The 221872-nt window shown below is 42.2% G+C and overlaps 9 protein-coding genes, 1 long non-coding RNA gene and 1 pseudogene across 23 annotated transcripts; 4 read left to right on the top strand and 7 right to left on the bottom strand.

The window, feature by feature from the left end:
• Positions 1 to 54227: 54227 nt before the first annotated feature.
• NFKBIZ (NFKB inhibitor zeta) lies at positions 54228 to 62700 on the bottom strand. 3 transcript variants are annotated; one of them, XM_039557800.1, is made up of 12 exons: positions 62494 to 62700; positions 61885 to 62024; positions 60909 to 60945; positions 60709 to 60815; positions 59810 to 60573; positions 59274 to 59379; positions 58796 to 58942; positions 58227 to 58290; positions 57446 to 57615; positions 56661 to 56771; positions 56407 to 56574; positions 54228 to 55736 (listed from the first exon to the last, which is right to left on the bottom strand). In XM_039557800.1, the coding sequence occupies exons 2-12, from the start codon at positions 62011 to 62013 to the stop codon at positions 55683 to 55685; spliced, it is 1857 nt and encodes a 618-aa protein (XP_039413734.1). In that variant the 5' UTR covers positions 62014 to 62024; positions 62494 to 62700; the 3' UTR covers positions 54228 to 55682. The 3 variants fall into 3 exon arrangements, with proteins under 3 accessions (XP_039413734.1, XP_039413728.1, XP_039413722.1); XM_039557794.1 differs by having other exon boundaries at positions 60709 to 60812; positions 62433 to 62700; XM_039557788.1 differs by having other exon boundaries at positions 62433 to 62700.
• Positions 62701 to 76753: 14053 nt separating this feature from the next.
• Positions 76754 to 98189, bottom strand: NXPE3 (neurexophilin and PC-esterase domain family member 3). Of its 2 annotated transcripts, none has more exons than XM_039557812.1 (7): positions 98099 to 98189; positions 96913 to 96962; positions 94788 to 95000; positions 86940 to 87700; positions 85220 to 85293; positions 82014 to 82220; positions 76754 to 81095 (listed from the first exon to the last, which is right to left on the bottom strand). In XM_039557812.1, the coding sequence occupies exons 3-7, from the start codon at positions 94878 to 94880 to the stop codon at positions 80545 to 80547; spliced, it is 1686 nt and encodes a 561-aa protein (XP_039413746.1). In that variant the 5' UTR covers positions 94881 to 95000; positions 96913 to 96962; positions 98099 to 98189; the 3' UTR covers positions 76754 to 80544. The 2 variants fall into 2 exon arrangements, with proteins under 2 accessions (XP_039413746.1, XP_019139425.3); XM_019283880.3 differs by lacking the exon at positions 98099 to 98189 and adding an exon at positions 97471 to 97680.
• Positions 98190 to 103069: 4880 nt separating this feature from the next.
• Positions 103070 to 120650, bottom strand: CEP97 (centrosomal protein 97). Its single transcript, XM_039557834.1, has 11 exons — positions 120400 to 120650; positions 118059 to 118201; positions 116953 to 117111; positions 116460 to 116561; positions 115872 to 115985; positions 114827 to 114993; positions 113532 to 113696; positions 111662 to 111795; positions 110371 to 111148; positions 109220 to 109295; positions 103070 to 108476 (listed from the first exon to the last, which is right to left on the bottom strand). Exons 1-11 carry the CDS (start codon positions 120449 to 120451, stop codon positions 107766 to 107768), a joined length of 2601 nt encoding a protein of 866 aa, XP_039413768.1. The 5' UTR covers positions 120452 to 120650; the 3' UTR covers positions 103070 to 107765.
• Positions 120651 to 120660: 10 nt separating this feature from the next.
• RPL24 (ribosomal protein L24) lies at positions 120661 to 124506 on the top strand. Its single transcript, XM_039557841.1, has 6 exons — positions 120661 to 120756; positions 120872 to 120947; positions 122023 to 122133; positions 123244 to 123380; positions 123779 to 123842; positions 124379 to 124506. Exons 1-6 carry the CDS (start codon positions 120752 to 120754, stop codon positions 124457 to 124459), a joined length of 474 nt encoding a protein of 157 aa, XP_039413775.1. The 5' UTR covers positions 120661 to 120751; the 3' UTR covers positions 124460 to 124506.
• A 1270-nt stretch (positions 124507 to 125776) lies between these two features.
• LOC120410551 lies at positions 125777 to 127537 on the bottom strand. The gene is made up of 2 exons (XR_005602804.1): positions 127465 to 127537; positions 125777 to 126554 (listed from the first exon to the last, which is right to left on the bottom strand). It is a non-coding gene; the product is annotated as an uncharacterized LOC120410551 (long non-coding RNA).
• Positions 127262 to 146267, top strand: ZBTB11 (zinc finger and BTB domain containing 11). The gene is made up of 11 exons (XM_039557827.1): positions 127262 to 127753; positions 130780 to 131015; positions 131577 to 131808; positions 132952 to 133751; positions 135801 to 135980; positions 136473 to 136709; positions 137093 to 137237; positions 138297 to 138414; positions 140951 to 141109; positions 141583 to 141758; positions 143064 to 146267. The coding sequence occupies exons 1-11, from the start codon at positions 127444 to 127446 to the stop codon at positions 143594 to 143596; spliced, it is 3126 nt and encodes a 1041-aa protein (XP_039413761.1). The 5' UTR covers positions 127262 to 127443; the 3' UTR covers positions 143597 to 146267.
• Positions 146268 to 150342: 4075 nt separating this feature from the next.
• LOC104687179 (PEST proteolytic signal containing nuclear protein) lies at positions 150343 to 160049 on the bottom strand. Its single transcript, XM_039557881.1, has 5 exons — positions 159951 to 160049; positions 156215 to 156435; positions 154224 to 154298; positions 153676 to 153731; positions 150343 to 152324 (listed from the first exon to the last, which is right to left on the bottom strand). Exons 1-5 carry the CDS (start codon positions 160003 to 160005, stop codon positions 152195 to 152197), a joined length of 537 nt encoding a protein of 178 aa, XP_039413815.1. The 5' UTR covers positions 160006 to 160049; the 3' UTR covers positions 150343 to 152194.
• Positions 160050 to 161573: 1524 nt separating this feature from the next.
• TRMT10C (tRNA methyltransferase 10C, mitochondrial RNase P subunit) lies at positions 161574 to 165556 on the bottom strand. 3 transcript variants are annotated; one of them, XM_039557869.1, is made up of 3 exons: positions 165492 to 165556; positions 163636 to 163778; positions 161574 to 163450 (listed from the first exon to the last, which is right to left on the bottom strand). In XM_039557869.1, exon 3 carries the CDS (start codon positions 163417 to 163419, stop codon positions 162166 to 162168), a length of 1254 nt encoding a protein of 417 aa, XP_039413803.1. In that variant the 5' UTR covers positions 163420 to 163450; positions 163636 to 163778; positions 165492 to 165556; the 3' UTR covers positions 161574 to 162165. The 3 variants fall into 3 exon arrangements, with proteins under 3 accessions (XP_039413803.1, XP_039413791.1, XP_010394185.1); XM_039557857.1 differs by lacking the exon at positions 165492 to 165556 and adding an exon at positions 165311 to 165353; XM_010395883.3 differs by lacking the exon at positions 165492 to 165556 and adding an exon at positions 165161 to 165284.
• A 10-nt stretch (positions 165557 to 165566) lies between these two features.
• TXNL4B (thioredoxin like 4B) lies at positions 165567 to 167656 on the top strand. Its single transcript, XM_039557889.1, has 4 exons — positions 165567 to 165689; positions 165990 to 166155; positions 166493 to 166644; positions 167086 to 167656. Exons 2-4 carry the CDS (start codon positions 166024 to 166026, stop codon positions 167249 to 167251), a joined length of 450 nt encoding a protein of 149 aa, XP_039413823.1. The 5' UTR covers positions 165567 to 165689; positions 165990 to 166023; the 3' UTR covers positions 167252 to 167656.
• Positions 167657 to 168493: 837 nt separating this feature from the next.
• LOC104687022 lies at positions 168494 to 172982 on the bottom strand (annotated as a pseudogene).
• Positions 172983 to 173172: 190 nt separating this feature from the next.
• Positions 173173 to 218106, top strand: SENP7 (SUMO specific peptidase 7). Of its 9 annotated transcripts, XM_019283848.3 has the most exons (25): positions 173208 to 173245; positions 174650 to 174696; positions 175218 to 175280; positions 177656 to 177763; positions 179984 to 180078; positions 188398 to 188595; positions 190236 to 190433; positions 193703 to 193818; positions 194549 to 194718; positions 195688 to 196039; positions 196602 to 196759; positions 197700 to 197846; positions 199237 to 199270; positions 200061 to 200228; positions 202481 to 202743; positions 203747 to 203880; positions 204579 to 204695; positions 206210 to 206329; positions 208847 to 208939; positions 209754 to 209950; positions 210370 to 210422; positions 210739 to 210776; positions 211000 to 211068; positions 213651 to 213801; positions 215923 to 218106. In XM_019283848.3, exons 3-25 carry the CDS (start codon positions 175251 to 175253, stop codon positions 216058 to 216060), a joined length of 3147 nt encoding a protein of 1048 aa, XP_019139393.2. In that variant the 5' UTR covers positions 173208 to 173245; positions 174650 to 174696; positions 175218 to 175250; the 3' UTR covers positions 216061 to 218106. The 9 variants fall into 9 exon arrangements, with proteins under 9 accessions (XP_010394190.2, XP_019139394.2, XP_019139397.2 ...); XM_010395888.4 differs by lacking the exon at positions 175218 to 175280 and having other exon boundaries at positions 173173 to 173245; XM_019283849.3 differs by lacking the exon at positions 175218 to 175280 and having other exon boundaries at positions 173173 to 173245; positions 195688 to 196009.
• Positions 218107 to 221872: the final 3766 nt, after the last annotated feature.

Genomic DNA, 221872 nt, shown 5'->3' on the forward strand with positions numbered 1-221872 from the left:
CTCCCCAGGCTTGGCTTGCCCTTCCCACAGCTCTGCTTCTGCTCCCACCTGTCCTGCAAGGAGCACTTGTCTTTGTCCTTTCTGGCAGGGAAAGCAGTCTGGGGTACTGAGGCAATGAGAAGGAGAGGTTCATTGCAGTATCATAAATTTTTTCAAGTGCTAAAAATCCTTTTAAAAGCCCACTGTGTTTTGGCATGGGTGGGGAAGGAGTGTTGTGCACTGCAGCACCCAGGGCACAATTTCCTGTCCTGTAGAAGGTTTGACAAAAGGACAGAGAACTTCAGGGTACCAAGAGCTTCCAGCTCCTGTCATCTGTGGGAGCTTTCTTGGAGAGCCAGTCCCCAGACCTTGATGGGTGTACCAGGCTGACAAGCTGAATTAAGAGGGTGGAGAAAAGTTGCTCTGGTTCAGAGCTGCAGAGAAAAACTCAGAGAAGGAATGCCATAACACCATTTGTAATTTCTAAAATCTTCTGCAATTTTTGGGTCGCAGGACTAGTAACACAGGACATGTGATTTGGATTGCAGATCCTGATCCTGTTTTGATGTCCAGCAAGACCTTGACACCATAGGTCACCAGAGCCCTGTGCAAGCTCCATTTTCCTCCACGACTTGCATCTCATGCAGCTACCCAGCACCATGCTCAGCCACTCAAGCTGGGAAGCAACATATGGTCTTGTCCTCCCAGAAAGACCTGAACACCTTTGGAAACACTGTGTCGGAGAAGGAAGGCACTGGGGGTGATGCTGGAGGTTCTGCTCTTTGTGTAGAGCAGCCAGGTTTGGGCCAGTTCAGGCCAAACTGGCTACTACCATGAGAGCCAGGTCCCCGATTACTTGCTAAAGCTTGACTGGAGCAGACACTGCTCCTTCTCCCATCAGCAGCCCTGCCTTTATCTGAGTACAGGAGTACCTCCTTTTCCTCCTCGTTCCTCTTGTTCCCATGCCCACCCCATGGGGAAATCCCCTTGGGCTTTTGTCCCTTGGGCAGCATGAGCAGAGGAGAGGGATGGCACCAATCCATGAGTGCCTTGGTGCATCCGTTTCCTGTCAGTAACATGTGTCCCAGAGCTGGTGTGACCTGCTCACAAGGGGGGTTCAGCAGATGGTCAGTGGGATCTGGCCCTGCCCCCTATGGCTGGTTGGCACAGCCACCATGTGCTTGGAAAAAAAAAATAGAAGAGGTGCTGGAGGTGCTCAGACAAAGCAGAAGCAGGACTTCCCCACGGTGATCAGAGTTGGGCTGACTGAGGCAGAGGACACGCTGCAATTTTTCTGGAAATGACAGAGCGAGCGGCGCACTGTGATGAGAAATCCTGCATCACTCCTGTGCCAGAACACCCTGGCAGGGGAAAACATTGCTCAGGTCACACTGAGATAGACAAGGTGCCCTGTTTATTGACTGCCAGTTGGAAGAGGACAAACCATCTGTGATTTACCAGGATCCCTATTTAATATACCTAATACACGTAAATTGGAAACTCAGCCTTGCTGCAGCTCCTAGCTGTGGAACAGTAGTTGCCACTTCTGCAATTAAGAGAAAAACAGAGCAGTTTATTAAGCACAGTTGTGGGAACGCAGTTTCAGTTTTCAGTGGGTTCATCTGAATATTTTTTCCATTTTAGTTCATGTAAGTTCACGCCCTTTGGGTTTCACATAAAGCCGTAGGGTCTGAGAAGCTCAAAAAATCTAGAAATCAAAATGTCAAGTTGAAACGAAACCATAAAAGGTATTTGGATTTGCATGAAAACGGGCCCAGATTTGCTTCAGGAGTTCCTGAAGCCTGGTAAAGCTTTTGAAGAGCCTAATCTGAGTTTTGTGGTTTCAGTGCAGACAGAAAGCAGTGCAAGAGAGCAGATGGGCTCCTTTCAGGAAGCCAAGGCAGAGGAGAATGATTAAGAAGCTATGAGAACACAAACCGGGGAGGGGAATGGGGCTGGGGGGGGCGTGGGGGGAGAATCTAAAAAAAAAATCTCCAAAACCAGATTTTCAAGTGCCAAATGCTGCATATTAGGAACTAAGAGAACATGGGTCATGTCAAGGCACTACAAGACAGTGGACAGATCCTGTTTCTGAGGATCAGGCTCTGAATGGGAATACAGAGGTTTGGAGATAAGTCCGGCCATAATAGTGCCGTATGCCCTGGTGCCCATACACTGAACATTCCTCTCCCCTTATAAATAATCCTCTTCCCACAGTACTCCAGCCACACATGAGGTAGGGAAACAAAACGAAAAGAATAATCTACCAGGCTTATGCTCTCTGGTTAACACCTATAAGCTTGTCCCAACATCAAATATTTTAAATTCTGGCTTTGATCTATTTTTTAAAAGAGTTATTTCAATATCATATGCTCTAAATTTATTCTTATTGCATTCTTTTACTGACATAGAAATAAACATTTCAGAGTGACAAGTCATTGAGTTGCTCACCTGAAAAGATGCAGAATAAATTTAATTGAAAAATTAACTTTTCTTTCCACTAGGAGTCTATAGATCTCCTTCAATTACACTCTTTACATTAACATCTTTTACATTGACAGGATGCAGAGGAGGCACTCATTGATTGCCTGAAATTTAGTCTCCTGGCTGAGCAACTGGGTGTCTTAAAAACAGAAGTATCTCATCATGACTGACATAACATGGGTATACATTGTTATGAACAATATAAGCAAAAACTGCGACACTGACACTTACAAGCATCTTCCTTTGAGAGCGTTTTTTCTGTCTAATTGCATAAAAATTGAACATCTAACCTGCAAATCAAACTTTTTGTCCCTTCTTCCTACCTTTTATGGAAAAAAGATCAACAGAAGAAACACAAATTTGGCTGAAACACCGAGTTTTGTTCCCTTCCACCAAAAGGATCTTTACTTTCACATCTGGTCCACAGTTCATCTTGCCAAAGAAAATAAAATGGTTTCACATAGCTTCAGCATTTGCTTGAATTCTCATGAACTTTGAGTGCTACTTGCATTTTATGCTGTCCTCCCAGGAGCATGCACTCCAGAGATATGACACTCCCCACTGACATTGTCATGCAGCACCACAGACCAGCCAGCAGCATTTCCAGCATCTGCACATTTAATAACCATGGTTTGCAGAACAGGATAAATCATTACTTTGGTGTCATCTTGCTTTGGCATTTCACCCTCTCACAGGTTTACTTTTGTGCAGAACACTAAATTTATTTAACCTACTAAGCCATTTACTCTTCTTACCCTTTCAGCACCTTCTTTTGTGATATAAAAGAACTCCCACTGCTTTGGCCTGTCCTCATAGCACGGACTCTCCCCAGCCATGTCTTTTGTTTGAGAGTCCATCACAGGTGCTGTCTCATACTGCAGGTGTACCTTGGCTTCAGAGAGGATGTTCTTTGCACTGTTAAGAGCTGTCTACATCCTCTTAGCTGAGACCATACCCTGGCATTCAAAGGATGCTTAGTCAGACAATTCCCATTGAAATCAGTTGGGTTTAAGTGTTTAAGCAGGTTTGCAGGCTGGGCCAAACAGTCTCTGTGTTTCATCTAGTAGATTTGAAGACAACTACATTCCCACACTGCAAAGATAGCTACTAGCTTTGTTTGGAAAATTGTAGTGGGGCTGCTTTGCCATCTGACAGCTCAGCCTCAATTTCAGCAATACCCTGGATGAGGGTAAGAATCATCCAAAGGCGAAAGTTTCCATGCCCTAGTTACAGCCAACCAAACTACTGAAGAATATTCTTTCCAAATGATGATGTTTCAATACGTTTTCTGTTAATTTCATGTAAACAGACTATAGTAAAATACACAACCTTAAGATGCAAACCAAAACCCAAACCATAACAATTTACTTCAGCTAAACAAAACTAAAGAGTTTAGTTTTCTCTCGGCAGGAAAGGTAACGGGGTAATCTGAAGTCCTGTTGTTCAAACAGTTCAGACCTTTGTGCAGCAGTTTCAGAAAGACACTCCAAATGATAACAATCCAAATTCTCACAATTTCCGCAGGCAGGATTTGAAGTGTCCAGCTTGGCCCTGGGCAGGGACTCCAGAGCGTGCAGGAGGCGGGCCCAGGCAGCTCTCCATCCTTCACGTCTGGCATCCCAAACAGCTCATTGCCCCGTAGGGTTACTGACCCTTTTATGGTCACTCCTCCCCCTCCAAAGAAGGAGGTGATTCAAAGGAACAGCTGCTGTGGCAGCCAGAAAAACAGGGTTTATTTAAGGAGCTTTCACGTGGACTTCAGCCTTCTCCTCAGAGAAAAGAAATAACAAGTTGCCCAAAAAGTCAAGCTCATCTCCCTATGTCCATGGGCAGCTCGCAGGGTGGTAGAGAAACCACAGCAGATGTTTCTCTCCCTGAGGATGTGTACGGTCTATGTTAGGGTTACTGCTGCATCGGGGGGGAAAGGGGGGCCATGAAGATGGTCTCAATCATAATTCAATTACAGCTTCAGAAGTTGGATGACCATTAAACTTGTACCACAGGGTAGTGAGCAGATGGTTCTGGTGACATTCCTGCTGGTCTCACAGATTTTCTAGGAGCCATCGCCTTAAAAGCCACCATCCAGACCCCAGCTTCACTGTAAATCATCTTAGCAGCATTAAGTGAAAGAAGAGATGGTGTGAGGAAATGTTTAAATCATATTTTAAAAAGAAAAAAAGAGGAAAAATCAGAGAAGGAGTCCTTGCATTATGCATCCATCAACAATATTTAAAAGTCACAGCAAAAAAATTGAGGAAATGGGAAATAAAAATATGATACACGGTAAGGGAAAACGCAACAGAACAAAGGTGTGGCCCAAATGATAGCTGATCCCCACACACAGCTACATGCATGAAGCAGCCTTGCTCACTAGCTGGTTGTGGGCATGGGAAGGCTGCGAGCAGCACACTGGACTTGCAGTACTTGTTCTGAAACTCGCGACTGAACCTTGTCCATGGCCTAAAGCAAAACCAAAAAATAAATAAACAAAAAGTAAACCAGAAAAACAGTGAAAATATTACACCACAACATTATGTAAAAAGAGAAGCAGAGCTGGAATCATTTTGAGAAGATTTTGGGTTTGTCCTGTGACAGCTTCATCTCTGTGGTTTTTCTCAGTACTGATGAAGTGTGAAAAGTGTATAGCTGTACTTCCCTTCTTAAAAATAAACATACCGTCCTAAGCAGAAATCGCTTGGTACACAAGGGAGCCAATTCTGCCTGATGTCACCTAGCTGTACAGGCAGGAACTTCCCCAGACGTGCCACCACACTGGTCCCTGTGAGACCCACACATCGAAGATGATGTGCTGGGAGTGTGTAATCTCACCCAGAACTGGGCCATCACACCCAGAGACACAGCACAGGGCCAGCCAGGCTCGGCTCAAGCCTGAGCAGAAGGCATGAGCCATGGCATCCAAGGAAATGCAGCTCCTGCAGCAGGGTACCAAAATTTCTCAGGAGCTCAGCAGTCCAGCAGACACCTAAACACAGGGCTCATTTTTCCCCCAGCTCAGCACCATGCTCTTTGGAAAACCTGACTCACAACGTTACAAGCAACATCAGCAGCTCAAAGCCTGTTATTTATCTGTAGGACAACAATGTCTAGAGGCCCCAGGCGTGGCATAGCAGTGCTCCGTCCAGGCACTGCGCAATCCTGCTGGCTGCAAGCAGTAGCTCCAGGAGAGCTGACCTGGCACTGGCACCTCCAGCTTCCCAGGAAACTCCTGACCAGACATGGCTTCCTGCCAGCCATAAGCCATCCCATTTCTCCTTTCTGATCAATCACATCACTGCAGAGAATATTTAGATTTGAAACCACAGTGCCAAGCTCCAGCAGCTCTGTTGCTGTTGGTGAGGCATCCCAAGCACATATCGCTTGGCTTAACTCCAGCCCATGCAGATTTACCCCTGCTAGGTTTGCATCACAGGCAAGACAGACACAGGCAACCATCATCTTTTTCTATGGGTCATGTATGTGCTCCCAGTCCTTCACCAGCCCTTGAGGAAGAAGCTGCCACTCCCTCCCTGAGCTCATGTTTTGCTTCAGTCCATCAGGAGTTTTTCCCCAGCTTGTGCTTAGGGATGTAGCATGGGCTTTCATCCCTCTTGCTCTCCAAGACCTCCTGAAAAGATCTGGCTGTGACTTCTCCTATACACAGACATTTAATGGGGACTTTGTAAAACCAAGCTCATGCCAATGGGGACACAGCCAGAATTCATCTGGCATCAGTTTCACCATGAAAGGAACACAGAGCAAAATAGGGAGGCAGCTCAATCTTTTGGCCAATGCAGGCAGGGGGAGATGACTGGCAGCCTCCCCAAGGAGGAGACAGATGTGGCTTAGTGACCTGCAGAAGTGATCCTGCAGTTCCAGAAGCCCTAACCAGCAGGAAGTGCTCTCTGCAAAGGAAGAAGGGGACTTCCTTGAGCACAGAAGGGAGGGAAAGAAGGTGGGTCTGGGCCACTGTAGCATATCAAGACCTAGATTTACTTCTCCTTTTTTTCCCCCGACCTTCCCTCTGACCTTAGACAACCTGCCCCAATCTTTGCAGAAGTTTTGAGTGTTTTCTGCATGCACTGAAAGGACCAGTGTGCGGCACCCTGGCAGACAGGCTGCATGCCCACCTGGTTCCCCCTTGGTCATGCCAGGGACAGCATGGTACCACAAGGACATGGAAAGGAACCCTGACCAGAGCAAAGCCACAGGCAGAGACACCTTTTGTCTGCAATATTTCCAAAACAAAAACAACTCATATTGCCATCAAGAGGGCTGAAGTCAGTTCTGAAAACATATAGGAGCCCTCTTTCAGAAATTTAACAGTCCTTCCCCATTCCCCAAACCTAAATATGCAAGAGAGGAGACTGGTACCAGTGTTATCAGACATTATAAGTCTTTTCAGCCCATCTGGACTAGAGTAAAATAGACCAGAAGAGGAAAATCCCTTGCTGAACCATAACTAAGGGCATAGCAAATCCCTCTGATCCAGACCCAGTCTTGCAGCCCTTTCACCAAAATTATGGGACAGCTACTTACCCTACGTGAGTCAGCAGGAGCACATGGGTTTCTGTGATGAAAAGGAACAGTTCCCAAAGGATAAACATGCCCTCATGCTTTTTGATAGGCATACTCATAGTAACCTGTTAGAAACCTGTGCTGGCTAAGAAGATACCTGAAAATTGGCCTGCAATTTAACTTTTGGCAGAAAATGAGCAATAGGATAGGCCCTTGTTTTAAACCTACACCTCTAAGACAGGTCTTGGACATTTATTACCAAAGTTGAAACTCTTAGTTCAAGCTAAACAATAGAATTAGGGCAGTAATTTGAAGAATTATTTATTGTATAAATACTGAAGTCTCAGAATACACAGTTGAGAACAGACACGTCTCCAAGGGCTACAGCTCATGGGTAGAGATCCCAAATCAATATTAGCTGTGCACTGCCAGCCACCATCAGCTTGCTCACATTTGCCATGTGCCCTTCCCAATCTCATATGAGCAGGACTGTAAGGATTAGACTGAGCTATAAGATGAAGATTTTTGGCTTCTGTGTTTGGGGGCAGTGAGATTGCCCACCCAACTTCATCTCACTGCAGTACATGGACATTTGAATTTTGGTTTTGCCCCACAGACAGCAGCAGTTCTCTTCTGATTCACATGGAAAGCGACAGGGGATTTTCAGAATTATAACAACAGAAGACGTCATCTTCCTCTGCTGGCAAGTGGGATTGAAAATGACTGACCTGATTTCATAAAAATATCAGCATGTGTGTGGTGTGCGGTCTGTTACTCTTCTACACTCTTGTGGTTTCTGGGCACACAGCAGCAGCTGGCCTGCTACAGATTGTAAAGCAAAATACGGGTTGAGAAACTGAAAAAGTGGAAGAGGAACAAAAGAGAAATGCCTGGACAGATCTGTATCCAGTGTAGGTCAGCTAATATTTGAATCAGGACAAAAGTAGCAACTGAATAGGAAAACATTAATTTCCTCTCCTTTAGAAACAGCAGTAGTGTGAGGCACAGGAAGTACACATCCTCTGATGTTTTGATTTTCAAATAAATGTCAGATGAAATGACATCAAGAAGAGATGAAATAAGCCTGGGAAAGTCCTTTGTTTATAATTTTTTGCTTTGCTTTGCTTTGTATAGACAAAATTTTGGCTTATTTCTACATTTGCAGATTCACTGAAATAATGTCAGTGGTACTTGAAATTCAGAACACATCACTACAAACTATTCAGCAACTGGGCTGGAAAATACTTCTATGAGTTAAAGCCGCAGGTTACTTCAAAATTGAAGTCTATTATCTCTTTAGAAACATTTCAACAAGAGGAAAAAAGTGACAGGACCCAGTGCACAGGATTTAACTTCTCCAGTAAAAGCATAAAAATAAACTTTTTAAAAGTTCTTTTTCCTTACATAATCCACACCCTGCCTTCAGATCATTTTCACACTACTGGACCTTGTGCCACCTTTCGAAAGCCCTTCACTGCTTTAAAGTGTGCCGAATTTAACAGGCTTGGTGCAAAGACATCATTTCTACATTGTTCCTTTATTTTTCTTCAGTTTCTGATTCAGTCTTGGGTGGCTTCCATTTCTTTTCACTCCAATTTAATGTATTCCTGAGTATCATTTCAACTCTACACATTCAAAAGCAGCTTGTATGGACCCACTGACCTCTCTCTACTCCACTGATGGGAAGAGGGAAGGAGCAGAGCCCTCTGGCTGGGAAGGAACCAGCCTTGCGGATGGCAGGCAGTGAATCAGAGGTGAACTCATCCCCAGCAGTTCACACTGAGCAGCAGCTGCTGCAAAGTTTCTGTTTCACAGACTTGCTTCTCATGAATGCTCTGATCCCACAGGGTCTTAAGGCTAACACTGACAAATCCCATTTCGGCACCACGAGGCACAATACGTGGATAGCTGAGGTTGTGACATACACCAGAAGCCAAAGATAATCTGATTCACTCCATTCTGCTCAACCTCTCATAGATAGCCAGTGTGCACCAAGCACTCACACCGACAACCATCAGAAAGGATAGGTACAAAAATGCAACGCTGATGATAACATTCCACAAGTCAGCCTTGCATGTAGAGATCTAGCACTGCTCAGGAGGCACCAGCAGCTTGAAGAAAATACTCAGCATCATCTTGCTCCCTAGGCGGTCTTCTCCCCAGTGCAGCAGGTTAGGGACTAACCTGTGGAAAAGGACTCATACCCCAAACCAGCTTCTATCCTAAAAACCAAAACCAGACTCTGGCCAGGTTCACGTTTTGAAGATCAGAATAGGAAATGGGACAGAGCCCATGGCCCATGGTCCCACAGACTTATTCCTGGAGAGTTATTCTCTCCTCCAGTCTGTGTTTGCATCTGTACTGACTGCAGCCAGCCCACACACTGATGGATTTTTCTGTCAAAGGATCCCTCTCCAATGTGTTTGCTCCCTAGTCAGCACTTAAGCTCTATCAGCTTCTTTACCTTCATCAGATGGCAGAGGTATTATTGCCTTTAAAACTGTGGCCACAACCTCTCTGCAAGGTTCCAGCCACAGCAGTTCAACCTGGCCCAGCTGGAGCAAGGACTGAGCAAAGCAAAGAGCCTTACAGAAGCAGCCCTGACAATCAGAGTAACTCATCTCTGGGGAAAGCCTGATTCATAAACCAGCTCTTCTTAAATCACAGAGCAGACACCTCTTGCTTTTAGGAAGCAGCTGAAATGTGCATATGTCTCACCTATTTCAAGGGAGCTTTTGCTGAGTAATTCTTTCCCAAATTAGTTTGCAGCAAGATGGCTCACCAGGGCCTCCTATGTCATGTAGTAGCGTGCAGTGATGCCCTTTGTCAAACAGCACTTTCTGTTTTCAGAGAGAGAAAAACCAAGAAGATCACTCTCATTTTTCTAAGATACATTTATTGTAAGTGATTTAAGCAGTGTAGGAAGCTAACTTCAGAAAGGCAAGTTGGGTGATTCAACCAAGACAAGCATCTAGATAGTTACTGATTTCCCCTTTGCTCTTGTCACTTCTCCTTTTGGAGGAATTTATTCATTTTTAAAGTGATGGATAATGCCTATTTGAGAAGTTTAAAACCACTCAGATTTGTGGTTTTCTTCCCCTTTCATGCAACTTGAACAGTCTCCATTGGGTACTGGATTTGAAGAAACCAGCTGGAGCTGGGGAAAGAGAAGCATCTTCCAATAACCTGAACATCCCAATATGAGAGGTGGAACCTGTCTGCACACAAAGCATTTCTCCAGCTCACCAGAAACACAAGAGAAAGAGTGAGTTGAAAAGGCAGAGTAAGTGCAATACTGAAAAAATAACCTTGAACCAATCTGCTTCAGGGTTTAATGCCCAGCCTCCACAGCAAGGCAGCTGGTGTGTGGGTAAGAGGCTGCAGGGTCTGAGCTCTGTCCTCATGCCTGAGCTCAACTAAGCCCTTCAATGCAGTGCCTATATTGGCACCTCACACTCAGCCTCATTCTCCTCCTTCTCCCTGCACCTGCTTGTGTGTCATGCCAGTCTCCTGCCCTCAAGCAGAGGCTCACCAGCAGCCAAACACTGCAAGTGGGACTGACACAACAGATCTATGGGAATTGCTCTGCACACCCACAAAGGAGGATGGCAAGGCTCATTCCATAGCCAAATCCTGTCTCTCGCTGTCCTCAGCTCAGTGCCTCACTCCTCTTCACGGCAGGACCAAGGAAGTGGTTCTTGTGAGTCAGCAGGCATCACCTCCAGCACTGGTACAGCAACAAGACCTGTGAGGGAGGATTTGTCACCTCAAGGGTGGAAGCTCCTGCTTGCTGTCCACAATGCACCTTGCCAATCCTTTTTCTGAGAAGGGGTTAAAGAAAAACCCTTTCCATGCAAGGAAGGAGGAAGAGAAAGGCCTCAGGGTGAGCTGGTGGCCTGAAGCAGGAGACAAAGTGACCCCCAGTCCACCAGCAGCTCCCATGCCAAAGAGCCAGATGGTGGAGGGGGACAGAACTGCCTCCTCCCACAACATGCAGGTTTCTAGGGCTCCTGGAGCAACTCCAGGCTGTGTGAGGCTCACTTGACTGCTAGTAAAGCAAAGCAGAGAAAAAAAAATGAATAGGAGCAGCCTGCAATGCAGCTCCTGGAGTTGGGTTGATCTTGCACTTCAAGTTGCAGAGGTCTGGCTCCTCTCCCCTGCACACCTCCCTGGTGCCATCATTCTCACCCCACCAGGAGCTGCTACAGCTGCTGCTCCAAGTTTCTCTTCCCTCTCCAGTTATACAACTGCCAAAGCTCTTGTTAAGAGTGTGAAAGCAGCTATTGTCTGCCAAACTACTCAGATGTATCAGCTGCAATGATTAAATATTTTGCAAGACCTGATCCCTTTTCTGCGTAAATCTGGTTTAGATGAGAGCATTTTTCACCACCTCTGGGAAGTCACCAGAACATTTATGGAAATAATTCCTCAAGTCAGGGTGAAGTCCTCTGGCCTTACTTTGACCAACAACTCCTGCAAACCACATTATGCATGTCCAGAGGGAGGTGTGGTGTCCTTCAAGAGCCCCACAAACACCATCCCTGTCAGAAACATTGGAGGGATGAGATTTGTATCCCACTGAGCTTTTTCTTCTTCCCATCCTCTGCTCCTGCCAGAACCCACTCCTCCCTCTCTGTCATGCTGCTGGTATTTCAGTACAGCCTCATCCTTCAGACACATTAGAGGCACTGAAAGAGCTGCCAAGGGGAATCAAGCCCTGAGCTCTGCTTCAAGGCAGATCTGCATCCAGAGCGCAGCATGCTGAATTTCAGCCTCTCCACCTGCCACATTCACAGGTGTGTTTGCAGATTTGTGTGTTTTAGGAGGAAAGTTCAACCTCAAGTCAGAAATTCATTAGGCCAGTGTTGAGCTAGTTCAGATGATACCAGTTTTCTGTGGCCAGCTAATTTTCTCTTTCAGAAGCAGCCAGGCATGAAAAGTTTTGATTTGAATTCAATTAGCAAGCAATATATTTTCCTGTAGTGATAACTGATGACCTTCCATCAAAATGTGCTTCAAAAGTTTGTATTCCAGCACCTGCTGAAAGGGAAACCCCTTGATGCATGACTTCTGAGTAGAAGACAACAGACTCTAACCATGACATGTTCTGCTAGCTGGAAAGGACTCTGGGAATCTCCCACCTGAAGGTTAGTTTCAGGCGTGCAAGAAGACCACTGGCTCCTGATTAGCTACTTGCAGAGGGAAATTCCAGAGTTCTCCCCTTCTTTCTTCCTGCTAAAATTTAATAGTGAAAGCCTCAGCAAGAACACCAGTTAGGGGGGAAAGTGCTAGCTGCAGCTGTGGTAGCTCCCAAGTACTTTAGGGTCAGAGAGCAATCCCAGAAATTATATATTTGATAATAAGAAAATACAGATTCTCTGCTCTCCAGCAACTGAATTGCTGCTTTCATCACAAACAAGACAAGCAACCCTGAGTTGTGAAATATCTTGTTTGACACTGAGACAAGGATAATATGTAAAGATCACAGGCAAGAATTGAAATGACATTCCCCATGGAATTTTCACACAGCCCATAGGAACCCAAACATAGTCACCAGCGTTGCTTCCCATCAGATGCAAACTCATTCTACAAGTCAAAATATCTGAAAGCTCAGGGTCCACTTAAACTACAATAGGCACTTGAAGATTTCTGCCCTTTTCCTCCTCCACCATTTAGGAATACCATCAGGCACCTTCCCATGGCTATAGATACAAGCAGCCTCTCATGTTTCCAGCCCAAAACTGCTTGGGGTACGTTTCACTGCTACACATCACAGTCCACTCTAGGTCTGGAGTTATGGAAGGACAAGACTTCCACATCTTGCTGTGTCAGCTCAACAGCTTAGCACCATGACATGCCCATAACCTGCTTTCCTCCTTAACATGCTGCAGCCACAGTGGGTTCATTCCAAGAGTTTAAGTAGGTAAACAGGGCTGCTTTCATCTCCAGCAGGTTACAGATAACAAGTGGTTTTGCTGGCAGTTCGAGTCAGGGCTTCACGTTGTCTTCCTGCCCAGTAGCTTGCCCTGCACCTCGTGCTGAGGGCAAACCCTCAAACCACCAGAGCCAGCTGCTTGCTCTAGGCAGGAGGATTGTGCCTGGGAAATGCTCCCAGGGATCCCACCACGACACAGCAGAGAGGCCTGTCGCTCTTGCAGCTTCCTCCCTCTGGCACAGAAGCAGTAACCAGTGGGTAGGCAATGGTAATATCTTCCTTCAGCACAGATGGTTCAAAGTGAACTTGCCTTAAATTACAACTGAGCAAGCAATATTTCTTATCAAGATATTTAAAGGAAAACAAGATGCCTTCTCTGAAGAGGCAATCAATCTATAGTCCAGCTGTTTCTTATACAATTACAGCTTGAAGTTGACATTATTAATTTTGAACTTATGGACTCTTTTGTCCAAGATTGAGATCAAAAGGTCACTTTTAACACAATATTAGCATTGAGCTGTGATGTGAATATATTGTCTAAGCTAGATAAGACATTGATAAATATCTAAGAGGACAGGGCTTTTGGCAAGCACAATTTCTCTTTTCCCACTGATGCAACAGAAACTGGTTTTTTAAGTACTGTCTAATATTGTCCAAACTGAACATGCATCTCAGACCACAGTCCTGAGGCACAGAGAATAGATGATCCCTTGTTCCAGGCTCCACCAGTGATTTGCGGAGCAATGCTCCACATGCTCATGATGCCCACAAGCTGATCAGTGACTGTCACCATCAAGTGTGGCATGCAGTCTCTGCCCTTTGATGAACCATGGGTCAGACACCACCAGACTGTCAGAGAGGCCATTTAAGAGATGTCAGTGCAAGTGGTCAACTGGCCATCTCCTGAGCCAGACACAGCACCCAATGTCAGTAACTCAAGAATGGGCCACATCATGATACTCACTGCAGGTAAAAAGGCCTTCATCTGGAAAAACCAGACATCAGCCAAATAGAAAGGTGAGTGCAGTTAAAAAACATATTAAAAAACCCTCTAGAAGAGCATCCAGTTAAATCAAGGCTGCAGGGAACAATAGGAAAATGAAGAGCACCCAGACCCAAAGAAGTTACCATGTAAGTAGACCGGTGATTGCAGAACTAAAAGGCATATTGCTGACAGCACCTTGTAGTGGAGCATCTGAGAGCAGAACCTGCTGAAACCCTGGTCTCTGCTCAGACCCCTCCCTGGCTGTTGCTGGGAGATGTCCTGCTCTGCACCTCCACAACCCTTACTTTGCTGACTGGGGACCTCTCCAGGGATGTGCCAGCAGCCCATATATTCAGGTGATTGTCCAAGTGCTGAGACCCTGCCTTCACAGCAGGAAGCAACTCGAAAGCAGCTCCTGGCTAGTCTTGCCTTCTCTGCCAAAGCACAAGTGCTTTCTGCATGTCAAAATCTGGAACAAAAACTTAAATGTGGGCAGCTTCAGAGGACTACCAGCTACCTGGCTCAACAACTCTTCCAGACACATGAGGTTCTACAGAGAGAACAGTAGCCAAGACAGCATATGCCTCCTCCCAGCTTTGCAGGACCCAGTTTTTAGGAGGTGAGACTGAGATATTCCTTCATCTAACCACCAGTCACAGTTCCCCTCCAGGATTCACACATACATATACCAGTTTAAGAAACAGATATCAGATGTTGGACTGCAGCCAGAAAATCATTCTGAAGAGCCTTCTTTTCAGGAATAAACATTATTCTCTCTAGGCTGGATTTAAGCCACTCAGTTACAAGGGAGAGATTCATTATCAATGCCCAAAGTACCTACTAGCATGTGCAAGTTTCTTTTTCATCTCTGGTGTGTACACAGGCACATGATCACAGTTCCTTTCTGCCACTACCAGCAGCACCTGCAAGCACAGTTCACAGGCAGCAGTCATATATTGATCAGTGACTGTCACCTTCAAGTGTGGAACACAAAAGTGCCACCCCACAGTCTTCTGCCCTTCCGTGACCCATGAACCAGATGCTGCCAGACTGTGGCAGGGAGACCATTTTAGAGATGTCAGTGGAAGTGATCAACTGGCCACCTCCTGAGGCAGACACAGCACCCAATGCCAATCACCTTCCCATGAGAGACTCTGCATGGATCCGCAGTGTGAAAGAGAGGAAAAGCAGAAGGATGGTTGAACTGCCTATCTGACTCAGAGACTTAACACTGTAAGGCAAGAAAGGCTGTTCTGCCATAGCAGAGCTGGTCAATCCATGGAAATCCATCCTACCACAGGCAAAACCTCAGCAGAGGCGCAATGCAGGGCTTGGCATTTGGTATGACTATGGCGAGCCCCAGAGTCTTATCCTGACTGTCCTGGACCATCTAAACACTAGGTAAATGTGAAGAGTACAGAAATGTCACAGACCTGCCAGCCCCCTCCCGCAGTGACAGAAGGAAAATTGTGGAGGAACAGTGCACTGATTTGCAACAAGTCACCTTAATTACCCAACAAGCTGCTTAAATAGTGAGAGCTTCCCTGGAGCACATGCTGGGCCTCCGAGTGCTTATGAAACAAAAGCCATTGGTGTTTCCTATGTCTTTTGGAGCTATGTTCCTGCTGCTATTGTAAAACAACAAGGGCCAGCAGGAGTCAATGGAGACCTGCCATTTCACATCAGCTGGAAGAGAGCACCTGAGCTACTACAGCACTGTTTTTCTCACATGACTACTCTATATGATAAAACTTCTAATTAACTGTATAGTAAATGCGATGGGAAGACTCTTTTGCTAATTATTTCTCTACCTTCAGGCAACAGAACAAAATCAATATGTAGCAAGAAAATGATAGTTAAATAACCTTGGCAACTTGTACTGCAGGTAAATGAACAGTGTGGCAGCGGATGGGAATGCCTTCACAAATCAGGGTGCTGGTTGAAACCAGGCTTCAGATGTGTGTCACCCACCAAAGCTGTCTCTGCCTCCTTCAGTACTGCCTCACAACTCCCTGCAACAGGGTCCTACAGCCCCCTCCTTCACAGCTGCTCCGAGGAAACCACTCAAAGCAGAGTAGTCTTCCTACACTTTCTTGTATTGAAAAGTCTATACTACATTTACTTCCTTTAATGCTACTGGAACGGCCAAAAGGAGGGGAAATGACCTTAGCAGCCATGCAACTGGCATAACACTTCTTGTTATTCCTCACAAGCAAAAAAGTTTTTGGATTCAGTAATGCTTGTGTAAAACCAAGGTTCAACCTGGTGTAATTCTATGACACCTCACTAAGTTAGTTCTCCCATGTGCAAGGAAAGACAAGATTTTAAGATTTAAACTCAAGGGATTTGTCACTTTGGACCCTCTGTTTTACTGCACCCACTTTCATCATCCTTGAGGGGATCGGTGTTTCCAAGAGCCACTGAAAGTTTTCTTAGAGCTGGGCACCCAACCTAAGATCTGCGCACATCTGAAAGCCGTAGTACGTTAACTTTGTTTGTCGGCCACAGAGTAGTTTCATTGATCTGAGAGCAAGATAAAGATTTACAAAACAAAACCACAACCACTTGTTAGCTGTAAGTGCCTTCATATGCGCTGCATTAATTCAGATGTGAATTAGACATGGAAATGCAGCCCAAGCACAGGGTGCTGGCGGAGCTGCGTTCCCTTCCAGACTCCTCGCATCAAGTCCCATCCTGCCGCATTCCCATGCCAAGCTGGCAGGGCCCCGCGCCCCGCCAGGAGATAAAGCCGGCGGTGCGCGAGAAGGCGCATGCACGAGGCATGTCTGGCAAGCCCGCTCTCATGACTAACGCTGCGTTCCTGCGATAACAGGCTCGGCCACCTACACAACTAGCCCTCTGAATGAATACCGTGCTGCATGGGTTCCCATGAACAGCAGACTGATGGGAGAGCAAGATAAGCTTTCCCTGTCGCTCTCACAAGGGGTTTCTAGTGATGCCATGAAGATTTTTTGCCTTTTCTTTTATACCCCTCTTATGCCTTTTTTACAACTTCTAGATTCCTAGTGCCTTTTCCCTACATTTTTGGACTTGTTTGTCAAGCTAGGAGACTAAACATTTTAGAAGCTTCATAGCTAGGGATCAGTGTGCCCCAGACCCCAAGGTCCTCTCCAGAACACATTCTGTAAACTAAGATTGCACCATCCAGGGGAAGGCCCCTTGGGGAGGGGGGCTCACTTGAGCCTCTCATTGGGGAATCTTTGATAGATATGCTAATTAGTAAAACCTATAATGTTATACCCGATCTTTTGGGGCATATTTGACGGGGTGCATTTCGATGCATATGACCTGGATGTGTGCACCTAAGGATCTTTAAAATAAATACCAAGGTAAACTCCCTTTTCCCCTTCTAACCGTGTATGACTCTTGATTTTAAGACCAGGAAAAGGCATCACTAGGTCTGGGCTATCTTCTGGATCTCACACACGTCTCTTGTAGCACTGTTTTCTATCAGTCATTTTGGTCAGGTCCACTGCTCCACTACCAAGGCACCCGACGACTGCATTTGTCCATATGAGTATGTCACACCCAAAAATTCCCCGTGAGCACAAACTGCAGCAGGGAAGACAGGAGAGCACAGTGAAACCCCCTCCCATTAAACCACATAAACACATCCAACAACACACATGGATTTTTCAGACCCAACACTTTGCAGCCTCTACCTGGTAAACACATCCTCCCCTTCCATGTTTTCCCTCCCTCCACAATGTCCCAGATTGAGGTACTTTGAAAGGCATATCTCATGGGTCCATACTGTCATTACACACCAGCAAAAGCCTTTGCAGTTTTCAAATCTCCAACAGCAGAATTTTCTTGGCTTTCAAATATAAGATCTTGGGCTTGTTCACAAGAATGGGTTTACATCAAAGGAAGCTGTCAGCATAATTGCACTAACTGGCACAAAATAGGCACATCCAGCAGTTGTTTTTTCTGCTGGCACTAGCCATTGCTTCCATTTCCTCCACATTGTGCTCTTGGCAAAGTAAACTACTCATTTCTCCCAGGTCCTGAGCACCTTAGGATCATTTCCACAGCCCATGATTGGCTAGCTAGGAATAGCCATGTAAAAATTACTGCTTCCCACACTAGGGGGTCACACCTCTGCCAAAGAGGAGTTGGACAGCCCACCCTCACCTGATGCTAGGAAAGGAAAAAGCAGGGGAGCCCTCCAGAGAACAAGAATGGGATAAGGAGGACAGAGGCATTCCGTCGTCACTAGCACGAAAGAAGCCCATCCTCCAAAATGTATCATGCGTTTGGAAAAGCCCACGGGGGTTTGGGGCCAGTGGGATCCCAGCATGGGCTGGATAGGCAGGAAGATAACCTAAGCAGGGAGATAGATACAAGGCTGCAGGCAGGGTGCACCCAGAGGGACCAGCCCCAGAAAAGAGACCAATAAAAGCAGCTTTTAAGTTGGGTTTTCTAATGCCTGCCATCACCGGGCTATGAGTTGCCAACATTTATTGAGCCTAGGTTCCATGCAGGAACCAGGGGGAGCACCAAAGCAATCCTGGGCAGCTTTATTTCTCAGGGCCCTGCAAACTAGAACCACATCACCTTTTTTTTTTTTTTTTTTTTTTTTTTTGAGGAGCCTCCTTGCCCTGATATCTTTAATTAAGAGGGTTGTGTGTTGTTTTTCTTTTACTGTGTGGTAGCTTTTATCTCACAGGTATATGTAAAAAGTGTGCCTGAGGAAAATCATATTCATGGGAACAAACTTAGCAAAGCCACTTTAACCCGGCTGCTTTTTTAAGAAGCACCTCAGGGCAAACCCTTGAAGATATTTATGCTCTGCTGGTGAGTTAGAGGCTTCTGAAAACTCCCACTAATCCCACTTCCCTTTATTCCCCTGGGTACAAGCAGTGGGAAGCATCACTGTCCCTCTGCTCTCAGTCTAGAACATTCATAAGGAGCTACTTTAAAGCCAGATGACGGGCTCCACCCTGTAAATTGCTGAGGGCCCCAGCCCCTCACAGCAAGCAGTGAGTGCCCCAGCAGCTCAAGGGGTTCAAATGCGATTGTGAAGCTCATGCAAATCTAAATATCTGCATAAAACACTAATGACGAGGCACCTTTATGGCTACATCACACAGCCCAGGTACACATCACCAGGGTAGGGGTTTTTTTGGCCAGAGAAGTTGTCAGTCTGCAGTTGGGATGTCTACATGATGCAGCTGGTGCTGGCAAAATGTAGCACAGCTGGTACCATAGTCACAGAATCACAGGATGGGTAATGTTGGAAGGGAACACCGCTGGTCATCTGGTCCAACCTCCCTGCTCAGGCAGGGTCCCCCAAACACATTACTCAGGGTTGTGTCCAGACAGCTTTTGAATATCTCCAGTGAGATATCCACAACCTCTCTGGGCAATCTATTCCAGTGCTCAGTCACCCACAGAGTGAAGTTCTTCCTCATATTCAGGTGGAACTTCCTGTGTTCCAGTTTCTGTCCATTGCCTCTTGTCCTAGAAAAACTCCAAGAGAAGTGATGATTTTAATTTAGAGCTAGAGATTAGAGAAGTACAGGGTATTTTTGTTATGCTTTGTCATTCCTTTTGTATAATATCAATCTGTGACGTCATTTCTAGATTAGACTTTAGTTTCTGCTAAAAAAACTGTACAAGCTACCTTAAAAGTTTGGTCCAGCTCCTCATTAAGTCCACGTGAAAAGGGTTTTCTGAAAGGATCAGTCTCTTCCTAAGCAGCTCAGGTCCATGATTTTGTGGAGGAGACCTATCAACATCAGAAGGAGGGGTAGATGTAATCATGGTGAATAACACAGTCCTGTTGCCACTTTCACCAGCTTCAAGCATTCAGAAATTAGGGACAAGTCCCTTTCCTCTCCCCCACACAAATCTTTCCCATACCAGCTGAAAAAAATCCCCACAAGGCTAGCTTGTAAATTCAGATCTTCAAGAAAAAAATTTCAAATAACAAAAATCAAAAAAACAAACATCTGGGCGGTTTCCATCCAGGTGCCTGAGTGTGGGGAGTTTTCCAGCCACAACCCCAAATTCTTTCACCACAGCCCCAGGGGCCAACACATCTCCTACTCAAGAGGCAGAGCAGGGCAGGCAGCTGGTCAGCAGCGGTTCCTTGGCAGCCCAAACCCTGGGCTGCAGGGTGCCAGGGAGCAAAGATGAGCAAAACCAACCTGGTGCAGCTGCTGTGAACTGTGACCCCATTTACAGAAGTTGGCATGGGAGTGTGGGAGGCACCAGCATGTTTTTTCCATCTGTGGCCATGAAGCCCTACAGGTAAAGGGAGGGAGAGGGGGGTCCACTGAGCATTTTTTCTCAGTGGAAGTTGGTGGAGCTAAAAATTGCCAAGAGCAGGCCAAAAATAGGAAGGGTTAGGAAACATAAATTCAGGGTGCATCCCCCAACAGCTCTAACACAACCCTCTGTATGGCACTGCCAGTGAGTGGAGAGGGAGCCATGGTGCGAGGGCCCCACCAGCACTGCTGCTTTTGGGTTTTACTGCCTGCACTGCACCCAGACAGCACAGACCTCGGGAGAAAGTCCCAAAAATCTTCCAAAAGTGCACTCAGGCACTTGCTGCCAAGAAGGATCATGTGTCTGCCCCCGTGCCTGTGCCTGGGGCAGCACTGGGCTCAGTGTCCACTGCTGGGGCATGATCCCAATTCACACACACCCCGCCAGGACGCTCTGCGCTGGCACCTGGCCACAGTCCTGGGAGCAGGGGGGAAGCAGCAGTGGGGTGCAGGCTGCTGCCTTGAGCTGAGTGTACTCCAGGAGGGGAAGGCTTGACCTCACCATCCTGGTCCCACTGCCCCTGTTGTGGGGCAAGGCAGGTCCCTGAGCCATGCAAACCTGTGGTCTGGTCCCTTACACATGTGCCTTCCATTCACACCTCTGACATGAAACAAGCTCTGATTTTTACATCCCTGCCAAAATTTCCAGACAGGAACAGGAGTGGTTCCTTCCAGACAACTCCCTTCAGTTGTTTTCTGGCATTTCCTTTTCCCTTCACCATGGCACTTTTCATGCTCCTTTTCTAGTTGTGGCACAGTAAGACTGGAGTGAGAGGAAAAGGTGCAGGAGTGGGTTTTGCTGCAGACAGGGACCCTCCCTAGCTGCCAAGTCATTTGGACACGGGCATGTGCCATGCATTGATATTCATTCGGTGCACAGCTGCTCTTGGCACATCTGCAGCACCAACCATGCACAGTCTGGTTGTGGTAAATGAGTAGAGGAGCAAGAATGTGATAAAATAAAAGCCACTGAGCACTCACACTGTTTTCTGTGTCCTCATTTACACTGCAAACATGAACAGCCAAGGCCGGTCTCTTTGATTTTGGTTAAGCTACGAAACAAAAGGAGTCAGGGCCAGAGGCCAAGGGCCACAGCATGGCTTGCTCCCCTGCAGCCAGCCTTTTTTCCCCCAGCCAGGAGATTGGGACCCATCTGCATTGCTTTGGGGGACAGCCCCCAAGGATGCACTGCCCCTGCTGCCCAGGGCCAGGGCTGTTCTCACCAAGGCACCACATTGGCAGTGAGGCAGGGTGGCTGCCCGGGGGACATTCCCCTGCGACTGCTGTGGCCCTGCTCCTGTGGCTGGTGCAGATATAACTCTTTTCCTTCTGTGTTTGTGCTGGTTATTTCATATGGGAACCTCTGGTGACCTCTTTGGGGGCCCTTTGCAGCCAACATCCCTGTCTGGCAGCTCGGAGGGTGCAGTGTCACCTTTGAGACGATATGCACATAATTCTTACTCTGACAGGCAGAGTAAAAACTATCCTATAGTTTTTTGCTGCCACCAAAGGTAACGTCATGGCAACACGAACAGACTTCACAAGAGGCCTGGAGCAACTGCTGATGCCACTCCATCACCACTTCTCTAAGGACTGGGCAGAGAGTCTACTGAGGTTTCCAAACTAGGATATAAAAATGTACATATTAGCCAGGTTGGGGGTTTTGACACAGAAGATGGAACAGGGACATTATCGTTACTCTTATTATTATTATTACTGTTATTGTTATTAATGTTCTTGTTCTTGTTCTTGTTTTTGTTGTTTAAAAAGTACCTGTTTCCAGGAAGATTCAGGAGCTCCAGTCTAACTCTGGACTCCATACATAACAGAAGGATGTTCCTGTCCCAAAGAGCTGCTCAGCTCACCCCAGAGCACAAACTAGCAGCTTGCAGTAGCACAGATAAAATCACAGCTGCATGCTTTTATTTTCTACTGCCAGCCTGGGCAGTCACGAATGAGCATCACTGGGCTAAATCTCCTAAAACAGGCACTGGAGCCCTACTTGAGATGTATTTCTACTTGGGAACGAAGAGGCAGTGGTCTAAATCACATATCCAGGAATATTACACTGTAAAACACCTCCAGCACAATGTTATATGTCAAATGTCAATCTATTGTGAGCTTTCGTATCAAAGGGCAAATGCTGATTGAAGAGAAGCAGAGAAGTGCAGCAGAGAAGTAAATAAAAGGAAAGGCCTTAAGAGGCTTACAGCCACCCTGGTATAAAAGAGTCATCTTTCAAGCTGATAAAAATATTGTTGCATGCTCTGATAAGAATAATCTCTCAGGCTCTGATAAGACTACAATGAGAACAAGGCTTTTACAACACAGCATTAGTGAACCACAACCCCATCCTGCCCAGAAATACCCTTTCTAGGTGCCGCTTCCTTTTGTTCTCCAGTGGGGCAAGCACTGAAAAGAGCTACTGCAGCTTTCCTCCCTGTCTAGCAGGGACACAGCCAGGGAAGGACTCGGTGGACTCCACCCTATTGAATATGGAGCAACTCACTCCAAAGCAACTAAAGCATGCAAATAATTGCATTGACTTCAAATGAAATTATTCCTATGTGTAAGTGCTCTACTGAATCAGGGCCAGGGTGCTTAGCACTCTGGAGTATCAAGTCTTAAAAGTTTTGGAAGACTTTAAGTGAGAGGGAATGGTTTGGGAAATAGGGGGGAGGAAAGTGGGCGGAAAGGAGTTCTCCCACTGAGTAATAGGTCCCTTATCTCTGAAGTCTGTGATGGGTACGAATAGAGAGAAGAGCATTGGAAGGTCTGAATCTATTTGGACATTTGTGTCAACCATGACTTAGCACCTCAAATCCACAATGGCCCAAAAACTGGACCGGTTATATGGTTAGGAATATGAACCAGGAAATACGTCCTGTAGTAGCCTATGCACACAACTTACCTTCTTTTTTTCCTTATTTCCATCACAATACACGAACATATTCAGACTACCTGCTGTTCTTGAAGGGATGGGATGACTTCCACAGCACAAAAGTATGGTTGAAATTCTTCATGTCCCAAACTGAAGAAGGTAGATACGTTTTATTGATTGAAACTTGAAGCCTGTGAAGGTCCATGAAGCCAGTTAAGCAGAAACACCTACTCAGGCACTGCAATGCAAGGGAACAGGTCCATACCTGAGGCCAGGCACGGAGCTGCTTTGCTAGGTTTGTCACTTTGACAGCAGCAGATACAGGGATGGCTCCCCCAGAGCCACTGGTTTGGCAGAAAGGAGCAACACAAAACCCTGTGGAAATGACCTGCTGAGCTGAGTGCCACACAGATATTTGGCTGCATCCAGCCAAAGCAGCCTGTGGGTGCAATTAAGGAAAATATGAAGTGAAAATGGAAAGCCATAACTTCAGTTTCCTGCTCACAGACCAGGAGTATCCTTTGCCATGTTACACTCCTGAAAGGTCTCATCCTAAGGATGTGGACATACCAACCAGTTCATTCCCAAACCTCTCCCAGCATCACTGGCTTCCTTCTGCCCTAATAGACGCTAGTTGTGTGCACTTCCCACGTCTGATCCCAGTTTATTCCAAAAACAACAGATGAAAGGCAACAAGCATTAAAGTAAATAGGAGTTTTGCTCTCAACCACATTTGGAGCAGAATTTGACCCAGAATTAAGCGGACACTTTTTACTGGGGATCTAGCAGGTTTCTGATGCTGTTCCAGTAGCTCCGGGAGGCACACCTGCTCTTGGATCTGCATGGCAATTTCTGTGGTTTGGCCACTGAGGGTTTTACATTATTTTTAAACATTACCATTAAAAACAAGGAGCTATTTTTCTCTTTTCTCTTCCTTTTTTTTTGCAAAAAGCTTGGACAGGACTGACTAACCATACAGGTGACAAAACCATAGAGAAAATATTCTCAGGGTTGCACACAGAAAATATCTCCCACAGTTGTTCCAGATGCTTCACCCAGCCTCAGCCTCTCATGGAAGGCCCCTTCCTGCAGCTGCCTGTGTGCTGCCTCTCAGAACTGACCCCACACGAGCCGACTGCAGCAGAAGACCACTGGTGCATCCAGTGTGATCCCAGGCCTACGTAGCCTCTGCTCTGTGTTTCTGCCTCACTTCTCTCTCACTAATCATGGGAATTAAATGGCAGGTGATACCAAGCTGATAGACTCTGGTAGCTTTTCAATCCACCCATTATTATCCCATCTTACATAGGGAGACTAGGCACAGCCGTGTCACAAAATCAGGCTGGGTAGGAAGCCAGGGTCTAGTGCTTCCCACCACTAATCCCCGGGACATATCTTATGCTTTGACCATTGCACGAAGAACATGAGATGGCATCTGCTATAAATGACCAAATCAGAAGTGAAAACATTTATGAAAACATATGAAGTGATATTGAGCTGCTGTTGCAGCGGTTTTCCACAAGTATAGCTGGTAGTGCAGAGGATCGCTCTGGTTCAATGAGGGCACTTCCGAAGTCCTGGTGAAACAATCTTGTATGATGTGCCTGCTACAGGAGAGTTAGGCCAGGAACCTGGACAAAAAGAAGAGTCTTTAAACCACTGAATATGATTTTAAACAGCTTTGGATAATAGCAAAAGTATGTGAAATGATGCTTAGACAGGCATCAGAAAAAGTTTCTACATAAAATAGGGGTGGGACCAAAATAGTCCACATGTTTAAATCAGAAAAAAGGCCAGAGGAAAGACTATGTCACACCAAAAGAAATGAAACCCCCATTCCAATACAACCTACCTACGGCAGAAACTCAACACCTGGGGAATTTACAGGCCTGCCTTCCACCAGGATATGGAGAGCAGTAATAGTCGAGCAGGTCATTCCTGCCTGGGAGCCGGCAGCAGGGCTGAAATTGGACCCAGTCATTTGCGTCATCACCAAACAATTAGTAACTGCTTCGGGTAACTCGGGCCACCAGCCAGCGCTTTTGAAAACGTCTGTAGCCGGATAGGGGCTGTCATATTCCTGATGTCAACACTGGGGCTTTGCAGTGAACTCTGCACCGCCACGTAAGAGAGGCCAGACTGCTGGAGAAAAACACCCTCCCAAGGTAAAGAGCTGCTTAGGGTAATGCAGGACAGATTTGGGACTGCACGGAAGGAGACGCCGGGCCAACTCGTTTCCTGCCAGTGTGCAAAGGTTGGGCTGTGGTGGGGATTTCCACAGCCAGAGGCTTATAAGGACAGGGAATCACATTCACAGATGAAATATCCACATCTTGCTGATGCCCACTTTGGCCAGTAGAAATCATAACACTGGAGGTGCTCCTTTAGCCAGCTTAGTTTTTAGCATTTCACAAATCAAAGTTGTTGATAAACCATTTCTTGAAATGAGGAGAGCAATAACTTAGCAAAATTGGAGTCACTATGGAAAATGCTTCGACATTCTCTGTAATGAGACATTTTCCCGATTCCCCCTAGATCCAAAGGGAAACATTTCTATTACATGTCGCAAGTCAGCCAATTCAAATAGCATCTGTCTGTGAGATGTGACGTGTCTCTCTGGCTCAGCAGCTCTCAGTTATTCCTTTCTCCATCATCAGGTGGATGTGTTGACAACCAGAAAAGGCCTGCCAAACCACTGGCTCTGAGGGAGCCATCCCTGTATCTGCTACTTCTGCTACTGTCAACATGACAAAGAAACATGCAGGCCCCAGTTTTAGCCCTATCAAAGAGACAAGTATTTAAAAATTATATACCTAGACAATCTTTTGTCCAACTTAAAAAAAAAAAAAGCAGGAAAAGATACTTTTACCCCCTTTTTCCATCAGATGTCCTCTTGGAGAGACTTGGATAGACCAAACCAGAAGTCACCATCTAGATATGGGGAGGTTTAGGGGAGACATTCAGAGGATTTCAGACTTTTAGTGTGGCAGTGAGTTACTACACCAGATGCAAAGGCATCACTGTGTATCAAGGACACAGGAGGCACATGAACAGGTGAGGCAGGCTAAGGCAGCTCTCAACAAGCTGAATGCAGCAGAATTGACAAACCAGAGCTCTTCAGATATTGCTTTTTTTGCCCTCAACAACAAAACATCAAAAGTTGACTGGCAACTAACTGCAATTCATGTAAAGTTTATTTCACTCCAAATTCACAGTTTCCCATTAAAAATTACATACCATTGGCATTCAGATATGCTTTGGTGGGAGAGAAGGAGCGAAAGATCAACTACCTAGTCCATAGGGATAAAAAGAATAGTCAACATTACTGCTGTAAATGTATGGAAGAGTTATTCTGTCTTTAGTTTAGGTCTTAAAATAACCCCTATTAGATTATTAGTCAGATGATCTCATAGGCAAGATAATCCTGACTTCCACAGTTTTTGGGTTACATCTCTAATAGTTTTTCGGTCCTGGCATCTGCTCTCTTGTTTACAAACAAAACCAGGAAAAAATCCTCATAAAATAATAAACAAGGCAAAGGAATAAAAATACTAGAGAACTGGAAGGAAAACCAACTACTTAGTAACACCACCATTTTCCAGCAATCGCTTCCAAATAAAAAAAATTGTTATTAATGTAGAGATATTAATTCCAGATCCCTCACACTTATAACCCTTAGATGTTTTCTGTAGATTATGCCCATTGCTGATGTAATAGTCTGGAGCCAAGTGGAGCTCACAGCTACCGTGGCTTGGGTTCCATGTGTTTTTAGGTAAACCATGACTCCCTGCTGTTTAGGCATATCCGTCTTCCAAGAGCCAGAACATGAAGACAAACTGTTTGTTTTTACTGCTTTGCCATGGCTGAATTACACTGTCCTAACACCCAGACTCAGTTCCAAAAGGCAGAAAAACTGTAGCAAATAGCCAGGGTAGAGGACTGTGCCCACCAGGCTTGTTGGCCCATAGGGTGCACGTGCAAGTGCATATTTAACAGGTAGAAAGGGTGTACTGGAAGGGTGCAAAAAGTATTTCTGTGCCACACAGGAAAGTTTTAGAGAGAGCAGGGGAAAGAGAGAGAATAGAGAGCTGTTGGACTGAGCTATTAGTGCCTTTCTTGAGAGGACCTTATATCATTGCAATTCTCTTCCCGTCACAAAAGCCTGTGTTTGGGGAACTCAGAATCTAAACCTACATTACTTACCACAACAAGAAAATCTCTCTAATGGTAGCACTCACCTGCAAGCCCAGTCTCACAGGACCCCATGTGTCTAAACATCACCTCTAAGCCCTGGACTCCTTGGAGTAAAGTAACACGATAACAGCTAATACAAAGCAAGGAGTAAGAATAAAGTCCACTGCAGCCCTGCCTTGATACTTGAGACCACTGCACATGCCTGGAGTCAAAAGTCAGGGCATTTACAGCAATCAGAGAATACTTACCCAGGTGTAGAGAGATGTCTACTAAGCAGGAAGAATTAACCTGAGCTAATAAGGGGGAAAGGCATGCCCCTTAGGAAGATCTCTTCAGTGGCAAGTAATGAAATTTATTTGATGCAAATGTAAGTCCCTATTAAGAAATACAAACCAGGCATTGCTTGTGCATTTCCAAACCAGCACAGCTATTTTTATTTCCGTTTTGCATATATCCCCACAGATTTCCAGAAGATGTTTTCAGCTGCCTGGATTTTAGTAGTCACTACATCCTTGACATCTTGTCTTTTTATGCACCAATTGGTTTGGTGTCATAAGAATCAGTATGTGCATTCTGCCTCACCATGTATCCAATGTCTCTATTTTCCATAAGGAACAAATCTTTATTTACCAGTTCAAGCAAACTATCAAGGGAGAAGGATGACCTTCATTCACTCACAATGCTTTTCCACACTTCCTCTGCTTGCTCTAAGCCTAGAGCTAAGCTCTTTCTCGGTAAATATTTTTCCATCTAAGAAACCTTTTTTCCATTACAGGATTATAAGCTGTTAGCAAACCATGTTTTAATCGGGAATTAAGCCCTGCTGGAAATTAAGAAGTACGTGAAATGCTGGGAAAAGTAAGTTTCTAATCCAAAGAAAACATCTCACAACAAAAAAAAAAAAAAAAAAAAAAAAAAAAAAAAAAAAAAAAAAAAAAAAAAGAAGGGTGAGAGTGAGGGTGGGCAATTGCTTAGCTTAAACCGACAGGAGTACTAGTGAGCATGTGCTGCCTCCTCTTCCACTAGGTAAAGCTGCCTACAGGCACCAGAGAAACAGACCATTGAATTGTTTCTTATCAATTTCATTTTCATAGCTTCTGGCCTGGAGGAGGAGGTGGGAGTTAAGGAGGGTAGCAAAGTTTTATCGGTTTCCCACACTGGTGGGCAGAGTGGGCAAAAACCTCCAGAGGTCCCCACCGCCTGCACCCAGCAGCCATCAGCAGGTAGCCAGTAAGAAACAGTAAACAATGCAGTGTCCAGGATTGGGAATGGGAGCCCTCCCAGTGCTCCTTTGACAAGACCTGAAACACACACCAGCCACCCAAACCCTCCCTGTGTGTGGCCATGGGCCCCTAGTCTGAGCTCTGCCAAAGGTGAGGCTCCCAGTGGCCAGGCTGTGCTCTGGTGCCCAGCCAAAATCATGCTCTGCCCCTCCAAGCAGTGCTGACCATCACCTTTTCTCTACTGATGTTGGCTGACTCGTTGCTGGAGTTGTGTATTTGCTAGCACTCTTTATTTCCCAAGAAAACTAGAAGCACAGCAATCCAGAAGTTTATACGCTGAAATGGGAAAAAAAACATATCAATACAGGAAACAGCCAAACAAAAGATCAGTACAAAAGATAGCCAAAAATAGCATGCTATGTCTTCAGGAAAGCAAATTCAAAGACTTAAGTTTAAATCATTATATTTTTATTCTGCAAATAAAAGAACCGTTTCTTCCACTTCAGTCCAAAAGGTTTATCAAGCCAGCATATCACACACAGTAGCAGCTCCACCTCAAGAATTACAGTACAGTTACACAGATACATGTAAGTGTATATAAACACTTGCATTACCCAAGATACAGGCGTAGCTTGGATTACATTGGATTGTATAATGTTACCTGCTCTTGGTTTCTTTGCCATCCCAGCTGTTAAGCAGAATCCAAATATTTATGAGATTGCATGTTATTTCAGCTAAAGAGCTGTTAGAACATCCAGCACAGGGCACAGATGGGGCTTATTCACAATTCATACCATAATTTTTTACCTGTGGCTGGATCCCACATGATGCCCATTTGCAAATGCAGACACAGGATACCAGTTTTGTACATGGATGTGTGGAAAGTTAATAGTATGTAAACTCCCAAGGCTCCTACTTATTTGTTCTGAATGGGCAGAAATTAGCTAGACTTACACCAGGATAGGTATTTATAAAAGGCATTGATTTGCTTTAAACCAGGACAATTAGGTCAAACCATCTACTCTCTGATATCTACATCATCACCCAGCAGCTCTGATTCTGACAGCGTGGAAAGAACCTGGGGCAAGATTCCATCTGAGTTGTTCAGAACACAAGCTCACCCTGTGAGACACGGCTGGTGCTCACAGAGCTCCTGCAGCCTGTGATTCACTCCAGCTATGCCGGATTTCGTCTCCAACCAAGTTATCCCAGGCACCAAACACAGCAGTTGTGTGCAGCCAGGGGCAGAGCCAACACTGTGACGTGACAAAATGGCCTGCCATTGCACTGGTCAGGCAGCTATGATTTCTGACACAGCTGTATGAAGCCTTAAGCTGTCCTGTACATGGCAGCTTTGCTGAGTTTTTCCTGAAAAGCAACGAGCATGTTGATTAAGCAGGAATCCTGCATCTGGGGTCCATGTGAGAACCGGAGTGGGAGATCTCTAAAAACTTAGAAAGCCAAATGGATAGGATGTCCAACATATTGCCAGGATGCTCCCTGTCATCCTTCCCAACATGCAGTGATGTGCCTGGAGACACCCAAGCTCAGCCTTCACGTGGTGAGGAGCCCAGAGAAAGATGAGTTTTGCACAGCATCAGTACTGAAGGCAGGGAAATACCCAGTCTAGCAACAAGAACATCACCCACCTACCAAGAGAAGGATGAATCACCTAGTTCACAAGCTTCATGAAACCTTGATTTATTGGTAAATTGCAACAGGTGGGCTGGGCTCTTCATTCCTGAAGAGGCTGTGCTGTTCAGGCAAATACTCCCAAACATCATTTGTGATGTGAAGTGCTGGTGCAAAGCTGCTGAGCTCATTGATGGGAAGGAACTGGCTTCCACAAGTGTGGTTTTACTCTGAAGTAACTGCCTTGAAAAATTACCTTCCCTCCACGGGCTGTGTCTCTGCAGAGTGAGTCAGAGTGTAATAGATGTCTTGGGTGACTGAGATAAGTTTGCATGGCCAGACACAGGCAACATGTTGAGCATACTCTGCATCCTAAGCTCAGAGCTCGGCCACAGCTGCAGAGCAAGACCACTCACCCCTGGGACAGGCTCCTTCCTGGTGATCCAGGTAGCACAGCTACGCTTCATGGAAGCAGCCTTTCATTTTTGACTGCTTTCTATTTAAAACACCTCCTTCTGATGCCTCCAGATGCTTTTTATCTTGTGATATTAATCACAAAAGCGGTCACAAACAGCACACCATTAAAATGCAGGAGACCCAATTTCTGCTTTGCACAACACTAGGAAATTAAAAAAATTTTGCACCATGATTTCTTATTAAACTGGATGTTCAGTCCTCAAGTGAGAGAATGTAGCAGGCATGGAAACAAACTCTCCCGTTTTCTTCGCCCTGAGTGTGCCATATCACATAACTGAGTTAACACGGAGTATAAAATTTCTTCTGAAGTGTCTGGTTTTGGTTCCTACATACATGGTCAGTGGCCTGAAGCAACAGATTACTAGTACCAAAAGGAATTTTGTTAAAAGTCACCTGGAAGAGGAAGGAAAGTGCAAGTTCTCTAGTTAGCTCACTTTTTGACTTGTATGTCTGTCTCGATTTTCCCCAGAAGGGGAGGCAGTGGGATTCCCCAGCTGGCTTTTGCTGTTAAACACCAGTCTTGTCTGCCACATTTTTCCCTGAAGGCAGCCAAGCTAAAGAAGAAAAAAACTTGCAAAGCAGAAAAAAACCTGCTTGTTGGAGACCTTGTTTTGCTACATAGCGCAAATACCTGAAATACTTGGGAAAAAAAGGTATTCTTGCTTTAAAAGAAAAACCTGAAGATTATCCATCAAGGTTCAAGGAAAACTAGTCAATTACTTAATTCTTCGTTAAGTTCCTGAACATATTCCAAGTAAATCTACAGACATATGCAGTGTTTTTAATGTAGCCAAGTTATGAAAAAGGAGAACACTTCAGGTCTCCAGTCAGTAATCTCTTCCTTAAAACATAAACTACCACAATCAGGCTGCATCTTGAGAATGTCCTCTTTTATATTTAATTTTAAAATTTTAATTAAAGTTACTTTCCTTTAGAATTTCTGAAAGGAAAAAAATGCTTGAAAGTGGGACATGGGGATACTCTAAAAACAGAGGAGAAAAAAGCACTGCTCCAACTTGCCTTCAGATCAAGTTATTCTCCTAAGCTCAGGTTCAAGCTAATCCTGGGTTAATACTGGGCTAGCAAGATCAGCGCTCTCTGTGAAATGATTCACTCTCCAGTTATATATCAGGGTGAGGAAAAAGAAATGGGAAAAAACACAAACCTATGTATGAAGTCAGATCTCCTCAAGAAACCAAGAAAGAGCTGGGCTTTGTCCCTTTTTTTGCCTTCCATCTTGCCTTTCTTTTGTCGGGTGCTGCTTTGGAGCACACACATGTTTATGTTATCCGAACTTACGGCCCCTGCTGGGGGGTCACAAAAATGAATGCAAGCTTTAGTCCACTCACAGATGCAGAGGGAAGCCCAAGCCCGTGTCTGAGGGCTTTGATCCACCAAGATTCATCAGCAGGCTCCGTGGCAGTGCCAGACACAGCTGCTGAACACGCAGATCTCACAGCTGGAGAAACATCCCTGCTGGAGGGGCAGTGAGGACTTTGGCCAGGGTTTGCACACAGTGCGGAGCAGACAGGGGGAAGCATGTTAATCAAAATGGGCGCTTTCCCAAGGGCTTCTCAGGACATTTACAAGTCTAATTCTAAGTGTAGTTTACTCAAGCATGGCCTCTAGCAGAGCTGCAGGCACACCACCCCCTCGTGCTCCACCTTCACATCCCTCAGGCGACCATCCCAGTTCTTGGCCATCTCTTGTCCCAGTACACCCGCATCCCCAGGCTCCAACCCAGTGCTTGTAAACGCCTCCACTGTCTGGGACCCAGCCCCATCCCTTACTTTCAGGAGCCAGGAGATGCACACACAACCCCTTTGCCACCAGCCACGACCCATCTCTGCACTCTGCAAGTGGGGATTTACTGGAAAGGTAAAATAAAATTTGCCATCATTTTGTACATGGTGGAGTTGTTGTTGGACTCACCAGTAAGCACATTGATGGACTTCTCTGAGGCACCCACAACGCTTCAACAGGACTCAGCCTTGCTGCCGCACTGTCCTCAGCAGACCAACTTTCCTAGAGCTGCCAAACTCTCAGGAGATAGTCCAGTGCTGTACAGAGCTGTGGACAGAGAAAAACATGACCTCAGATCTACTTGTTCACACAAAGAAAGGCTGGCAGTGGAGGGGCACAGTCTGGGCTGTGGGAGGCAAGAGGAGGGGAGAATCCCAAACCAGCACCAGCACATCTGCAGGGGAGGGAGTCATGGTGCTGGAACCAAGTATCTACGTCTTCCACCACAAACTGATCTCCATCAAGCACATTTCTGAGTGAGGAGGAAATATTGATACAGAACATGCTTGATAGAAAAAAAATCACCCTGAAAATTTGGGCAGACTAAGTAGAGTATATGAATCTTTTTCTCTGAAAACCCCATAGATGTCATTTGACAGTTTGCTCAGCCCTCCAGATTGCTGCTGACAATTTTGGGTTTTTCAGGAGAATTAATCATACTGTAAATTGTTACACTTGAAATGAAAACCACAATCACCAGTTTATCATACATCTAACTAAAACAAACCTAAGTATTTCACACTATATATACACTATAGTGTTCATGTGCCAAACATCAAGATACAAAATACTTTGGAGTTCATATTGACGTCAGTTTTCTGCTTCAATCAACATTTACCTTTTAGGTCAATACATTTTTGTGTTTGCCTAAACAGAAGCTAGAATCAACATGCTTACACACCTGCAATTATTTCATTTAACTCTTTCAGTGTTTGAAATAAAGTTTGTAAGGAAAAGGCAAAGCTAAATACAAGTGTGCAGTGGCTTTGCCTGGCCTTTCGCTCAGTTAAAACCAGAACAATACTATTGCAGGGCTGTTATCTGGAAGAATCACCTTGTTCTTTGCCAGCACTGGCACAAAATATATAACAACATTGCCAGTAATATTAAATACCAGTAATAGCCCACCTGAATAGCCGGGAGACAAACATTCAGTTATTAAAAGTGATGGTACAGAATTGCCTCATTAAGCCCAGTAGCTCACTGTTTACAATGGGCTAGTGCCAAAAGAAGAACACAGTTTTACAGCTTTTATTGCTATTGTCTCAGTGCATTGAAGTATATGTTTTCAGATAACCTACAAAAAAAAACATTTCTAATCAACATGAGGTATTTGAACTCTGTGGCCATCATTTCGTTCAGCGCTGCTGAGATAAGTAGCAGAACGTTTGTTCATGCTTGGTTTATACAAGTAAAATTCTGCCTTTTTTTATACCCTTCTGCTCTTTCCAGCATTACCAGTGCTGGCTTGAGAGCTGGTGGAGAGCATAACTTCTGCCCAGGGATGGATGATCTGTGTCACGAGTGCCACAAAGGCTGGCAAACCATGACCACGGGTGCCATTGGCTTCCTCAACGCTGCCATCCCAGTTTTTTTGTCTCCAGACATTCCAGATTTAAATGGTCTCAGGATAAGAGTATGTAGGAATGGTATGAAATGTGCAGGCACAAAGTCACAGGTGCCCTGCCAAAAAGTACACACGCACATTCACATGGGAGGTTTGTTGGCAGGCTCGCTCCCTTGCTTTCTCTCTCACATGTATATGTATATATGCATATATGTATGTATACATATATATATATGTCTGTGTATATTTTCTTTTTTTCTGGTCCACAGTCTTCCTGCAAGCCTAGAATTGCCAAAACCCCTTTCACTGGCCTTACTCTAAATTGTTGACAAGAGCAACAGCTGTTCAGGGAAGTGAGGAGAGGACGTGTATGTACAGCAGGGAAGAAAAGGCATTCATGGAGAGAAGGGCAGGAGAAAAGAGGAGGTTTCACCATTCACAGGTAAAGCACATCATCCTGGAGGTGCAATACCCTCTGAATGGGGTAACCAGGAGTTTCTAGGCAGCTCTCTAACAACTGGTAGCCTGCCTCCATTCCAGGAGTGGGAACACTATCCCAGATTTCTCTCAGGGATGTAAGCACAGTTTCAGTGGCTGCCCATGTCCAAGACAGTGCCATGAAGCCAACACTGGAACTTCTCCTGTGCAGCACCAGTTCTACATCTCCCTTCACTCATGCCCATCCCAATTACAGCTCCTCAAAGGAGAAGGGAGGAGGAAGGTCAATGTTCTCCACTGCAGACTGAAAATAAATATAAAAAAACATGCAAAATTGTCTATTAGTGCATGAAAGACAAATACTGTTTGCCTCACTTTCCAGCAACTCCCTACCTTAATGGCAGAAGATAGACAATTAATAGTGTGGCTTCCGTGTTAAATCACGTTGGGGGCTATGGCTTAAACCCACTTTAAAGAAACTAGGCCAATCATTTTACGAGGCGTGGGAATTGTTAAATTGGGCTACCCCTGCTGCTTTACACAATTGCATGGAGACTGGTATTGTGGAGAGGCTTTAATGAAGGCCTTATATAGCTCTAGGTCAGGACATTTGCATTTGTGAAGATTACATGGAAAACACAAGAAATGAAACAGCATGAACAAACAGCAGTGTTTTCATCTTAAAAAAAAAAAAAGCCCGACACATTCCATCCGTGGGAATATGGTACAAGGGACTGGGAAACAATGGTTTCTATTTCCAGCTCTGCTGTCAACTTACAGGAGTCTGACCTTAAGCAAATCATTTTACTCTGGAACCTCATTTATCTGCCGCGGTTATGTAGAGGCTCATTAGTACTCTTACTAATGAGCTTCATATAATCATATGCAAAGCACAGCATTTTAGTAGATTTTGGAAGAGTAGGATTTGTAAAGCCCTTTGAAATTCATGATGATGTAGATATGTAAAAATCTGCCTCTTGCTTGCTCTCTCTCACACACACTCTCTCTAGGTGATAAGGATAAATTCCATTAAAAATTTCAATTCCCAAGCACAAACAGTGTAAACCCAAAGTCCAGTTCTTGAAGTTTTATTACTTCTTTGAAATAACAGTGCTAACACTCACACTCAAAAGAAACACGAACAGCAGCAGGGTACTGGAGCAGTTGATCTTGAGCAAGCAATAAAAGCCCATACAAAGTTGAACTTTGGATTACATGCCATGTTGAGTTATTGAATTTGACAGGTTAATTTGTTCATTTCTTTGACCTGATTTATACACTCACTGTATACTTGCAGGACTCCTCCTCTTCAGGTGTTGCTTCTATACTTCTTACCTCATTATAGCCTCAGTAGTACAGAGGCAGTCACCTGCTCTGAGTGCACAATTGCAAACCTGTCTTTTACTAAGCTAATTGGTATAGGCGGAAAAAAACCCTAGCTGTCATGCCCACAGCCCAAAAGCAAGGAATGACCCTGTTCCCAAAGGAGTGTCTTAATTTTTTGCAGTTATAACAGTTGGATTAATAAAATATTATAGCTTTACCTACAAATTTCATCCATCTTTCATCCTTTTGTGACAAAATACCAGGATAAAAGCTCTGACTTAGCCTCCTCACTGGAAATAAGAGGTGTATAGGTTTTGACTGGGATATTTGCTTCATAGCAGCTCATATGGTGCTGTATTTTGGATTTGTGACCAAAACAGTGCTGAGAGCACACTAACGTTTTAGTTACTGCTGAGCAGTGTTTATACAGCATCAGGGGCTTTTCTGCTCCTCAGGCTGCCCTGCCTATGAGTGAGCCAGGGGTGTATCAGAAGCTGGGAGGGGACACAGGCAGGACATCTGACTCCAGCTCACCAAAGGGATACCCCACACCTTATGGGGCTGTGCCTCCAACACGTGGGCACCCAGGAGAGCCATTTGCCAGCTCCAGCTCCAGTTTCACAGGCAGAGGTGAGCCCTCACTGCTCAGGGAGACATGTGCTCACACTTAAAACAGAATACTTTCCTGGGGAAGAAAGAAAAGATTTGCTGTAGGAAAAGTGGCCAGAGCAGTCCTGTATGGGGCTTCAAGGCTCTGGTGAGCCACAGTCTCCTTGCAAGAATATCCCAGCTATTTGAAAGTGAGGAATACTGTTGGAAGTTAATTGCAATGGTGGAGAAATTGTCCTGGTTTGTTTGGTGCAAGCTTTATGCACACTAAGTGTTTGCTTGGTTGGAGGTTTTGGATGTTAAAAGTAAAGGGAAATTATATTTTTGAGTGATAGATGAGCCAAAGGTTCCCTTGGCAAGTGAGGTTTTGCCAGGGCAAGGAAGCAGCAGAAAGACCACTGCTTTATAGGAGATCAAATCAGATTTTTATCAGTGATCGGTTTTGTACCATTTGTTTTTTCATTGAACCTAATTGCATTACTTTGCATTTATCCTTGGGTAAGGAAAAGTTTAAAAAGGTAGAAGTTTCTATTTAAGAGAAATTAGGTCAGGCAAGGAGGTTTGAAGGCTTTAATTATAGCCTTGTCTTACCAACAGACTAGTTTTGTTCACCCTCTGCACTTGCTGTAACCTCTCAGAAACACAAGGAAGGCCCTCCACACCCTGCTACAGCCAGTCAAAAAACCTCACCTCCTTGCACATCCCCACAAGGCTCTCAGGATTTCACCATATCAGGAGCAGATCTCAAACCACCACCCAGATCCAGCAGGCTTCAGTGTTCCTTGAGCCAGCATCACTTTGCCTTGATGGGCCAAACAATCTCCAGCACAACCCCCTCACCATGCAATCTGGGAGAAGGTAACTGCAGCACAGCAGCCAGCTTCTTTTACCCATCACCTTCCTCTCTGCGCTGCTGCCCTTCCATCCCCAAGATGCACAGTTTGTCTGTCTTAATGGGATCCCAAAGTTGTCCATGGGATCAAACCTGTGAGCAGACACTGAAGGGGTCCAGGTCAAAAATAACCCTTTAAAAAAAAGAAAAGTGTGTATGAAGAATCACTGAGGACATTCAACACCTGGCAGAGCCAAGGAGGTGGCAATCTGTGGGAGTGGACATGAGGAAGGATGGGGCAAAACCTAGTGTCTCAACCTGTATCCCTGGAGGAGTCAGAGCTGGGGTCCATTCCCACCACTTTCTGATGTCCTCTGTCCTGCAAAAGCTGGCACCAGTGCTTGGAAACCTTGGATGGATTTGTGTCAAGCCCTCCTTGGCAGAGACAGGTCTTTCACTAAGGGCACGCTGTTCAGAGAAACAGGCTTCAGGGAAACAAGATTTTCACCCTACCACATTCTGGCAGCTTGCCACCATGTCCCTCCCCAAAACAACACATTATTGAACTCCCCCAACACCACAAGAAGCTCTGTGACTCACATGAGGACAGCACTGGAGCAGTCACCTGGACCCCTGCCAAGGGAAGCAGAGAAGCCCAAGCATCCAGCACCCAAGAGAGAGGGTGCTGCTGGCACCCAGCACCTCGGTAGCTTTTCCCAGACAGAGAAGGAGAGGGGACACAGCAGAGCCCCTGCATGCCCCCCTCTGCCCAGTACTGAGCTACCCCTGCTCTCTGTGACTTCTCCTGGGAGACGACTCCCTTACTACGTCCACGCCGCAAAGGTGACAGCTGATGTATAAAGAAATGTCAAGAAGGCATTTAAGGCTTCTCATGCCCCCAGGATGGCTGTGCCAGTGCCACTCCTAATGCTGTAAACTGGATGTGACCGGAATGGAGAGGAAATCACAGCTTCCCTTTGCCCACTGCAGAAAAGCATCTCTTTCCTTCCAGACAGGAATGCGCCAGTGTGGGGTAGGGCCATCAAAAATCCCCGCACTGCTTGCAATTACCAACACAGTTGTGTTGCCTACTTCTGGAGCCAGGACTGACACTGGGGTGTTTCCTACCTCTCAGGCCCAGACAACTAGCAGGCCCACCCACTCCTTCCTTAAGGGAGGGCTTGTTCCCTGCTGGGTGCATGAGCTGGCTCTACATGCATTTACATGTCTTCTGATAGCACCCAGAGAGTCACTCTTCCAAAATCCCTGCACTAGAGACTCTGGGAGTCTACTGTGATGTTGTGATGATTAGCACCAAGCTCAATCCCCATCTTGCAGACCTCTATCCCTGTGCCTGCCTCAGGAACTAGCACACAGCTCCAGGCTGGGCTGTGTGTGATGATGAGCTTTCCCTTGCAGAACTAACAGGATGCTTTTGCACTTTGGCCCACCCCATGCACTCGTACACACACTTCCATGGACGGCTTTGCAAGTGGGGTCACAAGAGAGCACCTTGGGGTCTGAGAGCATCCTTCTGGTGCCAGCATCCCAGGCAAGCTTCTGCATGGACACAAGAAGTGTTTTGCTGCTCCTCTGAGAGTAGGAAAGGGGAAGACAAGAGAAGGTTTTAAGAACAAGTATCTACTTTCCTCACTGCTGAAGATCTCTTTCACTTGCACCACTCCCTCTCCTCCTCCAAAACAAGGTTTAGCTCACCAGAAATTAAAGAGCATAGCAGCAGGGAGAGCCAGGGCCCCAGCCTGGCAAGGCAGAAGAGAGCAAGCCAAGCCATGCCACCACGAGCTCCCAGCTTCCCATCACCTCCCACCCACTTCCGTTGGAGCAGACACGCCGCTTGCTCTGCCATGGCGCCAAGGCCTATCCCCCCATGCCTGCCCCTCCTGCTCCTCACCCATCCAAGCATGCCAAGGCACACAGGCACTGGGCTGCAGCCAAACACAGATTTTTTTGAGCAAATTCATTCGTCTTCTGCTCAGCAGCCCAGTCTCCACTTCTGCAGCTAAATGATCAACCTCACAGCCCATCCTCACCCCAACCAGCGCAAGGCACCTGCAGAAAGGGGCACCCCACACTGATGCTCCAGGGTTGTTTTCAAGGCCATTTCATATAATCAAAATGACCAAGTATTTCCAAATCTGTCTAGTAGAGCCTTCTTTTCTGGTTAGCATGTCTTGCGGAGAAAAAGCAAAAGGGCATCTTTAACCCAACTGGAGAACACCGAATGCATTGTGAGAGTGCTGCAGTTGTGACCTCTGCAAGAGCCAAGCAGGAATTCCTCCCCCACCACCATGGGTATTGCCAAGGTGCTATTGAGCTATGCAGCAAAAGAGGCTGGTGGTATTAGAAACGGGATACAAGGAAGGCTACAAGAGCTGCAGGGTCTCTCTACACTGCTTTTCCCCTATGGTACCTCCCCTTGGAATTAAGTTTCCAGCTGGGCTGACAGACTTGGAAGACGAACTTCTTTTTAGCAAGAGAATAGGCCTAACACAAACTTCCCCACAGCTTTCTGATAAGGACATGACAGTCAGGAACCACACCTAAGGAAGCTCTTCCCGGGCTTGTTGCAGTCTGCAAGGTCTCTATCAGCCTTGGCAGAGGATGGTGGTTTTGGGCAGAGAGGGGCTGTGCCATCCCCTCCACAGCAGCACAGGGATGTCCCTGGCAACAGCAGCCTCCCTGCTCCTGGAGTACAGCTGCGGTACCACAGGGAGACCTGGGCACCATGCTCACTCTCGGGCACGTTTCTTCGCAGAGAGAGTGATTTTCACATGGACATCTTGAGAGTGTGCTGAGATTTATTGTTGAGTCAACAACACATTGTGCAAGAGGCCCTGTGAGATGTAGCAGGAGCTGGCAGCTGCCATGGCACTGCGGAAGGAAAGTCAGAAAGCTGTGTCCCCCACTCTGAGATATCACAGCATTTCCATACCTTATGTTACACACCTGATGTGTTTTGAAGGGACAAGCCACTGGTGTACATCCTGGTGATCCAAGATGTTATCATTTTGTTAAGAGAAAGACTGAAGATAGGCAGATATGGACATGCAGGGAATATCTTGCTTAAAAAAAAAAAAAATTGGGGGGGGATAAAATACAACTGTCTGTGGGAAACAGTCTCCCCACAGGAAGAAGCAGAGGTTTCTTTTAAGTGGGTTTATAATTTTTTTAACATTACAAGAATTTTGTTTTAAAGGAATGGTGTTTCACCTGCAAAACCAGAGTTCATTTTATCTCCTCCCACTCCTCATTAATCAACCTCAAAGAACATTTTTACAATGAAGAGATACAATATTAGTTAAACTAATGCCTTACAGACAGAAACATTCCCGCAATCTTGCTGAATGCTTGGAGCAAGCAGACAGGTCCTGAGAATTGACTGGAGGTAATGAGGCTCTTGAACAAGGGTTGCTCTGCAGAAGGCACCCCAGTACCAGCAAAAAACCCTGGCCTTACCAGCCTCCATCAAATGCATCGATGAGGCACATGGCCTAGGCTACAAAGACGTGGCACAGCAAAGAAAACACTTCTGGGTAAACACAGACAGCAGCTGGAAATCTTCATGGTCCAGTTTTGGGAAGAAAGGGCAACACTGTGGAAGTTGCTGGCCCCTGTGCTGAGAGGCAGGATGGCTGTTCTAGGCAAAGCCCCATGTGCAGGGTGGGCAGGAGGGTGACCTGCATGCTGTGTCAGCCTTCAGCATGGGTGAACAGAGGGGCTGCAGGGCTCTGCACATGAGGCAGAGAAGCAGGCATTCGACATTTCAGCAATGGGTTATGACCAGAGGAATTTGAAAAAGAGTCTAAGGTGGTAGAATAGATTAATTCTATGCTCATCAGCAAGGTTTGTCTGTTTCTAGGTTTGACCACTTTTCCTTCCTCTTCTAGTCCCCTAAGTTTCAATTCACCTTTTCCACAGCCACACTTTAGTAGTAGCTGACACAAAAGGAAACATGGTGGTGCTACAAAGGAAATCTGGTAGGATTTGCACAGGTTAGAAAACAGTCAGGAGAGAACATGGATGCAGTGGTGAGGCTAGAAATGGATTCAGTTCTGGGAACGGCAACACAGAGCACAGTGCAGAGTGGTGAGGGACACTGAATGCTGCAACAAATTGGTAAGCCTAAGCTCCGCAGAGGTGGAACACTCAAAGGCACCAGGAGAGGCAGGATCTGACTGCCCGAGCACAGAAACTGTGCTCCAAGTAGGAGCCTGAACAGAAAATGGGGAAAAGGCCAGGTTGGATAGGGCTTTGAGCAACTTGGTCTAGTGGAAGTTGTTCTTGCTTATGGCACAGGGGTTGGAACTAAGTGATCTTTTAAGTGCCTTCCAACCCAAACCATTCCATGATTCTACAGTAAACAAGTACCAGAGCTAGATGTGGTGGACTGAATACAATAAGATAGAGGCTTTTGGGAGCTGCTCAAGAAAAGAGTCACCAAAAAGTTACCAGCGCTAGTCTTGAGCAAAAAAACAGGTCTCAAAATGAAGTTTGTCAGCAAAGGGGAGGAGAAAGTTGCAAAGTGTATCCCACCAAAGGAATAGGGACACTAGCAGAGAAAAGAAACTAAAACCACTCTCAAAGCAAGAAATGAGAGGGATGGGGGAAGCTGAACATACAGAGGACATCAAAGAATGTATACAAGCAAACAGAGAAGAGAGAGAAAACAATAAAATAAATTGACCAACACTCTCCAGTGCCCAAAAAAGGCAGGTATGACGTAGGCTGTGAAAGAACAAGGCAACAGGGACCTGGTGGCACAGGACAAGGCCAGAGGGTAGCAGTAGAAACATAAAGGCTCACAGGAAGGGACAGGAAGGATGATCCATAGCATCAATGCAAGATACAAGTGGATGGGGAAGCAGGAGTAGGAGAAGATGAGAGAACGGCCAAGACAAGCCAGAAGCAAAGTTAATGGAATTAACAAAGGCGCAGAAGAGTCCCTACTAGTATGGCAACACTAATTAAGAGGATGTAGCACCAAGATATGATGGCAGAAAATAATTAAAGGTTGTTAAGAGGAAGTAATTTAAGGCTAATAAGAGACAGTAATTTATCAGGAGCCAACAAGAAGAAAGAGCAGTGAATTCAACAATGGAGTAAAAATAAACAGGCAGAGCAGGAACCAGAGCCACCAGCATGATAACAAGGACAATGCCACAGCAGCACATAAAGTCTGCACACAAATGGTGAGCTGATGGAGTCCCAGATGGAGCTGTCAGGCCTCCTCCCTCTCCTTATTCAAATCTTCCCTGAATACCCATCTGTGCCAGGAGGCCTTTGTGAAGATATCAAGCCAGTGATCAGGGAAGATGCATCTTTTTGAAGTAGGGCCCCTATTGCACTTGTCCCTGCACCCAGCATCTCAAACAACAGCTCTTGGGGCAGAGGTTGTTGGGGGGGAAAGAACACAAGGTTGGGGAAGGGCAGCAGCCACCAGTAGATCCCTGAAGGAAAGCGCCATTGCTGGGCTTGCAGAGCACAGGCAGCATGAGGAAGGGGCAAGAGGGCTTCGTGGCTGCAGCCCCAGCTAAGGAGTGACAACCAAGATCTTTCCTGGGGAGCAAAGGACCGTCCTTCCATGGGAGTGGGGAAACAGGAGTCCAGGCATCAATCTGGGACCAGGAAGGCAAGAGGAGCAGGCTGCCTTCCCCACGGCTCTTGCTGCATCTTTACAGCACCTTCCTAGAAAGCACATGAAGCTTATTAGCCATGTTCCTGGTGCTCCTGCTCTGTCCAGCTCAAACAGGAGATGACTGCTGTTGCCCCTGCAGCAAGGATACTTCTCACTCCCTCATGCCCAGGGTCCAAAGCCAGACAGACACAAGTGCACACCTATCCCGCTGCTCTCCACATCCGAGCTTGAAAATCCCAGTCCTGAGCCCAGACTTCTTCAAAGGGAGCGAGTGGCCAGTGGCCGCACACCAGCGGTCAGGTTTGCTCCAGCGCTCCCTCCCGTCGGCTGTCCCTGGGCTCAGCCGCAGTCACCGCAGCCCAGCCTGCTCCTCCAGCTGGGGACGCGAGGCATGGAAAGGAAGGGCTGCCCTGGAATCAGGAGACGCTCCTTGAGACGTGGATGCAGAGAGCGTGGGAAAGAGGCTAACGACATTCATGTTCATCAGAAGGCAGATAAAACCACTACAATAATAAAATTTCATTATGACAGCTAAGGAAGAAGAAACAAAAATTCATTGTTTACTGTGTCTATAATAAAGTACAAAGGTACCTGCCTTTGCACTACTGGTTGCACAGACAGGTTTCAGCCCTGGGTGAGGACTAGAACTTGCTGGTGCATTTTGTGTTGGTTTCCAGGTGGCAGATCAGCCCCTTGCAGTGTTAACTCAACCCTCTGTGCCACAAGGTACATGCAAAACACCTTTCCTGGGGTCCTTTTCCTTATGGAAATAGAGCAGAGATGGCAAGACTCACTAGTTCACACAGACATAGAGATTTATGGATTTATCAAGAAAAAGGGAGGACATTAGGGTCCTCACAAACAGCCAAGGAATGTGCTTCATCCTCATTAGGCATGGGATACATTGGCATTCATTCTCAGGACAGAAAATCATTAGAAACCTGACTTTTGTTCTTCATAGTGCTTTGGTTTTCACTAGTGCACTCAATTTGCAAATTCGAAAGAATAGCATGGGAAAAGTTTCTATTTTTAACAAAAGAAGGTAAAAACTTCTGAAGTAATGAATTACTCCTGTATAAAAAGATTCATCTTCTTGAAAGAGTTTTGTTGCCTTGTGTACTCCCACACAATACATTTTACATACTTACATTTTGCATGCATATATATACATACAATTCTCCTACAGAGTACAAAAATAAATTGATCCATAATATAGACTTACTCTACATATGCATGTTTTTTATTCACAGACATGTGTGAGAAAGTCTGAGAAAATGAATAACCATACCAGCCTGAGATTAGAGCCAGGAGCTAGAACAGAAATGGATAAAAGCTATGTAAAAATAAAAAAAAAATTAAAGCAGTAAAGCATCCTGTCCTATCTGCTAATTTTTAAAGATTTTCTTTTTCCCTACCATGTTTATTTTTGTTAAGAGAGGTCCATCCATCCCAAGCACCAGAGCAGCTGACCCAGTGGCATAGTTACCTCCTGATGAGTCATCCATGTCCTGAGCTGAATCTCCACACCTCTATCCCAGTAGGAAGTCTTATTTCATAAAGCTCCATCAGGGCGTTCATGGTGATGTCTTAAGCGCCACTAAAAGCTCAGACCACCAAGACAAATGTTTATTCCTCAGTTTGACTCATCTCCCCTTTTTTTTTAAGAAATCCATTAGTGACTAAGCATGTTTCATGACCAGCTTTTTAAAATGTCTTTATATGATTTCGCCTCACTTAAAAAAGGTTTTCCTAGTTTTGCCTCAAATGTTCACAAAAAGCAGTGAGTCTAGAGACATGGGTCTAGCTCAAAGTTCCCTTCCATTGTAGCATCCTCAACTTGCTCTGGTGCATTTTTTCCTAGTCTGTTTTTTCTCTTCCTGTTCCAGCAATCAGGGCTTAGAAAGATTAAATTTTTCAGGTGAAAAAGCTCATTTTGAGGCTTTGTCCAATGGCTGCTCCAAACAGCCTGGCAATCCTAGCAGTGAGCAAAAGCCATATCACAGGCAGGGTCTCCAAACTGAGCACGCAAAACACAGGAACTCAATGTGAATGACCTACAGAAGGATCATGAATGACCAATAGATCAGTCATTACTCATTGTGTTATTTGGCAAATTTAGAAAGAGCAGGCATCTAGAAGGATAACTGCAAGCCTGCACAGCCTTTGGATGGAGCTCCTGTGGTTCTTTGAGTATCTTCAGACGAGCTTGTTTCCTTCTCCCTGCTTCTGGTTTCTTATCTGGTCGATGGGACTAGTGATTACCACTGGCTTTTGAAGCCACCTGGAAATCTACTGATGAATAATGATAACAGCACGCTACTATCTTGATGGTTTTTCTCAAACTGCTCCTAAAACACTTCCCCTCGAAATGAACGTGGGCTGTCACTGGTGACCCAGTTCTTACTTCCACACAGTACATCCAACTGCAGCAGAGTGCAGAGGACATAGGTAGCACCATAAGCACCTCTTGGGATTTTTCATCACTGTGACCTCGAACTTCCAATTCTTCTTACAGAAATGCTGAATTCATTGGCATCACTTACTGGGCTGATTTAGTGGGGTGAAAGTCCTTGGGCAAGGAACTTGTGTTCTGCCTGCGGATAAACAACAAGATGTATGTGCTCAGCCCTTTATGGTTCATTGGCTAGCCAGGAATAGCAGTGGTTATGGAGTCCCCATCCTTTTTTATGGCAAGCCTGGGTATGAAGCTTACGGGGCAGCTCTGGGCCTTTCCACAAAAGCCTCAAGATGGACTGAAGGTTGTCCTAAGGAGCCATGGACTGAAATGAACCAAGTTCTACCTCTCTCCCAGGCTGAGTCAGTGGAAAGAGCTCAGCACTGCTGAAGAGATCTTTTATTTGGGGCCAACACGCAGGACTTGATACCATGACCTACCTGTCCTGGGGTGATGTTATGAAGCCGCTTTGTTCCTCGACCATCCACTCAATGCCCAAGGACACTGTGCCCTTAAGATGGACCCGGGGGTGGGTCGGTTGAGGGTTCAACAGCTGGGGCCATACAGCTCAGGGGCTCCAGGGGCTCAGCGGGGCTCGGGAGGGAGTGCGCTGGGAGCGCTGTGCCGGGTTTTTGGGTTTCTTTTGGGTTTCTTTTGTGTTCCGGCTAGCTGTTGGGTTTGGGCGGTTTTTTCTCGTTCTTTTTCCCTTCCCTTGCCTCATTGCCTCCCTTCCCTCCTCACCGGTCCAGGGAGCCTGCAGGTGGCCCCAGAGGGCCCGTGGAGTAGCCCCGGCTGGTCCGAGCCCAGGTGTCTGTACCCTCTCCAGGAGTTTGTTGTATTTTGAGGGGGTTTTTTCCTCCCTGTTCTACTCTGTTTTGTTTGGTGTTAATAAACAGTTTGGTTTTTTTCCACTTTCACTTGCTGTGACCCACTTGTCTTATTGGTGAAGGAAAAGGGGAGGCCCTTCTCCCTTCAGAGGAGACACTCACTCTGGAGCGTTTCCTCCTGAAGTTTTGTCTCCAAAACCGAGACATAAATTTGGCACCCAACTTAAGGGGCATGTGAAAGTGGAAAAAAAAAAACCAAAAAAACCCCATTTGGTTTGAATCACTTTTGTATTGAGGTACAGCAATAAGACATCACCATGCTGATTGATTTAATAATTCTTCTGTGGAACTTAGCCATAAGTACACGTCCACAGCTATGGGCAGTCGGGTCCCTGGCTTGCACTTTTTATAAGTCAGGAATAAGAATCAGGACTGCCATTTTGATATGCCTGGTGTTAGTGATCTCTCGAAGTTTGACAGAAGTAATGGAAACCATTGAGAATGTGTATGTTATGTTGTTTTTCCTTTCTGGCCTTGGTAGTTTTCTTTTGGAATGTGTTAACAATTACACCCAGTTTGTTAGGGGAAAAGCAGGGGATGATAATTCCCAGCCCTTCATCTCCTTCTTCCCCTTCAGATCTGGCACGTCACCTTTTGAAAGTGTCCAATTTCCCCTGGAAGTCAAAGATACCACCTTCTTTTTATGTTATCTAGCAGGGTTCCTCTATGTAGTCTCCAGCTTGTCTAAAATAAGGGCTGAGATTTCCAGAGGAGTTGCACAGACATCCTGCCCCACTTGTGGAAAATCCTAAGTGGTGTGGGGTATGGGAGGACATAGGCCAGACCCTGAAGCTGTTTTCTGACCCAGTAGCCTGGAACTTTCCCCCTGAACAAATTCAGAATCCAGCTGAGGTGGGGAAGCATCTGAAGGAAAACTGCAATAACAATGCTGATGAAAAGAAAAAGCTCATTGCCATGTGCTGGGTCCTGGCTAATGCTTACCGCACGCTGCTAGATACTCTAGAGCAGAAGATACAGCCAGAGGGGCAGGAGAATAAGTCAGCAGACACCCCAATCACTCCAGCTGCAGCTAAAGCAGATGAGGAGCCTAAACCAATAACAATTGCCCCTGTCCAGAGAAAGAAACACAAAGCCAAATCCATTTGCCCAGTGGATGATGAAGGGCAGCCAGGACCTTCAGAGCCAGCAGAGGAATCTGAACCTGAAATCATTACTGTCCATAGAGAGCCTTCGTACCCTGAGGAAGGATTACACCCAACGGCCTGATGAAACTATATTAAGTTGGATGGTCCGAATCTGGGATGCTGCAGGCAATGGTACAGTTCTGGATGGCACTGAACCGAGGCATTTGGGATCCTTGTCACATTATCTAAGTATCGACCAAGGGGGCCTGAAGCTCTCAGTCTCTGGACACAGCTCTTAAGAAGTGTGAAGGAAAGATACGTGTGCCAGGAAGATCTCCAGATGCAGCTAAACCCCTGGAAAACCATGGAACAGGGGATTCAATGCCAGAGAGAACTGGCAGTGATAGAGATCATATTCTCAGATGACCAAGCAATTAGGAGCCCTGACATGGTAAAATGCACACCAGTGATGTGGCTGAAACTCGCACAACATGTGCCACCAGAATACACCCCTGCTTTAGCAATGATGACACGGAATGATGGGGATGAGACAGTGAGTTCTACGGTGAGGAGGCTCCGGGCGTATGCAGACGCTGTGCATGGCCCAACACAAGCAAGAATCGCAGCCGTGGAAAAGAGTCTGTCAGAGACCATATGGAAAATGGAAGATAGAATGGACAAGACTCATCAGAAACTCAAGAAGGAGCTGAAAGAGGGCCTTCTCCAAATCACATCAGTGCAGATTGGAGGCCCTGTTACTAGAAGCAGACGTCCCACGGCTAGGGAGAGAGGGTACAGCCAGAGAGCTGAACTATGGTTCCTCCTGTGTGACAGTGAGGAAGACATGAGGAGGTGGGATGGAAAACCAACTTCTGTCCTGGCCGCACGGGTGAGTGAATTGAAGAATGGTAATGCTGAGAGAGGGAGTTCCACCAGAAGGGAAGTAGCTCAAGTTTCAAATGATAACCAGAACTAGATGGGCCCTGCCTCTAGCCAGGGAGAGGCCAGGGAAAATCGCATCTTTTGGACAGTGTGGGTTCGATGGCCTGGCACATCAGAGCCACAGAAGTATGAAGCCTTGGTTGACCTGGGCACGCAGTGCACCTGGATTCCATCGAGACACATGGGGGCAGAACCAGTTTCTATTTCTGGAGTGACAGGGGGACAGCAGCAGTTGACATTGCTTGAAGCCAATGTGAGCCTAACTGGAAAAGAGTAGAAGAAACATCCTATTGTGACCGGCCCAGGGGCCCCATGTATTCTGGGCATAGAGTTCCTCTGGAGCGGGTATTTCAAAGACCTGAAGGAACTCAGGTGGGCCTTTGGAACAGCTGCTGTGGAGGCAGAGGGCATTAGGCAACTGAACACCTTGCCTGGGCTGACCAAAAATCCTTCTGCAGTTGGGCTCCTGAAGGTAGAAGAGCACTGAGTGTCAATTGCCACCTCGGCAGTATCAGACAAATCGAGATGCTGTGATCCCCATCCACAAGATGATCCGCGAGCTGGAGAGCCAAGGGGTGGTCAGCAAGACCCACTCACCCTTCAACAGCCCCATCTGGCCTGTGCGCAAGTCTGACGGGGAATGGAGATTGACTGTGGACTATCGTGCCCTGAATGAAGTGACTCCACCATTGAGCGCTGCCGTGCCGGACACGTTGGAGCTACAGTACAAGCTGGAGTCCAAAGCAGCGAAGTGGTACGCCAGTATTGACATTGCCAATGCATTTTTCTCCATTCCTCTGGCAGCAGAGTGCAGGCCTCAGTTTGCCTTCACCTGGAGGGGCGTGCAGTACACCTGGAACCGACTGCCCCAGGGGTGGAAGCACAGTCCCACCATCTGTCATGGACTGATCCAGACTGCACTAGAAAAGAGTGAGGCTCCAGAACATCTGCAGTACATTGATGACATCATTGTGTGGGGGAACACAGCATCGGAGGTATTTGGGAAAGGAAAGAAGATCATCCAGATTCTCCTGGAAGCCGGCTTTGCCATCAAGAAGAACAAAGTCAAGGGACCTCCCCAAAAGATCCAATTCCTAGCTGTATATATATGAATATAAATATGAATTAAATGTGTGTGTTTAAAGTTGAAATATATTAATTTGGGCATTGAGCAGATGGTATGGAATAAGGGGTGGAATGTCCTGGGGTGATGTTATGAAGCCGCTTTGTTCCTTGACCATCCACTCAATGCCCAAGGACACTGTGCCCTTAAGATGGACCCGGGGGTGGGTCGGTTGAGGGTTCAACAGCTGGGGCCATACAGCTCAGGGGCTCCAGGGGCTCAGCGGGGCTTGGGAGGGAGTGCGCTGGGAGCGCTGTGCCGGGTTTTTGGGTTTCTTTTGTGTTCCAGCTAGCTGGAAAAAGGTTCTGTTGTTTTTTTGGGGTTTTTTTCTCATTCTTTTTCCCTTCCCTTGCCTCATTGCCTCCCTTCCCTCCTCACCGGTCCAGGGAGCCTGCAGGTGGCCCCAGAGGGCCCATGGGGTGGCCCTGGCTGGTCCGAGCCCAGGTGTCTGTTCCCTCTCTGGGAATTTGCTGTATTTTGAGGGGTCTTTTTTTCCTCCCTGTTCTACTGTTTTGTTTGGTGTTAATAAACTGTTTGGTTTTTTTCCACTTTCACTTGCTGTGACCCACTTGTCTTATTGGTGAAGGAAAAGGGGAGGCCCTTCTCCCTTCGGAGGAGACACTCACTCTGGAGTATTTCCTCCTGAAGTTTTGTCTCCAAAACCAAGACACCTACCTTAGAAAAAGATGGTACCCACTGTGGTACCAAAAGGTCACCTATGTGACCAAGACCATCTGAACAGAACTACAAGCTTTCATTAAGCATATGCAAAAGCATCTCTGCATTGCATCCACAAGATAATTCACTCAGATTCTTCAGTCCGCCTTGCAGCCCAGACATGTCTACAGAAACAATGTGCAACTTCTCAGCTGTCTGCTCCCCCTTCTAAATATAAAGCACCACCTTAGTCATCTTTCCCTCAGGCTTTCTGACTAGCAAAGGGGAAGGGAAAAATTTCACCAGAAACTAAGGGGAAAAACACGTGTGAAGTATAGGTTGGTTAGTCAAGCAATCACTTTCTCAAAACAGCCTATATCACATTTTCAGAGCCAAGAGTAAGGATTACTAGGTAAAACAAAGACTTATTGAGACAGCCTCAGTCACGAGAGCTGAAAACAGACACTAAGAAAATACAGCCCAAGATATTTTACTCTTCTCCAGCAAGACTGAAATAGATGCCTGAAGAAGAAACCAGCCTCTAAATTCCACTATTACAAAAGAGACCACCTCAGGTGTGGTCTTCTGCACTAAAGAGGTTCCCAACTTCATTAGTGTCTTGAGATTTTTTGCTATCAGCAATCAGATCTAAAGAAATCTTGCAAGACTAGACACTGGTCCACTAGCCAACAATAGTCAGGAAATTTTGCCAGGAAAAGAGCTGACCATAGGGGTTTTGTGTACAGATGAGCATTCCCTCCCAAGCCATCAGTATCTCAGGCCAAGAATAACACCAAACACGAAAAGTAATAGATAACAATAGAAGGATTTGAATCTGTTGAAATAGCAGTTCAATTTTTGGCAGATACTTAATTGCAGGAATCTGTCCTTCATCTTTACATGTTCACTGCACTTCAACCATCCTCAGCCCTTCCCTTACACAGGAGAGCACATATATTTTTAAAAGAAAGGCAACCAGACAAGCAAACTGTCAGGTAAGAAGAACAAGCAGTTCACGTCATATCTTCGCAGTCAGTTCTACCACACCCAACCTCTCTAAGAGCCTACTTCCTGGCTATGTTTTTGTTTTCTGATAAAAATATAAAATGAGCAACAAATGTGGGAAATGCACATTTTCCATCTCCAGAAGCAGAACACATTTCTTGTAAATCATGGATTGCCACCTTCCACAACTCCAGCCAAATGAGTAGCCCACAAAAATCAAAAAGCAACCCTTTACTGAGGTTTGGCTTACTTAGACAAACAAATCAGAAAGATCCTGGGAACAAAGCACCAATGTGTCTTAATACTCCTACTCAGACCCAAGCCAGAGTCTCTTCTGTCTCTACTGCAACCAGAGAAATAAATGGTGAGCCTAAATCCACATCAATAAAATCTATTCAGCACTTCCCGAGAACCGTAAGTTATCAGGGAAACACTATTAGCCTGCTAAATATTTAGTGTCACTTGGCCTTCAGTAAAAAGGAATTGCTTCTAACAGGTAGTTAAATTGGGTCAGATATGCCAGACCTTTCCAAGATCATAGGAGAGAAAAATAAGTCAGTTAGAGCAGGGGTGCTTTCTTGTGAAATTACCTACTGAACTCTCCAGACAATGGAATTACGCTCCAGGCAGATGAAGTTAGCTTCAAACACTTCAGCCTCCCCCTATTCTGACTTGGAGTGCCCCTTCCAGAAGGGCACAAGTGCCACAGAAAGCACCACACTGCTTGCTGAATGTCTCTCACCTACTTCATGCTCAAGCACTGGCTGAGCATGTGCCAGTGCTCTGCCAACCTTACAAGCCCAAGGTACTTAATCCCTGTGTGAGACGACTCAGTCAATGGCACCCAGAAAGGAGTGCCAGGCAGTCAGATAAGGCTGATCTGAAGGGCCAGAATATCTCATCAGCAGCTCTTTTTCTTGTGTAATCATCTCTTATAAAGAAAACGAAAATTAAATGGAAACAGTACTATCGGGCTCCTTGTACAAATAAAAAATATATACTTGTCATAGGTTAGCAAGCATAGTCCCGGAAGGGACGTCCTTGCTAAGGGATGCTTACAGTTTCCTCTGGGAACTGATAGAACCTATCAGCTGGCCAGTTTGGATATGGACAATTCTCTAAGCCACTTAAAGTTGTGATCACCTCTGTGATCCACATTTAAGAATAGACAAACTCCCCCTCCAAGCTCTCTCTCGTTTCCGGCGCTGGCACAGGTGGCTGCGGGGCCCGAGCAGGGCCCAGTGGGCCCAGCCAGGCCCTGCTTGGGCCAGGCCGGGCCGGGCCACGGCCATCCTGAAGCCATGGACCTGTTCCAGCCATGGAACCCCCCGCACTGCCTTGCCGTGGGCAGCCGGAGCGGCTCGGCTCTCCCCCCTCTCCACTGCAATAAGAAAAATTCAACATTCCAGCTGCAAAGCTGCAAGGCCGAGGTGAGATTAACCCTTTTTATTGCTGTGAAGAGCTGAAAACCTGAGGGAAGAGAGAGAGGAGATGCTTAAAGCTGAAATTCTGTTGTGAAGCTATGATATATCAGAGTATCCTGTTGTAATTTCATGAAGATATGGGGGGTGGAGTGTTCAACTCGTGAGCAGAAGCACCTGCGTTGAGATAGGCAGATGCTGACGCAGCTGTAATTTCATGAGAAGTTTGGACAGGGAGAGATGGACCAGATGAGGACTTTTGCTCCAAACGGGAAAGGAGAAAACCTCAGTTCCTAGAGATGCTCCCAGAGATAGTCCTAGAGATGAAGATGATGAAGACCCTTTGCTCCCAGGGAAGGAGAAGGGCCTCTGTTTTTGTTTCTGAACAGCTCAACCTTAAAATTGTACCCCAAAAAACTTCAAGAGTGGACCCTTGAAAGCAGTTGCGGGAAAAGCTGCAAGTCGGGGGAAAGGACTCACACGCAGGCAGAGAGACTCCTCTTCCTAAACGGACTGAACAATATTTGGAAGTGGGCGGCTGTCTCGTTGTGATAATGTTTTCATAGCATGAGCAAGAAGAGACTTCTCTTTCTAAATGGACTGAACAAGGTTATTATGGAAGTGGTAAACAGACTGAACATCTTAAGGGTTGTCTTTTCACATTGTCAGTGGGAGAAGGGAGGAAGGTGGGGGGAGGAGGAGAGTTCTGAAGGTGGTATAATTTTTTTTTTCTTCTTTTAGGTCTGTTAATAAACTTCTTTATATTCTTTCAAGTTTGGTGCCTGCTTTGCATTTCTCCTAATTCTTATCTCACAGCAGATAAACAGTAATGAGTATTTTGGACCAAACCACTACAATACTCAATGCAGGGTCACTTCCAGTGAGAGGTGCAGATGACAGCATCTTCAACACAATCTAGACACAAGCAGCTGCTCACATAAAGAGGCACCATTTTATCTTTGCATATCCTAATGAGGAATTCAATTCCATTTCCTCTTGCTTGGTACCTTCATTAGCTTCCAGCTCTCATGCTGGAAGGGAGAGTGAGTTCACCCCCACTCAGGTTCTCTGGCCTGTCATGGCTCTGCAGGGCTGTCCTAGTCTACTCTGCTGTTCCCTGCAAGGAAGCTCCTCCACTCCTCTGGGCTTCTTCCAATCCCCACACTTTCACCCTCACCACAAGCAGCAGTAAGGCAGGGTGGACAGCAGGTTCATACAGTAACACAGAAGCCCTTTTGGTTTTCTTCCTTTTCCTACAGACCCTAATGCTACATCCACTTTTATCTCAACTGTTGCCATCACTCCTGCTCCACACTCAGCTGGGACAGGCCGTGATGACAGCTCTTCCCCCTGAAGGGTCACCACCAGGTCAGAACCATCTTACCACCACCTGTGAAGCGAGGACAGCCCATCCCCATGAGTATGGCCCTATTTCCTAACACAGACTGCCACCTGCACTAGGGTGACACTTGTGCCTGAGCTGTCAGAACTGAGGACCAAAGCAAGCAAGCCATGGGAAGAACAAAGCATTGTCAGAACTGCTATCATTCTTTCGAGTACGCAGGGACAAGTGTTCAGCTTCCAACCTGGTGACTATTAACTCGATTTGGGGCACACCTACTAAACTCACAGGCAAAACAACTCAACAGTGCATGACCCAGAACATCAGCATCAAACAAGAGAAAGCATAAACAGCTGGATGGCAAGACTTCATTTCATCTTAGCAAATGGCTTTTCAGCCTCATAGTATCACCATGCTAAATCAGTTTTACCTTAAGCTTGACTTCTTCGCCATTTTTGTATCACACACAGTAACCACAAAATTCAATTAGCATGTTTATTCAAACACGAGTTACACATAACCCTTCAAGAAATACACTGCAACTAAGCCTTCGCATATCAGATTTTTTCATTTAGCTTGTCTACAAGACATACTTTGCCAAAACAGCACAATCAGACTAATTAAATGGTTACATCAGAGAACTGCATGTGATGAAAAAACAGTTTAAGAGCAAAGACCATACAGAGAACATATTACTGGATTACAGCCCAGCATGGATCATTCAGAAAATGATAGGAGGAAGTTTTTTCCAACAGAACACAAGTATACAGCATCATTAGTATACATTTTCCATTAATAATTATTAAAAAATAGAAAAACTGTTAACTTCAAATATTACTTTGCTAGCCACTATACCTATAAGGTAAAACCATAAATGGACTAATTCTGCTTAGAAGGTGGAAAACATTAAGTCTCTAGAATTAACTAGAGCCCCATTCAGCAAGCTATTTATGCATGTGCTTAAGCCCCACCAACACCAGTAAGGCTTACACATGTTGAAGCATTATAATTAACATTAAGAGATTTCAGCATGCATCAACAGTGAAGTACATGCCAAACACTTGCACTGAATCAGGATCATATCCCTTAAAGTACAAGTTACATACATACTATAGAAATCAGCATCCTTCTCTCTCAATCTATTATTCTATCAAGAGAAAAACCCCTGCTGGGTACGAGAAAAACTGACAGAGTCCCCTGAAGAAGCATGGCTTTTCATGTTTTATTAACAACTCCAAAAGCATGCACAAATCAGTGCCAGGGACAATCTATCTTAATTCTACTTTCCATCTTCAGTCTTTCGGAAGAACAGAATTTACCCGATTTGCACCAGTATATCTGTATGCAAGCTCAAGACCAAGGAACTTGCTTCTTCAGATCCTTCCCCAAGTGATCAATAGATTCTTTGAACTATACATCTGTACAATAATGTCAGTGACTATATACAATCCTGCACAAGATACTGAAACAAAGCCACAAAGTTACATAAATAAATGTTCATCTTCAAAAATATTTAATTTCTCTTGCACTTAAGTGTTACTAAAAACACAACAATCCCTGCAATTTTGACCTGTATCACCACTCTCTAAAATTAAAAAAAAAAAAATTCCCATAGAATTGTCCTTGCCTAGAAGTTATCTGTATGGTTGTTTAAATAAAATCAGTCTCGTCGTAGCTATGAAATACAGGTAGCCAGGAAGATGTTCCACATGCTTGGGAATGAAGCATTCCCTTTTGGTTGGACGAATTTGATTGTTGGGTTTGGGGCTTTTTTTTTACTCTTACGTAACCCACTATATAATAGTGAACAAAATACTTTTGTTTCATAGAAACAACTAACATTTGCCCACACCAAGCAAATGGTCTATTTACAGATTCATTAGGACTGCCTGACTGACAGTGAGTGTAAGTTGCTGAACTCCAAGAAACATGGAGCCTAAAACGGCGACACTCTCTGCTGAATCGCCTTCCCTTTGAGGATACGTCTTATCTGGAGAAAAGAAAAAGACAAAAACATGACATTCATCATCTTGAAATGAGTCACAATCTGAAAAAAACCCACCCTAGACCCAGTTTTGCATTCATTTATCCAAGCCTAGGTCCTGCATTCAGTTACACCAGAACTGATCGCACTTTACAGCATTTGAACCAATGAAAGCCAACAGTCAGCAACTCAGCTGTGCTTGTTACTAGTCTTAGGTCAAGAGTTACTTTTTTTCATCAAGTATTTGTATAGCCCCTAGGAAAAAGGGATTTTCTTCATCTGTTACTCAGGCCTAAGAACTGTCATTACTAACTATGACAAGAGCAATAAAAGCATGAACTCAGACCATACTGAGATGAGCAAGAGAATAAGAAGGAGTACTGCCTCCATTACATTGCAAGGTTACAAAGACAAAGCCTATCCCAACAGCAAAAAGCTTTTGAGATGGAAAAAATAAAAGCTGCACGTGAAACCTAAAATTTCAGGTCTGTATATTCTGCCTGATCTTGACGCTGAAGCTAAAGATCTTATATTTTATTATAAAATAAAATGGCATTTGCTAAATCTTTTCCTTGAAAGCTGCAACTCAAAACCCAAAACAAACTTTTGGAGTGGAATACAGCTTTTGTGTGGATAGAGGCAGATGGAAGGAGAGGGTTGGTAGGAATTTTTTTACCTGTTCCCCTACAAGGCCGTCAGGAACCAGATGAACTGGCTGCTCATTCTCCAAGTTCCTGGCACTCGGATCTGCTCCCTTGCGCATGAGCAGGCGCACAGCATCCAGCTGGCTCACGCGGTACTGCAGGCTGGCAGCCACATGCAGGGCTGTGTTGCCATTGTAAGCCTGGGGATGACAAGGCAACTCCATGAAGGAAAAGTGGGGGCATGAGCCTCTCTTTCTCTGTCTGCATTATGAAAAAATCACCATACCTTTGCATTAACAAAAGAGAGATAGTTGGGCAGCTCCAAAAAGAGACGAATGAGCTCCAGGTTTGCTTCTTCTGCTGCCAAATGTAAAGCGGAGCGACCACTTTTGCGATCCTATCAAAAAAGAAACTGTTTAGTCTTCCCTGCAGGTGCTTCACCTATCCAGGGGGAAGATGCAGACAAATAAAAACAGAAAGCAAAGTAACTCCAGAGTGTTGAGCAAACATACTTGCACTACAATTCATCAAAAGTGAATCTGAATATATATATTTTAATATCAACATCTAATGAACAATGGAATCTGATCTCATCTGCAGGTAGGCTTACATAATGTAATATTTGATATTTTGGCTAAGTAATGGTCTGGCACGGCACAGACCTGAACTGCACAGGTAAGCAGTTTTTAATTAAAATTTGCAGTTCAAGAACAAGGTGTCACCAGCACCCTATTACTATGGGTACCTAAGAGTGTTCCAAACATATTCTTACTTTTACTATGCTACTCACTGCAGACAGCGTAGCATCATTCTGAGTCTAGAAATTAGACTGTCACCTCCCTCTTTCCCCAGGGTTCATTTGCATTGATAATACCTTGCTCTGAATAAATGCAACATTCTCATCCCATCTGGGTAAATTAAGCTGTAGGGAAGCTTTCAAATTAGTCTACTTCCTGTGTAACAAAGCTGAAATGCAGCGTGAGAGAAAGGGACATTCTGCTTCCATTCAGAATGTGTCCACAGACACATTCTCTCTGGATCTGGCACTTCAGACTACAGCATTTTACTTACTTTCGCTTCAACAGAGGCTCCCATTTGTATCAGGATCTTGATGGTTTCTACCAGGCTCTTGTTTCTCAGCAGAAGCTCCTGGACCTCAGGGGAGTGTGGTGGCTGACAGTTCTGCAGTTCATGCAGCACAGCATTATGGGCCAGAACCGCACAGTGCAGCGCTGTCAAACCTGAACATCAAAAAAAATAAAAATCATCATGAATGAACAAATGCAGTATAGAGGTGTTGACTGGCTGCTTGTTTCAGATTGGATAAAGGAGCTCCTACCCCCATTAAGCCTAGGAATGGTTATGTATTTGTAGGTGACAGTGACTACTCCCAAGCAGCTTGAGATTTGGACTGTCCATCACCAAAAGAGTGAAGTAGCAGCCTACTGTGAGCTCTCAGCCAGCAGAAAATTAAAGAATAAATTTCTAATATTTTTTTTTACAAAATATACATTAGAAAGAGCTGTTTTATGGAAAAGAGGTCCAAATACAACAGCTCTCTACTGCCAGATTCTGGCTTCTGTATGCACTGACACAACACTGGCATGCCAAAGTTTTAAACAGTGGCCAGTTACAACCTACACTCTCCTTGCCAAACAAAGCAATCACAGGTAAGAGGAAAGAGGTCCTGACAGACACAGACTAACCATGTTTTCATCTGACAGGTATGTCAATTGTACCTGTAAATTTCCATCTGACAAAGAAATATCGTATTTTGTTGCACTCCCATCAGTAGCTATAAAACATTGTACTTTCCTGTAACTCTGTAAATTATAAACTCTTAACTACTCACCATCATAGTTTGTTGCCTCAAGGTCCACATACTGACTGCTTCCCATGGCTCCCTTTTGGATTGCCTGCAAAAGTAGGAGCAGGTACACATTTAGGTCTTATCCAAACCACATACTGCTTCAAATTTGTTTACTGTCTTAGTGCAGTAACTGCAATAAAGCTGCAATAAATAACAGCATCCCTGGAAGTGTTCAAGGCCAGGCTGAATGGGCCTCTGAGCAACCTGGTCTAGTGAAAGGTGTCCCTGAACACAGCAGGGGGGTTGGAACTAGAAAATCTTTGAAGTCCTTTCCAACCCAAACCATTCGATGATCCTGTGATTAAGAGGAGACTTACTGTTTTGGTTTGGTAAACTAGAGGATTCCCCCAAAATAACTCAAAAATGTTGATGAGAACCTTTATGAGAAATTCAGTCCCACTTTAAGCTGTATCTGTAGAGCCCTGAGATAGACTCACATGGCTACCCAGAGAGATGAAGAAAGGAGTGGTGTTTCCAGAGTTTCCCAACACAGCTAATACCAAGGCTGAGAGTCAACGGCCGGGGCAGAGCTGTGCCTGCCTGGCTCTTACCTGGAGGACCTGGGCATGCCCCTTCTCAGCACAGACATGCAGCGGTGTTCTACCCCAGCAGTCTGTGGTGTTCACTTGAGCCCCCAAGCTAACCAAGTCCTGCACAATGAGATGCTGATTGGCAGCCACAGCAACCTGGAAAGCACTCTGCAAACATCAAGAAGAAAATTTAAGCTATTAGTCATCTGATCTCTAACAGGAAAGAGCAACTAAAACAAATAAAAACCCCAGCTACCTGGTATTATTTAAGCAGTGATTATGAATACTAGGAAGCCAGGACAAATGAAGCAGAGCACATAGTTTTACCAGCTCAAGGTGATCCCAAGAAGTATTAATAGCTCAAGGTTAATATTAGTATGCAGGCTAAATCTTGGGGTTAATATTAAATAAGCCTTTCACCACATCTTTCTCAAGGTTCAGACATGCAGAGGCACTCAGGTGCACAAAGCAGGCGCAAAGATTTGTTTCAGAATGTCACCTGGCCATTGTGCTCCTTAATATCCAGCATGTGCAGGGCAGCCATCTTCCTCGCAAGAACATAGGAGAGTGCTCGACGGCCCTGGGCGACAGCGATGTGGAGGAAGCTGCAGGAAAGACGGGCAACAGAGTTACACCACCAGACATCAAACAGGGCTCAAGACAGCAGAGAACCAAATGTGTGGAAGGGGTGTTACACTGCCAGCCTCAGACCTCCTCTGTATAACTAAGACAGGAACATGGGTACTTTCTTACCAAGGCAATTTAAAGCATCTAAATCAGAATGCTTTCCTCCCCATTTAACCAAGTCTAACTATTAGCACCTGAAATTAAACAATTCATCTACTCAAGTGAGCTGCAGCTCTGCATTGCAGCCATCAGCAATACCACACCTTTCACCTGATCAGCCAAACCAATGCACTTTTGACACAAACAGTGCTATTGAACTGCTTCACTATAACCCACAGTCTGCCAAAACCCAAACAGAAACATTCCCCAACTTCCCACATAAGAAACACCAAGATAAACGGCACTCACGTGTCTCCATCAGCGTCTTTTGCAAGGAACTGGTCTTGAGAGATGTTAGCCAGTTTGTTCTCCTCCTGCTCCACTTGCCATTGAAAAAATGACTTGCCCAGCTGCGTTGTGCTTCTGGCAACGTTTTGGTCAGGTAGAGAGACATTCAGAGCAGCCAAAGAGACACTGCGCTCCAGACTGCCACAGAGGCTGCTGGAAAGCAAGCTGAAGTTGGGGGCATGAGGGGCAACCTCGGCCTGTGGGTGGGCACTGCTCAGCGGCTGGAGGGGACTGGAGATGCCATCCGAGCCTTCTGAGTCATTCAAGAGGGAAGAGAAGCTCTGCGACGGGCAGTACTGCAGCTCATGGCTCTCAAAGGTGTTCTGCTGGTAGACAGGAGACTGGTCACTGGCAACAAATGGCCTGTAGTCCAGGGAGGCATCTGAAGGATAACTCTGTGACAAATCTTGGTTCTGGGATGCAGAGAACTGGTAATGCTGTGGTGGATCAAGCATATGCTGACTGGTGTGGTCTTGGAATACTTGGTACTTCTGGGATGGGGAGAAAGCCTGTGCTCCTGGGCTGTCCTGGTACTGCTCAGCAGGCGAGCCGTGGCTGGTGACAGAGGGCAACCAGCTCACCTGCACCGTGTTCAGGGAAATGGGGCTCGACTCGTTCTTGATGTTTATAATGTTCTGAAGCAGATCAGAACTGCTGTCGTGCTTTGGGTCAGTTTTATGTGTCTCCTCCATGCTGTCCATAGAAGTTGGTGTCTGGGGTGGGGTCTGACAGGAAAAAATAAAAAAAGACAAATCAAAACAAGCCCCAGAAAGTTTAGAGGTATAGCTATATCTGGCAGTTTCTGATCATACAAAGCTAACTGCAAAATAAAGGCATGGAAAAAATTACAACAAACTTACCAGGAGATGTGGGTGAAGATTGGCCTGGCGCTTGAAAGAAGGTCCATCAGAGAGGAGTTCAGGAGCCTTTCTTTTGCCACTGTGGCCTAGTATGCTCTTGAGTTCTGCTGGAAAGAAAATAAGTTTAGAATCCATTTGGAGGGTAGTCTTATAATTGATTTAAAGTGTTATTACAGGGTATGGATTAAAAAATGGTCTACCTGTGTATGGTTCGTAGTTCACCAATCCTCCTTGTGCCTGTTAAGAAAAATCCAAATTATTCTGTTATTATAATGTTATTTCTGGGGGAAAACAAACAAAAATAAATAAACAAACAAACACCAAAAACAATCCACCAAAAAAAACCAAGCAAGCAGCCGTGACTTCCTTTTGTAAACACAGAATATACCTTAGAATAATTCTAGTATGTGGTTGTCTAACCCTAACTTAATTGCTTTTAATTAAGGTTAGAAAATGGAAATACTTTAATGAAACTTAAATAAAACCCACTATTTTTCTTTAGGCTTTTCAAGCTATTTGTTATAATACCACAAAACTCAAGAAAATCTAGGGAAATACACTATTCCTTCCAGAGACCTGAGGATTTTTTTTCTTTAAACATAAATAACCCAGCCAATTTTAGACTTCTTCAGTGCCGTGAACTTTTATATGCAAAAATCTTCCCTTGACAACACTTATCTAGGAAGCTTTCAAACACAGACTCAGAAAAACGAATCTAATGAAATCAAAAATACCCTTTAATCTTCTCAGAATTTCCTGTCCTTTTTCATCTTTTCAGACTAAAAGGGCCTACCTTTACACTGTGTGCTTTGCACAGAGAGGCGCAATAGCATGACAAACAAATCTGAGAAGAATCCCTAACCCTTCCAATGAATGATCTCATTCCAGTCAACACAGAATTTCTGTGGTTTCGCAACACAAATGTATCCTTATCCAGACTACCTTTAGAAAATAAAGCTTAGTAGGAACACTTTTAAGGGCCTCCTTCTTCCACGGTAAACCTTTCTGATTTCTTCCCAGCTGTATTCTTCCATTATGTATTGAAAAGGAAAAACACTGACTCCATCCACAGCAGATAAAGTAGAAGCTCATTTCTAACGTTACCACAAAGTGCTCTCTTGCCAGCTTCGGTAACCACTAAAATCAAATCTGTCAGTGCAAAAAGCTGCCGGTTACCTTGCTTTCCTCGGTGGCAGGACCCGAGGACATCTGTTTGCTGCTCCTGAAGTGCAGCAGGAGCTCCTTCACAGAGTTCTTCACACGGACCCCCTGGAAAGGTCCTCGGTGCTGCTTTCCACCCCCCATGTGTTGTTCAACTGTGGAGACATGAAAACAAAACCCGAACTTAAGCCACCGATTTCGTCCTCGTTTAACAAATAACAAAGAAAAAACAAACCCGGAACTCTTGTGGAAAGGCACCTAAATCCTGGTTTAGCAGAGAGGAGCCAGGGAGCTGCCCTCCGTACCACTTCGCCATCCCAAGGGCGTGCGGCTCCTCCGCTGCCCCGGGGACCGCCCTGCCGCTCCCGCTCCAAGGATGGAAACACCCTGGCACCGCGCACGAAGCGCCGGCCACACGCGTCCGCTTTGCGCCGCTTCGGCCGCTTTCACCCCTAAAGGATCAGCGGCCGGCTTCGCCTCCCGACGGGACGGAGCGGGACCCGCGGCTCCGCGCTCTCCCCGCCACCCCCCGGGGCCGGGGTCGCCGCGGGGACGCGCCGTACCTTGCAGCGCGGGGCGGGGGCCGCCCCGGGGGTCCCTCCGGCCGCCGCCGCGGCTGCTCACCGAGAGGTCCGAGTCGGATCCCGGCGAGCCCGGGGCGGAGGAGTGCGCCGGCGAGCAGCTGCCCTCGCTGGAGTGGGGCGAGGCCCCGTAGAAGTAGGCGAGGTTGATGGGGCTGCTGAGGGCGCCGCCGTCGCCGCCATCGGGCGCCACGTCCCGGCTGCTCTCCACGATCATGGCGGTGCGGCGGGGCGGGCGGCGGCGGGGGGCGGCGGGCGGCGGAGCGGGCGCGGGCACGGCCAGGGCTGGGCGGGCGGCGCGGCGGCTCTGGGGGCGCGGGGCCGCGGCCGCGCTTATACAGGGTCCGCCCCCGAGGGCGGGGCCGCGCCGGGCGGGGCCGCGCTTCCCGTAAGGGCGGCGGGAGGAGCCTGGCCGTGAGGGCTCGCTGCCTCTGCCCGGGAGGTCCCGGGCGGGGGTCATGGGTGCCGCCTCGTGCCTTGTCCTCCAAGCTTGCCGCTGCGGGCTTCACAGAATAACAGAATGTCCTGAATTGGAAAGGCCCCATCAGGACCATCGAATCCAGCTCCTGGCCCTGCCCAGAATACCCCAAGAATCACACATGAGCCTGAGATTGTTGTCCTAATGCAGCCTTGGCAGCCCTCGCTCACAACGTATGCAGCCACTAATTGTCACCCTCTTACGGAGCTGCAGAGGTGGGAATGACCAGCACCTCCCTCAGCTTCCCCCCACTGCTGATGCCACTTTACATCCCCATGGGGAGATATCCCTCACCCTTCGCCCCAGTCCTGCCAGTCCTCAGCTCCAGGGCGCAGACATGGAAGAACTTTTTGTTCATGTGCATCGTGTGAGCAGCATCCAGTGAAAAGGGGAACGTGAGCAGTTACTCACAGTAGAGATGAGTCATCTGTGCTCCTCTTACCGGAGCGTGGAGTAGGCAGGGGCAGACAAGGAGTGATTTTGGATGTAGGTTGCACCATACTGCGGTGGCAGAGCCTCGCGGTTGAGGCCAGCGGGGAGAAGTGGGTAAGCCACACGATGCCAAAACGAAAGGTGGGCGAAACCATGTGCCTGTGATTACTGTTAACATCACCGAGTTATTGCCAGTGTTCGCAGGGCGACTTCTCAGGTTTCTACTTTTCAAACAAATATTTCTGCTTTCCTATTTCCACTGAGGTCACCATCTTCTAAAATACAAGTGAGCAATTTTGCCCATGAGGTTGAGATGAGGATGTTTTCAGCACTGTGGCTGCTCCAAAAAATATGTAGTAAAACACCACGGTATTTCTAAAGTATATTATGCAAATTGGAGGTCTATAATTTGTATGTTTTAATTGTATTGAAAAACATGGGACAGGTGCAATATGAAATTATATTAATCAGCCCATGACGAGGCAGGAGGGAATTGCTATATATTATTCAAATATTTCTGCCACCATCAAGTGAAGGAAGGGTTTCGCTGAGAATTACCTAGGCACTTTTCCACTCTAAAGACTGTTGTTTTACACCATAGTTTGAATCGATGCAGCCAGACTGAAATTTGCAAGTGGAACCCATAAAACAAAATCAGATGCCAAGTAGTGCCAGAAATACCCAAATAAATGTAAAAATTCACTTGCTCCCTGAGCAGAAACTCTCTCCCAAGCACACCTTCTCCCTCATTTAACAAAGCACTTTACACAAGTGAGGATTTATGAAATCAAGCCATATGTTTTAAACACACAATGAGATGGTTCTTTGTTCCTCAAGCCTTAGACCTCAGTTGTCATACCTTAATCTTAGGCAGATACTTTTCAGTATTTTCTCATTGAAAAGCCCTTGATGCTCAGAGATCCTGGAGCCCACAAATGCTCTTTGCACATTCAGTGGCTGTGGGGAGGACCCACAATTCTGCTTTCCAAAGCAGATCCAACCAATGGACCTTTGCGTTCTCATCCCTTCCAGGCAGCCCAGAAAGCCACTTGTTTTAATCTCACTGGAGGGTCTACAACTACTGCAAAATGCATCTTGTCTTTCAACAGGCAGATGGTAATGCCAATCTGAGAAGTCGATAATCCAGAAAATTAGATTTGTCATCACAGTTGCCAGCCATTCCCTTTAAAGTGTTGAGAGTAAAAGAAATTTCATACCAAAAGTGGATTTCTCTCAGCGTAGTTAGTTCTTCTGTATCATAGAAAGTCCCTAAACCACATGCAGGCAGGGACAGGCAGCACCTTTATCCTTGCTATTCAATAACAACTTTGGAATGGATTTAATTGGAGATTAGTCTCTACATATGAATAAAAACTATTCTGTAAAACCATTTAATGAGTTTGTGTTTGGTTTTTTTTTCTCCTAAAGAGGGCGGGGAATTTCTTTTTCTCTTCTATTCCAAAGTCTCTACTCTCCTGAAGGGTGAACTGGTGACTTGCTCTCCTTTTACCAAGCAAAATCCACTTCAGGCAACACTCTGATACCTCAGCTCGTACTTGTCTCATCAGTGACATCTTATTTATCAGGTCTCCTGGCATAAATCTACTCCCAGTCAAAGCAGATTAAGGCAAGTCTAATTCCACCGAGCTCCATAACAAAAGGCTCTTTCAAAAATACACACACACCCATTGATTGCACAAGATGAGCTGGCTCCCAGCAGCCTTGTGTTCTCAAAGTGCTTCTATGCGAGTTACTGGTAAATTATTGCTACATGCACAAACTGTAATTATTAATGCTGCAGACCTTGAGCATTAATGGGTTTTGGGTTTTGGCCCAAACACTACGTAACATCTGTGGTGACCAAAACCCTGTGAGGCATCTTCAACCAAAGTAAGTTCCTCTGGGGCAGGGTGGTGACCAAAAAAAAAGCACTTGTCACCTCTGCTCCTTGGGAAGGCTTCCAGCTGCTTTCAGCCTTCTTTGGCTGAGCTTTAATTCAGTGCAATCCACCAGCCTCAGAGCTGGAAAAGGCTGCGAGGTAAGCACAAGGCAGCCACCTCAGCTCCCTGAGTGCCGTCTTCCCATGTTTTTATTGCACCACCTCCCTACTGGGATGTATCAATAATGCCAGCTAGTGGCCATTAGCAGCAGCATTTGTCCTGAAACCCCTCTTCTATACACCTGCAAAAGGTGAGATAGGCTTAACTTGGTATCTCAAATAACAACAAAAAAGAAACAGAATGCACTTGTTTCTGAAATCTCTGCTTCTTCCTTCCCTTCAGAACACAGCCCAGACAAGTATCATAGCATTAAAAGCAATCAGTCTTGGTTTAGGTTAATCCAGTATACTTGATTAATGAAATAGCTTTTGAGAGTGTGACTTGTGCATACCCATGGGCTACTTCAATGGGATCTGAAAAAAATTCATTTAAGAACAAAAACAAAATCCAGTTGTCTTGAAGCTTGTGCTTGCTGAGTAGGGGTCTCATCACTGAAATCAAAGAGGCAGAATACCAACACCTTAGACTTTTACCACCAGCTACACATCTAGGCTAACCAAGGTCATGCGTATCCCCTTTGCTATCCTAATCAGAACGAGCACAGAGAAAAGATGCAGTGTGCCTGCACTGCTTGGTCCCTGGGGCACGTACTGGGGTGAACGCTATAGGGAATGCAGGCTTTAAATAAAGAAATGAACGAATAAAGCAAGCCCAGGAAGGGGAGCTTTGTCTTCCCTGTAGAGCAGCACGTAGTCACTCTGCCAGGCACACTGTATAACCTCCCTCTCTGAGTGAGGAGCATGTCAGCTCCTCACTCACAGAGAAGCCCATGGTTCAGCAGGTATGGGAGCAGAATAAAATCTCTCCCCTCAGTCTGGCTCCTAAGCAGCAGCATGGAATAAGGGTCAGCCTGTAGGTGCAGTGTCAGAGCACAAACTGCTAGTAACAAGAGCTTGGTTTTGCAACATGTTTCTGGAGCAGCATGACCTTTGTGGTATTTCTTAAACTGGAAATAAAAATGGTAGTTTACAATCCAGTTGCTTAATGCAAGTGAATATTTGCTGTGTGGATGTCGAGCATGCCTTATTCTCCACTAGGTGTAATTTAGGCTCCTGCTGCAGACTGTGAGTTGAGGTGTGCAAACACACCGCCACACCTCTGCACCCCAGCAGCATTTCCAACAGCACACACCATCAAACCATCCAGCACAACACTCGGTTTGCTTCTAGAATGGCATTGGGAAACACAGAGGTAAAATAAAGAAAAAAAAGTATCTCCTCCACTCCTAGAGAGCATTCGGGGTCTGTACCTGAGTTTGCTTTAACGGTTCTGGAGAGCACTTGTCAGCAGGTTGGAAGTGGTCCATGACACAAGTTTACTCTAAAAGCTGAGGAGCCAGTGTTTCTTCCCTCTTTTGCTATACTTGTATTGCTGCATTTTTCCTAGACTTTGGTCTCCAAGACTGACATTCTGGGATTGACCTGAACATCAAAAGGGGGCATGTATAATTCTTCATATTAAAGAAAAACTCAGACTTTTTATTTAACACATTTCTTTTGGGCCTTACTCCTTTGATCCAGAGTATACCCTCAATTCTGCTTTTTTTCTCTCAAGCCGTCTGATATTTGAAAAAACAGAAAAAGTAAATTAAAAAAAAAAAGTGGGTTGCTCCTAGGTAGATCCTTCAACGCTGTATACATAAAGCAGCTGAAATCAGTACAGAAGAAAAGAAACCCTAAACGCAGCAAGTGTTGCAAAGCTGATTTCTGTGAAAGTAAACAGTTTCCTTGTATATATACACCTCATGTTTGGGGACATTCCTCCCAACATACTCACTACCCTGGTTAGTCATGGTTTCTCAGCAGCTTACATATCTCATTAGTTCGTTAGTGCCTTGCAGTAGGAATGCATGACTAAGAAATACACACACCACTGGTGTCACAGCACGTAAACAAGGAGCAGGAGGCCGTTTCCCCTTAGCAAAGGGCAACATCACATGTCGCCTATAAAGGATACAGTGTGTACATAGATGAGGTAGAGAGTGCACGTTCCTGCCTCAAAGTACGTGGCTTGTTATGATATTCCAGTTTAGAAAGGGAGTTGGCGCAGTTTCTCAGTGCTGTTAGGGAGACTCACTGTAGGTTTGGAGGGGTAAGCATCAGTTTTCCTTGTTGCTCATACTGAAGACATTTTTCCTCCTAACTCAGGTAACCAGCCTGGGACAAAACCTGATATTCATAGCTCACATTAATTTCATTTTCTGCTGTCAGATGCAGGAGTGTGTGTTGCAAGTACAGCAGGTGAGTTAGGCTCTGGTGTACTTCGATTTTGGTGTTCCTACCTTCCACAAACAAGGACCACTTCAACCACCTGTAAAACGAAACCTCTTTCTAACAGTGGCTGCAGAGCTGTCCCAAAGCACATTGCCACTCAACACTTCAGTATAGGAATGGGAAGAAAAACTCTCAAAGTGAGATTTGAACCTAGAAAAGCATATTTTTTTGAACTGCAATCTATGCACACACTTGCATTCCTACACTCGGTTTATGTGTAGTAGCGGGTAACCTATACAAGATTACTGTTACCATACATCCAGGCTTCCCAAACATCCGTTTTTCCACTCAAAAACGTTGTCTAGGCAGATTTTGAAAATTTTTGCTCTTCTTGGACATGGCAAACCAGCCACTTCTACCAGACAGCAGGTCTAACAGCTGACCAGTCCGGAAACCCCAGGCACAGTGTCAGTATTCATACAGCCCACCCGTGCAGTATTTGCATGGCAGGATCAACACCTGCAGGAAGCCTCAGCACTGATTTGCACAATCCTACACATCCTGTGTGCATACCATCAGCTCAAGGGTGCAGATCAACGAGCAGGAAAGTCCAGGCAGAAGCAAGACAACCAGTAAAAAGCACTTGTAGAATGTTAACACTGGAGAGATCATTGAAGAAAATGCTCTCATCTAATGTCTTGACCTTACTTCACTGTGTTTTCCAGCTTATAGAGTTTAAGTGCCTTCAGTTCAGACATCCATTCACTGGAGAAATCCCAGCTTTCAAAATACACGTCTGTCTGACCATTGGGAAAGTCCTGAAACTCAGCTGCAGAGCTGTCCTCCATTAGTCAGACAAAAACTCAATAAACAGGAAATTTTCTCACTTAAAAAAGCACCTAAATCAAGGCAGACAAATAAGATTTTATTATGGTAGGGAAAATGTTAGGTCACTTCCAAACAGCAGTACAAAAATTTTCCTGGTGCTTAGGATGAACTGCATCTACTAAGCCAAGTTTTATCTTCAGTTAAACCTGTGCTGGAACAGCTGGGACAATACCTCTCCACCTATGGGTCAGAATTTTCTGTCACACAAGTCTCAACCACAGATGCCCTATGTCTGCATAAAAGACATAAATACCACAGAAAAGACCCAAATACTCTGTTCTTTCTATAGACTTAACAGCCACCTGCTACACGTCTAGAAAGAAATCCATCACAGTAATGACAACTTCACAGTAATATGTAAATCACACACGAGTTAGCATAAAACATCAAGAAAGTTGAGAATAAACTCTTTGATTTGGTGGGGCACTGTGCTAAGCTCTGTTCCCAGGCGTTGGCTCCCTCCTCCAGTTCCCAGCTGGGAAAAGACACCTACCAAAGCCAGACACATCCTGTCTGACAGGACGCTGCTCTCCACAGAAGCCAGCCCATGGATGTTGAAGTTTCCTTTTAATTTCCTGCCAATTTCTTAAGAAGAAAGCAAAAGTAAGGCAGCACTTTTTTCCACCTTGCACGTTTTGTCTCAGGAGCTTGTGACTGGGAACACATAAAGTCACCCAGGGGTTTCTCAGTGAGGTTTCTTAGCAGCACCATCAGGATTGAGTTTTGCTGCTCTGGAAAGTCCAGGTGAGAAGCAAAGCCGGGTCAGACCACCTGGGCTGCAGCAGGAGGCAAAGCCAAAGTAAGGGACGGGGCTGTGACTGCCACACTGCTGCTCCAAGTGGCCCAGGGATGGGAAAGGAAGCTTTCCAGTACCTGGGACTGCTGCTGCAAACCTGTTTCCAGCAACTGATGATGATGATGATGATATCCCAACCACGACCTCCAGGGTGGCAGGGTGCAAAACTGCTTGGCTGCCCCTAGCAGCCCGGGGTTTGGCTGGTGCTCAGCCCCCCGTGACAGAGGGCATTTCCTCCCTGCACACACCCTACTCTCACCCACTACCATCACATGCAACAGGAAATATGGCTTGCTGCTAAGAAACTAAATAAAAGGTCTAATGAGCAAAAAAGAAATCACTTGCTGGAAAGTGATCACCAAGCTGATACTGCAGTTTTGTTTGGAGCAGAGATACGGCCTTCATTTCAATGCCCCTAGGTGACATTTGTCCCTGACTGCTGGTCACCCAGTCTGGCTGAGGGAGAGCCCAGGGTATGTCCCTTTCCCTGCCCTGTCTGTGCCTCCAGCAAACCACCCCGTCCCAGCTGCAATCACCTGGCTTCCATCTGAAGTACGTGCGAGCTACCCACCCTCAGCCACACACGTCTCCAATGTCACCATGGCACACACATACCCCCAAATATTTGGGGTCTGAAAACCAGACCACATTTTATCCTCTGCGAGAGGCTTCGTGCTGAGCTGCCCTCCCTGCCTGCCAGAGACAGGCACAGTTAATGAACCAGGGTGCTGCATAATCAACCTCGTGTGGTAAGCCAGGGAAACCCTCACCAGGCGATGAAAAGAAGTTTATGGCTTGGTTTAATAAACCCCTTAGCATAACAAAATATAAAGTGAATTTTAAGCTCATTAAAATTACTTCTTTTCATTCCCACAGATTTTTTTTTTCTGAATTACAAGAAAGTAGGTGTAGATCCCTATTTTTATATGCTTCCCTGTGTTGTCTCCCAGTGCACCATGGCAGTTTACTCCTGTCCTGTTGAAGCTGGCAGGCTCATATGCTGGTGGTGCTCTGCTATTCCAAAATTACTGTTGAGCTGCCAGGAAAGAAATTGTAATCAAGATATACAAAACACCTTTTTTTCACTAACAATGCTTCTTCCATTCAATACTCTCAAAGCTTAGCTTTCCTTCCATCCATCCATCCATCCATCCTCTGGAAAGCTGTTACATCCTCCCCTAAAAATGCAGACGGTTTCAGAGAGAGTCACCCAGAACAGCTAAACTATTTAGGAGTCTTTTGCCACCAGATTCACTAAGGGTTTTCAAAAATCCCACCATTCTTTGTGGTTTCTTCTCTCTTGGCTGTTACCCATTACCTTCCCAAGAGCCAACCATTCTGCCATACTCAACTCCAAAACACACAGAGATAATTATAGCACAAGCCACTTGCGAGGCTATTACGAGTGGAAAAAAATTATGAGAAGCCAATATTGTTTCAATCAATTACAGTCTTTTTTAAGCAGTAAATCAAATAAAATTATAACAGCATACCTTCATGTTGGAGGAGTGAAGTTAGAAATAGGTCTATGGAAAACAATCCAGTTCTTTGCACCCCATTGGCAACTGATCATTCCTTATGGCCATGCCAGTGTGAATGACTGAGAAGTTCCTCTGAGGTTTAAAGGTGTGAAACAGAGAAGCAGTGGTAAGGAAACTTTTTTTCCCCTCCCTCATGAAAGTCCTGCTTACTTTGGCTTTCTGTTCACAAAAAATAAAAAAGAAAAAACCAAAAAAAAAAAAAACCAAACAAAAAAAAAAACCAACACCCCACAAGTTTCTTACAGCTCCCAGCTGAGTACCCACAGGGCACCCTTATTGCAGTGGGTCTTTTGGCTCTGGTTAACAGGAAGGAAATGGGGATGTTGTGACATGTGAGAGGAAGCAGGGTGGAGGAGGACAGTGGCATGAGCATGGCTCCCTGGACTTTTTCTGCACAGTGGAATTTCCCAGGTGGGGTAAGCCCTGGTTGAGGACATTCCCCTGTCAAAGAGGCTGGCAGGAAATCCCAGGCTGGCGTAACACTGCCAAAAAAGAGTCTAGAAAACACTGATATGAGATAAGAATGATGAAAAAGTGCTGTGCAACAATGGCTCAAAGAGAAACCTGCAGGTACAACCCAGTGGAGTTTCCTTTCTGCCAGGGTCAGGTTCTCTTTGCCCACCTCCTGCCTGCAGTGCTGCCTGTATGGCAGGCAGGAGGTGGGCATTGAGCTGCATCTTGTATCCCTTTTCTGTCTTGGCACTACAGGGTAAACTGGAGAAGCAGGTGCCTGCATAGCATTCACATAGGAAGCAAGAGAGATGCAGTGTCCCATAGAAAAAAAAATAGCTCCAGCCTTTGGGAGGTGGTGCAGGACAAACACCTCTCCTTGGCAACTGTCTGGATTTCAGTGGGACTTTGCCCTCAGAAAGGTTGGAATGAGTTTCACTGGGCTAGTGTCGGTGTGAAAGCTCCATACAGCCAGGAGCCTGGTTAAAATGGGAAGGGGAATATGTGTAAAAAAAAAAAAAAAAAAAAAAAGGGAAAAAAGTAGTCCCATTTGTCACAGATGTATCAGATGTGAAACAGTCACCTTCTCCAGTAGATGAAAATAACCTTCAGCATGAAAAAGTCTCCTGGATTTTCCTAAAAGATGAGCAGATCCATTTGAATCGTTCTCTCTTTTCTTCTCCTTCAGCAGTGGCGTAGGCCAGGATTCACCCTGCATATCAAACATGGTGAGCAAAGACAGGGCACCCAAATCTTTTCAGATCAAACACCCCTCACTTTCAGTGTCTTGTGTTACCCCTTCCTAAATGCAGTTAACTCATACAATTTCCAGAAACTGGCACCAACAAGGCAAAAGCACTGGACCACCGATCCCCCAGCCCATTGTGTCCCCAGTGCCTCCTGCACAGGAACATAGATGTTAAAAACAAACAGAACATCCTCGGATTTTACCCCCACCCTTACCCTGCCCCAGCAAGCTGCAGGAGGGAGGTAGGAGAGAACATCTCCATCCCAAAGGTGATAAATTCGAAACCTTCCCCCTGCAGGCAGGAAACGCTGCGTGGGCTCCATCTTCCTGTTCACAGATGTATTCTATCACTGGAACATGTTCAGCTGATAATCTTGATGGGCTCGATACTTCTCTCTGAAATAAGGATGGTTTGTTCCAGCTGGGGATGGTATTTGTTTGCTCACTGAAGGCCCGTGGTGCCCTCAGTCTTGTCTAACGCGTGTGAGGGCGGTGCCTCATCCGGACCCTTGCCCTGCTCTCTCCTGCAGCAACTGTGGAGCAAAATGTGCTGCCTTTGGGGACCTGAGGGGCTTCTGAGTGCCTTCACAAGGTATCAAGGTCTCTCTTTGCAAAGAGGGGAGGCTGCAGCCCCAAAGAGGCACAGATGGCCCAACACCACAAGTAGTAGGAGCACCTGGAGCACCATTCAGCTCATCCTTTGTCCCAGGTGTCACTGCCTTTGGAGTTAGGGCAGCTCAGGTGCTTTGACTCCTAAAATCATGGGGGACATTTGTTATCAGCTGAATATGTGATGGAGGTCAGCTCCCTCCTGGGCACCACTCACCTGCTGCAAAGGAAAGGAAAATCCAAGTCTGACAAGAAAAGAAAGACTGGAAGAGTAAAAATGCCATGGCTGATGTGTGGCAGGGCAGGATGAAAAGTCCTGACTCCAGCCAGAAATGAAAATATCTACTTGTAACAATGTTTGTTGTGCACAAGAACAGGGGCAACAGGACAGCCGGAAGAAATGTGTTAACAATAGGGGACCTACATTTCAACCAGCAGATATGAAACTTCTGGGATTGGAAGATACACATATGTTGAACACATGTTACAACAGTGTAAAATAATTACAATATCTACTTGTTAGTGGAGTGCCTGATATTTTTTTCATTGTATTTTTAAGACAGGGCTTTTTATTCAGTAAAGTGACTTGCTTTTTTCTAATTTTACTTATCAAAGCAAGGGCAAAAGCAAGGCGCAGCAAAAGCAAATAGTAATAATACTAATACACAGGGAAAAAATATAAATGTGGAGCAGAAAGATACGAAACCATTAGAAGGAAGAAACAGCTAGAGACAGAAATAGCTGCCTTGCCAAGAGCAAGCTACAATTCCCTGAGAGAAGCTGACTCAGAAAAGAGGGCAGGCAGAACTGGAAAGCATGACTCACCCAGCTCAGGAAAAACTGAAGGGTAGGAAGGAGTGGAAAGAACTGAGTGCAGGATGGCAAGAGGGGAAAAACCTTGTAATTTGTCATGGTTCTTTCACTGCGGGTCCTTGGGCCATGGCTCTCACCTACTGCACTCCCACAGGCATGTCCCACCTGGAAGCTCTTCTGGGAGATCCTTCAGAGTGAGCTGCCACAGCGCAGTAGGTGAATAGTTCCTGGCACATAATTAATCCTGGTCGTTGCAAACAGCCTGCAGCAGAGATCTAGAGGCAAAGGGGACAGATCTACACCAAACTGAACCAAAAAACAATAGGTGCCTTCAGAGGGCCCAAGCACAAGGGCCCAGGGTGAAAAGCACATATCTATTTTCAGAAATCACCAGGGAAGGAGAGAGTAAAAATTGGAGGGGCTGGACAAAATGTTGAATGGATGGCTGACCCAGAGAACACTGACTGCCACAGCATGACTTGCTCTCAGACCACAGACATTGCCTAATTTTCTATGTTGCACACAGAACTAACTTGAGATGTAGTATTCTATCCCAGTAAAGTTTACTCCTCTTAATACTTTTGTGGCTTAGGAAAAAAAAATTAGATTTCAAAGAATATTTTGGGGGAAAAGAATCATCCTCTGAAGGATAGTCTTCAACCTAAGAGCTAGCAAATCTATGTCATCAACTGATTTCACTCTCAAACAAGCTTTAAATAAAAAGCCTCATTCAGTGGTGTTTGTGACACTTGTTTTCAAAACACAAACTACACAGGAGTTAGAAAACAAACCACAACCAAGACGAATGTGTTGTGGCTTATGTTTTTCATTTGAGAGTCGTCCCAGCCTCTTTTTCACTGCCTCAAAGCCCTCTTCTGGCCACATTCATTAAGGACTAATCTATTAAGCCCACACCAGCTGACAGTCAGGATGTGGGGGAGGGCACGTTTCACTTTCACTTAGGTTTAATGACGTGTTCATTCTGCATCTGGGGCTCACAGAAAGTAACTCATACACTTAATTCTCTAACATTCCCCCACAAAATCCCTCTTTCCCCTTACAAGCAGAGAAGCTCCCGTACAATTCACCACAACAGACTCACAGAGCAGACCAGCTTGAGTTACCCCAGAAGGCTTCTGAATATGCCCACAAGAGGCTAGTAACACCAACAGTGAAGGAGGGCACAGTAACTGGGACAGGATTTTAGAGAGTCACTGCCCAGGTACAAGCTACCTTCCCTTACAAGAGAGTTCAGATCTGGCTGAATTAACTATTTAGGAAGACTTAAAGATCCAGATTCAGGTACATAATAAAACATTTCCCTGATTTCAAATACATTGATCTTGCACTGTAAACAGAACAGCTAATGTTAGGAGTTACCTTATATGCTGCAAACTGGGGATGCAGGGCTAAACCATGGGATGAACACAAGAAGCCCCATTCCAACCTGATCAGAAGCCGTGTTGTTTCGGCTTTTTGCCAGCCCTGGTGAGCCTCCTGTCCCTGTGTCTGATGAATGAGGCTCAGGCCCCTGCCCTGCCAAGCAACCTATGCCATCTCAGGCAAGTTACATGCCTCCTCTGAGTCACCACAGCCTCTGAAGGGCATTTAACACATGATGAAAACCTGCCTGTGCACTCCTCCTTATCTTGATTATAAATGCTTTGGGTTTCTTTTAAAAAGTTCCCCAGCTATGATATCTGTCACATCTACAGTCATGTGAGAACACAATATACATGGCTTCAAACCAACTGGGAGCAGAGTTTGGAAATGTACCTAACGTGATTGCTGTGTCATCGCTGTCAGGAGGGCATAGAGGAAGAGGTGGGTGAGCAGCCTGGGTGGGAAGAATGTTCCTTTTTTAAGGCATGTGGAGCTTCTATGTACATTCAGTGTGCTACCTCAGAGGGGTGGGTCTGTCCCATGCAATTGGTATTGCCTTTGGAAACCTCCACATGACCAAATCCCTGACCTTCTTCCTCTCCTTGGTGTCACAGAGCAAGACCTTTGCATGTTGTTTTTCCTTAACTGCATCCTACTTTTTTGCTTCCCCTCTCTGTCCTACTCCCCCCTCTCACTTCCCCTCTGAGGAGGCCTAGGGCCTGATCTAACTCCACACTGAAAAGCAGCTCGTGCTTTGGAGCCTCTCTCGTTCATTTTGGGCTGAGTGAAGGCTGAGGTAGGTTGGACATGATGGCAGCACGCTTCACTACAGTTTCCAGAGCCAAATGCTGGGAATAATCTGCTTTGCCTTTGCCCTGTCCCTCGGGGCTGTCAGGTGGCACTGGTGAGAGCAGGCTGGGGCATGGCTCCAGCTCTGTGCTTTGGAGGAATGCAAGCAGCACCCAGATCACACCCCTGGCCCTTGTCCCTGCCCTGTCCTCTTCAGCAGTCACCATGGAACGCGAGGGGAACAGAAAAACGGAACAAACACTTGGCAATGCTGCCTCAGCACTCTCTCCTAACTTGCAGGATTTTGTCATTCAGGGATTTTTACTGGTCAAACAGGCTATTTTTGGCTATATACGTCAGGAACCAGCACAAAGGGCATTGCACCCTGCTTACTACTTTCCCACCTGTGAACCCTGGCTGCAGGCTAGCTCCAAGGCAAACCAGTAGACATCCCCCAAATCCTCCACCCTTAGGCCATCCCAGAGACTCCCCAGTCTGTGCCAGGCAGCCACTCTCTCCCTCTCCCCATGACCCTGCAAACACAGCCCTTGGGCTCACGGGGCAGTGGATGCACAGCCCGCCAGCGTAGGATGCCCTACAGCCCTTGAACACTCAAACTGACTCACAGGACGCATCTCTCCTCAATTTTTCTTCCATTACTTAAGTAAAAGCTGTTCATAACATAGAGAAGCACTGACCACGCTGCATCTGCTCTTCAGCCTGTTTTTCTTAAATGAAGTGGCTTAAGGATTTCCTGTGGGTCAGCTGGGCTGTAAAAGCCCTCAAAGAAGAGAGCCTAGATTATGTACAAGCTTTTGTTATATGTCAGGCCTGATACACCAACAGAGGGAAACATCAGTGTGCCTCAGTGCTAGGTCTCATGTCAGGCACAGATCACTCCTCTCCAAATACAAATCACCAAAAAAAAAAAACAAAAAAACAACCCACTTAGAGTGAATTTAATCTATAAACCATAATGTGAAACTCCTACCCAACACAAAGTACAAAATGTAATAGGTAAATCCAAGGGAACTACTATGCAGCTATAGAAATATAAAGGAGGTGGGGTTATGGCAAACAAGATAAACTGAGACTAAATCAAATTAAATAGTTCAAGTAAACTTGTCCTCTTTATTAGGAACCTTTCCTTCTTTGAGATTTTTGGCTATTAAAATTGTTTTTCTGATCACATCAGGAAATAAGACAGTAGAGCCTTCTGCATATTGTAAGCGTTACAATAACATACATACATTAGAAAAAAACAAGTTCTTTGAAAACAAGTTCTTCTCTAACACACAGAGTTCTTCACTGCTCCCAACAGAGAGTAAGAGCCTTCCAAACAGTTTAAATATACATTAAATGATCTGGACTTAAGGAGTAAGAGCTTTATAAATGAAATACACATCTGTGACTGGAGCTTTTTGCTGTTACTTAAACTGTCATGAATGGAAGAATGTTTTAACCCCCACTTCTGCAACAGAACCAAAGTAAAATCCCAGTATCCTCCACCCTTCCAGAAGACAACTTCAAACCTTCATTTTTGTCATGTACACATGAAATTGTCACCTGTAGTACATAAAAAGTTGTACAGACACTTGTGGTAAGCAAAGTTCCCATTTTTAATTGCTTACCTCTAACAAGTAAAACAATGAAAATTGGTGATTTAAATCTCATGAAGCAGTGCTGCATTGCAGATGAAATTAGAAGCAACTGAAAACTTGAAAAAGGGGAAATGTTTGCTTTCTATCCTCCCTTCTCATCAACAATTCAACGAATGTTTTTATTAAATTCCTAGAAGGAAGAAATCAGCCTAAGAAGATATATATGAGAAAAAGGATTCTCAAAATATTACAGTGCAACACTAATATACATAAAATGGAGTTTACTTATTTTATAAATAAATTACTCTGGAATCTTCTAATAAACACAATAAAAGTAGGTTTTTTTCCACTGGAATTTGAGAGAGCTGGATTTTGAACAAAGTAATTAAAAAGTAACAAAATAGCTGTATTGAAAGATTAATAATCAAAGTGATCTTCAGTACAAGAATGGAAATAGCAAAAACAATAGTATTTCTTCCTTTCAATGGAAGAAAATGAAATGAACAGGAAGACAGGGCTTTGAAAAACCTTTTTATGTGTCGAGGAAGACACTTAATAGATGCTGAGAAATTCCTTTCCGGTCCTGTTTCACATTAAGTAACTTCAAAAATAACCAACCTCTTAACCTAAGTCCCTATTAAAGTCCATTTAGAAGTTTAAAGAAACAGATTTTAAAATATTTTATTGCTTCTATGTTTGCATATACTGTACATACACAACTGGTGCAATGGTAACAAGATGAGAATAGAAATGAAAAATCATTCATAGATCACCAGAATGACATCTAAAAGCACAGTGTGCCCCAAACACGGGTAAACCCTCAGTTTCTTCATTTCTCCTCCCTGTCTATTTCAGAGCCCAAAGAAATGAAATCTTGATCCTCATTCCAAATCAACTGGCAATTTCCCTGAAGTTCACTACCAATAGTTTATCTGTTATTAAAAATTTAATCTAATTCATCTAAAGGATGAGGTTCTACCAGAAGGCAATTAGACACCTTTGCTAATAGCAGTCCTTTCCTCTTTCCCTCAACTGTCAAAGCACTCAAAAGAATATTTTCTCCTCTCTCTATGCTTGGTAGCTAACAGTGATATAAAGCTGCTGTTGAGGAGCAGTGGCAAGCACTACAACACCCAGAGAAGACACATGCAGCCACAACATTTTCACACACAATATGGCTTTATGAGTTAAACCTAATGGTTAGTCCACAAATAAGTAGTTTCCTTCAAAGTGAAAGTCTGAAGTCCTATTTCCATGAGCATTATTAGGATAGAGTTGATATTCAGGATGAAAGTGTTTACCTATTTTAAAAATCACACCTGAAAAAGATGAAAGGTCATTTTCCATTGTGGTAGTTTACTTTCCCAGACCTGAATTGGTGTGGCCTCTTTTTTGGCAGAGGATAAATTGCCACTACCATATTAAAGTAAGAAATAGTTACCTAAAGCTAATGTATGGGCAGAGGCTATGTGAGGCAGTTGTCAGTAGGAACCAGCAAATCGGACCTCTTTAATTCTGATTTGAAAAGCTAAGAATAGGTGCTATTTCAGCGTACACAATTCCTCCAGACATGTTTAAATGTTTTTAAATTGGTAAGTTTATAGATGAGTGGTACTGACTCCTTTTACATGCTAAAATAATTTATATTTGTTTTTAAAACACTTCTCAGTTGCCCTTTAAAATGAACACAACCAGAAACACTGTTGCTGTAGCTGGTAGCATTACCTCTCTTGGGGCTCAGTCAATAAAAGTACAAACTTCCTTAAGAGAGCAGCAAACTTAACAAAGGGTAAAACTTTTCTAACATAAAGATATTTCAATTATTTCACTCCGTGCAACCTGTCAATTTGCCTTATTAATCTTCTCAGTTTGCTCACAAAGATTCAACTTTGTTTTGACACATAAGCCAGTGAAGATTGTGATTGACAGTGAAGATTGGCTTTGGCCTGAGTGGGACCAAAAATAAGACAACGTGGAATACTCCTCTGCTGTTTAATTTGGGAGTGGAATTTAATAACTGTTTTCAAAGCGCTTCTAGTTAAAACTGCAGACAGACTCAATCAAATAAGCAGCAGTAAATGCCAGGCCAGGAGGCTGGAGAGCCACCAGCTATCACCCCAGCAAACCTGGGTCTGGGCCAAGCAGCTGTATGAAGGCAACCCTGGGCACACTTGGCTTTTGGGTGCGGGGCTTTCCACCTTTCAGACTGGCAGCAGTCAAGCTCATGAATAAATGACAGAACTGCCAGAGCCTGAAGAGGACTCACAGCGTGGCCTTGACCACCACTGCCAAAGTACACCAGGGCACTCGGGTCACTTGGGCTCCCTGTGCAGACACGGCGCATGAAGGACGAACCAGAGCCACTGTCAGCTGCCCGGCTTTGCAGGAGCATAATGGAACAGCCTTAGCTCACAGGGAAGGGAAACACCTTCACTGGCAAATGAAACACTTTCATTGGCAAGTGCTTTAAGCTTCAAGTAGGCGAACCTGCAACTTGAACTTGCAGAAACTGCCTGAGACTGTGTTTTCACTGAGGTCATAAAACACACATATTCTCATTACTGATAAATCAAGAAGTAGACAGTGTATCACAGCTCAAAAGAAATTTAGTAGTACAGTAAGGAAAACTAAAATACTGGCTATTTGACTATTTAGCAGCCAACTGTAAACAACAAAGGTGCCTAACTAGTGTGCTCAAATAAATTTCAGCAAATTCTCCATGCCTAAATTCTACAGATATTGTGGTTGTGCTTCCTTATTGGTGACTTTGGTACACTCCCTTCATGTTTCTAATAAGGACTTTGAAACAAGAACAGACACTGTGCTTCTCTGACACTCAACTGGAAGAGACATCCCTTAAGCTCTGGAATGCTGAGAGAAAGACCATTGCCAAAGTCCTTCCCAGGTTTCACACACTGTTCTGAGCAACGAGACCCTGGCAACAGAATCAGTGTCATATGGATTAAATTAGGTGTACAGTGCAGACAACTAGTAAAGCTAATAACCCAAACAGTTTCTTATTGAATCCTGCCAATTTAATTTAAGGTGCTCTCTAATAATCTCAGGTATGAATGATAAGCTTGAAGGAATCAACCTTGCACAATGATATGGCCTGAACAGTCAACTCCTCTTTACCACCCTTCACAGCTACCCAGAGTTAAGGCCACCCTACTTACACTACATGCAAGTACAGTACCCAGACTTCCTCCATATCATCCAGCATCATTCCATAGCTCAAAAGAGCAACTGTACTTCAGCTGCAGCAAAAGACGACAAAGGGATACCCATTTGTGCTAAGTTTGCAGAGGGCACACATAAGATAAAAATGCATCTATTTGATTCTTAACAATTATTTCATTAGGGTGCAGGTTATGTGGCAAGTAATGAGCCACAGACATCTCCCAAGCATCCACAAAGTGCACAGCAATTCCTGAGAACATTTTCCTCATGACAGAATCAAGCTGAAAGGAATACCAATCACTGTTGAAGAGGCTCACTTCTGGCCCAAGCTCCTGAACATTGGCGGTTCTGATGACGATTAAAGTCTTGGGGCTGCGGTCCAGCAGCTGAATAACGGCTCTGCGGATGTTCCTGAGCCGCCGGATGTACACTTCCACGGGGAAGGTGCTGAAGTGGGACCAGATGGTTATGGCTATGACGGTGTTCCTGCCACCCACGATGCCGTTGAGCTCGTTGGCGATGTAGCGCAGCTCGCTGCTGAACACCGTCGAGAAGCGGATGGGCGGCCCGTGGCAGCGGAACTTCAGCAGGATGTTGTGCTTCAGGTCCACAGACATGAAAGGGCCCACGTTCTTAGGACTCCCCAGGTTAAATTCCACTAGATCTGAAAGGCCAAGAGCAAGCGTTACTGAAAGATGGCACAAGAACTTCAAACTATCAACAAGATGCTTGGACCCCAGGGCAACCGCAGGAGAAGATGACGAAATCTGAACATAATTCTAAGAACTCTAAAATTAAACCCAAGGTAAATATAATTTTTCAGAGTCGAGTTTATGACTCAACTTTATGGGTGTTGACTCGAGTTTATGGGTGTTGAAATCTGCAGGACAGCACATTTGGCCTTCATAAGGCTGTCAATGCCTTTTCCAAGCTTCCCAAACTATTTCCTTCTCTCTTGTAAAAAAGAAATTTTCCAAATAGTCATTATTGCCCTCTGAATCCAGGGTTCACCAGAACCCTTCTAGCAACCTTAGGACTCCATTAAATTTAAAGATTACTTCAAGTTGTAGGAATTAAGGGGGCTCAAAGTCTGTATTCCAACACAACTGAAGTGCTTCAGGGGAAAGGGATGAGGGAGGCAGGACTATTTAAGTGGGTACTGAAATTCTGCTATTGCTATTTAAGTAACTTAAATAAGGAAAAGGGCCCAAAAACCTATGAACAGTAATGGAGGTCATTTTTTACTTCATTCCAAAATCTCTCCTGTGACTGGGATGCTGTAATGCTTTAAAAAGGCAACCCAAGTGACCTCCTGCCGTGACTCCCAGGAGGGCCACCTTAACTCACAGCCACAGCAGCAGTCCTGTTACAAGGAAAACTTTGCAGATATCTGGTGGCCCCATTTACAAGGTTTACAGTGTCTGCTCAAACATTTGACTAACTGTCACGGCTTCTGATGAGGTTCTGTCTTTCCTCTTCCTTTGTTTTGTCCCTGTCACTTAGTAAAATCAGCTCTGTGTCTGAGATGTGAGAAATAAAGCTTTGCAAAGGTCTTTAAGGACAAAGCCAAAAAAAAAATTACCTGGAACAAAAGTTGTCAGATATTCAAACCACTGCCTTATTGTAGAGTCTCCAAACAAGTGGATTACTTTTCCTTGTAAGCACTCAGTTATATCATCTGATTTGTTAAAATTATGGATCCAGTGTGTTCTGGACCTCCACTGGTCTTCATAATAATAACCAGAAGGGGAAGCTGTGGGATCTTCAGCTCTGTCCATACTGCTCGAATCTGGAAGAGAAAAATCCCTTGAAATTAACATGCAACAAAAGCAGCCTCCATAATCTTCTTGGACAAATAGTCAGTGACTGCTGACAAGAGCTGGGTGGCCGAATATAGCCTAATTTGATTTAAATTAAACAGTATCTCTACCGCTAATGTAAAAAAGTATCTGACGCCTTTCACCCTGAGCTAGAAGTGCTCAATGGTGGGTGTTAGTCCAGGCAGAGAGGAGTGGAGGCAGGGAGACCAGCGGAGCATCTTCCCCGTCCCGGCGCGGATCCCAGCGCGGCGGCTCCGTGCCGTAGGGCACTGCTGCCCTCCAGCGCCCGGCCTGCGCACGGCAGCGCTGCTCGGCGGGGACACCGACCCCACGGGACAACCCGGCAACACTCAGGGAAACGTACAAAAAACCCAACACGAACCCACCAAAAACCCCAAACAAACCAAAACAAACCCGCAAAAAACTCCTCCTGTGGAAGAGTGAAGTCTGAACCATAAGGCCTCCAAACCCCAAAAATGCCAGAATTAAAGCTACGACCAAAAATGTTATATGTGCCATTTGACTATGATAATTATGAGAGTCTCTAATTCCATGGATTTTATACTTTCTCTCTGCTATCTAGCCCCCTCCCCATTTACTGCCTGAGGAGCAACTACACACCAGGGAAGCTCTGTTCCATAGGATGCCTTTTTAACTTGCAGAAGTTGAGCGATACCTTTCAAACAAAGGTATCAGGATTAGAGGAGATTACAGGAAGAGAAACTGCATTTCCTGGTTATGTCAGCCAAATATTGCCATATTTCTCTTAGTAAGCAGAGTGATATCAAACTTCCCTGAGGTTGTTTCAAGTTCCTCCTTTGCCACTTGTATATTCAAATACCTCAGCTGAACAAGCAGGGAGATCTTCCCCAGCACAAACACCAGCTGCATGGAGCAGACACTTCCAGCTGTTTAAACAATTCTACTCACCTTGGTGTGGAGACTGCTAAGAGCAGTCCATGCCCTGTCATAACTTACAGCTGTTTGATAAAGCACACATTGCCATGGCCAAAATCATGCCAGGGACTGTTCTAATGATGTAAAAGTACAAGCACTGGAATTCCAGGGCCCAAAAGCATCCTCTGATAGATGCTTCATTATAACACAGATAGAGCCAACCATAAACATCTTTCCTAACAAGCATTTTTTATTGCTCTTTTTCTATTCAATATCCTCTGCATGTTGCATTAGTAGATGTTAACCTTAGAGGTTAGAGGATGTTAACCTCCTTAGAGCTCACAGGCACACTGTAAAAAACAAACTACTATTATGTTTACGTAACACAAATAATATAATCACAATTACCACAGAAAAAAGCCATCAGAAAATTTTATCTCTGGATGATTCTTTAAATCTGACAGCAGGGACAATGAAGGAAGAAAAAAAATCCCAACTAATAATGTAGACTCATCCAATATTTATATACAGGAATCCCACAGAGAAAGGGAAAAAAAAGCCTTCACATGGTCATGCAGTTAAAGACTAATTCATAATGTGAATTCACAACTTGAGTTTGTTTGATTCTAAGGTTTGATGTAAAAGCAATTCCATTTTTTGCCTTTTAAATGGACGCTTTGTCTACACATACACACACATATATATATGTAACAATGGTACTAAACCAACTTTTGGGTGCCCCACAGTAAATCAGCATTTCAAGTCTGTGCATAGTGTTGTACCAGTTTTGGCCCAGAATTCAGAAATTCAGCAAGCCTTTACTTTGAGATTCTATAAAAGAGAGTAAAAGCTCCAATATGAAGTTATAAACCAAGCATAGAAATAAAAACTTGTATTTCAGAAAAATTTTAAAACTTGATCTACATTTACAACCCCACAAAAAAACATGTACAAAAAGAACAACAGCAGAACAATGAGTTTGTGTGTACCATCAATCCTAGCAAATCCCCACATTCACAAGCATCATACCAAAGAGTTCAGTTTATTTATTCAGAGACTGCTGTACATGGAAGGAATTTCCCTGAGGAAATGTGCTATTCCTATCAACCATTTTTAACCCAGCATTAATCCTCAGGACATGTAGGCAGGTTTTGATCATTCATAGCTCCTGGAAGAAGGGTGACAATCAAATTTTGAATTTGCAGCCGTTTCTGTCAGGCAATATACAAGATTGAAAAAGCAGCAAAAACACATCACCTAAAGGACCTAGAGAAAGAAAAGGGGCAGGAGGTAAAATGCTGCTAGCCTAGTAGCAGAACTGTAAAACTTAAAGCAAGAAATGCTTTAAGTTGCTTTCTGTTCAGACTATTAGTCAGGTCAGTAACTCTACCTTAAAAGTCTCCTATAACCTTATGAAAAAAAATATTAAAACTTTTCATTTAAGAAATAATTCTCTGTGTATCACATTTTGTGCAGACTTTTTAGAAGCATAAAGAGCTTGCATTTGGATATGAATGAGATAAAACCTCTAAGTTTATTTTAGTACAGACTGTCTTTGCTCTGTTCTTAGAAAGGCACAGAATAATTAAGTTCTGGTCCAGAACTGTAGGTTCTGACATCCTGTGGTAACACAAATTATAGTAATACCTGAATGCAAGTTATCAAAATCTGTTAGACAACATCCTTAACAAAGAAAGAAATTTAGAAACACCACACAGCTGTTTTCATTAGATTGAGAGTTTGGTAAGCAGTTACTCTAAGACATTTTAGTGTGAGTAAATGCTAGGGGAAAAAAAAGACATTTTTGGCAAGAGAACAAACTTCACTCTTCTTTTGATTTACTTTTGCTAAAAATTCCATTTATGTATGTAATTTTAGAAAAAAATTTTCATTATTTCTGAACTTGTATTACAGTTAACACCCAAAAGCCTTCATTGTCTCAGTGCAAATCTGATATTGATTTTTACGCCATACTAAGAAAACAAATGAATTGTTATTATTTGATGCCTGTTTTCCTTTCTATAAATTTAATTATGAATTACAAACAAGAATCTTTTGCAGCTCACTTTACCTGTAAATGCCTTGGGCTTTACAATGACTGAATCAGGTCCACTGGAGAGTATCGGCCTTTTGATATTCACGTCACTTGAACAAAAAATGAACACAGCAACAGTTGTAAAATTTACTGTAAAATTCAAAGGTAATATTAATCTCATTTTTTTTCTTAATTCACTTCAAATAAGCACACAGTACTATGAATTTTTTACTCTAAGTTTAGCCTACTTCCTATAGCTGAATTCATTCCACATTAACTTCCTCAAGACCACCATCACTATTCCGAATCCAAATTCAAAATTTCATGGCACTGACACAACTCTTGTGCACACTTGCACCGACACAAATCTCAATAAAGCCATCAAGCAATCAGAGGTGTGCAAGAAGCTTTTGGGGATTAGCCACAAAGATGTTCCCAGATTGCAGAACGTGTGGTGACAAACCAAGGGTACGTGGCAGCAGCAACAGCTCCCAGCTCATTAATACTAAGCTCTTGTTCTGTCTTTTGCTACTGTTTTGAAGAGAATCCTTGTCTATTTATTTTTTTCCACCATTTAAGAAATAAATTATTTGGAATTTCTGTAAGCCCCTTTGGTAAAGGATTTCAGAGCCGAATGAAACAAACAAATAAACAATCAAAACAAAACCAAGAAAAAGACCTTTCCCATTCCCATATGGAAACATCACCAATAAATATAAGCTACATTTTACAGGTGAACTACCAGAGACACAGAAAGCCAAAAGACCCACTTACAAAATTGATAAGGAAGAGCCAAAATAAATTACACTGGTGCTTACTTTTATTCCTGGTCTTGGTTATAACCATGCACACATGCTTTCCTAATTAAACTATTTGGAGCCGCTACTCCAAAATCTTTCCCAATTTAGGCCTCAAGTGAACATACTGCCAAAAGACTTTCCTTCAACACATTTGTTGGAGAGCAAGGCAGTAGCCTACAACCACAACTCTGAAACTACACAGTAACTAACTTTATCTAAATTCAGCTGTGCCATTTCATACAGAAGCAGTTCTGTCACACCTACCCAGGCACTAAGAGATGGTTTGAGTTTTTTTAAAATGCTGAATGCAGACATAAAATATGACTGTGAAACTAATTTCGTTTGACACTTGAAATAGCATGCACAGATCATTTCCACTTGCATGGGTATTGCTCAGCAATTTGTTCTACCAGGTGTTTTCTTTATGACTGACTTAAAACTGTTTCTAAGATTTGAAAGTCATACTGAGCAACGAGGAACACACTGCATCACATTTAAGATGACTTTTAATGAGGACAAAATCAGTTGCTAATTTCTGTAAAAATAAGCCTAAAACACAGGCCCTTTCTAGGTAGTTTAGATTTGGCCAAAAATACTTCTCAAAGCATTGTTATTGATATTGCAAGTGTAGGTATGGAAACAGAAAAGAAGAAAACAGTCCCCCAAACCACCACGAGATTTAGACAGCATGCTCTTGTAAAATTCAGTAGGGTTGAATTCAAAGCACAGAAAGAGAACTACATGCCAAGTTTCTTTAAGATTGCTGTCTAAGATTCTTGCACAGCTGAATGGAGGGGAACAGACTATTCAACAACTAACATCAAACACCTGGTCCTGCAGATACACTCCTCCTCTAAGGCAATGTGTCATATTTAAGCAACAGGCTAAAGTTTGTACAAAAAAAACCCAAACAAAACAACTTGACTGAGTATATATAAATTCAACAACATACAAACCTTTGGAAAAAGAGGCTTTCCTCTTGTGTCAGAAGACCTTTCAGATATCCACCTTTGGCATGGCTGATTCGGCTGGCACAGGACAGCTTTCGAGGCTTGTAACAGAACCATGGCTCACCCGTGTAGAGATCTGTGAAGTTACAGACTGGGAGACCTCCAGGCAAGCAAACGTTGCACTCTGTAGTTTCTGAATACCTCCCAGACTTGAAAGAGCTTTTGAAATAGACTCTGTCCGGCCTTTCCTCTCGTAAATGCAGGAGGACTTGGACTGCTTCACTCGGATGGACAAGTGACACAGAAACTTTGACCTCTCCTGGCCAAAGCAAGGTAAAGAAGACTTTGTAAAGGCCATTATGGCAATCTACAACCCTTCCTGCTGCTCCAGCTTTCAGCACAGGAGAGTGAATTCGTGCCTGTAAATAGTCTCCACCATACTGCTTGGGTTTTCCTTGGAAATCCTTCATACGAACGAGTACCTCTAACTGGTCACCCACCTTGAAGAACCTGCTGGGTGTCACAATCACAAAGTCACTGTGTGTGGGATCAGTGCTTTGTGCAAAGGCGATTTTGCCATCAGGGGGCTTTGGCCACTGTATTGCAGCAAGCAACGATTCCTCCTCCGCTTGTTCCCTTTTGGACAAGATCTGCTGCGCGTACCCACAGTAAGGCTTCCTGGTAGTTTTGGTTGTCTGTGACAGAGAATGCTGGACATTGTTTTCTGTTATCCAATTCGATCCTGAAACTGTGTCATCATCCAGGTGCTGGGGAGAAAAAGATTACCTGAAGCTGTGCTATGAAATGAAACACAGTGAATAATGGATGCTTTGTCAGCAAATGATCCCAAGAACTGGGCTTTGCTTTACACAGCTTTGAAGCTGACCAAATGAAGCAACTTCACTAGAAGACTCAAATCTATTACTTTGATCATGGGATTTCTAAGGAAACAGGTGGGCAACCTGTGGTTACCCTGCTTTGGCAAGCAAGCATTTAAATAGATCGCATCCAATGTATGGCAGTATTTCAGCTACCAGTATATTCTCTAAATATCAGCCATGTGAAAAAAAAGGTTGGATGATTAAGTTATAACTCGTGTTTTACTTTCTTCTGCAGTAACATTTTAGCCTTGGAGCATCATGAGGTCTGATAGCTGCCCAATGTAATGCAAGGAAATAGGGTTTCTTTGAGATGCTGCGCTGCCGATGAAGCCGAGGCACCCCCTGCACACGCCTTCCAGAGAAGTCTGCTGCATGTAGCAGCTGCAGTCATTTATCTGGTCACACTCACACCACTTCTTGGCTAATTATCTGAAATGCATGTTTCCCTGTAATGTGCACATTGAAAGAAATAAAAGAACAAAAGCCCAAGCCTTCTGGGACAATGAATTCATGAGCCAGTTGGCAAGTAGAATAGTGTAGGACAAGCTAGGACTAAACAGGCAAAAAACCTGTTTGTTTATTTATAAGATTTTAAAATCTATATACAGCTGTTTCTAGCACCAAACAAGAAGCAAGCAAAGAATCCCCTAATCCACACAAGAGTTTAAAAATGAAAATAGTTAAATACAATGCTAGACTAAGAGAGGGGGCTTCTGCTGCAACTTGACATCAGTGTCCAAAACTGTATTTTCATGCAAATGACTGCAGATACCACCTTCTTTATGACATCACATAATTTTGCAGGTTTGTATTAGGACAATTTTAAAAATAGCACAGCCTAAGACTCCAGAGCTACCCATGAGACTTCTCATCAGCAAATCCAAACATACCCTTCAAATACACACAAACTCAGCAGTTAATGAGCAATTAATTATCAGGTATATATAGTAGAACTTATCCATACTTCTATTTCATAAAGAAGGAAAATTGTTTTTCAAACAAAGATTAAAATTATACCATTCACATAGCATCAGATGATATAGTAGTTTAGATTTGAAAGATTGCTAAAAAATTCAAACTACATTATTTTAAATCTTTTAAAATATCATTGTACTTACCAATACCCCAGTGTTTCCCATTTACTTCCTCCATAACTAACTGCTCATCAATGTACTAAAAGTCACAGCACTCATATTAAAGCCTTATTCATTGTTATATACCTTTTTTAGTCCATGGAAATATCACCAGTGTATTAAAATCATTTGAACCACCCTGAGATTCAACATATTTTTTAGAAGAGAGGTAAACCTGACAAGCAATAGAAACAGATAGGCTTTTGAAGTCTGTAACATAAGAAGCTGGTTTTGATCAGCTTAAGAGTAAGAGGATGAGTACATTAGGATGTAGGATGGATACACAAAATCTTCTTTGTTTGATATCCAAATTAACTATAAAACTTGAAACTGTGAATTGCTACATTGTAGCTCTAAAATGTAAATTGACACATACCCATCTATACACCAGATGTTAACATCACAATGGAAGCTTTTGCTTCTGTTTTATATTCCCACCCAGGTTTTAATAAATTTTCCCTGAAGGCCATCTGAGATAATTCATAATTATTTTTGTTTTCCACCACAGCAAGCAAATCTGCAGATGTACGCCACACATTATTTTTATAAATCCAGTAAATTTGAGCCAAAGCTGAGAGTGAAACTCAGGCACAGTTCTACTTTAAATCTTGCCTACATGCATTCTTGAATTAAGCCAAGTTTCTGTTTTTGGATACCTTCACAACTTCTTCCCTTCACTTGCTCATGCATACATATATATATATATACACAGAGAAAATACTGTATGGAAATATTTTTAAAAGTTAGCTATGTATTTTGATGCATCCAATAAGCTGGTAACAATGTCTCAGCAAAAATATTTAAGCATTTTCCTAAAGGGGGGTGGAAAGGGAGAATATGTATGTATAATTAATTGCTGTTTTCAGTGTAAGTTCCCAAGAGAAAGTTTCTATTTTTCAGTTGGTTCTTCAATGGTTGGTACTTCAGGCTGGGGGACATGGGGAAAAGAAACCCTTTCAAATTAAGAAGAGAAATGGCTATCTAAGACAGCTTAAAGACTGACATATCCCTATTTTTAATCTTCTATAAATTTCCTCTGGGTTTTTAACCCAGTCTTTCTGTCAGAGATGTAGAAGATGCCATTTCTGGCCTAGCTAGGCTTTCTGAAGTCTTTCCAGGGGCATACCTATATCCTTCAGTGGGAAAGGGTGCAGAGAACACCCAAACCAACAAACTCATTCAGAAAACAGAACGTGGCTCAATATCTCCAAGTCAGTCCAGCTACACAGATTTTTAGCAGAGCACAAGGCCAAAGCTCTTCACTTGTATGCAGCTGATAACAAGGACAAGCACTGCTACTTCAACATCTCCAGGTTATGACCCATTAAACAGAACAGATCATACCACAAATATTTTCTCAAACTCTCTTCAAAGAGCCTGAGGGGGAAGCTCCATGAAGGTAAAAGCAGAGCTTCTTCAACATCCTGAAGGACCATTCTTTCTCCAACATCCTTGTTCATCCTTACAGCCCTCTCTCAAGCCCAACCAGGACCATTTTGTTGCAGAACTGTAAGCTTATGTGTCAAAATAAGCTACACCATGTATGCTACTCACAGGAGAAAATATTGCAGAGATTACCTTTGCCAGGAGAGGCAGAAAAAGCTCCAGAGTCAATTAATATACCAAAGATCCTTGACTGGAATAGAAAAGCTTTCCAAACCATCTTCCTTTCTTAAGTGTTTCCCAGGCTCAGCTCCAAACAAGTACTTAAGTTCTCCTCCCCCTATGGATAGGCAAGGCCTGCCCTGAGGCAAATAATTAACTTAGTTTGTCCACACTCTGTTTCCTACTCTCTCCTGGCATTTCCAAATCTCTCTGGCTCCTCTGTGTTGTCATACTGAAACTGTGCAGAACTGAGGGCTTTCTGCTGTAGTTAGTAGCCAAAACTAAATAAAATTCCTTTATAAAAACAGATAAAGAGGATTTCTCAAGAGTGCTCTTCCTTTATGAAACAGATTCTTTTACTCTTCATTACAGGCTCCATGTTGGATAACACCTGCTTTGCTTATTTCCAGGTATGCTCCATTCAAGGTGTCATGTATTTTAAGTGCAATTTCCAAGGGACTTTACTTATTTGTTTGTTGGGTTTGAGGGGTTTTTGTTTGTGTAGGAGGAGTTTGTTTGATTTTTTCTCTTTTGTGTTTTTTTTTTCTATCATTACTTTTTTTTAATTCCCTGCATTTTCAAGCTAGACAGAACCCAAATGTGACCACAAAGTAATTTAATGGATGTCTGCCAAGTAACACAGGCAGGACAGAAGGGATTACATGTCAATAAAGCACAAATAAATCCACTAGCAGTTCCTGCATTAGAGATGTCATAAAAAGGAAAAAAGGAAGCTGTATTTTTAAGATAACTGATGGAAATTTCAGCCCATCTCCTCAGCTCTTGGCATTCTCACTGCCAACCAAGCAAAAATTAGATATAACATACAGATCAACCCAGGCAATAATGCTCTCAAAGATATTCTAGAAGGAGTCACAGAGTACTTGGGTAGATCTGCAATGAACACCTGTCCTCAGTTAAACACCATAATGTAGGTAGCTGATGGAAATTGTTGCTGAAAAGGTGGAACTCCATCTCAAAGCCCAGTATCTTCCACCAACTGTTAACTCCTGCCTTGGCCTGGTACATTCCAAAGAGCTGCTGCAAACCTGCCTAAGTCACTGTCACTAGAGCAGGAAATAACACAGGAGATTCCCAGGCAACAGGCATGGTGGGGAAATAAAAGTTCCAGCAGACAACATCTGAAACTGAACAAATACCAATTCCTGAAAGGTCAGTCATCGCATTTTCAGTGATTTTACACTCCAAGTACTTTATTTGTTGTCTAAGACAGATATGAAATCAGTTCTCTATCATTACCATCTCACAGCACTGAGAGGCTGCTGAACTACTCTAAGTGTCAAAGCCAATCCTCAAAAGCCATCACCTGTCAGTCAAATGTTCCAGAAATAATTGGAATAAGATAAAGTTATCTTTTGTAGGCACCTGCAATTTAGCAGCAAGAAATAAAAACTTTGTTACACAGTTCTTTTGTTCAGTTTCAGCTGTCTGATTTCATACATCATCCTGGCAAGAAACTTCCCCTCTCCCCATACACTCTCTCTTCTAGGTGCTTTTAAATAAAACAGTGCTCACAACCAATCCTGAAGTGGTTCTGTCACTCTAAAGGCCACTGGTACAAATACACAAACTCTCCTGTATCCTGAAGGCATGATGTTTAGGCAACATCCCAATACTTCACAAAAAATTATTGTACATTTTATCTGTCTGGCTATGTTCACAGAAAAAAAAATATAATAAAATAAAAACACATTTCTTCTGGTACTACATGATCAACTATGTGACCTCAAGGGAGTAGTTATTCCATACTAAAAAGCAAAGTAAATAATAGGAGCTGGGTATCAAATGTTTGTTTGTTTGGGGTTTTTTTAAACACAAGGTAAGGAAAATAAAATTCTGACATGGATAGGGCTGCTGAGAGGGTATCATTAATAGCTTAAGAAATTAAGAGGAAACATTCCAGCATGAAAAAGTATAAAACCCTAAAGCAAAAAAGAAGGGAGACTAGGTGGGGGGTAGCTGACAATTGCCTTAGATTTGAGCTTTAGCCAGCCAGGTTGGGTGATTTGGGGATGAGAAGTATGTCTGATGCATTTACAAACATATTCTCAACAGTAACCAACGATAAGCTCTCCTTCCAGAGCCTGAACAGATTTGGTTACAGATATTCTGTGAAAGCTTTGAAAGATTTTTTTCTGGCTTTGATCTCTGACTGAAAAGAATCAGCCTAAATGCCTATACTAGACTGCCTGGGAAACTGAGCCAAGACAGAGACAAATACAGGAGCAGGTCCATTCAGAAAAGTCAAGACAACAGAAGAGGTTAGAGTTGCATGTTACAGCGTAAAGATTTACCAGCAACACAATACTTAACTGAGTTTAGAATAGCAGATATGTAAAGGGCAACAAAGCCACAAAGACACTTATCATGGACAGTGGCACGAAAAAGCACAGAGCGAGCACCCAACCCGCATTTTCCATTTCACTCTCAAAGCACTGCCAGAGCTCTTTTCTTAAAGAAAAGTAATCTTCAAATGAAAAGAAAACAGTTTAAGATTCTAAATATCAGCAGTCCTCAGGCAACATCCTAGGTCAAAAACCAAAACAAAATAAAACCACAGAAAGAAAAAACAAGAGCTACCTCCCATGTAACACAAAATGGATCATGCTAACTTGAACCAAAAATCCATCAAACAGTATTTTGATTGCCAATAGTTTCCAACAGCAGAGATGTGGGAAAAGAAAACAGACCAAATATGTTGTGCTATTTCCTCCTGTAGACTTAACACAGTTTCTAGCACTTTATGGTTTAGACTTCTTAAACACTAGGGTAGACCTCTTTAAGATCTAGTCTCTGGTAATGGATTTTTCTTCTGTGCATTCATCCAGATTTTTTTAATATATGCTTTTAGTAACTACAAAGTCTTACTGCAAGGACTTCTGCAGCTTTTCTGCAATCCATGAAAGAACATCCCTGCTTCCTTTAAAATCAGTATCTGCAGTTTTTATTTAATGTGTCCACTAGTACTGGAATAGGTAATGAATGTTCATTCTTCAGTTATTGATCCTGAGTCACTTGTGATTTTAGACTTCTCAAACATTTTCCTTACCCTTATGTGATCCTCTTCCAATTCAACTGTATTTTTTGTGGGGTGAGGGGGTTTTACAGCCCCTCTTTTGGATAATTTCATTTGGGCATCACTAGCCAGGAGGCAGGAAGATTCTGCAAGCATCATATACACAACTTAGAAGCATAAAGCAATTACTGACTGGCTCCCATGCACAAAGGACAGCTATAATTTAAGGAGGTGTTAGGCTAAGAATTACAATGTTCATCCACCAAATGCAGAGCACTGGAATGCCCAGTCAGGCAGGCAGCCAATGGGCAGGGTTAGCCTCCAGGGCTCCCAAAGACAGATCCTCATCTACCTTGACTTTAATCTGGGGTTACTGACTAAGCAGTTTCAAAGTACCTCTGCACTAAAGTGATAAGTAAAATGAAGAAATATGCAAGACAGGCATTGCAGAGGGAAAAAGGGAAAGGCAAATAAAAATTGCATCAGTACAGGCCAGAGATGAACAAGCCAGCTAACAGCTCTGCAGGGATTCCAGGAGACAGCAAACTCACCATGTGTCAGCAGCACAGCATTGTGGCAAGAAATTAACAAGATCCTAATCAGCTGATTGAGCAAAGTTATAGTTCTCCTCAACCTGACCATGGTGAAGTCAGACCTAGAACATTGTGTCTGGTTTTTTGACAACCCACACCAGAGTAAAACTGGCAAGACCAATTAAGAACCCCTGAGATGATTAGGGAACTGGAATGACACTAAGGGAACCAAACCTTCTTTTTTTAAATCTGGAGAAGACCGAGGGGATCTAACTGCAGTCTTTCACAACCTACAGGGGAGTTACAGAGGAACTAAAGTACACTCCAACAGGATAAGAGGCAACTTCCTGTTGCACATAAGGCACATATTCTTCCCTGTAAGAGGGATGCAGCTTTGCAACAGACTGCCGGGGTAGGTTGTGAAATCTGAGTGTCCTTGAATATTGTCAAAAGTGAAAATACCCTGTTGCAATCCAAGCTAACCCTGACGTCAGTCCTTTGGAGAAGGTGCTGGATTAAATACCTCCAGACATCCCTTTCACTATGAATTTTCTGTGATTCCAATTTATGCCTAAATGCCGTCAGTCAGGTACAACCCTAACCTTACATACAAAAGTTAATAATGTTGCTCAAGCCATCTTGGAGAAGAAACAGGCTCTACTTACCTCTAACTGAAAAAAATTATGGACCAGCACCACAACAGCCAGCACTGCCATAAGCAGGCAGAAGAGCTGCAGTCTGAATGAGTCACGCCACATGGTCCAGTCGAGTCTTTCCCTCCCATGTTAGACGTTGCCATGACTTCCATTCACCACAAACATGAATGTCATTTCGTCTCAGCAAAGCACAAGAGAATTCAGTTAACTTCCACTTCATTCCTGCAAGTGCATTTGCAAAAACTGTATTAAGTCCCCAAAATGTTACCAGAACTGAAGTCAAGTTTTACACTGAAAGCTTACAAATGGTGGGAGTTTGCAGGGCAATAACTAGTACAACAGAACTGTCAACACAGATTCATTTTGTGGAACTCATCTGAGCAGCATTATCTGTCACATTACATAATTCTCTTGGACATGTCAGAGCAAACCCTTATCATAAAGCTGGTGTCACCCCTAGTTGATACCAAAAAAAAGGCAAAAGAAGAGTGCAAGATTTCAGTCTGGCAATCAAAAAAACCAAAACAAATCACCACTACCCTCTTTATCTGTTATACAACATCACCACCATCCAGACATCACAAGACTGAGACTTATAGCAGAAACTTGTGGGTTTAGACATCTCCCATTTACCTGTTTACACATTCCAGTAAGTTGTTATTAAAGACTAAGTCTGAAACAAGTTTGGATAAGCAAGGTAAAAGATATTTCCTCCAGTTTTCTGCTTGGGAAGAGGGGAAAAATAAATCAACTGTAGCATTAAAGAGGAGCTATCTAAGAGACTTGAAAGCACCAAAATTTAACTTCACACATCACCTGTAACATTACATTACATCTTCCCTCTTTTGCTGTTTTATCATTCCTTTTACCTCAGGTACTCATACGCAGCTCTAAAAATTTTTAAAAAATAAACTTCTGGGTGTGTTTGGGTTTTGTGTTTCTGGGTTTTTTTTAATCTAATAATAGTATTGTCTTTCATAAATTTTAACTTCCATAAAATATTATTCCTTTAAGGTTGCTTGACAGCCGATCTGCTATAAAATCACAGACTTAACACCACTGATTCAGTTTCCACAACTTAATGCTTGCTCAGAATGACTCTTAAACCTTCCTTTCTTTCTGAGGAGGACAATTTTGATGCAGTCATTTTGCAAGCAAAAAGGGTACTGTTCATGCAGAAACTCTAAACTTGGAAACAGAAAACAGATGGCAAGGAGAGACAGTCAAAAGACACCAATCTCTCCAAACCTAGTATTCTCAAAGCAGCATTACTCATACAACCATCCACCAAGTGCAACAACATAATCAAATGATTATATAAACTTTGTATAACTTTCTATAAATAGTATAACTGAGAATTTATACTATTAAGATAGTATAAATACATAGTACATATAATCTTAAGACTATATGAAAAATGCTGTGTAAAATTAAATGAAGCGTAATGATACATTAAATATAAAAATTAATTAAATTATTTATCAAACGAATATAGGCTAGAAAACTGAAATACATTACCATTATAACCAGGACAGCCTCAAAATAGGCCACACATCAAATTGCTTTACAAGGATTATAGAGATTATAGCTTCAAATTGAGAATTATAGAGATTGTATTTCTGACCACTGAACAAGCATTGAAAGAGCAGGACATCCATTAAAGTGAAAGTATCAAAATGCCACAAAAATGCAGCTTTGTTGGAACAGTTCTGCACTAATATGAAATTTGCATAAAACAGCAGCTTGGGTCCTAAATTGACAATAAATATACCTAAATACATGAAAATGCTAATTTAAGGACATATCTACCCATTTGAGGAAGAGTGAAAAACAGAATTTTCACTTGTGTTGCTGAGAATTCTTTCCATCACTGAAAAGCACAAGACACTGAAAATTAATAGAATGTTATTTCAGATGCCTAAAAAGGCCACAAACACTATTCCATGTGTTTTTATTCAAAACTTTCCATCTGTAAATCTCACAAGTCATAAAACATTTAAATGTACAGGTTTAGAGCTTTCTTTATGCTAAAGGCGTAATACACTGCCAGTTTCATCACCCCTGAACAACTGATCCCGTTCATTTCTTGTATAAGGAAAGCCTGTAAGTACACCAAAAAGCCTTAGGTTCTTACCCTACTCCTGAAATGTTCTCTGAAGCCATCCACATGAAAGGCCAGATAACCTTGGAAACAATAAATTAAAAAATAAATTTATCTATAGAAACACACACAAATATTTTTTAATAAAATTCATATCTTGGTGGTCTGCTTACAGTGGCACAAAATAAAATGGCAGTTATGCTTTTTACTTGTAAAATTACTGTTGTTTCTACAATAAACCAGGGATTTTGTTGAAGTATTTGATTCTTTTAAACTTCAATGCTATGCCTTTGAATTCTCTGCTATTTACTGCTAAGTATTACTTCTCTCAGCTTTGTTCCATGTTATCACAAGCCCCATTTTGCCCAAGGTTAAAAACAAAAACCGATGTAATGACATTTTTATGAACACATCATTAAATTATGCCTCATGCTCCATTACGGGATTGTGGGTTTGGGTTTTTTTCAAGTGTCCGTTACTGTCAGCCCCCCATCCCCACAGCTCTCTAAGCCAGCAGCGATACACAAGCAGGTGTGAGTGCAACCGCTCCAAATTTTGTCCTGCAAATCGCAAAGGCAGAGGAGCCGCTACCTCTGGCGATGCCCAGACCATGTCACTGGGGCACAGGGGCTCGAGGCTTGATGCTCCCGTGGCTGCCAGCACGGAAAATCAGATTTGCTGCTGTTTTTTGCAGATTCCGCCCTGCTCCCCAGGGCGCGGGGCGCTGGCAGCCCCCCAGCCCGACGACGTTCCGGGGCCAGCGCCGCAGCCCCCGCGGCGGCCCCGGCCGAGGAACACGGGACCGGACACGCACCCACGAGCCAGGGACGGGGACAGCAAGCAGGAAGCACCGCTGCCGGCAATGCAAACCGCACAGCTCTCTTTTATTGCTTCAAAGGTACTTTTTAGGGTGCCGCGGGGTGGGCATCCCCGAGGAGCGGCAAAAGGCAGCTTCAGCATCTCTGAGGAGCGGCACAAGGCAGCCCCTGGATCGGCAGGAAGCCGCGCTGAAATCCGAGCGGAGCGGGCAGGGCGGCCCTGCGGGCGGATGGGCCGGGCCCGCGGGGACGGGGGATCCGAGCAGGGCACCCGCCAACCCCGGGACCCCGCACCCGCCTCCCGCCCCGGGCCTCCCTCAGCGGCCCCGGCCCCGCCGCCGCCCCGCGTTCCACCCGCTCCCCGGCAAGCCGCGCAGGCCGCGCCGCCCGCGCCCCCTCACCGCAGCCCCCGGCGCTCCCCCGGGCCAGGCGGCGGCCTCGCCCCCGGCCCGGAGGCGCTCGCTGTAAATGCACGGCTCCCGCCGCCCCTCCTTCCTCCCCGCCCCCCACACAGCGGCGGCGGCCGCCGCGCCTCCTCCCGCCCCGCCCCGATACCGGCTCTGTTCCCGCGGCCGCTGCCGCAGCCTCTGTGCTGGCAAGGGGCAGTGAAAACAGACGCAAACCCCAACAAAAACATCGCTGTAATTTTTGAGCCACCGCCGGTGAAGCCAAGGAAAGCAGGATGTGGAGAGGGTGGCGCGGAGCTGGGCACTGTGGCCCGGGTGGCATTACCGTGGGTCCGCAGGCGCAGCCCCGGCCAAGAGAGAAGGCTCTGACGCGAACCATCGTAGCTCAAACGCTGTCGAGCCTGGAGGCGCACGGAGCAGGGGGCAGGAGAGGCGGCCTTTTGGACAGGGAGAAGGTTGTGAAAGGGGAGCCTGGCCACGGAGCAGCTGCAGGGACTAAGCGGGGGGAGCCGGCACGGCCCAGCACAGCAGCGCTGGGCAAACGCAGCTGCATTGAAGGCAGGACTTAAGATGCTTTATGAGAACATGCGTGCAGTCAGCGCTGAGCTTTGCACCCTGCACGAGAGCCGGGTGGCACTTCCAATCGGCAGGACATCTGTAATTTGCTTTGTAAACACTTGTAAACACTGCATAAGTTTGGGAATGCCAAAACACCTGCCAGCAGTTCTTTGGATGAGTATAGCCTAAGGTCTTGAGCTTATTTTTACTACGTATGTGGGTTACTTAAAACCAGAAATAAGACAGAGCAGCTGAAATATTCTTGTGAACACAATATTTTAGCCAATATTAACATAAACATTGATTGCCTACTCTTGTCTTCTGCCCCCACCCCCCATCAACCACAGCTATTTTGAAGAAGTGACCTTACCTCTATTTTTCTCTTCCTTTCTGCATCTTACAACAGTGGTTACCTGATAGAGATAGAAAGCAAAAATCTCAACAGACACCAGCTTTTATTTGTACTATATGCTGTAGGTCAAGAATTGAAAGCCATCTGGCTGTATAAGAAGAATACATTGAAAAGAAAGTATTTTGAAAGATAATTGATACTGATTTTTTTTTCATCTCAGTATACAAAGTCTGTCAGTGCTATAGCAATCTCATTTCTCTTCACTCATCCTTCATAAGCCATGCAGTGCATCAAATTCCCCTACAAACTCTCCAGCTCAAAGTGCAACCTAAGGCAAAATTATCTAATTAGTGTGTCAAATGCCAAGCATTATCCCATCTCTTAATATATCTGGAGTGATGTTGGGAGTTGAAGGTGTGGAAGGTGATAACAGTGAGAAAATCTGTCTCATCTAAGGAAATAGGTACTGCTAGGCTATCTTCTGCCATATTTTACATTTCACCACCCCTCAGGGATGGGAAAGGATCCCCACGCTACTTTTCTCTATAAATTCTTCAGTTATCATTGTAGTTAGTCTTGATGAAGGCCTAATAATGAATCAAATATGCCTTTCTAATCTCTAACATGGTAAGCCCTTTTGCACAAAGAGGCCAGAAACCAATTACTCATTGTTTGCCCCCATGCTCTATACAAAGCACCATGTAAAAGGCTCTTTGGCTATGAGTTGAGTGTCAATGACATTGGTGAGGTCTCTTCTACCTCATGACCATGCAATATCTAAATGTCATTAGTCCCAAAAGAACTACAGCTTCAGCAGCTGTCGCTCACCTTACATCCCTCCTTGTTTATTACACCAGAAGCACTTGGCAATTATTTTGAGATGAGTACAGAAAGCTAGATAATGAGAAAGAATCAGCCTTTCCTTATTTCTTTTTCCAGAATTACATGCAGTACGATGAAGTTTTGCTGGGCCCTTGGCCCCATTGCCCTTCTCTCCCTTACCTGCAAAGAATAATCAATATGACACAGTATATTTGAAAATGCATATGGGACTACTGAACCCATTCTTGATTATAGGCAAGTGTTGGGGAATGTTTTGGTTTGCTCCCTGAGCAAATGTAACATGCTTTTGTGCTGAAGTATGATGAGGTTTAACAAACAATGCATTGGACAGTCTGCAAAGAGCACAACAGACACTGTTCCCTTTCTATAGACATCTTGATCGTCTCCTTTTGCTACATTACCCTCATATCACTTCTCCAATCCTTTTTCACTTCCACAGTCATCTGGGTCTTGTCCTTCTGCAGTCCTTAGAAAAGCAAATTTCACTCTCATCTTGCCCACAGGTTTGCCATGTGCCTTGGTTTCAGGCACAGCAACAATTAAGGTCTATTTAAGTGGTGGAAAAAGTCTTTAGCTGGCCTGGTGCCACCCAGATGGCTTTCACGCCATCCAATGCTTGTAAAGGAATAACGCTTTTGTCAGAAGAATTCTCTTCCAGCTTCCTCAAGTCCTTTTCCAAAAGGTTACAGAAAAGCTTACCTTCAGGCACCATCAGCCTTTCCACAAACCCACCTCAATGAGCTGTGCTGCATTCCCACTCCAGAGGCAAGTTCCCATTTCTTCCAGGTGGCTCTGTTCCTCTTTGGGCCTAAGAGAAACTCTTCCTGGTCTCCCTTTCCATTTCTCCACCAGACAATGGACATGGCCACAGCCATCTCAGCCAAAGGCTGCCCAGAGTAGATCCTGCCCATTTAACACTGACCCTGCTACACCAAAGGAAGGAAAGCATCAGGCAGCTAGGAATATGAGAAAGCAGGCGAGAAAGGTAGCTTACACCTGTGCTACAGGTAAAATAATACCTATTTCATACGCTTAAAAATTTCAGTATGTGTGAGTAAAGCCAAAGAATCAGAGACCAAAAGGAAAGCCAATCTGCTGTAAAAGTTCTGAGCTTGGGAATGAACAAGCTGCAATGAGAAGAAGACAAGTGGATGAACTCCATCCTGGAGAGCCCAGCAGTACAAGACAGCTGGAGAGCCAATCTTGAAAACGTGGGCTCCAATACCACACGCATTTGCCCTAAACTTCAGGTTGAAGGGGCTGTAGGAAATACTGATGGAAAGAAGAAAAGTGAGTTCTGCTTGAAACTGAGAGTTTCCCAGTGTGTCCTGTTTCTCCCCAGGTCCCACAGACTCTAAGACATAAGCAGTGATAACCTGCTCAGCACATCTTCCATGCACTTCCCGCACCAGAAAACATGCTGCAAATGCTATGGGGACCAGATAACTTCAGCTGGTGTAACAATGGATAGGAAGAGATTTCCCAAAGGCTGCTGCTTGAATGCAGTTTAGCACAGTGCTAAGGAAACAGCCCTGACTGCTAGACTGCTGCTTCTCACAGCCCTGCATTGTCTGAGAATTGCCTGGGCTTTTCTAATGATTTATGGCTTTCAGTCCAACACATGAACATTTTAAACACAGTGTGTCGGATTTACATTTTCCAGAGCATCCTTTATGATCATGGGCTTCTCAATTCTCACAATTTAAAGCATCTTAGAAGTCAGAGGCTGTGACTTGTTTGATCTGGGCATCTTGTGCACAATTTTCTGATATTCCTTTCCTTGGTTAATATAATCTCACACATACCAGAAAGAACAGCTATACTGGTTTTGAATGGAATAGAGATAATTTTTTTCACAGTGGCCATGGTGGGTCTGTGTTTGATTTGTGCTGGAAACAGTGTTGATAACACAGGGCTGTGCTTACAAAGAGCCAAAGGCTTTTCTGCTTCTCACACCACCCCACAAACAAGTGGGCTAGGATGCACAGTAAGTCCTAGAATAGGTAAGGATTTCAGCCCGTAAAATTAAAAGCAACTATTTCCATTTCAACAAAATGGTCCCATCCACTAGCCATCCCTTTATTTTCCAAATCTAGCCAAAGATTTTAATGTCTGATCTTATGACAAATATGAATAAAAGCCAGGGACAAAAGGGACCTTCAACCTGAGCTCCAGAAGTGCTATGGTTACCATCCCTACAACACACCATTTAAACTTAGTAGTACAGCTTTAAGGTCTTTACTCTAAAAGAAAAGGGCTCTGCTCTTCTCTTTTCAGACCTGAAGTGGAGTTACTTTAGCTATGCCTATTTCTGACTTTTAAATAGAGTCATAGAATGAGGTAGAAAGGAGCTTAAAAATCACCTAGTTCCAACCCCCTTGCCATGGGCAGAAACCCTCCTGCCCACAGCAGGAAACCAGAGCAGATTGCTCAATGCCCCATCCTGGCCTTGAACACTTGCAGGGATGGGGTATCCATTTCTCTGGGCAACCTGTTCCAGTGCCTCACCACCCTACAGTAAATACCTTCACAGAAGAGCAAGAAGAGTCCCACTCACAAAGTCTTTTCTTTGGTGTAATGAAGTAGAAACACATAGTAAAGACTTCGAAAATGTCCACTAACCTCCATGTGTTACATGTTGAATTAAGCAAAACAAACTTTGTTGTTTTAGTTTTTGTTATTGTTGTTATTTTTTTCACCTTTCAGAGAACTGTGTTGCAGTAAAACATGACTTTCATGTATTTCTGAGCTCCTCGACTGTTTCCTTTGTTAAAGCCTGAAAGATTTTTAATTAGTCTTCATTTGCTTATGAACAGCCAAAAGAGTAGGAGAGGCAACCCCACACGTTGTGATGGTGTTTCTCTTGATAAGCCCTTAGTCTTAATTCTCTCTCTAGAAAACGCTGTACAGAATACTGCCACATCTTTTAATTTAAACACAGCAGGTAATGAAGAACATGAAAGAGGGCCAGCAGTAGAAACAAAGGACTGCAAATCACCAATGACAATTTCAGTGTCATTGGTGAACTCATTTCAAGGACCCTATTACACGCTTACTGTCCTAGGCACTGGAACAGTGGCCATCAGATGTCTGAGCTAATGCTTACCTTATCATCACTTGCTTTTTACTCCTGAGCTTCCCATCTCCAGAAGAGCCCTCCAATTGCAAGATTATGACTATAGCCATAAGAGTCAATATAAAGTACACCTTAAGATTTTCAATAAATGTACAAATCATTTATTTAAAATTCAAAACTCAGAGATACAAACAAAATACTTAAGAAACAATAAATCCAAAATGTAAACACTTATAGAAAATATATGAACTGTACCAATTTAACCACCCACCATTCTTCACAGAAAACAGCAAGAAATAGAAAGACAAATCAATACCCAATTGTTCTTTTTTTCTCAAATTCTAGTTTAGAGGTAGAATACTCCTGTGAAAGTCTCCAAAAAAATTTAATTCAGTAGAATTATGCTACAAATTAATTTGGCCCATATACTTATAAATGTAATGAAGCCAGAAAAAAAAGATTCTTACTGAGAGCTCTTGTACAATAAAATTTGGCACGGCACTTTCCAAGAGATAAAGCACCTTTCCTGATAAATACTGGCTTATGTTTTTGCAAGAAAGGGATCCTGTGTTTTTTCCATTACTGACAAAGAAAACATTTAAAAATAGACAAAGTCACAACTTTTTGGCAGGCATACAGAAAGTGTTTCTCAGTAACTTGTCCTAGAAAGCCAATCTGGGGGAAAAAAAGAGTGTAACTATTAAAAGAAGACATTTTGAAAGACTTTATGAATACTTGATGCATACTTATTTGGGTGGCACAGTCCTCAAGGGGGGAGTGGGGGGGAAGTTAATATAACGGGAGGAAAAAGAAGAAGTGTCTTTTCTATTAGCTGGGGAACTAACCAGTTTATACATTTTATTGTCATCAGTCAGTCTCCACTAACTGCTACAATTCTATCCTCTCAGGAGAAAGTGTATCTGTGTGAGACACACTAGAACATCAAATTCAGTAAAAATTACCCAGGTAATCTCAAAGGAACATATATTCCATTTTTGCTCATCAAATAACCTGCTACAAGTAGAAACAAAAATTAGAATTGTTCAGACAATATATACAAATTCATAAAAAACCATGAACAATTTGCAAGCTCAAATACAAACATTATTCAGAAAAAAAAAACCTTTTTTTTTTTATATAGAGACTGGCTGCTAAGTGCATTATTTAAACTGCTGCATGCAAATAGTAGAACCTACGGTTGTTTAAGAAACTTAACTAACAACAACTGCTAGGCTTCTACAATTTAGTTTAGCAAGGACTTTCTCAAGTATTTGCTGAAGGACATTTGTGGTTCAGAAACAGTAAAATAAAATTTGCAGTCTTAATGCCTTCTTGCTTTATGGTATATAGACCCACTTGTCCCAGCCTTCAGAGAAAAAGGCAAAAGAGTCATTTCTGCCACAGAGTAGCTGAAAATAGGCTTGCATGTGCCAGCTATCTCATTTGGGGCAAAACTACTTGTGTGGTACAATTTAAATAGTCCGAGCTATATTTATCTGATTTTTCTGAAGCAAATTAAAGAAGCATTTGAATTGTACTCACAACAGAGCTGGCAACATTACCCGGCAAATAACCAAGTTCTCTCTCCCACTAACACTGGAGGATTAGCCCAGGACAAAACACAAGAGATAAGCTTTTCTTCTACAAAGTACATTCTTCTGCTGAACATGAAGCCTTGCAAAAGGAAAGAATACAATATTAACACAGGAAAGTTTCAGATATATTTTAGGCCTTCCAATTCTTTTATGAAATTTCCATCATCTCCAAAGGAAACTGTGCATCCCTATCCAGGTAAAAGAATATTACATACCTAGATTATGGAAATTTATCTAAACAAAGATGAGTAAATGCTAAGCCATATATTAAACTATGATATTTCCACATCATGATTCTTTGAGAGCTCAAAACAGGGCTGAAAATAAGACAATTTTAAGTATATATCCAGTTTTATTCCTTACTTTTCCACTGTATCCGTCATTATGTCTTTCCTTGTATGTATTTTAATGGTCAGGATTAAAATATTTTCTGTATATACAAACTAATTACATTTAGCCCTGTAAAACCTAATCCAAAACTTCACCATTCTTTGATTTCTCTATATTTAGGCAACTCATCTTCTACACATGCAAAACTTTTCAGAACGTTAGAAAAAAAAACTTTCTAGTATTTCACAGTTTGCCCAAAAAAGTAAGATAAAGCTGACTATTTGGCGGTACATGCTTTGCTGTACCTACATAAAACCACTTTTGGATATATAGGTTACACATTAATAAGGACAACAGCTGACCCAGGCATTAGTTAAAATAAGTTGCCTTGTCTTTGGCTTGCAAGTCCTAATAACAAAGGAAATGTCAAGAAACATCTAGGGCTTCCATAAAAAATTTACTTTCACCAAGTTTTCCCCCTTTGATGCCTCCAAAATTAGTTGTTTCACCTCTAACTGTGCAGCAAAAGTGACAATAGAAAACAGCAGAATATGTATGCTCCCTCAGTGTCCTCAGTAAGTGAAACCTTGTTATTCAGGCAGTGGTCTAGTTCCTCCCAGGTCTTGCAATAAAGCAGTCTCCCACGAAAGAGAACTTACTGCATTGTTACACCTGACCACTGCTTCCAGAGTGTAAGATCCAACAACTGCTTCATAGACTGAAATAATTCCTCTCTCAAAATTCAGAGAAAATCTCTGAAGTCTGGGGGGTTTTACATAAGATATTGACAATCAAAGAGCTGAGTCCTATGAACTGCAGATCCCCAAGCATGGCAGATTTAAAGCCAAGTTCAGAACCTTCAGAGGACAAGGGTATGATCATGTGGACTACACACTGCTTTGCCCAGGTAATCAGATGTTGTGATACATTAATGCACCTGTACCATTTTCAATACCCAAGCACAACTGTGCTCCAAGATCTAATTATGAATATGGTCATGCTACAAATGTGCTGTAACCACATTCAGTTAGAAAGACAGCACATTAAGAACCTACCACCTCAGCTGTTCTGGGTTTTCTTTAATGCTCCCATGTATGCAAGGCACAGCCAAAGGTCAGCCTGACTGCAGAGACAGCTCTTTGGAGAAGTTGGTGCTCTAGAACTTTTTTGGGGTGGGAGAAAAAGAGATCATGGCTACTCTATACACAGAAGCAAGCTTTATTCTTCCAAGATGAACTTCACCACTGGGAATGTGGCTGGTACAAGTCCAATACACCATTTATGTTCTAAATAAAGGGTATTTTGAGGCCTCAAGAAGATACTGGCCTCATACCAAACTCCTGAGTAGTGGTAAATTTCAGCTCGGAACCTAAAGCAGACATGCAACCAAAGCTTTCACAAAACCCAAATTATTTCACACGGTAACGTGGCCATCGGAGTCGCATTAAAAGAGCGCTAGTTGGTTTTAGTGACACCATAGCACCAGAAGTTAACCTGTGGATCCAGAGAATTATGATAAGCCTGTGTCTTTGTAACTGAGAAGTAAACAGCAAACTACTGCAACACCGGCCTCCCAGTACACATTGCAAAATGCAGCATCAGCAAACGCAACTGACCCCTGTAAATCACAACATCAACTTTTATTTCACTAGTGTCCATCACAAATCACATGGCAAAACAGATTTCCCCTGTCACTGTTGAAGTATACTAAGATACCTAGACTATGCTTTCCACTTTCCTGCTGCTTCCCCAGTGTTTATCTTGCCTAGCCATTGCTATGTTGGGTTTTTTAATGGGAAAGGGTCAGGTATCTCAGCATATTTCCTAACAGGGAAGAAATACAACTTTTTATCCACATCTAATTAAAATGTCAAACACTGGAGATACAGGGGAAAAAAACCAACCAAAAAACCCAACAGAGATATGAGGAAATAGTTTTAAGTCATGGCATTTACTTTTAGTATTTATACCTGTAGATAGAAGTAGTTGTGATCCATCAAACTCACTATTGTCTCGAAAGCCATGCAAATCCAAACCGCACAAGGACATTAGCATCCTTGTTGAGGAAAACATACACCATCAACTCCCCTGCTGTAACCCAGCAGTGTAGCCTTGGAAATGATGTTCCCAAATCACATGCTCTTCGGAAATTCTTATTTACTCCTGGCTGCTACTGGTCCCATTTTGAGTCTTACCTGAGAAAGCAGGGAAATTCAATCCCAGGGCAAACAAAGGTCAAGGCTTGTTTGAAGCTGCCTGAGGCCTCTCTCCTGTAAGTCCTTATTTCAGTGTGTATGTAAATGACCTAATTCCTCGCCAGCAGCTTCAAGTTATTTACAAAAAAGTCACTGACTCAGACACTGGTTTTCTGGAATGCATCTTTGATACACTGACCAAGCTACTCTTGTTAAAGTCAAAAGAAGTCTGAATTTTCATCTTTCTCAGCAGGCTGTATTCTGCCTATGACAGGATACACTGCCTGTATTGACTCCATTTCTTCCCATATTGTTTGCTTCTCTTTGCAAAATAAGAACTTAATCCTTCTTTGTAGGAAAAAAACCAAATACTTACTAACAGTCACCAAAGCGAATTTACAGCAAACATTACCACCACTGCCATATCCACCCCCCAATCTTCAGAATTCATTTAATGGAGGCCAGTCATTAGGATACCAGTTTTATGTTTGCAAATAAAGTGCATAATGATTGTCACTGAGAACTTCGCTGATTTTAGCATAGTTAGTGTCAATCCTCAGCAACATCAGTAAAATAGTAATTACAACATAAATTGTTAACATGAGTCAAAATCTGAAACAGCACACATTAAAAATAAGTTTTGTACAAACAGGAAAAAGAAAGAGAAAGGAAAGTGAAATGGAATCCCTAGTCCTTTGTGGAAATGAGCCCATTATACAGCTATCCCAACATGCAGCATCTGAAACGAAGAATCACGGTCTGTTTGCTTCCCTTCTATTCCTGAATTCAGTTTGTAGCTTTCTGGTGGTGTCTGACACATTTCACCTTGGACAGGGGAAGATGTATCTTGAGGGAGCTCTACAGAGACGGTGTCAGAGGAAGAATCTTGGCTTTCTGCTGACACAGCAATTTGTAGACAGCTGCCCTCCATTTCCTCATTGCAATCTGTGTCTTCATCAGCCTCTTCCAGCTGCTGAACAGATTTCAAATACTGCTGTATCAGTCCATTGTCCTGCTCATTACTAGAGCTCTCTTTACTTTGCCCACACTCCCCAGGGCCATCCTCTACATCTGAAGAACATGCTGAAACAGACTTGCCACATTGTTTGATGGTTTCCATTGAAAGGGAGCTCTCAGTTTCTTCAGCTAAACTCCTTTCAGAGCTACACAGGTCACCGGCACGAGTCTGATCAGCCGCAGAAGAATGAAAACCAGAATCTGGGAACTGCAATGAAGACTTTTCTGGAAGATCATCCTCACTAGCTGGAACTAACAAAGCAGAACTAACACCTGGTGGGGTTTCTTGCTCCACTGTGGATGACTGAATAGGTGGTTTGAATGAACATGAAGTACCGGCTGAAGGGATCGCAGCACCACCTAAATTTTGCATCACTGAAAGCTGCCATTGTTGAAGGGATTTAACCTGTAAAGTACAGAGAAAAATTCATTATGAAATGCAACTGAAAGTATTTTGATTTCTAGAGGATTGATTTCTTGCATTCAGCATCCAACCTCTAGTATAAAATCTAAGACCAAGTGACAAACAAAAGGCTTGCTACATCTTTAGGGAAAGTTTGTTCTTCCCACTGAAATCACGGCTTTTAAACCTACATGCCAAACCCTGACAGAGCACACAAGCTCCCACTTCAAGTACCTGAAGAAAATGAAATCTGTTCTTAAAACCAGAAAGGATTTATCTGTTTTTAAGAAAACAGCTTTATTTTTGGAAGAATAGCTTATTAAAAGATGTATTAATAACTTTCCTGCCTCAAAAACAAGTTGCTCACAAGCAACACAGCTTGACGTCAATTTGCCATGGGCATTTACCAGTCACATCATTCTTCACAGTTCTGCTTATGTTTATTTAGCTTTTCTTGCATTTTGTCTTCCTTCTCACCAGGCCACAATCTAGTCTTTAGTAATAAAACCAGTGTTCTTGCACTAATGCTTCTGAAGGTTATTTTCCTCCACAATGCCAGTACAGCAAACAACACAGCAGTAAGATTCTATTAAACCACCCAAATCATCATCGGAAAACCTGAACCATATTGACTATCTCTTCAAGATCTGCAGTATGAAATAATGCAAATTCACATATAAGCAGATTCAAATTCAAATTTCAAATTCACATGTAAGCAGAAAAACAAGAGGACTAAAATTACTTACCTGGTTCCAAAGAAATTTGACAGCTTCCTCCTGTACAAGCCTCTGCATTTTATCTTCCTCTCTTTCTTTTCTTAGTCTGCAAGAACACACATCCAAAATTTATGCAGCTTAAATAAGCAACATTTGGGTAACAAGAGCAACAAGCATAAAAATGCCTACTTATGTAACAGCACTCTTGAAAGATACAACGGAGCCTAACATTAAGAAATTACTGCAGTCTGGCTTGCCATAAATACCCAGCTGCTGACTTCAAGTTTCTTTTTCAGTCACATTTAAATTCGGCTTCCTTTTACCGCAGCACATTTGTTGGCTTAGCTATAATGTGTCTTTTTGTAAACGGAACCTGAGCTCTTATTTTTTCCTGTACAACTATCACCCCCCCCGCACACCAAATAGTACATCTTCATTTCAAATTATGCTGTCCCCATTGATACGTGGATGAAGTATGATGTGTAAGCACTGGGAGTTTCTGGAGGTTCACTGAGCACTCAACTTCATTCACAGAACTTATGTCACTTGTGATAATGAAGAAAAAGAGCCTGTCAGACTGACAGCTCCAGGCTGATCCAGAAAGATATTAAGTAAAATCCAGAATTTTTGTCTTTGTCTTACAAATTGAGAAACTTTGACCATGATCTCCTCCAAACATGGATTCACAGGATCAAAAATTAAAACAGAACCAACCACAGAATCATATGTTAAAATTGTATCATTTTCAATTTAAAATTTAATTTAGAATTTCCTCTACCAACAAGGTAGAGGAAATTCTTCTTTTCACCAGCAACAGAAGAATGACTGTCAATATGGACACTTGATTTACAGACTCTGTAATTGTGAGGAGACAAGTAAAAAAAAAATCCCACTCAGCAATTTCTATTTTGAAATATGCAAGTCCTGCTTATAGAGGAATAGAAAAATGTGTTCTAACCCAATCCATTTATAGAAGGCACTTTGAGACTATGAACAGCTATGTGCAAAACTGTGCCTACTTTACAGGAAGTGATCCCGTAATGTAATCAGTTTTATGTGTCTGATGCTAGGTTTTACTGTGAGTAGTTATATCAAGGCCCATCTGTATCTGTTATGAAATACTCTGGAATGATGGTTATATTCATACAGACTTGAAAATACACACCATGACCTCAACTTACTTTTCTATTTCAGCAGTTAAGCAAATGATGTGCTCCTGCATTCTGTTTAGTCGAATTTCATTCCGCACTTCCTTGGCTCGAGGATGGTAGTTCCTCGTGTAAAATCCTCTCCAGGAAGCTTGAAGCTTGGTAGCTGCTTCAGTCATCCTTTGCAGTTCAGCTGCACCTTGATCAGCTGGTGCTGCACCTTGCACAGCCAATGAACCAGACCTTTCTTCTGTCATCTGGTCAGGACAAAGAGTTTTTACTCCTGATTCAGCAGCTGATGAGGTGCTGGGGTGACTGTGCAGAACTTGGCTTTCAGAGGCCTTTAAAGAGTTGCCAGTCTTTGCAGCCAGGCCAGCTGTTCCGCGATCAGGAGCAGGCACCTGTGGCATCTCTTGGATATTCTCTTGTGTTTCCACACTTCCTGCTGCTCTGTTAGGGTGCTCTCCCATAACAGACAAAGCTTCTTGCTTGTTAGTTGTTTCTCTACTACTATTAACATCTCTCACACATTCAATCACTGTATCATCATCATCATCTTCTTGGCCCAAATTGATTCCATGTAGCTTCAGGTCTGAAGCAGGAGACACTGGAGACAATCCTGAAGCAACTGGCATAAAAGTAGACTCCGAGGATAAAAGGCTGCTGTTTAGTTTGTCTTCATCTGTCTGTACATCTTCAAGGTGTAGCTCCTTGGGAAAGCTTCTTTCACGAGGAAAAGTGTTCTTTACTGCACAGGAATGATCATTGTTTGCACTCGGTCCAACCCAAGAATTCCTCTGGATGACAGGTTCTAGACAAGCAGAAAGAGACATTCTAGCATTAGAGTATTTCAACAATAATAATAATAATAGCTCATCCAATTCATAGGGATTCACAATTTGGTTTTGACAGTTAGCAACTGGGTGGGTAAGATGATCCAACATGCTAGTAATGATGAGCATGATTTCTGTATTAGGACAATACTTACCACAGTAACATCCAAACTTAGCAAATACCAGGTACAAACTGCACTTCCTTGGAGAATAAACTTGTATAAAACAGAAAAGTCAAAGTAGTAACTCTTTCGTTTGTTGGATTACGTTTTTCACCTAACCAACCTACTAGCATTTCAAGACACAAATAAGCACAGACTGGATTTTTTTAGAAACAAAGTATAACTTCAGCTGAGAAAACAGATGAACAGAATAAAATAATAACAGGGCCTTGTTCTTAGATTCCCTCCACAAAGTTAGCACAAAGTTATGTTCAAAAGAAAAATATTTATCTCCACAGGTAAGATCACGGGTGTAGATAAGCTACTTACCCTTTTCAAGAACTATCTGTGATGGCTGGGCCAGGCCACTGTGTTCATGAGCAACTGGCACTGTTTTGCTGGGAGCAGAAGATGTAGGTGGTTCCTCATTTTGGTTTTCATGCATCAACTGCCTCTGGTGGAGTCTAAGCACAGAGTGCAGCAACAGATTTTATGTTTCTTTTAAACTTTCTTTTGTACAGAAAAGATCTAAAAGAAACTATGAACTATTCCAAAGGAAACAAGTGATCAAAACATTCTAAACAAGAGGCTAGTTATGCAGACTCCTATACCTACAAGACACTAACAGGACTACTCACAAAGCAGGGGACTGCAGTCTTTTTCTGCTCCCCTTCCTCCTGCCTCTCTTTCTTCACTACACGTATTAAAAAAGAAAAAAAAAAAGAAAGAAAAGAGAAAAAGCCCAACATGCAATTCTGACTACAGACTGAAAACCATGAGGCATTACTACACACAAGGAAGGCATGCAGATATTTGAAGTATCTAATGTGGAATACATTGTGTGTGTAGGTATAGATGAGTTTGAGGAATGATGGGAGTGTCTTTTACATTTGAAAGTGAGTGAATCAAGGAATAGGTGTTCCTGTTACTAAAGGCCCAAAATCCTAGTACAAATCACTGAATATTGCCACAAACAAAATCATCCTTTAAAACCCAGAGAACACACGGTTGTTTCAGCCCAAGTAAATTAGAAGATCATGAGGCAGAGGTTGAACTGCCCTATAAATCATATATGCATGTGCATGTACATGGGTGAGGATTTGTGGGGATTCCTTTTTCTGATAGGGTTTTTTGGCTTGGTTGTTGAGGTTTTTTTTAATTTTTAAAGAGCTGTATTTAGCAGACCACCTTCCTGAATTTTCCCCAGAAACATCATGTGAATGCCAGAGCACTTAGCTAGAGATTCCAAGGTCAAGATGCTTTGACTGCACCTTCTCCTCAGAAACAACTACAACGCTGCTACAATTTTCTCCTGGAGGCCAATTTACACTTGCTAAGCGTACAGTAACTCCTTCCAGATGCTCCCAAGTTTCTGGCCCTTTTAAGGAGATAGCCTTCTTCTAACCACAACACTTCTGTTGCTCAACTTTTTAACCACACTACGCCACTTAGGTAGCTTGCTCCTGGGAGCTGAATTTTCTGCTTTATCTTTCCACAAAAAAAAGTTTGTCAATAGGTCCTGGGGAATAGAACAACCTGTATTGCTCCATTTTCTGGCTTCTAACCAAAATTAGTTCACCTTTACATGGATGAAAAATGCACCATGATAACTCTACTTATCTATTTGCACAGATCTTAGCAAAACAGCTACTGCTGGCAGAACCAGCAGCCTCTCCAGAGGCCTTTGCTGACAGACCTCAGATGCCAGATACAGACGGACAAATGCATCACTGGGAACAGTGTCCCTCAAAAGACAACCTTAACTTTAAAACGAAGAAAGAACCTGCCAACAATAAAAAAGTGGCTAATACACCAGTCCTCATTTACAATTAGAATGAAAGTTAAGCAAAGCTCCTTTTTGAAGTTTTCATCATTTTTTCTGTGGCAATAGAAACCCCAGTACAAAGTTTGTTTATTTTAATCACAATTCTAACACAAACTACCTTCAGAGTCCTACAAAGCACAGACTGAAAAATATAAAGAATTTTCCCCTAGATGGCCCAGAAAGCAGGAAAACACTCCTGCTGCTGCTGCCTTGCCTCTCATTCCCATCTTGGACGCATACTATACATTACACTTTGCATCTCCTGCCCCCACTGTTGCTTTGAAATACTTAAAATGAAATCTTACTATATCTAACACATAAGATACATAATTATGTTCTCAATTACATTGTCTAACAAAGAAAGTAAGTTCTCACCTTTGCTTACTCAGTATTTTTTCCAGTTTGGCATCCTCTTCAGTCTGGAGCCCATATGCAGATATGAGAGGACAAACAGTAGCCAAGTACTGAACTAGCTGAACATGCTGCCCAGGTCGATATGACCTTCCTTTCCCTTGACTGTAGAGCCATTCTGCTTTCAAACTGTTAGGAAGGGGGAAAATGGTCACCTTTAATGAATAGCATAAAACCAGTAACTCTGTGTTTTTAGTGGGTACCCAAGAGCTAATCTACAAATCTAAGCAAAACTTGGAACATGTTCAGTGCCCAGGGAATGCCATTACCAGAACAATGAATAAAGTATTCATTCATTTAAGCATCGATGAAACAAACAAAAACCCCCCTATTTGTCCCAAACTGTGGGGTCTTTGCTTTGTGTGTAATCTTTGAGCACTGAAAACACATTTGTGTCAATGAACTTATCACCAAAGCTTTCACAGAAACAGAGGAGTTCACAAAAACATGCAAAATAGACACAGAGAGCAAATCTTGCCAAAGTATTCAACAAGTCTGGTTTTTAAATTAAATTAATTTCTGCCTGAAAATATTTAATATAACACACTGACATGTAATAATACTGTTAATACAGAACACCCCATTATTAATGAAAAAAATGTATGGATTTCTAAGAGGCAAGTTTTCAGGAAAGTCACAACATGCTATGGTGAAACAGAAATAGAATTGGTTTACCTTTGACCAAGAAAAGGGCACACTTTTATTTTAGTAACAGGGAAAAAAGGACATTAATACCCTAGAATACATTCATGTCCTGGACTAGAATGCGTTTATACTGGATAATACTTATGCTTAGACTCTTCTGATGTCAAGAACTTTGTCATGCAGACATCATAGTGATATAATGACCACAAGGATACAGTAACAAATGATTTGACCAAAATAATATTTAACTAATTAATAACAAAAAAAAAGCCAAATGTAGAAATGCACACGTAAGTCATGCTTTTTATATAAGGGCACATTTGAGCTTCCCCCAAGACAACAGCTTTAACACTTGCTGATTGTCACATTCTGCTAAGTCAAAGAGGCTGTAAAGGGTAACAGACCACTGATGAATTGGGACCACAGTTTTGCTTTGCAGAAGTACTTCTGTGAGTTGAGCAACAAAACAAAAGCCTAATTTCATACTTTTATTTAAACAAGCTGGTGATCCTACATAATTCCAGTGCAACAGATGAAAAATTTAGCTAAAGCAATTTTAGCTTAGCCAAATTTCATTTGATAATTTTAGAGATTTAATAATACTATTATGTCACCTTTCCTTCTGAGAAATCACATATCCATCAAGGACTTTAAGGTTCAGACACCAGCTGACAATATAAGGCCTGTAGTCAAAGCCAGGGACAGAAGGTGTGGCCATCACACAAGGATTGTTCATAACTGACAGCTGTTCCAATTGGCGAAGAGGGGCCAGGAAAGAAACCTTGAGAAAACAAGATACATTTGTTAACTGAACAGAACACAACACATTTCTCCTAGATGCAGCTGGACAACTCATGCAAAATAACAGAATGACAAATAAATCAAAAATCACATTCAATTTTTGAACACAAAGGACTACGAAGAACCTTCTACCAACTACTGCCATCTCCCATTAATTCTTCAGTAAGTGCTATTAGTCCTTGGAAAATATTACCTTGTCTTAAAATTGTGGGAATGGGGCTTTATGTATAGAAAGGTACAGTACTTCTATGACTCCAGTTGACTAAAACAGGTGTCGGATTTTGAAAACGAATAAACAAACAAAGAGCAAGCCAGAAAGCTGGAGAAACACCGTCCTATTTTGAAGAGAAATTATTGCCAAAAAATTTTCCTCCGACTTAAAATCCCAACCAAGAGTTTTGGCTGCTACTTACAATAAACAAACAAAACAATAAAGACAAAAGTCACAGGCAGATTATTCGCTTCTCTTACACAGTGTTTGAAAAATAGGTCAGCGGCAACAAGTGCAATTCAAACCTATGTTCTAAACACAGCAGCTGCAGAAGCAGTTAATCAGCTCAGCTTTCAACTTTCAGACAACCACCAAAGATATGAATTTAGGCCTGAAAGTAACATCCTTGAATAATATAAAAACATAACAGAAAAAAGACAAAGTTTCTTTCCAGACTAAATTTTAAAAGATATCACCTAGCTTGTGCAGCTAATGCAGACATGGTTATTACACACAAACAATTAAACTATTAAAAGTTGGGTTGTTTCAAAGAAGAGAGCCCATTTTCAGTTAGAACCTCAAAACATTGTTCAACTTCCTTCTTTCCATCTACCAAAACACAAGGTGATCTATCTTCTATATCTTACCTCATTTAAATCTCTGATTTCATTTTCTGCCAAAGAAATAACAGTCAAACTCTGAGGTAGGCAAACTGGGGCAGTGCGAAGTGAAGTTATAATATTTCCATGTAGCAACAGGGTCTAAAAAATACAGTGATTAAATGAATGTTTGCTCAAAACCCTCAGATTTCTTTTTCAGGCATGACCTTACAAAAATACATGCAAAAGAACTATAATTAAGGCTTTCTGGTCACAGTTACCAAAAAATGCACTTGGAAATGTTTTTCTCTACAGTGTGCATGCCAGAATAGTTAACAGTATGTTTTGTCTTTATTCATGATAGGAGATAAGAGAACAAAGAGCTATGAAGAAGATATCACCATCATATCTTTATCAAAATCATTGGAGTGGTTACATAAAAACCATTGCCTCAGTTCCTGCAACTTGAAAACAAGGAAGAGAATTCTTACACGCTTCCCTCTAGAAATTACAGTTAATTAATTAAGATGCTCTAAGAGCTAGTGTTTGAATAGTGAATGTCTAAAGGAAGAACTTTTCAAAGCAAATTTCCTTATGTAAAGAATGCAATAAGAACAGAGATAGAATAACATCTACCTTCAGCGAGGTAAGCTTGGAGAGATCGCTTAATTGAGCTATGTTGTTGTCCGACAGATCAAGATGCTGAAGAGACAGACAGGAATTGATTTGTTCAATGGCCTACAAAAACAAAGAACTCAGTTACCCGCAGTAACTCTTTTTTAGCCACTAAATAAAACCAGGTATCAATAACTATAAATTATTTTGAAAGCTAAAAAAACCATCAGCTAAGTAAGCCAAAATAAAAACCATGTTTTAATACAGTCATATTTTAAAGATAATAATTATTTTTCCTGTTTTGGAGATTATTTCCTTATTCTCATTTCATTTTGAAACCTTTTATTTTCCCGAGACAACTCTACTCCAAAAGCTGCCCTCTTCTATTTCATAAGCCAGTAGAGAAAACATTAACATCGTTGTTCCAATCAAAACATATTCAGATCTCTTTGCAGCATTTTCCAAATTTCTATAACACAAGATTCTGGTAAATGCAACAGACTAAACACTTTACCTTAAGGTTATTTCCTGCCAAATTCAGCCATTCCAGGTGCACCAAATCCTTCAGCCCTTCCACATACCCAATACTATTATGAGGCAAGTTGAGTACTCGGAGCTTGGTCAGTTTTGCTACCCCCATCATTCGCACCAGACGATTGTTGGCTACAGAGAGCTGCAGATGGACACACGAAAGAAACACTTTTAACTACACAGACAGAATAAGCTTCTACTTTTAGTAGTTAAAAATCTACTCAACAGATACTTGTTCAACCTACGTATTTCATTTTCAAGTAAATAACACAGACAAAAAGCCTGCAAGAACCAGGAAATAAATTACTGATCAAAGAACATAAGTCTTCACAACTCACTCCACAAACTTAAGAGGAAATTCTCCTAGCAATAGCTAAATAAAGGAAAAAGAACGACGAATTGTGTCATGTGAACACAAGGTTTTCATACCAGAATTGCCAATTCATGGTGCAAATTGTTGCCCCACTCCTGGTGTAAAATTGCACTTACTGTCAATATGGCAGAGGACAAAATATATTTCACAGAATTCTCAAACAGGTCCTGTACTAACAGGACTGTAAACCACAAACTTTTTAAAGGGTAAATCCTGATTAGACATACACTTCAGTAACATGATCACCAAGCTGGCAGTGTGATGAAGGTTTGTTGTAGCAACAAACCCCACCTCTGCCAACTCAGTGTAGCTTGCCTGTAGAAGTTATCAGGCAGCTTCAAGTCTACCCAGAGGCAGTTTCAGTGATAATACAACATTATTTCTAAGGTTACAAAGCTCAAGCACTCAAAAGCTAAGAATTATCAAAATTTGAGTCATCAGTGACTTTTCTAAATGTTCTTATGATGCCCCTCCCCCATCAGGATTTATTTAGCTCATTTTTAGTTACCCAGGTAATTCACAAAACAGCCTCCTCCACTATCAGTTGTAGACCTCCACTGAAAACAAAGCTTTCTACTTTAGTTAGCCACCATTTATTTTCCTCTGAAGACAGTAACTGCTAGCTTACTTCAATTGCATAATACAGCCTTAAGGCAGAAGATGCTAACATCATAGCACCATTATCTGATAACAATTTCAAATCAAGGAACACTGACCTGCATCAGATTCCTGCATTTCTCCAAGTGTTCCAATTTAATTATTTGGTTTTTGTCCAGAATCAGAGTCTGGGTATCAGCATCACAGGGCAAGGTTGGACCCAGTTTTTGCAATCCTTGACCTGAGCAGTTGACTACCAAGCCTTAGAATAAAAAGGAGAAAAAACAAAAAAAAAAACACCACAAGGTTTATATACAAGAACATGTACTGAAAAAGCAATGCAAGACAAACAGATTTGTTTTATAATGGATGCAGATAATTTGAAAAAATGGATTAACTTTCTTTTTTATGTAAAACTGAAGCAAATTACTTCAGCTAAAACACCTCAAGAGTAACTGATCCAATTAATGGAAGATATACATACCAGACACTGTCCCAGTTAAGAACTCTAGCAGAATTCTGGGAAAGTCACAACAGAGCCTCTGAAGTGAGATGCAGCAAAATTCTGGCAGCTAAATTTAAAGGTGTGATCCTCAAAACTCCAAATTTCAAAAGAGCCTAAATTTTAAAATTCTTCAGAGATTTTAAATTTTGAGCAGCTTGACAACTACCTATGTGTAAGCATTCTAACTAAACTAAGAAGCCATTCATGCAGCCATACTACAGTACTGGGGTCATTGGGAGGAACAAACTGTGAACAGGCTAGCATACCATTTACTTAATGCAACACACAATTAAAATGTCCCAAGCCAAGAGGGCTATTATATGAAGTTAAAAGGCAAACATTTGCCATCTACAGGGAGCCTGAATCACTGGGTACCCAAAGTGATAACTGATAATAATAATTTTCATACATTAAGCCTCTGCTGTGTATTTGATGTATTACTGTAGTGCTCGTTCTTCTCTTACTATCTGTTCAGTAAATAATGCTTCCTTTTTCAGCAACATTTCCAAAACAGTGTTCTCACCTCACATGCTGTACATATTAACTCTTACAGCTTACAGGTTTTTGAGGTTTAGTTATGCTATAGATGTAGACAAACATTTTCTGTGTACCATTTTGTCAACTAGAGACCATGGATTTCTAAGAAAGATGTCTGACTACATTTATTATATTTCCACTGTTTTCAAATCCATGGCTGCCACAAGAGCTTTGTAGAGCAGCAAGGCAGAGCCAGCAACCATCACACTCCTGTCTTTGCACATTCAGGGAGAAAGTACTGCTTGTTTCTCACTCAAGTAGTCACTTCTGCAACCACTTGGTCACTTTGATTAACAGAGAAACTTTGCATCTGCTCATTTATCCAAGAGTTTGTTACAGAAATTCACAACTGGCCCCTCTGGACTAGGGGAGAGGCAAAGACCCACAGTACTGAACTGCAAGAGTAATCCTTTTATTCATGCGCGTGAGGTGTCCCCTTCAAACTGGAGGACTTGGAATGTGGCTTTACACATGGTTCTCAGAGATTTCCAGCATTCAAGTATAACTGCTACTTAATACACACAACCATTTGCAAAGAACCTGTATTTCTATGGCAACATCATCCACCTGCTTCTCTATTGATCCAGACATCCCTGCAGTCAGGCTTGCTACAATCACTTCTCCATGATGCCAGACAAAGGAAGGTTTTCACAGAGGTGTTAAACGAGCCTGAATGCTGGCATTATTTCCCTTGTCTGGGGATATCCTTTATAAGCACCTTCAAGACTCAGAGAAGCATAGGTCCCTCTTTCAAAATGGTCTGTCCTTCTCTGCCTTGTAACAAGCTGGAGCCCTTTAGTTCGCTTGCTTAAGCATGACAGTTCCGTATACGGCATGAATCATATGTACCTGTGTAACTCTAAGAAATTAATACGATTCCATTCTATAAAGACTCATTGATATAATACCTGGGGAACGAGATTTTCGTAATAGGCTTTCAGGAGCCATGAAAACATTTCAAAATTGCCTATTTCTCGTTTGGCAGAAAGCAAGGAACTACACCCTCAGAAGTGGCGCTGTCTCCAAGACCTCTCAGTCCCCCCCCCAAGGGAAACCGGGCCCTATTTCATTCAGATCCCGGCCTATAAAGGTTCTACAAGGCTGCGCGATCCTCAGCACGATGGACAGCCGCTCCGTCCTGCCCCGAGCCAGAGGCGCTCCTCAGGGCGGGAAGCGGTGCCCGCTCGCCCCGCGCTGCCCCCGCCGCTTCCAGCCCCCGGGGGCCCTCAGGGGCCGCCTGAGAGCGGGGGCAGCGGAGCGGCTGACCCGGCCCCTCACCCCGAGAGGAGGGGGCACCGCCGTCTCCACAGCGCCGAGCCCCCGCGCCTCTCCGAGAGCCACAGGACCTTTCGGGACTCGCAGGCCCCCAACAAAGCGGCCCCGCCGGCCCCCGGGCACCTGTCCGGGGCTGCCCTTACCCGCTCCGGCCGCCTCATCCCCCGCCCTGGCCGCAGCGCCGGCGGCCGCCATGCCCCGCGCTTGACAACACCGCCAGACAACCGAGCACCAGGCGCCGATGGGCCAGACCGCCCCGCCACAGGAGACCGAGCCTTTTGTCCTGGGTAGAGCGGCGGGTGCCACGTCCGGGGCTACGCCGGGGGAGCCCGGCCGGGTGAACGCTCCGCGAAGCCCCCGCGGTGCAGCCGGGGCGGGGCGGTGCTGCCCGGCCCTGCCCTTCCCGCTCCGCTCCCGTCGGGCCCCGCGCGCCGCTCCCGACACCGCCTCCCGGCGTCCCCTCCGCCTCTCCGGCCCCTCGCAGCCGCCGCCATCATGAAGTGAGCGCCCCATCCGCCGCTATCCGGGCCCATCCGCCGCGGGGAGGCCGCCGCGGGGCCCCGGCCGCCTCCCCCGGCCACCCGCGCCCTCCCCTAACTCTTCTCTCCCGCGCAGGGTCGAGCTGTGCAGCTTCAGCGGGTACAAGATCTACCCGGGCCATGGCCGCCGCTACGCCCGCACTGACGGGAAGGTAAGAACGGGGCGAGCCCCGGGGTCGACGGCGGGAGCGGGCCCTGCGGACGGGCGGGGAGCGGAGGCCGCGCCTTTGGGGCTGTCCGGAGACGCCGGTGGTCAGTACAAGTCGCTCGTATTGAGCGGTGTGAGAACAGCATCGGTGTCCAGGTGCCGTAACTGCCGTCAGAGCTGCTCCGCAGGAGATCCGTGCCGTGCTGTAATTTGGGATTGGGTTTTAGGATGAGGTTTGCAAAAGGGGTCTTAAAATAAAACAGCAGGTGTAAAGTACCAAAGTTTTGTAGAAAATGCTGCTTAGACATCCTGCATCTAATGCTGAGATTTGCTAGAGCCAACATCTAGTCTTCCAAATTAATTGAGTAGAAATCTTTGGGGTAAAATAGGGTGGAGAGTCCTTTCAAGCTATCGTGTCATATGCAGACAGGACTGTCACTGCCTGCAAAAAGAGGGCTTGGCTTTTGAGTATCTCAGTACAGCTGTCTTGGTCTACAGAATCTCCTGCAAAATGACCAGGAGATAGACTGGTTGAATCCTTGTGACCACTCCTGGGAATTAGGTTGTACTTTAAATTGAATTACACAGCTAATAACAAGCCAGCCTGCTCATTCTGCCTGTTGTTTTAGACAAGCAGGTTAGTGTCACTAGGCAAGAAGGAACTGGGTGGAGCATTGATCTCCCTGTGTTCCCTAGGCCAAGTTTTGAGTCACTCCACATACAGGAAGTACATTGTTGCTTGAGGACAGACACTTGGAAGGAATGATGCTGGACACAGCTATTGATGCTGTGCCTGAAATACACAGCAGCTCTGGATGCAAGTGGTAATTTGAGCTTTTTTTTTCAGAAAAATGAAGCTGCTTCAGAATGCCTTGTAAGACATCAGTTTGACCAATGTAACAAAATTCAAAACTTTAAATTTCTTGAATTATCTTCTAAAATTTTTAATAGTCAGGGCTGTGTTTAAGAACTCCAAAAGCATAAATGTTGAAAAACACTGACTCAAAGAATACTTAATGCAAACTGTGGTAATGTCTTCCATGGCAACAAAGCTTACACAAAACACTTTGCCTTCCCAGGTTTTTCAGTTCTTGAATGCAAAATGTGAGTCTGCATTCCTTTCCAAGAGAAACCCCCGTCAGATCAACTGGACTGTTCTGTACAGGCGTAAGCACAAGAAAGGACAGTCAGTAAGTACATACCAGCTAATGGCACTATAAGTTGGTCACCAAAAGATGTGGTCACTGGTCTGTTAGAGGTCACTTGAGCTTGCCAGTGTTCAGCAGAAGCATGACCCAGGTCACCAGGTTGAAGACTGGTCAATAATGGTGAAAATGTGAGCGTAATTACGTGAGTTTATACACCACTTCAACAAAACCATTGCATTGGTGTGGTAGCACTTCTTTAAAGGATCACTCAGAGCCACAGTAGGTTCAGTAGATCTTAATAATTGTAGGAATGGCATATGTTTTTAAAAGTTAGTTTTGGGGAAGGTGGGTAATGCTGTTCAATAAGCAGATTTCCTAAAAGTTTGGTCTTGTAAACTTCCTGAATAGTGACAACATAAGGAGCTGATTCCAGGGTTAGGGGAGCAGTGATGACACTCTTAATATAGTCTCCTTGAAAACGTTAGGCTGTATCTTAGCAGGTCTTTTCCTATGTAGCTTCACTGCATGAAAAGAATAAATCATGAAGGCACATAGCATGAGGTATCTCCAGTGCTCTTGTTCAAATGTGTGCAGCAGAAGAGCTTTGAGAAGGCTTACATCAGTGCAGTAAGTCAGCGTTCTTGCCAGTTTGGTTGAAGAAAGAAAGTTAATGCATGATGGCTTACACTGCTCCCCAGCACCTGATCCCACTTGAATAGGTGTGGAGTGTCGTCCTTTTAGAAGACACCATCAAAGGTTTCTCCTTCCCTTTTTTTCTTGTGGGAGTTACAGATGGCTGAACTTTTGACATTATTTTGAAATAATTTTTTTCATACTTGCTGTAGAAGCCTGGAAGATAGAGGGGCTAATGTGTGTGTCTCCAACACTGATAGCTGGATAGCTGGGGAGCCAACCAAGGACTGTTGGTAATAACACACTATGGAAAGTACAGGATGTGGCTGGAGAAGGGGCCGTATGGAGGTAGGGCAGCACTTCTGTGTACTCAACAGAAGGATTCTCTGAAGTGAGGAGTGAAATTCTACTTTGGTGTACAGTTTTAAATAGCTTTAATCTCAATAGCAGCTTGTTTCTGTAACTGTTGTGTATTTAATGTCTTGTGATGCTAATTGTGTTCGTCTCCTGCCCTCTTAGGAAGAGGTGCAAAAGAAGCGCACGCGCCGTGCAGTGAAGTTTCAGAGAGCCATCACTGGTGCCTCTCTAGCTGAGATTATGGCCAAGCGAAACCAGAAGCCCGAAGTACGAAAGGCGCAGAGGGAACAAGCTATTAGGTGAGAAGTTAGAGATCACTGGAGCTATCCCAAGCTTTTCAATGATTACAGTACTTTTCATACAAAAGCTTAAGCTCTAGGTGAGCTCCGTGTTCTATAAGATTTTTGTAGGGTTTTTTGTTTGCTTTTAATCTATGTATTTGTATGTAATACTGAATAATCTTGGCAAGAGATAGTAGCAGCAGAGAGGGGTCTCTTCGTGCACTCTTCCATTGTATTCTTGTGATACACAGTTCTGCTGTCTCTGTAGAAATCTCCCCAGGGGACAGTGAATGTGGAGGAGAAATCTGCAGTAATACATTCCATTCCTGATCTTGGGATGCTCTTACAGCGCTGAGACAAGGAAAGAGTGAATGGCAGACATGGATAACTTCCTCTTTTTTTCTGTGAATTAACAGGGCTGCAAAGGAAGCCAAGAAGGCTAAGCAGGCAACCAAGAAAACAGCTGTTTCTGCTGCAAAGGTGAGATGCAATAGGAAAATAGAAACTATGAAATGGAATACACCATGCTGTAACACAACACACAACATTCTGCTGTCGCACTTTATTGGAAATTCCCATTTCTGTTTTGAGGAAGCAGTTTTGTAACTTTTTGATGTGAAAGTTCCTCAGCTAGACTTTTGTACTGAAGTTAAACATACCCAAACAGCTGCATAGAATGAATCTTTTTTACAGAATAAGTAAATATTACAGTTAAACAACTTTTTGACATAATATCAGATATAATTGATTAAAATTTGTCTGAACGTGACATATTCACTGTCTAGGAACTTGGTAACAATATATTGATGAATGTTACCATGTTCCATTATCACTTATGAATTAGTGCCATATGCTGGCTTAGTGTTACGTGTGTAAACATCTGTTAACATGATCCCAATGTTACAGGTTTTAATTCTAGTCTGATCTGATCTGATTTCCATCAAGAGTGTATACAGGGATACATTTAGGACTGCAAATAAACAGCTTTTTGCTCATACTTCATTATTTCTCTCCAGGCCCCTACAAAGGCAGCACCTAAGCAGAAGATTGTGAAACCAGTCAAGGTTTCTGCTCCCCGTGTTGGTGGAAAGCGCTAACTTGCCAAACAGTTGGTCATGCTGAATAAACATCTGATGGAATTCCATTACTTGTGCCATGGTCTGCTCAGCTGTGTGAGATATACTGAAGGGAATGAATCTGTGAAATAACCATGTCTGGGTTTTGCAGACTGAAAAGCATCTTCCTGCCATAAAACACTTGGTTTCTTAGACAATCTGCTGTATTAGCACGTTTCCCCACTCCTCACTGAGTGGCTAAGCTAGCAGGGGAGATGGAGCTGATGTTTGAGGAGTGTTCTTGCCTTAAGGACAGAACAGCGCCTAAGCTTATTCTGCATCTATGACAAGTGACATAAAAAGAGGTTTCTAAGCTCAGACACAAGCTAAAGGAGGTGTGAAGCAATACCATCTGTAAGTCACTTAAAAAGGTCCTGTGTTGTGGAATGCATGTAGCAGGATCCAGAGAATCAAATAAGGAAAAGGTTAAAAAAGGGAATGGATGGTTTCACAGACTGCATGGCATTTACACACAAAGGTTCAGATGCCAACTTCTGGGTTGGGAAGTTACAAAACGATGAATTGCTGGAAGCTGTTGTCAGGAAAAGGATGCCTGTGAAGATTGAATGGCTTCCAAATACAGCTGATGAGCTGCTGGTACACAGTCAAAGCTCATTTAGGTTCATATTTAACTTCCTGGAGGCAGATACGGGTTCCCTTAGTAATTTTCCACCCTCCCACCGCTAGAGGGATTGAAATTCCTCATGGGAATTCCTCTGTTTGCATAAGTAACTGCACTGTACAGACAGCATGCCCAAACTTTGCCACAGGTTTGCTGGACAGCAATAGCCTTGGCAAGGCAAGTTCCTGACTTACTAGAACCACAACAGGAACCTTCACTATTTTCTGGATCACTTAGTTGTCTGTTGATGCCACATCTTAATGCCTGTTAGCTCTTAGGGCTTGGTTTGTTACCTCACTACACCTATCAAGAAGAAGGCAGCTGTGTTGTCACATTTCAACTTCCTTCGAAGCCCTTTTGGGCTTCAGAAACAATGGCTGTAGTGGGCACTGTGGGTTATGGGCTATACTTTTGAGCTATACCTTGTCTGGGTTTTAATAAAATAGATATAGGTCTGGATGAAGGCTGCAACCCATTTAAAAAAGGTCTGTCATGGTTATATTAATGGAATTTGCACCATGATCTTCCGACAATTCTGCTTTTTGCTATTTAAAAAACCCCATAGGGGCTACTCATGTTTAGATTGAAATTTAAGGCTTTTAAACTAGTTAACACACTTGAAAGGGAAGGAGCCAGAAACCGGAGGGGGAAAGAGAGAGAGGAAGAAAAATCGCCTGTAGTTAGCAAGGAAAGGAATTTTTAATAATTTAAATCTGAAGGCTGAAAACACTGAAATTTACCTGTGCTACTGGTGATTAGATAAATCACATCAGTGTCTTGTAGAAAGCACCTGCTACCCTGAATGTGTCCTTGTGAATGCTTTCAGCTAAGAAGCTGAAAATCAAGATGAGCTTCTACCATCTGCTTGAAATACCATTAATGATATATATAGAAATTGATTGGCAGATATGACTAATTAATAAGTCAGTATTTGTTAATGCTTTGAAGTTTGCAGGCTTTGGCTGCCTGGTGTCACTGCAGTGGTGCACAGAAGTGCTTCATGATTACTCTTCCTTGATGTTTATTTCTGAGTTCTAACTGATTTGGGGAGAAGGAGTAAAGAATTAACAGGTTATTCCTCCCACAAGCTGTGCATCGAGTGAAGCAGGCTGTTCTAAGCAGGGCCTTAACCTGGTGTAACAGCACGTTATTCAACTCAAACATAGATGTAATAGAATGAATTAACATGGAAATTAATATGAGCCCTTGTGTTTACCTAATGCAATGTAATTGATCCTCTATCAAGTATTTATCATAAAAAATGGAGTACCTAGGTCTGTCACAGACCCACAAAACAGTTTAAGTTAAAAAGGATCTCCAGAGGACATCAGTCCAACTCCTTCAAATCGTGTTTGTTTGGATCAGATTGTTTAGTATCCAGCTGAGACTTGAACGCAGCTCCAAGGACGGAGATTCCACAACCTCCTTCAGGCAACCTGTTCCGGTATTCGACCACTGCCATTTTAAAACAAAATAAATCAAAAAACTAAACACAGAACCCTTTTTTCTATATAAACAGAGCCTTTGGCCAGCCTCGCTCCATCTAGTCAGAATCTCTGTGTTTGGGTGATGCCTTAGGGGATCACTGTGCTCCAGGTGCGTCCTGCCGGTACCGAGCACAGGGAGGAAGGGTCGCTGCTGCGCTTTGCCTGGGTGCGTCAGCCCGCGGTTCCTACCTCTCATCTCTGTTACGGATGTAAAAACCAGCGCAAAGCTCGGACAAGTAAAACGCGCAGTCGACATCTAAAGGATTTTCTTTCTTGCCTCTTACAAACAAAACAGCGCGCACTGAGCGCCCCGAGGGAGGCGTGGCTGCGGCGCCGGTGCTGCTCCCGGCCGCCACGGAGGACGCTGCCAATCTGCTCGCAGCTCTTGCCCCCGAGGCAGTGCTGCGGCAGAAGCCGCTCCTTTCGGCGCCAGGGCTGCACAGGGATTTACTCGGGGCGTCCCCGGCTCCCGCAGCCACGACCGCGCCCCCGCCGCGGCCTGTGCCCGGCTCCACCGGGGCCGCCCGGCCTCTCCGCTGCCCGGTTCCAAGATGGCGGACCCGTTCCCCCGGGTGCCTTCCCCGCGCGCCCGCCCCTTCCCGGCCCCTCCTGCGCGCGCGGGGCTCCGACCTCACTTCCGCTTGTGCAGCAGCCATTTTGTCTTTCCGCCGCCGCTGCTGCCCGAGCTTCTCCCTCCCTCCTGCCGCCGCGGGCCGCGACACTCCAGTTCCCCCCGGGCGCGGCTCCCGCCGGGCCGGGGCCGATCCCGACCCCCCTTCCCTTATCTCGGGAGACTCCTCCGCAGCCCCGGCGCGGTTCTGAGGGCGCGGGGGCGGCTCCCGTGCCCCCGCCGCGCCATGTCCAGCGAGGAGAGCTACCTGGCCATCCTGCGGTACCTGACGAACGAGCGGGAGCCGTACGCGCCGGGCACGGAGGGCAACGCCAAGCGGAAGATCCGCAAGGCTGCCGCCTGCTACGTGGTGCGCGGCGGCACCCTGTACTACCAGCGGCGGCAGCGCGACCAGCAGCGCTTCGCCGAGCTGGAGGTGGTGCTGCAGGCCGAGCGCCGCGCCCGCCTCATCCGCGCCGCGCACCTGGCGCCCGACGGCGCGCACCGCACCCGCCTGCAGACCTGGCAGGGGCTCTCGCAGAAGTACTGGTGGAGAGGTGAGCGCGGCGGGCGGGGGCGGCGGCCGGGGCACGGCGCGGCTGCGGAGCCGGGGCTGCGGCACGGAGCCACAGAATTGCGGCTGGAAGGGACCGCAGTGGGTCATCCGGTCCCGCCTCCCTGCTGAGGCAGGGTTACCCCAGAGCACATGGCACCGGACTGCGTCCGGACGGTTCTTGAATATTTGCACTGACGGAGACTCCACAGCCTCTCTGGGCAGCCAGTACCGGTGCACGGTCACCTTTACAATTTTTCCTCCTGTTCACGTGGAACTTCCCGTGCCTCAGTTTCTGCTCGTTGCCTCTTGTCCTATTGCTTGGCACCACCGGGACCTTGCTCCGTCCTCCTGACACCATCTGTTTAGATATTTATACGTGTTAGTGCAGTCCCCTCTCAGTCGTCTCGTCTCAAGGCTGACTGGGCCCAGTTCCCTCAGCCCGTCCTTGTAAAAAAGATTTTTCAGTCCCTTAATCATCCTTATTGCCCTCTCCTGGACCTGCTCCAGGAATTCCCTGTCTCCCTTGTACTGAAGGAACGTCCGTGTGCCCTCCCCAGCGGGACCAGGAGGGGACTGTCGCTTGCTGAGTGACCAGTGCCTTTAAACGCCACCTCGAAGCACGTAGTCTGTGGGCAGTGACATTGTGTCACACCCTGAGAGCCAGGGCTCGCTCTGCACAGTACAGCTTGGTCAGCAAATTGTCCAGGGCTTCTTGTCTGCTAGTGGTACCTTGCACATGTGGAAACACGGAGTATGGCTATCCCCTCCAGGTCTTGCACACCGTCTGCTTAAGACAGTGACATCTCAACCTGTGCCCTCGGTATAGGGTGATAATCCATTCCACGTGACCCGGGTTAGCTTTGGACCTCATCCACGAGTGTGATGGTGTTCATGTTTAAGTTCTACAGCTGCCAATGGTGGTTGGCAGTCCTGGCACTCATTGTTATATTTGTCTCTTTCTTGCAATGAGAAGCTGAAAATACCAGACTAATTCTCAGCTGCGTTCTGAGTGATATCACAGCTGTTACAAATGGTGGTGCCTGAACAACAGCAGTTCCCAATTGGACCTTCTTTTGGCTGAGGAAATGGCTTGATAATGTGTTCCCTTTGGATTTAGTGTTCTACTTTTAGTCCTAGGTATCCATTAAACAAGTAGCCTGCTTTTCACTTGCTGTGGGCCCGGTGTGTGTCTGTACTGCTTCTCTTGTTCCACTTTCTTCATCCATCAGCAAGTCTGTCATTTCAGCTTTAGTTTTCCCTATTTTCATTTGGAGGGGTATTGCTCTAGCTGCAGCCCATCCCTCCAATCCAAATCTCATTGACTTGAAGATCCTTTTCATGTGAAAAAGGATTTGGCATCTCAAAGCTGATATATCCATTCTGGGTGCTGGTTTCCTTGCCTCTATCTGCATTCTCATTGTCTGCCCAGCGTTGGACTGTTCTGGCATCAACTCTCAGCCTATGCTGGAAGCTTCCTCCATGGGCGTCAGTGTAGCTTCTGTTTGTCAGGAGAGAGCGTTCTGTATTCTTTGATCTTACTGGTCACCTTTGTTTGCACATCCTATATTCTCTTACTTCTCTTGCACTGAGAATACTAAAATTCATTCTATGCTTTCAGTTCAAGTATTACGTTTCTTCCCTGTGTCTCCTTTAAAACAATGTTTTCCCTGCCATTACAGTACTTTTTGGCTGCTAGTGGACAGCAGCTTTGGCACAGCTGTCATCCTGAGATGGGCATCATCTTGGGGTGTGTCTGTTCTGTAACTGCAAGGCAATAGGCTGGAGAATGGCTAGGAAGGGTGTTAGAGGTGTGATTTGAAGGCCAGAGACTTCCTGTCTTATTTCAGATGAAATCAAGGAAATGTAAAAATGTTGAAATGGGCATGAATGTCCTAGGTTGCCTTAAGTCTGTGTTTTCCTGATCCTTACAGAGATGTGTATGTATTGATCATGCATGTCATGCTCTGAGAAGGTGTGAGCAAGCAAGTCTAAGTCTGTGTCTGCAAAGGTTTTGAGTTCTGCTGGATTTTGAACCATAGAGACCCAGCTGCTATGTATGCTTTTATATTGTCCTAGTGAAGAAAATGAATTGGGATTGAAAGCCGTGCATGGAAAATGCCTTGGTATCTAGAAGAGGACCCTGGGCTTAGGACCTTTTGAGTATCTAAAATTATTTATAGAATTACAGAATGTGCTGAGTTGGAAGGGACCCACAAAGATCATTGAATACAACTCCAGGCCCTGCACAGGACACCCCAAGAGTTACAAGAGTCATCCCCAAGAGCATTGTTCAAGCACTTCCTGAGCTCTGTCAGGCTTGGTGCTGTGACCCCTTCCCTGGGGAGCCTGTTCCAGTGCCTGACCAACTTCTGAGGGGAGAATCTTTTCCTGATACCCAACCTAAACCTCCCCTGGCACAAATTCAGGCCATTTCCTCTGGTCCTGTCATTTATACTTGGTTACACTGGTAAAGTACTGGTGGGAAATTGATTTATTTAAATTCTAAAATCATAAGCAATTGCTTTAAGTCAGTGTTAATAATGCATATCCATGTCATTGCATATAACACAGTTGATCCTAATTTTGCAAAAGCCCTTAAGTGAGCCTTCCAATTGCCATCCTCTTCAGTAAGAACAAGCCATTTGTGTGGGCTAAATGCAAGATTATGTTACAGCTTTTATTACCTTGGGATTATTAGGCTAAATGTCTAAATATATTTTTTTTTTTCTGGCCTTAAAAATCTTTCCAGGAGGGTTTGCTTAATGTAGTGACATTCTTAATGTTCTGTCTCAAATTACCAGTAGTGACATACAATATCATGCAAATGGTATGAGAGAACCACAGCTGGTAATAATGAGTCAGAGAGGGAAAGTATAGATGTCTGACTTCATTTTTCTTGGTTACTATGTAATATTTTCGGTTATTAATTATCAGTGTTTTGCTAATCACCTACATATTGTAGTTATGTGTTTAAGGTAAATTGAATTAAGATTAGAAGCCTAATCAAGCTGCATTAATTTTTCTTAGGTATTCTTAAGCAGGTTAAAGATTACATTAAAGAATGCAGCAAGTGCCAGGAAAAGCTAGATCGCTCTAGATCTCTCTCAGATCCCTCTGAAATGCTGGAGGAGCTAGGACTGGATGCAAAATCTCACGAGGACAGTAATGAGACAGATGATGAATTGAGTAACACAGCATCAATCCCAGCTGCATCCCCAAAGCCTGTGAAGAAGAAGCCAATAGCAAAGCATGAGCTTGTATTTGTAAGTACCATTGTTTACATCTGAATGGATTTGCATTGTCAAATGAATATGTGGAAATGGGTTACTGGTATACATGTGATGAAATTAATTATAGTGCATCATTGTTGGGAAATAAAATCAGCCTGCATATTTTGCGGGGTGCAGAATCTAAGATAAAATGAATGGCAAAATTGCCAGTAAAACATCACATACAAGGTTCTTATGGGCTCTATATCTTTTCCTTGATGCTATATTGATGTATAAAATTCTTGTTCATAACTGCAGGCTCACATGCATGTAAAGACACTTGAATTTAGAAATTGTTTCAAACTGTAGCGTAGAAAAATACAGCCAAAGAACTGTTTGAATGTGTCTTCCCATTTTTCCAGTTGTCTGTTTTAACTGTGTTTGGAGGGAGGGTGAAACTTAGAGTGAAAGCAGTAGTAAAGTTAAGCTGTATATTCTACAGGCTTGAACTGATTGTATGGTTGCAGAAAATAATCCTTTTCTGTGTTTCAGTGTGAATGCTTAAAAAGGCACAATCTAAATGTAATGAAGTTCTCATAATGTTGTTTATGACAGGTTGACAGTAAGGGCCTTGTGAAGCAGTCATCTTCCAAACATTGTCTGTCAGTCTTAAACCAACTGAATCAGCAGAGGCTTTCCAATCAGTTCTGTGATGTGACTTTGCTGATTGAAGGAGAGGAATACAAAGCTCACAAATCTGTCTTGGCAGCCAACAGCGAGTACTTCCGAGAACTCTTCATTGAAAAGGGAGCTGTCACTAGTCATGAAGCTGTAGTGGATCTGTCAGGTGAATTGTTGTGGGTTTCAAAGCTAGAAATCATAATATCCTAAGTAAGGTGTACAGTATTTAGTTCAGTCTTTTTTGAGTGTTGAAGACAACCAAATTTTTTGTCTTGCTTTTTTCTCTCTTTTAATCTAAAAGTATTTTGTGTGGATCTTAATGCAAAAGTGATCAGTCTGATTTTGCCTAATCTGATTTTCCATGGGCTGTGGTATTTAATCTTAAAATTTCTGAGAGGCTTTGGATGGATTTTTACCTTGCTTAGGCATGTTCCCTCCTTGTATTAGTCACAAACGTTAAAAAGGGAAGAAAATCAAATGCTTGAATACATCAAGCGGGGATGTTGACAAGCTGCTTGGAGAGCTGTTTAGTTTAATGAATGCTAAATTGCTTCTTAGTTCTGTGAAGCGGAATCATACATGTCTGCTTATATCTCAGACCTGGTACATAAAAGATAGGAGACAATTCTAAAATAAATGTTCTAAAAATAGCTTTGTAGTGATGAAGAATACTGTACAGAACATATGCCTTCTGCATTGCTTTCTCACTTAATAACTGTCTCTGCATGAGCAACAGACATGTGTGAACAATAATCTTCTAATAGGATAGTCCAGAAGGTTCCCCACATTAAATATTTGATTTATTATTTATGCAACTGTGGAAAATTATACCAGGTCCTTATATTTAATCAGTTCTATCTATATATCCATATCTTTATTGTTTTCAATAGCTACTTTCTTGTCTTATTTTTCTGCCACATCATTTGTTACTTAAGACCTGAATACTTTCTGAATGTAGCAGGTCCAGAAAGACTTTGGTTAAATTCATCTGCTCTAAAAGTATTGTGACTCTCCCAGCACCTTGAAATATTCCTCATAGAATTTTATTGGGAAACTATCTTAAGTTCTTCTTAGTTACTGGAAAAGTTGTCTGAGCTTACTTACACGTAGAAACTACATGAGGAGGCAGCTTTAGTGTAAATGACAACCGGGTCCCAGCGAAGGGCTCCAGTGTTATTTCCAAGTGTGTTTTGCTATAAATTTCACACTTAACTGTATCAAAGGTGAACTGCTGTTTTCATCATGGGATATTTTGGTGTAATTTCAGGTCATCAGTATTTTCTCTAATATCTTGTTTTATTCCTGGTAGGTTTCTGCAAGTCCAGTTTCCTGCCTTTATTGGAATTTGCTTATACTTCAGAATTAACATTTGACTTCTGTAGTATGGCGGAAGTGGCCATGCTCGCTCGGCATCTCTTCATGTCAGAGGTCCTGGAAATCTGTGAGAATGTGCACAAACAGATGGAAGAGAAACAAATTACGGTGTACCAAAAGGGAGGTATTCAAACAGTAGAGTCAACACAAAATGTAGCAGAGCAGGCTGAAGTGGAGATGCAGCCCGTGGATGGTGCTGAGCAAGCTAAGCTCACAGCCAGTGAAGTGCCAGTAGCTGTGAATGGAGCTCCTTCCTCTGCTGGGACAGAGGAGGCAGCAGCACCCCAGCCTGATCTGCACCCAGAGCCTCTGGAGGCCGCTGTGAGTGATCCTTCCAAGCCTGTGGAACAGTGTGAAACAACTGAAAATTACATCAAGATCCAGCTGGTGGAGAGCATTTCAAGCAGCATCTACAGCAGACACAGCACTGAGCCATCAGCTGTGGAAGCCATGGACACTCAGAATCAAAGGGAAACTGAGACAGTTCAAAATGAAAGTGATAAAGCCCATGTGGACTCTGCTTCAGAAGACTCCTCAGAGACACTCAAGCAAAAAAGCAACGAGCAGAGCAGCTCTGTTTCCCAGCCGGAAAGCCTCGCTTCCAGCCAGGATGATACTTACAAAAGCAAACTTCGCCAGCGTTCAGTCAGTGAGGGGGGATACATCAGACTGCATAAAGGAATTGAGAAAAAACTGCAGAATAGAAAGACAAATCCTAAATCTGCAGTGCAGCAGGTATTCTGTCATTACACCTGTGGTTACCAAAGTAACTTCTAAGCTGTGACAGTTGTGCAAGCAAAACCCCAGAAGCATTGACTTGGCATCAGACCTTCCACATTGAAGGTCTTTAGAATGCTTGGTGACCACAGCCTAGGTCGAGTATCTTCTCACAGCTTGTTATGGTTGGACAGAAGTTGTATAATCTCCCCAAAATTCTTAATGATCTGTGAATTTAATTCAGCTAGTTCTTGTGTATGTCTGTCATAGATACAAATATTTATCTGTTAGAGAAGTGAGATCCTACACTTCAGACTTGAAAACAGCGTTGGGAATGAAAAATCTTACATCCCATGTGGATATTAAGATGTAGTCATGAGTCACAGTAATGCAGTCCTGCTACCTTCAGATTGGGGTCAGTTAAGAGAAAGGTTCAAAGACCACTGGTGTTAAAAACTCTAGCACTTGAACATACTAAATGTGTAGTAACTGAACTAGTTCCATTTACAATATTTTTTAATGAAACAGTCTTATTACTCTTTCCCCTTTGAGAGCCTTTCTTCTTTCATTGTCTATGGATAGTTGACATTCATCTCAAGGGGCATTCATGCATTTAGTTTGTGACAGAGTGCACTTCACTGCATGTTGGCAAAGTCTTCTAAAGAGCTGTTAGTTTCCAGAGGAGTCCTGAGAGTTTTGCATACTAGAGCCACCAGTCCCACACACAGGGGAATAATTTGTTATTGTTACAACACCCTAATTGATAGAAACTATAGCATTTGTGGTTTTTTACAGATGGACAGCTTAAAGACCAGACGTTAAAATTTGTGCGATCAAAATACTTGACCAACCTATTTTTGCTGGTTAGAGAGTGCCAGGGTTTTGGTTTGTTTTGGAAGGGAGAATATTTACCTTTGGGGATAGTTCCTGTTAATTTTTTTTGCAGTTTTTAAATCCAGCTCCTTGATGGATGAGGTCCACAGACCTATGGAAAAAAGGAATTGCTTGGGATCGGACTCAGGAATAGGTTTCTGCTTTCCTAACGTGTTTGTAGCTTTTATTGTTTTGTCTCATGCATCCCTCAACTTTCCCATATGTCATGGGATGTCATATAAGCTTCAGGAAAGAAACACTCTCCTGAATTTCCAGTTTTGATGCTGGGAGAGTAACAGGAAAGAGATTGCAGGAAAAATACTGCCAATTTAAATTACAGTATTTGCACCTGGCATGGAGATATTGGGGATGAGATGTGCTTTGTAGGAATTAATTATTTTCCTAGCTCTTACTAATCATATACTGAACAAAATTATTTTTGTGGCTTCACAATTTAGCCAAGTTTGCATAAGTTATCAGAGCAACAGGAGAATTTTTTAAAAAATACATTAAAAATTTTTCTCTGTGTTGAGTTTCAGTTTAGTTTTCAGAGGCATGGAAGGGCTGGCATGTTTTCAAAAACTGGTGGGCACCTCACTTGTTGGGAGAACAGGATGAAGAAATAGGGATGGTTGTACTTCCTTCCCTTGCCTTCTTCTCAGAAACCCAAAGGGGACACAGGTTACAGGACATTTCAATGTGATCACTTACAATTTGGCTTTTAAAGAATTTGGCAGCAAGTTTCTATGAAGGAAGATGAGATTATCAGCTCCAGGTAGCACTGCCAATACCACCTGACAAAAACCCACTAGTGCCTTATTTCTAGATAAAAAGTCTCTAGGAAAGCTGGAATGCTCTTAACTTGATAGAGATCATGACTGGCAGTACTCTGTGCTTCTTCTGTAACTATCCCTTAGCTGTCACTTAGGCAGTTACTCGGGGCTGAAGAGTTCATTGTCCCTGAATTGGTAAGTCACTGTGGGACCATCATCATAATAAGTTTATGGTTTTTCACTCACCCTGAGATCTGTTTTGTAGTGAACTGAAATGAGGTAACTTTCTAGCAACAAAGCTAAGCAAAATGAAGAGGTATTACAGTAACACAGAAACATCAGCTTTTAATACAGGCTTTCAGACAGGGTATGAAGTACAGTGCAGTAAAATTCATTCAAAGGTTCTGTTTTTCCAACTTAGGTTGCCATGAAGCTGGTACAAAGAGGAAAAAAAATGAAACAGCCCAAAAGAGAGACCACGGAAAATAACGAAGTGGAAGCTCAGCACAAATGCACTGAGTGTGGAATGGTGTTCCAGCGGCGCTATGCACTTATAATGCACACGCTGAAACATGAAAGATCTAAAGAATATAAATGCCCAGTAAGTTGAGGGGTTGGGGTGGTTTTTTTTGTGTGTGTAGACCTTCCTCTTCATGAAAATTAATTCAGTAGTGATATTAGTAATTATTTTTCCTTGCCTTTTTTTGTACATACATTTATTTTCCTTGCGGATTTCAGAGTTGGATACCCCCTTGATCTGGATGGGGTGAGGTAGAATGGGGTGCAGCCACTTGGCCTGACAGCAGTGTGTGACTTGCTGCTCAAGACAGTGATTTGCTTTTAACCCTACCAGTAAATTTGTGTTTAGATTAGACTGGAAGTTAGTCTCACTAGGAAGTGATCAATGGTTCTGTCAGTAGCCATAAAACAAAAGTTTACAACTATTCATTAACCTGAGACAAAATGGCTGTTGGAGTCAGGTTATAGATTTAACTAATCATATTACTGTGCTTAAAACATTTGAGTACTTTCTTGTTGTTTTAAATAATTGAGTGTTACGTGCAAAGTAAAGCTGTAATATTTTCTGTCCCAGTTGTGCAAGAAAGAGTTCCAATACGGTGCCTCTCTGCGCGCCCATCTGGTGCGGCACACGCGGAAGACGGACGCCACCGCCGCAGCTCCTGGCGCCGAGGGGACAGGCGTGTCCTCAGTGAAAGGGAGAACCAAGCGGGAGTTCGTGTGTGACATCTGCGGGAGAACTCTGCCTAAGCTCTATTCTCTCAGAATACATATGCTTAAACATACAGGTGTCAAACCCCATGCGTGCAAGGTAAAGTCCTTTTGCTCTCTAATCAGATTAGTAATGTTCTCGATTACCAATACATTGGTATTGATACTCTGCGCTAAAATTTATGTTAATCTTGGTCACTTCACAATAGGGAAAACTGCTGCAGCATTCATGATGAAATTGCTTGCAGTCCAAGAGTGAGAAAACTAGAATGAACTTGAGTTGTGCAAGTTCATATTCTTGTGTCTAGAAGAATGTCTTCCTTCAATTATTCTTAACAGACCAGTTGTGTCACTGGTGCAAAATCACAGGCTTGGCCATTCTAGTTCCCAAGAAATACAGGAGGTTTTGTTCTGTTTGAAGTTAAACACCTATTAAATGATTAGTTTTATTTGTCCTATTCCACCACATATGGATTTTTTTAGGTTTGTGGAAAGACCTTTACATATAAGCATGGATTAAAAATGCACTTAGCTCTCCATGAAGTACATAAACAGTTCAAGTGTGACTTGTGTGAAAAGTCTTTTGTCACAAAAAGAAGTCTTCAGGAACACATGAGCATTCATACAGGTAAGTAATGAGAAAAGGAATCCTTTTCTTTTGCTTGGCTATTGTATTCTGCTGAACTTTAACATTGTTCTTCAGTGTCAAAGGAACTGTTTAAAAAAATAAGTGGTAGTTTGTTCTTCTGGTCAGGCAGCTGAGATATAGGTAAATAGTCATTTTCTGGGGCTTTTTACCAAAGTTTAATGTTATCATGCAGATGTTCTATACAAGAACGGGGAATTGTGGTTGGTCTGTTCCTGTGGTTTTATGTACGTGTTTAATTCTTGTATCATGTCAGTTCAACAAAAAATAGGCAACAGGCTGGGATATTCTCAAGCACTTAATCTTCCAGCCTGTCCTTTTAGAGGAAAACATGCTAAGTTAAATGTCTCAGAATCTCCATATACATTTTACAAGATTTCCTGTACTAATACTGACATTTTATAAAGCCTGGTGTCTTGAAAGATCTTAGCATGTGAAAGATGACAATATAATAATTTAATACAAGCAGAGTTTTAAAATTGTAATGTGTAAACGTTGTCTGTGTTTCTGGTTTTCTGGGCTGGGCAGAATCAGGAGAGATATTCAGTTAGGACAATGTGTTCCTGAAATTAAGGAATTTATATTAGTAGTCATCACTCCTACGTTGATGGAATGGAGCAGAAACTTTTATTTTAAGATGTTTTTCCACAAATGCAAGATATAAGCAATAATCCATAAGCAATGCTGTGTTGCTGAAAAAGTTGCAAAATACATAAACACAGGCTTTTATCACACAAGAGGGCGGTTTTTTAGGCTGCTCACTTTTCCTGACTAAATCATAGTTGCAGTGATGTACCTATGTTTAAAAACATGAAATAAAGTAATTTAGAGTTCCTACTCCCCCCTTTGTATATTATTACATTAGCACATACAAATACACCTTAAAATTCCATTAGGGTGTAATTAAGCCAACTTCTCTTTGTAGTACTGCTCTGATTACTTGAAATAAATTATATATGAATTATTATGAACCTGTCTCACAAAGCACTCCGGAGAAATGGAGGCCTGGCTTGGTAACATATTTTGTTTTGTTTTTGCCAGGAGAATCCAAATACCTTTGCTCCATCTGCGGAAAATCCTTCCACAGGGCATCAGGACTCAGTAAACACATAAAGAAACATCAGCCAAAGCCTGAAGTTCGTGGATATCAGTGTACTCAGTAAGTCAGGTGATGGGTGGTTTTAATCTTAGCATTAATGGTCATAGTAGTTTTCAAGATTAAAAGCAGCTCCTTGTTGTAGCATAAAACTGTTCCACTGGCCTGGGATAAGACCTGTAAAGCATGAGAATAAAAAATGCATTTTTGTAAATACGTGTCCTAGAGAGCAAAAGCTCGGTTTTAAACTGTTACCTAGCTCTAGTTTCATGCAGCTGTTCTCTAATGACTGCACTGTAATTGGTGCTGTAATCAGTAGCTTTGTGGGTGTACAGCTTTTTGTAGGGCAGATAAAAGAGTGTAAGGTTGTCAGAGGCCAAGGGCCTTCAGCCTGGTTTTGCTGTCTTTTAGTGTGACAGCTGATTTCAGTTTGGTTTGAAGATGTCCTGTAGGGTCTGCAGTGTCCTGCGCTTGTGTGCGGTGCTGTGTTTAGCAAATGGCTGTGCAGGAACTTCACAAACTGAGACTGACTGTTGTAATTCTCTTGATTATAAAACATAATATTGCAATAAGTAGCATTTATTGTTAATGGCATTTATTATTATTTAAATAATAGCACTGTGCACTTCTGCTAAGCAGAAACTGTAACTGGAAAGTGTGTTAGTGCACTAGCAAAACATGGGTACTTTTTCCATGACCGAGAGGACTATAGGGAACCTTTCAAGTGCCCTGCAGAAGGACAAATAATGCTTAATTTTGGAACTCACAATGAGGTCCCTGGGAAGCTCTGTCAGATATTAAGAGGAGTGGTACAATTTATCTGATTGCCTGTAGCAACTCAAAGTTTTAAAGGAAGTAATAATCTAAATAATTGCTTAAAGTATCTCAGTGCTGCTGCATGCTACCAAAAATGCTATTTTCTAAATTACAAAAACTTACTTCAGGTCTGTCAGCAATGGTTTTATGTAGTGATTTTTAATGCTAAAAGTATTAATTCTAAAAATACAAAGAACAGAGCTAATAGGATGCACAGACACTGTTTCATGAAAGATACTAGGGAAGTCACTACTAGGGAATTTTAGTTTTGAAGGTGAAATATATTTATAAAACAAAAACTTTTTACTCGAGGCAGTAGAGCCATGGATGCAAGAGATCACCTTGACAGAGAAGATACTTTGACTCCGCAGCTTCTTCAAAATAGCCACAGTCCTTGCTGCTTCTTCAGCGAAGGTCTCTACTAAGGATGTAATTCATGTTGTCACAAGTGGCTTAGAGAGCTTCACTAAGCAATAACCAGACTTCAGTTTTTTAGTTTGGTGGCTGGGAATGGAAAGCTCCCTGTCAGGCCTCAGTCTGAACTTCTGGCCTAGTTGAGCAAAGCTAACTATGAATTACTTCTCTAAAATGTTCATGGAAGTTTTGCAATGAAGTATGTGTTTAAGTTGCAGTAATGCATGACAATGTTAGAGGGTGGTGGTTGCTTGAGTTTTTTTACTTCTCTAATGGCTTTTCCAAATAAGAATCCTTGAGGAGAGAGCACCAAGTGCCAACCCCATTCAAGCCCCTGAGGGGTCTTTGTGATACTTTTTGATATGGATGTGCAAACTGAGGATCCCTGAGAGTCCCATTTGAACTGGAGTAGTCAGATTTTCCAGCCTAGGAGGAGGAGGTTGTTTGGGTGGCTCAAAGACTGTTAATCTTTTTTTTTTTTCTTTTCTCCCTCAAAAGCAAGGAAGACTTCTTTTCCTCTCCAGAATGCCCATTATTCAGGGAATGGAATATTCCATATTCCTGTATGGAAGCCTTTTTCATTTTCAGATTCCACTGGATGTTGTGAATTCTGAGATTCCCTCATACCAGTTGAATCCTCCACCTTTGCTTGCTGGCATTGCTCTGCCTCTGTCCTTTCTGGAGTCATACAGCTGTATGTTGTTACATGAGAAAGAGAGAGAGATGAGCAGCAGAATTTCTTTCAAAGGGAGAAACCATGTTTTTGATTAAACCAAACTGTAGTTTGCAGACCAAGAGGAGCTGTGTAGTCATACTATGGCAGAGTATAAATGAAGGAAAACCATGAGTTTGCCTGGGTTAAGATGTGCACAAGCAGCAAGCTAAAGAATGAGTATCACTACTTTCAGATGCTTTCTTGCAGGATTATGAATTTGGTTTCTTAAATTTCTAAAAAAACCCTACTTTTGAGCATTAAAAACAACAAATTCCATCTATCTTGGTGTCAGTCCTCTTTGGTTGAGGGAAGAAGCAGCTATTACTGCCCTCATATTTTCATATGGTATAATATAAATTTCTGATGTCACCCAGTTGGTAGCAGAAAGGATATAGTTACTCATAACAGACAAAAAGGTTTCAGAGGTCTTCAGGTTTTATTGCAGGCTTTCAACTAAGCTGCTGTTCTTTTTAATTTTTCGTAGTTTAGAATGGGATTGTGCTTTAAATAAATAATTATTAAATACTTAAGTATTAAATAAATACTGATGATGCAGTAGGTGTTCTCAAACAGTTGCCATTAAAGAAGAGGGTCCCAGTGCCTTTGAAATCAGTGCCTTTCTTGTATGGGATGCTAAAACATTCAATGTTACAGGTGCGACAAGAGTTTCTATGAAGCTCGGGATCTTCGGCAGCATATGAATAAACATTTAGGTGTGAAGCCATTTCAGTGTCAGTTCTGTGGAAAATGTTACAGCTGGAAGAAAGACTGGTATTCTCATGTAAAGTCTCATTCTGTCACGGACCCTTATAGGTAAGAGGAAATTAATTTAACAACTGAAACGTACTAATCAAAGTGAGGTTATACAGATCCACAGCCAGTCAACAAGGCACTGCCTACTTTCAAAGTACCAATGGATTGATGGTGACTGGGGTCTTGAGTACTTGAGAATGGGTGGGTGACTTTAAATAGTGTGGATTAGCTGCTGACCTGGGACACAGTCCTGCAAGTAAGACATGTGAAGTCATAAGAGGATAAATACAATCAATGAAGTTAGAAACGTATGTGATCTCACTTCTCTAGAAGGGTAAGTGGAAACTTTGTGGCTGTGGATAAGAGAAAATGTAGTTCAGTCCAACAATAATGACTTCTAATTATGGAACTACTTGCCATATAAGACAGTATTCCCATTAAACTTTGCCTACCATAATTAAAGTGCATTTTTGTTTAAAAGACATAAGTGTACAATAATGGGTTTAATAGATTTCTCACTTAACACATTTTAGGTGCAATGTATGTGGAAAAGAATTTTATGAGAAAGCTTTGTACAGAAGGCATGTAAAGAAAGCCACACATGGTAAAAAAGGAAGAGCAAAACAAAATCTGGAACGAGTTTGTGAGCATTGTGGAAGAAAGTTTACACAGCTCCGGGAATATAGGAGACACATGAACAATCATGAAGGTATGTAGAACAGAACTAGTCATGGCATCCCTCAGCCCCTAAAAACATGATGGAAAAAGGGGTAATTGTTTCTTTGAGTCTGCATATGTCCTGTCTGGCAAGACATGGAGGAGTTTTTACAGATTCTCCAATTAGTTTTATGCAAATCCTGGTTTGGTATCTTGCTACCAGTGATTACCAGAAGTTGCTGTTGGGGTCTTGCTAAAACTCCAGTCACACACAGGGACTGTGACAATTTTTCCTCAGAACCTGAACAGAAGAGGAACTTTTTTACAAGTGATTTAGAGGGGTAAAATATTCTCTATTTTCAAAGGTGCACACAGTTAACAAAGTACTCTTCAGATAGGAGAATGATTGGCCTAAATTTAAAAAACACATAAAAAGGACCAATGTTGGAAATTGATCAACTTCTTGATTTATAACAAGTGGTAAACTATATGATGTTTGGGAAAAATATGAAAACTTTTTTTTTTTTTTTTAAAGTACATGCATTTTTGCTCTAGATGAACTGTGAATTTGATTTTTGAGTATTTGGTTCTTCCAGCTGTTTTGGGAGTCTGTATATTCTCCTGTCTCGGAGCAAAACCCTTTTTTTTTTTTTTGAAGCATGTCTCTTTTTAGAGAGCTCTTATGAGTAAATCTGATAGCTGTCTAACTACTGAAATAGAGATTTTGTGTTTGTTTCTAAACAGAGAAAGTGTCCTGTAGTAGGTACTCAGCCTAAATCTAGAGTAACTGTCACAGAGGAAGAGCCAGTAGTGAGATGGTGTTTGTCACCACCCATACACCTCATTAGATATTACAGACCACAGAACTCAGATGTTATGAGGGAAAATAAGATTATACAAACATCAGATGCTGTATTTGAACATATGCAGTGTGGAAGAGGAGGGGTAAAGCTGTAGGTGTACAGGAGGATTTACAGAAGCAAAGGGTGACTAGAAATATAAGTGACAAATTCTGTGCAGTAAAACATGGCTTCGGAAAGGCATCGCCAGCAAAATAAATTATTAGAATTCCATTAAGCATTGTACACTTAAAATAAGGAAGAAACTGTATTAAAAGGAATCTTGAAAAGTTTTTAAAAGTAAAGTGTTGGCTTGGGCTGGGCACTTGTGGAAAATGTCACCATTGAATGCATGATGCTTGCATATGTTGTTACACAGAAATGGTGAACAGGATCTCTTTCTTACATGGCAGCAGTCACAGTGTTCTCTGCTCTCCCACACTGCTGCCGTCCCTGTCTGCGCTGATCCTGGCTCCCTGTGAGCTCCGGGTCACCTTTCCTTGCTTTGCCCCGCGCAGGTGTGAAGCCGTTCGAGTGCCTGACGTGCGGCGTGGCCTGGGCGGACGCGCGCTCCCTGAAGCGCCACGTGCGGACGCACACCGGGGAGCGGCCCTACGTGTGCCCTGTGTGCAACGAGGCCTACATCGACGCACGCACCCTGCGCAAGCACATGACCAAGTTCCACAGGGACTACATACCCTGCAAAATCATGCTGGAAAAAGATACTCTTCAGTTTCACAACCAGGGGACGCAGGTGGAACATGCCATCAGCATTTTAGCGTCAGACATGCAGGAGCAGGAAACCGAGATCAGCTTTGGTGCTGGTGAGGGCGAGACTGTGGTAGTGACAGGAGAGACTCTCGAAGCCATCGAAGCAGTTGCAGCTACTGAGGAATGTACATCAGTCTCTACCCTTTCTGACCAAAGCATCATGCAGGTGGTAAATTACGTACTGGCACAACAGCAAGGACAGAAAATGGCTGAAGTGTCACAGGCCATTGAAACTGTAGAAGTAGAAGTGGCCCATGTAACGAAGACAGAGCCAATTTAGTTTATGAGAGAGCAAGAAGTGTAAGGTTCTATGATCTGTGAGAGCCAAATATTTAACGGGTTATCTGAGGCTTTCAGTGATGCCTGTTCTCAAATGGTTAATCCTCAGTACTGAATGTTGTGATGACAGAATACTGCACCATGCATTAGAGGGAAAAAGTTCCAATACTCCAGTGTGGGCCAAGGCTTTGAAAGCTAAGATTTCTATACTGGCTATAACTTAAAAAAAAAAAAAAAGGTTAAAATAATGTTTTTGTGTCATGGAGTGAGTATCATACTGTAACTTTGAAAAATTAAGAAGAAAAAAACATATAAAAAGGCTGCACTAAAAACTAGAAATGCACAGCTATTGGTAGCTTCTTTGTTTGTTTTAATGTGCATTTCATCAAGTTTGTGAGAAAATTACCTGTATTGGATTCTGTCTGTTTCCTCCCAAGACAAGGGAGGTGGTAGAATGCTTTGTGTAGCGTGTGCTTAATGTGACATACAGAAAAACTGAAGCTTTTTTCTCTGGGCAAATGCAGCATTGGCATTTAGTGAATCCCAGTTCTGAAGAACTTATTTAAATTCCAGGTGTGTGGGTGGCTGGTCCAAGGTTCAGCAAAACACTGTAAAATGTTTTATAGATAATGGGCAGGGATCTGCTGAAGTCTGAGGGAGTGGTTCTCCAAGATGGTTGTGGATTTAAGTTGACCAGAGGACAGCCCACCATAGGCAGACTACTTAGAGAAGTAAACTCCTTTTCATTTGTAAGGGAGGAGGTTATGCTGCAGCCTCTGTACAGAGTCATGTTTAGCTCAATGATGTTTGTTTGGAAGCTATTGCCAGCACTGATGTATGTACCCAAAGCAGGCAACCTGATGATGGATGCTTCTAACTTTGCTGTACATTTGATGTAGAAACTGTCAAAGGAACTAATGGAACACGTCTTTGGGAACTGAGGAAGTCCAGCTAGTTACAGACTGATCTTGTCTTGTATTGGAAGGAGGAGGCCTGCTAATGCCCAAGCAGGGTAGAGAGATATGAAAATCTTAGTATGGGGTAAAATTTAGATTTGTCTCAAAATTACCAGAATCTCTAGAAAACCATATTACTGCTGCTTTAAGAAAAGTACTTCTAGGGCCAGTTGATACCTAGTGTTGCACCACATAGTTGGACAAATCCTTACTGGGTGTTTCTGCAAGTAAGTGTGAATGACAGCTGTGCTTGGCCCAGGTTTCCATGTCCCTGGTTTAATACCATGAACAGGGCACATATAAATCTGTACAAGGTGTGGGTTCCTTCGTTGCTGCATGGTTTTTTTAAGCAAGCAGCATATCTGTCAAGGAGACTGAAAGTGCTTTGCATCTGAACAATCAGAGCTGTAGTCTTTACATTCTTCTCAGTCTGTAGTGGTATCACATATTTCCTAACTTGGACAGCAGCAAGATACCTGAGCAGCCAGAAATACTGCAGGGTAAACTTCATATATAAAGTGACATGCACAGAACTCGGCTACCTGTGAAACACATCCACTGAACAAATTTAAGCAAACCCTGTGGCAAAGTAACCACCTCATTTCAGTTAGTATTTCTACTTTTCATCTTACTTAACTATGTGGATATCTGTCTACTAAGCTACAGAATGGACTGTTCTTTTTATACTTTGCAATTCGGTAGATAAGCAGTTGTTGAAATTTTTTTGTTTGAGTTCCTGTCTTGGATCCAGATTAATTTGTAGATGCCTATTTCAAAAGTCAGGGTCTTATTTCAGAGAAACAGTGTAGTTATTTATATATCCTGCAGCCCTTTACAGTTGTATTATTTTCTAATTACCAAATGGAGTAAAACTAAAATGAATATTAAAGAAAAATTACTGCTAGCTGTAACTTGAATTTTTGTATGGTAAAGAATCTGGAGATAGCCATCCTGCTTAAAATTAAAATACTGCCATTATGATGGAAAAAGATTTAAAAGAGCACTAGGTAAACTTGAAAATTTACTTCAATGTTTGTATGCTAAAAATAATTATGTATTACTGAAGTGAATAAGTGTTCAAGGAAAAATAGCTGTAAATAGTGCTAGAACATTATTTGTATATTTAGTGTGTTACCTTACAAAAAAGAATATTACCAGCACCTTAGTTTAATCTTTGGTGCATTTATTTATTTGCCCAGCCTATGGAAGAAGTGAATCTGAATTTCGGAGCCTTCCTATCCACTGTCAGAATGCTTTTACTGACTCAACGATCTGCTGTTTAAAAACAACCACCAACCAAACTAATCACAAAAGGTTGTTTTCTAAACAAGATTCAGCCAGGAATGTCAAAGCTGAATGTTGTGGCTCCCCTTTCCTAACATGCTGTGCCTTACCTTTTCCGAACGGCGTGAGGTAAGTAGGGAGTGTCACTCTTGGCTTTGCTGTTCCCATATGTGTGGAGTTGCCTTATGTTTTTCTTTGGACTTCAGCACTTAAGACATTCACTACCCTTCTGCAAAAGTCAGGCTGCAAATACGCAGTTGGTATCTGATTTTTTAAAAACAAAGTTCATGAGAAGTGTCCATTCATTAAGTATTCCTAGTGAATTCCTGTACATAATGAATTTGATTTGTACATTCTGCTGTTTTTATTTAGTGTTAGATGTATAAAGTTACGGTTCTTTCTGTCATCAAATAAACTGAGCTCTGCCATGAATTGCTCTTTCAAGAAAAATCTTTTTTTTTTCTGGGGAAAGAAGGTGTTGCAGAATTACTTACTCCTCTTTGGTATTTCACATTCCATACACAGATTATGGCCTGAATAGTTCTAGTAACCCCTGCTTTTTAATTTTTGCTTAAGGCTCAGAGAATTATGTTGTATGAGGAAAGGGAAAGGAAAGGAAAGGCACTGCCCTCCTGAATTGTGTCAGAATATGGTTGTACAAGAGCACCAAGTGTAGTGATACTGAAATTGCTTTGGCTGCAAGTCCTCGGGGTGGGTGAGGGAACTGCTCGGCCCTCTGGTACCCAGCTGTAACCATTTTGGTTTGTTTCAAATGTTAATTTCTCTTGACTTGGGTGTCCACAACACTGCACTCCAAAGCAAGCACCAGCCAGCACTTCCATCTTGGCCTCTGCCCTGGGATGGATATTTGAGCAGGGGTTGTGGTGTGGAAGTTGTCCTGCAGTGTCACTCTCCTGGCTGAAGGATGAGCTGTACAGCTGCCTCCAGGTCTGGGAACAGTGTCCTGTGCCTTTCCCTTTGCTGTTACAGGATCTTCAGGGCAGCACCAATGTTGCAGAAAGCCTGATTATCTTCTGTGGTTCATCCTAAGGGAATGCTAGGAGTTTTTAGCACACTAACTCCTCTGTGAGCCCCTGTAAGTAACCAAGCTAAGTCTATACATAAAGAAAAATGGGGGTTTCAAAAGGCTGATTGCTGAAGGAGTAAGGAAGGCTTCTGTTGAACAACTGCTGCTCCACAGGGGTTCAACTATCATGGACAACAGCCAAGTGATGTGTGGATAATTTTTGCCCCACTTTGTTTCTACTGGAGCTACAACCATGTCATTTCTCCCTCTTAAAGGAAGCACCATGAATTTCTACAGCACCAGTGTATAATGCTAACATTCAGGAGCCAGTCTACAGCTGCTGCTGACAACGTGTGGAACCCCCCCAGCATCTCTCAAGCAGCTCTTAACTGAGGCTTATTCTTGTGCAGAAATGTCCAGCTGCTGCAGGAGAGGCCCTGGTCACTGTTGTCACCCTCAAGTGCAGGGCTGTTGGGGAACATCCTTACAAGTCTCGTGTGACCTTTAAAAGACTTTGCAGAAAGAAGGTTTTTCTTGTTCCCCTAGGAAAAATTTTGTCCTGCAGGCTTTGTCTCTTGTCAGGGGTCACATGCCCTGCCTTACAGCTTTGCTGACTTAAGTGGTGCTTTTAGATGTGGAGTAGTGCAAGCTCTTGTCCTGGCTTTAAATTTCACGTGTGAACAGGATTGTTACACAAGCACCTGAGTAACAAAACTAAAGCACTCCCTTAGGCCTTCGTTCCACCGTTACCTGTTCAGTGCCTGCAGCTGTAGAGAGCAGCTGGTGTGAGTAGGGAAGGTTCCCACAGCTACACTTCTGTCATCACGGCACTGCTATGGTTCTGTAATGAGCTACTGAGCATCAGCAAACACCTTATATGCAACTACCATGTTTACAAATTAGGGGAAGCTGGGGGAGAAAAGGAAAGACAATTACATTTTTATTATAACTTGCATTACCTTTAGATTAATAGCTTGGCATCAATAAACATCAATATGGACTCATAATTTCACGTTTCAGTGGAGCTCTTGCTACCATAAACACTTTCTGTGTATCCATCTCAGCAGGAGATCCAGTCCCAAGAAACAAATTTAAGAACTGAGCCACACGCCAAGCAGAGGTTTTCCAGATGTTGCTCCATGCCACTGCATCAGGAAGTTCATGCTCTGATTACCAGCCATGATGTCGCTGCCACTCCTCCCTCCTCCTTACCCAGCCTGAGGGGCAGCTGGCATTGGAGTGTCCAGACCTCAAAAAGCTGCAGAGTTCAAAGGTTTGGGCAGTAAATCTTGGGCTCCCACCACTGCAGATTACTAAATGTGAACTGGCAAACATGAATTGAACATGCTGTGTCCAGAGTTCAAGTGTAACAGCTGATGTTCTGTGCTTTTGAGTCCATGGATAACTACACACCTACCCCCAGGCAACGGCTCCACATTATTAGACATGAACAGCTTTCCTAAGCACTACATAAAATGCCAATATTTCAAAATTAGACAACAATAGGAGATCTTTTTGCTAATGAAACCAGAAGAAATAAGGGATGTGTTAACAGGATAAAGTAACCAATTCGTTAATTGTCCAATATTTACGGTGTTCTAGTGTCTCATGCCAGAGACACAAGACAACCAATTCTGGTGAGTTTAGAACATAACCTTCCCTTTTGTAGCCTAAGGGCAGAACTATTCAGCATTCCTCAGCTTGTAGTTTTATAAGGAATTCAAAAAACCCCAACCTCTTTGCAGAACACCCTTTAAGGCTACCAACTACACAAACAATAAACCTTCTTGAAACTCTGTTGCTTCTCCAAACAGATTTATCTTATCTTACAGCAGCCCAGAAAGAGTTCTAGTGACACCAGTGAATTCCAATAGTTTAAAACCCGTTTGCCCCCTCAGGAACCAGAAGTTGCCATTTTCTCAAAAGCTGACTTCTCCTCCCAAGTCTCTTTGGAAAGCCAGCTTTGGTAAAGCCACTGCAGCACACAGAACTCAGCAGAGCTCTGTGAGTTCTGACAAAGGGCTGCTCTGCAAACCTGGCAGCCGTGGAGATGAAGCTCAGCGGGCCTGACGGCAGCTGTGGCTGCTGCCATGGGGCTGCCGGGAGGACCACAGTTGGCTTTGCCAAAGTTCAATGAATACCGTGATTGGGTCATGTCTGATACGGCACAAGCTGTGAAACAGCACCCCTCAGTTACCTTAGAGACAGGCTGGGGACTCCTTCCTGCTGATAAAAACCTTCATTCTGAGAATCGGGATGATGCACCTCCCATACTCTAAAGGAATGAAACTAGGTAAGGGGCTACACCCAGCACTGCCTGAAACACTGCCACCAGTAGTTCACCACACTGTTTGGTGGGACTGTTTTGTTTTGGGTTTTTGGGGGGGGAGGAGGGGGGCTCCTTGCCTTTTGTTTCCTTTTTTTTGGGGGGGGGTTGTTAGGCTTTTTTATTATTTTAATACAGTTAGATGAGTTTGGATCCATTTACAAGGCAGCAGGCTCAGAAGAGCCCAGCTGCAGGGTAGCACAGCGAAGGTTACTGGGTAACTACTCACATCTTCACCTTACGTCACCAGTGTTCTGCAGACTGCTCAGGTGCCAATTCCTGCTAAGCAAGCATGAGCTCCCTGGGAAAAAACTACACAAACTGGCATTTAAACCACTGACAGGCACACACATCTTGCTGTACTAAGCAGTTCAAGGTCTCAAAATACCTCCTGGAAGCACTTCAACATACCTAAATCACATAGTTTATCATGAGTTTCAGGATTCTTGAACATCCTTTGAAAAAAAAAGCCAAACCAACCAACAAAAAAAAAAATCACACCAAGAACAAACAAACAAACAAACAAAAAGGCTCTGCATGCAAAAACCATGACTACTCTAACCAGAGCCTACAGCTTCAAGTTAGTCCCAGCTAACATTTGCCATGATGCTATTGTTCAGGTCAGTCAGTTTGTCCTGCAAGCGTCAGACATTAAACACCAGCAGACACCTCGGAGCAACAAAACCCAGCTTGTTTGGCACTCAGTCCTGAGGCCATCCTGATGGATTTCCTTCCATGAAGAAGGAAGAGAACACTTACATTGGGTGAGGCAGGATCACTGCTCACCTTCAGCTGAGATTTAGAAGTTTCTGCAGTCTCTCACAAGGTCTAGGACTATTTATTGACCGTGGAAGTAAGAAGATAAATGTAACTTTTCCTCTCTCAGTTGCATGGAAGGCATTCCATAGCATGTCTGCTCTTCTGCCTAGCAATTTCCTAAATGATTTTGAAGTACAAGGAAATTCTGGGTATGAATAGCTACTTGAGTCAAAGATGCGGAAGACAGTGGTGGTAGATTAAGGTTAACTAAAACAAGGAATAAATTTCGAAGTCATTCTCTTATTTGAAGTTCTGTTTTTCTTTGTTCCTATACAAGCGACTAATATAGTATGAACCACCTACTGAGGAGCACGAGAAAATAGCTATTCAGTATGAATTATCACTATCTTAAAGGGATTTATTCAGACAAACATAACCACATGTGATGAAAATAAGTGAAAAGTGTCTTGCCTAGTTCCAGTAATGCCCAAATTGCTTTTGGAAGTCCTGAAAGTCAGTTTTGAACGTGTGTTTTGTTTTAAATAAACCAAATATTTCTGCTATGGAAAAAAAATAATGTATACATTTTTATGTTAAGTTTGTAACAAGGCTTTTAAAAGAAAACAGTTACAGGTATTCAACTGCATCAGACTTCAAAGAAAAAAGATTACACATACAATACAAAAATACAAAAAAATATTTTTAGAACTTACAAACTCAAAAGTCTAAGTGGTCAGAGCTTTCCTAAAATAATAATAATAATCATCATAATAATAATCATAATAATAAAAAAATACATTACAAGATGCACTTTCCTTTCTGTACTTGCAAGTTCAACTTTAGCAAGAAGACGCTTTTAGAGGCAGGATGAAAGCAATTAATGTATTGAATTCTACAACCAGTTCCCAGAAATTAATTTAGTGGTTGACACTATCAGGTATTTGAGTTTAAAAAGAACCTTATGTTTGTTTGGGGTAGGGGATGTGTTGCTCTTGGGACAGGTGGTGGTGTTGCTGTTGATAATGTTCTATTTTACCTGTTCTGTTAGTAAAATGTTTTACAAATATGCAATCTAAATTAGAGTGAAATTTAGATGGTCACTACTAGCACTGAAATCCTACAGCACTGTTCTGCAGTATGAAAGCTAAGAAATAAACTGACCAGATTTATGTCACTGCTGAAAATCACTGCAAAAGGAAGACAGGCAGGAAAAGGTCAAGTTTCATTTCTGAAGCTGACACTTGTTAGAAACATCAGGACTGCAGATACAGCATTCTTTGACCTGATAGTGTCCACTGAGGTCACAGGTATCAAGGCATTTTGTCTTAAATGGCAAGACAGGGAAAGTGCATCTTAGATTTTTCATACTAAGCAGTGAGTTACCAATTTTTGGTGTGGCTTTTATTCCTTCTAGGCATCGTAAAGAAAAATATTCAACCAAAGGTGAAGCTTAATGTACATTAGCTTGTATTTTTGGTGGTGGCTTTTGTGTACCACTAGGAAATGCTAACAAGCACTACTCAAGGCTAATGATTTAAAAGGAGCACACTGAAAATACTGATTTACCTTTGTAGTGAATATTCTTTACAGACTGTATCTAATATACAGACAAGGCCCATTTCCTTAGGACAGAACAGGCCACTGAAGGTTACACATCCTACATGAAATTTTAAACAAAATCAGAGCTAAGTTACCAGAGCCACTCAGAGCAACGTAATTCCTAGTTTGCAGAGACTTAACAAAAGGTGACTGCAGGGAGAAAAAAATACAGGTTCTTATTTTTTCCTGTGTAAGATTATACTCAAATTAATAGTCCAGTAACCCCTCTAGCACAAGACAATGCTCACTCCTAGGAGTCAACTGCTTCTCCTGTTATGAAGAGGGAGCCAGAAGTGAGAACGCAAGAGCATTCAATTTTGACCTTATTAAAGAGACAGTAACCTTTTTCATCCACCTTATTTAATCACTGACAAAAAAAAATTATCTTAAAAAGGTACCACTCCAATTTCTTTATTATCTGTAACCTTTTGAAACTAATCACATGAACTACAAAATTAGCAAATGCCTTGAAATCTGTATACAAAACATAAATTACCTCTAATTTCAAACTCATTTATTAGTGTACCACTCAAAATCTTAAAAAAGTGGCTCCAAAGATAGTCTCATACCATTCTTAAAAAAGGAAACTGTTCCTTTAATGTTACACCCTCCCCTCCCCCCAAACACCCAACTTGTAATCCACATCATTTAGTTATTTTCTTGGTCATGGACGTTTCCAAGATGAGATTTTATATTTCGTTCCCATAGCTTCTGGTTGTCAGAAAATCCATGCTTTCCTTTATTGAAGGAATTTGGTCCTGCTGAGGTTGGTGTATCCCTGTGAGAAGTAAAACAAGAGCAGTTGAGAAAGTCAGCTCACCTACAGTAGTCCGTGCCATGTGACACTGAGAATGCCAATTACAAGCCAAATCTGCCCCAGAAACTACCACACATTTCCTTCTGTTACATCAGGAGCCCTCACCATTAGCAAATGTAAGCTGGCCACAGACCTGATCTCTCCACAGTACACCAAAACAGAGCTGGGGCAGGAGGGGAGGTGGCAGTGGCAGTAACTGCTGCCAGCTGCGAAGAATTTGTTGCAAGGATTAAGAAACTGAGGACCCAAATTTGCTACTGGAGAAAAAAGAAAAACCACCAAACTAGAGAACTTCCAGAGTGACTGACTTTAAAAGCAGTCTATCATAATAAACATTTCTAAAATACAAATTTTCAAAATTCATCCCCAGTTTAAGTGAAGCCTCCTCTGAAAAGGTCCCTACTTATTTTAGGACTGGTCTTCTACCCTCTCACATCTGTGGCAAGCAGAAGAATTACATAATTTATTATAAAATAAATAATTCTTTGTCTTTCTGAAAGATGATTCTCATCTTCCCCTTGCACATGAGTTTAAAAACGTGACCAGACTACCTACTTCAAGGCAATTTATAAAACTGAAAACTAGAAAAATACAAAGTAGAGACAAGCAGAATTCCTACCTATTACCTTTACAAGAAAAAAAAAAGAGCTTCTGTTTAATGCAGACTCAATTTCTTCCTCAAAAAAAGGCAAGCATGAGTCAAAGTTCAAATGCAAATGTACTACTTTTAACCTGTAGATGAAACATTTGAAAATCCTGTTTCTGGAGAAATGCTTCTTTAACCTCTTCTATTGATGCCTTAGGTTTTAACTTTTCGATTTTTCAAATCCTGTACTGCCTGGTGTGTAACTCTGAAGTTCCTTGTGGCCTGTTAGCTGCTGTTCTCTCATGCTGGTTGGACATAACAAGACTCTCTAGGTTTCCACCTCAAGGACACCAGGCCTTAAAATGTGTAAACTAAAAGCCTCTAAAGAGGGGAACCCACTTGGGGTAATTACATAATGAACTGAAGTTATAATTGGAGAATTAACCCTGATATGCAAATGGACCAAACTTATAAAAGTGTGAAGAACCCGTGACCCAGAGTCCATCTTGGGTGGAGTCTTTGGCCTGCCCAGGGTGTACCTTTGAAGGCCTTCAAATAAATACCTCCTTTTGTTCTCTTATTCTTGTCTAGCCTCTGTGTTTTAGGTGGCCACCCCAGGCATCACTTTCTCCTCGTATTCTTAAGCCATCTGCAAGACCTGCCCTGAGCTGGGGAGGTACTTCACACGCTCACCCTTCCCCAAAGCCCAGTTCAAAGCTGCCCTACCTTCCGATGTTCTTCATGCGCATCTTTGCTTCTGGGGGCATCTCCTCTGGTTCGCTCTGCAGGGACAAAGGAGGTCAGAGCAGGGCTGGGCACTAGCTTTTGAACACTTCAAAAGCCTGACAAGATAAAGGCCAGACTACAGCCCTACAGGACAGCAAAGTGACTTTGGACACAGTGGAGGTCCTACAAGGTTATAGAACAAAATACAAATTCCTTTGTTCGCCTCTATGTAAAAAGGAGCAGTAAAATGGTAACAAAATATTTAGCAAACCAGAAGCACAAGTCTCCTTTGCCTCCCCTTAATCAAGCCTAGAGAAAGCAACTACTAATTCAAATTATGCTGTGCATCTTATTTTCACGGAGAAGTTACCAACATTTTAATGATTTCTTGAACCAACACAAAGCTATGAAACTGTACATTCTTAATCAGAATCAAGAGATGCTTCTAGGTTGAAAATTCCTGACAGTTATGTAAAGAACCATAAATAACCCACTCTCTGCCTACCACACCAATGGTATTTTGTGTTTGTCACTGGTTTATTACTCACATCTTCATCTTCATTGAATGCTGCTGCTACAGAAAGGGTTTTTGGAGCCAGGGTTGGAACAGGCTCTTTAGGCTTCTGAAAAAGATAAAATTCACAAGTAAAGTAAGTCTACTAACTCAAAAAAAACTACCCTTGGCTTTTTAAGCATTTTGGTAAAATTAAGTCAAGTCAAACATCTTCACTGAAATGGGCAAGCAGGGGGAAACATTTTGGTCTAAATCAAGCACATAAAGGATTCTCTAATGAAAAACGAAAATGACTGCTCATTTATGTGTGATCACTCTGAGCAGCAAGCTGAACCCTCTCATATTACAGCTCCCCACATGCAGGTCTTAACTTTCTAGCACACTGCAGGGGTACTCAGCCACTGGTGCATGACATGAACAATTAAAACAGAACCTGAATAACTTGCGGTAGCTCAAAATTTTACTGCGTCACTATTTCCATTATTCTTTTGGGATATTCTTATCCATCAATGTCAGAAAAAACGAATATATTTATTTTCTTCTATTTTAACAACGTGACAGCTTTCTGGCTTAAAACAATTCAATGCTTTTAAACTACTACCAGTGTGTATCACACAGTCCAATTAATATAAAGTTCCTTTAAAGAGTATGTTTTTTATTTCCAATTTTTTATTCCTCTATCTAAAGTGTAGGAAGCTGTCAAACTCACAACTGTTCCATGTAATACAACAGTGGCACCAAAAGTTACTTCAACACCACTGAGAAAAAACAAGTTACTAGTAACAGTTTGCTACTATAGTACTAAATCAATCCTGTACAGTGCTTTCCCCATTTTGCCTTTACTGGCAATTCTTTAATACACACTCCCAGAAGCTGGTACTGCAGCAGAGCCCTTACGCAACTGCCTACAGCTGTTCTTCACCAATACTGTACAACACATAAATACCATTTTTAAAGCATCTGCACCCAAGGAATGGGTAACGTACTAGGGGAATAAAAATGACTGAAAAGAAACAGGGCAAGTTTCAGCACTGTCCCATCTGGTGCACTGTCAGTCACCCATTAAATTCAGTGAACCAGAAATCCTGAGCCAAATTTATTGCCACTTTGGACATGAGAAACTGAAGAATGCTAGAAGCTCAGAGACGTCAGCCTTGTCTATTTTTCCAAAGTCTGAGCTGCCCTGATTGCATTTATATCCTAGAATGCTGCCAGCCCACATCTCCCATCTTAAAATAAGAGAGATCTCTAAAATGCTGGCATTGCGGGTGCAAGGCTTTCACGATTAGAGTTTGAATTTAGTGCAGACAGCTATTCAGAATGTATCCATCACAGTGATACGTGGGAAATGTAAATGAACTGTATTAAATAGAGAGGCAGCCCCTGGCTTGCCCTTGGCCAAGCCAGCAGAGGACTCGGAGAGCCATCAGATTCACATGGAAACAAGCACAAGGATACCTTGTGCTGGACAATCAAGGAGATCAGAATTCTTAGAAACCTTTGTAACGAAGCCTCATCTCTTGCATGTAACACAAGTAAATCACAGTGACCTTGCAAAGAACAGGCAAAGACATGGAAATACACTGCAATTCCTCATGCTAAAATAAGATCTTTGGCATGGAAGACAACCTATTAAGCCATCTAGATGCTTTCTTCCAGCTTTAAGCTCCTATGCAATGAAGCTTCCAGCACTCATTTCAAAGTAGCCTGAATAGCTTAACAAGTCTGCTCATTTCCCTCAGGAAATTACTGCAGACTTACCAAATCTCATTACAAAATTATTCTGTATGTTTAAAGATCTACAGTTCATTTCAATCAAGTCTTATGCTTCTTGAGACTACTGACCTGTTATTAATCACCTTGAAGTACTTACACATGCATGACTAGCTGGCCCTGCAATGTCTGCTTAAACTTTACCCACGTTACCCTCATGGGATTCAAGGTTTCCTTCTGCAAGGAAGCCTCCCCAAAGTATTTCCCTTTTCCCTAAGATTCCCTAACATGAAAAGTCCTCAGTAAACTTACATTTGCTCCCAGTTTGATGGATATTGCAGATGCCTTCTTTGTTGTCTGACTGCCTATGGAAAATCCAAACTTGGACATTTTGGCAGGAGCAGGCTTTGTGGTGAAGTCTTCAGCTTCTTCATTAGCTGCCCGTTTCTCTGCGCTGCGACTCGAACTTTCTCCTCCATTACTGGAAGAAACAGTCTTAGTTTTCACAGGTTTTTCTGCCTCTTCTTCAGGTCCTGGTGAAGTCGAAACAACTTACCAAGATGAGCTACTTTTACTGAGCAGATTGATGGGAGCAGCAACCTCAAAAAGCATTATACTTTGGGTGCAATAGGTAAGATGTTTTTAGTGACAGCAGTTTCCACCAACGTATATTTAGTGGACAGCAAAACACAAAGAGGAGAAGAAACTGCAAGCACTCCACTACTTGTAAAGAACTTCTTGTATGAGCCAGGAAAACAATCTTGAAGCATCATCTCTTTATTTAGTATGGAAGTCAAAGTTCATGTAGTAAATTAAATGTAGATGACTAAATCTTTTTAAGTTTTTAAGTTGCCACAGATAAGCTTTCATAATTGGAATCCCAATTCCAAATCTAGAGTAGATAATCTAAGTTAAAATTAATTCTACTAAATTCCTACAAAATCATGTCCATGCCAGTCTCTAGGCTTGTCTGGCACAACTCTAAAATCATGGGAGTGACTACAGTGAGGCCAGCTGTCTCAATCATGCTTCAAGTCACTGCTTGTCCGCATCTCATCTGTAATAAATCTGCCAAGCTCTGCTTGAGGAAGGAATCAGCACTAAAAAAACATATATATAGATTTCATCTTTTCTGCTTTTGTATAGTCATGGAAAACAGAGCAGCTGAACAGTGATCCACAGAGAAAAAACATTCAAGTAACATTTTCATTCCTATAAAATCAGTTTCTTCAGCTACACCAAGAGACAAAGGTGTCCTTGGAAAACTCACACTGAACAGAGTAAATGCTTCAGCAAAAAGACGCTTCCCTGCTGCTGCAATAAGCAAACCACTGCAGTAGCAGAAGGGGGGAAAACCGACACATTAGGGAATGGACAGGGAAGTGCTCTCAGTAGCAGTTTAAAACAACTGGAGCTAGCACAAGTTCCTCATCACATCAAGTGGAGAACAGCACCTTCCATGCACAGCAAATTCAGACCATCAGGGAATAAAGTTCTTTGCACTGCTAGTGCAAAAAACTACTACGTAAGATGAAGTAATGGGAGAGAAGAAAGTCTGAACTGGGGGTCAACAAGATTGTAGCTCTGAGAAAAAAAAAAGAAGCAAACAATATCAGGAAAGAGAAAAACTAGGGACTCAATCTATATATATATATGTTTGTCTGCTATTTCCCAAATCATAAGCAGCAGAATATACCACTTCTACCCCACTCTTCCAGGTATCAAGATAGTACGTGATTGAAACCAAAATGAATTTATCATTCACCTTCAGAAATATGGCAGATCACAAAAAAACCTGTCACTTTAATCAGTTTCATCATATTTAAAAAATGGTACTGCAAATTTGATCCAGAAAACATAGATATAAAAATGAAAAACAAAGGAGGAAAGAGAAACAATCAAAATTTACACAAGTGACCTTGGGTACTGGTAGTGGTCTTAGCACAGTTTACCAAAAAGCAATCTGCAGAGACTATGAGAACATCCTTACAGCTAGTCCATGAAATCACATTAAATAAAATATTCCAAGTCCAGCCTAGGTACACTAGAGACTGTGATTCAAGGGTAGGTAGAAGACTCACTGGTATTAAAAATGCTGGAACCATAGAGCTAAGTCTTCTTATTCATGACATACAAAACCCATAGCAGCCCAAAATTCAGGACACAAGGAACCAGTCTGGGTTCCTAAACTAGGGCTAGCTTGAAGGTTAGGACACTACAGCTTGCTTCTTTTAAGTGCAAATTCTCAAATACTGCTGAGCACAAGGTGAAGCCTAATACAATCTACCCATATCTGTTTTCTCACCAAATCTTAAAGAGCATCTCTCTCAGAATTAGTTCCTATCAGCACTGCATTCTGAGTGCTATTTCTACTGGGCTCGCCATGGGACGAACTCCAGACTGCTGAAAGAAACACTCTTACTTGATGAGAGAGCTGTAAGGGGCACTGGACAATTGGGGAAGGTGGGGAAGGAGCCATTGTGCTGTTTAATTTCTGCAAGAAACAAAAATGCAGACATTTTTATTAACTATTAAACAGGTCTCTACTATCTCCCATGCCAGTCCATAAATATATTCCAAGATATGAAGACTTCTTTATTATTTCCTGGTGGTCACACTTCACCTACAGAAAGCACCTATTTCCAAACTAGACTAGCTAGTGTCCTTTTCATGGATTACAGAAATAAAACGTTGTCCTACTTCACAGTGGCTTCACTTGTGTGTATCAACAAACCACATGAGTGGACAACTTCCCCTGTCTAGGTGGCTGAAGTGACAAGACTGACAGTTCCAGCTGCACAGCATTTCAGGATCTGTTGTCCCTGGGAGTGTGACCACTGGGACATGTGGGAACAAACCAGTCACAACTAAGTTAATTTTAAGATAAACCCCACTATCTTGGCAAAAACTAAAGACTGCAAATTGCCTTCAAAAATCATCAGGGAACAACTATTCATCCTTAGGGCCAACCAACACTCCTTAACTCACTCAGATCATGTTTCAGCACACCAAAGAGTACACAAGGCAGTGTGAATTTCTGATGTACTGATGCTGTCCAGTTACTGTATAACCAATACAAAAAAACCCAATACCATCACCAAAAAATGAAAACCAAAACGCCACCAAAGCCCAACAGAGAACCAAGAGCCAAGGAACTACCTAAAATCAAGTAAAACTGTTCAAATGTCAGCAATTATCAGAAATAACATTCACTGTTGAGGCTATCCTGATTGGTTTCCTGATTTAATTTTTCAACAGATCTAAGAAGTGCCCTTTCCCTTACAGATACATCGAAACAAAAAAAAAAACAAAAACAAAAACAAAAAAAAAACAAAAACAAAACAAAAAAAAAAACAACAAAAAAAAAACCACCACATCAAAACCTAACTAAAACAAAAAAAGAAACACACCAGGAAAGAAAAGCTTTATCTTTGAAAAGACACTGTCCTGTCCTTTCAAGTTTAAGTTAAGGGAAGAAAGAAGAAAAGAAACATCCAATTAAAATCTTCGAACCAAACAGTGCAGAAATGACAGGAATATCCAGTCATAATATAAATACTGTAAGACCAAACAGCAAACTTACAGATTGCTGCAAAGCAAAAAACCCCCAAATGCTTAAAACAGCAATTAAAGAATATTCACTGTACCCATTTATAAATAACTTATACCGTAACTGTTGAAAGTTAATCTTTAAGGCTCTGTCTTCATCCTTGCAGACAGCAACAGTCATATTTCTCTCAAAGCACGGTGTAAGTATTCCGTGTACTTTTAAAGGAGAGAAATAGCGCACTTGCGCCAACAAGGAGAAGCTGGTGTAATTTTACAAAAGCGCCTGTAAAGCTGAGGACAGCAGGCCCAACTCGGCCTCTCCTCCAGCGCAGCCCCCTCAGGCCCGGGCACCCCCTCTCCCCGCAGGGCCGGGCACCGCACGGCCCAGCCCGGGCAACTCACGGCCGGGTGAGGCACACCTGGACCCCCCCACCCCGCTGGACCAGCCCGGACCCCGTTCCCACCCCACAGCTCCCGGCGAGAGGCGCTACATGTTCACCTCCTGCGGGCTGCGGCCGCTTCGCCTTCTCCCCCTCGGCTCTGCCGTCCGCCATTTTCCCCCGCCTCCGCCGCCTCACGCGCCGCGCACGCGCGTGCCTCGGGCCCGCCCCCGCGAGGCCCCGCTGGCGGCCGCCCGGCCCCGCCCCTGCGGCGCGCGGCGATGCGGGGCGGGAACAGCTCCGCACGTGGGCACGGCTCCCCTTCCCTTCCCTTCTTCCCTTGCCTTCGGAAAGCGGGGTATCGGAGTCACCCCCGGCATCGCACACTGAGCCGCTGCATCACGGGGCTGCGGAGGAACCACGTCCGCTGCCGCGCCCTCCTCAGGGCGCGTGGTTTAACGATTCCGTTTAACCTTCCGTGATTCACAAATAATCATTACCTCATTACCTCCTCGGTGTGTATAGATATCTAAAGTGTGTGGAGCGAGTGCGCCAAGAAGATGGATCCAGGTCCTTCTCCGTGGTGCCAAGCAATGGGACAAGAGGCGATGGGTAGAAACTGATGCACAGGAAGTTCCACCTGAACAGGAGGAAGAACTTTACTGTGCAGTGACCGAGCACTGGAACAGGTTGCCCAGAGAGGCTGTGGAGTCTCCCTCACTGGAGATATTCAAGAACCATCCGGATGCAATCCTGTGCCATGTGCTCTGGGATGACCCTGTTTTAGTCGGGAGGTGGGAGAGGTGACGCGCTGAGGTCCCTTCCAACCTCACCCAATCTGTGATTCTGTAACACGAGTTCAAGTGAGCAGTGACACCACCTTCCCCCGCCCCAGTGTGCAAGCCAGTCTGCAAATCAGAAGAGGCTGTTTGTATGGAGGAACAGCAAATGACAGAAGGGACATGGTACCCAGCCCACAGCAGATGGTTGGAACTAGATAAGACCCCTTCCAGCCCAACCCATTCCATGGTTCTATGACACTCAGCAGCATGTAGTTCCACTGTTGTCTCTTCCTCCCCTGAGGAAAAAGAGTCTGCCTGAGGTACACACACTCACACAGCCAGTCCTTGCACTTCAGGGCTTCCCAGGCAGCTCTCAAGCATCACCTGAAACACCACCCTAGGGTAAAGCTTTGTGTACTTCCCAACCACACACAACTGAGAGGAACCAGGTCTTTCCCTCTGCCAGAGGTTATCCATGCCTGGAGGCCCCTGCACCTCACAACAGACAGTGAAGAGCAGTATTGGGGTAGTGAATCTTCTGCCTTCCAACCCCCACCTTGCAACAGCATGTAGGAAGAGGTCACCAGGGAGTGGGTCACCACCAACTCCTGGTATACCTGTGTGAAATTATACTCCCTGCTCCTAGTCTTTGAATTTTCAGGACCCAACTCATCATCTGCCATCACTGACTTTAAGCATCACCCATAGGGAAAGCCCTCCTTGTCCTACAGACAAGACAGCAGAACTGTATTTAACAATACGCCCATGGCAGCTCTGCAGCCTGAACACAGACTTTCAGAGACATCAATGTATTCTGAGTTGTGAGAAAAAAGGCTCTCTGCTCCTCTAAGTATTTACTAATAGGACTGTTTACCTTCTCAGAAGTTCCAGCACTTTGGGAAATCTACATTACATGGCCTGAAAACACAGGCACTCTGGGATAAAAGTCTTACACAAAAGTATGTAAGATTATTTTTTTAGCACAGTCAAGAAATTTGCCTTATTCCTTCCAAACAGGGACTTGATTTGTGCCAGACAGAACACCCAGAAATACATGGTGCAGCTCCCCAAACTCATGCAAGGTTTTAACCATTTGTTTTCAGTTCAGCTATCAAAGGTCAATTCGTCTGCACACGAAAGGATTCAGGAAGTAATGGGAGAGGTCTCTTCTACTTCATCTTAGCGATCTTTTAGAATAAAACTTAGACAGCCTCCAAAGCAGTGAGCTCTGAAGAACAACCTTTGCATTCAGTAATCATCACCCTTGTCCAGCACAGTTCAATTGAACACGCTGATATTCTTTGTGTAGAGTTATTTTTTTTAGAACAGATGATCTCATTTCTCTTACATAATTTCAACATGTGAATAAATTTTAACAGCTGGACTACTAAAGTAATTTTAAAAACCCAACTCTTAACAATGGTCATTTCAAATGTAAGCAACAAAACATGTTGTGAGATTAAGAGCTGAACAGAGTTCCAGATGTACAGAGAAGCCAGAGCATTAAAGGACACAGTTTGCATGTAAAAAATTCATTCTCCTCCCCATTACTCTACTTTTGCTTTAGTTTATACTTCTTGGGGTAGCTTTTGGCAAATTGCTTTTGTACTTCTTCCCGTCCCTTTCCATGTTTAAGTATGTTGATCAGGTCTAAGGTTTTCTTCAGTTCCTTTACAGGTTTGCTTACAAAGCCACAGTATTTCCTTTTTGGAACAAATTCCAGAGCCTTCTTCCAGTCAGCAGTATCTTTCAAGGTTAATAAAATATGCATCATTTGATCCAGTGTGAGGTTTTTGGCACCAGTACTCCAGAGCAAATACTTGTCCAGTGGAAGGGCTGCAGTCTCCAATCCTAATCGCTTTGCCCGTGCTAAAGAGACTCCTGTTTTTATGCTCTTGTCAACCATTGACCCAACAATATAGATCTTATCATGATCAAATGTTTTCATCACTTTGGGAGAATCAGCTGTCAGATAGATGAGCTTATCCTTTGGAAAGATTTCTGTGTAGCACTGGTCTGTCACGGTGATAAGCAGCTTGCCCCATGCCTCTCTATACTGCTTGATAAATTCCCTATGATAGAGGCTATCATCTTTGAAGTTACAGAAGTGGATGTGGAACGGGTCCACAGATCTCCGATTGCAGCTCTCACTCAGTACTATCTGTCTCACTGTATTTGTGACTTCTCGGACAGACATTTCTTTTTCATAAGACATGTCAAATACTAGAGGTTGGCCAAAGATCATGGACTGAGCAGCCCTCCAATTGTATGCTTTATCCATAGTGCTGGACCACATACATACAAATGAACTCTTTTTGGTCTCATCCGTTTTTGAAGCTTGATTTTGTGCTTCCAGCCTCCTTTCCCTTTTCTCATCCATCTTTCTTTTGTCATTTTTCTTTTGAAGTTCTTTGAGATGCAAATATTTTAAATACTTCTTTTTGGCTGACTTAGAAGGGCACTCCATGAAAGTCTTTAGCTCTTCTTCACAGATATTTTCGGGAACCGCTCTGCCAGCTAGCCTCCACATCTCCAAGGTCTCACGTGCAGCAGCCAAACTGGAAAGCTCCTTAGGCTCTGAGACCGTCTCACTGGCCTCTTCTTGCAACCCAGATTTCATTACCTTTTTCCACTCATCTAAATCTAATTTTTCTGAGGGTTCACATGACTTGTCCTGCTTCAGACAAAGTGATAAACTGAGAGCTCTACTGAGTGGAAACAAATCCTTTTGCATCCTATGTTGTGCAGCAAATGGAAGGACAGAACTTCTCACAGTTTTTCTCAGAAGCATGTTAGCAGATTGCATACTTAGAGACGTGCTGTGTTCCAATACTTATCTATAAAACACCAATAAGATGGGAAAAAAACTTGTCAGAAATCACAAAGAAAACACTTGCAGATTTTTATTCTTAGTAATGCTGACAGAAAATAGGTTACTTCTTGGAGGATGCTAGAAATTCCTCCTTCCACTATGAATTTTTCTGTTTCCTGAATGAAAACAGCTTAAACCAGCTATACTTACTGCAATTCAAAATGTAGGCAAACAACCTCCAAGAATTGTCCAAGATCTGTTTAAGTTATCTGTATCATATGACAAGCCTTCACAACCAAAGTCAGTGAAATGCTGCATGGAAACCAGAAGTATTTTTATGTAATTTATCTATCCTGTGAAAAAAGAAAGAAGAGATGGAAGAATAACAACTCGTCCAGAAAAAGACCAAAGACCATCTTTTTTTGTTTTTGCTAAATTGTCTGTGAAGTTGGCATTTGCACATAAATCTGAGGACCTAAACCCCCCCAGTCCCATTAATTTTATCCACATTTGTATTTAAATATGAAAGAAAAACACCCAAGAACATTTAGTATTTTCCTTGGCCTATGCACACTACTGAACTAAGCATCAGTGAAGCTTCAATGCTTGAGGAAACACGATTTGGACAAAACTAGAATTAGTTCCTAATTTTTAAATCAAAATTCACAATCTTCCTAATAAACTGAAAATAATGTGATATATAGAACCAGAAGTTAAATCTAAGGTTTGTAAATATGTACCTGCTCATACAGAGGCACAGAAGGAGCAGTGTATTATTTAGAAATGTTATATAACCTGGCATGTGTTTCACTATACAGTAATTGGTCAAATTGGTGGCTGACCTCTCATGTTCTACCGTTATTAAGATAAAAGTATCAAGACCAACCAAGCAACCCAACAATGCGAAAATCTGTAAGTGTTACAATAGAGGTATCCCTAATTTTACAATGAAGCGTTAAACCTACTGGCAAAAGTAATAATCAAAAAAATACATTGTCTAGCATGGAGAAATCAAGGGATCGGGTCCTCAATTAACTTACATTACTGAAGCTCCAATTAAGTCAATATTGAACACCAGATTTACACCATCAGAATACTTGATGACAGCTTTTGATAGAACCAAATTACCTTCCAGTGTGTCATTCACACTAACACCACTACTGCACGAATTAGTCTCTGAAGAACCTAGATGCGTAGCACTGAAAGTATTTTTCTTGTTTTTTTTCTTTAGCATGACTTCACTGAAACTCATCTCAGTAACAGAAAGGCTCTTCACTGATACTTCAGAGACTGAACAACTTGCCTTACTTCCCCAGCACAGCTGCCCACTTAGAATCACGGAATCACATAATAAGTAAGGCTGGAAGAGCCCACAGTGGATCATGTGGTCCAACCTCCCTGCTCAGGCAGGGTCATCCCAGAGCACAGGGCACAGGATTGTATCCAGAGAGGTCTGGAATATCTCCAGTGAGGGAGACTCCACAGCCTCTCTGGGCAACCTGTTCAGTGCACGGTCATCTGCACAGTAAAGAAGTTCTTTCTCATGTTCAGGTGGAACTTCTGTGCAGCAGTTTCTGCCCGTTGCCTCTTGTCCTATGGCTTGGCACCACGGGGAAGAGACTGGATCCATCTTATTGGCACTCCCTTCAGACACCCTCACTGATGAGGCCGGCTGCAGAGGAGCGGCACTGCACATGCACGCTGCTTAACAACTTTTAAACCAGCCCACGAGTACCCGAGCCGCTGAGCGCCAGGTCACACCCGACACATCCGCGCTGTGCTCCACAGCCCTCCCGGGGACACCAGCGCGCCCGCTCCCCCAGCTGCGGCGGGGCCCGCGAGGACCGCGGCCTCCGAGCACCGCGCCGCGGGTGGCGAGAAGCACCTGCCCGATCTCCGGCCGCGCTCCCGCCCGTCGGCGCTCGGGCGGGGCGGGGCGGGCCGGGGCCGGGCGGACCCCGAGCCACGCCGCGCTCGGCCCCGGCCCCGGCCCCGGCCCCGGCCCCGGCCCCGGCCCCGGCCCCGGCCCCGGCTCCGGCTCCGACCGCGCCGCCACCGCCGCTCACCTCGCGGAGCCGCTGCGCCTGCGCGGGGCGCGCCCGCCCGGGCGCGGTACGTCCCCTCGGCCGTCCCCGGCGCTCCGCGGCCGCACCGCCAGTGTTCCGGGCTCTCTGCGCCCCCACGGCGGCACCTGCGGCGGGCGGCGATCCGAACTCTTCCATATTCCGTTCCCGGGAAGCCCCCGGGCACTGAGGGGGCTGCCGGTGGGTCCTGCCGCCGGCCCTGGTGCGGGGCAGCGTCTGGCCACGCCGCCGCGCTGCGCTGGGGCGTGAGGCAATCGCTGGGGCTGAGGGTTTTGTCAGCCCGGCCTGGTGACCTGTGATGTCTCTCTCCCCGCTTCCCTTTCTGCCTCTCTTCCTCCCTCGCTCTCTTCTCCTCCCTCCGCCCCCGCCTTTTTCTTCCTTTTTAAAAAATTTAATAGCACAGAGAAGTTTCGCTTATTTTTGGCATGCTGGTTGTTGTTGTTTGATGGTGCGTTGTTTTGTTGGTTTTTTCCCTATCAGGTGGGGATTTTAGTGGAGACCGTGATCTGTCGCGATGAGTTTTCTGCTGCCCAAACTGACCTGTAAGAAGGAAGTGGATCAGGCAATAAAAGGCGTGGCTGAGAAGGTTTTGGTTCTCCGTTTTGGAAGAGATAATGATGCTGTTTGTCTGCAGCTCGATGATATTGTAAGACCAATTTTTTTTTTTTTTTTTTAAGAACTATACAAGTATACTTGTTGCATAAAAGAGAAGAGAATGTTGCTTTTGGCTAATATGGGGAGTCATGAAAAATTTGGTGACAGATATAGAATGAAGTGCTACTCTATTTATAAAAAGGTTTGAAAAGTAAGCATTGATGTTATTATTGTAGTGGCTGAGCAAAGTGCTTGAGGTAGACAAGAGGTGATATTCTAAGCCCTGCTTAAGCTGGTAACACATAAGAGAAACAGGCTTTATAAAGCTTGCCACCCTTTTTTCCTCATGTCTCAATCTAATTGTCATCCACCTTTCTCACTCTTTCCAGCTTGCAAAAACAGCTCATGACCTAAGTAAAATGGCAGTCATTTACCTGGTGGATGTGAACAACGTCCCCGTGTACACCCAGTATTTTGACATCAGTTATATTCCCTCTACTGTATTTTTCTTCAATGGACAACACATGAAGGTTGATTATGGGTAAGTCATCCTACCATTGCCTATGATGTCTGTAAGAACTATCAGTCTTTCTCTATGTTACTGTGTCTGGGGAAGGTAACATTTGAAAACTATCATGTTGTTACCAGCATCTGCATTGAGAATTCTGTAGGAAGCCAGAAGGATGTAAATTAGAGAAGTATTTTGAAATATGCTCTGATGCAATAAGTAGGAGAAAGATGTCTGACTCTGCAAAAAACAGTAAGAAATCATTAAAGTCTTAGACATGACACTGCACCTGTTTGACCTTTGGAGGTCACAGCATATTCCTGACTTGGTTATGCCATTACAAAGTTAGTGCATTCTTTCAGAATGACCAGATCAGAACCCCTTATCTCATGTGCATCTTTTCATGTTTTTAGGTGTTTTTTCTCTGAATACTTTAATGTTACAATTCTACCTTTGTCTTATGCTTATATTTAGGTCTCCAGATCACACCAAATTTGTAGGAAGCTTCAAAACAAAGCAAGACTTTATAGATCTGATTGAAGTGATCTACCGCGGAGCAATGCGGGGAAAGCTCATTGTGAGAAGTCCCATTGATCCCAATAACATTCCTAAATACGACCTTCTCTACCAAGGAATTTAATGGGTTCACCGGAGATGATAAGAATTACACAAATGGACGATGTTCCAGATCCCTTTTCCTTTGAGCACTTTTCCTCCTCTGACACTGTGGGGCAGTTTGAGCATTTATCCTGAAGGATCATATTGGTCTCCTTCTGAAGACAGACATTCTGTCACCTCATGCTTTGCTCATAAATAAAGCTACATGTTCATGCACAAGTGACTGTTCTTTGAGTTGTGTGCTGACCCCTACAAAACAGGCAGGCTGCGGGCATCCTCAGCTATGGCATCTCCAGTGCAACCTTCTTCATGGAACCAAGGCACTCTGTTATTTGTCTATTTAGTACCACTTTCATTCAGATTTAAGAACAGTAAACCTGACATAAATAAAAAAAACTATGCTTGCTCTCACGAGCATTCAACTGAATGTGCCTTTCCAATAGAATTTTACACTTTTACCCATTGCTGATTAATAGGAAAGAAGTTTCTTCTGAGGGAGTGATAACTGAAATCTGAAATGGATATAAACACAAAGTTGATGCTCTCATCTCTCTGATACCCATTATTACTGTTAATGGCTTTTTTGACTGAGAGTGGAATGTTCTACACTTGTAGGAGAAGGTTTCGTCAGCCTTCTGAAGGATGCTTTTTTGCAGCCATTGAACACTTTTGATTCCCACGGGCTTGAACTGGAAATTAAGAATAATAACTCTTTTGTTTACATTCACTTTAAAGATCGTTTGAACTTCTGCTTGTACACATTGCATGCCTCGAGTATGTACATTTATAAATTGTGTTTCCCACCTCTGTCAAGCAGCTGAGAGGAAACAGCTATGTCATTCCTTTGCATCAGTTTGGTAACTGCAGGTTGCTAGACTATTGTATTTCTACAGCAGCACATGTCCAGTATTCTCATTGGCTTAGTTGGCCTTAAGATGGAAATCACTTTACCTTCATGTGTCGTGTTTGGGGCACACCAACTCTGACTGGAGGGAAGGTAGTAGTATATACTTCCCTGATGCATTATTCGGCTTAACAGTAAATGTTTCAAGGAAGAAGGTGGATGTTCCAGCTCTTGAAAGACTTTAAACAATATACGGTACATAGAAAGGAGGAAACAGATTGTTTACATGCTTCTTCTATTCCAGATTTGGCTTCTAATGAAGCTAAGCACTTAAGCAAATGTTTTCCTGATAGTTTAGTCTGATTATAGAGCCATAACTATAGAAAGTTTATTATAGAAAATGATACTGCTGAAAGTTGATGTACCTTAACATCTTTAATTCAACTTTAAATTTCACAGCTAGCAAAAGGATTGTGGCTTAAGGCTTTCAACAATACATTTCTTTCCTAATAGTTAAGTTTTGTGGTTTTTTCTCAAAACCAAACAAACTGGTTTCAAACCTAGAACTGTAAATTGCTCCGCAGTGAGATGAAGGTTCTTAGGTGATGGAAAGGTACAGAGGAAGTTACAAAAGGAAGAGACCACTATCAAGAACAAACCAGTTGTACCTTTATTTATTGCCTCTCTTCTTACTTGTTCTGCTTCTGGTTGCAACAGGTGAATTCCTAAAGGCTGTCGTGGTCTTGGCTCTCAGCATGCTCTTCAAGTACTTAAAGACGGCTTGTAAGCAGCAGGAGGGTGCTAAGCCATACTTTTCTGTTCGAGCAGAGAAAGTAGGACAACTTATTCTCATGAGAAAGCCCACAGTTTTATTTAGAGGTTTACTGTTTGACACCCATTCCCAGCAGTATTTGTGTATCCCTTCCTGTATTTCTGGATTGTGTCTGCTCTGGTGCTGCATGCTGTGCGTGGAGTCGATGAACGCCAGAGTACACTTTATTCATTCGTCACCTCATGTTTTCTCTGCACCAGCTGATCAGCAAACACCAACCCACCATAGCCATGGGCAATGAAGGTCACATTCCTGGCTGCACTCTTTGCAATGAAATGATCCCATACATACATGGTATGCTCCTCGGGGCTGCTGCTGCCCCTCTTGGGGATCCACCAGACAGGCTGCGTAAAAGGAAGTGCTTCTTCCCTGGCAGAAAATCTCTCCTTTTCAGTGTCCAGATCGGTGAAGTTGTCATTGGGGTTCAGTACAATCACTTCCCAGTGGCTTTGCAGGGCCATTTTGATGAATGGTATTTGTGTTCCATGTCTCAGGCCCTCACTGACAATTATCCTACACTCCCACTGTCCAGCACAGAAAACTCCATGGTCTTGAAGAAGGATAATTAGGCTAGAGGAACTTGTTAGTGCATTCTTGCTCATGAAAGAGAAACTTCTTGGTTCATCCTCTGTAGCGTCAGTAGGAATATATAAACCTTCTGCAGTATGCAGACTCTTTCCAGGAGCTCATAAACATACTAGGTAATAAAATGTCCCAGAACTTCATAGCGTTTATGACTCTACTCATGTCCATTCTTGTAATAACTGAAAACAAAGGACTCATTTGTATCCAGGTGCCTCAGTTCCCCTTTTATATTGAAGTCATATTTTAGTTCCTCTTCATACTCCGAACCCTCTGTTAGTTTCCTCAAACTGAGGTCACGCTGTATTTGTAACCATTACAAATTAAGAAGGCTATTATGTCAAAGTAGTGATAGACCTCCACACAACACCTGCCTACCCACACCCCCATTGCATTAGAATTTAGATTTAAAAGCTGTTACAGATGAAATACTTGTTGATCCAGAGTATTTAGTGGTGATGTATAGTAAACCAGCTGCTTCTAAAAAAGTCTCTTAGAGATTTCAGTTTCGAAGTTCCAACAGCAGTAACTCATCTGCCTTTATTATGCCTTATTTCAGTTTGATAGTTAAAAATTTGTATGCTATCATGTTTATTTAAAGATCTGTTTAAGGTAGTTTGAATTAAAGGCTTTAAGAAGGAGGCATATGTACATGGTTCATTGTTCACTTGAACAACTTTTGTTGTGCTGTCTCCTAGCCATTATCTTGAAACTCCACTGAGTTTCAAGGGTGCCTTTGAAGTACAGGCTTTGGCAGCTGGAAATAGTCCATGTGTTATACTGGATCCTGAGTTTTTAAAGAAAATCAAGCTGCACTTACTAAGGACTTCAACCTTCCCGTAGCTTGTGTACCAGCATACTCTCCATGTTCTACCTTCAACTGCACTAGAACAGATAATACATGTATGTGTTTGCTTTCTACTAATCACTCCAGTTAGTCATTCATCCTTGAAAGCACTTGCCACATGGAAATACAGGAATGGATGACAGAATAAACTAGCCACTGTGATCCAGGAGTAGGAGAAAAGAAAGTCCATGCAGCAAACTATCATGAGGTTGGATTGAGGTCTCCAGTTTCAGATTATCTCTAATGACTGATATGAATTATACCAGGAAGAGATTTTTGTGCAGCTGAAAAATTAAGCTTAGCAGAACCTTCTGTTTTCCTAGTAACTCTTCAATCTACTACTGACTGTTACTGGCTGTAGAATGGCAAACAGGATATAACCTTTGGCGTGGTCAGAATCCTATCTTTACAGGAATTTAGTCCTAACACAGTCCTTATTTTTTTTCTGTAAATGGTCTGAATCAAGTTATATTTGGCAAGTTATACTATATACCTTTAAGTTTTTCTTGCTGGACTAAAATAAGTTTTTCAAAACACAGTAAATCACATTCTATGTTAAAAGTCACTATACCATCTGATAAAGCCAATTACTAGGACAAAAAGTGATCTGAATATTTTCATGTAAGCAACTTGAGCTGGAACCCAACTCCTTCAAGGAATGCAAGTTTCCTTGAGGTAAGGTGCTCAGCAGATTAAAAATTATTTCTTACACTCCCAAATTAAAAAACCTCAAAACCCAAACAAACACATTTTTGCTTTTCAGCATAGCAACACCACATGTATTTTCCTTTTGAGTAATCTCCACTGGGCTAGTGTTATTAAGTCCTCTCTTCAGAGTCATTCCTGTCTTCTGATTAATAGAGAGCAGGCTAGAAAATGTTACTTTCTCCTTTTTTATCTCATATAATCAGTACACATAGAAAAGGGGAAAAATCATATGCTATGATATATAATCCATTTACTGTCTTGCCAGTTTCTTGAAATGGAAACAGCACAAAGAAACTGCAAGGGCATCCATTCATCTACGATTTTTTCATTCTGCAGGAAGGCACAAAAGGCACAAAGGATATGGGAAAAGAGTCTGTTATACTACTGAAATACGGGCAATTAATGCAAAAGAGATAATACTTAGTAGGAAAGAAGCTACCCATATTCCTGTCATTGTTCCCATGAGATGAAGTGGGAGAAAAATGGACATATTTTAAGGAAAGATGTGTATGAAGAAAGGTGCAGCTTTCTGTAAGAATTAGGAATAGGTAGATGCAGTTTCCTCAGAGTGGTATGCTGTGGAGCACCTCTCAGTCCTTTTCTCTCCTCACCCCTAAAAGACTGGAGAGACTAATTTCCCAACATACTCTGAATCGGAAGTTACCATTCTCTTACTTCAGCTACTAAGAGCAACGTTGCTTCTTCAGTTCCAAAACACGGATATGTGATTCCAAATTAAACCCTGAACACCTACTTTACAAAGCATTGTGAAAGGTTTCTGAAGATTTCAGGAGGCAGAAACAAACAAACAAACACAGTTTTACATGGGGTGCACGTATGACTTTCCTTCCTAAAATTGCCTTCAAGATGCGAAATGAAAAGTTTTGAGGCAATTTGTAATAGGTTATCACTTAAGAGTTCACTTAAATAGCAGCTTAGAATTATATACTTATTTGTCCAGAGGACTGATTTTATTGTTGTAACACAATCAATTATAGAATTAAAAAGTAGCAATTCTAGATTGTTCTAGATATAGCTGCATAATGCATGTATTTTTTTTGTGGTAAGTCTGCATTCTAAATCAGTGTTGATTGCTGTTTGTACTTCATTGTCTGTATGCAATGTTTAAGGTAGTATATGCTAGCAGCCTTTACAATTGCTACCTTAATTTTAAAAAATCGCCTTTGGGGCAAAATAATCCCTCCTTCCCTTCTTCCCACTTTTCTGTTCGGATTCTAAAATGTTTCAGGTGTAACTTCGGCTGGTGCTTTTTACAGCATTTGGCATATTCTAAACACTACTGCAGTATAAGTACTATATAAGATCCATAAAGATTACTTTGTTTTCCATTTAAAACCACCTTATTCTAGTAAAGCCCAATATTACCGTATGCTCTCCTGTAAAATCTGTAATCATCATAGACGGAAATCTTTTTCACTCTGGGAGTGTAGACAAGTCCTCTGCATGAAAAAAATAAACCCAACCATGGTTTCAGTTTTCATTACTTTACGTACTGGGGTGTATATTTATAAAACCTATCAGTAGCTGATAGTTGCGGCCATCTAAAGTGCTCCAGATAGTTCCAAGTTACAAACTAACCTCTCATGTTTTTAATTTACATCTCACAGTAGGTTTAAGCTAAACCTCGAGTATGAAACTAAGCATTTGTCCACACCAGTTTTAATTCCCACTAACAAGAAAAAAGTAAAACAGAAAGCTCCATACAAAACTTACAATTCTGAAGCCGCCCTGAAAAAATACACAAAGCAAAAAAACCCCAGCCAACAAATCTTCATCTCCCCCCGGCTGTAGAAGGATTTCTAAGGGCATCAGCTGCAAAACACAGCCAGCCTGGGTTATGAGGGCGCTGCCCGGCTGTGCATCCCCCTGTCAGGGGAATAACCTGGCGGGGTCTGGCTGTCAGCTGAGGGAAACGCCATTAGCAAGGTGCAACTTAAACCTGGGTCGGGTTGGGTTCACCATTGCTTCTTCAGAAGCAGTGCGGTTTCCTCGATTCTTTCCCCAAACGGGTCAGTACGGAGCTCTAGCCGAGCAAGTTAAAGCAGGGAAGGCCTGAGGGGCAGCGCCGCGGGCGGGCGCTGGCTCCGGCGGGGCGGGGCGGTGCCGTGCCCGGCCCGGAAGTACCCGGGGAAGCTGCGCGGGCGGCGGCGGCGGGGCCGGGTAAACAGCTCCGGCTGTGTCGGTGAGTGCTGTGTGCTGCCGCCGGGGCCGCTCGCTCCCCCCCCGCTCCCGGCCCTTCGGCGGGGGAGGGGGCAGGAAGGCAGAGCTGCAGCCGGCCCGTAGCGTCTCAGGGGGGCCTGTGCGGCCTCTGTCCCCACGGGGCGGCCGCGGTGTCTGTCGCGAACGAGCGAAGCCGTCAGGGCGGTTGAACGGAGGGCACCGAGGCAGGGCTGGTGGCGGCGTTGCTGCTCCGCTGGGAGAAGGCTGAGGGGAGAGTGTGACAAGGTGGAATTGCTGGCTCAGGCCGCCGGATCTGCGCGTTTGTCAGAGGGAAATTGTTCTCCTTCTAGCGGGAGAAGCCGGGGCCGGGGCTGCGGGGCCGGGGCTGCGGGGCTCGGGCAGCCCTGTGTCAGGGCTGGGCTCATGCGGTGACAGCTCGGGCGCTGCCGCCCCTGGGTGGTGCGTGTTCTCCCCGAGCTGTCAGGCGGCCCCGTTTGTCGGCTTTTCCTCGTCACAGGCGTCGGAACTGGCAGTATTTTGGCTTTTCTTTATCGGTCTGTAGCTGTTGCTGTTGCCCACACCGGGGGACTATGGCTCTACGTTAAAAAAGCGCCGAGATAAGTAAAAGTCCCCGAACTTGGCTTCTTGAGAGACTCCAAACCAGCTGTAAACTTTGAAGGTCTTATGCCAGAATCATATAGAATATGTATAAAGAGAACACCTATAAATGCTGGAAGCTCTGAGGCTGTGTTCTTCCAGTGATGAAGTTTATGGATTTAACAGGAATCTTTGAATATTATTTAATCTTGGAGCCCTTGCAGTGGTCCTTTGTAACTCCTTTTCCCTCTATAGTCCAAGTGTGAACTGCTCATTAGTTGTGTGATTGCAGTGAGGAGTTAATCAGTAAATGTCTTAGCTGAGGATAAATTCTAGGACAGTTTCATTAACAATTCTGTCTATGCTGACAATCTAGAGCCTTTCGCGAGTGTGTGGCTGTCAATTGCTTTTTACCAAGGCCTATAGTGACAGGACAAGAGAAAATGGCCATAAATTGAAAGAGGGTCAGTGTAGATTGGACATGAGGAAGAAATATTTTTTACAATAAGGATGGTGAGACTGGAACAGATTGCACAGAGAAGCAGTGGATGCCCCATCCCTGGGAGCGTTCAAGGTCAGGCTGAATAGGCTTTGAGCAACCTGATCAAGTGAAAGGTGTCCCTGCCCATGGCAGGAGGGCTGGAATATAAGATCTTTTAAAATCCGTATCCAACCCAAGCCATTTTATGAATGTGTTTTCTTTGTTCTAGTTTGCTCAAAAATTATCTTCTTCTTTCGTAGTACCTGCTACTGTGGTCCTGCTTCCCTCTTAATCAATAAACCAGAAATTGTTAAGTTTGTTTCTTTTTTTGTTGTTGTTTTTTTCCAGTAGAGAAAACCATGTCAGGAAGAACATCATCTTCAAGTCATGTCAGTGTAAGTGTTCCCAAAATTTCCAACAATTTCTTCTGAGGCTGTGGGTGTCCTAGGCTGTTCTGATGTGTTTGTACAACTAAATTCATTCTTCACTGATCTAACTTTTGCTTTCTTGGGAAACTGTTTATTATGGTAGCAGTCAATACTAATGTCTATTGTTGAACATCTATTGATACATGATAGCATTTGATTACACATAAACAGGGTGTTTTCCAAGTTATTTTAAGACCTAGACTAACCTCTAAAATTTTAGAGTAAGTTGAAGTAAGTAGAACAGCTGCAAAACTGTGTAAAACTTGGTATCTGCAGAGATGTACTCAGAGGCTTCTTATGCTGTGTATATTTTTTCCTGAAATATCCCTATTAGCAGTAGTTTCTAGCAGTGGGAGTACTGGTGAGAACAAATGGTAGACACGGCAATCACTGGTGTGATTGGGTAAGGTCTAGGAGGTCTAGTGGTTTAGAAATAAGCTGTTCCCAGCACTGAGTTTATGCACTTTCTCTGGCCCTTCCTCCTACAGGTGGAAACCTTCAGGAAAGTATTGCTGGTTTAGATGAGGAGTCTGCTGAGTGCGTATGCACATGTATGTGTAGAGTTAGTCACTTTTTGTTTGGGAAAAGCTGAGACAGCTGCATACCTTGTGTTTAGCATAGATTCAGACCTGTCTTTCCTCTTGACTTTGTGCTTGTTCTCTAAGTTAATAGTGGACACTGTAAACCAACATCTTCTTAATGAGTGCAAGCATTGGGAAGATGCTGTATGGTGAGCTGGAAGTGTTGCTGGTTAATGTATCTTGTGCTTTTTATCTCTTTCTGTCAGTTGTCTCTTCTTGTTTACTGTGTCTGACTTTATGTGTACTTTAATGTTGTCTGTTATGTCATTACAGAGGTTACCAGAATCTCTTTAATTTTAAATGTGTGTTAAAATTCTAGATAACTATGTGTTCTTAGGAATCTCATAGCAGAAGCTGCTAGTCTGGCAGCAGGTGGAGGTCTGAAGTAAGAAATCTGTTCCTAGCCATTACAGCGCAGATCATTAAACATGCATTCTGACTGATAAACGTGTTTATAGGCCACCTCTAATACAAAACCAAACAAATTTGGAGCAACCTACTTGTAGAAGTTCCCGAATAAGAAAATATCTTGTTTCAATCCTTACATGTTGATTGAAAAAGAAGGGAGGTACTTGTATGGGAAGTTGTTGCCTCTGTGTAACATTTGCTTCCTTTAGACTTTGAGAAATCTGTTATTAAAGGCATATTTGTTACAATGTTTTACCAGAAAAAGCAACTTGAGGTGCTGTATAGAAATTCAGGTCTAATTACAAAAAACTTTAATCTTACTTTCACAGAAGTGTAGAGAAGGAGTTAGAGCACTCATGATTCAGACTGAAGGATTGAAATATTATCTCCTTATGGTGCAGCATGCTTCGTTGTGGTCTGTCTGAAGGACTACCTGCTGAGCTAATTAATGCAGTTGTGGTGTTAGTAATTAAGTTGTTAGCGTCACTGTTCTGGAATCCCTGCTTGTAATTTCACGTTACAATGCAAGGCATCCGGTGGCTTGCAAATCAAGTTCATAGGATACTTTACAGTGTCCATTGATGCCTTAGGTTTTAACTGTTGTATTTTTCAGATCCTGTATGTAACTCTGTATGTATGTAACATACAGGGTATGTATGTAACTCTGACACTTCATATAGCCTGTTAGCTACTGTTCCCTCATACTGGTTGGACATAACAAACCATCTCTTGTCCTTGCATCTCAAGGACACCTTGTTGTCCCAGGCCCCAAAATATGTAAACTAAAGCCTCTGAACAGGGGGGAGCAAACTTGGGGTAATTACTTCATTGCCTGAGATTGTAATTGGAGAATTAACCCTGATATGCAAATGGACCAAACTTATAAAAAGTGTGAAGAAAGTGTGACCCAGGGTCCATCTTGGGTGTAGCCTCTTGACTGCCCAAGGTGTACCTTTGAAGGCCCTTCAAATAAATACCTGCTTTTATTCTCTTAATCTTGTGTAGCCTCTGTTTTCAGGTAGCCACCTCAATCATATGGAGTGACTTCAGCTTTTTCCTGGCTGATCTAGATTCAGTTTGTCTGAAAGATGTAAATGTTGCATTGCCTCTCTGATACATTCTCATCTAGTTGTATCTGCAATGTCAGGTTTTGCTTCTCAGGATGCCTGGAGCAATAGCAATGCTTGCACTTTTATTCTTTCAGTTGATAATATTTTAACTGGTTTAATTAACTGATAGGAAGTATGAGCCTGTTTCCTTGTCTTGATGAACTAGTACAAATTTAGTTTGATCATTTTTGGTTTGATTTTCAATGAACAAACCTTTTTTCCTATATATTTTTTTCTGAATTGGTGAATTTCTGTGAATTACTGCTTTCTCTTTCAATAATTACTATCAAAATGCTGGTTCCATTTCTGTGAGAGTTGGCAAGGACAATAGCTGATACCATTTTGAGTACATGAAAATCTGTTTGATGCTAAGTTATCATACCAAAATACTTGTACTATTATAAGATGTAATTGTTCTTCATCCTGAATTTTTTCTTTTGAGAAAGCAAACCTGGTCCATGACATTCAGCTATTTTGTTTTCTCTTTATCATTCTCTAAGCTGAGACAGAGTGTAAACAAATCGGATTGAAATAAGAAAACTGTGCCAGTAGATTGGCTGTCACTTTTTTGTCACGTCTGAAGATGTAAAGTTAATGAAATAGAGCTTTTTAGATGGTTCATGTGTTAAAACTAGCTCATCATATGGTATGACACATGATTTGGGATCATGCATTAATGAGGAATGCATTTAAAGTAAAGGCACAGGTCAGGGCTTCCCTTACAACTTTATTTTGTCCAGTTAAAAAAACTTTGTACATGGCTGTATGTCAGCTCGTAGCAACAGTGGGTAATTTAGTTTTACCATGTGTAACATCATCTATTTTCAGTTTCATATACCAAAGAAGAAAACAAATGCCAAGTCAGAGGATGTCCAAGTTCAGTCCCCTTTGGCAAGGCTCCCAGGTTCCCACCATTGTGACTACCCTTTAAAAGAGGTAAAGAGTTCTTCAGAGTGTAAAGTGTGTAGGAGAATGTTACATGAGGCTTTGTTTTGGAGGCTGGGTTTTTTCAACACCAAGTGCTGCCTTGTGATAAGAACTAATCCAGGTTGTCTTGAGAGAGACAAGTGTGTAGGTCTGAAATCTGCTTGCAAGCATACATTTACAGAATTGGGAGTCTTAGTGCCATGCTTCCAGCCTAAATCATTGAAAATAAGAGTTTGTCCTCAGGTGTAGTTTGAAACTATCTTGAAAATCATTAATTTCAAGGTAAATATTATACTATTTTTTTAGTTGATTGTCTTCTGACTCCTGAACTTTTAGGTTGTATTTGAATCACTTACCAAACTTCTTGTTATGATATGGACATAACTTTTACATTGAGTTTTCAGTTATCCAAGAGCTTAAACTTTTAAGAGAATATATGAAGTACTGTATGACTCTTGACAGAATTTTAGGTGCTCATACAGAAATAACTGTATTAAGACCAAAGACTGTAAGAGTCTTATGGCATCTATTGTGAGTGAGTGTCTGGATCATCTCAGTCACATATAGAGGCAAATATTTGCCTCTATAAATCTGTTTCAAATTTAGTAAGCATTTCAAATGTCAAGTGTTAGAAACATGTTTTGCTATGCTTTTTTCCTTCAGCTCAGCATCCAGAGTTTGTTGCTGGCTTTAGTGCTTTCAGAATCATGGGCCTGGACAAACAGGCTCCCCCTCAGAGGAGGTTTAAAGATGTAGTGAGGGAAAGTAGGAGTTTTTTTTGACTTACAGTAGTGGTGGTAATGTGACCCAGGTCTCTTGGTAGGCCAGGTCATTTGAGAATGCTGCAGCAGAGGCTCACTGTGGGGTTGTGTTCTATACTGGTAATGCTTTCAGTGAGCAGAGCATCCAGTTGCAGTCCGGTTTTGAAATGGGAGGTAATGTCTCCTATGGCTACAAGCAGCAACCTCTCAGGCAGATCCAGACAGCACTTGAATGGAATTCTTCCTGTATTTCTCTCTGCCTCTATAAAAATCATGATTAGACTGGGTGAATTGAAAAATACTTTATTTCCTTGTTATTTCCTGGATGTTGTCTCATTTTCCATTTCTTATTTTTCCTACCTATGTCTATATATTTCGAACTTTTCCATGTAGTGGGGGATTTCATATGCTTTAAGCACTGACTAGTTTTTATGTTCCACTTAAAAAAAAAACTTGCCTGTGAGTTGTCAGAGCTTGCACCATGTTGTTTGAGAAACTTTGTGCAGTTTTTAGTGATTTGGATGTATAGGTCTTTCCTGTGCTTGAACACCAGTGGTACAAGGTGAACTGGGTGTTGTTTGAAGGCAGCAAGAGGGGAGAGCACCTTCAAGGCAATTTCTTGCTGCTAACTTTAACAATGGGGGTATTTTCCATTGGAGTTAGTCCCCATGGTAGGGAAAAGTTTGATTTGGGAATGCCCTTTCAGACTTCACTAAAGCTTGTAAAATACATGTGGGTGTGAACTTTTCAAATGCCTTTTCAAACCACACTTAGAAATGAAGATAAGTTTGTCTGCTTTCAGCCTGAGTGGCATAATTTTCAAGCATCTCTTGTGTTTATTATATTTTGAATTTTAAGAAATGAGGATTAGGAGGAGGTAATGGCAGAGGGCAGGAGGTTTCTGGAATTGCAGGAATAACTGTGTTTTGGTAGGGCTTCATTTATTTAATTTGAAAATATAAATACTTTCTGGTAAGAGAATTTGGAAAAAACGAAGTCTTGCTGTTTTGGAGTTTCCCACCTAAGTGCCAAACCTTCAAATTGCGTTTCCTTCTCAGGATTTTATATCTTTTATATCCATATTGTAACCTGTATAGTTTGCCTAAATGCATGGAGTTAGCCTCTACTTTCTGCATCCTGTGTATTTGTGGTTATGTGGAGCAGGCCTAATATTTAAGTCCGTGTTTGGTATAGTCCCCCTTGAAATAGGGAAACAATGGAATTGTCCTGTATTTACATATTTCTTCAGGAGAAAAACATTCTATTCAAAGATCAGGTGGTATGTGGCCACTTTAAACCACGCAAATTAATTCTTTGCAAAATTGCTGTATATGCTCTGCATGGCTTTGATATAATTGGTCAGTTGCATTGTTTCAGTGTCTGGCATTGTCTCATTTTTCCAGTGCATTATCCATTATGACATATTCATGTCTTTTGAAATCTGCCAATTTGATTTGTTTTGTTTCAGTGGAGGTTAAGTGCCAACAACAGAAAGCCTTCAACAAAAGGAAAACGGCAAAAGGAGTGCAACAGACACAGCTCTAATGATGAAGAATCAATTGGGTAAGAAGTCATCTCAAAATTAGTTTATCTCTGTATATTCAGAGTTTCACAGTCTTTCTTGAAGATGGGTGTCTCTGGTCTCTAGCTAATTATTTGTGTCATGCAGAGATGGTTTTCAAGCTCACCTTGAGAGAATCATGCTTCAGTGGTCTAATGGCAACTGTAACCCTTCCTTTGGATAATCCCAACACAAGACATTAGAATGAGAGTGCAGCACTTACTAGAGGAATTACTGCTTGTTAACCTGCTTGGAGTCCTAAAAGGTGTTCATTACTTTCTAAGTGTAAATTGTCCTTCTAGTCCTAGGTATTTTTAGATATTTAAGAAGCTTCCCAGAATTCTTTTTCTTATCCCTTTTTGTTCTGTAGTCCACACTCATTAACCTAAGCTTTATCAACTCTTACAAACAGTTAAAAAACCCCTTAAGCAATATGGTGATTAGTAGTGGAAGGAAGTAAAAAAATGAGACCTTTTTCACCTCTGTGTTTGTCAAGGCACTTAAGTAATTAAGACTGCTGATGTGCCACTTGTTTATTTTCTGTTGCCAAGAGCAAATACATTGGTTTCTTTGAGATTATGGCGCATTATTTTATATGATAAAATCATCTTCTGCAGAGTTGTCAGCTAGGTAATTGTTTTATCCAAGAAAATTTTGAAGCTGTAATTCCTGTAGTTGACAAATGGAAACAAAAATGTAGAACTAGATTTATTAGCAGCAGCTAGGAAACATAATGGCTTTGTGACAAAATGAATATGTTTGTCTTAATGAAACAGTTGTTATTTCCCAAATCACTTAATTCTAAATAAATGAAAAAGCATTCTCTGCCCTATTTTCTGACTGCAACTAAACTTGCCCATAAGTGGTTTCTTATCAGAAGAGGCTGTTAAAAATAAAGTGCACAGGTAATGAAAATGAAGGTGATTTTGACACTGCTGAGTTCTGTGGGTTTGAGATATATGAATAGTCATTGTTTAGCCTGGTCTGTATATTCAGAATGCTTCAAAGTGTTGCAGGGAAGAGCTGAAATTATAAAAGATGCTGTATTTATTTTTCATACCTCCTCAGAGGCATAGCTGTCAGTTTACATGTACTTAGCTCAAAAAGCTTCTGTCAGTAACTTTTAACTGAGGAAGCAGCTCACAGGGTCAGCCTTACAGAATTTAATTGCAGTTTTCTGAATTTTATTTGTGTTGTGACATAGTTGATATTTGATATCAATCTCTAAAGGTCTTTCAGTAAACTTTGAACTGATTTTTGACATTGAGGAGTTTGGTTTCTTTAAAGCTAACTTTAGATCTGGTGTGTATTAATTTTCTGTTATATATGTTTTTTTCAATATGTGAATAGCATTTATAGGTGTTCCATAATTTTTACCCAAATTGTTATCAGCCCAATTTTCTCATGATAGTGAGAAATTATTTAGACTACAAAGACAGCAAATATTCAGATATTAAACATGTGCATTTTTCAGTTCCTTGAAAAAAGATGTGCATCTAGAGAGTAGCTGGAGGCTCTCTGTAAAATAAATTTACTCTCCTATCTGCAACGGAGGTTGTACTAAGTGTTCCATTTGGATACTCAGTGCTTCTCAGAAAGTCAAAATCAACAAGGTGACCTCATTGCATAAGTGGAAAGAGCACACATGTTCTAAAGGGGTGGTTTTTGTTGAGCAAGAGTCTGAGAACTGACAAAATTCAGAAGAGGAAACAGTGAGGTTGTGTGCTGCAAGTCTTTCTGATGCAATAGTTTTTATTCCCAGTGAGGATTTTTTTTATTTGCATTGCAAAGCAGGAAATAAGTCTTAATGACAAACTCCTATTAGCTTCTAGTATTTTAAAAACAGTTTACTTTATTGATAGGAGCCAATCTCAGATGTTTAGGGAGGCATGTTTCATCTAAAGTGTTGCTTCAGGATTGTTATTGCCACTTAATTTTAGTCAGAAAGGACAAAGTAGATATATTAGCACAAATCTACCTTCACATGGGTGGGGGTTTTTTAACTTAAATTCTGGATTCCAAAATTTGGTAGTTGGTTGTGCTGTCATGTGAGACCAGGGGGGTTTGTAGCAGCAACTGCAGCTGCTCTCACTTGTACAGGTCTGCTCCTGGGCTTGTGAAAGGTGACTGTCAGGGGATTTGTCTGTGATCCCAGAGACGGCTCCTAGGGCAGGTTAGTTCCCTCGTTAGGGGGGAGGGTGGAAGGAGTACTTAAATAAGATGTGTGCAATTCTTTCAGGTCAGCAATTTAAATGTTCAGTGAAATACATGTCACAGCTGAATCAAGCACTGGCCCCATAGCAGTCAGGTTTTTGTTTATATAGCAGTCAGGCAATCATTTACATACTGGTCCCCCTTGCTCTGACAAGTGCATTTGGTCAGTAATAACCACCTAGTCCAGCAAAGCAAGGAGGTTCATAGGGATGTTGATGCTTGCTGTTTGTTGGTCACTGACTTCTCGTCAGCTGCTGGAAGGTCAGGACCTTGAATCTGGGACAATCAGAAGCTTTCCTCACAACCCGGTGTAGCCAGTAAATGTATCAATCAGAGTTTCCCATTAATGATAGTGTATCACATTGTTCTTTTGGGCTTTGAAAGGTCAAGGAGCTCCTGGGCTGTGCATCTGCTGCAGAAGCTCAGATAGCTGAATACACATCAAGTCTATCAGTGGCTTTATTCTGTAAACACAGGACAGATCCTCAGCTTGTGTGAGAGCTGAGGGAACAACCCTCAAATGGTATGTGACATCCCACTGCCAAAATATTTATTTCCCAAAACTTGGGTTTACTAGTAAAAGAATATAGGCATGAAGATGGTGGTGTATACAGTTAATAGTAATTTAGTCCCAAATGAGTCAGTAGCCTCCTGGTCTTATTTTGATCACTTTCTAATACAAATTTGAATGAATTGGAGACAGCAGGTACAGCACTGATGAGTATATGTGTGTACGCAATATGATCATTGAGTAAGGAACCATATCAAGCAGCTGTGACTATTGTGTGAAATAGAGGTCAGACATTTTCCCCAAAGAGATATAAACAACTAATAGCTTTTGTTCCTGTGGTTTATAAGGTAGGATAATTCCTTTTTTGCCTGTGAAAAGCAATATGAGACTTGCTGGGAGCAGCTAACAGCATTTTTCATAATATGTTTTTTGCTTATTCCATCATTACATGCATAAGTATGTTTTCATTACCTTTGCTTTTGTATTTTTTTCAGTTTTGGGGAGGTAAATGAGAGACTATGGTAGGTACTTGTAGAAACAGAAATAATTGCCTTTGGTTTTCTTTCACCAAGATGCCTCCAGTTTTACTGTTGTACAAATTACTTGCTGGGTCTGCTGGTGGGACTTGCTTTTAGTGTATACTTTGCTTTTTTCTGCTTGGCACTTACTTTAGTCTTTTGAAGTGTCTTTTGCTTGAGTTGCTCACTTTATTCTGGGGACAATTTCAACAGATAATTTAGGGATCTGTGTCCCAACCATTGTTTACAGATGTACAGGCTGGCTTAAGTTTAGGTGTTTCCCTGAATCTTTATACTTCCAGTCTTAATGACATGATTTTCAAGAAACACTGCCAGAGGCCATTCCCCTTTCAGAAAGGGAAGCCATTGAAAGCTCTTATGCTACTCTTCTGCTCTGAAGGTTAGGTCATAACCAGTTCAAGAACTTCAGTCCAAACCTGGCGCCAGATAAGAAGTGATGCCTTGGCCTGGCACTGATCAATGTATACTATTGACTTCCTTGTTTGTTGAAGGTTCCTCTCCTTTGCATAGATTTCCAGAGCCAAACTTGCTTCAGGGTATGTGTGTGCGCTTGAAATTATAAGATCATTTTTGCAAAAGTACTTGCCTGAAATCTGTAAACCCCATTTAAATTAAGGGAACGCAAAACATTACAAATTCAGTGCCAAATAACAATCAGTAAACCAAATTACAGAGGAGCCTGGAGCCTGTTAAGGTCTAGCCTGATGTGAGTGTGAGCAAAGGATGTCAGACCTGAATTTTCAAGGTGGCCAACAAAATATAGGTAGTGAAATTACCTCCTACTGTGGACTTTTTTGTCATTATGTTGTTTAAACACTCAGTGTTGGAATATTTTCTGTTACATTTACAAGTCTTGATCATACATGGTCACAGAGTCTTTCTTTATTTTAATTGTGTATTCCCACTGGACTAATTACCTTGCTGTTTGAGCCTAAATTTAGTAAAATTTCATTATGATAGCATGTGTTTGAGAAATAAAAAGAAAAATATCTGGCATTTCTGTGAGGTGGAACAATGAAGACTGAAAGAATTGAGATCTGGGAAATTGATAGGCTTGGCTTGTTTTTAGTCAGGACAGCTGAAGTGTTCCATGGAAAACAGCACATTTATGTTGTCTCATGATCCCCTGCAATAATGATTTTAAAGCATTTGTTTTTAAGAAGCAGCAATTTTCTGGATCACATCCATAGTGCTAGGGCCTACTTCTACAACTTTTTTCTATTTGGAGGAAAAAACACCATTTAGTTACTTCAAGATTTGATTTTTAATTTTTAGTCCTGTTAGAAGAGGAGGAGGGGAAATATCTGGCTTAATCTGGATTAATCTTTCATTACATCATCTCTTCTGGCATCCCAAGAGCTGAAGTGACTTCAGTTCTTTAGTCTTCAGTAACTGGCCATCAAAAGTAGTTTGGGTGTTTCTTGTCTCTTAAGGAGGAAATTTAAAGTGCAAGAGTGAATTTCCAGTTTTATAAGATAACTTATCCAAATTTACTTGATGACTTTTGCCTTGAAATTTTCTTTAACTGCTTCAGTAGTTGTGAATTTTCTTAACAGTCCAATAGATTCTTGTGAAGCTGAATTTTTAATTGGTCACATTTCTTAAATATATATATTCTCTATTTCCTTAGGTATTGCTTATTTATTTCTTATTTCTAATATACATTACAGTGGACAAACAATAAATGATGTAGAAGTCTGGTTGCTATAAGCTCTTCTTAATGGTGATCTTACAGATGTATTAAACTGTGGCTCACATGTGAGCTCAGTGTATGAGAAGTCCAGAGGAAAGCCAGAACTTCTGATTCAGTGGGGACTTCTATAGGAAAATAAGTCTCTTGCTTCCTGTACTGAATCAAGAACTTGCCAGACTTGGGATGTGCTCACTTAAGCTGCTACTGTTGAGCTCCACTATTTAAGACATTAATGTTAATAGACTGACTCTCAGGACCTGTGTTCACTTTCTAAGCTTTTCAGTAATTAAAGCATATCTTGAGATGAATTCCGATCTCTGGATCCTCAGAGTGTTGCAGAAGCCTCTATTACATCTACAATATTTGAGGCACATACTCGGAACACTTTTTTGCATTAACATTCATACGCTATATACAGAACTAGTGAAAGAACAAATGTCCACCTGCCTTTTCCAGACTGCATAAAACATTCTGGAGCGCTACTGTGCTTTAGGTTGGTCTTCAAATGAGACTGTTTTTGCCCATGTGACTTTTTATTCCCTCCACAGAGCCAGTGTCTCAATTGAGAAACCCTGGATTGTTTTTCCAATAGCTAATTAGAACCAATCTGTTACATAACGCTTTGTCTTGGGTCCGTCTCCTTGGCATCAGAGTGCCTTAAGTGGGTTTTGGGGTTCTTTTTTATTGGTGCCCTTTTTTTTGTCTTTTGAGATGAAACTTTAGCTCTTTACGACCAGTTTTCCTTTGGGAAACTTCTAAGAGAAGTTCAGAGAGTGAAGGAAACTGCCTTCACTTGAGCTTAAGTTACTTAGTTTTGAAAGGGAGCCATTTAGATTTATTGTGCATTGTCTAGACAGACAACCACAAAGTGTACACAGCACAAAGTGTGGTGTGTACAAGACAGTTCACTGGAGTACAGGAAGGAAGTCTTGTTGTATAATTACTAAATATTTATATTGTCTTTCTTGTATTCCTTTTAAACTTACTATTTGTGTGTTTTATAGTCATAGAATTGAGGTTGGAAAAGGCCTTTAAGATCAACCTGTCACTAGTACATCTCTGTAGATTTTAATTAAATCAACTTTGTAGAAGGTACATGCTCAAACTACTTACTGCTGATAGGGCTGTGTGATTAAAACATTTTGGAGACCTCTGGTCTGGGAAAGGCGTAGCAGAGCTCTAGGAGAAAGCGGCTCATGGCATACACATTATGGCGTTCAGGGGTGCAGAGATCTCATCAGGCTGACTGCCATTCCCAGCCTATAGGCAGCTTGTCCAAGCTGTGTGTAGGAACATTTGTCTTTTCAGGTTCAGTGAGGGGGTTATGTATCTTGTCAATATGGTAAGTAACTACGGAGAGAAGTCTCAAAGTGAAGTAACGATTGAAAGAGCAAAATAAAAGGCTTATATAAAACATCTGCCCCAAGTTTGTTGTGTTTCACTAGCATGGCAGTTCCGGATCTTTTTTTAGGTTCAAGCATGTCTGTCCTTCAGCCACAAAAGTTTTCATGCCCTACCTGTGTTTATTTGCCACTCGGTACTATGTAACCAGGCTGCTGAGCTGAATGCAGCATGTCAGTGGGACAATTATAATTGCTGGCAGAGTTGTAAACCCACTGAGGAATGGCAGCCCTTTGCTTAAGAAATGTTACTGTAGCATGTGTGTAACAGCTAGTAAGTTTTTTTTCCTAGCTATTAAAAGGATACTTGCTCTACAGCGAGAACAATTTTTTTTGTTGTTATTCAAGACGTGCAGTAGAAAAAAAAACCAATTCTCACCTCGGTAATCTTTTAAAACCAACATATTAGCCTGAACTGCAGTGTCTTTGTAGGACCAGCCCTTGGAAAACAAGTCCAGTTCTCAGAGGTTTGAAAATAAAGTAAATCCTGACAAATTATCTATGATTTATGCTGCTTATCAGCTTATATATTCAATAAGCTGAAGTTGGGTCCTGCCATTGGGTCACAACCACCTTATGCAGCACTACAGGCTAGGGAAAGAGTGGCTGGAAAGATGCCTGGTGGAAAAGGCCTTGGTTGTGCTGGTCAACAGCAGGTGAACATGAGCCAAAGTGTACCCAGTGGCACCTGGCCTGTGTCAGCAGTAGTGTGGCCAGCAGGATCAGGGCAGTGATTGTCCCCCTGTACTCAGCACTGGTGAAGCCACACCTCGAGTGCTGTGTCCAGTTCTGGGCCTCTCATTATAAGAAGCCTTTGAAGTGTTGGAGCGTGTCTGGAGAAGGCAATGGAGCTGGTGAAAGATCTGGAGCATAATTCCTGTGAGGAGTAGCTGGTCTTGTTCAATCTGGAGAAAAGAAGGCTGAAGGAAGACCTTATCACTCTCTAAAACTACCTGAAAAGAGGTTGTGGCAAGGTAGGAGCTGGTCTCTTCTCTCAGACAACCAGTGACAGGACAAGGGGACATGTACTTGAGTTGTGCTGGGGGAGGTTCAGGTTGGATATTAGGAAAAATTTATTCACTGAAAGAGTGGTTAAGCAATGGAATAACCTGCCCAGGGAGGTGGTGGAGTTACCATCCCTGAAAGTGTTCAAAAACAAGTAGACATGGCAGTTTGCAATATCATTTAGTGGCATGGTGCTATTCAGTTGAGGGCTTGTTGATCTTGGAGATCTTTTCCAACCCTTACATTTCTGTAAGAAAACTGTTTAAATTTCTGGCCATATTGCAGAATTAATTCTTCATGTGAAGACTCAGTACCAATCTAGCAGAATTACCAAAGTATAGATACTTCTTTAAAGAACTTTAGTAGGGCATTTTTACTGACTTTGTAATTCATAATTCTAAGTAATCTGTTTTAGTGAAAATGAATAGAAATAGTTGGAGCTTCAGAACTGGGAGATTTGTACTAACTTCTTGACCTTTTTCCCCCCAGCAAGATCATGATTAATCTGCTATATGGGAACACATAATATTCATGGTTTTGAAATAAGGTGCCATGAAATGAGTACTTGTTTTCATATCCTGCAAATGGTCAAGTGTACACTTTCAGAATAGCTTGTAAGGCCATAATAACACCACTTCCAACATTTTGTGATAACAAGATGCACCAAAATTTCCATTTCAGTGCTTTTTGCACTGAAAGTTTACCTTTTCAGAATTGCATATTGATATGTTAGTCATTCATGCCAGAAGAAGAAACCTTGAAAGGTTGTCCTGATGAAAAGATGAGTTTGTGGTTGCTCTTCTCCAAAGAGAACTACTTAGTAAATTGTCAGGGCAGTGACCTTAATTCTAGAAGATATGATGCAGAGACAGTGAACTCATGGAATATCTTTATTGAATTCATGTGACTTAAAAAGTTCTCAGCACCCTATTATTAATGTATTGTTATATGTATGGCAGGCAACCCAAAGTTATCTTGACGAATGTCCTGAGGACGAAAATAGGAAGAAAATATTCGCAGGCGCAACCTAAAACTGGTGTTAATTTTTCTGATGCTGGCAAGCTGCAGTCAGATCAAGCACCCTCATCATCTGCTGCCAGCGTAAAGATATGGCAGATTTTAAACCCTACTCTCCAAAGTCTTTTTCTGTCTAAAAGGTATGTTGTCTTTGCCTCATGTCACTAAACAAAGTAATTTTCCTTGCAGTTATTTCTTCATGAGAAAGTGTTCTTTATTGTACCACCCTGTTAATGAACTGTATTTTATCTCACTTCACTGAGTTCACTTGTACCTGGTTCCTTTAGATAATCATTGAGAGAGATGCTGCCAGGCATGCAGTAGTGTTTTTTTCTGACCAAGTGGCTTCTAGATGGTCCTGTACTGTCAAGACCAATTAATTCTAATTTAGCCATTGGTTTCTCAAATGTTGGTTTTTTTTTTTTTTTTTTTTTTTTTTTTTATTTTATTTTAATGAAAAGAATACACTTGAATTTAACTGCATCCGTTTTCTCAGAGAAGATATTGAGGTGTATTTTCACTGTTAGTGCTTTAGACTACTCATGAAAATGGGAAAACTGGCATAAATGGTCAGAATAAAAGCATATCAAGTCTAGTGTCTTCTTTGCACCCCTGCAAGCAATGGTGAATTGTAGATATTGAGGGAAAAGTATGGCTAGAGTGAATGCTTTATTCTCTGGGTTTTCTCTCTGAGCTTCTGATGACCGACAGTTTAGGGGTTTCCTTTATTGGAGGTTACATCCAGTCTACATGTTTTTCAGTATTAAACTTTTCCTCTTTAAGTTGTATCTCTTTGATTGTTTGTCCCCTGTGGATCTCTACAATCTTACCTGGAAGGTGGTCTCCTGATTAAAAGCAAATTTATTTACATCTTGGTGCAAGAGGAGATCTGAGTGCTCTCCAGGCATCATGTAGTCTGTGCTGGAGTGTGCTCTGTGGATGAATACAGACAACAGGAGAATTATGCAGTCAATACCTAAAAGGCAGTGTTGTTCAAAACAGATTTTAAAAGGCCATAGCCTTACAACCTAATCCAAAATAAATTGCAATGGAAGTGGTAAAATTAAAATCCCAGTGTGAGAAAGGAAGTGGATAAATCATGGTCTATACAACAGGCTGGCTGCAGTGGCATTGTTTGAAGCAAGTTGCATTGCTCTTACGCATCGTATGTGTTCAAGTGGGAATTGCATCTTCATATTTCTGCTTGGCTTATTTTTGATGCTTGTCTGTTTTAACACCCAGGGGTATTTTTCTGAGCCTTGCTATACTGTAGAGTGCCACCTCATAGTCGAGAAGTGAAATAAAATCTAATGCTACCTTTTGTGTACGTGCTACTTTTCTACCTGTTCACTAAATGCTTTAGAAAATTTACTCTGTTTTACTGGAGGCTTCTTGTTCACAGGAAAATCAAGATTGTTTGTTCCAGAGTTCTGAGAAATGTGTACAGATACTGCGTGAAAGCTTTTTAGAGATAAATATTTACCAGTTTTTAAAAAATACTACATGATACGTTAGAGGCAATGCAGTGTGCGTTGTATCTGGCTAAGGTAAAATCATGTGGCTAGTTTTTCTTACCCTGGTCGTCTTTTGTGTTTATCTGCTTTCCCTGTATTTTAAGTTTCTTAATGAGATTTTGGTTTTGTTGTTTTTTTTTTGGCTATAGGGGACTAAAAATACTGATGTTCGATTATCAAGACCCTAGGATACATGAATTTAACAAGAAGTTTGTTCCTCTAGAGTTCAGTGCAGTACTTATGATTTACTGTTATATGTATGGCAGGCAACCCAAAGTTATCTTGACGAACGTCCTGAGTACGAAAATTGGAAGAAAGTACATAGACAGCCACGTAATAATTGATGCAAATTTACCAGCTGCTGACAAATTGCAATCGGGCCAACTACCCTCATCAGCTGTTGCCAGCCTACAGACATGTCAAATATTAAGTTCTCCTCATGAAAGTTCTTTTCCTTCTGAAAGGTATGTTACTGCTGATTTTGCCAGTCTTCCTGAAATGACATAACTTCACAATGGAAAAGAATTTCCCTGAAACAACTTTTGTTCTACTCTTTCCTTGAATCAAGGGGTCAGTTTCCTGAGTGCAAACTAACATGCTTCTCCAATGGGCCATTTTAACATTACATTTGTTCTGGTTTGCTGGACCTGGTGTTAAAGAGCTACTTTCCTTTCTTAGAAGGAATTTCTGTTTGCAATAGATCGCTGTTTTGATTTGGGAAGATGCACAAGTAATTCAAACACATCTAAGTTGGTTCTGTGTCCAGAACCAAAATCTTGCTTTTCTGTGGGTGTTAGTATGTTCTAGCATGATTTCAAATAACTACTTTTGCAAAGTATCTTCAAATTCCTCTCTGTGATAATAAATTTCTTTTCACATTAACCCACTGGTGGTCTCAGTATTCCTAACAGGGTGGCTTTGGTTAAGGGCTATGTGTGTCCTCTTACCACTTAATATCCACTTTTCATCTTTTCTTCCTATATTTAGGTTGACTGAGCATCACAGTAATATTTGGCATATAAAACTAGCAGAAATCAGATATTAAAATTAAATAACATCTGTTTTGGTCTAAGATGGAAGTTGCATTCGAAGTAAGCTGTCTCCTTTTGTCTGTCATGGCTACATCTTTGCTCAACAGCAAATTTTCCACAGGAGAAAATAGCAGGAAATTCTGAGGAAGACAATGGAAAGATGAAGAAGAGAAGAATGATGTGGGGTTTTTTTTAAGGCAGGAATAATTAACAATTCCCAGGTTAAAGTTGAGAAAAGTCAGTCATATTCCTTATTCTGATACATCAGCAGCTTAGAGAACTGAAATTAATAGCAATTCCTTTTTTTTTTTTTTTTTTCCCCATTGGGTTACCCATTGCTGCTTAAATTAACCTGACGAAGTTGCAATTTAAATGAGATATTTAGAGAGAACAGTTTAATAGGCTGTCTCATTTTAAAGCATCATATATGTTGCTAATTGTTTTCTGTAACTTAAGGCATACTAAAGTTTGGGGTGTTTGTTTGGATTGTTGTGAGTTTAGGGGTTTTGGTGGTTTTTTGGTTTTGTTTTTGTTTTATTGCAAAATCTTTAAGATCGATTTTCTAGTATCTGATTTTTTCACTTTGTAAAGTTTTGGATGATGGGGGTAGTGGATTTATAGAGAGGAAAGCATGATTTCTTGTATTTAGCTCTCTAAATCTGAGGGTGCATCTTGTGTATTGTTTCCAGCTCATATCTGGAGCACAGTATCATATATTAAGCACAAGAATGGTTTGAGCTAGTAATTTTTTTTAGTAGTTGTGAACTCAACTTGCTTTAGATTTGGAGTGGTTCATTGTTTGAGTGATTAATATTCTGTTCCTGTTACATGGTTTTCTAACGCATTGTGTAAAAGGCGTGTTATCAGGAACCAACATTAGGATGATTTTTCACCCTTCCCTAGTGACCAGCACTTTAGTGCAATTTGTAATAGATACCATATGGGAAATGGAGAATTTAGGAATGATTTCAACAAAGTCATGGCTTGATCCTGGTCACCTCACTGTAAGTAAAGTCACTGTATTACACACACTTGGCACTGATTTTTTTGGGGTCTCTTCTTTGGAGGAGACTATTAAAAGCTCCCCCCTTGTAAGTGTTATGCATCTATATGCACACGGTCATACAGAGAGTCTTTTGTACCATCAGAGTAGCTAGAATGCATGCTTTGTATTGCTGAAAATTGTGCTACTTTTGTACTGTGGAAATTTCAGATCAAGTCAGAATTGTGTGTCCTCAGAACAGGGTGGTAATAAGTCAACTTATCTCTACCAGCTAGATCTTACTGCCAGCTCCCTCTCCATTCTTGCTCTTGGTATTACAGAATTGGTGGATTTTTGTTGCTTTTCTGCAACCCAGTGTGAAATGCATTTATTTAACTGAGCACTGGCCTGTCGGTATAACTAATGAATTTGAGGTGGGTTTTAAAGTGTTTAAAGTACTTGTTTCTCATGGTTGCTAAGAACACTTTACAAAATACATTGTAAATATATACCTATACCTTCATAGGTGATGCATATATTGGTTAATGGGTGCATTTAAAACTGAATTATCAGCAAAGCTGGAATGAATTGAAAATAAAATGTGCAGAATTTATGTACAAAGCAAATATGTTTAGGAAAATCTATTGGCTGAAACAACCCTATTCAGGTGCTTTCTATTGTTAAAATGCCCGAAAGTTGAGAGAGGTGTGGGTTCCAAAATAAAGTTTTCTGGAGTCAGCTGCCCAGTGTATGGAAGACTCTTGTTCCATATACAGAATTAGCAATAGCACTTACTGAAAACTAGTACTATATGTGGTAAAATTCATTATTCTTTGTTAATGGAAAGATAATCAGTAATTTTTTCACAGCATTCATCACTGTAGTATCAGAGCCCTCTGGAAATCTTTGTCTTTACAGAATTCCCAAAGAGCACTGATACTGCAATCTACAGATACATCACTAAAGATCAGGCATCTGTTCAGAAAGCGTCCAACAGTTTTGGTCTAGTTAGAGATGTCAAGAATGTTTTTTTGATGTGGCGGGTGATGACTTTTATGAGTTGAAGCTTGGCTGTCAGTGATGTCAGACACTGTGATGATCACTTAGCTCTTTGAAAATTTGAGACTGAAACATTCTGAGTTAACCACATTATAAAACTATGAACACAAAATCTATTTGGATTAAGTACTGTAATCCTTTTCTGTTTCTTTTTTTCTTTCTTTCTTTCTATGTCCCATCCCTCTCCACCTCCTTTAAAGTTACTGTTTCAGGCCCTTTTGAGCAGGAATTTCTATTTCAAATAATTTCGCATTGCAGGATCTTACTCAATGGATTCTACTAGCAGTTCTGAATCTAAATTAAAAATATACTACATTCCCACCATATTCATTACAAAGGCAAGGATAGTTAACTGACTGTTCTTTTTTTTTTTTAATGTGTTCTTGTTGCTTTTTTACAGCAAAATAATGTTTCAGTGTCTGATCTCAAGCATGTCAGATTCTCATACTGTGCTTTTTAGAAGTGTCTGTTTAATTAATAATATTGGAGTCTCTGTGTAGTTCCACAACTGGACTGAATTAATTTGTGTTTCATTTGCCAAGGTCCACATGTTTATGGGAGAGGCAGAAGTTTGTAGTCTGACCGGCTCTTGTTTCTGTTGGGATTTTTATTCAGTATTTTTACAAAATTAAAGATAAGTCATAGTTAATATTATTTACAGGTCTGAACGTTGCCTGAGAAAGACAGATGATGACCTGTGTAAATTGACCAAGACTTCTAAGGAACCAGAAAAAACTAATGCTGTCACTTTTAGAAGACGAGAACTGCAGAGGAAAGGTTTGTAGTGAGCAGTCATCTGGCAGTTTTTGGAGAGTGTTGGGACATACTCTACTATTATGAGAAGAGCACAGAAATAAATTAGGTTGTTGCTCACAGCGTATGTGTTTCTTCAAAATGCAGTTTTTTACAGGTACAGTAATAATATATCAAATGCCCGGTTTTAAACAGGGATAAAGCTATGGTGAACCAAATCTGTGGAAGAAAAATGAAACTGAGTGCAGCCTCACTGCACTGTTATAATCTTGATTTTTCTAAAAAGTCTTATAATAAAGGATGTAATCTGTTAAGAATGCTCAAATGGTTTGTGAACCCTGCTAAAATGTTCATGCTAGACAATATTTGATTTCACTGCTGAAGAATTATGACCCCTACGCTCAGTCTTCAGGCATAATGTGCTGTCTTTTTATACTGGTTACTAATATTTGCAGATTAGAACAGGAAATTGAGAATATTGCATTTGGCAGAAGATTGAAGAAAGACTGTGGAGTATAAAGTGCTAATTCTTGCTTGGAAGGGAGCTATGAATTTGGTTATACCCTTAACTAATTATGCAAAAATAACAGTAATTTTAGGGAATATGTTTTGGCAGCCACATACAATTAAAAAAGGAAAGAACTTACTGTGGAGGATACTTGCTTCCATGCATTTTATATAAGACATAAATGATATGAAGAAATGTATAGGTTTTTAAGGACAATACATTACTTTTTTTTTTTTCTTTACACAGAAAACAAGCACTGTGGTGAACTGGAGAAGAGGAGCAGACACATGAATAGCACTACTCTGAGTCAGAAGGAATCAGGCTCTTTTGATTCTGAGAAAAGGAAAAGAAGATATAGTGGCCATATTTCTGATGATTGTAATGCACACATTCCGGAAAAGTCACTTGTACTCTCTGTAAGTTGCACTTAATTTTAAAGTATGTGTTTGTGTGCACACCTTCACATACACTTCAGTAGCAGCAGTAGCAACATCCCAAATAAAAGGATTATGCTAATAAACAGGGTTTATTATACAGGTATATTAGCAGGTATTGCCTGTTGAGGGAGAGTAGTTCAGTGATGCACCACAAAAAGTGAGTAAATATGCTTCTGTCTCCATCATCACAATATGCTTATTGTAGCAGAAAGGTTGTGAAAGATGAATGACAGTGTTTCCTTCAGACAGGAGCATGGATTAAAACAATTTTGAAAATAAGGCATTTAGCTACGTAAGTGAAGCTTCTTTCACAGATGTTCTAGAATTAGGGACTTTAATAGCAAAACTGCAAAGTATACCTGAGATTATTGAAATCTTGCAGATGTCATCTTTTTCATTCCTCCTTAGTCTATTGTACTTTTCCCTAAAGTTTTCTTCTTATCCATCATTAGTATTTGAAAAAAACCCCAACACATAAAAGACTGAGGGAATCAGTCAAGTACAAAGTGTGATTTATATTCAAGCATTTGAATACAGTAAAGGCATCTCTGTAACCTTCTGATTTAAACCCTACAGAGACAGGCAGTTACTGAACCTGCTAAACTTAGCTGACCAAGCCACACTTCTGTAAAGTAAAGAAGAGAACACTGATTACTGGTCTCTCCATGTCTGACACTGACAGAGCTGCTAAAATTCAGAAATAGTTCCTTATTCAATTTGAATGGGGGTCATTCTAGCCTTTTAAAGGTTGTCCCTCGTGCCTTTATGTAATAATAATGTTTGGAATATGAGGAGGGAGAAATTATCCTGAATTGAGCATTAAATGTCACTGTGTTAAGCTATAATTATTTTTTCTAGCACGCACCTAGATATCAGTGATCACTGATCTGAACCATCTGGAAGTGTCAAGAAATAAACTTATATCCTGTCTCTGATTCCTGTTTCTAGGAAGAACAAAATTTGGGTTCAACTCAGTCTCCTGGCAGCAGAATACCCTGTGAGGATGGACAAGATCACAGATCTAATACTATTCTGGTGCCAGATTGTCCAGCAGAGAGAGACTCTAAAGATACTTCCACCCACAACCACTTAAGGGCTGCTCACAGCTGCACAGAGGAATCTGGCTCTGAGTCTCCTCTGAGAAATTTGTCAAAGAAGCAGCTTTCTGCCACCAGTGAGGATGTGATTTCAGCACAAATTAGTACGATCAGGAAATTAAAGATGGACAAATCTAAGTACCTGAGCAAGCTGCGGAACAGAATCTGCAGGGGTAATCAGCAACTTGTTTCCATTGACCCAAGTATGTACTATGTCTGTGCTGATGACAATTACTGGTGGTACACTTAGGCACTAGGAGAACTCGAGTGTAACTGGCTAGTTGAGACAAATGCAACAAAAGATTGAAGACTGGCATCATGTTGCTTCTAATGCATTGTACAGGTTAGAGAACAGTGGCTGCTGTCAGGGTCTTGTACCTGGGAAACAGGATAGACAGCAAGATTCTCAAAATTCAATCCTCTTTTTTCAGCTGATTTTGTGGCTATGGAAAAACTGAGCTTTTACTTTTTAATGATGCTAAAACTGAGAAAAATTATTCTCTTCTTTGAAGCAGCTGTGCTGTGTCCTGTTTCATTTAGTAGCCAAATAATTTTGAGGATCTGGGATAAAAGGGGTTCATAAAGATGCAAAGCAGTGCTTGTTGCATACAATTCCATGGACGCAGATCTTGGCTGTTTTGAGCAGTGTACTTTAATATCACATACTGCAAGAGAGAATTCTTTACTTGTCTGAAATCCACAGGGAATGAAATACTCTCCTGTCTTTAATTTGTAGTATATGTCTCCTTGTTTTTTCCTTTTTAGTCGTCCTTTCCAGTGATGATGAAGATGGACCTACTGAACCACAATGCACAGAGCTGATGCAGGATAATATCACTGAAAATAAAGAAACAGGCCAGCAGTCTGACTTCTGTTTCTCAGGCAAGCAATTAGAAGACAAGATGAAAAGTCACACAGAGCAGGTACTCCAGTTTTTGGCCTATGTATTGTTATGCCAAGCCTTTAATTTACTTCTGTAATGTGTGTTATAGAAAATGATTGTTTATTATGGTCCCAGCCACAAGCAGAAGTTGCAGTAATTTATTTCAGAGATAGAATTCTGGACATCTTCAGAGAATATCTGTGGTTGTGAAGCTTGGGTGTTTTTGCAACACACAGTGTATTTCCTATTTTAAAAATAAACTTTTGGAAGTGTTTAATATCAGAAAACAGGAAGGATCAAATAGTAATGTGAGCTAGAAACAGACATGATGAAGATACATCTGTGGAAAAATTTGTTTTCACACCATGTTTTACGTTGATCATAGGTTTTTTTGTCATCCAATCCTCTGTTGTAATTCAGTGCATATAGACGTTCAAGGATCTTTGTTGACTGCAGACAGAGATAGGGTAAAGCTCCCTTTCCTGTCTGGCTAGCTATAGAACTTGAATCTAAAAGTAGCCATAAAGGTCGTTGCCCCATTTTGGATTTGATTAGATTTTGGCTGCTTGCTTTGACCTGGATCTGGGTTATCTCTGTAATCCTGAAACAAGTCAGAAGAGCCATTGCTGCCTCTTCTCATAGGTGAATTAATTCAATCATAAGCATTGAATTGGATCCTGAAGCTTTGATATGAAAAGAAGGGTATTATTTCATTGCTCTGTTGTTTGAGTTTTTACTAATTTAGAACCAAGTCAAGAGCACAGATCATGTCTTGGTAATGGAGGTGTAGCAAGGTACTGTTAGACCCTTAAAGAAATTGTCAGTAATGGATGTAATAACACTTAGAGCTTTTCCATATGCATTCTTTATGTGGAAGCTGGCTTTGGGAGTCAGTTCTTACAAGCATGAAGAAAAATATTCCTGAGGTTACAGGAGGGGTGTATCTAACTAATCCTGTAGCAAATACACTTTTTTTCCAGTTTTTAACAGAGTCAGTTGAAGATAAATGTCCTCTCAGCTTGCCTTCGGGAAGCACACCTAGAAAGCAGATGAACCTGGTGCTGGATGTTGAATTTGATAGACTACACATTGGGAAATTTAAGTGTTTATCAACAGGTCCTGCTAGGGTAAGTTGTTCTATTATGGTATTTTGTGAATATTTAAAAATTCTAGTTAAACAAAGTCAGTGGTACTTAGTGTGGAAGCACAGAGTTTTTATTATTGTTGCATTGAATTCCTTTGGCTAAACAATGGAGTGTGTGGTCCATTGCCTTGTACATTTGGATTGCTGTCAGTAGAAAAGCTAACTGTGATTTGCTGTGGCCTCAGTTTTCATGTGTAAAGGTTCTGCATAAATGCTGTACTGTAACACAAGTCATACTGAGAAAGTTTTTATTGAATTCTAACAGAAAAAAATGGCCATGTTAGTGGCCAATTAATTTCACTTAAAGACTAATTACTTTTCTCAGAAATAGTAACCATGTTCTAATAAAGTAGTCCATAATGACCAGAGTTAAGATATATACCATGCTCTTGCCTTTAAACAGAAAATTGCTTACTTTGTGGCTTCAAAGAGCATAAAAACAATACTAAAAGCATTAGTGTATAGACAGTGTGCTCACAGGGTGTAGAAACATAAGTGAAGATGTGCTTTAAATGGAGCACCAGCTCCCAGGAGTTTCAACAGGTTTTTGACCAGGTTCATTCTCTATGTATTGCAACTGAAAAAGAAATGTTTGAACCTATCTTCTTTTGCCTTCAGCAAGACATTTTGAAGTCTTGGATTGTAATATCAATTTCAGCTTCTCACAAAACAGCAGTTCCAAAAACATTTCATGGAAATTTCCTAAATTAATAGGCAAAAATAATTTGAAAGATGAGTTGAAATAATTTTAGGATCAATGCTCTTAGGTGTAAAGTAGAAATTTTCCTTAGTGGTAACACAGGGGAAACCTCCTGTGTTAATGTATATAACCTTTTGTCAAAGTGACAATAAAGCTCTCTTTGTTTAGCAAAATCTCTTTAACATAGCAGCAGTGCAAGTGGAATCTTGAAAGGCTTTTAATTCGAAGGTTGATGTAAAGTAGCACCCCAGTGTTGAACCATTTCTATCATGTCCTGACTTCATGCAGTGCATCTGATGGCTTCTCAGAGGTTGCTTTAGCTCCTTCTGTCCTGAGTGCTCATCTTTTCTCTCCTTTTTAAGGAGCCTGTAGGCAGTTCTGCAGCTTTGTGCTTATTTCTCAGTACATTGCATCTCTGAAAGTTACTTGCTGTCCTTTAGGTTCTGCAATGTCTTTAGGAATGTTGTTTTAGGTGAAATAGGCAATATGAAGTCTCAAGCTAAGCATATTTGACTTGAGCTTAATGGTGTTCTCCAACCTGAATGATTCTACTATGTTATTTTCAGTTTATTTCACTATAAGGAAAGATGTGCAGATATTTAAAAATCCATATATTGTTTTACTCAATTTGTAAAATGCAAACTAATGTATATATTTTTTAATCTTATTTCAGTTTACAATGAAGAATATTGTGATCCCATTTCAGGGTAAGAGAATTTTCTTTTCTTTAGCCTTCTCTTAACTGTATCTGTAAAGTATGGCATTAGAATGCTAAGTATGTATTTCTGTTATGAATAATTTATAATCTTACTTTCACAAAGACATTAGATAGTTTTTAATTATTTATGTTTTTCAATAAATAAAAGTTCTAGTGTCTATAGTGTAAGCATTAATAACTTAGCAGCTTCTTGTACTTTTAACATGAATTGTCATTTTAATGGCTTGCCTCCCATGGTGTTGAACTGTAGTAGATATGACTATGCATGTTTTTGAGGTGAAATATTCAGCTTTTCAGATTAGGGTTTTAGATCCTTAGGTTTACAAAATGTATGAGTAGACTAAAGCTAAGAGGAATATAACTATAGATTTGCATTCAGTTGATTCCCAAAGATGATGTGTGGTAGGAAAGGGTTTGAGCAGTTCTGAGTTGAGTTGACTGAAAGCAAATAGGAATTAATGATTTGTAGTATTCTTTTTTCCATATTTGTAGGTACTAACTGTGGTTATTTTGAGGAAAAAACCCAACTTTTTTCAGGAGGAATCCTGCATGCAGGTGTTTAGATTTTTGTGTTACAATTTGGTGACTTTGTTTTACACAGTTTGATGTAACTGACTTTAATATTGAATTCTCAGTATTTTATGCAATGCAAGGAATAAAATCTATAAGTACTATGTTAACACACTCTGTCATACCTCTCAGCATGTAATTACTGTAACATGTATGACTTTATCTATGGCTGTTAAGAGTATGGTTCTTTTGAATTCTGTTTTCTGTAGTGTCACTTAAGAGCATTCAGCTGACAGTGAATACCCTAGATCTGAGAAGATTTGGCTGGTGGAAAACTGATGGTGGCTGTTCTTCAATGATTATTTTTCTTTGGTTGTCTGAGGATTATGTAGAAAAGATTGAAACCCAGTTGGGAAAATTAGTTATCAGCAAGCCATGTGAGTAATTGAGTGCAATGAAAAGATCTAATATATGGCATGTCAGTAAAGTGGTTGTTTTATGGCTGTGTTTTTTGAGCGCAGAGGAAAGCCTATAGCATTTTAAAGATCACAGAATCAGAAAATAAGCTGAGTTCGAAGGATCATCAAGTCCAACTCCCAGCCCTGCACAGCACCACCCCCAAGAATCACACCATATGCCTGACAGCATTGTCCAAATGCTCCTTGAACTCTTCCAGGCTTGGTGCTGTGACCACTTCCTGGGGAGCCTGTTCCAGTGCCCAACCACCCTCTGGGGGGGGAAGAACCTTTTCCTAATATCCAACCTAAATCTCCCCTGGCTCAGCTTCAGGCCATTCCCTCAGGTCCTGCCACTGGTCATGACAGAGGAAAGACCAATGCCTGCCCCTCTGCTTCCCCTCATGAGGAAGTTGTAGACTGCAATGAGTTCTCCCCTCAGTTTCCTCTTCTCCAGATGAAACAAGCCAAGTGACCTCAGCTGCTTCTTGTATGACTTCCCCTCAAGGCCCTTCACCATCTTTGTGGTCCTCCTCTGGATGCTCTCTAATAGCTTAATGTCTTTTTTATATTGTGGTGCCCAAAATTGCACACGTATACTCAAGGTGGGGCTATACCAGTGTAGATAAGTTGGTTACTTTTGCATTTCTAAAATGCCTCACTGTACTTATATTTGGAAGAAAGAAACCTAATATGGTGTGATTCAAAACCACTGCTATTTGATAAAAAACCCTCAAAACACAATTTAATTGTAGTCTCTGTCAGAAGGCCTTCTGAAACTAGACTTGTGTACAAAGCATCTTTCCCTTTAACATATATGGATGTTGTAAATATCCTTACTCTTGAGCATGGTATATGCTTGGCAAGTAAAGATTGAGTTGACCTTTGACAAGACGGCAGTGGGCCACTGCGTTATTATTGAAGAAAATTTCCACTAAAGGCCAAATGGGCTATTTAGTCTTAGGGTATTATGGACTCACTGTATTTGATTTTCTAGCACGAAGCTCTGTAAAACAGAGCATAATTTTGGCTCATATATTCAGAGTGGCACAATCATACAAGGTTTTTAAATAAGCAAAATTGTTGCAAGTAGCATCTACTAAAAAGGTGATTGTCAGCATTGTCTGTGTGATGTTTAATAGTATCTATTCCCTGTACAGTCTCCACCTGTATGAAGAAAAATTATAAGTAATGGTACCTTTACATAAGGAGTACAAGTAGTTTGAAGCAAAATACTGAATGAAATTTTAGCAGAGAGCTACCTTTAGTTGATGCAAGTTATTGAAGTTACTGGTACCTTCTGTAGACATAGTTCCCAGTGAAACGAGTGGAATGAGTATGAAGATGCAAGGACTCTTTTAATCTTAGGTTTATTTGCCTTGGTTACATTCTCGTTGGAGAAACCTTTAGGAGTTTTTATTAAATTTCTATCTTTGACTGTTCTACACCTTTTAATTTTACCTAGTAATGTAAATGTTTTGACATGTTTTTAGAGACATTGAAAAAATCAGTGATGGTTTTGCAGATTGTGGAAATGGTTACTATGATTCTGCTCTGCTGCCTTGGTGTGTTAATATTAGAAGAAAATATATAATGATGGATCTGACAGCCTGAGAGGGGTCAGAGGAGTTCCTCAGTGGGGAGAGTTAGAAAGGACTTTAATAAGAAGACAGGATAGGCTGTGCTTGTACATGCTCATGGCATGGCCAGATAAGTGCATTGACCAGCAAGGTACTTAGATGTGACTGGTCCTTCTTATGCCCTTAGCCCTCTCTTTTTCCCACACTACTTCTTCCCTGAATTATCTGAATGTCTCTCTTTGCTGCCCTTAGGTCTTTTCCTTAAACAACCTCTATTAAGTCCTGTGTAATCCCAAAATACTCTTCCCCTGCATCCCATCATGTGTGCTGTACACCTCAAGTAAGACTCATCTTGCTGGGTTTTGGGTCTGGACCCTTGGGCTGAGACTCTCTTGGGACAGCCCTGGGAAGGGCCCAGATTGTGTGTCTCTTCCTCAGCCCTTAATTTGGGTTCCTACTTGCCATTTTGCTGTGCTCCTCTGGGTCTGTGAAAGTGGGACTTTTGTGGGCTGATGGCCCCAGTGATGAACCTGGCCGGGCATTGTTTGGGCTTCCCTTCATGCCACTGTCTCTCTAAGTTCCTTTTTGGGTGTTCAGACAAGTTTCTATCACATAATCTAATAGTTACTATTATCCATTCTTTCCTTTTTTCAGCCAAATCCAGTGAATTTGTATTTTTTGAACTATCTCAACCACTCACAGAATGGGAAGAAGACAGACTGACTGAATTGATTACAGGTGTGAGCAAGAGGAACAGAGCACCAGATCTTGCTGAGTTTTTGTCTTTGAAACAAGCATTACCATTATTTAAGGATCTTTCTCCTGAAGAAAGCTCTTTCATAACTTACAATAAGGATCTACTAAAACAATACATGCCAAAAGAGAATACCTCAGATGCCTATGAGCCTGTAATTCAGGTCAGTGCGTAGCTGTTGCTTCATTCATCACCACTGGTTAGCATTCACACATTCTAGTAAATTTTAGGTCAACCTTCTTTCTTAACTCATACCTCAAAATTATCAGTCAAAAATTTGCAGTCAGCTAGATTATGTCCACAGAGGGATAGTTTGTAGACCTCATCAGTAAGTGACAAGTATCAATGCTTTAGATAAATTCATGGTTGTGTAAACTTAGAACCAGAGGAGTGTTCTGCCCTTGTGGTGTCTCTAGGGCAGCAAGCAGGAAGTTCATCAAGTAGTGAGCAACGGCACCATCTTTTGGATAGAGCTGGAAGTGCAGCAGAGGAGGAGCTGTGTAGGTGGCCCTCCGGACACCTCTTGCACCACCGTGTACTTGTGGGGTCTCCACAGCTTGAGAATGCTGAATTATTCCTCAGACTGCTGGGGAGATGAGTCTGCGCAAGTTAATGTGTTGTCTTGGTTTAATCTCTTGAGTAAATGTCTAAACCCAGCCCCACATCGTTGTCACTTCAGAAATTGCATCTTTGTTCCTACCAGTAAAAAGCCAAGAGACAGCAGATCAATCAGGCCCATGAAAGTGGGGACTTTAAAAGGAAGCCAGCCAGCTCAAATCTGTATTGTTTTTAGGCAAAGGACTAGATTTTCAAAGCTTCCAAGCATATACAGCTCCTGGTAAGACAGTCTGATACTTGTCTCCAGCCTTTCAGGTCATGTTTCTTCTCCAAAACCATTTCTAAGACACTTGGCTAAATAATGTTTGAACAGTTTTAGAGAGAGATCATGATCTGTCATCATTTTTTTAAAGATCCATAACTTTTTAGTTGTCTGAGCAATGACACGTTTGCCCAAATACCAAAGTTTCTACTTTGGATCTTCAGCAAGAATCCTCTTTAGTGATGCAGGGTACTCCTGTGGGCTTTAGGCATGGGTTTTGTGTGTTGTGTTTTCCCTATCAAGCTGTATAATGCTTTTTACTATTGTTTGTGTTTTTCTCTGGTAGGAGTCAAAGCTAAAAGTGATCAGGCCCAGTTATGCCCTTGCAAATAAGCAGAATAGTGGTTGCTATTCTATATCTTTGTCCTCTGCACTGAATGAAGAATGGAAAGAAGTAAGAGAAACAGGAGCAGTTAAGAAGTAAGTGTATTTCATATAGAGAAAGGGAAGATATAAGAAATTGAATAAATGAATTACTGGAATAAAAGCCCTCACTTAACTGCCATTCTCTAGTTGATTTGAAAGTGTTGTATGAAAGTCACTCTTCAAATCTAAAACATCAGCAAATATCAGTGTAGCTACCTGTTAAAAGACAAAATGGATGTGTTATAGAATGACAGTCTCACAGAAATTAGAGCACATCTGATCTGTGACTACAAGGTCATATCATGGGTGCATCAATGGGGAGGGTGGGGATCTCTTGGGTTCTGTGAGTATCCATTTAAGTCTATGTTAGCAAAACTTACTAACTTAAGCTGATTCTTTTATAAAATCTGAATAATGTTTTCTTTTACTGTTCTGTCACACTCAATCTTTTTATAACCATTTGTCGTCTCGTATTTCTGCACATTTTATATAGCCATTTGTCAAATACTTTGATCAAAAATAGAAAAACAAGATGAAGGTAAAAAATAATCTGCTTTTCAAAAGTTTTTATCAAAGTTTCAACGTGCATTGGGGTCTAACACCTAACTGTTGGAGGAGGAAATGGTAAAGTTTTGAGAACTATAGCTTTTCACAGGTTTTCTAGAAAATCTTCTACATATAAAACAGCCATACTCAGAACAATGTCGTGTAAAACAGTTTGTCACTGCTACGACATGATTTCTGTTTTCTAGTTTAATTGTTTATCCACCCCCACCTGCAAAAGGAGGACTGGGAGTCACAAGAGAAGACCTAGAGTGCTTAGAATATGGAGAGTTTCTCAATGATGTCATAATTGATTTCTATCTTAAGTAAGTAATCTCAGCCCTTCTTGTACCCTTCACACTCTCTGGGGCGTGATGTGGACTTGAATGTTACTGGAAATGTTAATCACTAAATACAGTACAACAATTTTAGAAGTAACAATGGGATGCATTGGACTTTTTCTTAAAGGCTTTTTTAAAAGTTTCATGTTTTTAAAAAGTTTTTTTTAGCAGTTTCATTTGTTTTAGTTTCATTGGTTTTGTCCCTCTAAAAGGGCTGTGATAAAATCTAGACAGAATAACTGGAGGAAAAAAGCTTCTTGGTGACCTTACAGAACAGAAAGTGTTAAGTAGGCAGTTGAAAAAAGTAGAGGATCTGTAGTAGTATTTTATTTACTAAGTTTGCCTGAAGTGGAGCATCCTCTGCTGTTCTGTGCAATTTCAGGTATTCTTCTGATGGAGATCTGCAGAAAGGAACACAGTTGATACATCTTGAGGAGGTTGTGCTTGGCTTAGCTACTCCAAGCCATCCTGCTAAAGTTGCTTGTGAAAGCAATTTTTCAAGAACTGGCTTTGTGGCCACCAGTCCCTAAAGTTGTGGTTTGTTTTCACTCTGCTGCCTTAGACATAAGAAGAATTCTAGTTCTTTTGAAGCTTGTCAGCAGGAATTGCATTTTATTTGGCATCTGGATGGATGCAGGAACTGTGAGCAATAGGAAGGCTTGTCTAGAAGATTGGAAAAGGAAACGTGTAACAGTGCTTCAATGGGTTTTTCCAGCGAAGCCTCTTGTATTTTGCTCTAAACTAGAACTAAATAATGCATCATGGTCCCCTGAAGAGCTGTAGCTTCTCAACAGAGAAGGAAGATTTAAATAAAAGAATTTAATGCAGTTGTGGTAGAAATCCTTCTGCTTTTAAAGTTTGTTAGACTTCCCACATTCTCAGTTTTCATTCTGTTGCAAGCTGTATCATGTGTGACTGTGTTACCCAAGTCATCAGGTGAAGCTAGAAGCATGTTGTGTAGGATAACTGCAATTGTGAGTGCTTTGGGCTTCTAGAATGACAGCATAAATACTGAAGCTGATTTTATAATAAAATTATCAGCAGTGAAATAATAAGTACTTAGCTCTCACATGGATAACATGTAAAAGTGAAATGGTCTGTTTAACTGACCTGTTCCATGCTTTTTGATTATGCACAAGTATAGCATTCCATAGGTTTATACTTGGTTAAGTTTTCAAGTCTCTCTTAATTGTAAGGGTAATTGTAGGTACCTAACTTTCAAAATAGATTCAGAAGCTTGAATACTGGAGAACAAATCAGGGACAAAAAATAACTGCATTCTTAGTAGCTGCTTGGCTGTTACATGCTCTGATGATGTGCACCCATGTGAATAGTTAAAATAGAGAGAAAATTTTGGCGTGATTAGTGTCTGTGAAAGCAACTGATACTAAGCATAACCCAAATATGATAAGTCATTAAAATAACTGCCTTTTTTTTTAGCAGTAATGGTACTTTCTAGAACAAGAATTTAATAATTTTCTTGGTTTTTTCTTTGGTAGGTATCTATTATTGGAGAAGGCACCAAAACATGTTGCTGACCGTACGCACATTTTTAGCAGCTTCTTCTACAAGTGCCTGACAAGGACAGAAAAAAACCCTGAGGGGGATGTCAAAGTTTCGTAAGTTCATTTTAGATGCCATTATGACCAGAAACTATCTATCTATCTATTGATGCCACTTGGAAGTTCTGGAGATCATCTACTAATCAGCATGTAAAATAGTTTTTGGTGTTTTCCAAAGGGTTAGTGATTAAATGTTGTTACTCACAATTTAAACATACTGGTGTTTTTCCTTAAAATCAATGTGATTCATACTGAACAAGAATGAAAATGTTACCACCTTTTTCCAACTTTACCTGGGTATTTACTTCAGACAATTATTTATTTGATATTTTTATCATAAATGCACGGTTTTGCAAGATATGCATAATTTTAAGAGGTTATGCTACCAATAATATTTTTATATTTACTGCATATTTCATTTTACATATTGATAATAAATTATTGACCAAAGTTTTAGTAAGAAAATTTAGTTGTACACCAAGCTTACGCATTTGGTTTGTAACACATGCGCTCACTGAATTGGAGAGTTTCCCAAAAAGACATCATTAGCAGCCCAGGAATCCTGTATCACATTGTGTTTCCTGCTAACTGGCTAAAGGGTAGAAGCATTCTTAGCTCACTTTCAGTTTCTTCTCAACACCAATGTTTGAGAGCAAAGCCACCAACATTCATTCTGTTTTCAAAGAGTCACAGAATCTGTTAGGTTGGAAAAGACCTCTAAGATCATCAAGTCCAACCATTACTACCCAGCACTACCAAGTCCATCACTAAACCATGACCCCAAGTGCCACATCTACACATCTTTAAGATATCCCCAGGCCTGGTGACTCAAACACTTCCATGGGTGGCCTGTCCCGGTGCTTGGAAAACCTTCTGGTGAAGGAATTTTCATAATAGCCAATCTAAACCTCCCCTGGCACAACTTGAGGCTACTGCCTCTTGTCCTGTCGCTTGTTACGTGGGAGAAGAGACCAACACCCTCCTCACTAACACCTTTCAGGTTGTTACAGAGAGAAGTAAGCGTATCCTCAATGAGCATCATCATTCAGCTTATTGAAGGCTTTTTTGTTTCTCTCTGAAGTGATTTTTTTTTTCTTCTGTTATCCATGAAATCCCCAGATTTTTCATTCTACTGGCAAATGAGGCCACCTGCACAGAGAGGTGTGTGTCTTCCATCCTTTTTAGGTGACAGTCACTGCTGGGTAAGAGCTGTGTTGAAGGGAAGAAAAATGAGTTTTCTGTAATATTCTCAAAGATGTCTTGAAAATTCATGTAACTGTGTTCGAAAGAACGTCTTCCTTGATTTTACTGTCTTCTGACTTGGAATGTTCTGCAGTGAAGACAAAATTATTCGTGATAAGAATGCTGTTATGCTTTGATCCAATTCCTTTTACAAGGCTGGACTGTCCATAATCTTCTTGAGGAACAAGAATGACACCCTCAATTTACCATGTTTCAAGGACTGTAGCTTTTCTGGATTAGGAGATAGTTTTGGAAATTCTAGTTTTGTGTTTGGGCCTAGATACTCACCTGGTGACTACAGATGGTTTGGGTTGTTTGTTTCAGTGGGGTTTTTTGGATAAATGGCTAGTGAAAAACCTGGCTCTGTACTGTTGTAAATGAAATTAATCTCAACAGATGTAGCTACTTGAAGACTCTTTGCTTTACTTCGTTCACACAGCTCGGGCACTGGATTGAGAAAGTTGCTTTTTTAGGTGCTTTCCCAGATTGTAAACAGGCCTTCCCCTTTGAAGTTCCCAGTGCTTCTACAGTCATGTAGCAGAGGAAGTTTGCAGCAAGTCTTCACTTAGTGGTGGCCCATGCAGAGTCCTATACCCGCCTGGTTTTCCACTCCTCACTCATTTTTTCCAGTTCCTACTACAATGAAGTTTTGTTTTGTAATCAGAGATGAGGATGGGATCACAATGGTAATAGGGATGCCTGCTGAGTAGAGTGAATTTTGCTTTCAGATCATATTGGACCAAAGTTCTGTGAAATGTTGGTTTCTATTTCAACTTGTGCAGACTAAGCTGAAACTCTAAACTTAAATATCTTCTCAGATTTTTCTTGTTCTCGTAGTATTGTGTCCTCATGCTTTATCTGTAGAGCTGTAAATGAAACGTGGTCCAGCATTTAAATCTCAGGACTGGAGGGCATATGTTTGCACAAGACCCTGTGCAAAGCATTTAGCTTTTTCCCTTCAAAAGATAAGGTTGTTCAGATAGGTCTTCAAAAGTGGTATTGTGAAGCTTAATTCATGGATGTTTTTAAATTATTGTAGACTTGTATTTACACTGACTAGTGTTTAGATGGTTTGCATTTATTGTAGTAAACAATAATTGCAAGAAATCCATTCAAATCTATGAATGATTGTGGGTTTTTTCGAGAAGAGCTTAAGGTAGTTCAGAAATGGCTCATTAGTTACTTGGGCTCAATGGTGCTGATTTATTTTTAATCTGTCTAGAGTAAATGAAAAACCCATTGAAGCGCTGGGGAGATGTAGGAGTACTAATCCCTATGCCTTTTTATAACTAAAAGGAACAAAACCAAACAATTGTCACTTGTTTTTTTCAGAGCGGCACAGAGAAGACACAGAAGAGTAAGAACATGGACTCGCCATATAAATATCTTCAATAAAGATTATATCTTTGTGCCTGTGAATGAGGAGTAAGTCTGTGTTTTCAACACCTTTTCTGATATTTAAAGATTCTAATATTTGAACATTAAGGTGGTAAAAATTTATGCCTGTAAGGGTGGATCATTGCACATGATAGATTAGATTTTGAAGTAGTAACATATGTGGAATGAGTAATTTTGGAGTCTGTTCAGAAGATAAAATGGTTATTCAGTTGTCATCTGTCAACTTTGTACCTTTGGTTTTTCTTTTACCGAAAATTGCTGTTAGGTAATTTTCAGAATAATTTGTGTGTCGTTATGATGATTCCTGTGCACTTCAGTAATGTTTCTATAAAGAAATCACAGCAACTCATAGTGTCAATAGATAAAAGTAGAACTTCCACAATCTGTGCCTTGGCCTGGTTGAATAACTGACCTGTACATGGAAATTCCTGTAAAACTGAATAGTCATCGAAAGGTACGTAATGTAAAACAGCTGTGGAAAGGTGCCACACCTTCAGCTATATTCAAAACTGGGATCACCATCACAGATATTAGTATTTTTTTTATTTTAGATTTTAGTTGGAATGTGGAATGGGTGCTCAAACACTGATAAATTGCTGTGGTGGGTTTCTTGGGGTTTTTAAAGGAATTGATACTTATTTTTGCTATTGTGCCACAATGCAAAGTAAAAAGTGAGTGAGAGGATTAGTATGAGATGCTATGAAAGAATATGCAACGATGGCTGTGTGTCACAGAACAGTTGTCCATGAGCTCTTAATATTATAAAAGCTTTTCATAACCTTTTCAGAACTCAATGTTAGAGTTTTGATGTGTTTTTCTCCTTCTCCCCACTGCTGGGCAGGTCACATTGGTACATTGCAGTTATCTGTTTTCCGTGGTTAGAAAAAGCTGTGTATGAGGAGTGTCCCCATCAGAATTCATTATCTCACTGGCCTCAGCAGTCTCCACTTGAGCCAGAGAGTGAGAACACTAGAACTGGTTCACTGTTCCTCAAGGATGAAGAAGAGATGGATGGTAACAGAAGTTCATTTTCTAAAGGTATGTAATCTTAGGAGAAAATTATGTCAAGCCATGAACAATTCTAACAGTATCTTAATCCTTGAAGGAGGGAAATTATGTGAAAGATAATTTCTAAGACTTCAAGACTGATTTAGTATGTTCTTATATTATCATGCATAGCAAGGACTGCAAGTTGTTTGGAATTCTGGAAAATACTGGAAGAGATATGTAAAATCAGTGATGATTGGAAAGTTATTTGGTTTCAATAAGAATTTTATCAGGAGGAAAGACCTTTGGTAACTGCTATTTCAACATTCAGAAGGGAAGGTTAAAAACTGGTTTATAAATTACTTCTTCACTTTCATATCTTGAATACTAATAATCATGAAGTTGAAAATAAAAATACTTCGCTTAGGAATTATTTTCTTAACATTTTTAAATTTGTTCTTTTGTACTAGATGGCAATGAAATTGCTGCTTCTGCTTCAGTTCTATATTCAGCTATTTCTAAAGTAAGTGCCTTTTTGTATTGACAGTGAAAACATGTTACTCAATTTCTGAAGGCTGCGAGACTTGACCAAGTGATTTTACATCATCTTTTTTTGCCGTAGTTATTGATGCCTGCATGGCCTGCAGCATGTGCAAGGCATTTTGAATTAGGATTGTCCTCCTATTTTCTCTGCTATGATTTCACCTGTGTTTAAAATCAATTTATCAGTCTACATTTCTGAAATGAGGGCTTCTCTAACTACCTTTAAATTTATGAAGATCTTTGAGTTTATAATTGTTGTTTTTTAAGATTTATTTTTATTTTTTCTTTTGTCTCAGATCTCCCTAAGTAATTCCAAAAAGCAGATTTGTAAAAGGTATGTTTCTGTTTTCTTTCTGATATTGTAACATTAAATTATGAAATTCTGTAGTAATTCAGTTATTGTCATAAAACCACAGCTGTAGGTACTTGTCTATTTTTACCACATTTTTTTAAGATATTGGTACTCTTGGGTGGGCTGTATGCAAACAAAATACTTCCTTCACTAGTGTTGGTAATGAAAGACTGCAATAACTTGTTTTTGTTTTTGTTGTATACAGGCCTTGTATACTCATCTTGGATTCCTTGAAAGCATGTTCTGTGCAGAAAACAGCTCAGGTTTTGAGAGAGTAAGTAACTAGAGTTTCTACCTTTTAGCAGTAGGTGCTGCTGGTCATATTTCCATATTCAAAATACTTTTCTCTGTAAAGGTGTATATTTCTAATGGTAAAGGAAAATCCATGAAGAGTCATGACTAATGAAATTGCAATTATAATGCAGAGGCTTCCATGAAAAGCCTATCTGTGTTCTGCAACCCACATATAATGCAAAAACACTAAAGTGGAGAGTGGAGAAAAAAGAAAAATAGAGCGGTTTTTTTCTGGTATTGTTTTTGTGGGGAGAGGATTTATCCCATCCAGTCTAGTAACTTAAGGTATTTTTAAGGGTAGAAAAACACTTTAAATGAATATTTTGAAATTTGAATGATAGTTTTCTAAGGGGCTGATGTTCATTTTTTTGATGGTGCTTACAGAATTAGCATTAAATCCACTCTTATGTGCAAAAATGTAGAAACTTGACTGAAGCTGTCTAAAAGCTTGATGTGTCAGTAGAGTTGTAGTGGAATGGTATTTATTTTGAAAAGTGAGCGTAAAAACATATTCAATTTTGTATGTGATAAGTATATAAGTATTGGAAGAACGTCCTAAAAACTTTCAGTACTTTTACACACTCCTAATGACTTTAATGTCTATCAACAACTTTTAAAAAAATTGTTAAATATCTGAAGCTAAATGCAATTTTTCTTTCTCTGTGGTATTCATTTCACTGAAAGGAACACAGATCTGCAATCCAAATACCACCACCTTCTTGTAAAAGTAAATTCTTCAAAATGCTATGTAAGGGTTATATGAGATTCAGAAATTTTTCTGAAACCATCTTTTCCCTTAATAGAGATTCCTCCCTGCCATGTATGTCTTGTGAGGAAGAATGAAATAGCAACTTCTATTTATTTATTTATTTATTAAAATCTCTATGGGATGTATTATTTTTGTGCACTGTGCCTTGAGCTATTCCTGAGGTTGAAATTCCAGAGTGTGGTTTCATGGAGTTTAGAGAGATGTCACAAAAAGTCAGAAAACCAGTGGAGAGCTATGGAGTTGTGAGATAAGGGGAGTTTGGGAAGCAAACCTCTTATTCCTTCAATTTCCAGTTACACCCTGAAAGCAGAAGTTTAAGGAAACTGGTGCAGGGATTCTGTGACATTTTCTTTTCCTTGAGTTGATTTTTGCTGTGTTTTGGGCAGTGGTCAGGCTCAAACAAATGAATTACAAAGTCTACAGTCATAGGTTATTGTGGATGCTCAAAAGCAGGAGCAGAGGAATTTTCCAGCTGCCTTTGCATTTTATGAAGTTTCTTTCTCATACAGCTAGCTGAGAAAACCAGCTGCTGAAGCACTTTGTGAAGTTTTTCTTTCTTATGCTTCAGCTGAGAAACAGTGAAAGATGGTTTTGTAAACTAATTCTGTTTCTTGTACCTGGGTTTGTTTTCCGGCCTTGTTTCGGTACTCTGGAAAAAATATTTTGAATGGGCGTTAGAGAACCTCAGCCAATCCCTCTAGGGGGTGGCTGGTCAAGGGACCAATCCATATCATGCTCTCTCACGTACCAAGATATATAACCTAGCATGTAAATAATAAAATAATTCCCTTTTCTCCTTGGATTTGGATTGTGTCATTTCTCGCCAGTCCTTGGTAAAACAGCGACAGGTTCTTGCAGTTCCTAGGAAGTGTGCTTCACTGAAATGTCTTAATCTTTGAATTGTTTCATGTTTGATGCCTTTCCATAGTTGCCATTTCCCCCAAAAGCTGTTTTAAGTGTTCTATATGTATTTTTATTCTCATGCCTGTAAGGACTTGGGGCTTTTAGAAACCAACCACAAGGTCTGACTTAATGCATATATATTTTATTCTCTTAAGTCAGACCTTATGTTTGATTAGCAGAAGCCCTGAGCCTTTGCAAGTCTGGCTAAAGCCAGGAGAAAAATATAGGCAACTATTGCCTTTGAAAAGGAAACCCTTAGGTTTTCAATCCCATTTCTGAAATCAGCAGCCAGCCCTGAACGTGGGGTCAGTGAGTTGCTACTGAAGCACAAGAACAACAGAAAAGCCTAATAACAAATAAATCCTAATCACTATATAAGAGCTTTGTTAAGGTTTTCAACAAGTCTTTAAATACCTTGGGCACTATTAGATTGCAAGGGTTATATTGGTGCAGTTGTAACTGAAGTTTTTTGTAAGGTGAGTTTTAAGGGGGGTTTAATGGTTTGCTTAGGTTGAGAAAACGCTGCTGGCCTCTTAGAATGAAGCCAGGAGAAATATGTGATGGCCAAGAAAATTATTCCTTTAGTTAAGGTATAAAAATATATTGGTATCCTAATAGCTTGTAGAAACTCTGCACAAGTAGCTGATTTTAAATGACATGTATATTTGTTTTGTATGTTGCTTGTTGTGTGGTAGAAACGCCTCTGAGTGCAACAGAATATTGGAGAGTGGAAATAGTATATGAGTTTCTTTCACAAATTCTGTGAAATAATTTGGCTAAAGCTATTTTAGCTTTTTAGCCAACTTGGAACAATATTGACTAGTGTCCCAAAAGGCATTGAGCTTGGGAGTTATTTCTCAAGTATTTCAGCTGTTTGCTTTCTTCTGTAGGTACCTTGAAGTGGAATGGGAAGCTAAACGAAAAACACACCGGGAATTCAGTAAATCCACAATGATTGACCTGTGTCCCAGAGTGCCTAAACAAGATAACAGCAGTGATTGTGGGGTCTATTTGCTGCAGTATGTGGAAAGCTTTTTCCAGGTACAAATGCAAACTACCTTCTCCTTTCCCCCAAAATTACCTTAAACCACAAACCCTATTTCTGAGCAAAATAGCCAGATGCAAAAAGGCTGTGATGCAGTGTCAAAAGTGTCAAAGCCATTTGAGAAAGAGATGAAACCCATTCTTAAGTAATGGCAGGGATCCTTCTGTCTGGTTTCTCATGTGTGTCTATCCTCAAATATTTCTGACCTCATAGTTTAATGTTGCTTTGACATTGACACATGCTGACTATTTGGGTGTATTTGCAGCCTTTTTAGTGTCTGCACTCCTGCCCTACAGATGTTACAAAAGTATCTTTGCATCTCTTCTTGCAGTATCTAAAACTTTGTCATTGGTCTTTGAGTGGGTCTGCAGGCAGCAGCTTCTGCAGAGAGAGCGAGAGGGGGAATTTTTAAAAGGGAATGTGAAGAGCTAAGGGAGCCTCTTTTTTAGCACATACCTTTAAATATCTGCAGATCCTGGGCTTCAGGCACTGTCTTCTAGGGTGTCCCCAAGTCTTCCTGCCCCTGATCAGCACACTGCCCTTTGCTCTGTTGTGTGAATGGCTCTCCTAGTTTGATGCTTGCGTGTGTGGCTTGAATTCTCTGAGATTCCTGTGCATGCAAAGCCTTGTGTGAGGCCTTGGGCAGTGAACAGGTTTTTCTGCTGTAGAACAGTTTGCCATTCCAAAGCACCTGTACACAAGTACACCCAGTGTGGGGGTAGATTGGAGATCTGTGTGCATTTTCAGGGCTGTGATCTTTTCGCGGTCATGGGGATGTTGTGGGATGCATCATGTATCTGGCAGGAGGCTACAGTGGATAGATACAGGCTCTTTGGAAAGTACAGGCACAGAACCGAGGAGGTAGAGCTGTCCTTGATGTGAGTCAGCTGGAAAGCATGGATCTATGCCTAGGGTTGGGTGAGGAGCCATCTGAGAGGTTATGGGTAGTGACTAAAGAGCAGAGTACCATGGGTAGCTGTGGGCATCTGCTGTCAGCCACCTGATCAAGAGGAACAAGTGCACGAGGCCCTCTTTGGACAGGTAAAAGCAGCCTCACATTCACAGACCCTGGACCCTTTGGGTGACTTTAACTTGACAACTTCCTGGAGAGTTCCTGACCTGAGTGACAGGTGACCCCGTGAGGAGAGGTGCTGTGCTGGAAGCCAGGAAGGTCTGGTTGGGGGCATAAAACTCCAGAAGTTCCTTAAATCCCCAGCCATTCTGTGGTTCTGTAATAGATGGGTTGAGCTCTTGTGTAGGTGGAAAATTAAATTACTTACCAAAGCTTTTGAACTGCCCATTCTCTAACAATGAGGACTTGCTCCTCTTGAAAAAGCAAAGCTTGGGACAAAGTGGTTGTAACTTGTCGTGAGCATGCCTGCACTCATAGACTGCAAATCATGATGTGTTCTTTGCTTTACTGTTTCAATTTATCGTATATTACTTTATTCAAAGGAAGGAGAAGATGAAATATAAGCATGGCAAAAGAATGAGGAGGGAAAAAAGAAACAAAATTGGTTTTGGCAAATCAGATGTGTTGTTGTGATCTTAACTGCCAAAGTTGCCAGCACCTCTCAACTGTTTCGTTTTGCTATCCTCTTTCATTCCAAATTTTCCCCTTCTCATGTCCTGAAAGTGTTATCAGTATTCTTACTTTTTGTTGTCTTCTTTCAGAGAGACTAGCTCACAACAGAAAAACCACATGCCTGAGACAACTAAATCTCAGCATGCCTTAACTACTGTATGCTTGATTCTTTGCTATAGTGTGATTGTAATTATGTGTTTTGTGACTAACAAGGGACAGATGCATTTTAGATATCAAAAGTATGTCTACTTTGTCAAAATACATGAAGTCTGCCTTTAATATGGGTTAATACTGATGTATCTTTAAGAGAAGTGATGATAACCTGTTTGGTGTTTACCATGGGTACCTTTTGGTAAGGGCACACATATGTCATTGTGACGAAGGAACTGGAATTTGACTTCAAAGGCTGTCATTCTTGTATGGAAACTTGTATGTACCTCCTTGATCTCAGCAGCAGTGGAAGGGTTTGAAATTCTTTCTGAAAGTTGTGTTAGAAAATTCATGCCATAAATATTCCTTTTTCTCTTACCAGAATCCCATCGTTAATTTTGAACAACCGCTGCATCTGGAGAATTGGTTCCCTCGTCAGCTGATCAGAAGCAAAAGAGAAGAAATTCGAGACCTGATCTTGCAACTGCACTTCCAACAGCAGAGTGGCAGCAGCAGCTAATGAATCCAATAAATGGCAGTCGTGGCAAAGGACATTGCTGTATAAAATAACTAACTGGAACTCTGCTTAGTGGTGTTTGGTCTCTTCCTGCCTTGCAAGGAAGACAAAAAAAAAAAGGCACAAGGAGTACTTTTTGTTCAGCATGTATTTATTTAAAGATTTTTTTTTTTCACTGGTGTTGTGTGGTCTAATGATGCTGGGATGGGGAAGGGAGGAGGTTGTAGATAAGAGTGTAAATATGTAAGTTAAAGCTAATGCCATATGGATTGCTAGTTGATTCTTTACTTGGAATATGAAAGCTGCTTACAGGTATATGCCACAAGGATGTAAAAATACTTTCATCTTTTGGAGCCTGTTCTCTATAATTCCATATAAACATGGATCATCATGTAGGAGTCAGGCCTGAAGACAGGATTTGGATCCTGTATTGTCTCTTGATTTTGCAGCTGATACAGATAGAATGAATACTATGTATTGTTTTACTTTAAGGATTTAATATTGACTCTCTTCAGAGATGTATTTTTTGTTTTTCTTTCTGATTATATACAGAAGTAATCTGCATGTGTCAGAAAATTCTGCCAAGATTTGAGCCTGATGAGTTTTGATTATTTTTTTCTAAATTATTTTCCCCTTTCCTAGCATTTTCATAAAAGTGTATTTCCATGAGTGGAAGATATTTGCTCGAGAGTGACTGCTGATGTACTTTAAAGTCTGGAGTGTATTTTTTTAAGTTTTTTTTTTTTTCTTATCAGATTTGAGAAGCAAACTTGCTCTCAAAGTACATACCAATACAGTATGGGTAGGCAGTAGATTTTTAACTCTGCTCACCTGATTTTGGGGAATAATTCCTACAAATCTTAAGGCATCACTGCATTAGCAAGGCAAGCAGGCTGTTGCTTAACGATCTCAAAAGTCTGAGGTGTTCTACTGAAAAATAAGGTCATTAAGATATATGATTTACATATAAGGCAAACAGGATTTGTACCTTGCTTAGGAGAATTGAGTAAAGATGCCTGAATACTGAGTGTTTGAACTCAGACTTGCTTTGATAAACTAGCACAAGTTTATCATTGTCTTAATTTGTATTTATGCAGTTTTTCCTTGAACAGTGATCACATTTTGATGTGTGCACTTTTTTCTGTACTCACTGCACGATAGAAGGTGACTGTTTTAAAAGGATGCTTTGTCCTGTTCCCTGTTACTTAAGTGTCATGTCACCCTTCAGAAGGACTGTGTCAGATAACCACCAAAACCACATGTGTCATAAAACAGTCTACAAAACCAGAGCTCTTAAAGCTGGAAGTACAATAGAGAGTTAAAATAAAAATTGAGGGCAACCCAAAGATATGAACATTTTTATGTCATTGCAGAATTCTCAGGGCCCCTTCCCTCAAGACTACTCTGAAACCTGGCATTTGGCAAATCCAGTTATTATTTCAGGTCTGTACAGTCATCCAACACTCCTCCATCCCCCTCTCTTATTGTTTCTCAAACTGGGAAGCATTCTTTCTGGGGGAGAGAGACAATTCTAAAACAATTTGCTGAGCACAGTTACCTTCTGTATAGCTGTGAGCAGCCTTGTGCAATGACTGTATGTTTTTTGGTTTTGTTTCTACTTTAATTCTGTAGTTTGTCACTACCCCTTCTTCCCCTGCCCCCCAGCATCTTCCCCTCTCATCCCAGAGTTTGTGTCTTTCAGCACCTAAATCACAACACCAGCATTACTTACAAGAATAATCTGTGTATTTATTGTAAAACAAAAGATAAAATGCAGAAATATGTTCCCTTTCTCTACACCTTTCTTAATTGAATAATATTTTCAGTGTTCCCTTATGAAAAACAGTTTGGGCTTTTTCTTATGGTGTAGAGTTAGGTTTTATCACCAAGTGATTTGTTCTTTTTTAGATACTTAAAAAGCAAAATAATGTATGCAATTTTCTAAATTGATTTTATAACACAAAAGGATTGCCTTTTTAGATTTCTTACATATGTGCTATGAGAATGCCAATGCATTTGATATTAAAATTATCTCCAGAAGCTGCTGAATGTGGTTGTTACCATTCTTTTCCCAGCTGCTGCAAGTAACCCACGAGTTCAGTTTAAGACAGGCCATCTTACTGCTTTTAGGGTATATACACAGCGTGTGTCTCTTCACCTACGTCTCACCCAGTGATTATGGGACCATCAGCCACAACCCACCCCATTCCAGCTATTTGCATTTATCAGGTATGTGGTAAGTGCTAGGAAGTGTCTGTGGAAGAAGCTACATTCCAGGTATCTTCATGTTTCCTTCTTATTTGCTAGAACTCCCTAAAGTTAACAATTTAACCAGACGGACTCATGGACCTTTTTGCACAGCTCCTGCATTTCCATTTCCTGTATTAAGCCCTGTCTAACTGAAATAGTGGAGTGACGTGATATTTCAAAGCAAACCAATCTCTGTAAGGCTCTTTACCCTAAGCTGTGTCATTTTTGTTTCAAGGCAAACAGTTGTACCCGAGGTGTTAAATGTGCCTGTCAGTTTCTTTAAAAGAAACTGCTGCATTCTGTCTGTGTGGGACATTGAGTCACGGAGATCTGCTTGAGGTGCTGCTGGCAAGCACAACACAAGAAGCAAGGCATAAGAGAAGTAACTTGTAGGAAGTAAATCTGCCAGGAAAAAATCTAAAAAAAGTCACCTAGTTCTCATCAAGAGCTGGAGAAGTGAATCTGCAAGTGTGATTTTTGGTTCTTTTGTTCATTTTTTATAAGTAAAAGGGGACTGGTGTGTTTTAGCAATGGAATTGCAGGCATAGATTAATTGCAGTCCATCAGGGCTTTTGTGGTACTTGCCTCCTGGAACTTGACCCTGAGATGAGCTTGCAGTGCTCAGTAAGTACTACACCTTAGAAAATAATAAAAACTGGAAAGCCACAGTAGTAACACTTTTACCTTGGTTAGGACCGAGAAGCAGAGTATTGCTTCTGGCACCTATCCCTCCACCCCCCCAGAAAAGAAACCCAAACAAACAAAAAAAAAAGGTAACTGTTTTCCAGATGGAAAAGCAGGAATTGTAGAATGAGACTTGAAAAGTGCCAGGATTGAAAATGTGTTGAATAAAACCAATACTAATAGTAATAATTCTGCCCAATTAAATTGAAGTTGGAGTTTGAAGTTCAAATAGAAGCACAGACACTGGGATCATCTTTGACTGTTGAACAAGGTAAGAGATTTCTGGTCAACAGTTCAGAAAAGGAGGAATGCTGGGAGTAAGTTTACATTACATGGACAGAGTTGATAAGTGTGAGATTAATTTGGTTGACCTAACTTCCTAATTTTTCTGCTCAAAATACTTTACAATACTTTATGATGGAAGAGGTGGCAGTACAACAGGCTATGGTCGGCTGAATTTGGTCAGCTGGAAGTTTAAACAGCCTCAGAACTTGTTTATTTTTGGGAGGTGTTCACCAGAGAGCTCTTCAGGAGCACAAGCAAGAAGTGCTTGGCACTTTTCGCATGACAGTGAATGCTTGGCAACAGCAACCACAGAAACTGAACAAGGGAAAAGGCTTTGTCTAACCTAATTGTCTCTGCTAAACTGATTGGGAATTTTGTTGGTGAGTCCTGTCAAATGCCATAAAATCGGCTTCTGTGTCATCACAGGAGACAAGTTAGATTAGATTCTGGATATTAAACCATGTGAGCTTGGAGATAGTGGGTATCTGCCATGATGTGGCTCTTTACTAGAGGGATGTTCATTAAAGTATTCCTTTATTTGGCATTCTTTTAGTTACACCTGGATTCAGCTTTTTGAATAAACTGCATTTGAAAAACAGGGACATTATTTAGAATGACATGTATGCTGCAGCAGTATTTCAGGGAGTGTTACCCTCTAAAGAGCTGTAATTCAGATAATCCCATTTGCTATATGAAAACACATGTAATTTCTTCTCAGAAATGCAAACTGTCAGAAAACTGTCTTTATTTTTGGAGGTACTGGGGTGACCTTGGTGTGTTGTGTCACTAGAATTACACTTTCCTTGTTTTCTCATTAAGCAAGAATGTTTTTCATTAATAGTTTTGAACAGATACAACTCGGCTGCTCAAAATGAAGTATTACACATTTTCTGATCCAAAGTGTTACTTTAAAGGCTTTCATCGAATCAAGGAAAGAGTTAATTTTCCACAATTATTTTGAAAATCTATTGCAAGAGTTGTTTTGCTTGTTTTAAGAAACTTTAAATGATTGTGCTTTTAGTTATGCCTTGCTATTATAAATGTAGGAGATTTTCAGCTGTTACAAGTCTACATTTCAGTGCTGAAATCATTGAATATGAAATTGACAGCAAACTAACACGAATAAAACTGAATTTACACTTTTAAAATATTTTATCATACAGAAGCTGACATAGCCATACCATAGAAAACGAATTTTGACAGAGATGGTTTTAATACTATTCCCATTCTGAGTGCCTTTGAGTACTTCATTGGCGAAAGAAACAATACTGTAAATCTAAAAAACTGTCCAGGAAAACTTTTAACTTGGTTTCATACTTTTACTGAAGTATGTATTCTAGCTTTTGCCTTTATAAGCATGTGTAGTGTTTCTAATCTTGATCCAATTGCATTTTTGCAGGACAATGCAAGCAAAAGCATTCATAACATTGAAAGTATGAGTCTCTGCAGAGGATCACAAAATAAAGGCTGGTCTGTGTTGAGTCCAGGATCATAGTAAAGGTTCCCAAGCTAGCTCAGAAGTTGTTCTCTCTACCCAGAGCTGCTAAATAGGACTTTGAAACAGTTTCTGGGCACCAGTGCAGTCCTGTCCCTGTGCTGTTCCGTGTATAGCTCCAGCGTGGTGCTGCCAGCATCATGGTTATCTTGGCAGAGCCTGACTAGGTCAGCAGTGATGGTTTGATAGATCCAAAATGTCTGATTGTAAGAAAACTGGGGGTGTTCAAGCAGCTCAGTGGTTAAACTTTAGGTGTAATTTAATAATTTTAGGGTGGAGAAGGGAGAACCAAAGAAAATATGTTGCTGTTTTGAAAAATATCAGCTGGAGTCTGTTAGATGTCAGAAGACAGAGCATAGAAACAAAGGTCATCTTATTTGATTCCTGTGAGTGTTGTATGTGTAGTACTGCTGATAATTCCTGATATGTGAATTGCTGACAGCTAGGAGAGAAAAGTGAGCACTGCGCTGCCTAAGGAGCTCTGTGTTAAAGCTCTGCTGACAGACACCTGGGAATCCAGCTTTGAAATACTTACACAAAACCACTACCAAAAATAGTCACTTCAGCCAAACCAGTGGCTTGTTTAGAATGATCTGAACACAGTAACCAGCAAGTCCTGAGTAACACCATGCAGAAGACAGCCCTGAAGGAGATTTCCTAGTGGTCTGAATGCAGTCTGCCATTGCAGGACAGCTTCCATACACATTTCCACAGTGAGCTGACCCTGGACAGGATGGGAACTGAGAGTGCTGCTGCTTTCCTCTACTCTGCCCTTTCTGCCATTTCCTTAGCTGATCATCTCTTCAGGTATCTTCAGGTAACGTCCTGCTGCTGCTCATGTCAGGTAATACCTGAACACAGAGGAAAGAATCACTACTTGCCCTGGCTTTATCTTTGGAGGAAGCACTGCTTTTGGGATGCAGGGGATAGTGGTGTAACAGCACAAGACTTCCTCCTTCAGCACAGACTCGGCAGCAGCCTTGTAACCAGAAGAATCAGTCCCACAGAGAGGTTGCTTCAGTGTTTATGTATGCCACTGTGTTTAAGCCAGTCATACATTTATATATGTGTGTATATTTGTACAAGCAGAAGACAAAACAC

This window comes from Corvus cornix, chromosome 1 (assembly GCF_000738735.6).
Source record: "Corvus cornix cornix isolate S_Up_H32 chromosome 1, ASM73873v5, whole genome shotgun sequence".
In the NCBI taxonomy this organism is placed as follows: domain Eukaryota; kingdom Metazoa; phylum Chordata; class Aves; order Passeriformes; family Corvidae; genus Corvus; species Corvus cornix.

What these genes read in the sequence shown, in the direction of transcription:
- TXNL4B (XM_039557889.1), top strand. Translation starts at nt 166,024, where the DNA reads ATGAGTTTTCTGCTGCCCAAACTGACCTGTAAGAAGGAAGTGGATCAG. An exon ending in GTCTGCAGCTCGATGATATT is followed by an intron (nt 166,156 to 166,492) that starts GTAAGACCAATT and finishes CACTCTTTCCAG; the next exon opens with CTTGCAAAAACAGCTCATGA. An exon ending in CACATGAAGGTTGATTATGG is followed by an intron (nt 166,645 to 167,085) that starts GTAAGTCATCCT and finishes GCTTATATTTAG; the next exon opens with GTCTCCAGATCACACCAAAT.
- NFKBIZ (XM_039557788.1), bottom strand. Translation starts at nt 62,667, where the DNA reads ATGATCGTGGAGAGCAGCCGGGACGTGGCGCCCGATGGCGGCGACGGC. An exon ending in TTAAGGAGCACAATGGCCAG is followed by an intron (nt 58,943 to 59,273) that starts GTGACATTCTGA and finishes TGATGTTTGCAG; the next exon opens with AGTGCTTTCCAGGTTGCTGT. An exon ending in GGCATGCCCAGGTCCTCCAG is followed by an intron (nt 58,291 to 58,795) that starts GTAAGAGCCAGG and finishes CTACTTTTGCAG; the next exon opens with GCAATCCAAAAGGGAGCCAT.
- LOC104687179 (XM_039557881.1), bottom strand. Translation starts at nt 160,005, where the DNA reads ATGGCGGACGGCAGAGCCGAGGGGGAGAAGGCGAAGCGGCCGCAGCCC. An exon ending in CATTCAATGAAGATGAAGAT is followed by an intron (nt 153,732 to 154,223) that starts GTGAGTAATAAA and finishes TTGTCCCTGCAG; the next exon opens with AGCGAACCAGAGGAGATGCC. An exon ending in CGCATGAAGAACATCGGAAG is followed by an intron (nt 152,325 to 153,675) that starts GTAGGGCAGCTT and finishes TACTTCTCACAG; the next exon opens with GGATACACCAACCTCAGCAG.
- ZBTB11 (XM_039557827.1), top strand. Translation starts at nt 127,444, where the DNA reads ATGTCCAGCGAGGAGAGCTACCTGGCCATCCTGCGGTACCTGACGAAC. An exon ending in AGCTGTAGTGGATCTGTCAG is followed by an intron (nt 131,809 to 132,951) that starts GTGAATTGTTGT and finishes TATTCCTGGTAG; the next exon opens with GTTTCTGCAAGTCCAGTTTC. An exon ending in TCTGTCACGGACCCTTATAG is followed by an intron (nt 141,110 to 141,582) that starts GTAAGAGGAAAT and finishes AACACATTTTAG; the next exon opens with GTGCAATGTATGTGGAAAAG.
- SENP7 (XM_010395888.4), top strand. Translation starts at nt 174,661, where the DNA reads ATGTCAGGAAGAACATCATCTTCAAGTCATGTCAGT. An exon ending in ACGAGAACTGCAGAGGAAAG is followed by an intron (nt 193,819 to 194,548) that starts GTTTGTAGTGAG and finishes TTCTTTACACAG; the next exon opens with AAAACAAGCACTGTGGTGAA. An exon ending in CCTATGAGCCTGTAATTCAG is followed by an intron (nt 202,744 to 203,746) that starts GTCAGTGCGTAG and finishes TTTCTCTGGTAG; the next exon opens with GAGTCAAAGCTAAAAGTGAT.
- NXPE3 (XM_039557812.1), bottom strand. Translation starts at nt 94,880, where the DNA reads ATGTGGCGTGACTCATTCAGACTGCAGCTCTTCTGCCTGCTTATGGCA. An exon ending in ATAATTTTTTTCAGTTAGAG is followed by an intron (nt 87,701 to 94,787) that starts GTAAGTAGAGCC and finishes TTTTCTCCCCAG; the next exon opens with CACCTGGATGATGACACAGT. An exon ending in GAAAGCCTCTTTTTCCAAAG is followed by an intron (nt 85,294 to 86,939) that starts GTTTGTATGTTG and finishes TTTTTGTTCAAG; the next exon opens with TGACGTGAATATCAAAAGGC.
- RPL24 (XM_039557841.1), top strand. An exon ending in ACGCCCGCACTGACGGGAAG is followed by an intron (nt 120,948 to 122,022) that starts GTAAGAACGGGG and finishes TTGCCTTCCCAG; the next exon opens with GTTTTTCAGTTCTTGAATGC. An exon ending in CAGAGGGAACAAGCTATTAG is followed by an intron (nt 123,381 to 123,778) that starts GTGAGAAGTTAG and finishes GTGAATTAACAG; the next exon opens with GGCTGCAAAGGAAGCCAAGA.
- TRMT10C (XM_039557869.1), bottom strand. Translation starts at nt 163,419, where the DNA reads ATGCAATCTGCTAACATGCTTCTGAGAAAAACTGTGAGAAGTTCTGTC.
- CEP97 (XM_039557834.1), bottom strand. Translation starts at nt 120,451, where the DNA reads ATGGCGGCCGCCGGCGCTGCGGCCAGGGCGGGGGATGAGGCGGCCGGA. An exon ending in GGATGAGGCGGCCGGAGCGG is followed by an intron (nt 118,202 to 120,399) that starts GTAAGGGCAGCC and finishes TTTTATTCTAAG; the next exon opens with GCTTGGTAGTCAACTGCTCA. An exon ending in AAATCAGAGATTTAAATGAG is followed by an intron (nt 114,994 to 115,871) that starts GTAAGATATAGA and finishes TGTTTTCTCAAG; the next exon opens with GTTTCTTTCCTGGCCCCTCT.